Source organism: Pinus tabuliformis, chromosome J (genome assembly GCF_031772625.1).
Source record: "Pinus tabuliformis cultivar Carrire ecotype Pingquan chromosome J, CPIR1, whole genome shotgun sequence".
Classification (NCBI taxonomy): domain Eukaryota; kingdom Viridiplantae; phylum Streptophyta; class Pinopsida; order Pinales; family Pinaceae; genus Pinus; species Pinus tabuliformis.
In genome coordinates, this window is record NC_142295.1 from 505,209,854 (window position 1) to 505,498,211 (window position 288,358).

General features: G+C 35.6%; 2 protein-coding genes and 1 pseudogene across 4 annotated transcripts; 1 reads left to right on the forward strand and 2 right to left on the reverse strand.

Moving 5' to 3' along the window:
* The first annotated feature begins 38,666 nt into the window (after window positions 1-38,666).
* On the forward strand, window positions 38,667-151,055 carry LOC149227987 (uncharacterized). Of its 3 annotated transcripts, none has more exons than XM_089378024.1 (4): window positions 38,667-39,086; window positions 39,200-39,258; window positions 39,380-41,876; window positions 150,495-151,055. In XM_089378024.1, the coding sequence occupies exon 3, from the start codon at window positions 40,288-40,290 to the stop codon at window positions 41,866-41,868; it is 1,581 nt and encodes a 526-aa protein (XP_089234150.1). In that variant the 5' UTR covers window positions 38,667-39,086; window positions 39,200-39,258; window positions 39,380-40,287; the 3' UTR covers window positions 41,869-41,876; window positions 150,495-151,055. The 3 variants fall into 3 exon arrangements, with proteins under 3 accessions (XP_089234150.1, XP_089234152.1, XP_089234149.1); XM_089378026.1 differs by having other exon boundaries at window positions 38,667-38,979; window positions 39,119-39,258; XM_089378023.1 differs by lacking the exon at window positions 39,200-39,258.
* Window positions 56,751-60,444, reverse strand: LOC149227988 (uncharacterized). The gene is made up of 4 exons (XM_089380642.1): window positions 60,441-60,444; window positions 58,492-60,138; window positions 57,479-58,258; window positions 56,751-57,133 (listed from the first exon to the last, which is right to left on the reverse strand). The coding sequence occupies exons 1-4, from the start codon at window positions 60,442-60,444 to the stop codon at window positions 56,751-56,753; spliced, it is 2,814 nt and encodes a 937-aa protein (XP_089236768.1).
* An 18,627-nt stretch (window positions 151,056-169,682) lies between the features above and the next one.
* Window positions 169,683-171,066, reverse strand: LOC149227989 (alpha-mannosidase At3g26720 pseudogene; annotated as a pseudogene).
* Window positions 171,067-288,358: the final 117,292 nt, after the last annotated feature.

Sequence of the window (288,358 nt, forward strand, 5' to 3'; positions counted from 1 at the left end):
TCAGGAAAAAGAATGGGGAGATTAGAATTTGCATAGACTTCAGGAACTTAAACAAGGCTTCACTGAAAGATAATTACCCTCTCCCCAAAATGGATTTCATTTTGCAAAATATTGTTGGTTCACAAAGAATGTCTATGCTGGATGGCTTCTCAGGGTATAATCAGATCCTTGTTCATCCAGATGATCAGGAGAAGATAACTTTCACTACACCATGGGGCACATTTATGTATGCAAAGATGCCCTTTGGCCTCATGAATGCAGGAGCAACTTTCCAGAGGGCTATGGACATTGCTTTTGATGAAGAAAAAGATAAATCAGTGGTGGTATATCTTGATGATATCACAGTCTTTTCAAAAAGGGAAGAGGATCACTTAAAGCACCTTGAAAGGATCTTACTAAAGTGTAGGAGGTTTGGTATTTCTTTAAACCCAACCAAAAGTATCTTTGCTTTAACTTCTGGCAAACTGCTTGGACATATTATATCTGAGGAGGGAATTAGGATTGATCCTAATAGAGTTAGTGCTATTCAAAGGCTAGATTTGCCAAGGAGCAAGAAAGAGATTCAATCCTTTCTTGGAAAGGTTAATTTTGTTAGAAGATTCATTCCTAACTTTGCTGAAGTAGTCAAACATATAACAAAAATGTTAAGGAAAGGAGCAGATTTTAAGTGGACAGCTGAAGCAAAGAAGTCATTTGAAGAGATTAAAAAAGCACTCACTCAAGCACCAGTCCTCATCAGCCCGGATTTCACCAAGGAGTTTTTGATCTTCACATTTGCTTCTGAAGATACAATTGCTGGAGTTTTATTACAGAAAGGAAGTCAAGGTATTGAACAGCCCATTTCTTTCTTTAGCAAGACATTGGCTAATGCTGAATTGAAATATAATATCTTAGAGAAGCAAGCATATGCATTGGTGAAAGCAATTAAGGATTTCAGAATTTATGTGTTGCACTCTCATATTGTTGCATATGTGCCAAGCGCTGTTATAAAAGATATTCTTACACAAGCTGACCCAGATGGAAAAAGGGGGAAATGGATAGCAAAGCTGTTGGAGTATGACATTGAGATCAGGCCCACTAAGTTGGTAAAGGGCCAAGGCTTAGCAAAATTGTTGACTCAATCAAATCTGGACTGCACTGATATCAATTTTAGCACAGAAATCTCAGAAATTTCTGAGAGTGAAGAAGAATTGGTCCAAATCAATGAAAAAATTTTAATCTCAGAATGGTATAAGGATGTAGCATTTGTCTTGCAGCACAATAGAGCCCCTGATAACCTTTCAAAATCTAAAGCTCGGTTCACAAAGTTGAAATCTCTCAGGTATTTTGTATATGATCAAAATTTATTTTGGAAGGATGCAGGAGGAATTTTATTAAATTGTCTCATTGAAGAAGAAGCTGATAAGGTAATTGATGAATTTCATAAGGGGGATTATGGAGGCCATCACTATTGGAAAGCCACTGCAAACAAAGTTTTGAGAGCTGGATATTTTTGGCCATCTATGTCGGAAATATTTATAAAAAGATAGCATCATGCCATGAATATCAAGTATTTGAAGGAAAGAGGAAGCTCATGCCAATGCCATTGGTTCCTATTTATGTTGAAGCACCTTTCCAGCAGTGGGGATTAGATTTTATAGGGGAAATCCATCCTCCTTCATCAGGACAGCATCGCTGGATTCTCACAGCCACTGATTATTTTACAAAGTGGATAGAGGCAATACCTACCAGGCAAGCAAATGATTCAGTGATAATTTCCTTTTTAGAAAATAACATCTTATCAAGGTTTGGTTGTCCAATCAAGATTATCGCAGACAATGCCCAGGCTTTTAAGTCCAAAAAACTGATAAATTTTTGTCATCAATACCATATTTCCCTTGGTCATTCCACTGCTTATTATCCATAGGGAAATGGCTTAGCTGAAAGTTCAAACAAGAGTCTTGTGAGGATTATTAAGAAGCTGCTGCAGGAAAATAAAAAGGCTTGGCATTTGAAGCTGAAGTATGCCTTGTGGGCTGATCGAATTTGCACAAAGAGGTCCATTGGAACATCACCATATGAACTTGTGTATGGAGCAGAGGCTATATTCCCAACATCTCTCGGGGTACCAGTAATGAAGCTTATTCAAGGATTAGAAGAGGAACCAAATGCCATACAGCAGAGGATAAATCAGCTAATAGCTTTGCAGGAGAAAAGAAGTGAGGTGTTTGAAGGTCATCAACAAAACCAGAATCGGGTCAAGAGAGCATTTGACAAGAAGGTCAAAGAGGTTACATTTCAGATTCATGATAAAGTCCTGAAATGGGAAGCCAGAATTGAAGAGAAAGGTAAACATGGTAAATTTGAGAATTTGTGGAAAGGGCCATATCAGATTTCTGCTTTCCATGGAAATAACACCTATATTCTGCAGGAAGTTGATGGAACACCATATGCTGGAGGACCTGTTAATGGCAGGTTCTTAAAGCATTACAATCACTGAAAGTCTGCCAAGAATTTCATGAGCATTGTATATAACCGTTTTATGAATCTTTCCTGTTAAAAATAAATGACAAGCTGAACAGAAAAGCTTTAGCCCGAGGAGAAGGCCCACAAAGCTAGAAAGGAATGCTTGTCAACTGTGTGTGTGTTTTTAAGAAAAGGATAAAGGCACTGGAACTGCATGTTCTTAGTGTACCACAAGGGCACACTATCCCAAGTGGAGCCACTGTTATCACTTAGAACTATAAACATATGTATATAATCCTTTGTCCAAGTTAAATGTCAAAAAGTTGGTGTCAAATGGTTTTTGTCCTATGTTTCTTACTTAGGGTTGAAGTTTTAAAGGTGTTTGATGTAAATCATTCTCTAATCCTATCGGTCATCCTCCATCATGATTGTTAAAGCCATGTCTTGTCTTATTCATGTCACCGATCCTTTCCGTAATTTCACAGCGCAGTCACATTGGTCAGTTTTGCAGCGTAATCATTGTTTAGCCATTTCGCAGCGCGTCAGCATCAAGCCATTTCGCAGTGCATTATGCCAATTCATAACTAACTGCGCTACGAAATCGCAGATTCATGCGTTTTGCAACGTATATTCCTCAAAGGGTCAAGTCTGTTGATGAGTCACCACTTCCGTCCGTTCATGTCAGTGGGCGTACCTCCCAAACACTCATTAACCATCACTCCACCAATAGATTTTTAGGCATGCACATAAATATTATTCAAATGTGTTTTACCGTGCAAAGATTTTTATGATGATCGTAGATGATGCATAAATGACCAACCTGTGTGATGAGATATTTGAGTTTGCAAGCGAGCCCGAGTTTTTCAAGTGAGCCTGATTACAAGCGAGCCCGCGTTAAAAAAAAATTGAATTACCATTTGAGTTGAAGCTGTTGGCCATTCTCTGTGTGAAAATTTCGAAAGCGAAATGGAGAGGAAGGAACATAGGTCTGGAAAATGTCAGAGAACAGAGCCTGAAGGTTTGGACCTTGCATTAAGAGATGAAGGCGTGAAGAAAGCCTTCAAGGATGCTGGCTGTTGGAATTTCTGTGAGAAGCTGCAGGGTGGCCATGCTCAGGTAACAAAGGATTTTGCGTTAAACTTCACGGGTTTGAATTCTAAAATAGCTATGTTAGAAATTCAAGTGTCTCCAGAGTCAATTGCTACTGTAACTGAGATTCCAAGAGGGGGGCAAGAATGGTTTAAGAACTTTAAATTCGATATGAATCCATGCAAAGAGCTCTTAAAAGAGGCATATGTGAATGAAGACCTAACAAAAGCAGTGCCTAGAAACTATGTCAAAGAGCACTATGCCCTTCTTCTCACCTGTATTCAGAAGTACTTAACCTGTGAGGGAAGATACAATAAAGTCTATTCCTATCACTTCAAGTTGCTGTTACATTTTACTGGTAAAGCATCCATAGATATTCCCTTTTACTTGTTTCGCAGTCTAAGCAAGATCTGTGACAAAGTGCAATTAAGGAAGGATGACTGTGAAACATCATTATTTCACCATGGTTTGGTTAAATTGCTGGTTTTGGATGGTCTTCAGAAAATAGGTAGGGATTGGGACTCCTTCATCTTCATGGCTGGTTTCCAGAGTAAAACAGGTCTTACTCCACAGCCGGTTAGAGAAAAAGAAAAATCAGTTGAAGAACCCACGATAGCTGAGCTTCGAAAGGAGGCAAAAGATAAAAAGAAGGCCATGTCACAGTTCAGAAAATCAGTGAAGCCACTGATCATTAAAGAGCAACCTCAGCCATCATCAAAAGAAGAAGCTAAGCACAAGAAAGCTGTACCTGGACCAAGTGGATCTGAAACAGTGTCAAGAGTTAGGACGAGGAGTCAAATAAGCAAACAAAAAGGCAAAGCATTGGCTGTTGACGAAAGCCCGATATCTAAGGCCAACTTGAGTGATTTGCTTGAGGCCATTGAGTTTGAGCAGGTTGAACCGGTGCATATTGAACCAATGCACATTGATTTGACTCAATCATCACCAGAAAGCACTAAGAAATCTAAAGCCTCAAAAAGACTGAGGTTTGATGAACCAGGTGATGAATTTATCTTCAAACCAAGAAGACCTGTTACAAGAAAACAAGTAAGGGAAGCTGAGAAACTGCCTAGAGCAGAGGAAGTTGAAAAATTGCCCAGACCAGAGGTAGCAGAGGAATTGTCCAGAACAAAGGAGGCAGAGAAAATTAAGCAAAAAGACAAGAATAGAACAGTCATTATTTCCCAAGGAGGTAAGATTATAGCTATAAAGAACCAGTTGGAGGCAGCAAAAAATGTAATTGCCAAGGTGAAGAGTGCCACCAGAGAGTCTGCAGTCAGGTATGCAAATTATCGAAAAGCTGTTTTGAGAGGAAGTAAAAACCTAGTAAGCCAGGTGGATTCAGTAGCTGATGTTTACACATGGACTGTTCCAGCTCTCAAACAGGCCAAATCCATTAGAAAAATAAACATGCATTTAAGAGCTGAAAACAAAGCCTTGAGGAAGGAGGTTGCAGACTTAAAGGCACAGCTAGGTCAAATAGCTGCTAACTGATGTTGAGAAAGGTGTTGTTCTAAGTTTTGTAAAATTTTGCTTAGTTTCATTATTTTGAGGACATATAGATCTCTGTCACATGTAAAGAAGGTTTAAAAATTTAAAGGTCCGAGCAGTGAAAATCTCAAGGAAAAGATAAATTGTTTAAACTACTGTAGGTGCTGTTTTTAATACAGGCAAACAGTTCGATGGGATAATCAGAAATTTTCAAAGGGAACACCTAAGTGACATGTAAGAGATCAAAGCAAGCTACTAGGCCAGTCAAATGACAACAGGTGTACCTTTGTAAAAGTGTAATGTTTTGGCTCAAGTTAAAGTTTTGATTATAAAGGCACTTTATTACCAGTCATTAGGGTTTGGAAGGAGTTGCATATGAGGAGACTTGGCTGGCACACCTATCCATCAACGAAGCCTCCAACACATCTGGAAACATGGTGGTGCTCTACATTTGTGGGATATTAAAGAGCTGGAGACATGCTGCTGCATTTTCGAATAAGTGGTGGAAGACTGGAACCGGAAAAACAGGGGTTTTCTCCTAACATCTCTGAACCATCAAAGCATTCAGCATCCAAAGCTAGTATGGGACATTGAATCCTTTTCTCAGCCATCGGCCAAGCTAAAAGGAGACAGGTGTCAAAGAACAAGAAAGAATCATTCTACGAGGAGGATAGAATTAGAGTTATAGTTAAATTAGGACTCTTTAAAATTCCAGTTTAGCACTTATTGTATTTAATGAGTTAGTTCAATAGTGGATAGGGGTAATTAGTGGCAGTCATCGAGCTCCCCTGATGCTGGAGGAGGAAGCTCAAAGTAGTTGAAGTTATGTTTCTATATATAGATGAAACTTTTGTGTAATGAGGGTTGGATATTTGAGAAAGCAGAGTGTTATTTTGGCTTGTGTACAAACTCATTTTCAGTAATACAAGTGACTGCTTTTCTTCTCAGGATTCATACAGTGTTTCAAATGCTCAAGATATGTGGTTTTGTTTTATCCTTTATGTTTTTACAGTTGTATAGATACACAATCACTCAGAATTCACTTTGCTGCTCTGATTTCCTGTGTGTATTTGTAAGCTGAGGTTTCTATGAGATGTGTTTTGAGTATTTAAACATCACATGCCCTGAATTCTATGAATGAGTAGTGTTATAGTTTACTGAAGGATGATTAACTCCATAAACCCAATGGAAGTCTTTGTAATGTCTGTCTAGCCAACATATTTGTTAAATTTACTTTGCAAGAGTTAGCCATCTCATCAATAGTCAAAATCAATAACCTTTTGAAAGAGCCCTCTCAGGCTAAGGAGGCTAAGCCTTAGTCAAAAGTCTGGTTTGAAATAGTTGCATAGAGTCTACCTGATCAGCAGTCTTTCAGTGCTTGATTTTGTGATAACAGTTCCTTTGAAGAACATCTTTTGCAGATCTTGCCTACAGTCAGAGGAAGCATGTTTCAGCACAACCAAGCAAAGATATCAGCATGTACTCAGGGGGAGCACAGCCCTTTGCCCTTGATGACAAAGGGGGAGAGTGATTTGGTATTATTGCCATCAAGTCCAAAGGGGGAGATTGTTGGCATTATGAGACAAGTGTTGTCCTTGATGGCAAATTACACTGATAACAAATCATAGTGCAGAAGGATAGCAGCAAGGAATTGATGATCAGTCTACAAGTATGAAGAAAAATATATACACGCTGGTTCACTATATACCAAGTCGCGTATACAAGCAGGTTCACTATATACCAAGTCGCGTATACGCAGGTTTGCTATATACCAAGTCCCGTGTACACGCTGGTTGGCTTCAGTAAAAGCGCGTGTATGTGGAAAACTTATCTTTGGTCCACGGCGGTTATTCCTTGGAAGTTGTGCCTATGGTTTTTGGACCTTGGTGTCTCAACGGACGTGTTGATCCCTAGTTTTGAAGATGATGGTATTGGATTTCTATGGTTTTGGCTCTTGGTATTGAACAAGGCCTAAGGCTATATAAGGAGAAGGAAATCATTAGGCAAGGGTATCTGAAAAAGTCTTGAATATCTGATGAAGTATTAGATCCAGTATGTAGGTTATTGGTTGATGAGGTATTGCTTGATCTGAGCTAAGGAGAGATCTCACCGGTTGATGGAGAACTAGATCTAAGGAGAGATTGGGATCAAATGGTTTGAAATGAACTATCTTTATATGGTTGATTATGCGTATTTCTAGATCTGCATACTGACGCAATGTTATGTTCTGGGTATAACTGAAATCTGGTACAGCTGCAAGTTATGAAAAATTATTTTTAGATCTGTACGCAGGTTGTCTTCGGTAAAACCGCGTGTATACGCGGGTTTCCTTCATTATAGTAGCATATATCTTTTGGAGCTTGATTTTTGGGTTGCAGCTGGATCTGACTGTTATTGCAGAGTTCTGTAGTCTGCTCTGTGTTCTGGTGACTGGGTTTGACAGGGTTTCAGTGGTTCAGTGATTCAAAGATTGATGATGCTAGTATTGGTTGTTTTATGATTTGTTAATGAATCATGGTCTTCAGATTGTAATGTTGTGCTTCAGGAGGATCCAGTCTGAAAATTGATGAAAAGTGGTACCTGAAGGAAAGAAGATTGTAGGCCAGCACCTACGTACTAGTATCTTAGCTAGTACAAGAGCAAAGGGGGTTGGAGCTCCCTTCCAAGGAAGTTTGGAGAACGAGAGAAGGTTGAAGCCTTCTACAGGTTGTAGCCTGCGTACTGCTATAAGGCTGCACCAGTAAAAAATATTGTAAACTGAAGTTCTTATTAAAGAAAGATAGAGACGACTTGCAGCAGGTGGTTTTCACCCACATTCGGTTTCCACCTTATATCATGGTGTTCATGTGTGTGGCTTTTGTGTGATGATCTGTTCTGCTATACTGCATTTGTTTACTCCTAATATGATGAATAATGTCCTGATGCATTTAACTGAAGATAAACTAACTGAATTATAAGATTTATGGTTATACGCTGGTTTCTTTAGACACGGTAGCGTGTACACGCTGGTTCACTTAACTGAAGTAGCGTATATGTTTCTGAGCATTGAAAAAGTTTTATTGATCTGATAATACTAATTCACCCCCCCTCTCAGTATTATTTCCAACATGTTGAACATGATCCTTCCAAGACTGTTGTAGATCAATATCTCATTAAAAAATACGAACAAAAATTTTCTAAGGAAAGGTTTGAAAATGAAATTCATCAAACCTTGAAATGTAGAAGGTGCATTGGTAAGGTTAAAAGACAGGACCAAAAATTCCCAATGACCCTCTTCAGTTCTAAATCCTATTTTTGGAATGTCTTTAGTCTTCATTCTAATTTGATGATATCCTGAATGAATATCCAACTTGGTGAAGTAATTTGCTCCATGTAATTCATCCAATAATTCATCAATGACAAGAATGGGAAATTTATCTTTAATAATAAGCTTATTGAGCTCCTTATAATCCAGACACATGCACCGTGATCCATCCTTCTTATGTACTAATACCACTAAAGCAAAGAAATAACTTTGACTAGGTTGAATTATACCAACCTTTAACATTTCTGCAACCATACGTTCAATTTCACTCTTTTGGGCATATGGATATCTGTAAGGCCTGATGTGAGGTAACATAAATTAACCTAACAATCTAGTACAACATAAAAAGTTAATAGTTAGTGTAAACATTATTAATCATAAATATTGCATTCTTATTTTACACATTAATTATCACTAAAAAAAGGAAAAGAAAAAATAAACCTTTCAAGTGATGAAACATATTACGTTATACCTTAGGATCTTTTCAATACATGTGTTTGACAAATGATTCAAAACCTTTAAGTTCACCAACAATATTGTAGCAAGGAGAACATTTTCTCTTAAGCCTTCATAAATTTATGTGATTGTCTTCTTTAGCACAAGTTTATCATCACCAAAAACATCTTCATTATTTGCATCAATTCCAAGCATGTCTTGGATAAATTGATATATCCCATCATATGGAACTATCATGTCATGTTCTTTTATAGGATCATTACAATCTTGAGCTTCAATATTAGCTCCATCTTCCTCAACTTGTAGAACATCATTTCTAGCACTAATACTTGGTGCAAGATTAGAATCACAATACCTAGGGGGGAATGATATCTTTATAATAATTTCAAAGAACCATGTGAAATAATTAATCTACAAAAAAAATATTATAACAATAAAAAATTACAAATATGATTAATATAAATAAAATATGTAATGATTCATAAACAGAAAAAGATTATAAACGAACAATATTCATTCCCCTCCTCAATGTGCTCATTCTTCCTATAATTTCTATCAACCATTTCATATAAAAATTTCCATAGGCATATGCACCTGGAAGAATTGAAAGGTAAGTAACATTTCCCATCATTGACCCCTTGTGGATTATTTTATCCCCATTTAATGTTTTTTGACATTCTTCCCTCAACAACAAAATAATTACATAAAAAAAAATGTTTTTTGCTCACAAAAAAGACCTAAAAACCTTTCACAATTATGGTAGTTATAACAATGACATTGAAACATCTCTTACATATGGGGTATTTATAAATTTATATATATTCGTAATTGCGACGTTAGATGACTAGTAAAAGTTAAAGTTGACCAGTCAAATAAATGGTCACATTAACCACATGTCATCGCAATTGCAACAACTGATGCCTACCATCATAATTCCGACACAAAACATTGTCCTTCGCACTTGCGAGAAATAGGTTATGTCTTCACAATTGCGACACATTAGAATTAGAGGTCGCAATTACAATTCATGACAAATATATTATCATAATCGTGACAAACAGAGGCACTAAAATTAAAAAAAAATGACATGTTTCTTGAGTTTTGTGACAATATGGGCCATACCATCCAACTATGTCATCACAATTTAGTGTTATATGTAGTAGTGCAAGGATAGAATCTAGAAGGAAATTCCAAAAATCATTATATTATACGAAACTAAAATCTCAAGTGAGAAATAAATGAAATATCCCCTCAGTGCTGGTGAGGATGTGAATCCATAGAAATTGATACCATGGGTAGTATAGGAGTATTGGAAATACTATAGAATCACTAGGAAATATTATTATATGATTGAATGGCCTTACCTCACATCATCTCATAAAGATTCCAACAAGTGGGAGCTAAGGAGATGGGTTTCCTTACAACAGTTTACAGCCCCCATATACTTGTAGACAAGCTTGGGTTCATAAAAACTATAGAAACTACTAGAGCCATACATCATGAGAAACTTTGGATAAGAGGCAACGAATTCAATCTCATCAAATCCTTGTAGGTGATGAAAGGTTGAAACAAAAGACTAGATTTGGAGGCCAAGAAATTCGAGGATCTCCTTCAATAGCTCCAAGTGATAGATATCTCAACGGTGAATGAAATTTTTATGTAAAATAATAATTGAGGTGGTAAGAATTAGATTTCAAGTAGATTACATATATTTATTATCACTAAAGCAATCATAGAGAAGGGAATTTTCATGGAGGCTTTTATTTTATTGAGCATGGGTTTTAAACATTGGCCCATTATCTTGGAACTTGATCTTAAGGTCACACCCTACAATCACCCCTTTAGATTCAAAATTTTTTGGTTACAAGATTCACTCTTTCTAACAAAAGCTAAAAGGTGGTGGGAAGAAATTTATACCTAAGCAAGAGACCACATGCACAAGTTTTAAATGAAATTAAAGGAATTCAAAGAAAAACTTAAATCATGGAGCAAATCAGAGTTTAGAAACATTTTCACTAAAAATAAAGCATTAGAATCGTACAAGCAACAAGTGCAACAATAAATAATTCGATAGGGCCACACAAAGGACCTAGTTCAGGAAGAAGGATAGTTAATCACTTAAATCAAGTTCTTTCAAAAGAAAGAGAAATTTCTATAGAAACATAAATATAGAATAAGGTGGGTAAGAAAGGGAGAGAGAAATACAAACATTTTTCATAAGGCAATGGTGAAACATAGACACAATAACCAAATATTCTCCCTAGCATTTGAAGAGGGGAGTAGATTTGTGGCACATGAAAATATGGTATAATAACTAGTATCATATTACAAATCCCTCCTATCGGAAAAATTTCGAAGTCATGAAGAAGTAATCCAAAAGATAACATCCAACATACTAAATCTCATTCAACTAGCTCGAAATGATTCCTTGATGAGGGAATTTATATTTCGGAAAGTAGAGGAGTGCATTATGGCAATGTCAAAGAATAATTCTCCTAAACTAGATGGATTTACAATAGATTTATTTCAAGCTTGATGGTCATTTATTATCCCATAAATTCACCTTCTTATGGAATAATTGTGATCCTATCACTTTGTGCAACCTAGCCTAATTTCCACTTTCGCCACTCTAATCCCTAAAATAGATAATGACAATAAAAATAGTAGCTTTAGAATGATATCCCTTTGTAACTTTATCTATAAATTTATCTCTGTACATAGTTATAGTAAATCATCTCAAGCATTTGCTAAGCTCTATCGCCTCCCAAAAAATCATTTTTTTGGAAGTGGGAAAAGTCTTGGATGGAATCGTTGTAGCTCATGAATTTATACACTCTTCGAAAATGACTAAGAATGTATGGATGATGATAAAACTTGATATTTTTAAGTCCTATGATAGACTAAATTGGGATTACCTACTTCAAACCCTTTTATCAAATGGGTTGAATTTATCAAATGTCTAATCCCAACCCCCTTTTCTTGATCTTCCTAAATTTATCATGTACCTACCCTTTAGGATAGTTTTTTCAAGAATATCCACTTCCTCCTCTTCTTTTCGTCTTGGTAGCAGAAGGCATGGGCAAGCATCTTAAAGCAGTGGGGAATCAAGGAAAAATCAAAGGATTACACTTATATAGAGAGGATCTTACTATTATCTATCAATAATTCATCCATCATGTTATTTGTATTTTTAATTACTGTAGAAGCCAATTCTTTGAAAATAATCCTCAACAACTTCACAAAGGCTTCATGTACTTTAATCAATGTGCGAAAAACTCAAATTTACATTGTTAATACTAATGTTTGTTGGGTTGTGTTATATTCTTTCCACGTAGTTAACAGGGGGTTCGAAGGGCACCAATAACCCCACTTTATGGGGTCCGGGGCAGCGCCTCGAAAACTTTTGGTTTTGGACCCTATGTTAGGTTCAGCGAACCCACCTATGGTTTTGTGCATGATTTTCGCACATGTTTTTTGGACATGATGGTTTTTGGTCCATGGTATTGGATGCTTCAGCATGTATAAATATGTATTGTAACATTTAGAGGAACATAATGAAAAATCAAGCTGGTAGTCCCAGTTTTGGGATCCGGGGGAAAATGTCTATGTATATGTGTTTTATGTGTTATGCTCTCGCATTTTTTATTTTTTTTTATTTTAGAATTCGTATGCAGGTAATTTCTGTATGGGGTTAAAACCTATATTTGGTATCAGAGTAGATTTGGCTTCAAGGGGATGCCTTTGTTGCTGAGGGGTTTTGCTCGGGCCTATGGTAGACCATGTTTAGTGGGAGATCTACGAGATCAATTCTGGTGGTGAAAGAAGATGGCGAGAAATGGAAAGATAAAGATCGAGAAATTTGATGGTCAGAGTTTTGAGTTGTGGAAACTCAAGATGGAGGATCTGTTGGTGGATAAATATCAGTGGATCGCGGTAGATCTGGGTACTAAACCAACGAGAGTGTCTGCTGAAGAATGGAAGAAGTTTGATCGGAAGGCAAAGAGCACAATACGATTGTGTGTCTTAGATTCAGTATTTCTGATTGTATCAGGGGAAGCTATGGCAAAGGCTTTGTGGGACAAGTTAGGGACTTTGTACCAATCTAAGTCTCTGTAGAATAAACTGTTCCTGCGGTAAAAGCTATATAACCTGAGGATGAAATATGGAGACTCGGTGACAGAGAATCTGGAAGCTTTTAATACTGTGGTAAGTCAGTTAACATCTATTGATATTAAAATTTTAGATGAAGATAAGTGCATCAGTTTGTTGTGTTCTCTACCAGATTCGTGGGATATTCTGGTTATTGCAATAGGTAGCAATGCAACTACCTTGCAGTTTGATGAAATAGTCTCAGCCTTACTAATGGAGGAGATGAGATGGAAAAATATGGGGAGCCAAAATGATGATGCCTTGTCTGTATGAGGGCAGTCCCAGAAAAGAAACAAAAATAAGTCATCGAGTGAGAGATCTAAATCTAGAGGGATATCTAAATCTCCAAGAAAACTTGTAAAGGTGGTGTGCTAAAAATGCGGAAAGGAAGACAACTTCAAAAGGGACTATAAATCTAAAGCTCCTGACAAAGGAAAGGGATCTGATGAGGCTTCTTCTGTAGAGGCGAAAAACACCTCAGATGAAGGTGGGGATGTGTACTTGGCTTCTTCAAGTACACATGTAGATCATGAGGCATGGTTGATTGACTCAGGTACATCCTTTCACTACACTCCCCATACAGAGTGGTTCTGCGAGTATGAGAAATATGATGGCGGTGATGTCTTCTTGGGGGATGACATGAAGGCTAACATCATTGGTCGTGGAAAAGTAAAGTTGAAGTTGCAAGGTGGAAGGGTTAGAATGCTTCCAGGTGTTCTACATTTTCTTGCATTAGCCAGAAATCAGATTTTTGTAAGCAAGCTAGATGATGCAAGTGTAAAAATAGTGTTCGAGAAGGATACCTGCAAAATGGTTGGGGGAGCACTGGTATTGATGCGAGGAGTTCGAATTGGAACTATGTACAAGATGCAAGGTAGCACTGTTATTGATGGGTGCAATAGTTCTATGGTTCCTGAAAGTGGAGCAGAAAATCTAGAGGTCTCTGGAGAGAAGACCATGCTGTGGCATCAAAGGCTTGGACATATTGGAGAGAAGGGTCTTCGAATACTTCATGGTAAATGTATGGTAGAAGGTATGAGTAATAGCTCTCTGGATTTTTATTTCTATAAAAATTGTGTATATGGGAAGTAGAATCGGGTGAGTTTTCCCTCTGGTGGTAAGAGTGAAAAACATATATTAAAGCTTGTGCACAGTGATGTGTTTGGACCTGTGAAGGTTCCATCACTGGGTGAGTCTGTGTACTATGTATCATTTATAGATGACTTCTCAAGGAAAACATGGATATATTTCCTTAAGAAGAAATCTGAAGTCTTTGACAGGTTTAAAGAATTTAAGGCTCTAGTGGAAAACCAGACAGAGAAGAAGATAAAGGTGCTGAGGACAAATAATCGTGGAAATTTTTGCAGTAAGGAACTTGAAGAATTCTGCAAGAATTATGGTATAGCAGAGCAAAATACTACTCCATATATACCTCAACAAAATGGAGTTACAGAAAAATTAACAAGACATTGATGCAAAGGGCAAGAAGCATGCTCAGTGGTGTCGGGTTAGGACAGGAATTCTCGGCAGAGGCGGTGGATACTGCATGTTACCTAGTCAATAGGTCACCTTCATCAACGTTGGAGGATAAGACTCCACAAGAGGTATGGACTGGTAAGAAACCCTCTCTTTCACATCTGAGGGTATTTGGATGTGATGCATATGTACATGTTCCAAAGGAGAAATGAACCAAGTTGGATAGTAAATCTGAAAAGTGCATCTTTATTCGGTATAAGGATGGTTTAAAGGGTTATAAGCATTGGAACCCAGTGACACAGAAGGTTGTGTGCAACCGAGATATGGTCTTCAAAGAGGTAAAATATGTTATTAAACATGAAGTCCAACCAAAGGAACCTGAGAAGATAGAGTTTGAGCTAAAGGAGGAAGAATTAGACTCTACAAAAGAGGAGGAATCAAAAGATGAAGAGCCACAAACTCCAGCTGTGAGAAGATCAATTCGAGAAAGAAGGTAGCCAGAAAGGTATAGTCCTTCTTCTTTCTATTCAAATTTTTCTTTGTTTGTTACTGATGATGATCCCATAACTGTGAAGGAAGAAGTGGATTCAGAGGATGGAAAACTCTGGAAAGAAGACATGGTTGATGAATGGCATCTTTGCACAAAAATGAGGCTTGGGATCTGGTGGAGTTTCCGGCTAGAAAGAAACCCATTGGCAGCAAATGGGTGCTCAAAAAGGAGACAAATGCAGATGGAAAAGTGGAGAAATACAAAGCTCGGTTGGTAGCAAAAGGTTATTCCTAGGTGCCAGAATTGATTTTGGTGATATTTTTTCTCCTATTGCCAAGGTAACCTCTATTATATTACTTTTATTTGTTGCTGCTGCTTTTGATTTTGAGGTAGAATAAATGGATGTGAAGACAACATTTCTTCATGGGGATCTAGAAGAGGAGATCTACATGAAGCAACTTGAAGGCTTTATGGTGAAGGGTAAGAAAGAATTGGTGTGCAAGTTAAAGAAGTCTCTGTATGGGTTAAAATGGTCACCAAGGATGTGGTATCAGAAATTCGATACATTTATACAGGGACTTGGCTTCACCAGAAGCAAAGTGGATCATGGTGTGTATATTAAATTAATTGGTGACCATGTTATTTATCTGGTCCTGTATGTGGATGATATGTTGCTGGTTGGAAATGACAAAGAAATTATCCAGGATTTGAAGACCCAATTGTCCTCCAAATTCGACATGAAAGATCTTGGTGCTACAAACTATATTTTGGGCATGGAAATTAAAAGAGATTGAGCAAAGAGGAAGCTCTGGTTAAACCAGAGGAAGTATGTCGAGACAATACTGCAGAGGTTTAATATGCAGGATAGTAAACCAGTGAAGGTTCCTATTCCTGTAGGTGTGAGGTTATCTGCTGAACAATGTCCCAAGACACAAGAAGAGGAAGAGGACATGTCTCGTTTTCCATATGCAAGTGCAATCAATAGCCTGATGTATGCAATGGTTTGTACTAGACCAGACATTGCACATTCAGTGGGAGTATTGAGCAGGTTTATGTCAAAACTAGGAAAGGAGCATTGGACAGCAATGAAGCGAGTTTTTAGGTATTTGCATGGGACTAGTGATTATGGTCTGTGCTACCAAGGAAGACCAGGATTGGACAGAGTGTTGGATATTCGTGGCTTTGTTGATGTAGACTAGGCTGGAGATCTGGATCAGAGAAGATCTACAAGTGGGTATGTGTTTAACCTATTTGGAGGTGCAGTCAGTTAGATGAGTAAGAAACAATATGTAGTGGCACTATCAACTATAGAGGCAGAATACATGGTAGCCACTCATGCAAGCAAGGAAGTAGTTTGGTTGCAGAAATTGTGTTCAAGTATGGGGTTAGTACAGGAAGCTATAAGGATAAACTATGATAGCCAAAGTGCAATTTTCTTGGAAAAGAACCCTGCATATCATTCAAAGACAAAGCACATTGATGTTCAGTATCACTTTGTGAGGGATATGATAGAATACAAAAGGGTGTTGCTGGTAAAGGTGGACACTTTGAAGAATACTGTAGATGCATTGACAAAATCTGTGAGCTCTAAGAATTTCTCTTGGTGTAGAGAGACAATGGGCATTTTAGGGCTGGGAAAATGACTAAGCTCTCTTGTGGCCCCATGTGGAAAGAAAACAACAAGTAGGAGAATGTTGGGTTGTGTTATATTCTTTCCACGTAGTTAACAGGGGGTTTGAAGGGCACCCATAACCCCACTTTATGGGGTCCGGGGCAGTGCCTCGAAAAATTTTGGTTTTGGACCCTATGTTAGGTTGCGCGGACCCACCTATGGTTTTGTGCATGACCTTTGCACATGTTTTTTGGATGTGATGGTTTTTGGTTCATGGTATTGGACACGAAGGTTTTTGGTCCATGGTATTGGATGCTTCAGCATGTATAAATATGTATTGTAACATTGAAAGGAACATAATGAAAAATCAAGCTGGTAGTCCCGGTTTTGGGATCCAGGGGAAAATATCTATGTATATGTGTTTTATGTGTTATGCTCTTGCATTTTTTATTTTCTATGATTTAGAATTTGTATGCAGGTAATTTCTATATGGGGTTAAAACCTACAATGTTTTCTTGCAACAACATTTGTCTCATTTGATGGAATTCAAAATTAGAAACCTTCTTACCAAATATATCAGTGCTCCACTTATTGGAATCTCCCTTTTCACCTCCCACTAGGAAGGGAACCTACAATGAATATCATAAAAGCTCAATAGTTAGTCTTTTAGGTCACTTAATGTAGTTGGTAGACTTGTGCTCTTAAAATCTATATTACTATATTTACTTGTGTAATGAATATCATTAATGGAAACTCCCAAATAAATCCCTTGATAAATATAGAATCTATATGGAAGTTTCCTCTAGAGGGGGGGCCTAATGGAGAAAGAAAATGGTCGTCGGTCACTTGGGATAAACTATGTCTCTCAATGTTGGAAGGAGGCTTGGGACTTTGGGATCTAAATACTCTCAACAGGGTGAAGGGGAATAACCTATGGTAGATATGGATTCAAGGTAGGTAGTAACTATGGACACAAATATGGAATCATATATAGAGCCCTCATACATATCAATCATCAAAGTTGCACAATCTAAAGTTCCCATAAGGACCTTCAATATGGAACTTGGGAAGATAAAGAAAGAACCTCATTTAGGTCCACTAATTATGGGAAATAAAGCAGAGTCATGCATCCATCTTTTGGAGAGACACATGGAAACAACATCCAAGGTTGGATGCCGAAGAAGTGCTCCTAGACCTCGTAGATTTCACCTCTAAACAACATTTCAATGTTTTTTTTTTAAATTCTAGAAACCATACACTAATACCTCCCAATGGTGTAGCTAGAAAATAATTTTCAACTAGCAAGCCCCTCCAACCACAACTACTTGTAACAACGTTGATCAATAATTCCAACACTGGAAAATCCTCATTATTTCTAGCCCGAATAAGATTTATTGGAGATACCAAACAAAAGGGATGTTTACAATCAAGGAAGAGCATGCATTATTAATTAGACATAATGACCTTCCTAAAGGATCTATTTGGCACAAAATAGGGACCCAGGAACCATTAGGGGAATTTTGAGGTAAAAAACGGGCCTTAAAATGAAAAATGTACTAAAAAAATAAACTTTACAATAACCTGTAAGATTCAAGAAGATGGTGTCATCCCTAGGGGTAAATAATTTTATATGGAAAAGAAGAAAACTACTATTATAATCATACATTTGAATTATTGGCTTATACATTTAGTTGAATTTCAATATTTTTCACTTGTTGAATGGATAATTATATTTTTTATCCAATTAGTGAAAAATCTTGAAATTTGAGTAAACCTATAAGGATATAAGTTGAAAATACAATAAAAAAATTAATTTTGTTTCTTTTACTTTAAAAATTCAAAGCTCTCATTTTATTATTTTTACTATTATGTTATTATTTTCCTTAGGAGACCCTTTTTAGACCTCAAAAGTCCCCTAATGAATGGCACAAAGTGGAACATTTCTTATGGTTCATTGCTAGAAGGTGAGTGCTTTCCTGGGATCAAATTAGAAAAAGGGGTTTAAAGGCCTATCTATCAATGTTCTATGAAAAATATGGATGAATATCTAGAACATCTTCTCAACTCATCATCTTTCTCGAAAAATTTATGGGATCAAGTATTACTCATGTTTCAACAATCTGAAAAAAAACTCCACAAGTCTTATAAAAACCATTGATCAATGGAGAAATGGAATATTTCCCATTGCTATTCTTAATCGAGCCTAGATTCTAGTGTTAGTTTTCCTTCTATGGCTTCTATTGAAAGAACACAATGAGATGATCTTGAAGCAAGTAGAACCTCCATAAAGCACGTTTTTGAAAGTAATCATGCAAAATGTTTGTGAATCTATTAACTCATCTTCCTGGACGTAAATATATTAGGAATAAAATCCACTGAAGGAAGCAATCCTTTCCAAAATGGAACTCTCCCTAGATATGGGAAATCCTATGCACCTCCCACCACCTAACACAATGGTGGGCTCTCTGATAACATTCACCCCTCCCCCAAAGGGATTTATTAAACTAAATTTTGATAGTGCTTCTAAGGGAAACCCTAGTTTGATTGGATATGAAGGTATCTATGGGGTTAATGAAGGCTATTTATTATAGCTATATGTTGGTATTTGTGGAGTTAACATTAACCATGTCACTAAATTATTTTCTCTGAAGATGGGCCTCCAACTAGTTGGTCAAATGGTTTTACCAAACTATAAGTAGATGGCAACTCCCAACTGGAAATAAATAATCCAAAGATATTGATCAATGGTTCCTCCCCAAACAATATTTACAAAATTTATAGAGTGGAAAATTTTATATATTGCATCAATAACTTGATCCAGGCATCCCCTATTATCCTTCTCTCCTATTCTCATAGATTTGGAGACAAGGCGATGAACTCCATGGAAAATTTGTGGTGCATAGATCCCAAAATCAAATTGGCTTCCCCCTATTAAAATGAGGAATGGAAAACTTGGAGGGATCCATTACAACACTTCATCTCCAAAAATTAGTCAACCCTGATGGGATTATGGGAAAACAGGGAATTGGAGGGAGGAGGGAATGCCTGCACCCGACCGCTTCTCACAACATTAAAGAGGAGGATGGTGTGGCCATTTACCCACATGCATTCATAAATGTTACAAGGCTCAACCTTCGAACAAATTAGTATGAAAACCTTTACACCTTTGATGTTTTCTTACCCAAATTGTCAATGGTGTACCCTTATTTTCTACCTTTATGTTTTCTCTAGACTACAGGTGGGATTTTTCCACCGCAAAGCTTGGTCTCTCAAAACATAGTGATGGAAGGCCAATTAGGGGAATTTTGAGGCCCAAAATGGGCCTCCTAAGGAAATTATAAAGTAATAGTGGAAATAATAATATAAGATTAGATTGCATGTTCAAATTTTAGAGGGAAATAAGAAAAAGCTATTTTTTCAACTTATCACCCTATGGGTTTACTCAAATTTCGAGCAGCAACAATTGTTGGATGTAGAATTTTATTCCTCATCCAAGGAGTATCAATGTTTCATACTTTCGATGAACCCTGCTATATGAAAAATGAGAAATACATGAAAAACGTTATTTCAATCACGTTTTTTCATGTATTTCTCATTTTTTATGTAGCAGGGTCCACCGAAAGTATGAAACATGGGTACTCCTTGGATGAGGAATCAAATTTTGCATCCAAAAAGTACTCCTGCTCACAATTTTAATAAAACCTTAGGGAGATGATTTGAAAATAAGAGTGGAAAAGTAGTTTTATATTTTTATTATTTAAAAAAAATATCACTTTTTCACTCCAAAAATGGTGAATCATGCCCCATAGTTGACACAATCATATTGAATTCTATTAGATCTTATAAAGTTTATTTTGGTTGTACATTTTTCTTAGGAGGCCCATGTTAGACCTCAAAATTCCCTTAATGCAAGTCCTCCTAGCCTAGATCCCTATTTCTCTTAGTTCCTTGCAAGGAAGATTAAGCTATGCTTAGATACAAGCTCAAGGGAGAATAAATCTCTAGTGGTGTGGTAGGTAGTAGACATTGATGTTCAATTGCTAGAGAAAGCATGGCACCATCTAGTTGTTAAATAATATTCTACCCACAACCTTCAAATTTTTTAATCTGGTTCTGTATTTGTATTAGAATTTTGAATATTGTGTGCAAGGTGGCTTTGTTGAGCCTAGATTTCCATGGTACAACTCAAGTTGTTTTTGTCTCTTTGAGTTTATTTCATACCCAAAGTTCTCTCCATGTGAGTTCCTTTGTCTAGATGCTTCATAATTATTCTCTTTAGCTACTTTGGGCTCTAATCTTCTCCCAAATATCTGCCTTATTATAGTTAACCTTTTGTTTATCCATTGACTTTCACCACTTTCTAAATTTCACTAGCTCTAAGTTTTGTCCTTCTCTAAGCACCTTGCCAATACAAAGAATGTGCTCAAGGTGCGAGTCTGGGGGTTGTGGTACTTCGAACATACCCAGGGCCTGATCTCGGGACCAATCCAATAACAAAATATATCTCTATCACTCGACCTAAAATTCAATATGAAATCCAACAATTTGAAGCCCTGATCACTACTTACTGTTAAGCGTATTCATATTCTAAAATGCAAGCTAAAATTGTTAGTAAACCTAAGTTCATTCCTTAAATCTTCACAAAATTTTAAAAAATAATTTACTTAGTTAGTTAGTTGAATATAATGAATTAAGTAATAATAATGTTAAATTATCTTATACTTATTAACTTGATATTAAAATTATTTAATAAATTAATTATAAAAATTATATTTTTTTATAAATTTATGGGAGATGATAGCTTATCAAATTCTATTTATTTTTAGTTAAATTATATTTATATTTATTTTTACAACTTAATATAATTTTTATTTTGCTTAAATCTCCTACTTTCATTAATTCATATCTGAAAATATATAATATGTCTGCCTAGTGTTGAGGTGTACCATAAGGGAAAGCAGACCACGAACAACAAAGATAAAACATCAATTTGTGGTGTTGACCCAAAATTGTTACTCTATCTATAGTCCATCTAATATAAACGAAAATAATCATGTTATACATTCATACCGACCGCCAAAGACAAGCATGATAGATTATACAAGTTGTTGGCTAGAAAAACATGACCTAGTTATAGAACCAAGAAACTAAAGAGCATGAGAGTAAAAAATGTAAAGAAAAACTTTAGGAAACTTGAGTCATAATAATTCATCACAAGACAAAGATGGATTTGGAGCTATGGCACTAGGATCTTGATTAAGATGGTTGTCGTTTTTGGAGCTTTTCAATGTTCCAAACTCGAGCATCCTAGCTAACCAAATAGGTGGACAGGTGCTTCTAGACAGGATGGATGTTTTTCAGGAACACAATGATTTGATTGTGGTCCTCTTGTTTCTTAGAGAACTCAACCCATAAACATTTTCATCTACTAATAAAGCATAACCTAATAGAACTAAGGGTTGTGATGACCCCAAAAATTTCCCGTGTATAGGAGCTAATCAACAATTGTCTCTTGGATTTCCAAATTCGATTACGCCTGTATGTCCTAGATGAATTTTATTTCAAGGTCATGGATTTTTCTTGGATATAAGAAGGAGTGGAAGAATGGAATAAGGTTGCAATAGACTGAGCCTGGATTTCTACTTTGGACCTATGATCTAGTCCACAAGAGCCTCATCTAAGGGTATATATTGGTATGACATAACATGCAACGTAGATGAAGTTGTGACCAAAGAGAAGCTACACACCAACAAAAGCTAAGAGAAAAATTTATAGGGAGATACCCACAAAACCAAGAGTACAATTTAGAGTCGAAAATTAACCAACATATAACATTTTATAAAATAAATATTAAAAAAAAAATAAAAAAAACAAAACAAAACAAAACAAAAACATTATATTAACTATGTCTTTTACCATTAAATGTTATGGTATTCAATTTTCATTATAATTATAAAAGGTTTTGTTAGAGACACTTTAAATATTTCTATATAAATAAATAGAGATAAAATAGTTAAAATACAAAATGAGGTTGACTTAGTTAAACTTTGAGCATCAAAGACTTGGTATTATGGGATTAGCGAATCTTTGAAAGCCTGATTCCACAATCAACCACACAAGGAACATAAATCGAATCTTTGAATTTTTTTTTCCAAATCCAACCATGCAAGGCATTGTTTAGAGGTACAAAACAAATTGTTTAGATGTATTGCATTCATGACAACATTGTTAAACATTCAAAAATGCAAGGATACCCATAAAGATTTAATCTAGTCTAGTGGAAGGAAATTTAAAGTCAAGATGTGAAGTAGGAAAGTAAAATAGTGTTCATTGTATAAAATATCATGGAATTAATATGTATTATGAATTTAAAGTATTATATTTTGAACTTTTTATTATTATTTAAATATTAATAAATATAGGTTTTAAAAGGAATTTATATTATATTTTGACATTATTTTTATATATATTTGGTAAAAAAAAAATTAATTTTATTGCTCAATTTAGTTTAGTTTTGGTGGTTGGGGAAATAGTTGTTTTCCTGCCCAGCTAGGTTCAAGTGTTGTAAGTTGACGTGTTGATTCTCTGGAATAGAGTAACTTTGTTGCACTCTTAAGTGAGTCTATATTGAGGGTTGGCCTAGTTCTAGCAACCACCTCTCTTCTTCCCTAGCTGATACCCAATGCCCAGAAATTATGTCAATTTATTTTATTCTATGTTGACATATTTACACTTTTGAATAGAGTAACTTGTTGTGCTCTATCTTTCCTTCAAGCTGAGAGGGAGGCTAACTTTCTTCCCCATAGTTAATTGAGTTTAGATTGAGAGGGAGTTTGACTTTATTCCTCATATTCAATCGAGTTTAGATTGGGTGGTTGGGAGAAATAGTTGTTTTTATTTCTTTCCCATAGTCAATTGACTTTATATTGAGAGGGTTAGATTGAATGGTCGGACAAAATAGTTGTCCATAGTCAATTAAGTTTAGATTAAGTGGTTGGGAAAAATAGTTGTTCTATTATGTTTACACATTAACGCTCCAGAATAGAGTGACTTTTTTGCACTCTTAAGTGAGTCTATATTAACGGTTTGTCAAGTACCAACAAACTCTCTCTTTCCTTCGGGTTGAGAGCGATGCTAAATGTTTTCCCCAAGTGGTACCCAATGCCCAAAATTCTAGTCAATTGATTTTATCTTAGGTGGTTGGGTGGAAGTAAAATTATCAATTTAATGAGAACTATAAATCAAAATGAGAACTCTAGAAAAGAAAACCTCCAAAAAATTGAAAAACAACCCAACAACGAAAAAGTGTCTACGTTGGAACGACATTTTTTTGGGGTAAAATTCCAACAATTTTTTTAAATGGCTGTAAAAGCCAAAACAATTTTCATAAAAGACATGAAAAATTCCCATGAAATGGAAAGTGTTAATGCATCATGATGCTACATCATTTTTCTTTTTTAAATTAAATTTTAAATTTTTTTAACAATGACATTAAAAAACTAAAATCCTTGTGCAATCAGCATGAAAAAACACCTTGGAATGAAAAAGTGTTGATGGTGGCATCGACATATTTATTTATTTATTTATTTTTGGGTAGGGGTGTTGCTAAAATTACAACATATTTTAGGAATTATATTAAAAATAAAATATCATGACTCCAAAAATCATTAAAATTTCAATAGTTTTAAACAATATGTTAAAGACAAAATATCACAACTCCAAAAAACCTAAAATTTCCAACAATTTTCAACCATGACATTAAAGATAAATATCATGACTCTGAAAAATGTTAAAATTTAGCAGTTTTCAACTATGGTGTTAAAGATAAAATATCATGACTCTGAAAACCTTAAAATCTCAACATTTTACAACCATGGAATTACAAACAAATATCATGACTATAACAAACCTTTGATTTTCAAATTATTTCAAAACCAAATATCACATCTAAATTGAACCTTAAAAATAAATACCTAAATCAAAAAGTCATTATACAAATGGTTAAAAATATAGTTCTTTTAAAATCTAAACCTAAAACAACTTAACACATTGCCGCGAAAACTTAAAAATCAACCATTAAATTGATACATAGTGGGGGCATGCTTGACCCATTGCAATGGGAACTTAAATATCAACCTTCAATTTAACACATAGTGGAGGCAAACTTCATTCATTGTAACAAAAACTAAAAATTCAACAATCAAATTGACACATATTAGGGTCAAGTTCCTCCTCAAACATTGACAAAACCCATACAACAACAAAAAAAAGGAAATAAATAAATAAAATTTAAAAACAAAACAAAACAAAAATGAAAAAATAAAATAAAATAAAAATAGATCATATAAAAAATGAGTAAAAAGTAAAATAAAATTAAAATATCAAAAAAAGCTACATTTAAAATAATAAATAATAAAAAATAAATCAAAATAAAGAAAATATTAAATATTAAAAAATAAAAAAGAAATGAAGATTAAAATTAACTGAACATAATCCATAAAAAAAATATTCAAAAAGACAAAAAAAAATTAATATGAGAAAATATATATATATAAGAGATTGAAAAAATAAAAACTAAAATGATAATAAATAAAATAAAATATAAAAAAACTAAAATAATAATAAATAAAATAAAAATATATATATATATATATATATATATATATATATATATATATATATATATAATAAAAGAATTAAAAAAAATAGAAATATATTAAAAAAATTAAAAATTAAAATTACATTAATGCAGGGTCTTTGCCCTTGTGCAACACTAAAGGGTCAGCACACTAGGGCGGGGGTCGATTGCCAAAATCAACCCTCCACAATAGTGTTGTTGCAGAGCAATGTTCTGGGGGGTGATCAACCCTCCACAACAGTGTTGTTGCAGAGCAATGTTCTGGGGGGGTGATTTTGGGAAATAACCCTGCCCTTCCACGATGCCAAGGAGTCACCACCATGGGAGCATCACCTTAGTGGTGACCCTTTGGCGATGCATAATGACATGGACCCTATTAATGTAATTTTTTTATTAAATTTATTTTTAATTTAATTTAATTATTTTAATTTTATTTTATGCATTTTTTTTCTTTTCTTATATTTTTTCTTTTCAAATTTCTTTTTTTTAATTAAATTATGTTTTTTTTTTCTAGTTTGTTTAGTCTTTTTTAATTATCTTTTAGTAACAATTTACTTTTTGTTTCATTGACTTACTTGAAACATGGTTTTAAATATTGATTTTAATTGCATTATATTGTTTCATTTATTTATTGGTTAATTTTTGTTTTTATTTTTCAATTTATTTTTTAATTATTCCTTTTAATTTTTGTTTTTAATCTATTTTTATTCTAAACAATTTATTTTTGTTTATTTTTGTTAAATTATTTTGACACTGTTTTCTTTTAAAATTTTATTTGGGTTATTTTAACTAAAATTTTATGTGAATCATTATTTTTGGGAAGGAACATCAAATATTATCCTTTTTTTTACATAAAATTTATCAAATTTGCATAAAATTTGTTATTTTTTCAAGTTTTTCTCTTCAAAATTTTCATAAAAATTATATATATATATATATATATATATATATATATATATATATATATATATATATATATATATATATATATATATATGATACATAAATCTATATAAATTCAAAACTTCAAAATATTAATATTATTACCTTTTTTAACTTTGCAAAAAGACAATGAAATTTTCCTCACAAAAAAAACATCGCAAAGAGAAATAAAAAACACAAACTTGAAAAACACTTAAAAAACAGACATCTCAAGAATATGTCAAAGAAGAAGAATACGACAACTTGAAACATGGTTAAATAACCAACATTTAAAAAAAATGCATACTTAAGACATAAGAAAATATAAAGTGTCAGACGTGATAATAAAAAAAGGTTGATGTTGCATCGACTCTTTTCAAAATATGCATGAAAATCAACAAACTTTAGAATAATAATAATAATAATAATTATTATTATTATTATTATTATTTAAGTGTCAAAAATAAGCATCAACATTAAAAAAAACTTGTATTCTCTAATTGTATGACCTTTTCATCTCCTTTTGAGGCTCCAATTCTTGAAGGGATTTCCTTGTTGTTTCAAGATTTCGCATTGTGTCTTTACATTATTCCTTGGGCATCCCTCTAAGAGGCTCTAACCTCATTATAACACTATAATAATAAAAAAAATTGTTTTTGTTGTGGGAGCATGGGTTTACCCATGGTCTTTTTTTTCTCGATTTAGGGAGAAATACTTGTGGGTGGATTCATTGGTTAACATTTTCATTTCTTTTCATTCATTTTTCACACATATGCATGCTCTAATGGGGAAGTATCACAAATCACATTTCTTTTTCAAGTTTTCTATAAGCTTTAAGCTTGCACCATTTATCATTGTCGCTACAAATTTCAAGTTCACATTTCCATTTGCAAAGAAACTTACTTTGACTTTGTGCAAGCATCTCTATTATTCTTAGCAAACTTGGATACATTTAGCTTGACACTTATCTAAATAATACATGCTTTATTGTGATGCAATATTTCCATTTTGAGTATATTGAAGCATTGTGTATTGGACATGTTTATTTTCCAAAGCAGCTATTTACTTTTATTTCAAGTTAATATTATTTTCTCAAGATTAAAGTTCTTTTTTGCAAAGCTATTGTGAACATCAATTTTATCTCAGTTCATTTTCAAGGCATTGTAATTTACATTGAGAAATTCTGAATGCATTTCAAGCTTAATTTGCTTTAGTTTGTTATTGGTTCATCATCTATCTTTAGAAATTATTCATGAAGCTTATGCATCTTATGTTTACTTGAGCAACTATACAAGTGATTTTATGGAGCATATTTAATTGAAGCAATTTCTATCTTCTACATAACACTTGCAATCTCACTTGCATGTCATATTAGGCATTCTAATTTAGTGGAATTTTTAACAAATTAACATCCAAGCATAAGCTTGTTTGATACAAATCATAGGGAAAAGGCTTTCTTGGAAAGTTCTTTCAATTGGTACGAAGGTAAAGGCATGTGACCCTGTAGTTATGAAGGTGGCTTGTCCCCTTGTAAGAATGAAGGCACATGCTGGCTAGTAAGACTCAGGGGAAGGGTATTGTTAATGACACCATCGTGTCCTCGACTCCTCTTTCTTACAGTACCAAACTAAATGTATCCAAGTTTGCTAAGAATAATAGAGGTGTTTGCATAAAGTAAGAGTAGATTGTTTTGCAAATGGAAATGTGAACTTGAAACTTGTAGCAGTAATGATAAATGGTGCAAGCTTAAAGCATGTAGCAAACTTAAAAAAGAAATGTGATTTTTGTTATTTATCAATTAGAGCATGCATATGTGAGAAAAATAAGAGAAGCAAAAATGAAAAATCAATCGACCCACAAATATTTCTCCCTAAATGGAGAAATAGGATAACATGGGTAAGCCCACGCTCCCAAAATAAAAAACAAAAAAAATTATTATTACGATGTTACAATTAGATTAGAGCCTCTTAGAGTGCCTTCAAAGGAGTAATGGAAAGATACAATGTGAGATCTTGAAACAATAAGAAAATCTCTTCAAGCTATGGGAGCCTCAAGAGGGATGAAATGATTCTACAATTAGAAAATACAAGCTCCAAAATGATGTACGGCCTAACCTGCTTCTCAAACTCTCTTGATGCCCACAACCTCCTTGGAATGGGTCTTGAAGCTTGAGAGAACCTACAATAAAGGATGCTAGGGCTGCAAAACTAAAACCAAATTTAGTGTTAAAAGAGATCATGTAAGTGGATGATAATGCTACAAAATAATATACAAAAACTAAATCAAGTGATGGGAAAAGACCCCATCACTTGTCTAGTTTATAAGAAGTTCTTGATTAGCTATATAAATAGATGAAAGCACAAGAGTATAAGATTTAGATTTTCTTTAAATAATCGACCTAGTCACAAACTTTGTCAAAAGGACCCTTGCAAAACCAACATTATAGAAAGATAAGTTATTAAGATTCAAATAATGATAGGAGCTCCTTGAAAGCTATGCCAAGAGTGGGTTGGTCTCTTGAAGACTTCCCCTCATGCTTGCTAGTTGATCCAAAATATGGTCTCTACAAAACTTCAAATGCACATTAGCTCATATGGATTAAATCAATAAACAATGACAAGAGAACTCTAGAATTTGTATGAAAATAGATAGAGTTGTCTAGCCTAGAGCATATCAAATAACCAATTGCAAATGTAAGATAGATATAAGTTCACAACTCTATAAAATCATATGAGAAAATGAAATCAAATTAAACACAAGTAGAGAATTATATCATCATTGAGCCAAACACAAAATCCAAGAGAGAAACACCCATGAATGAACCCCAAAGTATTTTTATTCAAATGAAGAACAAGAGTACATAGAAGCAAAGCTTCCCCAAGCATAATAGCTTGTTGCAAAAGATATAATATGAGAGCCCAAGGCCCAATTATATAGGATAATGGGTGGAGATTCCAATGAAGAAACAAGTTCCAAGTGTTATGATGATGATCTCAAAGCTACATCATGCAATTCAAATTCCCTAGAGAGGCGCACACAATACTTGAGAGGAGCTAACTTGTTGTTGAGGAGGGACAAGTGTATATGAGATTGGAGTGGTAGGAGACCAATCTCCACTCATATTTTGTCAAATTCCAAGTCAAATCCCACCAAAAAGATGACTCATCCAAGAAATTTGAATTCCCTTCCTTAATAAATGTGTTTTTCCTTGGGAATCTTGTGGTCCCCTCCAAAAATTTGATTTTCTTGGAAAACATATTTTTCCTTGATTTTAGGAGTCAACATCACCTTGGGACTTCACTTTAACTCTTGAATTATTTTTTACCTCATATCCACATCAATTTGCATGTGTGGATATTTATTTTTCTCCATTTATTTAATTGTTGGCTTAATTTATTGCCACTTTTTCTGCTAAACTTAGGAAACGTGGGTTTTGAGGCTCCAAAACACATTTTTAACCCCTCAAAAGATGTCTTAGAATAAGTTTGAGGGTGAGAGGTAAAAATTTTATTACTCATACTCCATATGACTTCTCTAGGCATCACTTATTACATTTCAAATACAAATTTGGTTCTAATTTCCACCCTACGAGAAATTAAAAAAAATAGAAAATGACCCCCTAGACCTAACCAAGTTCCACGCAACATTACGAGTGATATAGTACGGTAATAATAATGACTCTAGCCACTAGGACGCATTAAAGGCCTCACCATCAAGCCATACTCCAGCTTTGGGGTTATGCGTGAAGGAAAAAAATCAATTCATTATTAATTCCTCTTAAGGAGATGATAATTAACCAAGTGAAAAAAACACCTTCCAGAGTAATACTCACTTTATGACAAGGTCTGAAGCTACCTAGACCTATTACATGAATAAAACTTATCATACTAGCATCACTTTTCATCATCTCCTTTGGGCTTGTGGAATCTAGGTATACCATAAAATGATAAGAAGAAGAAGAAGTAGAGTTGAAAAACTATGGTAATATTATGATCTATGATTGTACAAGTTTCCTTCGTTACATCCTTGTTCATGGAGTCTTCATATTATCTTCAATTTCCACTCCAGTGGTCAACATTTGGTTCCATGTGGGGATGCATGCTTGATAGGAAGTGATAATGTGCAAGAACCTAGAATATGCATCCACCAAAAAAAGGCATATATCAGCAGTATCCATTCAAAATATCATCATATGAAATGAAGTACAGAAATGAAGAAATGGAGATTTATTTTAAGAACATAAACGACATTTTTATTCATGAAATGAAACTACTTAACCGAAAAATAAAAAGGGATAAGGTTAGAAATATGATACAAAAATATGCCCCATGGCATAAGATATCCTCTTTGTAAAAATATTTGAGTAGTCGGAAATTGACACGTAGCTCAATTGGTTCTCCGTCCAAGGTGCTCAAATGGTAGGAATTTTTTCCAACTACTTCTCTAATGATGTATGGTCCAAGCCACAAACTACCAAAGTTACCATGGTTACCTAGATTTTCATTCTTAAGATCCCATAAAAAAAACATGTCATCGTCAAAAAAAGCTCTATTCCTAGATAATTTTTCAAAATTCCTTTTAACCTTAGATTGATTTTTACAACAATTTTCGAAGGCTCTTCTCCTACTTTCATCCAATTCTACAATTTGGTCAACTCTATTTTGCAGCACATCTTTTTTAGATGTAAAATTTTTTAGAATTTGGTAAGCTGGTAGCCTCAAGTGCATAGGAAGCGTGACATCCAAGCCATAAGCTAGCTCAAAGGGACTCTTTCCTATTAGACTCTTCTTTGTAATCCTATCAACCCATAAATCATATTTAATTTTTCTATCGCATGCCCTTTTGTTATCCCCTACTATATGCTTGATGGTGGTGATCAAATTTGTATTGCTAGAATTAACTAGCCAATTACCTTGAAGATAGTAGTTTGAAGAATTGGATAAGACAATACCATACTTAAAGCAAAATGATGAGAATTCAGTAGAGCTTAAATCCTTGGCATTGTCAGTTGTAATCTTGGTAGCGACACCAAAACAAGTGATAATCTTATCTTCGAGAAAATCCATCACTAAGTTTTTGGTGGTGTGTCTTGTACGGAAGGCTTCTACCCATTTAGTAAAATAATGAGTAGCAATCAAGATCCATGAGTAGCCATTACTTGAATTTTCATTAAATTTCCCTATAAATTAAGTCTGCAATGTTGAAAAGGAGCTTCCACGACCACAAGTTGAAGAGGCAAAGAAGCTAACTTTTTCTTCCAAGTCAAAAGTTGACAAGCTTGCCAAACTCTAACATACTTGTGCACATCAAAAAAAATGGAAGACCAAAATTAACCAGTGATCAATATTTTGTGGGTAGTAGTCTTAGTAGCATAATGCCCTCCACAAAATCCCAGATATAACTCAGTGAGAAGCTTCTTGGCTTCAACTTCATCAAAACACCTAAGTATCACCCCCTTTACATTTCTCCAACCGTGACCATCCTTCATTATGCAATACTTAGTTGCTCTAAGCCTTAATTCTCTTCTTTTCTGGCTAGCTAAATTGTTTTTACATGAAAAATTTTGCAAGTAATAAAAAATGCCTTTATGCCATTCAAGTTGGCTTAACCTTTGAATTTCTAATGAAGTTGATTCCAAATCATTTTGAAAAATCATTCCTAATGCCTTCTCATTCCCCTCAGTCAAGATTTTGGCCAATCCTTGGCCATTCACTAGCTTGGTAATTCTAATATCTAAATAATATTCCTAAATATGTTAGACCCACCTAGCTCTAGTTCCCAAGCAATCAGTTTGAGTTAAAATGTCTTTCAGAGGAGAGAGGGGAACAAGAGAAATTACTCTAGAATATCCCACATAAATTCTAAATTGTGTAAAAGACTTGACTAAGGCATAAGCTTACTTTTCCATGGTGTTATACTTTAACTCAGGCCCTCGAAGACATCTACTCATAAAAGCAATAGGTTGCTCATACCCTTTATTATTCTTTTGAAGCAACACTCCAGCACTAGTATCTTTAGATGCAAAAGAGAAAATCAAGAACTCCTTTGAATAATCAGGATTCAATGGAACATGTGCTTTAACAATAGAATCCTTAATTTCCAGAAAACATTTTCTTTCTTTATTTCCCCATAAAATCTTAGCATATTTCTTTAAAAGGGTTTGAATGGGTTTAACAATTTCAACATAATTTTGAATGAACCTTCTAAGAAAGCTAATCTTTCCTAGGAAGGATTGAAGAGATTTAATATTGTGATGGAAAGGGATATTCTGAATTGTGTCAACTCTTTCAAGGTCAAACTTGTGACCCAGTAGCTTCCCTTCAGTCATTCTAAAAATAGATTTAGCAGGATTTAAGGATATTCCATACTCTATAAACCTATCAAAAATTTGCCTAACGTGGCCTAAATGGGAACTTCGATATTTAGAAAAAACAGTTAAATTATCTTGATAAATCTCAATGAATTTCCCAATTATACCCTTAAAAGCATAGTCCATGGCACTTTGAAAAGTTGCTCCAACATTTGTTAATCCAAAAGGCATCCTCAAATATTCAAAAGTACCCCATGGTACAGTGAATTTTGTCTCATTTATATCTTCCTTCCTTACCATGACTTGGTTATAACCTGAAAATCCATCTAATAAAGACATCATTTCAGATCCTATCACTCTTTGTAATAAAGTGTCCACGTTAGGTAAAGGGTAATTATCGTTTTTACAAGCCAAATTAAGATTTCTAAAATTTACACGTAGCTTGATTGATCCATTCTTCTTTCTTACAATAACCATGTTTGAACACGATGTGGAATTCCTAGTGTGAGTTATGATACCAACTTGGAGCATCTTTTGCAACTCCTTTCAATGCACGAAGGGGGCTAACTTAGGATTTATTTTTCTAATATTTTGCCTAAAGGGTTTTACATTCTCATCCTTAAGAGGGATAATATATTCCATTACATCCTCCCTATATCCTTTTAACTCCTCATATGAAAAGGCCAAAACATCCCTATATTCTTGAGATAAATTTATCAACTTTTTCCTTTCATCCTCATTGGTACCCTTCCCTATTTTAACAATATTTTGATCATGAGGGGCACCAATGTTTGCTTCAATGAATTCCCCCCAGTAAAATTTGTGATGTTTTTTTCACTTCAGAACATCATGTCTACCAAACATTTTTGCCATGGCTACATGATCCCTGGGAGTGGGATTTGACACAACATTACACTCATCATACTAGCAACCTTCTTTTTTGGAGACAAATTTAAAATTATAAAAATCCTCCATATGATTTAAAAATTGAATCACTTGGCTTTCATCATTAAAGACTTGCCAATGCTCAACATGATCAAGAGATGATGGTCTAAAATTAATTTCCATATTGATCTTATCATCCATCAAGTTCTCTCCAAGATATAAGGTAGATATAGAAACAACCAGCTCATCGACTTGTTTATTTCCTTCTCTTAGAATTGTTTGAAGATCTAATGCATCAAAATACTCCATGTTGTCCCAAACAACATTATGATACTTCTTTAATCTATCATTATTGCATGCAAATTGTCTCTTTAGTTGAAGAATGACCAAATCATAATCCCCCCTTGATACTAAGCATCTTAATTTTCAATTCCTTTTTCAATTCCACTTGAATATACTTTATCAAACTACAAACTTCAATAATTTTTGAATCCATAGCACAAATTTTGCGATAAAGTCTATAAATCCTTAAGTTCAATTGATTCATGACCTTCTTAGTCATGACACAAGATGATGCCCGAGAGTCAAACATACAATTATGCTAAAGAAAATCATCACTTGATTTAGTTTTTGTATATTATTTTGTAGCAGTATCACTCACTTACATGCTCTCTTTTTCACACTAAATTTGGCTTCATTTTGCAGCCCTAACATGTTTCTCGTAGGACCTCTTAACCCATTTCAAAGTCGAATTTTCTTAGGAGGCCCTAGATAAAGATGAGGGTTTATATTTGGAGAGGTCATGGAATTTTTGAGGAGGATTGGCTCCTTTTTTGTTTCATTTCATTCACCTTTGGATTCCAAACCTTGGGGCATCAAGAAACACTTAACTTCTTCAATCTTGAGAGCTCTCCTCGTTGCACTTACTTCATTTTCTAAATTTGACTTTCAAGAAAGAGATCTAGAGCTTGAGAAGTATCATTAAATTGTAAAGACCCTCTTGAAGATTCACTTTGAGACCACTTAAAGCTTCTTCATAATGTAACATATAACAAAAGTTTAGTTTTTCTTGTGGGAGATTGGGTTTTCACCCAAGGAAGACTTTTATCTTTTTGAAAAAGGAGGAACATGTGGGTAGTTTGATTTTGAGTTATTTTTCTTAGTTTTTTTTTATCTTGAATGCCTTAAAATTAACAAAACATCACTTTCACAAACTAATTTTCTGAGTTTCCTTTTGTTACTTTTATTCATGCTTTGCCATTTCAAGTTTAGCTTTCAAGCACAATTCTAAATCTTACTTTTGGAAGCAATTTATTTTATGAAAGGCATTTCATTTCAAGTAGCAAAGTTGATTTAGTTATTCTAATAGTTTGCTTCATGTGGGCCTCAACATAGGCTCATTATTTACATGCTCATTTATGTTATTTGTTCCTTTTGTAAGCATATAAATTTCAAGCTTCATTGCATTATATGGTTATTGGTTTATCATCTGTCAAAGCAATTATTTTGAGTAACTTACAATCTTATACATTCATGAAGCTCATGTATATTGCATTATCTTGAACAACTAGCCAAGTTATCTCTCTTTGGGCATATTTCCATTTATTTGAAGAAAAAAATTAGTAAACTTACTTAATTCTTGTATAAGATAATTTCATTTTCCAATTGAGTTTACACATTGCAATATACTTTGAGCACTATTTCCATTATATTGAAAACATTGAAAGAAAATCTTAAAGTGTCAAAAATATTCTAAATATGCTTTAAAAAATGTATTCTCAATCAACACTTTTCAAAATTGGATGATTTTTTGCAACCTCTAAAAAAAGTGAGAACTTGATACAGTTCGAGTTTGGTTAGTAATTGTGTTTGGAATAGTTGTATTTCTCCCCACCTAAATTCAAGTCTCGTAAGATGACATGTTGATTCTATGGAATAGAGTAACATTGTTGTGCTCTTAAGTGAGTCTATATTGAGGGTTGACGTAGTATCTCTCCCTTGATTTCCACCTGAGGGGAGGTTGACTTTCTTCCATACCCATTTTTTTTAAGTATATATTTTTATTAAAGATATGTATATATCTATAATTGTTTATTTATGTTTTTAGTCTTTTGTTATCATATAATGTTATGTGATACTATTTCTCTCAATAGTGTAAAAAACCTAGTGCAAACAACCATAATAATATTTAATCTTTTTATAAATTGTTACTTAACTAAAAAGCAATATTTTCTTAAATTTTATTTAACTTGTAATTATAATTATAATTATATATATATATATATGATGATGATGATGATGATGGTTAATGTTCACTGAGACCAAACATATATACAAACCATTTAAAGGTTTATTATTATTATTATTATTATTTAATAAAATTAACAATTTTTTATATTTCTAATTTTAACTTAGAAACATAAATTTGATATATATATATATATATATATATATATATATATATATATATATAATTATTATTATTTAATAAAATTAACAATTTTTTATATTTCTAATTTTAACTTAGAAACATAAATTTGATATATATATATATATATATATATATATAAACAAACATTACACTAGATTACTCCGTATTAAATTACAAAATAATTCTAAATATAACATTAAAAAATATAAAACCATAAAATCCATATAAGTAAAATACAATTAGCCTTTCCCTAAATTCCCTCCTTTTGTCATGTATTTTCTCTATTTAATCAATATTAAGGATTTTCAAGTTAGATATTTCACATATATAATTTAATAGTTTCAATACATAATCATTGATTATTTTTTATGAGTTACATTGGTTTCTTTGTGAGATGAAGAAATTTGCTAACTATTGGACAAAAATCAAAATTGAAATATAATTAGTCTTTATCCAAATTTTCTCAATATAATATAATATAATATATATAATCTTTCCCAAAATATTTTTTCTACATAATTATTACTAAAAATTTCTTTATTAAATATTTCATATACATAGTCTAATACTTTTAATTAATCATTGATATATTTTAAATATTATATATTAATTTTTTGGATGAATGAAATTTGAGAAAAATCAAAATACAATGTCTTTATCCAATTATCTTAATTACAAAATATATAAATAGAAACATAAAAATAAAGATTATTTAACTAAATATTTTGAGTGAGATTGGGTTTTTTTAATGGAAAAATTTGTTGACTTTCTTATTATAGAGAAATTAAGATAACTAAAGCAAACCAATTCATAAGAGCAAACCAATTCATAAGTGTAGAGGTATACAAATGAGTGTAGAGGTATACATCTAGAGCATGTAGCTTTTTTATTTGGTTAATTATATAACAGTTAACCAAAAGCGATTCACTATATTATAATATTTTGTTACTTATATGGTAAATTTAAATATAATTTTAAATTTTTTAAAATATTTAAAATATATAAATATAACAACTTAAAATGATAACTTTTAATTTTATAGGGACATTTAAATGAAATCAAATGGAAAATTGTATATACTATGTAAATGTGAAAGTAGGTTTTTATTTAATTGTTAGTGAAAATATTCAATTTATTAAATTGATTTTTTGAATTAAATTTTTTTTATTGAACTATAAAAATAAATTTAATATATTTTCTAAAAAAAATATAAGATTTAAATTCTACAAACACAACTTAAAACTATAAATTGTTAGTTAAATTTTAAATAAAATTAAATGAAAAGTCTATCCAGTAAAAGGCAAAAAAGTCTTTGGGAGGAATCAACTAAGTGATTTGGTAAAATTTCTAATTACATGAGGAATCAACTAAGTGATCTGGTAGAATTTCTTATCTACTGGAGAAACCAGCTAAGTGATCTGGTAGAAGAACTTTTGAGTATCTGAACGAAAGCACTACAATATTTAAAAAGATATAATTTTTAAGTGTGATTTTTTGGAAAATTTTCTTATTTAATTGGTATAAAATTTAAAAAAAAAATTATTGAAATCACAAATCCCCATAAACATCCCAAAAAAACACTAAATATTTATTTTTATTTTTAAATCTGATGTGATTGGAACTCACAAACCCAAAAACTAAAATATTTTAAATTCCAATTTGACATGATTGATTATATAAATGCGAGGTTTTTATTCATAAAAAAGTAGATATGTTGTGGGCTGGGTGCTGAAGATAATAATATAAGTTTCCTAGGAAAATTAGAGAGCCTCCTTTGAAATAATTGATTTACTGAACCGCATATACCCCCATTATTACCTTACTATGAATAGCAGCAGAGTTTGAATCTGTACAAAACAATATACGAAATCTGAAATGCTCCAGATTTATGACAGTTGGTGCCCATTGACCACCTCTTTATTACAATATTTTAGAGACAAGGTGAGACATTTGCGTGCCAGGGCCAAATTCAGTGAAAATGATATAACCCATGTTAGAAGAAAACTGATAAAAGTAGCAGCACTCATGATGGGTGGAGATGGCCATTAAATTTGAATGGAGCAAAAGGGGAAATAGAGGTTTGGTGGTTTATAGCTGCTGTGGGGAGGGTAAACCTTGATTTAAGCATTTTTAATGATAAGGCAGTTGGGAAAGGGTACCCCCCTGAACATCGGCATTGGGGAAGGAAGCACACTGACTGCGTGTGATATGGGCTAAAGATAGAGACAGATTGCTTGAAAGCAGGCAGGGATGAGTTAGATGTGTGTTGTCTTTGACTGCAAGTGAAAGTGACAACACACACTTTCCTTCCAGGCATGTGTTGTTCCCTTCAAAAGCTAAAGGGTGAAATATTGGAGTATGGCGGGATATTAATTTTGGTGGTCGCACAAATATCGTGTGGCAGTGACAATAAGTGCCTGTTGGTCTGGATAGGGACTGCTCGTAGGCACTTGCAGGTTCTGCGGTGGAACGCATAAACCACGGCATCGTCATACAATATATTTACCTATCTACATCATCGTCCAGGGTAGAATCCAGCACAATCTGGCCCCTTCTGCTTTAATTTCTCTTTCATCCAACGGTCAGAAATGTTGGTCCCTAATTATTTGTCTAACCAAGGCTTTATGGTTTAAGATAGATATTCATCAGGGTCTTGGATAGACATGGTGATAAAGTTAAAGGACTCCCAGATGTTAAGTCAGCCTATTCTCCTCTATTTAAATGTTATTCTTAAATATAACCATGATATAGTGTAATAATTAATAGAAAAGTTAAAAAAATAATAGATAAATAATCCATTACATCCAAAGATCGCAAATGTTGATCACTAATTATTTGTCTAATCAAGCTCCTGAGGTTTAAGATATTTTTTCTGCTGGCCATGAGTATGAATGAGACAGGACAGACTTTGGCGTTGAAGCCCACAAACCTATAGACCTAATTACTTATTATTAATTAATTATCGAACTCGGGTAGGTGCTTGGAGATTAGTACTAGATTCGTTTTGTTTTGCTGCAGATCTCTTTTCTTCTTTTTCTTCATCCAGTACAACTGCCTCTCTGCCTAGGGTTGTCTAGGTGTTCTGTTTCAACGCGTATCTTTTTATCTGTGGTCATTTTTTCTTCAATCGAAATCGTCTCACGGCCCAGCTGGGCTGCTCTCGTTTGATCAGCTGCTGTGAAATTATATCATGGGGGATGATATTGGTTGCTAGGGTTTTCAGATCCGATAGAGTAGATTTCAGTAGCGTGCCTGTCTAATTTCCCTTTCAGCAAAACCTAGGTGTGTATAACATCAACAAGTGTCGAAACATTTACAGCAAAGTTGTTAGTGGACTTTTCTCAAAAGCCAAAATCGCTCAGCACGAGCTTGCAGAATCAGCACCACAGGTACTTTCATAAAGTGAATAATTTTTTTGCAGATTATGGAATGCAGAAAGGATTGCGCTGAAGCTTTCTTGACCGAGTGATAGGGCTAATTTGAGTGACCATACGTAATGCAGAAAATGAAAGCTTGAAATGGCCATGGTGTCATTGGTATCATACAAACAAATTTCTAAATGTACAGTCACAAGATCTCATTTGTACTGGCCTCTTCTTGATAGTATAGTATGGTATAGTATAGTTAGTTACTACCTAGATGGTAACACTATTGACCAATTTATGAATTGTGTGTGTATCAGGACAAGGTCCATTCTGTGGAACGACTGCAATAACTCATGTGTGGTTCTAGGGTTTCCCAATTTGGGGCTATGGAAAAAGGGTTTGAGGACATAATTAGAAGGTTTAAGAGTTATTTCTTGTAATTGAGTATTAGTGCAGGTGGAGGAGATTAGCTTCTTCATCCCTGGCATGTGCAGCCACTGTCATGTGAGGCTGGTTCTTGGACGTACGTAGAAAAAATAAAAGAAGAGAGAAAGAAAGAAGTTAGAATCAAACAAAGGCAATTGAGTCCCGTTGTCATTGACTGCAGCAGCTTAATCTGCAATGAATGTGCTGAAAATTTCATTGCAATGCGCGTCAGATTATACGGACATTATATCAGAAATTGCTGCTGCGGCAGCTGGGGAAGTGAAGGTACACTGGCCAGGAAGCGTACAGGTTAAAGTTTCCCACAGCCAAAACGCTGAAAAGTTTTTTCAGGATTAGATGCTCACAGACCTTTGATGCCACTGGGGATCAGGAGGTAATTGTAGAGTGTATGGGTTGCAGAAAGAGGAGTAGATACAGAAAGGAATATTTTCGTATAAAGTGGCTGTGGTAAGGTTGCAATGCAAGGTAAAGTTGTTTCAAAGTGACATGGTATATATGTATAGAGAGAAAGATAGTGCAAGGTTCAAAAAGAATTATACCCATAAGGATCTAGAATAGCTGATTGGGACTGGAGCTGGAAGATAGAGGCTCAAAATTGGGTTTGGCAGGGCTAGATTTTGACTTCAAAACGGCTGTTCACAGTGGGAGCATTGAATCACAACAGAAAACCAAGAAGGGACTGGATTGTAGTCTGGTGACTCTGCAATCCGACTTGCCGGTTAGGTCTGAGAGAAAAGCAGAATTGCAAGGTTCTTGGAAAGTGGCAGATGAGAGTCGGATGAATAATATTTCTGTGGAGGCGCAGAAGCGCAAGGGGGAACAGGAATTATCCGAGAGAACTAGGCCTTTGGCGCAGCATATATCAATTAGGGGTTCAGATGCAGGAACCCAATTCAGGCTAAGGCCAGGGTTGGGTCACGATTCGAGAATTGTACGAGTTTCACGTTCTTCTGGGGGCAAGGATCGCCACAGCAAAGTCCTGACTGCGAAGGGTCTGCGAGACAGGAGGGTAAGGTTGTCTGTTTCCACAGCAATTCAATTCTATGACCTGCAAGACAGGCTAGGGTTTGATCAGCCCAGTAAGGCTGTGGAGTGGCTAATTAAGGCTGCAGCAGATGCCATAGATGAGTTGCCCGTACTTAATACACAGGATTTTCAAAACGCTCTGTCCAATGTTTCCTCATCTCTACATCCACATCCTGCAGGGAATTCGAATCTGGGGGATAACGAGGCAGCAACTATAAATGTTTTTGCAGAATCTCCATCCATTCATGGAATTTCATCAGCTAATGATTCCCAGTCGAGTAGAGAGGGAGGTCTAACAAATGAAGGACAATGTGAGATACAAGCTGCAGCACAAACAACTCTCATTGGAAAGAGCAGCAGCAGCACTTCAGAAGGCAGCAGAGGGGCAGATACACCCTCAGCTTTATCCTTGTCTCGTTCCGAATCCCGAGTAAAAGCCAGAGAAAGGGCCAAAGAAAGAGCTAAGGGCAAAATTTCTGCCAGTGACACACAACAAAATCAGAATCAGGATAATAAGCGGGGGTCCTGCCATTCTTTTACAGGTCTATTGAACAATGCAGGTCATGTTAATGCAATGGAAAATCATTCTAGAAGCACAACAGAAGATGATGATGCTGTGCTACTTCATAAACGCCAGAGACTAGGGGGTTTATCAATTAGCTCAAGAAGCAATGAAATGCAGCATGAGCAATCTCATGATCCTCATACTCATCATCACCATCATCATCATCCTTCCCAAGTTCACGAACATGATTCATTCCATGATTCTCAACAACTTATTCACATGGGCTCCTTAGGTTTGTGCTCCACACTCATGCACCTGGCCCCCTCTGTTCAGAGCTTCTCCTTTCCAAATTCTGTTGCTGCTGCTATATTCAGCCCTATTAGCCTTCAAAGAAATGAGATGGCGAAGTCCATTTCTCCTTTCTGTAATTCTCAGGATCAACAGAAGCATCTTCCTGGCAACATAGCAGCCTTCACATCTAACCCTGGCCTGCATAACAATTCGTTTCTGCTAGCTGTTGATCAAAATGAAATACATGAGCAGCTGCAGGTTCCTGCTATAACTAATGATCATATGATCAACTTCTCAGTGCCAGGGATCTCTGCCAGGGAGACCCTTCAGTCCAATTCTTACAATATGAACTATATGCCATTACACCATATGCAAAGGATTCAGCCAAGCCATCAAACCACAGCCCTAGACGATAGTCATCTGCAAGGTTTTGATACTGCCCGTATGATGGGAAGGCCAATCCAGGATGTTAGCATTCAAGGATCGAGAAATTCAGCTTCAAAGGGGAACAAGAAGCAAGAACATCAGTACAACTAAATTCCATGGTATGAGTTTCCTCACCTATTGAAATATTTATTGTTTGCATATTTTTATGGTTTTTCCAATATATTCAGTAGTTATATATACAGAGATAGAGAATATACAATATATTACTTTGCTTGAAAGATACTTTACCAGTCAGGCATTCTGCAGAGATCGGAAATATTGTATAGTTAGTTAAGTTACTTGCAAGCTACTTTACTAGTCAGGACTTCTGCTTATAAGATTCATCTCGTACAAAATTTCTTTATAGCGTAAAATATATCTCTAGCTGTGAAAATTTTACTTGCAAGATACTTTACTGGTCAGGCATTCTGGTTGTAAGATTGATCTCCTACCACTCTTTCATCTTCTTAATCATTTAATTAAAAAGTATTGATTTTAACATATATTACCACAATACCTAATATAAAATACTTTCTCATATGAATAATATTTTAATTTATTTATTCATTTAATATATACTAAGCCTATAGTATTTATATTTATATAGTTTTAATATATTTGAAATATCATTTTGATTTGATAAACTGTATATATTTTAGCATACATTACAATATTACCAACCACCAAATACTTATATCTATGTATTTAACTCCTTTAAATCCATATTACTTAAATTTATTTATACATTTAATGGATGCTAAAGTATATAATACTTATTTCTATTTAATATTGTTTTGTTTTATTGTATTTTATGTTTAATGCTTATCCATATATATCTTTCCTATGAAACTGTATACATCTTAATATATACATTGCAACACTACTAGATGCACACTATCTGCTTATATACATGCAATACTTCGAGGTGCATGGGGTTTTGATTTGGCAGTTTTTCTCATGTTTGGTTCTCTTCCAATTTGTGCTTTGTTTCTCCTCGTTAGCGATTTGGTTTCCCCTTTCTGGTCCATGTAACGGACGTAGTTTCTACATTACATGATTTTCTGAGAATTTAGTATTAATCATCAAGTTATCAACATACCCAGAATGATGTCCAAGTTCGAATTACGCATTAAAATTTAGGATGTGAAAATTTCAAATATTTGTGTGCTGAGGTTTGCTATTATATCGAAATTCTAGTAAACTTCTAAGTGGCTGTTAATTCTATATTCACAGGGTGGCAGTTATTTAAAGTAATAGTTTATCAAAAATTAGGTATTAACTTTTAGGATGTAGAAGTTTGAAATATGTTTGTATTAAGGTTTGGCACTCTAGATATGTTAATATTTATTCCAAATAATCGAATACAAATAACATAAGCGCAGTGGTTAGTATTACTTGGCACAACCAGAAGCGCGTTGGATCTTTGTCATTAATGAAGTTTTTAAAATCACCACAGAAATTTAATTGTGGATCCGAGCTGAGAAAATTGATAATCTAAACCCAGTTTACTTCAATACTTCCGAATAGCTCCAATGACTAAAATTCCAGGACAGGTTTATCTAGAACAGCTAGCAGTTTCTTTAGTTGTGGCTAACATAGGCTCCATTCCGTTCCCATACCTGATTGATATTTATATTGAGATTATGCCTCGTTTTCAGAGGAGAAAATGGCAATCGAGTATTCCTGCACTTCTTCTATTGATAGGTATCATTAAAAAATCAGAAGAATTAGGATACTGGATTAAACTATACTTATACACTTCGAATCAAAAGGCCTATTTATCCTTTGTTTTGCATTTCTTAATAGTTATGTCAACCATTTACATTCAATTAAGCATGCTGCATAGCACGATGACAGTTTACATGTTCCTTCGCATGAGACATTCTGCATGCCTTGATATTAAATAAGACTATAACGAAGGCCCATTCTAGCCAGGTTTAGCTAAAACAACTAAATAATCACTTAAAATTTCTAATAACTATATTATAATCATTTTATCTACAAGCTGACATTATACTCTCTATAATAATTTTTTTATAGTTTTGATGAATTAAAAATTATATATAATAATTGTTTTATAGTTGTTATCCATTAAAAATGTTTGAAAGGCGTGTATTGTTAATTGTTATTAAATTATTGGCGTTTCTAAGTTTTAATGGTGTAGGGAAGGTATTAATTCTGGGCGTTTTTCAGTTTTAATTGTGTAGGGAAGGTATCAACCTCAAAACTTATAAAGAGATAATCCATTTTGATAATATTTTAAGTTTGAGTTAATTTATTTAATTATTAAGTTTTAATAAAATATGATATATTAATGTTGATATAATTTATTGTTTAATATGAATGTGGTTATAGATGAATAATTTACTTAACTCAGTTGAATCTCAAAATAATATCTAATATAATGCACTGCAAAAACTCCCAATATTTAATGTTAATATAATCAATTATGTAATATGAATATAGTGGTTATTACATTTTTAATAATAATAATAATAATAATAAAACGTTTTTTTATATAATTTTTTTTGATAATTAGAAGTGCGCATATTCTAATTTTTCCTATTTTTGAATTTGTGATTTTGAGAAAAGATATGTTTTCAACTATTTTGAAATAGTAAAAATCAATCTATATATAATGCATATCCTAAACATTAGTAAATAATAATTAACTTTAGCTCGAATAAAAAACTATAAATAAAATGAGTTAAATTTACTTATAAATAAATTGTATTAAATAAAAATATTAAGTAGATGATTAATAATATAATGATTATATATTTTTCTAAAAGTAATAACATAAACATTTTCAGTTAAATATATTTAAAAAAAATAGAATTATTATAATAAAATAATATAATAATATTATTATTATTAGTGTTTCAATATTTCAATATTTAACATTATATTATAATATTATTCAAAATCAAATTATCATTATAAATTTTTAAAATACATAAAAATTTAAATTATGATTCATTTTAAAAATAAAATTGATTAAAATTACTAAATTATTATGATGATGATGGTGGTGGTGGTTAACGTCCATTCGGACTTAAAGAAATGAATTATTATTTGCTTGATTTAAGATTTTATTCTATGCTCAAAAGGCTTGGAGAGAAGCTTCGTGATCTCGCTATAATTTTGACATCGTAAAAGGCTAGGAAGGTCAGTGTTCCAAAAAAGATTATGAAACTGAGATCTAATGTGGTTGTACGCGGGCACTCTAAGAGGAAGTGATTTTCATCATCGATGTTCATATTCTCATAGAGATGGAAGATCCTTTCCATCCATGGTGTTTTAGGAATTGCCCAACGACCCGTTTCACTATGGAGCTCATGAGAGTTCATTCTAATCTTGGCTATATTAGTTTTCTTCTTTGAGATACTTTTGATCTTCTATGGTGGGGTTGATGACCTCCTTATAATATCGTAATTTTCTTTTAGTTTCTAAATCTTTCTCACACCACATTTTTTCTTTGAACTTACAAGTAACAATATTTTAATGTTATTAATGTTTTGCAATACAACATTCTCGTCGATCTCCCAAAGGTTTAACCAGGACTTGGCGTCTTTATACCAACCTCATTTGAGCCTTAGTTGGTTTTGGCTGTAATTTAAAGCTAGTTTAGGAAGTCTATGATCTCCTATGCTATTGAGTTTGTGCTTGTACAATAGAAGCCTAGTCATAGCTAGGCTCTCGATAGGGAAAAGACCCACTTCTATAAGGAGAATAGGATAGGGTGTATTGCTTTTAATTTCGAGGTTATAAGTTATAAAATACTTCTATATTTTCTCAATCTTTCTCCAAGATTCTTTAGAGATGATGTAACCTCAAACCTCACATCCATATAAGATTACAGGAGTGATGAAATTTTCAAATAGGAACTTCCTTCTATCCCACATTACGAGGTTTTTCGTTTTACAATTATTTTCAAGACCAAAATAAGTTTTCCACCCTCCATTAATCCTTTTCTGAATGTTATAGTTCTAGTCGAGCTTGTGATGAATATCAATTCCTAGGTACTTGTAAGAAAACACTTCCTCCAAGTTACTATTGTCATACATAAAATTAGCGTAAGCATCCTTCTTGGATTTGATAATCTAACTTTTGTTTTGTCAATGTTAACAGTCATACCCATGGTAGAGTAGAAATCCTTAAGAAGTCTAAGTTGCTTATCAAGATCAGATAGGCACCTTGCGAGAAGAACAATATCGTCAGCATAGAGAAGAAGGATGATGACTATCCCAGCTAAGATCATGCCAGCACAACCTACTTCCTCTAAACAACCTTCTAGCTTGTTGATCTAAATGCCAAATAGGATAGGGGAGAGGGTGCGACCTTGTTTAACTCCGATATTACACTTAATATATTTCGACCACCCCAAATTGCTCTTTAACTTGGCAATTACATTCTTGTATAACCTTATAGCGGTAGCTCTCAACTTGAAAGGAACCTTTAGCTCTTCTAAGCTATTCCATAGGTTGTTTGTAGGAATTGTATCGAAAGCCTTTCTAAAGTCCACAAAGCAACAAAAGAGATCAGATTTATCATTGTGGCATTCCTCCACAATGATCATAAGTGTAACGAGGTGGTCTGTTTTTGAGTGCTACCTTCTAAAACTCGCTTGGCCTTTAGCCCGCTTAACTTTAATTCCAAGCCATATGCTCAACTTCTTTTCCAAAATAATACTATATAACTTGGCTAAGCGAGGGATGATCATAATTGTCCAATAGTTAGAAGCATTATTTGTATCCCCACTTTTAAAAATAAGGATAATGAGGCTCTCAGTCCATGGTTTAGGGAACCCTTGCTTGGCTACTTGATTGAAAAGCTTGTGGATGTGGGGGATGAGGATAGGACCTCCAATTTTTAAGATTTCCACTAAGTAACCTTTAATGTCTTTAGCTTTCTCGTTTGCCAAGCGTTTAACCCCAAAATCAATGTCTTCTAATGAGAAAACTTCTTTCATTGTGAGCAGGGTTTCAAAGTTATCCATGACATTTGAAGATTCATAAAGCTTTTTAAGATAGAAATTCCAGTCGTGTAAAGATATTTTATTATTATCTTTAGTTTTCCTAGTTAGAATCTGCCTCTAGAATTTCTTAGGAGCTACATTAGAGAGGTGTAAGAGATTCTGTTGTCTTTTACGAATACACTGCCTTTTTTTCCTTTTAGTTAGGGCTTTGTATATTTTTATCTTGCCAATTTTAGGAGATTCATCAACATCTTCCTTAATTACTCTCCTCACACTTTTATAATCTTTTTATACCATGGGTTGGTTTTTCTATTTATTTTATTACTAGAAACTTCAATTGAGAACTTGTTAATAGAATATGAGAGGGTTGTAGTAAAATTATCATAGAGGTCTTCTATGTTGGCTATACTAGATAAAGAAAGCAAATTAGTTTTTAATTAGTTTAGAAAGAGATCGTTTTTATTTCTATCAAAGATTAAGTTCTTTTGTCTCTGAGGATGATCTTCTATGGGATCTCTATGCATGACAAAATTGTGAGTTATAAGGCGAGGCCTATGATTAGATTCAAGCTTGTGTTCGTTTAAGATGTCAAAATTTGTTATTTCATTATATAAAGGGAGATCGTAAATAACATAGTCTACCACGCTGCTACCAAGCCCATGTATGCAGGTCACTTGCTAGAATTGAGCCACTTCTTTAGAATGTTGCAAATTATGAGATCGTGAGCACTACAGAGATTGACTAGCTCCAACCCAAACAAATTCTCCCCGAGGTCTTCAAAGCTCATTTTCTACTGGCTAGCCAAAGTAAGGTCTCTGTCTAACCAAAGAGGATTAAGGTTGGAATGATTGCTTAGAAGAATAAATTGGTTGCTTGAAGTTCGAGCATTAAAGTCACCCATTAAAAGAATATTACCTTCATTCCTTAGGCTAGAAATATCATTCTCTAAACCATTGTAAGGACTTTTTTTATCTAGATTTTTTTTCTTATAGAGGTTAGAATTGATGGGGGAAAATAACAGATTGCTATGTAGGTATTTTTATCATGAATGTTAGTAATCTCTGTCCAACTATATTGGCTACGAGGGTCGTTTTTATAAATCCTAGCATGGGGGAAGATGTTATTCTTAATGTGACAAATGATACCCTCAATAAATATACGGGAGGATCACTTGTTCCAAGTAGACTATAGTGCAAAACCATCTATGTTAGGTACCTTAGATTCATCGTGCTCCCAAATTTCAACGAGCAATATAATATCAACATCATTCGAGATCCAACTTAGCTTGGGACATTTGTTCTATGGAAAGCCCTAACAATAATATAATTTATATTTACAATATTTACTTAAATTCATAATCTTCATTACCTAAAATGTCCCATATCTAAGCTTTTTACATATCTCCCTATGTTTTAATGTTCTCAGTTCACTACTAATATTAATTTTAGTTTTAGGTTATAATGTTAATTTTAGTTTTAGATTATAATATTTATAATAAATTTGTCGTTTATTTATTATTTATTTTTTAATATTATATTTATAATAATTTATATGAATTTATATAATCATTATTAATTTTATTTTTGAATTATAATATGTAATTTATAAAGAATTTATAATATAAACCTATTTTGTTAGGAATTTTATTTAACTTAAAATCAGATATCCTTTGTTCATAGATATTCCACGATTTTGTTTGGTTTATAGATTTTTTTTTTTTTTTAAATGTGGAGTTTGTAAATTTTATTTTTTATAATTTATTATTATTATTATTATAGTAAGTTTGTAATAATGATTTATATAGTTTTTAATATATTAATATATATGAGATATTATATATATATATATATAATTTTTAAAAATTTAAAAATTTGTTTTAAAAAATTTAAATTTATAATTTTGTAATATTTTTTGTTTTAATCTATTTGTAATTTTTTTAAAATTTGGTGATTAGATTTGATTTAGGATTTTTTTTGAATTTAAGAAAGAGATTTTATGATCTATATAAAACTTAATGTCCCAAAGCATGAAATCACAAGCAATTTCTTTCTCTAGAAATTAGGTTCCTTGTAATACAATGAATGCATCAAAAAGATTAAAGATTAGTGTGCATTAGTTAACTATAATGTTAATACATTAATTTCAATCCTACAAAATAAAAATATATGAAATAAATATACATAAATAACAATAAAATTATCTTGTCAAAAATAATGCATATCATGATGTTCACTCATGTGCATATGGCACATCATGATGCATAACCGTAAAACCCTAAAGCCATATCATGTTATCTTGAATTAACTTAAAACATGGTATGCATGTTTGTCATGCTATATGAAAAACATATAAATATCTATTTTTTCTTGATATTATGTTCAAATAATATTCTAGTGTCCATTATTTGTCAATTGCAGTTATGACATATCCACAATTCATATCTGTCATTTATAATTCCACCACATATATGCACAATGGATACATTTTATCATGAAATGCATATACCTATCAATTTATTTAATATCGTGTATGTGATACTAAATTGTCACCATATCTCATCATTAAATAACTCAAAACATGGTATATATTGAAACTCATTTACATGTAGTCGTTTGCATATCCTAATAATTAATTACATTCTTAACATATACCAGTCATAACTTAACATAATTTATGGGCTTACATTCTTAAAATAATCAAGGTTTTAGAGAAAATCAATGAAGATATTTTTACCGAGATCCAGAGGATGTCCTTAACACTAAATGTAAGCTTAAAATTTAATGTGTAATAAAATGAAACTTACCTCTACCATGGTGATTAGATTTGATGTAGGAAATCTTTTCCGATCCAATATAGGGATTTTCTAATTTTTCCAAGACTTAATGTGCTAAATGATCGAAGCACCACAAATTTCTTTCTCTTTATAAAAATTAGGACCTTTCTAATTCGCTCATCTTTGTAATGATCATTATGTCAAAAACGATTAACTAACTTAGAGTTAATGGAATAGTTATTTACAATAATTACCATCACTTAATGGAAAGTTGCATAACCACACATATGTCGATTTGTGACAATTTGGACAACAATTGAAAAGACATCGTCTAATAAAAAAATATTCATAAAAATTTTGAAATTCCTTTTATCTAAAAATACTTTGATTATAGATATTTTAAACTTGGAAATCACATCTCTATATAATAATAACATTTACAAATTTATTTTAAAATCTAAAATTTTTAATTTTTAATATTTGTTTTTTTTTTTTTCTTCTTTTTTAAATATTTTAAAATTTTAAATATATTAATTTTAATTTCTTTCTTGTTCATTTTTTTTATATTTTAAAATTTATGATATTTTTTTATTTAATTTGTATTACTTTTGAACATTAGATTATATCAATCTTCCCCTAAGCACACTACACTTACATTTTCTTTCTTCTTGGAATTACGTTTTAGGATTTTACATTGATTTTTCTTTCTTTCTTTTCCTCTTCCGGACATCTATCCGTCCCAAGGGATTGGCGAGAATGATTGGAAAAGAGACAACAACTTAGTTTCCTTGAGATGCTTCCATTTTCTAGTGCTCTGACATATTTGTTGGCTCCTTGTCACTATCTGAGTGATCAGATTCATGAGTGTGTTTGTTGAATCTTGTGCCATATTGATCGAGGAGTGAGCTTCTTCTCCTGAGGGTTAGGATGGAATATCATGAGTCTAAGCTAAGTTTGAAGGAACAATGTTGGCATTAGGTGACTTATAATTCTGTGAGTTATCCAACATGTGAGCCGCAGTGGACTTGGAGCAATTGTTTCCTTTTGGGTCTTGCCATCCACAATTCTTCTTCTTAGAATTTGGGTGTGAAGATGGATCATGTGAATATGGGTAGGAATTATATAGGTGGTCACATTGTTGACAAGTTTTGCAACAAAAAGTTGTATTTTCATAATACGTAGATTGTGAATAAACCCTACCTCTCCATTTGAGGAGGATGTTTGTTCAGAAATCCTTTATTGAGGTCCAGTTCGAAACATATGCGAACAATGTGATCATTCCTTTTGCAATTCTATCAAAGTTGATTTTGATGAAGAAATCTAGTAAGTTTCCCACATCTTCTAAGATAGTTGGATGTGTCATAATGATGGGAAAATTGGGGAGCCTTACCCATAGAAGAGTTACCAGAGTCAACATAGAGAGAACTAAAATTCAGAAACCAAGGTTGAAAGGAGAGGTCGGACCAGCCTCAAAACCAATTTCCTTGATCAAAAATCTTCTGTCGGTCCTCCAACTTATGAAAAAGAACAACAAAAAATGCTTTTGAGCATAAATGTACCAACATATTGAGACCAATTCTGGTTTACCCACTCTTGAATAGTTGATTATGTAGGCCAAAAACCATTGAAATGATAGATAATTGTTTTTGTTCATAATCTACGACTATGAATGAGTATGCAATTTTATCCACTTAGAGGGAAGGGGTTTCAGTTTTTTGTTTCACCACTAATGTAGGTTAGAGAGATATTTATGGTTTGTCAAAGTAGATGCCAGTTTAAGAACATCCTTAAAAGATTTAGGCAGGGATCAGGAGGATGCAGCTCCCCACCTGACCCCCATTAGTTGCATCTCGAATTCTTGCTACAATGTGAATCAAGACATCCTTGGTTATGTTTTATTCTCTGAGGTTTTTTTTCGTGAAACTACAGACCACCATGAATGATCTGACATCCATGAGGAATTTACACCTTCTCCTATATCCTCATCACAAAAGAGAAGACAGGATCTTAGTTCATAGCCTTGAAACAAAAAAATCCCACGAAGATTGATTTCACCAAGATCGATAAATTCTCCAGATCTGCAGTAGTAATCTCATCGTCAGCGCATGACAAGCCTGAAATTTTGGGACCTTGACATCTAAGCGTACAAAGAATCTAGCCAGACGACTCCCACACCTTTGCTAGGATCGAGCCATCTTCGTTGTCCAAGAGAAAGTAGCATCTCATGCAAGTCTGTACCCGCCACGCTGATTGATTCAAGGCCCGCTTGAGCTATGATGTAAGCCTCCAGTGCCTTCTTCACCTTCAAGAAATACATCCAAAATCGAGTCAAGTCTATTCTTGCATTTTGATTCCTGGTCTTCTCCTGGTGATCAATGGCAATGCCACTCTAAAGAGCTCCAAATCGTAAGAACAAAACCAACTAGTGGCTTAGCGAGTCAGCCGTTATGAGTTACCAAGAGTTTTGGCTCAGATCCAAAAGACAAATTGTCATATTAAAAGTAACATGGTGGACGTCTAACATCTAAATACAAAAGACTAGTATTATAGTAACATGGTGGAGGTCTAACATCTAAATACAAAAGACTAGTATTATAGAAGTCGTAGACATATGTAAGAGAAAATTAAATTTATAATATTTCATTCTTATTAGAATATTTCAAATTCTAAATATACTAATTTTATTTTGTGTTTTTCATTCCCATACCTCTCTATATATAATTATAATATTCAGAGGGTAATAATTTAAATAGATATTAAAAAGAAATTTCAATATATTTCAATAAAAAATACTCATTCAAATTAACATGTTTAATAGGTTAGAAATTCTAAATATTTAATTACTTCAATAATCTTTTAAAGTTTGATTACTTTCATTGTCTTTTAAAATTCCAAATCTCCTCACCTTTTTTATTTCTTTTTCTTATGGAGTAATTGTGTTTTACGATTTTTAACGGAAGAATAAATATTAATTTTTTCATTATTTCCAAAATCTAACTACACCTCTATTTGACGGGTGCAATGGCTAAGGCTTTCAAAGTCAGCCACCCAATTTGACATGTATCAGTACCGAGCTCAAATTTTGTGATGTTAAGCTCTTTAATCAACCAAGGAGAGTTTTACTTTCTTAGATTTAGATTTGATCTCCCGTTTGTATTTAACGAATATATACACGATAGTGTTGATAGATGGAAAATTTACGAAGAAGGCACATACAATTCAATATCAAAATCACCAGCTACGTTTCGCCCAATCATTAATGAAGTTTTGAGTAACAAGTTAATAAGACCTTAATAAATCAATGGAGATAAATTAAAACATTAAGAAAATGAACTTTTTTTTTTCTTGGTAAAAAGGCTAATCTATTAAATATGTACAGAGTTCAAAATTACATCACGTGAAACCAATATGCTCTTGCCCTCAAAGGGCACCAGACAGTAACAAAAACTAAGATTGACAAAAACCAAGACATAGTCCCCCATAGCAAGCCCTCGCAGGGGTAGTGAACTGAAATTCCAAGACTGCCCATAGACGGTGGCCCGCGCAGGGGCCTTAGACAAAACGGAGCTAACCAAGTCTTCCCGCGCAGGGGAAACAGTAACTGCTCTTGTCATTAACACAAAAAAAACTCAATAGCTATAACATCTCGAAAAACATTGACTGAACAGACAACAAACCAGAAAACGGTGACTAGACCTGGAGCGACCTGGTGAAGCATGAGCGCTGGCGCGGTTAATCATTCGGCTCATCCGGTTGCTCTTCCACAATTGGGCACCACCCGTAGTAATCCGGCTCACCTTCAGTAGGAGAGGTCGCTTCCTCTTCCCCAATGACCGCGTTTGGAGCATTCTGGGAATGCTTGGATTTTTCCTCGATGGTAACCCAGCCCTTTTCTTCCTACTCCAACTCAGCTGTTGGAGCCTGCTCTGCTTCCCCAGGGTAGTCCTGCATCCCTTGCTCCCGAGCTTCAATGGGGTCATCCGCCTCAGGAGGATTCTCAATGAACAGAATGGAAACATGCGCATTGATTCTTGGGTTTATCGTTGAGCTGGTGAAATTGAAGATGGTGCAGGCAAAAGCTGGCAAGGTGGCCGAGCTAGAAGCCCCGGCATCCATGTGTTGGCCTGAGTGTAGGGGAATGGCTCCAATGGAGTTGCTAGATTGCAGTGGCAGCAATGCCCAGCATCATCCCTTTCAGGTCTGCGCGAACCCCCTCCTCTCGATGAGCCTCGACGGCTCAGCATCCGCTGTCGGGGTCTCACCATAGTGGAATGAGACTTCCAGCAAACTGCCAAGTGAACCAGACTATCAATTGCAAGAACCAGCCTCGTAATGGACCCGTCCGTCTGAGAAGGGACCGCTTCGATGATAGAGAGGCCAGCCGAATGCAACACGACCCACATTCCCTGCTCCAGTCCAGTTTTATTCTCCTCATCCTCACCTACCTTGCTCGGGATCCCATCCTCCATTACTGCTGCTTTGCTCTGGATCGAGTGCACTCTCCGGGCATTAACTATCCCAGGTCCCTTCGTCTTAAACCTGGTATGTCCTATCCATCTGCGCGCATGGGGTGCCACGTGATGCCTGAGGGACGGCATGTGGCCAGCTCCCAACTCCCGTCCCATCGCCTTAATCACCCGCATCTGGGGGAGTTTCCTCCTTTTGGACCAGTCGAGAGCATTCTTGGGCTTCCTCATGCGGTAATATAGTATTCAGTTGTCCTGTGATTAGAGAGTGATTACCTCCCACTCCAACATTGGCCATGAAGTCCGCTATCTTATTACCCTCCCTCTTTGTATGAGTAAAGGTGATAGCTCTGTTGCTGTGAAGCTTCTGTTCTATTGCCTCCAGACGTGCCTCTAACCTCCAGCTGGTTGCTATTTTTTTGGCTTGCGATCCATTTAGGATTTTTTTGGCCATATTGATGAGGATTTGGGAGTCTCCTTCAACCTCCAGAGGGTAGAGGTTGAGCTCCCCAGCAAGCTGGAGACCCTGCCATAACCCTTCCAATTCAGCTGAGTTGTTGGTGTCCCAACCAATGCTTCCATAGTAGAGTGTCATGGGAGTCCCTTCATGATTCCTGATTATTCCCCCAAAGCCTGCTAACCCAGGATTCCCCTTTGAGGCTCCATCAAAGTTGAGTTTGAAAGTGTGCTTTGGCGGAGGCTTCCATTCGACTTGTTTATCATTGCTGGCTGCAGGGGGGTTCTGCTGGTGCGTGCTGTTGGTGCATCTGATCTGCCAATTGTCCATGATAGCTTTCTCATTGGCTAGGGAAGGCCAATCCTCCTCCTTCCAGGGTCTTAGCATCATAGTTTCTTGGATGTTTTTGCAAAGCATATGCCAGATATTGTCCATCGAAGAGCGTTGGTTTTTGAAAATGCGTTTGTTTCGCTCCTTCCATATACTCCATAGGATTAGCCCAGGAATCAATCGCCAAAGATGATTGAGGATGTTGCTCTTATACGGGTCCTTTTGCCACTGTCGTATGGAATTCGTAATTTCATCTTCAAGTCTGCATCTCTTTTGGCATCGAAAGCTTGCTTTCTCCCATAGCTGGTTGGCGAGAGGACAAGAGTCCAACAAATGTTGGAGCGTTTCCTCATGGGCACAGCAGTTGAAGCAGATGGAGGGTCCGTGGAAATTTCTTCTTCGGAGCTTGTCCCAAGTAAGGATTCTCTGATGCCCTACCAACCAGAGAAAGTGGCAGATCTTGGGCCAAGAGCCTGAGTTCCATATTTGGCCCCAGATCGGGTCCTGAGGTGCCGAGTCATTGCAAATTATTTTATATGCTTCAGACGTGGTGAACGCTCCTTTTGGTAGATAGCCCCATCTTAGGATATCTTCCCTTTCGTCACACCTGATTTTTCTTTTGCTGAGCTCCGTTTCCAAAGCTGTGGATGTCTGGCGGTTATCATTTGTGAGGATTTGGTTGCCTGGTTTCCAGGTTCGGTATCCTTTCTCCACTTCCTGGGTCCAAAATTGCCTGATTTTGACTTGCTGTGTTTCCTCCTCCATATTATGTAGAGGCTGGTTCAGAGCATTGCTGAGGGTGGGCATTTGATTCCATGCGTCCGTCCAGAATCTAGCATTATTGCCATTTCTTACCTCCCAGAAACTGTGCTGCTGGATCATCTTATAATGTTCCTTGGCAGCATTCCATATTAACGAACCTTTGTCACTGGGTTCCAATCTAATAAGCTCTTCCTGGGGTCGCTGGTTAGCATATTTTGCTGTCCATAAAGTGACCCACGGCTTGCCTGCATTGGTGAGCCATTGCCACCAGATCTTGGCTCCCATGATGGCATTGCTGTGCTCCGGATCCCTTAGTCCAATTCCTCCCTTTCCCTTTGGCTTGCATACTGTGCTCCATTTTACCAGAGCCCACTTGCGATTGGTTGCATTGCTCCCCCAAAGGAAATCTCTCTGAATTTTCCTTAGTCTTTTTAGGACCCATTTTGGCGCTGCCAGGATGGAGAAAAGGTACAACGGCATAGCTTGAAGAATGGCTTTAATAAGAATCGCCCGGCTGACAAGGTTCAAGGTTCTGTGAGTCCATTGATTGAGACGAGATTCAAGTTTTTCAATTAAATTGCGCCAAGAGGAGTGAGTGATGGCTGAGGTAGTGAGGGGAGCTCCAAGATACTTAGAGGGGAGGGTGGCCATGGGGAATCCCAGGATGCGGACTATGGCCGACTTGACTACCGGGGGAGTGTTGAAGAAGAAAATCTGTGATTTGGAGCAGTTGATGCTGGTCCCTGAGGCTTCTGAAAAATCAGTGAGCACTGCTTTGAAAATAGAGGCTTCTTGAACAGATGGGTACCCAAACAGCATCGTGTCATCAACAAATTGCTGATGGGAGGTAGCTGGCAGGTGGTGAATGGAGATACCCTTAAGCTGGTGCGTGTGGAGGGCATTCTTAATGTGACGTCCCAGGCCCTCAGCCATCAAAACAAAGAGGAAGGGGGAGAGTGGGTCACCTTGCCTGATACCTCGGGAGGGGGAGAAAGGGCGAGAGGGGATCCCATTTACTAGGATGGAGAAGCTAGTAGAGGAGATAAGGCTCATAACCCAGCGAACCCAAGTGGGGCTGAATCCAAAAGCAGATAACATTTGCTGAATATAATTCCAACTAAGTTTGTCGAAAGCCTTGGAAAGATCCAGTTTAAGGAGCATACCTGCCTGCTTTGAATGCTTGAGAGTGTGGGTAATTTCATGCGTGTGGATGATTCCGTCTAAAATCTATCTTCCTTCCACATAACCTGATTGTTCCAGCGAGATGAGCATGGGCAGGAGGGGCTTTAGCCTATTTGCGATGACTTTAGAGATGACCTTGTATATAACATTGCATAGTGCTATTGGCCGGAATTTGTCCGGTTTGAGCGCATCCTCTTCTTTTGGAATCAGGGCTATGAAGGTGGTGTTGAGCGAGGGAAGCAGCCAATGCGCAACTCTCGACTCCTCCACCACCTCCCAGACTTCCAGCTTTATCAAGTCCCAGAACCTGTGAAAGAAAGTAGTGGTAAAACCATCCGGGCCGGGAGCTTTTCCATCTTTAAGCTGAGTCATTGCATTGTCCACTTCCTGCATTTGAATTGGGCTAAGGAGGAGTTCATTATGCTCCTCTGTGATTAATTTTGGTATATTGCAGGTAATTCTTTCAATTGCCGGATGTCTGTTGATGTCAGGTTCTTGGTGGACCTGCTTAAAGTGTTCGAGGAGTGTCTTCTCAATTTCCTCATGTTGCTCCACCTTTTCTCCTCCTGGTTTTTGAATGTAAGGGATATTGTTGCCCATTCTGCGTTGCACTGTTGTTCTGTGGAAAAATTTGGTATTTCTTTCTCCCTCTTTGAGCCATCTGATTCTTGATTTCTGTTTCCAGTATATCTCCTCCTGCTTTCTTCTTTCTTCAAGCTGATTGTGGATGCTCTGTTCCTGTTCGAGGGTTCTCTCGGTATGCCCGCATGTACTTATTTCTCTTTGCAGTTCCTCCAGGGCTTTTTGAAGATCATTTTGCGCCTTGAATATGTTTCCAAAGGTCTCTCTGTTCCATCTCTTGAGACAGAGCTTTAGATGTTTGAGTTTCTGTTGAAACTGAAACATTTTGGATCCTTCTTGAGGGCGGAAGGAGGTCCATGTGGAGTTGACGAAGTCTCTGAGAGAGGGATGAGTGAACCAAAACTCCTCAAAGCGGAAGGGTCTTCGCGTTTTGTTGCCTGGACGTTGCCATTGAAGGGCAACCGGCCAATGATCAGAGCCAGAGTGAGGTAGAATGGCCACTGAGAAATCCCCCCCTAAGTGGATCGAGTTATCTGATATGAGGAAGCGATCCAGCTTGGAGGCTATTTGATGAGGGCCTGCTCTACGATTACTCCACGTAAAAGTACCATTGCAAAACTGTAAGTCTATCAAGGATGCATTCTGAATAAAGTTTTTGAAGTAGGTGTTTTCCTGCTCCAGCTTGTTTCTGCCGCCAATCTTCTCCTCTAATTTTGTGATCATGTTAAAGTCCCCTCCCGCAATCCACAGAGGGTGCCTTCGATTGGCGTTAAGGACTTCTAAGGTGTGGAGGAGAGCAATCTTTTCCTTTGCTTCCTGAGGGAAGTAAACATTCGAGAGATTCCCATGAATATTTGTGCCTACTATGTGGAAGGTAGCCTGTATGAGATTGTGTGAAGCATGGAAGTCTGACAGGGTGAGTGCTTGAGAGTTCCATGCAATGACTAATCCCTCTGAAGCGCCCGATGCATCTACAACAACTGATTGACATCCTAGCCATGCTTTGGAGAAGATTCTTTCTAAAGTTGTGCTATTACATTTTCTTTCTTGGAAAAAACAAATTTGTGGCTTTTCCATTTTTATCATATTTTTAAGCATTCTGAGTTTTCTTGGGCCGTTGAGCCCCCTGAGGTTCCATGAAATGAGCTTCATGATTCACTATTGGGGGAGGGCTTGTAGTACTTCGTAAGCTTAGCATACTTACCGGAGTCTACCAGAATCTTCCCGAGCGCTATTGTTCTTTGGAGGTCTATTCTTCTTCCCCTTTTTTTGGAATCTTTTGGGGTTTGGCTGAGATCCCAGTGACTTCCTGGCTGGATGCCAAGCTGATTTTGATAATAGGCCCTGGAAATGACCATTTCCAGTTTGTCCAGCTGTAGTTCTGGGATGCTTTCATATGCTTTTCTCTTGCATGCTGCTTCTAGTTCGAGAATGTCTAAACCATATAGATCTATACTTTCCGGCTCTTCCTCCATTTGTTGCACCTGATTGTCTTCTTCCGTGGGAATATCTGGATCCTGGGCGGGGCCAGAGGATCCATCAACCTCCATTTCGTTATCTTTGTCCTGTTGCTTCTCTTTGCTCTCCAAGATGAGGGCTGGGGGATCTTTAGAGGGAGGGGTTTTGGATGGATGGGCCTCGGGAGGTGGCTGTGAAGAGGAAGAGGGGTGGTCAGAACTTGGAGGAGGGGAGGTAATATGCTCGTCCGAGATATTAGCCAGGATTCCAAAGCTGTTCCTGACTGCATGATCCGGGGCTGTATTCGATTTGGGTTTCTTCCCTGTGGGTGGTTTTTTATGCGCTCTCTTGCGAGTTGGGGCTTTGGTGAAGCCATCATTGGGCTGCGAATCAGAGGGTGAGGGGGCTTTATCTTGAACATTCAGGGGGCAATCTCTAAATAAATGCCCTATGGCATGACATTTACGGCAGCGAAACGGAACATGTTCATAGTCTAAAGGCTGGATCCACTCATAATCACGGTGAGAGAGACTTACCGATTCCGGCAGGGCTTTGTCTAGGCGCATGAAGACGCATAAGCGGGCGTAGGATGTGAATCTTCGGAGTTTTGTTTCTTCAGCAGTCCTTATATATTCCCCTAAGCCATTTCCTATGTTTTTTAGAATGTTCTCATCCCAGTATTCATCTGGTAATCCATAAAGTCTTATCCAGACTGGTGCCCATGTAAGATCCTCCTGATCTGGGTTGAATCTGGGACCCCAATCCCGCAGGTATAGGCCCGCTGAGTTGAAGAAATAAGGACCCTCAACCAGGATTCTGTATTTGTCTTCCAGGCAGAAAAAGATTGCTGTGAAGAATCCTTTTGGGCCTAACTGCAGAGTCACATCTCCCTTAGGTTTCCACTTCGCTGCAATCCAACTGTAGAGGGCTTTCTCCGTCGGCCAAAACCCTATGAACTTCCCAATGAGTGCATGGTCCGTCATGTATTGGATTCGTGCTTCTATTATTTCCCCCGGTAGTTCGATTCTGGGTCGATCTGTAGCTATTGGTTTGCATGTGGTTGAAGAGACCCTCTGAGTACCCTCTGTTGGGGTTGGCTTCACATTCTCTCCATTTACCTTATCTTTCAGATGCTCTTTTCCTTTGCGCTCATTCTGGCGCAAGATTTCTGGATTGATGTCGTTCTCATGGATTGATCCAAACCGGATTGATCTCTCATTGTGGTGCTGTACTTCGTGTACGCTGGGGGAGGTTGCAGAAGCCCCCCCCTGGGGGTCGCCCATGTGTCCTGCGCCCTTTTCCTCCTTTGTTTTGAAAAGCCTGCGCAGGAAGTCAGGTCCTTGTTGGTTGTCTGCACCGAGCAGTCTATGCCGTCTGAGCACAGAGCAGAACCCTAACCGTAATCGCCAGAACTTAGGTCATCGTTTTTCCATTAAGAAAATGAACTTCAAGATAAGAATACTTATGATATTAATCATTCAAATTCTCCACCATGAAAAAATGAGTGTTCCTTGATATTACTTTGGGGGTGTAGATTTACAGAAGGTGAAATGGATTTTATTAAGCATTATGAAGTATGGAAGTAAAGTTAAAAAAATGTTTTTTTTTTTTTGTTTTTTGGATAAAGACTATTTTCTTAAAAAGATAAAAAATATTTACAGAGAGGATTAAACCTCTGAGGGGGCCGTAGCATACCCATCGCCAAAAAGACTTTTGTAGATAGCAAGCTTCATTCCTTTTACAAAATTGAGAGTTTTAGAAGCGAGAAATGTAGTGAGCTTGAGAGACAAAAAGCTAGACTGTCCTATAGGTGATCTAAGCTTCAGAGGTAGCTGATCACTTACAAAAATACTATCCTTTAAAACTACTATTACAAAAAAGACCCAAAACCAGACTTTTGACCTGAAGAGTGTAGTATTTCATGCTGATATCAAAAGAAGCCGGAGACATGCACATAAAGAACCATGGAAACATAACATGAGTACCAGAAATCAGAAGAGGGATTTCTGTCATGGCATTTGAGCCAGAAGTCTTTAAACATGCGGAGGAGAGCCTGTCGCGTCCACGTTTGCCTGGTTGGGGGAGCCAATCCAGGTCACCATTTGATTGTCTTCAGCTCCCATCATACTGCCTTCTGGAGGAATAACAAGATTCAGAACGCTTCCAGAAAGGCACGCTGGTTCACAAGCAAGAATTTGCTCTTGAGGTGAAGCTGGCTGGGGTTGAGGGTCTTCCTGAAGGCCATCCTCATGCTGCATGGAAGTGTCATTGAGGACTACTCCAGCCATGTCACCCTGAAAGTCGCTCGTATCCTGAGACTGAGACTGAGCCCTGGAGGTGTCATCCGAGCTCATAAGCTCATCTTCCTCCTCCGAGAAGATAACAGTGATACTGGCTAAGATTAGAGGCTTATTGAGCCTACTTCTGAACTTGAACCGGGTAGTTTGAAAGGAACTATTCAGAGAGGGCCGAGAATGATCAGAGGGCGGAGAGGATGGAGAGGCAGAGGCTAAAGGAGTGATGCTTTGAGGGGCAGAGCCACCACGACCCCGAGAAACTCCACGAGAACCAGAATTGCTTCCACGCCGAGGGACGCCGCGTCGACGAGCCATTGCAGGGTGCGCAGGCAGCTTGGGTAAATAGGAAGACCGAAGCTGGGGGGAAGGCGACCAGACACAGGCGGAATGAACCCAGTTAATGGACCAGACACCTGCGTGATAAACCAAATTACTAGACTCGCCACAGGTGGAATAGACCAGGTTAAGAAACCAGGCACAGGCAGAATAAACCCAGTGAGTAGACCAGACACAGGCGGAATAAACCAAATCAATAGACCAGACACAGGCAGAATGAACCAGGTTAAGAAACCAGAGGGGCTTCCATACACCCTGAGCCGCGCAGGGGTGCAGAAAGCATAACGAGCAGAGGAAAACCGTACTGCAGATGTCCGCTGCAAACATCAGAGAGCACGCCATGATTAAATCACTTGTGTGAAGATCTCGAATCGAATGAACCATAAATGTTGTGACGAGAGCCTTAATTTCACATTCTATAAACTGCTGGATCCATCCAAGTGTGTGGACAGTTGACTCTTTTGCATGCATTATGTTTAACACGCAGTAATTACACCCGCATCCGGGGAAAGTTAAAAAAAATGTTATCTATATTGCTTAGTTTTTTTTTTTTTTTAATAGCATTTAGTTTATTAATTGATTTTAGGAAGTCTTATGAAGTAAGAAAGAGAATATTTTCAAGAAAATATCAATTTATGTTATCTAGTTTATTATTATTTTAATTGATTTATTGATATGTCATATTTAGTAAACATGATTAATGCATATTACTAGGTAGTGTAATTTAGTAAATGCAAGAAGAATTTTGAGCACCATGTTATTTTTATTTATACATGAATATTGAGTAATTAAAATTAGGCATTATGTCAAATAAATATTAAATTGATTCCTTTTAAAATTATATAAAGATATTGCTCGAGAAATAAAGAATAAGAAATATGTTTTAAACCACTTATTTTCTTTTGATTTTTTGTATGTGCTTATGTTTCTCTATTGGTTGGTATTGCATCTCATCATTTCGTATTGAATCCTTGGATCAAGGCCACATTTTCCATTGAATTATGGTTTCTTCTTCCCCCCCCCCATTTGCATAGCTAAAATTTGTCTTTATCTAATTGCTTGAATTGTTTCAGGGTTGCTTCGAAACCTCAAGCACATTTTCTTATCTTTAATCAATTGTTGGGATTGTTAAAGGTTTACTCCTGCACCATAGGAATTTTTGTTTTCTGATCTAGTTTTTCATGCCCACATAGAACGTTCTTACCATATCACTCTAACTTCTCTTTTGAGGTGTTTACTTGCACTTGGTGTCATTAAACACTCTCTATAGGCCCATCCAATCCATGATTGAGACTCCATGGCCATCCACCATTATTTGTCTCCAAAATACATTGAGTCATCTCATTCCTACCTCACACTTGAGCTACTTCTAGTTTTCAAAGAGGTCATACTCTTAATGTGTGGTTTAGTGTCCCAAATTCTAGTTGGGACACTCATCTCTCTCCCTAAGTATGGTGGCCTCATGCAAGGAAAAGTGTTTGATTCACCAAGCTCATAGTCTCACTATGTATAATGCTCGCTTCAACATGACAAAATTTATGGAATCAGAACTTGCTAAGTTTTAAATAAAATTTGTTACGTTGGATTAGTGTTAAATGTTCTTGGATACTTTTGAACTGTATATTGAAATTAATTTCAATGGGTTTATAGGATCGACATACGATTAGATCATGACTTGGGACAGCTTTTGTTAGGCTATCTATACTAGGTTATATCCTCCCAAGTACCTATAGTAATTAATGAGGTACTCGTTACAACATTAACAAGCTATGGTTAGTTATTTTAATAATAGACTGACATATTAACCAAGTAATGGATACATCTACAAAAACTAAGGTTGAAGTAGTAACCATTCTAAAGTTTAATTTTGGCCTATTCATTGTTATTAGAGATTAAATTTTCTTATTTGAGAGTAATGTGCTAGATGAGCATTTATCCATGCTTTGGATGTGTAACATAAATTAGAAAAGTGGCTCCATTTCCTTAATCTTTCTCTTCATCTTAGTATCCTTCACTCTTTCACTCCACATGAGTTATCCTTCTTCTAGTCCCCCTACTTCTTCCCCACATCCGATTGTATCTTGTCGTGTCAACACCATAAGACACAATCTCATTCTTTTGTAGAATATTGGTTGCCTCAATAAAAAACAACCAGCAAGTCCTTATATGTTAACCAATAATCAACAACCCCATCCAAGGCACCCCTATCTCTGATCCCATCCTAATTGTGATATCATCTATCTTTAAAACTATATCTCTCTTGACCCAAGATTATCCTTGATGACTTCTAATTACTCTCACTCTACTCATGAACTTTTATTTACCCATAGCCACTAAAATAGGATTAGATTTCCATTTTTATTCTCAATATGGAAATTAAAAGAATCTCATTTCCCACTAATTTTTCACCTCTCCTGATGTTCCCATAAAACTTATCCCTCCCCTGATCACCTAGAATGAGTTAATAATGATGTGCCTTCCTTGTTGGTAGATGAACATTGTACCATTACCTTTGTTATTTTTTCTTTCATGTCATAGTTTAATGTGATATGACACCCCTTGATTATTCTCATTTACTTTTGGGGATACCTTATCAAAATTCACATAAAAACAAATACTATGCTCATCATAATACTTATGAACTTCATGAAAATTGTAAAACCTATGATGACAATTCTTCTATAGTGCATCCTCTACTCCTTTTCAACATGTTGTAGTGTGTCAAATTAGTTTTAGAAAATAAACCTCACTATTTTTGCTCCATCAAGCTAAATTCAATAGTACTTTTCATTCCATCTCCAACCAACATGCAACCATTGCTTGCGAAGTTTTCTAGTTGATTGAATATTCTCAAGGGGTTTCCTCCCATCTATTCTATGTAGCATTGCATTGACACAAATCCTAGGTCCTCCCTTTTGATCACCCCTACCTATTGGTTATCTTCCCTTGCAACTGACAAGGTTGAATGCTTGATTTAGGGCTTGCTTGAGTCAAACCATATCCAACCTTATTTCCCACCTACCTTCATTATTCCTAAGAAAGAGATGTAAGCGTAGCACCTTGTCACAAATTATTGCACTCTTAATAAGTTCATTGTAAAATATTACTATCCACTACCCTGGATTAATGATTTCGTGGACCACCTTAAAGGTTAAAATATTTTATCAAGATAAACTTAACAATATTCTATCATGAAGTTCAAATGAACTCTAGTGACACTTGGAAAAATTCCTTCCAAACTAAGCTTGGCTTGAATGAATGTTTTGTGATGTTAGTTGGCCTAACCAATCCTTTTGATACATTCCTGCAACTCATTAATGATATCTTCCATCTGCATCTTGAATGTTACATTGTAGTTTATCCTAATGTCATTCTCATTTTTGGCCAAATATGGGATGAGCATGTACAATATGTGTTCTTGATGCTATAGCTACTTTGAACCCAGAAATTGAAAATTAAGCATGGGGTGTTTTATTTTGTCTAAACCTCCATTATCAACTAAGATTTATTATTAATCATATTGTGATATGTGTCAATCACGCCAAATTCAAAGCACTCCTAAACTAGACAATCCCCTGTATTGTTGCTACATTGAAATTTTTTCATGGGGTACTTTTTATCATTATTTTATTCCTTATTACATATTTGCTCCCTCTCCATTATCTCTCCCACCAACCTATGTGTTATTTCTTTCTTTTTGTGACTATAGGAATTGATAACTAAGCCAATTTCATACTCACACGACATAAGGTTTATTATGACCACTACAAATATAACCTTTAGGTGCCTGCATATGCCCTTTCAATAGACATAGGTAAGTTAGGGGGATTTGAACCTTGAATCTCCTAGTACATAACACTTCATGATCAAGGCATGTTCCAATTGAGCTACTGCCTGAGGACTGAATTAACCTATGTGTTCTTGGACAAAAGAAATGAACAAAGATTTTTTAGAAATCAAAACAAAATTGTGTTTCAATTCTACACATTCAAAATTTTGAATATTCATTTGAGATAGATATTGTTGCATCATAATATGCCATTACAACCATATTAAGATGGGAAGGCCACTTAATGGATTATCATTTTGAGACTTTGACAGATGGTAAGGTAAAGTACAACACTAACAATAACAAATAATATGTTCATTTAGGCCTTGGATTAATGGTGCCATTACATTATGGAAAAGGAAACCATTTTCCATATTCACCATCATTCTATAATATTTTTGAATTCTTAGTAAAAAAATTAGCAGTTGTAATGCACTTAACTCCCTTGTTAGGCTGTGTTACTACTAAAAGAAACCCATAATACCATTTTTTTTCTAATTATTTACATGTAGAATACTAGAAATATTCACGAAACTAATAGTAAATCTCAAAATCATGTATGCAAAAGAATTAAACACATGCACAATGACATTTAACCATATAGAATATCAATTGAGCACATGCTTGAGGCAATGCAACATAACATTCAAACTTTAATTCATACATAACGATGCACATTTATCCCTGAAATGAATTCAGATGATGAAATATGGAAGATGGATATTCCACCCAACCATAGAATGTTTTTCTCCAATTCTCGAGTACAAGTCATCATTGATCTAAGACTATGAGTTCATAAGGATGGGAAATATCTTATGGGTATGTATTGTCTAGTCACCAAGCCCATTAACTAGTAAAACAATAGTGACATTAATCCTAAAATAATCCAACCACCTAGCTCTATTCCCCATCGACTTGCAAAAACCAATGGATGAGATTTCCTTCTCTAAACCATAGTCCCTCAAATGATCTCCATCCCCTCTAAGGTTCTAGCACAAAACAAGTTGAGAATTTCTCAAATTTGATCTCTAGGAAAACTAGTTACTATGGGAGTTCTTATAATAATGTTTATGCAAGATCTTGGTTAAATATCTCAATGGAAAATCCTCATAGGTAGAAAAACCTAGCTACTAGCATAATTACCATCTACTAAAAGGTATCATAAGCATATGATCGTGACTTCCCACTTTTCCTAACACTAAAATCTCTCCTCTCTTCATTTTTTCTTCTTGGATTATTCCATACATGTCGTTGTAAAAAAATTCTCCTTATTCCAGTTGAATTTCCTTTTCTCCTTCCATGGTAGCAACTCTATTAATCTCTAAAAGGATGATTGTACTATCAACCCACCCACCACTTAAAAGAGTGTACTTACTTGAATGCCTTAATAACTCACTGAGATGACCCTTCTACCAACCTCACACATGCATTCAATGATTGCATTTAATAGGTCAAATGAGAACTACATGGCAATGAAAATTAAGATATGAAAATTACTTGGAATTATAGGCATGTGGATTTCCCCATGGATACCCCCTTTTCATGCCCCCTCTCTTGTGGAAATATAGCACCATATGACTATTTTATAGTTAATGGTGTGTTTCATTTTGTAATTTTTAGTATAAAATGCTTACATATTGCATTTCTTGGTCATCAACCATTCATGATGTATACAATTTTACATTGCTAATTTTGGGATAAAAATATATGGTGTTACATATTACATTTCTATTTCCGCTTAATTTCATACTATCCTTAGTGCACAACACCATAGTAGTATACATGTATACATATACAATATTTTACATCATAATACTTAATAAGTTCATAGTTTATTACTCTTGTATCATTTACAAGTAGTAATATATCATTCCCCTTCATCCTACATGACCCAAGAAAATGTATCCCCTTCTAAGCATAAAGATCCATTATGTTATCCCATTTCTCTTTTCAGGCTCTAGCGTGAGATAGATAGGAATTATGAGTGTTATGGTCATAAGAAATGCAACTAAACCCAAAATGGAGTCTTTATTCATCTATGTATGGATGTACACTTATATTTCTCCAAAATATGCAAAAATATATGAGTACTCATCTTGAATAGCCTCCTCATGTTCCCATGTGACATCTTTAGGACCATAGTAGGTCCACTAGACCTTTACTAGGGCTTTGAATCTATCCCTAGGTACATTAACATTATAGTCCAAGATGTGTGCTAGCTCTACTTGAAAGTCCCATTCATGCTCCACCTAGATCATATTTTGAACAATCACATCGTTAGGATTAGTCACGTACTTCCTCAATAAATGAACACATGAAACACATTATGAATTCTCATGGATATAGGAAATCTAAGCATATGTGCAATAGATTCTATCCTCTCTAGGACTTTTAATGGACTACAATATCTTGTTTCCAACTTTCATAAGATTCCCAATTTCAATGAGATTCTCTTAGCCTTTACTTTCATACATACATGCTTTCCCACTTTAACTTCTCTATGTGCCCTACTTTTATTAGCATAGCTTTTACATCTGTCTTATGTGGCCTTTAAAATCTAGCTAATTTTTATCATTTTCTCTTCTATTCCTCTTAACAATTTTTACCAACTAACAAGTGTATCTACTAGGATTTCTTACATCACCAGTGTGTTGCATCTTCAACCATATAAGACTTTAAATGGGATCATTTTCAATGGTTCATGATATCCATTGTTGTAGAAAAATAAACGAGATGTAGATAATATTCACACATTGAAGTTTTGTTTGAGCCATACATTCTTAAAATATCTTCAATTATCTAGTTGGTCCTCTCTTTTGTTTATCTAACTCTAGATTACGTGTTAGCTAAAATTTAGATTTGTCCCAAATCCTTGAAGCAATCCCCTCCAAAAATTAGAAGTGGACTTCAAATCTCTATCCAACACTATTACTTTAGGTACACCATGTAGCCTGGAAATTTGCAATGTTTGCTACCTTATTAGTTATTTTAACTAGAATAAAATTTTCATCCTTTGTAAGTTTATCCACCTCTACCATGATATAATCATTTTTCCTTATTATCCTTGGCAACTTGTTGATGAAATATATACTAAATACTTCTCATTTCCGTTCTTGAATGAAAAATGGTTGTACTAATCCTAATGGATTTCCCTTCCTAGTGTTTCCCTTTTGATATTCCATGCATATATATATATATATATATATATATATATATATATATATATATATATATATATATATATATATATATATATATCTATATATATATATATATATATATATATATATATATATATATATATATATATATATATATATATATATTAGATATATATATATAATCAACCATATATTTCTTCATTACAAGATATGATTGTCTTCTGGTACCTTGGATGTTATGTGTATGGAAAATTGTGCATTTCCTTCAATACTAAGTTTCCCAACCTCTACAAATTATGACATAAGCTTCTTATTGCTACAATTTTCCTCTAGTACCCTAGATGTATAGACTATGGAACATTATGCATTTTCTTGAACACTAATTTTTTCAACTTCTAGGAAATGGGAACATAAGCTTTGTTCTTGTATAAGAGGATCACATCCTTTTCCAACCTCTAGTATTTATATTTTTCTATAAATTAGCTCGATATAATCTTTCTTTGAGTTATAGATAATGTTGGTATGCTATTACAACATATAAAATTATGCCCTTTAAATATGAGTTGTACATGGTCATCACTATAGCATACATTTTGTGCATGATCCTATTAAGTGCATGAACCACATTATTCTCCTTTCCTTTTATCTACTTGATGTCACGGTCATACTCATTGAGGAATTTTAACCATATATTTTGTCTTGCATTTAACAATTGGTTGTAAAAACAAATAATTTGGGCTACTATGGTCTATCCTCAACTCAAATTTTCTGCCCATGAGATAACTCCTCCATATTTTCAATGTGTGGGCAATAGCTACAAGCTCCAAGTCATGAGTACAATAATTTGATTCATTTTTTTAGGCTTCCTTCATTGACATCAAATAACTTGCACATTTTTCACAATGACTCCATTCAATCCTTCCTCAAAAGCATCTATGCACACTATAAAATCATCATTTGGATAAAAAAGATATAAAACATGTAAATTGGTTATCCTCACACTTTTAATTCCATTTAATATTTTTTCATTTCTTTTGCAATGAGGTAATTGGGTTTCGGATCTTGGATATTCCTTTAATGAATCTCCTATATGAACTATATGGAGCCATAAGCAGTCTTATAAAATATTCTTTAGTGTTGTCCATTCTTTGGTTTTCTTAATCTTTCGTTGGATCCATTTTTATTCTCTCCTCTGAGATAATGTGGCCTAAATAATAGATTTTATTCTCATAGAAAGTGCAGTTTTGTAGCTTAGCATACAACAAGTATTTCCTCAATACTTATAGCACAATCCTCAAATGTTATTCATGTTCCTCCCCTATATGGGAACAACTAGGAACATCTTCCAAAAAGATAATAAAAAACCTATCCTAGTAATCTCTACACACTCCATTCACCGGGTACGTAAAAATAGCTAGTTCATTTTTCAAGCCAAATAGAATCAATAGAAACTCATAATGACCATATTTGAAAAGTAGTCTTGTTAGTATCTTACTATATTGTTTTCAATTGATGGTAATCTGACCTCAGTAAATCCTAGAAAATATACTTGCTCCTTTTAGTTGATCAAAAGGTTCTTCAACGCTTGTCATGGGGTACTTGTTCTTTATAGTGACCTTTTCTAGTTGTATAAATTCAATAAAAAACCTAATAATTCCATGTTTATTCTTCACAAAAATAATTGGGGTACCCCAAGCTAAAACACATGGGCATATGTACCCCTTCTTTAAAAAAAATTAGCTACATTTGCAATTATTTTAGCTCTGATTTTCTCATTCTGTAGGGAGTCTTAGACAGTGGGGCAACTCCATGCATTAAGTCAATAGATAAGATAATATAAGGTAAGGTAATTATATTAAAGTCCAATAAATGACCCCAAGAGTAGGTCAATGGTGTTGTTGAGAATAATGATGTTGACATAAATAAGAGTACCAAATGTCCCTTATACAAAGAACAATATCAAAGCATAAATGTTATTTTCATATTTCAAAACATGGAAAACCATCGACTCTAATTGTGGGCCGCAACAAAAATGAGCTAGGGACTAGGTGATGATCCAGTAGATCTAGATCTATCTCTGCTAACACTCAAGGATGAACAAATAAAAATAAAAATAGAATGGTTCTATAAGGGAGAGTTAGGGAATATATAGACCCTTTGACACATTATTGTTGAAAATTAACTTGTTGTTTGTGTATAGGTGATATTGTCTTCCTGCTAGTAAGGGATATATTCTACAAATCCAAGTATTTTGGATATATTTTGGCAAGGGATATATTTTATGTATTTGGGAAATGGGAATGGTCCCGTATTTTTAAACCAATATGGATTTTGAGGAAATGTTTGTTGTCATTTTATCTCCTAGTGCCCTTTACTAATGGTAGCATTGAAAATAAGGATGTAATCCATTGGACAAGAATTGGTTGACGAGGATCCTAGATAATGTAGGCATGAAGTCTGATGGTCTACTACATGCAAATGGATAAACATCATTGGATTGAGTATTGGAAGAAATTTCAAATGGTCTATATTCCCATGAATAGTAAAAAAAATGTCCCACAAATCTCATAAGAAATGGGGAAATGTAATATGACATGCTCCTCAGTCTCAATCTATTTAAGCCGAAACAACTGACATACCTTATCTAATTGGGTAATCAAGTGGTTAATATTAATATGCAATATATGAGACCCAACTTTAAACTCTTCCAAGGGAATTCAAAGGGCAAACATCCAATGGTGAAGCATTTAATGGGCTTGAGCAATGATTCCATCCCTCATCAACCTAAAGTGCTCATCATAGAAATCCATTTCTAATGTAACCCACTCTAAATATTTCTTGAAGTGGCCTATACATATTTGCTATACATATCCTGTCACATGATTTTACTCATCTCATGTTTCATTGGAAAGAGGTGGCTAGGTTCACATAATAAATATTTGAATGGGGAAAGTTGGTCCATCATAAAACCAATAAATGTAGGGGTTTATAAGACTCTACGGTACCAACATTGGGATCAAGCCAAAGGACTAGCTGCTCAAGTGGAATCTGATTAGTAATAGGCGAAGTGTCGGTAATAGTCAAACTCTTTCATTGTATCAATGAAGCTCCAAAGATAGTGTAGAAGAGAGATGAGACCAAACATTGTCTCAAGTAAGAATTGGAAAGCTCCAAATAGTGCAGGAATGCTCCATGGTATCCTAAACATAAGATAGTGCTCCATGGTATCTTGAATCATAGCCAAACTTGCTCAAATGATAAATTTGTTGCTTCTTTCCCTTTAGTGGTCTTTTTACATGGCATGTGAGTGCACATCTTGTTCAAATTTTCAACTACCATAAATAGCTAGCTTTAGGGGAAATTTTAGGTAACAATTGGGCCTCAAAACAAAAGAAAAATTAACTATAAAAGGACCAATAGGATTCAAGATAACCATGATGTCATTTGTAGGGGTAAAGAAACAAATTCCACATGCAACAAGTACCCACTTTACATACTTTTGAGTAGACCACATCAAAAATATTGAAAATACATGATTAAAGTTTGATCAACACAATTCTTTCAGGTATTTTCATTTTTTTGATGCGGGTCTACTCAGAAGTATACAAAGCAGGTACTCAATGGATCTGGAATTGAATTTCTACATCCAACGGGTGTTTATGTTTGACATTTGACTAAAATTATAAGGAGATAAGTAGAAAATAAAAAAATAAAAAATAGTTTCCTTTATTTCTCTTTAAAAATTCATCTCTTATTTTATTATTTTAACTACTATTTTATTATTTTCCTTGAATGACTCATTTTAGACCTCAAAATTCCCATAATGTCATTTCCTTCCTAGTTTTTGTTTAAATTCTCACAAAATCCATGGAAATTATTTTCCAAGGATGAGAGAGTATGAGTAAGGGATGGTATAGGCCTTCCTTCTTGTTACTGGGCTTACTAGCACACCAAAGTATAATTCCTCTTATATACCTTGCTACATATTCTTACATTCTAAACCAATACATATACCTCTTTAAGTTGGAATTTATCTTCCCAACACCAAAATTCCCTACAACCTTCCAGGTCTAGGCCTCTCATATTAACTATAGTTGCTCACCATTAGGAACATAAAGCTTGTCCAACTTGTAGAGAAACCCATTTTGGAGATGATAGTCAACCTTACAATCACCATCTTCTACATGAATCTAGTTATTGAAAAACCTCCTTGAATTCCTCATCTTCTATGTATGCCTCTATGTATGCATCATGGGTGAGAGGCTCCATATGCATTAGAGTTTCAATGCTATAATATTTTATGTGGGTGTCCTTTAAATCATATCATCAAACTTGTTTGTGTTACCCTTCTTGTACTTTATACTTGTAGTATATGGTATGTTGTAGCTTACTATGGGCCTACAAAAGGATGTGTATGATTACCTCCTTTCCAATCTAATAGTTTTTCCACTTTTTGAAATATTGTACTAGGGAATAGAGCTCCTTATCACATGTAGGGTAGTTTAGAACTGCCCCAGTAAATACTTCACAATGATAGCATCTGAGCCTTCCTCCTTGCATCAAGACTACTCCCATGTCATACCCACATTCATCCATATCGACTTCGAAGGGTTTCTATAGGTATGTTAATATGAGAACTAGTGTTTGAATGATTTTGTTTCTTAGTTATTTATAGGACTTCTAATTAATCTTCCCCCACTTAAAATTATTCCACTCAATCTTATGGTGTGGAGTGCCTTAGGTACTGCTCAAAATGAAGCTATGAACTTCTGTAGGAAGTGTGCTACACTAATGAAATCACTAACTTTAGAGACCTTTGTAAGCACCAACACTTCATGATGGCCTCCATCTTCATGGAATTTATATTAAGCTCCCTTCCACTAATCACATGCGCCACTCTAGCTTTCGTTATCCACTCTACAACTTTTCACTTCCTTTCATAAGCTCTTCGTTGTCTTATCCAACACTACAGGTTCCACCTTACACCAATGACCTTTAGAAACTTTTTCTACATTCCTTTGGCTAATATTTATCCCTTTGATTTCATCTCCATGGTTATAAGTGTAATTTTTAACCATGTACAATTAATCATTGCAAACAAATTCTTAATAAAAACAAAAAAGACATAATCTAACACACACATTTACATTGTGATTTTATCCTAGAAACAAAAACCTAGGAAAACCAAAATATTTTTATTTCATTATGTTTTTCTTACAATATTACAATGCAATATACATCCTATAGGGTATATGAATTCCCATTCCAATTGTAGCTCCATAATAGAAACTACAAAACCATGGGGGAAACCACCATGCATCTCAAAATTGCTTTTAGAAATATTGTGGACCAAAAAATGTCAAAAAAATATGAAAAAATTACCGAAACAATTCCTTCAGGGTAATACCCTGGACCTTGTGTAAAGAGGTTGTCGCAACTCTGCATACCCCCCAACCAAGGTAGGTTAAACAACCCCCCTGGGACCCCCCTTTGTTCGTGATGTATATAAGTCATGCAAAGAATATAAAACATACCCAACAATAAGAACTTATGTATCCTCAATCTCTCTAGTCTATATTTTTGAAATATATATTTTGTTTATGTGCCTCTAATTCTAGAAAAATATGTGTAACAATTGCTATTTGAATTATGCATATTGTTAAGTATTTCATCAACTAATATATAGGTAATTCATCATCTCAATTCATAATGATTATGGATGCAATATACCAGCTTATGATTCTTTAAAAATAATCTCCTCTAACTTGGTTTTCCACTGAGTATACCCATGCTTCATTTTGATTTCTATGCTAAAGGTTACAATACTCTGAATATACTACTTTTGCCACTTTTTCTCTTTAAGGGTACCAATGACCTTATTTTATTTTTAGGGAAATTTATGCTACTAAAAAAATATAGGTTGATAAATAAACTATTATCTTCTCAATATCTCCATTGACTACTCATTTTCCCAAATTTGAGTTATGGTTTGAAAATTATGGCATTTTGAAGATGGCAAATTTACCCAATTTTCCCCTATAATTCTATATGCATATTTCTACCAATTCTATGATGATTTGGATGCCTATACTAGCATTTTGATTGCATGAGTGGATTGTTATATTTAAGATCTTCCCATTTATTACTTATATACCCCATTCTAACCTCTAAATAAGGAATCATGCCCCTTAGAAGAAAACTAGTATCTTACTCTTACGAAGAGGAAATGGGCATGTTCTCAAATATTTGATGAGAGATGAGCAGTGGGTAGATAGTATACAGAAGATAAGTTTCTCGAGGCATATATATATGTCACTTTAGCAGCGGAATTATTAGGACTAAATTAAAAAGTTGACCATGGAAGAGGAGTTTCAAAATGGGGTGAAATTCTCAATTTTAGATGAAATTTAAAGGAAGAAATCAACTAGGATTAATAAATATATAGGTATAAAATCAAATCAATGATTAATGAGTTGGATCCAATGAATGGACGGTTAATCACAAAATTGGAGATGGTAATTTCATGCATATGGAAGTTCAAAAAGAATCCTTATTGGCATTTTTTTTAAATGTATGAAATTTTAGAGTTTTGATAATTTTTTTTATAATGACATCGATTGTGAGGTGGCAATGCTAAGAGGAACTTGTGTTGGCATGTGGAGGAATAAAAGTGGAAGATAGATATCATGAATTAATTCCATCAAAAGTCAATGGGTTGTTAAACCCCATCACATCTTTTGATATGATATTGATATGAACCATTAATTATGATGAAGATCAACCATTAGATGTATCAAGTGCACAAGTAGAAAATAAGTTCCATGAAATTCCAAACCTAATAGTGATCTCCATAATTGATCTACTAGGATGTAAACCACTAGATACATACCGAGTGCAAGTAAAATTAAATATCTTGTGTGTTTCAACCAAATATGGATTTGGAATTTCAAATCAAGTTAATCCTACCCATTTGATTCATTAGGAATGTGCCTTTCTATTAACACCCACACATGTTTCCACTCGATATGGACCTACACCATCAGATTGATTCAATCATGGCCATTTAATCCATAAGAAATGCAATTTTTCATAAAAAAATCATGCATGTTTCCACTCAATATGAATTGTGGGTTGTTGATCCACTTGTTGATCAAGTGTCCAATTTGCAAATGTGCAAGTCAGACATTGTGGGAAGAAGTGGAATGGACCTTGTATATCATTGTAGCCAATAAAAGAATTCCATTTGGAAAGGTGGAAAATGAAGTGGGACCATCAGATCTTGGAAAAAATTTGTGATGCACCACATGAACCATGGAGCCCAAGTGGTGATTGAAATATAGAGAAATTGACTTGCATGGGTGCCAACTATCTAAGGAAAGGAATGCAAACTCAATTCATATCCAATGAGAACTGAAGGGTATATATATCTGCATTCACTTTCCATTTGATGGGGGGAGTGCATAAATGCATTCCATATAATTAATAATAGTTACATAATAGAGTTGTAAGTGGTTTTAGCTGATTGAGCGTACTATGGCATCAGAGTCCATAATATTTTAGAATTTTATTTTTTGGGACATTCACTTGCACAACTTTTGAAACTCTTAATGACATTTTTGGGTAGAAAAATCCCAAGACACTAAATGAAACAACTTGTAGAGATCTTTATAATTACATATTACAACTGGAAATTAAAGTCAATATGAAGAAGTTATGCTTGAGTCCAGTGAGCCCAACACTTTGGATGAACCTATGAGGAAGGAATAGTACCTTTATGAGAAAAATAAAAATAAACCAGCCTTTTAGAAAAGTTGGGATGACAAGAGGAAGGCCAAGGTGGAGCAAAGGAATAAAGGATATGAAAATTCACATTTTAGGATTAGTTCTCAAGAAAATCATCAAACTCAAATAACCTAAAATGAACCAAATGGAGTTGATTCATTGGGAAAAAAGTTAATTCTTCAACCCATCAAATGTTGGGGTTGTGAATGAGAACACATGTAAAAGGAATGCCCTCACAAAGGACATACAACGAGGATTAGACATATTATTAAAGAAGATAATATGGTGGAGGACATGGGAAGAAGCATTCATAAAATTTGTACAACATTAGACAATATTTAGGATAATTACCCAAATCACATGATGGGATTCGAAGGTATGATAAATAATTATCTCATTCCCATTTAATTTATTTCAAAGATAATCATAATTATATTAATCATAATATTCTTGAAATATTTTGTTTGAAGAAAAACAAGAACAATAAGACTTTGTTGGTTTAATTAGCTAGAAGAGTTAAGTGAAAGATTATGGAACTTGTGAAACAATGTCAGGTTGACATGAATGGTTTGTGCGCATAGGAAATTTTTAATAGCATACCATTAATCTGATATGACTACCTAATCGGTATAGATTGGTTAGAAAAGCAATATTTCATCCTATATTTCTATAATAGGGCATTCACTTGCCTTGATGAAGATGGGAAAGAATGACAAGTGTAATGGATTCTAAGTCTAGGTTTTTTTCTAGGGAAATATCATATATGAAATTGGAGAAAATGTTTAGGAAATGGTGTCAAATTTATCTCGCATGGAAGAGGAAACCAAGGAAAAGGTACCTAGCATTGAAGATCATCAGGTAATTAAGGATTTTCAAGATATTGAATTTTCCATAAATTTGGTACCCCAAGCTTCCTCAATGCCCGAGACACCATATAGGATCAGAAAAATGATAGAGCTTAAAGGATCTAAAAATGATATATTAAAAGTAAATGATGTAAAGTTCATTATTTTCAATAATTTGGAGTAATAACAGTGTAATCTATACATTCTATGTTTTCTTTTTTTGATATATTTTATGTTTAATTTTATCTAAAATTAAGATAAAATTAGTGGATTTGTAAAATTGAGTTGTTGAGTGTATGTAACATAAATGTTTAAAGAGTTTTTTGAAATGTTCAATCTTTTTATACATTCAAAGATACATTTTTAATATAAAAAAATTGTGATTTTACTAAGAATTGCTTCCTCAAATTATAGTAAACAAAGACTATAACATAAAATATTTAAGCCTCTATGTAATAAATAATCCCTACTTGTCTCTTAATTATTTTTTATTATTTTCACTATCTTTAATATGAAAATATTTTTCTAATATCTATTTATATAAATTTTATATAACCATTTAAAAAAAAAAATTCACACAAATATATAGGCATAGTCTAACTGATACACAAAATGGCATCTTTTTGGTTAATTTTAATCAAAATCCCACATAAATTTTTAAAATTTTATGTTTAAGTTGTTTAATCTATAGAATTTGAGTGCCCAAGAAGATTTTTCAGGGTGTTGAATGCATTTATACATTCAAAAATACATTTTAAACAAAAAAATCACATTATTTCATGAATTATTTGCTAAATTGTAATGAAAACTTTTATTCGATATATAAATTAAATTATACCCAAATTTATACAAATTAATGTTTGGTTATATTCATTATCACACCGAACAAGATAGTAGTTTTCCTTGGAAAAGTACTGTGAATGTACAGAACTTTAAAGCCTTCATACTTTCTCAAATGAATATACAATTATGATCCATATACCGGCCATGTAAATTTGGTATCAAAGTAAGCTTTTATGTTGAAGATATGTATAGGGTGCATGGTAAGGATATCCTTTTTTTTGGGATATATATATCGAAGGTGATGATATGCATTTATTTTTTCAAAATTTATCTTTCTTTAATTATGTTTTTAATTTTTTTGTTGTTTATTAATAAAACTAAACATACATTTTGGAAAAAAATAATCTATTCAATGAAAAAAATATTAGCTAATAATAAACACTAATTAACTTATTCTATAATAGTATCTGTTATATAAAATAATATGTATATTATAAGAAATTTGATGCCAATTTATGCATGATCTCATATAATAACACATTTAATGTTGCATGAAAAATTGGTTATTGATTATCAAATAAAATTAAAATGGAAAATAAATGGTCATTATGATCAGGATATATGATTCATGAAATGACCAATAATGGGTATGATTATAGTAACCTAGTGGAACCAATATTCTAGTTGTCCTTATCCTAATTTCTTCATCAAAATTGGAGCAAAAAGTATGCATTCAATCATTTGATGTTATTATTAGGGAGATTAAGTGTCACGCACCAAGGTCCTAGCGCGCCAAGCGACACAATTGTCTCATCCATGCACCAAGCACATACTCTAGACACCTTGGTGATGCTAAAAAACAAGAGCGACATATCCATCCGAATATTTGCAAAGAAGATATCACAAAAAATATAACAAAAGAGGAGGTTGGTCAAGAGCACCAAGATGGATGTCATAAAACAAAAGTTATAGTTTTCTTGCATATGGGCTTGCTAACATGAGAGTCATGAGGGCATAGCTCAACAAGGACATGTGACCCTAAAGATAGGTCAACCCAAGTGTCATTTAATTAAGGGCACAAGTTGGTCAGAGGTGTTGTGGGTCTGAGTGGCTAGCGAGTGGTTGTATTCATCGAACAAATGGGAAAGTTAAGTAGGGATGAGACGAACAACAGAAGGTAAACTAGACCCAAGGTTGTATTGTGTAGTGAGGTTGTATTGTGGAGAACAACACGCCGACCGTGAAGTTGAAACATGAAGACAAGTCCAATATAATAAAGGGAAGTGCACAAGGAAGGAGGCACAAGGAACTTAGATGACAAGTAGCCAAGACAAAACTGCAAAGGAGAAGGGTCAAAGAAAAAGATGAATGAAGAATATTGGGTGGGTGTTTGATATGATGGTTCCCCGAGCCAAAAAAGAGGAACGAATCGAAGTTAAGCCAAGGATGGATGAAGGGTGACCCATGTAGGGTGGCAATGAGTGGCAAGCTTTTCTATGTATTACTTATGGTTTTTGGCCTTGTACTTTTATGGAGACCAAGCCTCGTTGTTTGTTATTTTTTATTCTTTATAAAATAAGAAGGGCAAAGGGTCATTGCCATATGAATCTTGTATACATGTGTATGATTATGCATGGATATTGTATACTACAAATATGCCATGCAATGTGGTAGATGTGACAATATGATTACTACTTTATATTGATGATTCCATAACTTAAATAATATAGAAGATAACAAGAGTAATAAATATGTCATGCAATGTGGTAGATGTGACAATATGATCACTTCTCTATATTGATGATTCCATAGCTTAAATAATATTGAAGATAACAAGAGTAATATATGGTGAGGTGTAGTATGAGTGAATTAACATTGTGCTACACTATGCAATCACAAAACACACCAGTGTTGTAGGTTCGAGAGGTCATGGTGTGCTAAGTGCACCTTGTAACCATGTGCAACCCTTGGGGTTGTGACAATAAGAAATTAGAGGAAAATATAGGCTTTATGAAGCTAGACTTTATCGAAAAAATTAAATCGGTAGTGGTTCCATACAAATAATAAGAGTGACAATGGACTAGGCCCCATCTCTCCTATTATTTTGGAAAAAAATTGATTGAAAATAAAATGCAAATAAATTGCGAATAGAGAAAAATATATTGATACTCAACAACAATATTAACATCTCTAATGCAAGGAGATTCCCCAATAAAAAAATAAAGGTATTCAAGCATTCAATTGCTCTAAAAGGGTTGATGTACTATTATGTCTAATGTTGAGAGTCGCAAAGTTACAAAAGAGAAGCCTTACATGTTATTTCAATAAAAAAAATCAACTCTTCCGAATATTATTCGATGTATAAAAAATCTTAATTTAAGATATTTATGAATTATTGTAAAATTTGAAATATTTAAGAAATCTAATAAATATAAACAAAGTAAAATAATGAACTACACCATATTCATCAAATTATCTGCAATCCCCCTCAAAATAACCAACATTAGTTAAAGACCATATCTCTCCCCTAATTACAAGGTTTTCTCCTTTGAAGTGGTGTCAAAGGGTGGGCCATTCCAGGACTCGTGTTTTGTTATGATGGATTGGAAAAAAAGATAGCTCTAGCTTTGTATGGCAGTACAAGCGTTTCCTTAGGGTTAGCCTTCCAGGTGTTCACCTATACCTTTGGATCCCAAAGGTTCATCGCTAACCGGATTGTGGACTCGGGTATCCTCAGGTTAACCTGTACACTCTCGATGATATTATTGTCCCTTTCTGGTTCGTCCCCCGAAATGATAAGCCTTCATGAATATCGACCTTGTTGGACACCAATGGTGCCCTCTGGAGTCCGTGACACTATCTCGTGACAAAATGAGTGGCACCAAGCTTTGGACGATGTGTCCTTCTAGTATCGTTTCTGTCATAACACTGGGCAAACACTGCCGGACTACCCCATGAAGGTCGTGGCGTATGCAAAGAAGAAAGAACTCTTAAACAAGAGCCAAGGCTCCATCTGTCTCGGTTCCGACTGGAGTTGCTGGCGGCATTTCCTCCACGAAGAGAGTGTCGACTCCTATTATTAAAGCTCCAACCCAACGTCAACATCAATACTTGAGCATCGGGATCGCAAAGTATATTAGTAGGACCCTGTTCCCTTCTCTATCCAATGTCATAGAGGTGGATGTCCATCTCTGGGTATCTTTATGTAAATTTTGGGAATATTTTAGCAATCAAGAAGGGTTAAATTCCAAAATTTTAAAATATTTTTGAAATTTGAATGATATATAAGACATCCATGACTTAGTTTTCGGCTTCTGGAACTTTCATGTAATAAAGAGCAGGGGACTTCAGAGGCTTAGATGCACTCTTCATGGTGCAGAACGAGCATTCAGTAGAGATTCTGCATCCCAACCTCTCTCCTGGTCGATTCTGGGAGCAGATCGGGCTTACTTTCACCAATGGGAGACACATTTATTATGAGCGGAAAGAAAGGTAATCTATATCCTTGTTGGCGGTAAAGGGAGTGCCAAGATGATAGTCTATCTGCTTGTTGGCAATAGCGGCAAAGGGAATTCGAAAATGACAATCTATCTCCCTGTTGGCAATAGAGTGCCACTTGTGGCACTTTCTTGTCTGGCTGGAGCTTCCTGCATTGTCACCAAGTGAAACACTTGTGGACCTATTTTCCTGTAATGTTCGAAGTGTTTTAAGCTAAAGGACCCCCTAAAGTCATGATCGGTGGAGGAGGGAACACTGAGATTTGTGATGTCCTTAGTGCAGTGGTGACATCTCTAGAGGGTAGATAACAGCTCTTGATAACATCTTTGAATGTAGTGATTGTACTTTGACTACATATGTTGAGAAGTCAAATAAATGTTTAAGTTAAATTTGATTCAAAATTTTGAGTTAAAATTGGTGGTTTTTTTGGCTATAGTTTTGATAATCCGGGATATTATATAGCTTATGAATTATATATAATGAAAATATCATGGATATTATATAGGTTATGAATTATATATAATGAAAATTTAAAAAATGATTGGGGATAGTTTATTATAATGTCCCAAGAATAGCTATGAAAGTTTATTTGGTTGGCTTTAGTTAAGGTATTCCTAATTCTTTATGTTGGTTTTCTTAGATTTGGGTTTACTAGGGTAAAATTATTTGTACATGATTGACGTGCATGGTGTTATTGTTGTGTTATTTTTATTAATTATTTTCTCTTATATTTTTATAAGTTACATTTTATATCAATTCTTATAGTTGGCAATCACATAAGGCTATCATGAGGATGATCAAGTAGAATGCAAATTTACAATGGATGCATCCATTCACATGATAAGCAAAGTTAAGAAGTGATGGAAGGGCTTCATCTTATGGACATAGTGATAAAGAAGTATGTAATTATGAGCATGAAGATGGGTTTGCTGCCCTAATGTGTATGTAGGATGTTAGGGTTTGAAAGCATTGTGAATGTTTCTAGGTCTCTTGGTTTTAGAGAAGAAAGGATCATATATGTGGAGTATACTATCAAACATTTCATTTTAAAGGAAGTGCTAAATTGGACAACAAGCTCATTATGTGGCATTTATTAGCAACTTGACAGTGGTTGTAGTTGGCTGATTGTAGAGTTTCCTAAGCTTCCAAGAGGTTGTTGTGACTCGAAAACCAACGAAGAGGAAATGGGTGTGAAAACTATTGCAATCCCATTTTTTTTAGCAATTACCTCAAGGGATCACTTTGCACATAATGCTCTTCCAAGTACAATTGTAATGGAGAGAGAGATGGAGTGGGTTATTGAATTACACAATCTTAAGTGGTACGTTACATCTCGATTAGTTGTTACTACTAGTTGGGATCAAGATGAGTTGAAATATTGAAAAGATGTACACTACAGTGTGGAGCCATGATTATTCACAACATTCAACCACTCGCCAATAGAAAGGCATTGGCCATGGTCGTGGAGACCAAGGTTATGTTCACAACCAACTATGGATAATTTCATTAATGGCAATGTGGAGTGTTAACACCCAGGTTGTTCCCTTTGACTCCCAAGGGAATACAGCCGGGGTAACCACTAACCAATCTTTGGATTACAGTTTCTAGCCAAATTGTAATCAGAGAGGGCTCTCTCTTTATGATTTATCTCTGTTTTGATAGTATTTTAGGCTAGCTATAATGTTCAGGGTTTTGTTTTATGTTTTGGTTGAGGGATGTCTTCTGCATCAAAGGTGTAAGTTTTCAGGCAGTATTAGTCCATTGGGCAATGGAGTCTGTGGCTACAGGTTGTCTGAAATATTGAGTTGAGTTGCTGAAACTGCAGGGCCATTTAAATATCTCATGGAACAAATCTGAAATTGTGATTATGAGGTGTGTTAAACCAGTGAAAGGCAATTAAGAATTTTCCACTAAGCTGGGTGTGTGAAAGAGATATGTTGCACAGGAGCAAACTTGAATTCCTGAAACAACAATCACTGTGAAAGCATATAGTTTGAAAGTGCAGCAATTGAGAATTACACATTATGACTATAACTGAAGAAAAAACTTATAATAGCATGGATTGAGTTCATGGTATTCTGTGAATAAATCCAGGAACTATTCTTTTTCTTTGCTATTAACTACGAAACATAGAAGCATGACTGAGCTATGAAAAGATAAAAAAAAACACATAACGAGAGTTTGAAGAGGACTTATTGTGCCATGAAACACGCAGGAATCCTGTAACATTCAGCAAAACACCACAATGACTCAGATAACGCAGAGCTTTGGAAATTCCATCAGCTTTTATATTAATAGTCTGGAAGTTTACAGCATAAGGAACTCTTGAAGAGAGATCAAAAACAACCCCTGCAAGATTATGCGAGGGGGGAATATATACAATTGGTTATACAAAATATCTGGAGTGTTGAGTCATTTTAGAAATGAATACGTTCACCAACTTTTCAAGGTAATAGATAAGAAAGTTATTACATCATTGAATACAAAATAAGTGCTCTTTATGTATGTCAGAAGATATTTTGACCTTTGGAGGCCACTGAGTCGGTCTGAACGTTCTGCTTTAATTCTGGAAAAATGTGCCTTTATGGCTGTCGTGCTGTAGTTTTTTGGCCCTGTCATCTGTAGCTGTCAATCTTGCTTTATTGGCCGATTAGTTCTGCTGAGTTGGCCCAGCCTTTTCCTTTTCATGCATGCTGGTTTTATCAAATTTTCCTGTGCATGATCACCTATGAATTTAAATGAAAATTTGATTTACAGGCTCTGGTTTATAATATCAACTGTATCATTTTGGTCCAGTATTCCTATGTGGGCAATTGATGTCTCAGAATTGCCTCTAATGTCTCATCTGCCTTTGTGTATTTGTAGAAGTTGGGAGGCACTTCAAACAGATGTTTGATCTCATCCATGATAAAAAATAATTTTTCTACCCTGTTGTAGAGACTTTGTCCTGTTGCTGGCCCTGTTTCCTCTGAGGTGCTGGGCCTTTCAGTGATCTGATTTGAGGCGAATGTGTTGACCCTCTTGGCATACTGCTCATATGTAAGTAGCCTTCCTGCACTGTTCAGTAAGCCAGGGAGACCTCTGTTTTGCAATGCCACAAATTTGTCCTGGAATCTATTGACCTCTGTCTGCATGTCCTGGGTCCTTCTTTCTAGTGTCTGCACCAGGCTTCTTAGTGTTAGGACCCTCTTTATTAACAAAATAGTCTCAGTCCTGTTGGAGATTCCCATAGTTGCTAACTGAGCACTTGTTCTGTTGTTAAGCACATTGATCATTCTATGGCAACCTCAGGCATATTGCCTAGAGATGCCCTAGCTCTTTGGATTTTCCTGTGCGCTTTTGCAATGAGCTCCAACTGCTCATGAATTGTCTCAATATATTGCCATTGATCAGTGATGGATTGGCCAATATTGGCCCATAGCACTGTCTTGAGCTCAGCCACTACTTTATCCAGTGTGAGCTCCTTCTCCAGCTCCTTTATCTTATCCTTAAGGGCCTTTATTTCCCTGCCCTTTTCTGCTACAGTCTGCTTGGATTTATCATATCTTTCATTTACCTTAGCTAAATTCTCCCTAGCCTCATTTAGTTCTGTCATTTGGGCTTCCAGGGCCTGAATCTCATTTCTTAGCTTTTGCATGTCCAGGCTTGGGGCCTGCTCTGTTGTTGGTGCTGGTGCTGAGGTAGAAGGTGCTGCCTGTTCTGTTTGTTGAGTGAGGGGAGCAGTAGTTGGAGGAGCTTCCTCAAGGTTAATTATTTCTGGAGGAGGCTGAGATGTTTGACCTCCTTCCTTTTGCTGTAATGCTGCCTGTGCAGCCTCTGATTCTCCCAACTTCTCTTGTGTCTGGATCAGCTGTTTGTATAAAGACACCAGCAAAGTTGCCGCATCTTGATCATGTCTCAGCTGGGCAACTTCTTCCGTTTGAGGGTGAATAGTTGCTGGGACTTTGATCCTTTTCCTCAATGCTGCCATGTCTGCATCCCTCAATTTCAATAATGCTTGTATGCCCTTGATGTCCTTGGGATCATGCCCAATCTCTATGATTATATCTTCTAAGGCCCTGATCCTGTTGTCCTTTGCTTGAGAGGATGCTCTCTCCAACTCCAGTTGGGCAGTGGTGTTGTTTAGGCTATTTTCTAGCCTGTAGTTCACCAAAGTCTTGTCTGCCAAGGAGGCATACACCATCTCACCCGTCTGCTTGTGTAGTTCAATCTGATCCATCGGGTGGATGTCCTTGGCAAGGACCTCAAGATTGGTCCTCAAGTAGTCTGCAGGGGACTGTGGTTGCAATGCAGTTGGCATGAAGTGACTCATGATAATTTTGCCTTCATTAACATCATATGCAGACATTAGTCTTTTCTGGTTAGTGGGAGCCATTTTTAACAAATGATTATATAGCTGTATTTTTATTGGCTCATTCCTCCTCTTCATGTCAATGAACTGTTGTTTGATGCTCAGTTCACCTTCTCTCTGCTAGCTTGAGGAGCTGACTTCTTCTCCCACTATCCTCTCTTGTTCCTGCTGGAAGGAACTTGCTGAGGCCTCCATACTTGGTGGGCCCATGCCCAAAGATTGCCCCATAGGCATTTCCTCTTCTGAAAGGGGATTCATTCTGTGTCTTTTCCCCCCTTGAGTTGTTGTTGTTGTGAGGGGAGTCTCTCTATCCCTCTTTCTACTGATATCCTCCTTTTGTGGGGTTTGGAGGATTGAGGCTTCAGCTGTTGTTTCCTGCCTAGGAGGCACGATTTGTGGTGGCTGCTGCTCAGTGAAAATTGGGGCCTGAGCTGCCTTTTCTTGCTGTAGTGGCTGCTCTTTCTCTTGCTGCCCCTCTTGTGGTTGTTGTACCTGTTGTTGTTGCTATTGTACCTCCTCATGAGGTGGCTGTTCTGGTTCCATTTCCTTTTCCTTGCCTTTGGTAGAGGTTTTCTCAGTAGCTTTAGCTGCTTGCTGATTTGTTGTGAAGGAAGAGGCAACTGCTCCCACTTGAGTGCTTGGAAGAGTAAACACCTGTGAACAAAGCTCTAGGTCAGCCACCTTTTTTCAGATTTCTTAGTGCTCCTTGATTTAACTCTTCTTGTGTGAGAGGCTCCTCTAAGGTTCCTCTCCTCCACTTTGTTTGATTTGCATACCTTTCTATATGAGGAATCCTTACGTGGTCATAACTCGCCAGCCCATATTTGACCCTTCTTAGGCTGATGAAGTGACCGGGGTCATATGGTTTCCAAAGGAAACTGGTTTGCAAGCCAAGGGATTCTAACATTCTATCCACCTCTTGCCAACCTTCCTCCCTTTGGTTGTAGATAAAGTGGCCTAATTGGTTCCTGACCTTGAGTTGTGCTTTCTTGCCTTTGCCTGAAAAGTATAGCACATCAACATTCCCAAATTGCCTGAAGTATTCCAGGGCAAACAATCTCATGGGCACATATTTGGGCAATCTGTATGGAGGCAACTCACACCCATATATCCTTATAATTGTGTGGTTCTGGTAGAAGTACCAGTCCCCAATGTTGTATAATTTAGACAACTGAAGTATCCTTTGCATCTCATCAGTTAGTCTTGAAGGAGGTGAGCTCATCATCAGAGACATGGCTGGGTGGATGAAGAGATCTATGAACTCACAGTAAGTATATGGAGAGTGAGATCTGCAGTGGAAGGCAGAGGACCAATAGACTACTGACCTTGGATTGCCTTGGGCATCCACTCTTTTCACAGCAAAAGAAAACTTTTCATGTTGATAATATAGGATTAAGTGGTAGATGTAAGAGGTGTATCTGAACACTTTTTCTCTTGCCAAGTTCATCAGCTACTCATGTATTTTATCAGAGATGTAGGTGGCATAGTCATAGCAGATTGGAGACTTGCCAAGAGAGAACATGAGCATAATCACCAGCATAGTTTCATCAACAAATTCAATCGAATTATAGCCCAAAATGGGACTAATCATGTCTGCAAGATCTCTGCCCAATTGGTTGAGGTATACTTGGTTAAGAGGAGGATACTGCACAGTGTCAGAGTCAATGTACAGCTGATTGAGTTTGGTGACCTGGGCATCTGTCAATCTAGCTCCTTGATTTATCAAATCTATTAGTGATAAAGGAACTAATTTCTTCTCAGTCTTGAAGTGCAGCATCTCTTTGATAGCTTCAGGGGTGATATAGAAAACAACTGAGCCTGAAGGGTCAAGCACAGCCCTCTGAGTAGGGTCATAGCATTCGGCACATAGGTGGATTAAATCAGGGAACTGGTTGACCTGAGGGAGCTTGAAGATAGGGAGACAAGAGTCCCATATGCCCAATACATCTGTTCCACTCTCATGTTTAGCCTTCAATTCATTTAGCAGGTGGATGTGGAACTTGGTATTCATCAGCATTTCCTCTGATATTTGATAATCCAGGTCTGCTAGAGGCTACCAATGCAATTGTCTCCGAGGGACATTTAAAGGGGCAACATTCAAGGCTACAGGTGCTACTGGAGTATCCATAGTTAGTTTAGGATTCTGCTGTATAATCTGGTGTCACTGTGCAGAGCAATACAAAAGAGTATTCTTTGAAAAAGAAAGGTGAATTACTGAGGAACAGAGGATGGAATGGTCAATTGCAGCAATTGAAATACTGCTCAAAGCTTTGATGAGACAAATGCTTGGCCTTAAACTCTTTTTCACGGCAAATTGGTGCAATTTGGATTTCCCGTTCACAATTGCGCGAACAGAATGCAGGTTCTATGAAAACTCGGGTAAACAAGGCTTAGCAAGTGAATTTCGACCTTACAGTTGCAAATGGAGACTAGGTACAGGGGATTTGCCGGTAAATTATGTGTTTTTCACTCTTTTAAGCTTTCTTTCAGACAATTCTGGATACAACCGAGCACAGGGGAGGTGAATTTGATAAATACCTGGTAAATTTGCTCGGCAATGGTGACAATGCAGGTGGATTTGGCGCGCCAATGGTATCTAGGTCGAATTTAGCAGGTTGGCGACAGTTTGGACGTAAATTACATGCAGAGGAAACAACAGTTGTTTTTGCGAAAAGTGCAAAAAACACGGCTTTTTGGCCAAAATATGGATTTTTTGGAACATTGGCGCCTTTTTTAGATGACGTCATCAGGTGGGGTCAAGGTTGGATGACGTCAGCATGACGTCATCGGGTGACGTGGCGGCCTGTAAGCAGTCCATGGGTATGGTGAGGTGGCGGACAGGTGGAGCAAATGGCTAACGGGGACGCTGACACGGCGATGACGTAGCAGTGACGTGGTAGTGACGTTGGCAAGGCGGGTTGGCAGAAACCGGAAACAGTAAGCGGTATCATATCGCACCGCTTATTATACGGAGGCAGAATTGTCAGAGGAGGCTTTGATACGATTTGGGGGTGACGCGTGGCAGAGGCCTGACGTCACCCTCTGACAAATTTCGGAAGGTAATTCACGGACGTCGGGGCCGGTCCGAAATGCATGAGGGCCATCGGATGAAAAGGGCCCGATCCGACGGTCGACGGATCATTTAGCTGCCAGGTGGATACGAGTATGGGCGGGGATTAAAATAATATTTTCTTTGGTATATGCGCCCGGCGGGAACCTTAGAACATTGGCGCATTTGCATGGTTTTTTCAATGTTTTTTATAAAATCGCGCATAGCACCCAGACTTTGGATAAATTTGGAAGAAGTGGGTTTTCATGTGTATTTTGCAATTGAGCGGGTTAAGGGTGAAAACGGGGTTTTTACAAGGTTTTTTAGCAAATGAAGGGTTCAATAGGTTAAATGACTTCTGAAGGGGAAAGAGGGGTAAGGCTTAGGGTTCTCAAACTGACCAGATGTCAATTTAATCCCTAACAGTGAACATATGACTACAATGCCAAGGGGAGGGATATTTATACAATGCTTGGGGTTTATACACCATAGTGTTATAATAGTAGGGAAAGGGTAACATAGGGGATTTAGATAATAGAAGTTAGGGGTTAATATGGATGGAAAAGGTGAATGAGGAGTGAAATCACTAAGTTTATGTGAAGATAACTTAGCTTAGGGAGTAGATCAAAATGAAAAGATTTTTAGACAAGGAATGTGGCTTTTAAAGGAATAAGAACTACCATAAAACCTCAAATTCTTCCATGAATCTCAACTGATGAAGGGATGTTAGTAATGAATGTGAAAGGGGAAAATGTGAAGTTAGACATGCTCCTTTGCTTTGCTGCAACATGATGGAGAAGAAGACCTTCTCAATCCATTGATTTTCCTTTGTGAATATGTTAGCACGCATTCAATTGTAAAGAATGACATTTCTACAACCCCATCTGCCTACCCATCTACTTGCCTAGCATTTTTTTTGTTTCTTCATGGAGGATGCACTTAGACTTGCAGACCCTTATGTGCCTTTTCTTTTCTTTGGCTTTTTCCTTTTGATTTTCTATCCAAGGCTACCCTTATTGCTTCCAAGGTCCCAGATTAAGCAGTTGGGAACCTCAATTCTCTACCTAAGCTACTGATCTGCCAAGATTAAACAGTTTGGACATACTTCTTTCTCTATTCTATAACAGAAAAATTGAAACATGGCATGATCCAGATTAGGCTTTTGGACCATCCATCAAAACTTAATCAACATGAAGCTATATACACACATTGTCTCCTTTTGGAAATATGGGATCTTTGTATCACCAAAGCAGAGCATATTTGGAACTTTCTTTGCCAATCATGAAATATGAAACCTATTGGTATAGGTAGCTAACATGGAGGACAAAGTCGCAACAATTATTGATATGATTATTAGATACATGAATCAAAATAGTGGTGGCTATGACATCATTGTAGGAGAGATCCTTTAATAATTTGATGAGTGCTTATCAAAACAAACATATCAACAAACATTCCAAATTTGAGTGGGAGGATGACATGTAGCTGCATTGACATCAGAACGTGGAAGTGGAGTAATGGCATGTTCAATTAGCTCAAAACAATAGCAAGAAAATAAGATGGTGACACAAGTGCCAACACCAACACTAAAAAAAATATATCTTATATTGGAATTATTTTTAATTACATGTAAATGGACATAACATTGTAAGACCTAGTGAGGTATTTGTACCCGAACTAAATTACTAGTAAAATATGGACATAGGCCTAGGTGATAAGTGGAGGCACGAGGTCTTCCCAAATACACCGATTATATACTTTGATGGGGGTAAGGCTTGCAAGTGAGTAGTGAAAGCTCTCTTGGTCAACTTGGCTAGATTTAGTAAAGAAAACTCACAATCAAATTTAAATAGAAATGTTTAGTTAAACTTAACTTAATGAAAACATGTGTTAAGTAAAAAATAATAACACATTGTTTTGGTAACTTTTAATATTAGAGATTGTAACTTACAAAATTCTCTAGATTAATATCCATAAAAATAAATAATTAAATTTTATTTAATAAATTTAATTAAATATAATAAAAAATATTTATAAATATATTAATTTTAAATTTTCCAATACATTATGATTATTATTATTATTTTCTACAACATTTTTAAATATTATATTAAATATTTAAAATTATTATTAATATAATTCTAATTAAATAAATAAACAAATATTAAAAAAAACTTTTATTTTGAAATATTATTCCGAGTGGACGACAATAGCTCAATATCAAAACGGTGAGTACCACTTCCATATTCTCCCTTCTAATGATTAGCAAGGATAGTAATCAGGCACATTTACGGTATAGGGAATAATATCACATAATCTTATTTGAGGAGATTTTAAATATTTAAATTCTCTCTTTTACTCTTGATTTCTTTCATCCTTACATGACTCAAGAAATGAAATATATTTATACTATATTAATATTATTATTAAATGTTAATACTTTTTTAATACTATTTTAATATTATTCTCAAATTGATGTTTATTATATAATAAAAAAGAAATTAAAAAAAATATACTTTTTATTAATTTTAATATTAATAAGATAAAGATATATTATTATTTATTTAATTTTATGAAAAAAAATTGAATATAATATAGATGGAGATTTTTTCAAAATGTAAAAATATTTAAAGAAATTTTTTAATTGCAACATTAAAACAAAATTACATAAGCCATATGGAAAAAGAAAATCCATTAGCTCCATCTTAGATTCTTGGTTATTATACAATTTGTATAGAATGCAAATGAATTTGAAGAATTCGAAGAATGATGGGGGTAGAAACTCAATTAAAAGTTAAAAACACTTTTAGCATGAAGATTGTTTGTTTGACTAGGAGCTAGTAATATGATTTTAACTTACATATTGAAAAAAGAGAGAGACTTGGAATAGGTTAAAAATGTGTTTTTTTTACACTAAAATGATGAAAGAATCAAACATATCTTATTGGATTTTCCCTTTCATTTTTAATAGGAGTAATGTGAATATAATTCAATCTTATAAAAAATAGATAAATAATCCAAAAGTAAAAGAACATAAAGGGCTTTGCTATGTTTGTAGCTTTAAAATTATGGATAGTTCTTAATGTAATTGATTTTGAAAGAAGATATTTATTCCATTAAAAGTCTTCCATATTATAAAATTCATTTATGACCAGTGTACCCCAAAATGGGGGAAGCGAATGCTAAAGGAAATCCAAGGTGGATACATTGTGAAAGGAAAGTAGAGTGTTTTTTCTTCATAATTTACAAATCAACTACCCTCAAAATGATGTCATCTAGGGAATCATCATCCTGAGATACACAAATGATGATTTGGGTACTACCATCCTCTTTCAACTTTTGCAAGAATTCAAGGACTCAAGACTAATCATGTTCTCTCATCTCTAGTGTTTGGAAATATTCTTTCACCTTCTTTATTTCCTGAATCTATTACCGCTTCATTGTTATTAACTCATAATGTCCCCTTTAATTGGGCCAATTTCACTTGATCTTCTTCTTCCTTATTTATCTCAGCATATACTCATTTATACATATTATTCTCACCATCTCATCTATTCACTTGCTACTAGCTTCCTTGAATGTGAATTCATCGACAAGAAAATTACCAAACAAAATTGGTTCCTAAGGAACCTCCAACAATTCACTCTCTTGAACTACACAAATTATGGTCTTAAAACACTACCATATCCTCCATCACCCATCTTTACATATCAATTTCTCAATTCTACATGGAAATATGCTTTCTCTACCTAATAGACTTCCTCAACTTACAAAGCTTCAACTATGAGCATCTTCATAATGTTATCATTTTGTTATTATGTCTTTGTTAATGACACTTTCTTCCTTTTTGTCTCCTCTCTCTAAGCCTTCTCCATGGCTATAAATAATTTTGAATATTCATTCAACTTCCTCATTAGGGCTCTCTCAACTTCAACTTCATTTGTTATGGTTTTTCACTTAGGTTTTTTCTTCAATGGTCTAGCTCCTCAGGCCTCTTCCATGACCCCTAATTATCTAAATAACTTTCTCACCTTCTTCTTTGGGAGGTCCATATTTATTTTCTAAGAAATAGTTTTATTAATATCTTCCTTGTTATTTGTTTCTTCATTGAAATCCTCTTACAATTATTCGTGATTGTAACTTTTCTTGAAACACTATCTTCCTAGGCCTTATTGACAACTTTGTTCATTGGTACTACCTTCAACAACTTATAGTTTCTCAATTTACGCTTCAATATTTAAAACTCAATGATTTGTTTATAAAAAGGTCAAGGCCCATTATTAGGCCCCTCACCAACCATAGGTAGATTCCAAATATGCCCTCCACTTATTTAGACCATAGTATAAATTTACCTCTTCACTAGTTGTACCTTCAACTGCTTGATAACATCTGCCCAACTATTGGTTGCAATTCTTTATTTTCTCTCATTATAGTTCTTCCTTATTAGACAATGGAATTGTTTTCCATTATTACTATTTTTCAATGAAATTGTACTTTACAAATAAAAGTCTTCTTATTTTATATTCTAGAATAACATGGAAATAATAATCATAATGAACTACCAAATGACACAAAAAAATATATTAAACACATATTATATAACAAAAACAAGTTTACAACTTCAGTATATATATATATATATATATATATATATATATATATATATATATTAAAATTCTAATTTAATATATCATAAACTACTTAATGAACAACCCAACTACCTTCATGTATATTGACATCAAACTCCATCAAACTTCTCAAAAATGAGTCCATGGATAACAAAAGTTGTATAATGAGATTGATATTAAGTGACTTAGACTTCATTGAGAGCTTGAATCCTTTTTATGTCCTTTCTAAAAATATCCCAAATGAATTTGTGTCTGCCGCACTATCTTTTGTAGCAACTAAGAGCTACGTCCTATCTCAAAGAAATATTGACTGTCTTATGAGAGAATGAGAGTAGGATGGCACTAGCTTTTGTAACAACTAAGAACTCCTTCCTATCGCAAATGAATTATTGGTTGTCCTATGAGAGAATGAGAATAGGAAGACACTAGCTTTTGCAGCAATTAAGAGCTCCTTCCTCTCTGCTTTCATATGACTAGAGTCAATTAGAATGAGTTGGTCCAACTCCTTTACATTCTAATTCTAAAATGAAACAAACAATTTTTTTTATTTTTCCATTAAATGACTCACAATCAAAATGTCTAAAGAAAAGAAAAAGGAACAAGATTAATTTACCTTTAAGATTTGGCTATCAAAAGGCTATGCATAATTTCTTATTAAATATAAATTTTATTCGAATTCAAGCTTCTGTGATCCATAACTTGTTAATTTATGAATATTTTTGGAAAAAATCACATTGCCAATATTTGGTCGACACCTTTCAAACGACCCAGTGTGGTTCATCTTACACTAGCTCATGAACCACACTGGCTGGTGTTCATCTTAAGGACAAGATGAACCACATTGGCTGGGTCGAAAAGTGACCAAATATTGGCAATGTGATTTTTTCCGAAAATCTTTATAAATTAATAAATTTTATTTTCACTCGCATAAGTAATTTAGCCCCAAGGATGCATTAGTGTGGCCCTGCCTTTATATGTCTTTAAATTCAACTAAATGGAGTCAATTTCAAATTTGCTATTCTCACTAGAAATAGAAAAAATAAAGTGTGAAGTTATATTCACCTGCTTTCAATTAATTTATGACTTCCAAAGATATGAAAATAAACATCAATATACAGTATAGATATGCACAACAATATACATTACAAAATGCAAAATACTAACCCAAAATAACAAAAAAAAATAATACTCTAATAATAAATAACCCAATATAAAAAAATAATAATAATAAACTGAAAATTAAATATAAAATTTAAAAACATGATTATGTACCTAAAGGAAAAACTCATAATCTACAGCTTCAAACCACATAATGTCAACAAAATCTATCAAAATAACTTTAAAGAAAAAGGATACCATCTATCAAATGCTGGGAAACATGGATCTTGGGACCTAGAAATCTCTTCATGCCAACCCTGGACAAGAGAAAACCCATAATCTCCACGTCTTTTGAAAATTTCTATATTGAAGTCCTTTTTAAATTATATACCTACAGGTTTATATGAAAATATTATAAGTCACTTCAACAACTGAAAATTTCTATATTGAAGTCCTTTTTAAATTATATACCTACAGGTTTTTATGAAAATATTATAAGTCACTTCAACAACTACAGTACACATACCTAAGATGAATTTGACAAATAGCTCCAGGCACCGCTTGGATCTGGTTAGTGATTACAGCTCAGGTCATCCTGTCTAAGCTGCTTTCTTGAAAAAGGTAATGGGTAGTCTGTAAGCCGCTTTCGGGCGGATGATGCTGTCCACAAATGGGGATGGGCTTTTGGTTAGCATTACGTGAGGAGTGGGTTCAATCAAACTAATAAATTATGATTCTTCAGCGAACAGCGAAGTGATGGTAAATTGCATTAATTTCGGAGAAACATGAACTCCAAACATGGACAGTGAATCTTCAATTATGATTCAGCGTTAAAACTAATGCTGAGAATATGTCGAGATACAACCAATCTTCGTAGTTCTATGGACAAGTTAGTTTTAAATCTATGTATTTAATTTTACAAACTAACACCCATTGTGCGCATATATATCTAATTTTTCCCACACTATATATATAGTCAATCTTAACAGATAAAAAGAATTATATATATGTACACACTCTTAACATATATAGTCAATCTCATTAACATATAGAATTATATGTTATATATACAGACATTTTGTTTTTAAATATAACTATTTGATATTTTTCTAAATTTCGCTCGAGGCTTTATATATATAGGCTGTAACCATTAAACTCTATGACATGTAGACCATTAATATTACTTTGTTTTTCCATATAGTGTGTTTTCAAACTTAACCTACGTTTTCAGACTTAGGTTAAGGCTACCTTGAAAATTGATGGATCCATGCGATTGTGTTGGGTCCCTATAATAGTAGTGATTACCCCATTACTATTGTAGTTGCATCCCTTATTAATATTGTTGTGCCCCTATTATCTCTATATTGTTATTACTGTGCCCATAGAATTCCTCTATTATTATTTTTCTCGCTTCATATTATTATTGTTAGGTCCGTTGGGTTATATTGTGACTCCTTAGACTCCTATATATAGAAAGGAGGTTTTGTCATTTGAATCATCCAAGAATTGTTCATTTATGTAATGTAAAGGAGGTTGGCCCCTCAAAGAGGCTGAATTCTAATGCGTTGATCTATCTTTTCTATCTTTTCTTGAGTTGGTTTCATAACATTTGGCATCAGAGCGAACTTGTATGACATGCCACGAATCACTATTTCGACCTTTCGCTCTGAAAAATATATACAAGAAACTACAATCCGTTCTCTTTCTGCAACTTCTTACGAAATTTCAATCCAATGCACAGAGAGAAAGTTATGACGATTTTCCCTAGGTCATCTATTTGGAATGTAATTCGGGAGTCTGCAAAAAAACCAAATTACTCAGATCATATCTCCACAAATATAGCGCGAAAAGCTCTGAAATTTGGACTCAAAATTACGAGACCGAGTGCAACAAGTGTCACTTGCACAAAAAAGATCAGAATCTAAGATGGATGGTTTAAAGAAAGGCATAGAAGCTAAGATGGATTGTTTAAAGAAAGGCGTAGAAGCTAAGATGAATGATGTGGAAGCTAAGATAGACGATTTGAAGATAGGCATGGAAGATTTGAAGACAGTTTTGAACACAGATTTGACAAAATTTCTACAAGAAATGCTTACTAATGGTAAAAGGGTAGTAAAAGAAACTCATGATGAGAACAAAATAAATGTCAATCATGATTTCATAGACTCTAATGTTGGATTGAAGACCCACCATATTCCAAAAATTTATATAAGGAAGTTTGAAGGCAAAGATCCTGCAACATGGATATTACAGATGGAGCAATTTTTCGATCTCAATAATGTACAAAACACACAAAAGGTACGTATTGCAACTTTATATTTGGAACCAAATCAGTTTGTATGGTATCAATGGCTTTGCTCTCGTAAACAAATTATCACTTCGGCAATTTTTACGGAAGAATTGACACCACATTATGAGGATACAAAAAGCAACACATTTTTTAGCCAATTGATAAGTCTTAAACAAAAGGATTCAATAATGGAGCACATTGAGGAGTTCCAAAAATTGAAGATAAGGGTAAAAAATATTTTAGAGGAGCATAGGATTGATGTGTTTATAGGGACTTTAAAGGATAATATTCAACATGATGTTCGCCTTTGGGAACCTCATTCATTAGAGAAGGCATTCAGGTTAACAAGAAAAATGAAAAGCAAAATTATGGCAATTAGGAAGCATACCACTCACAACTATAAAGATGGAAGTGTTGTTGCCCCTAGTCTTCCACAACCTATAAGGTTGACACCACAACAATTGGAAGAAAAAAGAGCAAAAGGGCTTTGTTACAGTTGTGATAGCAAATACACTAAAGGTGATAAGTGTGCTGAGAAGAAATTATTCTACATAGATTGCGAAGAGGAAGAAGAAAAGGAGCAAGAAATGTCAAAAGAAGAGGATATACTCGAGGAACAAAGCCTAGATAAAGAAGAAATGAATCCGACCATATCTTGTAATGCATTGGCGGGAATTATCACTCCTCAAACCATCAAGATAGAAGGACAAATTAGGAAGAAAAAGGTAATAGTATTGATTGATTCAGAAAGTACCCACATTTTAATTCATTGTAAGGTAGCAAAAGAATTGAATTGCTTCTTATATCCAGCACCAGAGTGTCAAGTGATGGTTGCAAATGGAGGAACAATAAATTTCTCTGGAAAGTGTCATAATATCAAGCTATCGATGGGAGAATTTGTATTGACTAGCCCAATGCTTTCCATTCCAATGGGAGGTGCTGATGTTGTACTAGGAGTCCAATGGCTACAACCCTTGGGTACAATATCTTTAATTTTCAAGAACTTTCATGAAATTTTATGTGGAAGGAAAGGAAGTTGAATTAAGGGGTATTGTAGGGAAACCAGGAAAGATAATGAGCTCTAACGGTATGACAAAGCTTCTAAGAAAGGAACAAAGAGGTGTAATTGCACAATTGTGTTCACTAGATGTTTCCACATTGGAATCATCTATTTCTTCATATCTCCAAAAAGTCTTGGACGATTATTCCAAGATATTTGAGACTCCCAAAGGTCTCCCACCTATTCTTGATCATGATCATGCTATTCATTTGATTCACGAACTGTTACTCCAAACATCAGGCCATACAGATATCCCTATGCCCATAAAAGTGAAATTGAACGTATGGTTGCAGAAATGCTAGAGGCTAGTATAATTCAACCATGTCAAAGTTCTTTCTCTGCTCTAGTAGTACTAGTGCACAAGAAGGATGGATCATGGCACATGTGTCCAGATTATAGGGACCTCAACAAGCTCACTATTAAAGATAAGTTTCACATTCCTGTCATTGATGAATTACTAGATGAATTGCACGGATCAATTTACTTCATCAAGTTGGATCTTCATTTAGGATATCATCAAATCATAATGAAAATTGAAGACATTCCGAAAACAGCATTTAGAACTCATGAGGGTCATTATGAATTTTTGGTCATGCCTTTTGGCCTTACCAATGCACCTTCAACATTTCAAGGTTTGATGAATTCCCTTTTCAAACCATTCCTTAGAAAATCTATGTTAGTATTTTTTGATGGTATACTAATCTACAACAAGTCTTGGAAGGATCATGTTAAACATGTTGACAGGGTGCTACAACTATTGGACGAGAAACAATTATATGCAAAAAGATCCAAATGTTTCTTTGGAGTACAAGAGGTCGAATATCTGGGTCATATTGTATCTCATGAAGGAGTTAAGGTAGATCCTAACAAAATTAAAGCCATTAGGGAATGGAAAATCCCCACATCCATAAAGCATATGCGAGGATTTCTCGGGTTGACAGGGTATTATCGCAAGTTTGTTAAGAATTATGGGAGAATAGCAGCACCTCTAACAACATTATTGAAGAAAGATGCATTTTCATGGACTCTAGAAGCAACAAAGGCCTTTGAACATCTTAAAAAGTCAATGTGCCAAGCACCGGTCTTAGCTACACCAGACTTCACAAAAACCTTTATTGTGGAATGTGATGCTTTAGGAAATGGAATTGGTACTGTTTTAATACAAGATGAAAGACCCATTGTTTTTGAAAGTCGTCCAATCAAGGGAAAGTTTTTACGCAAAGCTATTTATGAGAAGAAAATGTTGGCAATACTCCATGCACTTAAGAAATGGCGACCCTACCTAATGGGAAGACACTTCAAGGTAAAAACAGATCATGATAGCCTTAAATACTTTGTAGAACAAAGATTATCCTCTGAAGAGCAACAAAAGTGGGTCGCAAAGATGTTGGGTTATGACTTTGAAATCATCTACAAAAAAGGGAAGCAAAATGTGGTGGCATATGCACTCTGAAGAAAGGATGAGGATGTGGAAGCATTTTTGTGCGCCATTTCTATTATTCAACCAGATTTGATAAACGAAGCAAGGGAGGAACGGAAAAATGATGAAGAAGTGTGGGCACTTATTCGGAAGTTACAACAAGATTCTAGTACGTCTGATACATTTAGCTGGCAAAATGATTCTTTATGGTACAAAGATCACTTATACCTCTGTAAGAATTACCAACTAAAACAAAAGATTCTTATGGAATTGCACACTTCTCCCTTAGGAGGGCACTCAAGATTTTTAAAAACTTACCACAGGGTTAAGAAGGAATTTTTTTGGGATGGCCTTAAATCAGATATTCAAAAATTTGTGGTGAAATATTTGGTTTGCCAACAAAATAAAGTGGAAACAATTAAGACATCAGGTCTATTACAAACTTTATCCATTCCAAGTCAACGTTTGGAGGAGGTTTCAATGGATTTTATCACAGGTTTATCCAAGTCTGAGGGAAAGACTGTCATCATGGTGGTAGTTGACACACTTACCAAGTATGCACACTTTTGTGCATTATCACATCCATTTAAAGCCAGTACAGTTTCTACTGCATTTATGGAAACAATTCAAAAGCTACATGGAAACCCAAATATTATTGTAAGTGACAGAGATCCCATTTTGACTGGAAATTTTTGGACAAAATTATTTTCTTAGACTGCTATATATAGAAAGGAGGTTTTTTCATTTGAATCATCTAAGAATTGTTTATTTATGTAATGTAAAGGAGGTTTCCCCCTCGAAGAGGATGAATTCTAAGGCATTGATCTATCTTTTCTATCTTTTCTTGAGCTGGTTTCATAACATTTAGTATCAGAGCGAACTTGTACGACGTGACACGCGTCACTGTTTCGAGCTTTGGCTCTAAAAGATATATACCAAAAACTACAATCCGTTCTATTTATATAACTTCTTATGAAATTTCAATCCGATGCACAGAAAGAATGTTATGACGATTTTCCTCAGGTCACCTGTTTGGAATGTAATTCAGGAGTCTACAAAAAACCCAAATTCCTCAAATCATATCTCTGCAAATATAGCACGAAAAGCTCTGAAATTCGGACTCAAAATTACGAGACCAAGTGCAACAAGTGTCACTTGCACAAAAAGGAACATAATTTAAGATGGATGGTTTAAAGAAATATGTAGAAGCTAAGATGGATGGTTTAAAGAAAGATGTAGAAGTTAAGATGGATGGTTTAAAGAAAGACGTAGAAGCTAAGATGGATTGTTTAAAGAAAGGCTTAGAAGCTAAGATGAATGTCGTGGAAGCTAAGATGAATGACATGGAAGCTAAGATGGACGATTTGAAGATAGCCATGGAAGATTTGAAGACACATTTGAAGACAGATTTGACAAAGTTTCTATAAGAAATGCTTACTAATGGTGAAAGGGTAGTAAAGGAAACTCATGATGAGAAGAAAAGAAATGTCAATCATGATTTCATAGACTCTAATGTTGGATGGAAGACCCACCATATTTCAAAAATTGATATGAGAAAGTTTGATGGCAAGGATCCCGCAACATGGATATTACAGATGGAGCAATTTTTCGATCTCAATAATGTGCAAAACACACAAAAGGTATGTATTGCAACTTTATATTTGGAACCAAATTAGTTTGTATGATATCAATGGTTTTTATCTCGTAAACAAGTTATCACTTGGGCAATTTTTATGGAATAATTTACAACACATTGTGAGGATACAAAAAGCAACACTTTTTTTAGCCAATTGATAAGTCTCAAACAAAAGGGTTCAATAATGGAGCACATTGAGGAGTTCCAAAAATTGAACATAAGGATAAAAAATAGTCTAGAGGAGCGTAGGATTGATGTGTTCATAGGGACTTTAAAGGATATTATCCAACATGATGTTTGACTTTGAGAACCTGATTCATTAGAGAAGGCATTCAGGTTAACAGGAAAAATGGAAAGCAAAATTATGGCAACTAGGAAGCATACCACTCACAACTATAAAGATGAAACTGTTGTTTCCCCTAGTCTTCTACAACCTATAAGGTTGACACCACAACAATTGGAAGAGAAAAGAGCAAAAGGGCTGTGTTACAGTTGTGATAGAAAATACACTAAAGGTCATAAGTGTGCTAAGAAGAAATTATTCTATATAGATTGCGAAGAGGAAGAAGAAAAGGAGCAAGAAATGTCAAAAGAAGAGGATATACTTGAGGAACAAAGCCTATATAAAGAAGAAATGAATCCAACCATATCTTGTAATGCATTGGTGGGAATTACCACTCCTCAAACCATCAAGATAGAAAGACAAATCAAGAAGAAAAAGGTAATAGTGTTGATTGATTCAGAAAGTACCCACAATTTTATTCATTGTAAGGTAGCAAAAGAATTGAATTGCTTCTTATATCCAGCATCATAGTGTCAAGTGATGGTTGCAAATGGAGGAACAATAAATTTCTCTGGAAAGTGCCATAATATCAAGCTATCGATGGGAAAATTTGTATTAACTAGCCCAATGCTTTCCATTCCAATGGGAGGTGTTGATGTTGTACTAGTAGTCCAATGACTACAATCCTTGGGTACAATAGCTTTTAATTTTCAAGAACTTTTCATGAAATTTTTTGTAGAAGGAAAGGAAGTTGAATTAAGGGGTATTGCAGGGAAACCGGGAAAGATAATCAGCTCTAATGGTATGACAAAGCTTCTAAGAAAGGAACAAAGGGGTATAATTGTACAATTATGTTTGCTAGATGTTTCCACATTGGAATCATCTATTTCTCTAGATCTCCAAAAAGTCTTGGACAATCATTCCAAGGTATTTGAGACTTCCAAATGTCTTTCACCTATTCGTGATCATGATCATGCTATTCATATGATTCCAAGAAGTGTTCCTCCAAACATCAGGCCATACAGATATCCCTATGCCCAAAAAAGTGAAATTGAACGTATGGTTGCAGAGATGCTAGAGGCTGGTATCATTCAACCAAGTCAAAGTTCTTTCTCTAGTACAGTAGTATTAGTGCACAAGAAGGATGGATCATGGCACATGTTTCCAGATTATAGGGAGCTCAACAAGTTCACTATTAAAGATAAGTTCCCCATTCCTGCAATTGATGAATTACCAGATGAATTGCATGGATTGATTTACTTCATCAAGTTGGATCTTCATTCAGGATATCATCAAATCAGAATGAAGACTGAAGACATTCCGAAAACAGCATTTAGAACTCATGAGAGTCATTATGAATTTTTGGTCATGCCTTTTGGCCTTACCAATGCACCTTCAACATTTCAAGGTTTGATGAATTCTCTTTTCAAACCATTCCTTAGAAAACCTGTGTTAGTATTTTTTGATGATATACTAATCTACAGCAAGTCTTGGAAGGATCATGTTGAACATGTTGACAGGGTGCTACAACTATTGGAGGAGAAACAATTATATACAAAAAGATCCAAATGTTTCTTTGGAGTACAAGAGGTGGAATATCTAGGTCATATTGTATCTCATGAAGGAGTTAAGGTAGATCCTAACAAAATTAAAGCCATTAGGGAATGGAAAATCCCCACATCCATAAAGCATCTGCGAGGATTTCTCGGGTTGACAGGGTATTATCACAGGATTTTTAAGAATTATGGGAGAATAGCAGCACCTCTAACAACATTATTGAAGAAAGATGCATTTTCGTGGACTCCAGATGCAACTAAGACCTTTGAATATCTTAAAGAGTCAATGTGCCAAGCACCGGTCTTAGCTACATCGGATTTCACAAAACCTTTATTGTGGAATGCGATGCTTCAGGAAATGGAATTGGTGTTGTTTTAATCCAAGATGAAAGACCCATTGTTTTTGAAAGTCATCCAATCAAGGGAAAGTTTTTACACAAAGCTATTTATGAGAAGAAAATGTTGGAAATACTCCATGCACTTAAGAAATGGCGACCCTACCTAATGGGAAGACACTTCAAGGTAAAAACAGATCATGATAGCCTTAAATACTCTTTAGAACAAAGATTATGCTCTGAAGAGCAGCAAAAGTGGGTCACAAAGATGTTGGGTTATGACTTTGAAATCATCTACAAAAAAGGGAAGCAAAATATGGTGGCAGATGCACTCTCAAGAAAGGATGAGGATGTGGAAGCATTGTTGTGCACCATTTCTATTATCCAACCAGATTGGATAAACAAAGCAAGGGAGGAATAGAAAAATGATAAAGAAGTGTGGGCACTTATTCGAAAGTTACAACAATATTCCAGTATGTCTGATACATTTAGCTGGCAAAATGATTCTTTATGGCACAAAGATCGCTTATACTTTTGTAAGAATTCCTAACTAAAACAAAAGATTTTTATGGAATTGCACACTTCTCCCTTAGGAGGGCACTCAGGATTTTTAAAAACTTACGAGAGGGTTAAGAAGGAATTTTTTTGGGATGGCCTTAAATCGCATATTCAAAAATTTGTGGCGAAATGTTTGGTTTGCCAACAAAATAAAGTGGAAACAATTAAGACATCGGATCTATTACAACCTTTATCCATTCCAAGCCAATGTTGGGAGGAGGTTTCAATGGATTTTATCACAGGTTTATCCAAGTCTGAGGGAAAGACTGTCATCATGGTGGTAGTTGACAGACTTACCAAGTATGCACACTTTTGTGCATTATCACATCCATTTATAGCCAGTACAATTTCTATTGCATTTATGGAAACAATTCAAAAGCTACATGGAAACCCAAAGATTATTGTAAGTTACAGAGATCCCATTTTCACTAGAAATTTTTGGACAGAATTAATTTCTTGTCTTGGTACTCAGTTAGCTCATAGTTCATCTTATCATCCTCAATTTGATGGGCAAACTAAGATAGTAAACAAATGTTTGGAAGGATATATTCGTTGCTTTTTATATGATAAACAAAAACAATGAGTCAAATGGTTGCCTCTGGCTGAATGGTGGTATAACACTTCTTTCCATACAACAAAAAAATGACCCCATTTATGGCACTTTATGGATATCAACCACCATCCATCATATCATATTTAAGAAAAAATTCTAAGGTTCAAGTAGTGGAACATCACATCGAAAATCAACAACAAGTCCTCCAAATCTTAAAGGATAACCTCATGTTGGCACAAAATAGAATGAAACAACAGGCAGATCAACATTGTAGCGAAAGGAGTTTTGATGTAGGGGATTGGGTATTCCTACGGCTACAACCATATAAGCAAATGTCCCTCAAGCAAGCTAAGAAGGATAATAAATTATCACCAAAGTATTATGGTCCGTACAAGGTGTTGCAAAAGATTGGTACTATGGCATACAAATTGGAGCTTCCTGCAGCTTCTCGATTGCACCCAGTTTTCCATGTTTCATGTTTAAAAAATGTTATAGGCGACAAGCTCCTTCCACATGGGAGGATGATAATTTTATACAGAAGCATCCAAAACTACTCAAGCGTTGAGACACCACTTTCTTTGAAGGAGAGGGGCATGTTGGGTCCCTATAATACTAGTGATTATCCTTTTACTATTGTAGTTGCATCCCTTATTAATATTGTTGTGCCCCTATTATTCCCATATTGTTATTATTGTGCCCCATAGAATCCCTCTATTGTTATTTTTGTGGCTTTATATTATTATTGTTAGGTTGGTTGGATTATATTGTGACTCCTTAGACTCCTATATATAGAAAGAAGGTTTTGTCATTTGAATCATCTAAGAATTGTTCATTTATGTAATGTAAACGAGGTTTCCCCCTCGAAGAGGCTGAATTCTAAGGCATTGATCTATCTTTTCTATCTTTTCTTGAGCTAGTTTCATAACAGGGTGAATATTATCGACAAGTAAAATAGAAATTTTAATGGTGAGTTGCGATCTATGCGGATATACACTGTAGCTAGATGGAAACACCGTTGTATCATGCTTTGAATGAGTCACTAGTCATAAAATAAAAGTTTGAACCGAGGCCATCTAAATTAAGCGTTAAGTTGATTGTGTATTGATTAAATGTTTTATGTGTTTCTTTTGGTAGTTTAAATTGGCCACTTTTTTTCCTACAAAATAATGGGAATTCTTATATGATTTTGATAAAATTTGGCAAATTCCATTGGAAATCTAGGTTATAGCTGTGATGTTTCAGAATTCTTGCATGATTTTGATAAAGTTTGGCAATTTTTTTTTGGAAATCTGGGTTACAGCCGTCAACCTTCAAAATTTTGGGTGTCCTAAAAATTCTTGTGTTGAGTCCATTTTCACGCTCCTACAGTTAAATTTCTCAAAAAAAAAATTCACCTAAACCAAAATTTGACCTTCCAGCAGAATTATAATCAAGAAAATTGGTAAAGCTGACCTATTATTGAGAAGAGAGGCGTGAGTTTAATAAAAAAGATTGTTTTAATACTTTTCCACCTAATATAATTGCTTGTTGGCTATCTTAACTAGTTAAACAGGGTTACCCACATTTTTTTACAAGGAAAAAGCTAAATGAAAGTTAATATTGATGAGCAAACACTGTCAGATACAAAACCTTCATTTTTTTCTAAGCTAGACTATATATTTTCAAAAGGAAAATGTTAAATCACAATATTATTGATCTGCAACTACTTTTAAATCCAATCTTGAGGATGTGGTGTAAAGATTAGGTTACGCGGAGAGGTTTAGTGCTCACAAATGTTATGGTTTAATCTCCAACAAAACTATGTATGCAAAAAACTGCTTCCTTCAATTGAAAAAAATTACAGTTTCCAATACAAAACATTAACCATTTAACTTAATCCTACAGCCCATTCAAAGTAGCCCAATAAACTAAGGCATGCAATCTTTTAACTTTGTTAATTAGGCGTGGAATGTCCCAAACAGAGAGTGAAAAGTTGACGATTGTTGACAGAAACAATTCAGGCTTTGGCTGTACTTCAAGAAGTCTGGACAATTCAGGCTTTGGCTGTACTTCAAGAAGTCTGGACATAAATTGTTTAGAATACATGATTCACAAATTTGCCATGTTTTTAATTCTGTGTCGCATAAAATTAAGTAGATTTTACGCTTCAACCGATTTACCAATCTGGTGATGAAAAGAATCATGACGATGAACTACTTTATCGACAGAGATTTACACACATTTCAAGGTCTGACGTTGTTTGGCTTTTTCATATCTTCTTTAATTTATCCTTTGGAAGTCGGGTTAGTTTTGTCTGATTATATGCTTTTATTTCGTCGACCCTACTTTTCTAAATTATTGGTCATTTATTAATGTTAATTATGTTAAATATAGTTTTGGATTTCTTTATTTCACGTTACACCCAAATTTGATAGAGTATTTCTAGTAAATGAAATGTGTTGAAAATACAATCTACAGAATTTAAATTTAATATAAAAATGATAATAATTATATAAATTAAATTAAATAGTTATTAAATATAAATAAGTATCAAAACATTTAGTTTAAAATATATATTTCATAATATACCATTAAAATAATTAATGAAAATTAACTAAATTATATTATTATTATTATTATAATATAAAAATTAATATATGACTTAAATAAAAAATATGTGACAAAATTTTTAACTATGAAAATTAATAGGTATTTTATAATGGAAATTTTTAACTTGTAAATAAGTTTTTTTATAATATCATTTTTAACTAATACCATTTGCTCAAAAAATCATATGTTTATATAGTAGATGTTCATATAGTACTCTTAAAAATATTGTGAAATATTTCATGGAGATTAAATCTCTATAATCAACCTAATAACTATTCATAATTAAATTAAAATCTTGGAAGCCTTGCTCCAAAATAAACACTTTTATTGGATAATTGATATGATTAATATAGTTATTTAACTTTTTTATTATTTATTATCACTAATAGTATTATTAGTATTAATGACTTGGCTGCTCCTTGGAGCTTGACACCTTTTAGGATGATTTTAATCCCCAAAAATAGTTTTCATTATCATGAAATTAGAACCTAAGACATAGTGGGAATCACTAAACTCCATACAAACTAACTAATCAACACCTCATAAGTAATTATTTAACTTATAATTTAATAAGCAATAATTGAAATTGCTATTTTAATTAATATAATTATCCAACTTATAAATTATTAAAAATAACTTAAAATAAAATAGTTGAATTTGTCTGCACATCAATTTAAAATACTATTTCATTCTTATATTGTACAACTTTTTGTTTTATATTTTGTCGATATTTAAGAAAAAATTCAGAATTGGTTTAAGAATATAAATATACTTCCCCAATCATCTAATATAAAACAATATTATACATTCATTATTTGTCATTAAAAATGAAAAACGTTACTCTGGTCATCCACAGGACATGCCATAATATTAACTGTGAAAAACATTAGTTAACAATGTTTGAGGAGGCATTAAATTCAATTTCAAACCATTAACTTGTCTGCAACTGGAATTCATGTCCTGTTAAAGTAATAACGTCAGAGGAAAGCCAGCGGGTTTAGTGTTTGTCCTCTTGCCCCGTTATGTAGCACTGACTTCCGTTGGACTCCATTGTATTTAATTGTCCTCATGCCCGAAAGAAAGTGCCCGACGATGACTATGTGAGATGCTTGTTTGAAGATGGGTTCATGGCAGCATTATGAGCTTTTTGGTTTCTATTATATGTTGATATATTTTTTTCATTATGATAGGGAAATATATATATATATATGTATGGGGTGGGGGTAATTATATGATACTATTTAGGTATACTGAATTGAAATTACTAATGGAACAATGTAAGTTTGTTTAAAAGAAGTATTTATAATGAAGGTTAGAGTTGAAAGGAGCAAAGAGATATTTTTTAGATATTTTTTTTTTAATTATTTAGGAAGAGAGAAAAAAAAATGTGAAAGTTACGGAAATGATAGTATAATTAAGATATATATTTAATATTTTTTTTGTAATTAGAGAAATTGGAAACTTTGTTGGTATAGTACTTGAGTGACACTAGGTTGATTTAAATTACTACCACTTTAACCTCTAGGTGCATATGCCTCCCTTCATCAATGAGATTTGAACCTCTGATTTCCTTCCACATAACATTTCATTTTCACTATCATAGCCAATTGAACTTCCTCTGAAGCTAAGCTAGGATAAATATTCAATATTATTACTATTAAAAATTTGTTGTTTTATGTATAATATATTTCTTGTATAATATTAATAGTATTGCAACTTTAGATTTACCAAGTACTAAGAGGGATCGAACCTCTCATGATGCAAATTTCTTTTTAAGTGTTATATATATATATATGCCCATGTCATTTTTTTAAATTTCTTTTTAAATTAAAAAATTATAAAACATGTCAAAGAAAAATATCATGTCCATATATATGTAGCTATAGGTATAAGTGTTCAAAGAAATAAATCTCTCAAGATGCAAATATTTTCTCATATTTTGCATTCAAAAAGAGGTTTGCCTCGTGAGAGATTTGATCAAGAGCATTGGGCAGATCTACAATTTAGATGAATCTATGCTGATTTAGATTTCTAGTTTAGATGAATCTATGCCGGTTTAAATTTCTATGTGATATGAATATTGCGAATTTTGTTTTCAAAGAAATTGTTTATAATTTTATTAGTAAAAATAAATGAAATTTAGACTACCTATTATTTTTAATCTTACTTTTATTATTTTTCACTACACATCAAACATAAATACCATACTCAAATATATGGAGCTATATCTATGATGAGTATTTTATTATATATGTCAAAAATACCATACTCAAATGTATGGAGTTATATGTATAATGAGTATTTTATTATATATGTCCATATTCATTGTGCCTGTAGATAGGGATAAATGTCTATAGGTTAGACATTTCTTCCAAGTTTTGTAATTAAAAAGATAATTATTAGTTGAGAGATTTGGTGCATCAAAAATCTAAAATTGGATAAATATACACTATGTATACTTTTATCAATAAAAATATATTAAATTGAGTAGACTTGTTACTTTTATTACAATTTATTTTTTAATTAAACTAACATTATATTTTATTATTATAACTCTTTAATCTAATTCTTCATTACAATATCTCATTTAATTCTTTACTACAATTTCTTTCATTTTGGATTTTTGGATTATTGAGTGCGTCTCCATCTAACCAGACATTAGAAGAAAAGAAATTTGGTTCCATGGTTTTGATTGCAATTTGTGAAAATGGGAACTTAGGAACAAGAAGATTTTGATTGCAATTTGTAAAAATGAAAACTTAGAAACAAGAAAATGCTAGTTATTTACAAACAACACAATAAAATATGAAATTCGGTTTCCTGATTGATTATTGAGTGCCTCTCTATCTAACCGGACATTAAAAGAAATTTGGTTTCATGATTTTGATGGCAATTTGTGAAAATGAAAACTTAGAAACAAAAAGATTTTGATTGCAATTTGTAAAAATGGAAACTTAGAAACAAGAAAATGCTACTTATTTACCAACAGTACAAAAAAAATATGAAATTTGGTTCCTGAATTTTTTTTGAATAACATGAAGCCACAATGGTTACCCGAAACAAACGTCTTTTCCTGTTATGAAAAAACAACCTTTTGAGTGCAGGCCACTAGGCTAAAAAATGTGTAGAGTATTGTTTAACAATGGAGCATGGTTAAGAGTTAATCGAAGTAGTTCGCATTATAAGAAATTGGATATAAATGTATATAGCAAGCTCAAATATTTGGACTGAATACCAGAAAACAATAACTAGCTGTATTCTCTCACAATGAAGCATGGTTTAGAGTTAATCGTAGTTACATGATAACAGACAGGATTTCAATGTATATGACAACCTCGAATATTTGGAGTCAATGCTAGAAAACAATAACTAGCTGTGGTTATTGTTATAGAAATTTTGAGAAATGAAATTTTTATTTAAAAAAATATGGTTCATGGCTTCTGCCATATCAAAGAAAATGGTGAAGTTTCCTTTAGAATTTGGACAAAGGAAGAAACATAGAAATTAAACTTTTAGCGGGAAAACCATCGTGGGCTTTGCAACTACCGCCACTTGTACATTGAAATTGTCCCACACGTGAAGAAATTGATAACTAGTTTTAGTTTTAAAATTATATAAATGAACACAAGGAAACATATACTTATTTATTGAAAGATAGGAATGAATTGTTTTACGGATTTTAAAGTAATAATTGAAATGAAAGTGATTATTATATCAAAATATTGGAAGTTAATATTAGAATGATTCATACTTATTTATTGAAAGATAGGAATGAATGGTTTGATTGTTTTACAAATTTTAAAGTAGTAATTGAAAATGAAAGTGATTATTATATCAATTTAAGAATGATTCATTTAATGAAAAATATGTAAGTATATATTGCTAATTTAATGGAATTAAAATGATGCTGATAGCAATATATGTTTCATAATAAAATTGACTTTGCTGAGAGGGAATATCATATCTTTGTTTAAATTTGGTAATATTTATTTTAGAAGTATGCCTACTAGCTACAAATATGTATATGTTTAATTAGTGTTATTCTATAGTAATGTAAATTGTACATTAGAGTAAGCATGTTTTAGAGGAAGATTAGGCTAAGCCATTTGTGAGTTTGTGTTCATTGAGATATATGTCCATGTCTTAGAAGAGATCAAGAAAAAGTTTAATTTCAATACTAAAAGAATGTAGTTTGTTTATAACTCTAAAGAAAGTAAAGCATATAAGTGTTGGAATCCCACATCAGTGTGTAAGGAAAGCCAACACTTGTTGAAATAGATTCATGATAAAGACACCACTCCTTTCCCCACTAGTTCTCATAGTAATTCAAGTTTTAGTGGTAGTGCAATTTTGCTTCGAAGAAGTTTAAGCCTATATCCAAGTTTAAGATCAACTATAAGTCCACCAACAAGGTAAAGGAATTGGTACAAGCTAACATTTTCCTCTCATGGAAAATGCTAATCTAATATTTTTTTCTGAAAAATAATAAAGTTAGTCAATTCTTGAAATTACAAGTTTAAGCATTAAGACCAAGTTTGAGTGCCTTCACATAAGCAACCATCTTTATTATTATTATTATTATTTATTGTGGAGTCATTTTTTGTACTTGTGCATCATATAATTTTTTATCCAAATGGGACATGAAATAGAAAGATATGTCATAAACAAAACTCTTGTGTATTATTGAATTATGCCATATGTACAAATACAAATCAATAGGAAATAGAAAATAGATATATTTTTGTGGAAAAAATTGTATATTTGGAGTTTGAAGTCGATAAGGACTAAGGTTATTTATATGGAAATGCTTTTGTATCTCAATAAGGAGATTGCAATCTTCAAATTAGTGATACAATTTTTTTTCATAGTGAGTTTGAAAACCTACTGAAAGATCATACAAAAGCTTCTTTAAACCATACCCATCAAAAATATGCTAATCAAATTGTTCGTTTTCATTTAATTTTGGCAAAACCAATTAGGTTTAATGATATGTATTGAACCATAAAGCATGAGGTAAAGTAATAGAAATGAAAGTAGATATAACCATAATTAAGTAGATTTTTTTGAGTTAGTTGAAATCTCAGAGAATAAATATGAGTCAAAGTGTAGTGAACATATAAACATAAATAGAAAATGGATAAGGTAATGCTTTTTCTCAAAGTAAAAAAGTGTATTACCTTCTAAATTGGGGTTTATATGAAAATCTGAGAAATTTCGATTGGTCAGTCATTTGGGAAACCTAACCAAATCCAAAACCAAATGACAAGGTAACCTGATATTGAAAATACAAATACATATATTGAGATTTTGATCTTTGAGGCTAGGAATGATCATGGGGTTTTTTGAAGTAATTTTCTTCATTTTTTATTACAAGCATAAATCCATCTTGAGAAGTTGTCAAGAGAAGATAACATGGAGACAATGGCAGCATTTCCTTAAGGTAATTCCATTTTTAGAGGGTTCACAATAGTGGTTTCTTCCTTATCACTATCCAAGTGATTTGATTCATGAAGAGGTTTGTGCTTCCTCATGGATGAAGCCAATATCATGTTTGTTTCTCTTTTCTCTTCATTCGACTGATGGACCCCAGAGTTAGAGGGATGAGATGGCACTGGATAGGGCTGAGCTGAGGCTGAAGGACTAGATTTGGTTATAAAATCTTTTTGTTACTACATATTACCTTGCTTGTGAGTTGAGGAATTATTAGATTATTTCGGATTTTTTAGTTCCTTCCATCCTCAATTGTCTTTCCTGGCATCTCAGGGGTGAGAAATCACTTGACAAGAAGTGAAAGAAATCTAGAGTTGACTTGAATGTTGACAAGACCTACAATCGAAAACTATGTTTTCATAGTCCATTGGATGTGAAAAAATTAGGTTATTCTAATTGATGGGGACATAACTACGAAATACTTTGATGATTTCTATATCAACTCATATATGTGTAATGTTACAATACCCATTCCAATCATGTTTTCATCTATCCTATTAAAATGGATGATTGAGTTTCCTACAAAAGCTAAGATATCATGATTTAACAAATACATGGGCATATTAGGGATTCTTACCCAAACCAAAGAGGCCGAAACTGTTACAGAAACCATGGTTGAAAGGAGAGCCTAGAGTTTCCCTAAAACTAGGTTCCTTGATTAAAAAAACCCTTGGATGATCCTTTTGATTTTTGAAATAAACCCTTTGATGATCTTCTTGAATTATGAAATAAACCAAAAATAAACCCTTTGAATAAAAATACATATCAGTATTCTAGGCCCAGTGTTGATGTACCAATTCCTAGATCACATATGATGGCCAATCCCATTAAAAAATGGTAAATAATGGTGTTCTCTCATAGGCCATCCAAGAAATATCATATTAGGAGTCTTCCACCTCTAGAGTTGGAATATCTTCTGCTATTTTTATAATTAAGGGTAGCCGTGTGAGATAATTGGGGGTCGGTTTTGAGAGAAATGGATTTAGAACATCCTTAAGGGACTGTGACTGAGAATATATTTCAAATATCACAAGGAATATATTTGGCCCATAATTATGACAAGGCTCAAAGAGTAGGCTCCCCCACCCTCATGGAGATTTTCAATTTGGCTCTTTTTATATTAGTAGTCTTCAAGGTTTGATCTTAGGCCTCACTTCCATTACACACCTGATATGGACAACCTCGATTGGGATGAACAAGGTGCTATGGATAGAGTGCAGTCGTATTTCGATGAACACATTTTTTCTTGGAATCCTCGACCTGTTGAACAACATGGAACTTATGTACACATCTCTATAGAGCATGACCCATGAATCCTCCCATTTCCATTGATATTTTCATCATCTCGCCTTCAGGACTATGAGGATCTTCTTAATTGCATTCAACGACATCAGAAATGGCACCTCTATTCATGTCTTCAAAAAAAGGTCGTACTTTTGTTTGTCGCTATGGAGTTCCATGGGATTTGAATGCCGCTTCCTCTTTGATGATTGATGATAGTGGACGAAAGAAATATGTCCCCACTCATAATGATGATAATTTAAATGTACAAAACTCTTCGATGTTATCCATATGGAGAGAAAACATATATTTCCAACCCATTTTGTCTCGGCATGCTATTCTCTACTACATTATGAAATATTCATGGAAACTAGAGACAAAATCAGAAAGTTATCAGCAAATGTTGTCACGTGTCTCACAAGCTATTCACCTTGAAGCACCTATTGTTAATGTTGTCCAGAAAATTTTAACAAAAATAGTTTTCGATAGGGACATTGATGTATATGAAACGTGCCACATGCTACAAAAACTATCCCTTTGTTTCCCTCAATGTTACTCAAATTATTTTTTGACGTGTTTCTCATGGTCTAGGTTCCCCCTTCCCAACACCTCCGTTCATTATAACATACATGGATAGACCTCCTTTGCTTAAAATCTGCTCTCCAAAAGCATAACCAATGGAAACAAATAAATACTTGCAATATTTTTCATGTCCTCCCTTGAAATTCCTCGATCCCTTCTCCTGTTGTTGCATCCTACGCTTCTTTCTGCTGGAGTGAACTACTTCTATACTTCCCTTTCCACACACTCCCATCATACATTGGCTCCCCTGATGCAACAATCATTTCACATTGAGAACAAAAAAGATATGTGTATGTTCCATGGCATGTTCATTGAGCCCTTGAACCCCCTCCTTCCCCTAGCTCTAGTGACACCTTCACTAATGATGTGCCTAACATGCAGGAATCTATAGACATCGATCAATGACAATTTATTTCTCAGCTACACCCTAGAAACAACATCGAAATTGATGACCTTTACATGCTTTCACAACTGACTCTAACCACAATTGGGCCCATACTGCCATCTCTCTCCCTTTGGAAGAGATAACCATACATTTTATAGACTCCAGTCACGCATCCACCCAAATCCATTCTAGCCCCACTCCAGTTCCTCCCTCACTCACCTCACTATAGCCCACCTAACAAGTTTCTTTCACCATTGTCCTTACCCACTTTAGGACCACTTTCTCCATTCCTCTAGTTATAATGTTGATCCAAGGTACTGTTGGCATAGGGAAGTCTCATTTAATTGATTGCCTAAGGGATACATTTCTTGCTGAATCCACTCCCAATTTAATTCCACTGCTCCTACTTGCTCCAAAATGTGTTGCAACATTTAACATAAAGGTGATTACTATCCATTCTTCCCTTTGAATTCCTTTAGTGTCAATGCATCCTCTTGAGGGCCAACCATTTCTGCATCTTGAATAAAAACTTTGTCACGTCAAGTATATTTTAATTGATGAAATGAGATTTATTTGGCCTAAACTTCTTTCATGCATAAATGATTGTTTAAGGGAGGTATTTCCTTCCTATCAGAATGCGCCTTCCGAAAATTAGTCTATCATACTTGTTGGTGATATTGGCCAACTACCTCCTGTAAAGGACATCTCGATGTATGTCAAGACATCATGCAGTAATGCCCTTTGGCATGCCTTTGACACAGTCATCACACTATCTACCATGTTTCATCAACAAGGGACCGACGCCCTTCAAATTTCATTTCGCCAATTGCTCATGAATATAAGAAATGCAACACCAAAAATCGAAGACTGGAATGTTCTCATGTGAAGGAAAAATTCCTTTTTGTCAAATGATGAGAAACAAGAATTTGACAATGAAATCCACCCATATACAACCAACCTAGTGGTCGCATTATGTGACAGAGAAATTCTCAAAAAATTCAACATGCCAATTGCACAATGCTACATAGAGAAAAGGAACCACCATCCTACTGGTACACATGAAGATGATGAACATTTGGATGTAAAATTTCATATTTGCAATGAACAACATGTTTTCCTCGCATGTAACTTATGGGTTGAAGCAGGTCATGTAAACAGAACACTTGGAAAAGTATTTTCCATTTTCGATGTACCTAGATCAAAACTCCCTCAATTACCATCATTTGTTGTGGTTGACTTCTTCCAATACAAAACCCCGCCATGGGATGCCTTGAACCCATCTTATGTTCCGATTCTCCCAATAACATGAGGCTCTTATAGGAAACTTTCCCTTCGAATGGCATGGGGTTTGACAATACATAAACTGCAAGGGATGACATTACCATAGGTGACACTGGACATTGGCAACACAGAAAAATAAGGCTTAACATTCACTACCATGTCTAAAGTTCGCACCTTAGCTGATCTTCACATCTCTCCACCATTTTCCTTCAGCTACTACTTTCACATGCAAATAAATACTTACATCAAATACAGACAACAAGATGAATCCATGATAGAATCGAAGTCTTTACATCCACCTACAATCTAATCGCTCCATCTAGCCCCTTCCGATTTCGTTTGAGTAAGCATACTTTTGATTCAATTTCACAATAGTTTCTTTCTTTTACAAATAGTTGTTGCGAAACTCAGTTAAAATTCCCAAAATTTTCCCCTTTCTAAAAAAATATATAATGTGCATTTGTGTTTGGAAGAAAAAAAAAAGTACAAAATTTACAAGTTTGCATTTCACTGATTGATGTGAGCATGGTTTTACAACTCTACTTCAAATCAAATACTTTCAAAATGCTTAACATGAAGAAACAAAAACAAATCTGTTGTCACTTACTGGCAAATCTCTTTTAACTATCCAACAAGTAACTTACCACAAAAGTTGGAAGCCATTTTTCAAAAGAGCAAAAGGACTCAAAAGCTGCATTGAACAAGCATTCCAAACTATTGTGGTGAAAAATACAACACCCCCATTTTTATTGTATTATTATCATAATAATAATGGGGACTGCTATGTATTTACAACTGGCTTTTGGATCATTTGTTATTCCTTTTTTCCTTATGTTGTCATGTTTTATTTTTTAATTTGACTTAATATTATATTTAAAGTATCTTTTTATTATTCATTAATTAGAATAAATGGAACAAATAGCCCCTAAGTTCGAGACTTATATTGTTGTCCTACATTAACCCTTTTATATTGAACAAACGTTAAATGTGCCCTTTGAGTAATAACACATTGTCATAGTTTTTAACTGATACTTTTAAAACCTTTCAATCAAAGTTCGCAAAAAAATATATAATGCACATCTTATATAATGAAATCATATAAGAGAAATTGCATATCAACGCTTTGTCAATGTACTACCCCTCGAAAATTCCCATCGTCGATATAGTGTTACCTCTGATCTTCGATTTGTTTAGCTCTCTGTTGTGCAATATCACAAGACCTTCAATTTGTTTATAGCTCCAATACACGGACCAAATATGGGTATGCAATTCATTCAAAATAATATCCTGTCCAATTTACGATCCGATAAAGTTATTAAAATAAGTTAATTATCATCAACATCCTTCCTGAATGTTAATTATCAGCAACAACAAAAATATATGTAGATTTGTACAATTCTAATTCTAATTTAAGCTACATTATTTCCCAAATATTCTTTTTTTTTTTCATCTAGTTTCTTCTTATGCAACTCTTCACTTCAAATTTAAATTTAAATTAATTATATATAGCAGAGATGGGAACCAAATGAAAGGATAAACTATTCAAAACATTAATATCAATTTCTTAAAATTGTATCCTTTTAAGGAATTAAGAAATGAGAAGGAGATGTAAGAAATGCATTAAAGTTGTTAAATAATAGTTTTTGTTGTTTTTTCAATTTACTAACGTCATAGAAATAAATGTTTCCCTTAACCTTCTTCATGTGTTCCACAATATTATACTCAATGGTATTAGAGACTACAAGGGTCTTGTATGAGTGACGAATATATGAATGCGAAGCTAATGATTGTATATCAAACTAAAAAATAAAATATAAACAAAGCCTTGTACTATCTATCCAAGGACAATGTATCATTAATATATGTGACTTACAGATCTTTTCACTTATAGAATTATAATATAGATCATCAAACGATTCATCAATATAAAATTATTAATGATAGTTGCTTTAATTAAATAGTTAATTACATTAGTTGATATAAAGAACTGCACATATATGATACCGTTGTTCATATCTATACTTAAAAGATTTCGATTAGAATTCAATCACATCAGATAACATATATGGTAAATTTGAAATAAAGAACTAATTCAACTAATAAAAATAGCATCAACATATAGATAATAACACGTGATACACATTCACTCTTCTCATATGTAGAATCATAGTGTTTTTCCTTTCTATTATGACTTCTTTACAACTACAGTAGTGCAAACAAAAAGGTTTCTAAAAAGAAATCAAAACCCCCTTTCTTCATAACAATGAAGCAGATTTATAGTTCGAAATCAAAACTCAAAATCCATATCATTTTGGGGTGGTTCAAACAAAATGCAGTTAAAATAAAAATGCAAGCTAATAATAGAGTGTTATTACAACAACTTGATCAATACATGGAGCGGGACTTCTCTGCCATTTGCTATTGAAGTTTGCATATATCTGTCATTGGCTTCAATTCAAGTGGATGTTGAGGGCTAATGTGCATCCCTGTAGTGAATAACACATCATTAAGTGTTGGCAGAGAGTGCCTAGTTGTATTTGCAAGACACCTCAACATCAACCATTGCACATGTGTTTTCACTAGGAAATGCCAATGACATTCCAAGTCAATATTTGATAGAGATTTTATTCCCTTAGCCTTCTTCTTTGATGATTCTTGCCAAGATTTTGTCAATAATTTAACATTTGGAGAAGCATCTTCTGGGCAGTCCGAGATTAGATTTTCCTGCAACGGGTTGTGGTTGATTGATTCAATGATGTTGCTAGATATGTCCCTGAAACTATCGATTGTCATATCTACATTTTTAAGCCTTATCTCCCTTTCTTGAAAGACAATGTCTTTCTAAGATTCTTCTATTTCAAAGTTGTTCTACGAGTCAATGAAATCAAATATTTTCTCTTCAACTTCCTTGCTATATGTATTTGATAATGGCCAGCTTTTGGAAAAATAGAGCCCGTTGATGAGCGAGTAGGATATTCATCCCCCCTACTTCTTTCATGAATTCTTCCATCTCAAGATTAACCTTCAGTTGCTCAATTCTGTGCTCTAGCTCATGTATATGGGAATCCCGACTCTTTATGTAAGATTCATATTGAATCTTCAAGCCATCAAAACTGGTTTTCAATTATGCAAGTTTAGCTCGCCATTGATGAACGATTCCTTTCTTTTCTTTTTCTAAATTTTGTTCAAGATGCCTTATTCTCTCATCCTTCTCCCTTAGGAATTGTTTCACTTTTGTGGCTTTGTTAATTATTGCACTAACATAGGTTCCTACATATTGTGATAGTCTCCCAAGATCTTCACCAGGGGTGTCTTGGGCATCTTTCCATAGTACTTGAATGGAGGAATTTCTAGGGACCAAAGCCTTCTTGTGTTAAGTCCTTCTCATGTTTTTTATCTGCTGACTATTTCTCTGTGTCTGGGACTGTTAAATACATCGAGAGGAGGAATCTCCTCAATTTTGAAAACGACCTCAGAGTTCGGAAAAAATGGGATTATTTTTTCATCATCGATGTCCGCAATTTATTTAGAAGCTTCAATAGTGAATGAGGTCTTCTTGGAAATTACACCAGTCTAATTGATCTCTGTGAGGGAGGGAGTTTGTAGTTTTGTAGGGTCAGATTAATCACATCCAAATTTTCTTTTGTTGTAACCTTCTCTATCTTTGATTCAGAAGCTGCCGATGTTTGAGTTGCATGAGCTACATCTTGACTCTAAGCTCTACTCATTTCTATCTATTCTTTCGTGCTTTATTGATTTAGTTTCAATAATTCACTAGGAAAGTGGGAAATCCTTTTAACCCTGTATTGAAGAAACTGCACCAATTCCCTAGGTTTGAGCCGTGTTGTTTCTTCTTTTTCAATTTGTGAAAAATCTGAGGTCAATTCAAAGAAATCATCAAATTTATCAGGATCATTTGCAAATTGCTTGATCTTTACCTGTGTTGTAATATTTTTGGCAGTATCTTTGGGATCATACTGTCGATTTGGAATGGTTGGAAAGTTCATCAGTTGGATTTACTTCATCTCCTTAGTAGAATGTTTTAAATTATCTAAGGAGTAGACTCCATATCAAAAGGGGAAACTAGGCCACAATGTCTTTTTTGTTTCTCTCATGACCTTAGACAGGCCATTTCCCATAGTTTGATAGGCTATTTCCTGGCTAGGAGCTTATCATGGACATATAGGGGCAACACATGAGGGTCTACAAGGCTCCAAAAAGCTCGAATATAGGTAAATAATTCCTCCCCAAACCATATTCCAACTAATAGCAGGCCATTGTTGCCTTCAACGAAGATTCTAGGGCACTTCTCATTGAAAACAAACTAGTGGATAGGAAGCATGACACCATGGCTAATCTTGTAAAAATGGGGTTGGTATTTTGACTCCCAGAGGATATTATGGTAAATTTGAATAGGCAAAGGGTCTTGACTATTCCATTTCTATCCCATGGATGGGAAATCTAAAGTGAAACAAGCACAATCCATAATGTAGGCACTAATGTAGAAAGGGGGAACAATATTTTCATAAAAACTGCACTTTTTCCTATATTCTAGGATTTGGATACTTAAGTTAATGGACATAATAGTTCTACATTCCATTACATAACCATCATAAGCATCTTCAATCAAGAGCACTATTGAAGGCTCAAAAATATCGACCTCAACATCGGGGAAAACCACCCAGTCAAGACATACAACATCTCCTTTTCCATTCGAAATGGTGGCTCAGACTGTGTTGGTGGGACTAGTTTCCCTTAAAAAGATATATGAAAGAGAATAAAAAAGATATAGGTGTGAAGGTTTATGGATGTATGTAAAACAAAAATGAATATAATTAAAGGCCTTACTATATCGATCTCGAGGCAATATATCTTCTATATATGTCACCTAAATATTTCACTCATAATATGACAATGTGGTCATCAAACCATCCATGAATATAAAATGAGTAATGTTAACTAATTTAATTAAATAGTTAATTAAATTAGATGATATAATTCACTGCACATATAAGATATCATTTTTTTCCTATACACTTAGAAAATTTTGATTAAAACACATCAGTAGTGATAATTTTTAATCATATGCAATAACATATATGAAAAACTTCAAAAGAAATAATAATTCAACTCACAAACATAGCATCAGTATATAAATAATAGTACCTGATACACATTAACTCTGCTCATAAGTAAAATCAGAGTGGTTCTTCTTTTTATTAAGACTTCTTTTCAGCTACAGTAGTGCAAACCAAAAGCTTTCTTACAAAAACTTAGAAGCCCTTCTTCATAACATTGAAGGGGATTTATAGTTTGAAATCAAAACTCAAATATAAAAAAGGTCCACAAAATGTTGGGTGGTTTAAACAAACCACACTTAAAATAAAATACAAGATAATAATAGCTTGCTATTGTAACAACTTTGATCATGACTGGGAGGAGGGTTTCTTTTCCATTCACTGTCGAAGCTCACATATGTCTGTCATCAGCTTCAATTGAGGTGGATGATGAGGATCAATGTGCATTCGAGTAATGAATAATGCATTGTTGACTGCTGGAAGGAAATGAATGGTGGTATTTATAAGATACCTCAATATCAACCACTGACTGTGAGGTTTGAATAGGAAATGCCAATGGCATTCCAAGTAAATCTTTGAGAGGGCCTTTATTTCCTCAACATTTTTCTTTGATGATTCTTCCCAATACTTTGTTAGAAATTTTACATTGGGCAAGGTATCTTCAGGGTAGTGCAAAATGAGATTAGCCTATAATAGGCTATCACTGATTGATTCAATGATGTTATTTGATATGTCCCTAGAACTATAGGTCACCATCTCTACATGTTTAAGCTTAATCTCCCATTCTTGAAAGAAAACGTGTTTCTGAGATTCTTCTATTTTGGAGAGATTAGTTAGTCGACCCTCATAGTTGTCCTGCTAATCGATGAAGTTGGAAATATTTTCCTCTATTTATCTGTAATATGTCCTCAATTCAGATAGTTGATCTATAAGTGAATCACTCAATTGGCATAGGTCTTGGATAATGTCCAACTTTTGACAAAATATAACCTGTTGTTGAGCATGTAGGTTTTTAGCTCCGTTTCTTCTTTCTTGAACTCTTCTACTTTTTTATTGGCCTTTAGGTGATCAACTCTATGTTGCAGCTCCTGTACATGGGAATCCCAGCTCTTCATGTCAAATTCATATTGAATCTCCATGTCATCAAAATTGGTTTGAAATTATGCAATTTGAGCTTGCCATTGATGAGGATTTCCTGCTTTTCACTTTCCAAATGCTTTTTAAGCTACCTTATTTTCTCATCATTCTCCATGAGGAGTTTTTTCACTTCTGAGGCCTTATCAATTATTGCACTAGCATACGCTCCCACATATTATGATAGTCTTCCTAGGTCTTCAGTTGGGGTGACTTGGGCATCTTTCAGAGTACTTGAAAGGAGGCATTTCCATGGACCAAAGTCTGGCTTTGTTCAGGTATTCTCCTTTTCCTATGTTTGCTAACCACTGCCTTATGCTTTAGAGTATAGAATACATCAAGAGGAGGAATCTCCTCTATTTTCATAACAGCCTCAGACGTTAGAAATACTGGGATGATCTCCAAATCATTAGTGCCCATAGTTTCCTTTGAAGCCTCAACATCAAGCAAGGGCTTCTCTATGTTTTTAGGAGTTTGTATATTTTTTGGGTCAGATTGTTTAGCAAACTGTTCCCAAATTTCTTCTAGATTCTTTTCTGTTAGAATTTCCTCTACTTGTGATGAAAAAGAAGCCTCTGTCTCTTTAGTATGAGCTACATCTAAGACCTTTGATGTTCTTACTCCTTTGTCGTGCTATGTGATCTATTGATTGATTTTTAATAACTCTGTGGGCAAGTGGGAGATCCTTTTAATCATGTATTGATTGAATTGAATTAATTCTTCGGGACCAAATTGTGCTGCTACGTCTCTCTCAAACTTTGCATATTCAGAAGCCAACTCAAATAGGCCATCAAACTTATCAGGCTCATTTGTAAAGTTCCTGAGTTTTGCGTGACTGGTAACATTCTTGGCAGTATCAATGGGGTCGAACTACCAATTCGGACTGGCTGGAAAGTTCACAAGCTAGATTTCCTCAATTTCCTTACCACTATGCTTGAAATTCTAAAGGGAATAGACACCATAATGAAAGGGAAAGACATGCCACATTTTCTTTTTGTTATTTTTCATGACATTAGATAGGCCATTTCCTACAGTCTGATAGGCTATTTCCTAGGCGAGGAGCTTGTCGATAATATATAGGGGTAACATGTGGGTGTGCAAAGGCTGCCGAAAAACTAAACATAGGTAAAGGAATCTTCTCCAAACCATCTTCCAACTGATAAGAGGTGGTTTTTGGCTTCAGGTGATATTCTAGGGCAATTTTCAAAAAAGGCAAACTAGTGGATTGGAAGCACAACCCCATGGAATTTTTTTAGAAATGGGGCTGATATTTTGACTCCCAGAGAATACTATGATAAACGTGGATAGGCATAGGGTCTTGTATGGTCCATTTCCATCCCATGGATGGAAAATCATAACTAAAGAAAATAACATCCATCACATAGGCACTCGTGTAAAATGGGGGAACAATGTTTTCAGAAAGACTACATTTCTTCCTATAATATAGGATTTGGATACTTAAAATATTTGATAAAACATTCCCCTAGTCCATAACATATCTATCACAGGATGCATCAATCAGGGGTACCCACTGGTTTAAAAACTTTTGGGTATTGGCATAAACAAATAATCTACATATCATGGTAGTAGTATAACGATAGGGACCATCAAGAGAAGCTATAGAATACATACCCTTATCCTCTCGCTTGTGCTTGCTAGAATCTATTCTCCATCCTTTGATGACTTCATATTGATCTTGATTTTCCTTTTCTCAATGGATTCCTTATCGTATTTCTTCTGAGGTGCTGATAACTAGTACATCTAAGTCAAATATTTACTGGTAAAAGAGTCAATGAATGTGTTTCTCTTGGTAATAAAGTTTATATTAGCTATGTTTAAATGGTCAACAACCTATCTGATCATATCCATGTAAGGCAGGATGTTCAACTGAGCAGCAATTCTATGGAGAAATGAATTGGTCAGATCACTATATGTAGTATCAAAAACTGGGTATGAATCTTTAGTTGTGGCTACTCTTTCCATGACCCTCGGCTCTTCATCTTCAAAAAGTTGATACATGGCCAATCAAGTAGATGTTTCAGCATCCGGGGTGCATGTGGTATCAGTCAATAATGCAGGAAATTCTGCAACCTCAAGGGGACGAGTGATTGATTTTTGTTGAACAAGAGGTTTCTTTCTGGGTTTGGTCGATCGAGACATTTCTACTAAATTATGCTTGTTAGGACTAGACTATCAAGAGAAACACAAGAGTGAGGAGTAACTAACACTCATAGCGAATAACTTAGCAAATAAACAATTACGTAGTAATCCAAGAATTTTTTGAGTGAAATCTTAGGAAATATTTAGTAATAATTAAGGCACTTATTCTATGGAAAACCATTAATTATCCACATTTGGCCACTAATATCGTATGACATCCACCATATCGCACCTTTTGAAGCCTTGTCTCTTTGAAACCTTCGATTACGATGCGTGTTGCAGACACAACTGCTCCATCATAACATGCCTTAATAGAATATCACATCCAACACGTCACACCCTTCATATCATAAGTTTTAAAGTCATGTGTATGCTCATGGACATTAAAAGTCACAATGGTTATGGTGTAAATAATTAAATTGAATGGATATGGTGTAAATAAAGTCGCAAGTCACAGGCTTCGAAAGTCTAGTCATGGACATTAAAATGAAAATGCCACTTGCGAGATCCCAATATGCTATGTGGAAGTTTTATGGGGTCGAACTCCTTATTACTATTTACATATATATGTCGGATTTATTATATTTAGGCCTTAAACCTTTAAAATTTATTTGGGAATGTTTTTAATCGCCATTTTTCTTAAAGTAATTTTTAGGATATTCCGATATAATACCTTTGCATTGAGGCTTTAATGTTAAACCTAAATTTTATCTCTCTTTTTAATTAAGTTTTTTTTGGGATCTTAAAACTAACATTTCCTTATCTCATTAATTTTTTTTGGATTATATCCTAAATTTTAAAACGGTCCCCATTCTTTAATAATTCTATTATTAATTATAATGGGGGTTGTTGAGTCGTACAACACATATGTAACATTATACTCAAATGTTTCTTTTACTTACTTCCATATCCCCACTGCTCTTGTCGTTTCTTTGCACCTCTTGGTGCAAATTCAGTAATGTATATTAAGTTGAATTTATGCTTATTTTAAATTAGTTTTCACAATGTGGAGATTTGAAAAAAAAACATGTGATCATTCACATAATTTTACTTATTTGTTTATATAGATAAATATGATAGAAGGTAATTAATTTAGATTTAGAAACATAGATATTGAATTTGGTTATCTTATATATTTAGTTTAAATTAAAATATTTTTAAATATAAATATATTTATATTTTATTCATTTTTTACTATATAAGATTTGAATTTTCATTGATGTTTAAAAATGTTAAAATTTAAATAAAAGTAATATTGATTGCATTTAAAGAAGTAACATGAATATACAACTTAATGTGAGTATATATTAATAAATAGTAATATATGAGCTAAAATAGATTTATCTTAATTTTAGATGTATGAAGAGCTAGATGTGTGAGTAAGTCTTACTCTCAATTTCTTTTTATTCTTCTCCTTTTTCGGTTGGGTTGTGTGTCATACATTTTACATCCTTCTCTTAGATTTTATTTTTAATTTTTTTGTTTGGTTGAGAATGTATGTCATGCATCTCGGCTCTTCATCTTCAAAAAGTTGATACACCTCTCTAAGGTAGCTCCTAAGAAATTTTGGAGGTAGATTCTGACTAGGAAGACTAAAGATAATAATAAAATTGCTCTTCACGATTGGAATTCCTATCTTAAAAAGCTTTATGAATCTCCAAATGTCATGGATAATTTGGAAACCCTGCTCACAATGAAAGACGTTTTCTCTTTAGAAGACATTAAGTTTGGGGTTAATCGCCTCGCTAATGGGAAAGCTAAGGACATTGAAGGTTACTAGGCAGAAATCTTAAAAATTGGTGGTCATGTCCTCATCCCCCACATCCACAAGATTTTCAATCAAGGAGTCAAGCAAGGGTTCCCTAAACCTTGGACTGAGAGCCTCATTATCCCTATTTTTAAAAGTGTGGATACAAATAACCCCTCTAATTATCAGACAATTATGATCAGCCCTCTCTTAGCCAAGTTATATTGTAGTATTTTGGAAAAGAAGTTAAACATAAGGCTCGAAAGTGAAGGTAAGCGGGCTAAAGGCCAAGCAGGTTTAAGAAGGCATCACTCAACAATAGACCACCTTGTTACACTTAGGATCATTGTGGAGGAATGTCGTAATGATAAATCCAATTTATTTTGTTGCTTTGTGGACTTTAGAAAGGATTTCGATACGGTTCCTAGATACAACCTTTGGAATAGATTAGAAGAGCTAAAGGTTCCTCTCGAGTTGCGAGCTACCGCTATAAGGTTATATGAGAATGTAATTGCCAAGCTAAAGAGCAATGAGAGGTGGTCGAAAGATATTAAGTGTAACATCGGAGTTAAACAAGGTTGCCCCCTCTCCCCTACCCTATTTGGCATTTACGTTGATAAGCTCGAAGGCTATTTAGAGGAAGCAGGATGTGATGGCACGATCTTAGCTGGGATAGTCATCATCCTTCTTGTCTATGCTGACGATATTGTTCTTTTGGCAAGGTGCCCATCTGATCTTGATAAGAAACTCGGGCTTCTTAAGGATTTCGCTCTACCATGGGTATGACTGTTAACACTGACAAAACAAAAGTTATGATTGTCAAATCCAAGGACACTTACACTAATTTTATGTATGACAATAATATCTTGGAGGAAGTGTATCATTACAGGTACCTAGGAATTGATATTCATCACAAGCTCAACTGAAACCATAGCATTGAGAAAAGGATTAATGGGGGGTGGAAAGCTTCTTTTGGTCTTGAAAATAATTGTAAAACAGCAAACCTTGTAATGTGGGATAAAAAGAAGTTCCTCTTTGAAACTTTAGTCAGTCCTATTACCTTATATGGCAGTGAGGTTTGGGGTTGCAGCATCTCCATAGAATCATGGAGAAATATTGAGCAAATCCAGAAGTGTTTTATAACTTATAACTTGAAAATTAAAAGTAATACACCCTATCATATTCTCCTTATAGAAGCAGGTATTTCCCTTATTGAGAGCCTAGCTATGATTAGGTTTCTGTTGTACAAGAACAAACTCAATAACATAGACGATCATAGACTTCCTAAGATAGCTTTAAATTCTAGCCAAAACCACCTAAGGCTCAATCGGGGGTGGCATAAAGACACAAGGGCCTGGTTAAACTATTGGGAGATCAATGAGAATGATGCATTGCAAAACATAGATAACATTAAAGATATTGTTACTTCTAAGTTCAAAGAAAAAATGTGATGTGAGAAAGATTTAGCGGCTAAAAGAAAATTGAGTTATTATAAGAAGGTCATCAACCCCACCCTAGAAGATCAAAAGTATCTCTCTATTTTAACTAGCTCAAAGAAGAAAATTAAAATAGCAAAGATTAGAATGAATTCTCATGAGCTCCATAGTGAAACAGGTCGTTGGGCAGTTCCTAAAACGCCATGGATGGAAAGGATCTGCCATATATGTGAGAATAGGAACATCAAGGATGAAAACCACTTCCTCTTAGAGTGCCCCGCGTACAACCACATTAGATCTCAGTTTCACAATATTTGTTACAATACTGACCTTCCTAGCCTTTTACAATGTCAAAATTATAGTGAACTCGAGAGGCTTCTCTCCAAGCTTTTTGAGCATAGGAATAAAATCTTAAATCAAAATAAATAATTTGTTTCTTTAGGTCTGATAGACCAATGTTTGGTCTTAGCGGATGTTAACCATCATCATCATCATCTTGTATTATTTTATTAGAGTAGTTAATGAGTGTTGACTAGTGGTTTGTAATAAATGTTAAGTAGTGGAACTAAATAAATATATTTATTAGGTGATAATGAATGCTAAGAAATAACATTTGGCGAATTATTTCCCTGTGGTTTATAACATATAAAGTTAGAAATCCATAAGTGGTTTATTAATTTTTTATTCCCATTTTTTTTTGTCAAAGTGTTAGTGTTGGATAAAATAACCATGTGATTTTTAACCAGTTGCTATGCTAGAGATATTTATTGGGAATCCTTTTGTTGTTGAAACACTCTTGTTGAGAGCATGAAGACTCTATAATGTATATAGTGGGTCTTCCTTAGAGTGTGATATTTTTCTAGTGTAGATTTTCTTTGAAAAATCATTGTGTAATGGTTTGTTATTTCTTTCACTTGTTTTCTTCTTATCATTTGCAACCATTTGTTCATTTTTTTCTAGACATTCATCTTTGATTGGTTGTTGTAGAATTACTTTGCACATCATTGTTTTTTCATTTGATATTGGAGCCTAACCACCTTGGATCCATTGTCTTAGAGATAAAGGTTTTTTTTTTAAATGTAATCTTGGTTTGAGTGGGAGTTTGCATAGAAGGAAATAATGACAAACACATCTATATTAGAAATAGAGAAGTTTAATGAAACTAACTTTGAGCTATGGAAGTTAAAGATGGATAATATTTTCGTAGATTGAGATCTATGTATTGTAGCATCCAGAACCAAATCCAATGGTGTAACAAAGAAGAGTGGATGATGTTGTAGGGAAATGTGATATGTCTTATCAAGGTCTATTTTCCTAAATGGTATTATGGAACGTTTCTAAAGAGAAAACTACAACTCTATGGAAGAAGTTGGAGAATTATACTAGGATAAATCATTCATTAATACCTTTTTTCTATGTGGGTGGGGTGAGAGGAAGATGTGGTGTTAGTGTTTTCCAAAGTGGAAATGTAGAATTATCATATTAATGGGGTATACAATGTAGATCAAATAATTAGGCAAAGGTTTTTTCTCTTTTCCAACGAATATCTTTGGCCCATACTCACAACCTATCTAAAATGATGATATCGAAGCCTCTAGGACACTTATTTGTTATCTTCTTCTGGGAATTGTCCCCGGAGAAATTAAATTGAAGAATTATAATAAGAGAATTAGAGACCTCCAATGAAAATTTCAATCCCCTAAGTTGTATCATGATGACCAATAAGGGCACTAGTTTGGCCTTGGAAATTTTATGGCTTAAGGGACAAGAGGATATGTTTCCTATACCATAATGGAGTGGACTTGGGTTTTTAGTCTCAAAAGGCCTAAAAAATGAAAGAGACAAATGGTGTCATGATACAATGATATGTATGTAGAGTTTGACTATAATTTTAGGCATGTTTGAAAGGATGGGAAAAGCTCCCATGTAGTCATGTAAGTGAATTACTGCATGGTATTGTTGTACAATATTTTAATGTTCACAACCTATAGCTTGTGGGAATATCTTACTTTTGGGTTTTCTTTTTTAAGTAATTGAATTCGCCAATGCAAATCTTATGCTTTGAGGTACTTGAGAAATCTAGATAGATCACAATTTATGTCCCATTTGGTGTTGCAATGTGTTAATAGATGGGAATTTTTGAAGAATTTGAAAAATTGGTTCATCATGATGGCCATCCATTTCATCATCCCTCTAAATTGGAAAGAGAGGATGAGGTTTAGCAATGATTATTGTATAATAATCAGTAGAGGAAAGTCATTTCCCCTTTGTGCATGTGTCACTCGAAGTAAGGGAATGTTGTCAATGATCTCCCTATTTGAGTACTCCATGAGTTCATACCATTTATGTGTTCCATAGGAAGAAGTTAGTTATATGTATTTGTAGCATTCCCACTTTGTGTGTTATGTTTTCTCCCATGTAAAGAATTTTGATGCACATATAGATGGCAATATCGTACCTTTTTGTTATGTGGATGAAAACTAGCCATCTTGCAAAAGTTTGGCTAGGATTGGTGGCTATACCATATGGTAATATTACAAATAGTGAGGGTTGGTCGAGGCTCTTGATATTATTGGGCTCAATAAACAATTTTCCATATAACATTTTATGGGATTCAGTGCCATGAAGGACCTTGTTTTGTAAGGAATTTTATGTGAGTGGTAAGTCCCCTTTTTCTCAAATTTTGGCTTTCTATGTTATTGCTCTTTGTTTGGTTGTCATGTTGATATATTTAAATTAGCCCTACCCTTTTTTTCTTCCCTTCCTGGTTTGAAATTGGACAAAGCTATAACATTCTAAGTACAAGTCTAAAAATCCAAGTCCATAATCATTCTCTGTGGATTTTGATGCTCATGCAATGCTAAGGAGTGGATTCACTACAACCTCTACAACTCCTAGTAATTTTGACGAATTTTGAGGAATTTTATAGACATATGTTGGAGTGTAGCTACATCAATTATAGGAAAAAATCATTAAACTTCAATTAAAATGCATTCAATTAGTTTCTAGTGTAACCTCTATAATGGAGGTACTCAATAAACAAAGGATTCTCATTTAGAGGAATGAGGATGAGTTATTAAGTTTGCATTATCAAATGGAATAATTACAATTGAGCCTTTGTTAGAGTTAGTTATATCCCTCTTCTTCTAGAAATTTAGTCATTCCTTCCATGATAGAAGTACCTAATCTTGATGCTTCAATCTAGGATTTAGAGAAGGATAAAACTGAAGATGCTTCTTCTCAACTTGCTTCTATAAGCTAGTATGTTCACAAAATTTTGTTAACTTTTGGGTGTCTTTTCTAAAAAAAATCTACTAAACATTATAGGTATGCTATAATTGTAGACTATATTTTTAAGCATATTGGTAGCTTGAAATAATTATTTGTAATAGTCTGCCAACTAGTTATTTCCCCATTTTGATGTAAGGATATGCTCCAAGTCCAAAATTTCTATGAATACAAATTATCATGTGGTTAAAAAAAATATATGAAAATTATTGTTTTCTTTGAGAATGGGTGAATTGTGATCTTTCTATAATTAATAACTTGAAAACATTCAATACTATTGTGATCCAACGTATCTTAGTTGGAGTAAATATAGATGAGCAGTATTTTTGGATGACCCATTTATGTTCCTTTCTAGATTCATGGGACAACTTGGTAATGACAATTGCAAGAATTATAAATACCTTAGTGTTTGATGAAATTGTGTTTTCTTTACAGGTAGAGGAGGTGAGGTGGAAAAATGTTGAATCCAACAATGAGGTTTTAATTGTTCATGAAAGAAAAAATGTGTGAAAATGGTAGATTAAAATCTCGTGGGAGACATAGATTTCCTAGAAACTCTAAGGAGAAATGATAGAACTGTAATAGGCTCAAGAATTATAGAAGACATCACAAGAAAGAATAATAATAATAAGAAGAAAAATAATGATTATGATGATGAGTTTAAAAACTATTCTCTAGAGGATGGTGTAGATGCATTTGTTGTAGCTTTAGAAAGCCATTTAGGATAGAGTGTGTGGTTGATAGGCTTTTCATCTTCCTTCCATATGAATTCCCTTGATAATTTATTTTAAGGGTAAGAGAAATATGACAGTGAGGTGGTATGCCTTTGGATGACTCTCCTCTTATGATAGTTGGTCATGATAGGGTATTAATTATATTCCTTGATTGCAAAGTGAAGGGGATTAAATGAGTTTTACACATTCCATGACTGGCATTAAATCAACCTTCAATAAGCATGTCTAATTGTTAAACTCACATGGACAACAAGACAATGTGAAAGATAAATCAGGAGAGTACATTTTTTATTAACAATAGATATACATTTATAGTACAAATATGTGACTCTTGGGTTTCAGATCCCAAGGTCTCTTGGACTCCTTTTGTCCATTCGACTTCCACACTAACCCACTTAGGATTAGGTGTCCAACATTCCCCCCCTTAATCCGAAGGGTTATGTATGAGTCCAAGAAGAGAGCTGTAATACAAAATGTGCAAAAAATGCATGGCAGCACTAGGCTGAATGTGGTCTATGAAATGTTGGTAAAAAAAGGTGGTGGTTTAAGGATGACCACCAACACTGGAACGCTTAGTGCAGTTCCCGGAACTCTTCCAAAACTGGCAAGAAGCTGGAGTCTTCTGCTAGAGGAAGTGTTCTTAATCTGTGATGGTTTAAGGATGACCAACAACTCTGGAATGCTTAATGCAATTCCTGGAACTCTTCCAAAACTGGCAAGAAGCTGGAGTCTTCTGCTAGAGGAAGTGTCCCAGATTGCCAACTGAAGGCATGTTCAGGCATCTTTGTCTCTGGCTACAACTCTGAAACTGGTGTGGCAGGTTGTGGCTTAGGCTCGCTTGACGTGACTTTGGAGCTTGTAGATGACCATCATTTCCCCCCTTGTTAGATACAAGGTGAGAAGATGGAGAAAACTCAACTACAAGACTGTTCAATACTCTGGAACAAGTTCTGATATGTGTTTGGAATATCTTCTTGGTTGTTGATGCCCATTGCCAAGAAGCGATCCATCCAAGATGAATCTTTGTTCTTGCAGGACGTTTATTTCTGAAGCATCTGTGTGAAGAATGACTGGTTTTATGACAGTGCTTACATGGAAGAAGATCAAAACAGTGATCTTTTAGATGGCCAACTCGATCACAGTGTTGGCATTTCACGATCTGTTGTTTTTGTTGTTGTTGTTGTTGCTGTGGAAGAGGGGTAGAATCTGGAACAACTGAAGCTGAACTGTCATGAGGAGTAGGCGCACTGTCATGAGGAGCAGGCGCACTGTTATGAGGAGCAGGTGAACTGTCATGAATAAATCCAGCACTCTGAAACTGAATGGGCTTGGCATAGTCTGGAATATGAAAGGACAAGTCCTTATCATATCCAAGACCAGTTCTATGCTTGTTGTGGACAAGCTGTTCCCAAGGTCTGATGATGGGCTTGGGAAGTGCAGACTGAATTTCTAGATCTGCATGTACAATTGCTGCTTTATTGGGCACTGAATCTGAATGAACTTCAACAATATTGTTTTGCTGTTTATGGGAGTCTGTTTCATTGTTCTGAACAGAAACAGGTTCAGAATGATGACTCCACTGCTGTAATTCTTATTGTTGTAGCTTTGTCTCCAACTGCAAAAACTCAATATTTTCCTGTGCATTTTGTAGACATGTCTGAATTTCTGAGAGAAAATCCATACTGATTCTGACTGTCCCATCAACAGTGGAAAAGATTAGACTATTTAGTAACTGTAATGCATCATTAATTTGCTCCATTTAATGACAATGTTGCACAAATATCTCATACAATGCCAAATAACCACAACTTTAAAGAATATAAATAGCCCCCAATGCTTATGAACTTTGAACTCTGTCGTTCCAAATAATCCTGCAATTGATGAGGATGCCCTTTTAACAGCTCAGACCACATTAATAGAAATGTCTCAGTTTTTTGATGGAATGGATGAGGATGGAAATCTTCGAAATACCAATGGACATGACACAGATGGAGATGCTGGTTATTTTGAAAAATAATGCAAAGTGGCACCTTCTAGTAATGGCAAACAGCAATGCTATAAGGGAAGGTGCAATCAGTGGTAAACAAGGAACCCCAGATTAGATTGTGCATCTTTTGAGCATTATATACGTTATAGAATTCATCGAGCCCTGAGTGGATGTATACGGCACTGATCTCAAAAATCCTGGCACAGTGAAGTCAGGTTTATATATATATATATATATATATATATATATATATATATATATATATATATATATATATATATATATATATATATATATATACGCAGTTCTCTCAATGTTTATGGGACTATACTATTTTTGAAGTTCATCAACCATATGACCAATCTTGATCACTGAATTATGCTAACAACCTGTTATAGGAACTTTCCATTTGATGCAAATAGAAATGCATATCATGGCAAACTTTTCGTATAGAATAGCTAGAAATTAATCAAATAATGCAAGAAATATTCTTGGTGTTGTCCTGTTCGGATTTGTGAGAAGTCTGTGGCATTTTCGGGTAAATATGCGACACACAAGGCTTTCTGCTGCGCGCTTTTGATTTGTTCATTTGTTCATGTTTATATATACACAAACAATTACGTATTCCGCGTCATCCAACAGCTTTGATTTGAGGCGGCACATATAAAATTTTAACACATATAAAATTTGAACAATGCATAGACAAACTTGATTCTCTTAACGAGTTTCTTTCTGAAGATTTCGTGGAAAACTTGAAGCGGATGGAAACTCTGTACGGAGCAAAGGACTTCGTTTCAACTTCTCAGCTCAGTTTGCTGCGGCCTGGCGCTTTCTATTTGACTAAAGTAGATTCCGGCGTTTCTATTCCCGCAAAGTTATTGGTGCTGAACAATGCATAGACAACAATTTGATGCTAGACAGGTACAAAACAGATACATTTAATATAGATCAATCCACCTTATCAGTTGGAAGAACAATGAGAGATGTTCCTGTAGGTGCAGGACGACGGAAGAACAAGCACTCAACTTCACATTATAGGCATATGATGATCGCTGATGGCCTTGCGACAGCTAGAGCTGATGCTCCCGATTGTTGCTCCTCCTCCAACACTTTCACTGAAACTTGAAACATCCAATTACAACATAAAATTTTACTAAAACAGTCCACCCAAAAATGAGACGTCTTCAGATCTACCAAACTACCAAGGGTCAATTATTTATCTGAAACATAAATGGTGCAACTCAAAGTATCCCCGTGTCGACAGCATCATCATTACCCTCTAGAAGTGCAATAACAGATGATGACACAAGCAAGCCTATTTATTTTGGCTGTCGAATTATAAGGATTGATGTAGTCAAAACGCCAAGTCTGATAAGCATATCAGTTGGTATACGAGTAGCGCAATGATGATTATGAAGGAAAGTAGCCATAATAACACCTCTCGGGCCATGAAACTATAAGAAACTATCCTTTAAACTCCAATTCCACTTAGTGCAGGGGTTTCACATTTACAAAACATAGTCTCCTCCTGCCAATTCAATTAAACCTTCACTGTATTAGTGAATCACGCAAGCTCGGCTCTTCGTTCACCAATGGCACAACGCAGCATGGTGGAACAGGTTTGAAACCCTCAACAAGTGAAAAAGATTATGAAGCTCTTCCGACTTGTACCACAGTTTAATGCTCGCCCTCAAATTCTACGCATTCATGTCGAGAAGCTACGCAGAGAGGAACTATGCTAAGAAGAATTGTGCTAACTTCAAAAATGGAGTCGAGGAATGCCAAGAGTCACTTGCAGTGGAGAAGGTATGGTGGTATTTGAGAACCGGGTATGGAGGCCGAATGCGAGGACTACGTATGGCAGTGGTAACATAGTACATGGAGGTCTAGCACTGTATAATGGGAGTAACTGTTCGTCGGAACCATGATGAGTGGTATGGTGGTTTGAAGCCACAATGCCAAAACAATGTCGGTTTGATGCTAAAACATGAGATTTGCCAAACACAGTCAAGCCAACAATGTGTAACCCACACTCGTAGGAGGAGCGATATTACCTTCTTTTGAGAATTCGACAATCAATCCTGAGCACACCAACATTCAATACTCCACAACTTTCAACCTAGTCCACGCTCACCTTGGTCTCCACGCTCACGGCAGCAGCGTCAGATAGAGAATAATGGCAGAGGAAATGGCATTCGATGCACAGGACGAGGAGCGTTATGTGTAGTGTTAACTAGGCAGGGTATTTTCCTATTTCAAGACGTGTGAGAGAATAATCACAGTGCTGTTATACCAGCGCTCCTACCACAGCGTTGTTTGCTTAAAAACGCATATGACAAAGCGCGCAGTCAATAAAATTTTCAGACAGGCATCTCAGAACTGTTTGGACAGCGCTGGACAGTGCTGGCAATGTCAGAAGCAGCTAACATTTAGCTGAAGAAATATCCGTGACAAAATATTCCTGAGATGCAGAATTGATGGCAGAAATGACTGCACAGAAAGGCCATAAGACAAATGGCTCACATTAATTATGCAGGGCAGCAATACGCCCACTCTGATACCATGTTAAACTCACATGGACAGCAAGACAATGTGAAAGATAAATCAGGAGAGTACATTTTTTATTAACAATATATATACATTTATAGTACAAATATGTGACTCTTGGGTTTCAGATCCCAAGGTCTCTTGGACTCCTTTTGTCCATTCGACTTCCACACTAACCCACTTAGGATTAGGTGTCCAACACTAATGATGTTAGTTTGTAGCTTGTCCTCTCTAAAAAATGTTGTAAGATGGTCGAAGTAGCTATAGTGATGGTTAAGGGTTACTCTTGTGGAGACTTGAATCTTGATTGATGTGTAAATTATGAAATGTAGTATCTCTTCAGTTTATACGATGAAAATATTTGTAGGATCGAAAACTTGAGAATCAAAACCTATGTATAGCTATTATGGTTATGACTTTTAGGTACCTAAACAAGCTCTTACTCTAGAAAACAAATTTCTAACAAGGAAGACAATCTATGGAGGAAAACATTGGAACATATAGGTGAGAAGGATATGTGGAAATTTAAAACAATTATATTTTGAATGATTCTAATGATCACACTCTTTAATTGAATTTTAAAGGATTTACATATATGGAAAATAGAACCATCATTAATTTCATTATAGTAGTCACAAATATTCCATGTTTTTGGACTCCATTATTCTTGATATATTTCCCTTAGTTAAAGCTCCTTTGATTTCTAAGGCTTTGCATCATGTATCATTCATTAATTTAATTATATAAGGAAATGGGTGTATTTTCTTAGAACTAAATTTGAGGTTTTTAGTAAACTAAAGGAGTTCAAATCTTTCTTGTAAAATCAAATTAGTAGGAATATTATGCTGCAAAGTATTGATAATGACAGTGTCTTTTGTTCTATGGAGTTTGATAAGTTTTATAAGAATAAGGAAATCGAAAGGCGTAAGAAACTCCATATACTCTTAAATATAGTGTGGTGAAAAAACAATGAATAAATCATTAACGAAGAAAGCCAATAATATACTTAGTAACTTAGAGAAGAATTGATAGGCTAAAGAATTTTCTATTACACATTAGTTGATTAACAAGTCTCCCACATCATTGTTTTTGGATAAGATCTCGTTGAAGGTATGGATAGAAGAGAAATCCTCATTTCAACATCTTCGTTGTTTTGGTTATGAGGAATACGATCATGTGGCGAAGGAGAAGTGGTTTAATTTGGATAGAAAGGTTGTGAAATGTATATTCATTGGCTATGGCATTGGCGTGAAAGGGAATGACGTTTAGGATTCTATCTCTAGATTTTTTTTTTTTATAAAAGAAATGTTTCTTTCAAAGAATCTAAGCCTTCTCCCAATGTGGTGGAATTAGAAGTGGATGATAAGAAGCAAGTGATTCATATACAATTTAAGACTAAGAAATATAAACAAGAAATCGAGCAAGATGATCATGATGGACTTAATGAGAAAGAGTTTAGACAATTCAAAGGAGGAAGAAGAAACTACGCCTCAACCTTTAAGGAGGTGCCCTTGGAAAATAATGAAACCATATATGTATAAGTATAGCTTATATAATTTGAGATGAATATTTAATTTATTTTGTGAAATTGATGAGCCTAGAATTGTGAAAGAGAAAATGAAGATGGAAAGCAAGGAGTATTTTAGATTGGTTATGGATGAGAAAATGGATAAACCTAGATATAATGGGACTTAATAGATTTTTCTATTAGAAAAAATCTCATAAAATGTAAATAGTTTTTCAAAGAGAAGGTTGATTTAAATGGAAATGTTGAAAAGGATAAGACAAGCTTGATTGTGAAACTATATTTCCAAGTATTGGGGATAGTCCTTGGATGAGACCTTTCCCAAAATTGCTAGGTAAGCATATATTAGGTTCATATTATGTATAGAAGCAACACTGATTTAGAAATAGAATACGTGGATGTGAAAAAAACATTCGTATATGGTGATTTGGAGGAGATCTATATTACACAACTAGAGCATTACATTGAAAAAGAAGAGTCATTCTGGTATCAAATAGTCTCCTAGAGTATGATACCAAGAGTTTGATTCTTTTGTTTTGGGATTGGAATTTGTGAGATTCAAATTAGATTCCTATGTATATTACAAACATGATGGTGATCAATTCCTTGTTATCACTCTGTAAGTAGATGATATGTTATTCTCTAGTAGGAATGAGGATGTTAATTGTGATTTTAAGCATAAGATTTAGCATAATTTGGTTATGTAGGAATTAAGGGTTGAAAATATATATATATCTTAGGAATGGAGATTGAGAAGTAGAGAAAATAGAAAGCATTGGTTGAACTAGAGTACATATGTAAAATCTATGTCACATTGCCTTTCCATGGAAAATTACAAACCATTGAGTGTTTTGATTTATGCGGAAATGAAGCTTTTAGTTGAGCAATGTTCTATAACACTCACAAGGATCGATAACATGGACGTGGTTCCTCATACTAATACAATTGGCTTGTTGATGTATTATATGGACTTTGATAGACTACACATAGCCCAAGAAATGAGAATCTTGAGTTAATTCATGACTAATCATAGACATTAACATTGGGATATTGTGAAAAGGGTCCTTATTTATTCATGTGGTACTTCTAAATAAACATTTTTATATCATAGTGATGGTTTAGAGAACCCACATTTAATGGAGATACAAGGTCATGTGGATTTTTGTCAAGTATGGAATGCAAATAGAAGGAAATCTATGAGAAAATATGTGTTTTGATTGTTTTATCGAGTAGTATGTTGCAAATGATAAGATGTGGTCACTTTTTCCACTTTAGAGGCATAATATGATGCCTATAAGGAGACCATTTGGCTTGTGAAACCATGTTCAGAATTAAGGATAATTTAGAGACCTATTACTGTTCAATGTGATGACAACATTACCATTTATTCGACTAGGAATATGACTTTTCGAGTGAAAAAAAATACATAATAAGAAATAAAATTTAATGAGATGTATGGTAAAGAAAGATAGAAATATAATATTAGAGAAAGTTTGCACTTTTCAAATTACTAATTTGTAGTAGATGCATTATTAAAACTTCATTAACATAAATAAATTTAAATAATACTATAAATTTATGGATCCCATAACTCCTAACAATTAACTTTATAATATTTAATAAACAAATTTTAATTAAACCACATTAAAAAAATATTATATATATAGATATATAGAATTGAAAGTAAAAATATCTATCTCATTTATTTAAAATTTATTTATTTTTACATAAAATAATTTATATAATATACATTCATCCTCAATTTCTTAATGTACAATGGGAAACCTTCACATCCAAAAATATGCTTTTAAAACTATAATAATGTTGTTTGAACTTCAATCTTTGTGTTTTGGTGAATTCAAAGTAGTATATGCATATAAAGAATAAAGCTAAAGCCAACCACTTTGTTACCTTAGTTACTACAATTTTAAAAAATTGGAAAATTCTGATTTTATTTTATCAAGATGATGCTTAACATTCTAGGTTTTATGTGAACATATTCCGTTTTATCTAGAGAGTAACAAATATGATAATACCGGTGGAACTACTTCAGTTTCCAATGAAGCGAAATGCAAACCAGAATTATTAAATATTGAAAACGAGAATCCCAAGAACATAAATAAGTCAAATCCCCCTGAATACCATAAGTCTTTCAAATTCCAGGAATCATTGCGGTACGTTTCAGGTATTTGCATGATATTCTGAGAAAGCAAAAGGAAAAGCTAGGAAAAGCCCATGCTTTCCACCTTTTTTTTTTATGGCTGAATATTTGGGGAATTCGTAATATTTTTTCACTTTTAAATATGACTAAATCTATTAATGAAACAAAAAATAATAATACACGGAGGTATTGTCTTCTCTAGATTTTGTCTTGGATTTTACCATGTTTAAATCAACAGTGACCGAAAATGACTACCCTCAAAGGGGAAATCAGTTCAAAATTCGAGGATTGAGCTACCCACACAAGGGAACCAACCTTTAATAACATTGTAATAGAGTTTTTGACCAAAATAACTAAATTGACATCAAATTTAACAAAACTTCAAAAAGGACCCCTAAGATGGTGACCAGGTGGTTAAAAAACCAGAAAAAGACCTTAGCCTACTATGTGTCACTAGGTGGCAAAGGTTCCTGCACAATGAGACACATGTAGTCATCCATATCTTCTTTGTTGTGGTGTTGCCTGCTTGTCCTGGCTTCCATCTTCACATTGCTGCCTGGAGTGTTGTGTACCTGAGCTAGGTCCATCTGATTCAGAGCTTCACCATGAGTTTTGCCACTCCCCAAACTCCTACCACTTTTTCCGTCTGCTAGTGCTGGTCCTTTCCTGAATGATGTGTTTGAGGCCTACAGAGCTATGTGGCTCCTCTCTGAAGGCAATAGAAATGATAGCTATAATGCACCGGTGCTCCAAAGTATAGCGAAACTGGAGCTAGGATGCATCATCAGGTCAGGTCCTTTCCTGAATGATGTGTTCGAGGCCTACAGAGCTATGTGGCTCCTCTCTAAAGGCAATAGAAATGGTAGCTATAATGCACCGGTGCTCCAAAGTATAGCGAAACTGGAGCTAGGATGCATCATCAGGTCAGAGTCATCATGAGGTTGTGGAGGGTATGCAGCATGCCTATATCCGGCCGTTTGGGCAAGCCCCCTACCAATGCGGGTGGTGGGATACCTGCCCTTGAAGTGGAACTAGAGAGGGGCAACGAGGAAGCCCGAGGTGCTGTGCCTCTGTTGCTACATCTCATCATGTTTAGTGGTTTGGTTGGAATTGGTTCGAGAGGAACAGGATACGGGATAGAATGGCGGGTGGTGGGATACCTGCCCTTGAAGTGGAACTATAGAGGGGCAACGAGGAAGGCCGAGGTGCTGTGCCTCTGTTGCTACATCTCATCATGTTTAGTGGTTTGGTTGGAATTGGTTCGAGAGGAACAGGATAAGGGATAGAATGGCCAATGGAAGCAGTGGGGAATCGGTAATAAAATAATTTCTATTCGGTTAACCGTTTTCAGATTAATAATGATAATACTCATATTCACTATACAAATAGAATCACAAGTATGACACTATGCTCAAAAACCTGTAGTGACGAAGAGAGACAAACTAAAGTAGGCAAATAAATTTACATATTCGTATTTACTACGCTATATATGTGTGGGGGCTCATATATTTACTACGCTATATACGTGTGCAGGGGTTTATAAATAAAAGGTTAAAATTACATTTCTAATAAATGAAAAATAGATTAAGAGATTTATAAATAATAAATAACAAATACTTTATTATTTTTTAACAGAGATAATACTTCTAAATTAAGTTTCAAATAAATGCAGTTTGAAAATCTAATAAACAAAGTATACCTAAGAATATCCAACATCAATCACTATGGTCTCCCTAACATTTTTGCGCGGGAAATCAAATAATTCAAGAATGGAAAGCAATTCTGCAAAACTATGAATCACACGAAGCTATGCCAGAGTTGCATGGAATATTGGACAGCGAAGAGCGTATACTAATAATAATAATAGAAAAAAAAACCAAAATACATAGCCATTTCTATGCACTCCACGATCATTTTGACAACATTTGTATTTCGTTTGTATTATACCATTTTTACCATATCTGTCGGTCGCATTTAAAACACCATGGTTTTAGGGAATTTTTGTGGAGATCCATCACTCGTTTGTATTATACCATTTTTACCATATCTGTCGGTCGCATTTAAAACACCATGGTTTTAGGGAATTTTTGTGGAGATCCATCACTTAAGTAAATTAGTATATATTTATTTTAAATAAGAGTTTATCGAAAGATTTAAATATTTTTATATATAAATTTACTTTAAAATGTAAAACGAAAAAAGTTTAGACATCAAAAAATCTCAGTGTTTGATGGATCTATAGTAACCCTTCATATATATATCCTCCATATACATATATATATATATTTTCAGAGCAGAAAAAGCATAATATTTTTATATTAGAAATATAAAAGAGTCCAAATATACAATATAGGATATGTTCCAAAGATTGAGAAACTGTGACAACAGAGAAGCCATGAGCTGGTAAAAAGAGGCCAAAAGGCCAGATCCAAAGAAAAGATATATTAGGTATCATCCAAATAAGATCCGAAGCATAGGCCATATCCGAATAAAATCCATATATATATATATATATATATATCTATCTATCTATATATATATATATATATATATATATATATATATATATATATATATACACAGTGTCTTATTTTTTGTTGTTTAAAATGTACTTTTAAGTTGTTTATTGCTATTAATATTTTATGTTGAAAATTGAATTAATTAAAAGTTTTTTTGTAATTAAATTATTTTACTTTCAATTATTTATTCTTTTTGAGCATTGAAATATTTTACTAAAGTCAAAACACACACATATATATATTCTTTGTATTTGTGTATATTTATATATATATATAGTTTCTATTGAAATACATTAGTTAGTATGGATATTTAAACAATATATTTAAGTTATATAGTAAAATATTTATAAGAAAAATAGAAGAATTATTTTTTTAATTATTTTATGTTTATAGCACTAATATAAAATTATATTATTTAACATAGATATCCAAATATTTTATTTATAACTATAGAAGTGAAAGTGAAATATTATTAACACCTTTTTTTCATGGGAGATTCTAATATTAGCAACAAACCAAGTGAGCAGAATGAGAATGAGATTGCTCATATTTTATATTGACTTTAATTAAAACTAATCAAATATGTATAATTGTTTTTGTTTTCTTTCAGCAAACATTAATTTTAATTAATTTTTTTTTAAGAGACAGGTCAAGTCTTCCTTAATCACATATCACTCTCATACTGACTATAGAATGCGTCTCTCAACACAATTACTCACAAAAACATCATAATCCAAACTAATACTGCTAAAATTAGAATGATCTCCATTGAAAATCAAATATCAAAAAACAAAATTTTTATATAATAAATATAAAAGCATATTAAAATTTAATCCATAATCAAAATAAAAATAATAGTTAAATTTATATGATATTTTATAGTATTTATAAAATTTTAATAAAAATTATATTATTAAACAACTTCAACCTTGTACGTAATCGAACATTTAGATTTTAGGAGTCTGGGAACATACATGTTATTGATAAATATATTTACTTAAAAATACAATTATACGAAATAGAGTATTAACAACACCTTTAAATCAATAACCTGCTGTGTAATACTAATAGCCTAAAGCTAAAACTTATAGCCTGAAAGTAAACATCATAGCAACCGAATATTATAACATATCATAGATAATTACTTTGGGACCCAAAATATCACATTACATATCTTTGGACGCGTTTTGGAAAATGGAACTACCCTTTGAAATTCTAGATCTTTCCCCTCAGAACTAGAGTTGTTTGGATATTAGAAACCAGCGTAGCGGTAAGTGATAATTTAGTCGCTGACATTGAATTCTCCATTTCCTTGTAATAATATTCAAATTTTTGTTGTTAGAAGGAATTGGATTTAATGTGAAAATTGAAAAGTTTTCCCAATATGATAAATTTATCTAATATGAAGATAATATAATATGGTAGTTGCATCCCAAAATATAAAAACACTCCTTCCAACTTCACCCCTACCTCCTCAACGACAAACCACAAATCTTCTGATAAAAACAAAATTCAACCAATTGATGATTCATGTATTTTATATGAAAATCAACAGTTTCTTTTAAGTATCAAATGACTCTTATGGCATCTTTCTAGTGACTGCTTACCCAGGAATATTGAATGAGTATGCAATATATCTAGTTGTGGTAAATAAATTTAAACTTCCCTGAAGTTGCATGTACAAAGTATGATTTACATATATTTTATCATCATCGATATAAATCTTAACATTCCATTTTAATGGAATAGGCAATGTTTTGAGGTCATTTATATTAAATATTTTAACAATTTATAACATATTTATTTTTAGCGATTAAAGTTTATGGTCTTCCTTCTATATCCTAATATCTAAATAATAATGGATTTGTCTAAAATTTTTCATTTCAAGTTCTTGCGATGGTTGTCTTTCAATTTGATCAACCAAAGTTATACTACTTCTTGTTATGATTAAATCATCTTTATACAATGAAATCAATGCAACACTCTCATGTTCATGTTTCCTTGTGTAAAAATTTGGACCACTCTTATGAATCCTTGTTTGAAGAAGCTATCATTTATATACCATGTTTACACTTTTTCTTTCAACAAACTATTCAAAAATGCTAACTTGATATTCATCTAATATAAATTATTCTTAGTAGCTAATGCAATCACAAGTTTCAAGCTGTTCATTTGAGTTACAAGTTTCTCCTAGTCTATAGCTTCTTTTATGAATAGCCTTTTACAACTAATACAACTTTGTATTAACAACACCTAACTTAGATTTGTATACCCATTTTGTGCATATAAGAACTTTATTCCTAGGTACCTCAATTAGTTCCCAACTGTTATTTTTTCACAGTGGAATTATATTCGTCTTGCATAACATTTATCCATTATTTATATATTTAGTTTTCTTAAAATTTGAAGTTTCTTCAATGGTTAGCACTTGAGACATCGAAGCATAATCTTTATTTCTTGTTTTGATTTTCTCCTTATTGATTTTGGCAGTGACTCACTTCTTTGTGGAATCCCTACACTCTTTTTTGTTGTATTCATGCTACCACTTTTAGATTCAACATCATGTTGTTGATATTCACTTTTTATTTTTGCATTTAAAATACCTTCATTAGAAAGTTTCAATACATCTTGACTACCCACACTCATTAAATATCACATCTTGCAAAGACTTTTTGAATAGTAAGATTATATATTTTGTAACTTTTATGATTATCACAATAGCCATTGAACATATATTTGGCTAACTTTCCCTCAATTTTAATTTTATTTTCCTTTATATCCCAGGAAAAGCTTTATAACTCGTCTAAATTCATTAAATTCTTAAGAAGTTTTATTTCCTAAAAACTTGGTTTTACTTCTATTTTGTAAATACATAAGTGTACTAATTATATCTCAAGTCCATAAACTATTAGGGAAATTATTACTTTTGAACATTTTTGTGATATGTTCTACTATGATTTTGTTATTTTTCTTGTACACTATTTTGTTGAGATTTTGTATTTCTTTTGAAATACATTATTTTGTAATTCTTAAACAATTATCTTGAAGGGTATTCTTTCACTTGATTTCATATATGGATATTGTAATGTTTAATTGTCTACTTTTTAACCAATTTTCTAAACTCTATGAAGTATTCAAAGGTGTCACTTTTGTTTTTTAAGATAGACCTAGATGTGAATCTAGTTCTATCATGGATGAATATAAATAAATAAGAGGATTTTCTAAATGATTTATTTTGCATTACTGACATATATGACATATACAAATATTTTTTTATAATTTATCCATCCTCGTTGGAAACTCATTCGTGCATGGTTCTCCTAATGTAGACTTATAACATTGAACATGCTCATCCTTAACAAATCAAACACCTTACACCATACCCTTTCTTTGAAGTAAATATAGATATTTGACATATAAATGTCCATACCTTAAGTGCCATAATTCTTCTATAGACACATCAAGTTTGTCTAGGCCTCCCACTATGGTTTCTTCTATTGTGACTTTGTAATGATCTTGCATGTCCTTCAATTGATAAATTGACTTTACAAATTTCAATTTCAAACTTTGGTTTGTGATAATGAAAACTAATATTATTTTTTTTATTCCTTTCACATGACCATTTCAAAAATTTATAAATATATCACCATATTTACTATAGGTTTTTAATCAATGATATGAACAATGGCTACCAAATATGAATCTTCCATTACAGTGAGTGCTTCTCTATTAACATTATTTTTTATCTTTTTTTATTTTATATTTGGATTCTTTAAATTTATTTTTCTTATATTCATAATCATAGTGTCCAAAATTCCCACATTGATTGCACATACCATTTTTCTTCATAGTGGTAGTTGTTTTTGATGAAACCGTACTACTTGATATTTCTCACCATTATTACCTAGATTATCTTTTAAATCTTCAATTCTAGATAGATATCAAAAATGTTTTTTATTTTCTTCCATTTTAATTGAAAGAAACTCACTCTTCAAAAATATTACTCTATTTATATTTACTATTTCTTACAATATTTTTAATGTCTCTCATGTCACACTTGAACTCTTGCATTCCTTTACATGAGGGTTATTAATGTGTTTCATAGACATTCTTAAGTTCTCCCAATATTGAACCATGTCTATAGAAAAAAGGTTTAGGTTCTCTTTTCTCCCAATATTGAACTATGTCTACAGAGAAAAAGGTTTAGTTTTATCCCGAGTCATTATTTCCCATGCATTATATCCTTCTAGCAAAGTTGTCACCATAATGTATTTCATAGAATTTCTTAAGAAAGCCTATTCTGTGTGTTCTTTTTCTCCCAATTTTGAACGTAGTTGAAAAAAGATTAATTTTATCCCAACCCAAAATTTTCATTACATTGAATCCTTCTAACAAACTTGTCAATATCATTTTAAACTAACTATTTCTATAATTCCATTTATATAACTTATTTTCTTTATTTAAATAAAAAAAAAAAAAATTCCGAAGAAAAAGCGAACTTTTTATTAAGAAAAATAAAAAGTTACATTGCATATGCTGTAAGCATTTCTGATACTTCTGATGATTGGTATCAACTTTCTGCCTTTTTGACTACAAACATAAAAGAAAAAAGCTTTCCAGATATTCGGAGAGCAATAAATAAAGACCAGCTAACCTAAGTCTTTCGACCCTTCTTTTTCTCCACTTTTCGCCAACCATCTGTGTTGTGCATGGAGTCAGTAATAGCTAGCTGGTTTTCCTCTGGATTCATTTGTTGCTCCTTATCTGAATCTGATCCTTCAGGACTGTGACTACGTTTATTTCCGCTTGTTTCCTGCTGAAGATCTTCCTCCTTTTCTTCAATAATCTCTTTTTCCTTATTGTCCTGGTCTTTCTCCTGAGCTGTATTGTGTTCTTTCTTTTCAGAATCTCTCTTCTTTACGACATCATCTATATTCTGCCATCCTTTGGGCTTCCTTTGTTGTGTCTTGCTCTTGTTGAGACTTTTACATGCATTGTACAGATGACCTGTTTGTTGACATCCCCTGCATCTGAAAGCTGTATTCTCATAGTCCAAAGATTGTTTCCACTGTGAATTGTTGAAGTTCAGAATTATACTTTCAGGTAATCCTTGGCTGAGATCTACCTCGACACATATTCTAGCAAAAGTAAAGATTCCCTTTATATGTCTCTCTGCATCAATCTTTAACATTTTCCCGAGGGTATTTCCAATAACTATTAAGGCCTTGGAATGCCAGAAATGTAACGGGAGGTTATGCAGCCTAACCCATACTGGCATCCTTGATACCACCATAGTGTTGGCATCAAAATCCGGGAACCATGGAGTAACAAAAAGTCCAGCACTGCCCCAGAACCATGGCCCTTGGTTGAGAATTTTTTCCTTTTCTTCTTCTGAGTGGAAAATTACTATGAAGAAACCCTTAGAGCATAGGTGGATTTGGCAGTTTTTTGTCCAAACCGTGTGGATCCATTGGTATAATGCATCAGTTCTAGGCCAAAAACCGTTGAATCTACAAATAACTGCATTTTTTTGTAGATCTGAGAATATGTAATTTACCTCTGGTAAGTCCAAGGAGATAGAGGGGCTCTCCGGCATTTGATCCACGATATACTGCCCTGGGGGTTCATTAGCAGCTGTAGATTCTTTCCCCTTTAGAGGTTCTTTCCCTTTGGCTGCATCGCGATAGGTACCTGTAGGTTTTGAGGAAGCTCCCTTGGATCCACCTCGCAATCTCAGATTGAGGATGATGGTTGAGTCCTTTGCAACCCTATAGTGCTGGAGTGTGTGTTGATCCTGTAAGCAGAGCCCTGAAAATAATAGATTTTGTAATGCAACTGGAATTCCCAGTTTGTCCTGGATCTCTTTTTTTAACTCCAATACACTCATCCATTTCCAGATCTGCACACAAACATGTCTGCCTTCTGTTGATCTGATAAAAATTTGCTTCAGATCCGCTGAGTCTACCTTGTCCAGGTCCAGTTTTACGGATTTGATTTCTGGATCTGGCGGATTTCCACCTATCTTCTGCCTGGAACTGGACAGATCGGATAGATCCACCCCGGATCTGCAATATTTGGCCCGATCTGTTGTGAGAGGGGGTAGATCTGCTACATGCAGGCCCCCTTCTTTGACTGCAGTTACCGGATCAGTATGAAAAACTACAGGTCTCTTCTCGTCGTTCACATGGCGGGGCCTCCTTCCACTCATGTCGCGACAATCCATCCTGGATCTACAAGATTTGGCCCAATCTGTTGTGAGAGGGGGCAGATCTGCTACATGCAGGCCCCCTTCTTTGATTGCAGTTACCGGATCTGTGTGAAAAACTTCAGGTCTCTTCTCGACATTCACGTGGCGAAGCCTCCTTCCACTCATGTCACCGTAAGCATCAGCATTGCTGGTCCTCTTCTGGCCGGCCTTGGTGGCGTCGCCCCTCTGAATAGGGCCGAAACCCCCTTTGCCCCCTCTCAAGCGAAGAAGGAGATGGGCCTGTGGGTACCGGCCGTCGCGGCCAGCAACCGGAGGGGCGTCATCGTCGATCTGGCGGATGTCCGAAACGATCCACTGAAGCTGCGAGGGGATTTTAATCCAATCGAAAAACCTGTCCTTCAGATCCAAAGCCGCGAGGTGAGATGCAGAAACCTGCAGGCGATTTGTTCTGCCATCCAAACCCTTAACGAAAATTGGATGCATGACGATAGGAGGTCTCAAGATCGAACCCTGGAAATCTCCATTCCTCCGTCCAGTCCTTGTCATTTAAATAAAATCTATTAAATTTAACGTAACAAAATAATAAAATAAATTATAAAAATTGCAATAAATTTACTAGCGCACAACAATTTTCATAATTATGTGAGAAAGACTTAGTTCATTAAATACCTAGCATGTCTTTATCTCAAATGTGTATTCCGTGTTCACTTTTTTAGGAATGATAACTTGATTTATGAGCACTCTATCCTCTGGCATCTCCATCTCATGATGATAATCCATATATTTCTCTCACGTGTCTATATACACAAGAATGGTGATTCACTCTTTTACAAATAACAATTTGATTTATAGACAATGTGTCGTCTTAATGACATCTCCATCTCATAATAATGTATGACAACCAACTCTTAATGACATCTCGACAACCAACTCTATCACTCCATGGTAGCTTTTATCACCTTCATGAACGTAGTGAGCTCTTCCCATAGAACAACTTTTTCTCATAACCTCTTTGCCCAACATCTAACACCAAAACAAAAATTGCTTTCACTTAGTTAACAAATTCTGGTGCCTATTTCGATGGGGCCATGCATGTGTATATCAGCACCATCCTCTGTATATTATTAATCCAGGTCACCTAATACTGAAGAAGTTTAATCCAGATATCTAGCACAAACAACTGCTAGAACATTGTTATAGAGATTGAAGAGTCACGACAATATGCCACAAGTTCAGAACTTGTGTTCTTATTGCAGCGCTTTACACCAATATCCAGAGTATAAAGTAGGGTGTTATATTTACTTTGACATAATTTTGTATGGTTTATGAGAATCCGCTGAATATGTTAATATATAATTTGAAATATATAGAGTAAATATATATAATTGTAATATAATATATTTTTTAATTGAAAAGTGATATATATATCTATATCTATATATATTAATTATTATTATATTAATTATTATTATTTTACTTAGAGGATAATTTCTATTAAAAGTGAAATATATAAACAATTAATAAATTATATATATTTTTATGGACAAAAATATCTTTTGGAAACATTATTATTTATGTAAGTAGATTACTAATTATATTTGAGAGTTAAGGTTTTTTGTGAAAAGAGTAATTTTGATCTGATATTTCATGATATATCAAATAAAAATTTTAATGGAAGATTCCAGCCAGCAAGTGTGGCTCATCATTATAATGTCCTGAGCTACACTTGCTCACTCCAAATGTCTACTAAAAATCTTATTGTGATGAATATCAAAATATCAGATTAAAATTAGTAATGATATGTTGATAGTTTTATTTTTCTCAAAATTATTTTATGGGAAAATTTCCAATCAATTTTTTTGCCGATATTTAAAGCCATTGTCTAAACATGGCAGGTTTTTGAGTTTTTCTTTAGAATCCGGTGAATTTTTTGGGCCAAATTTTAATGTTATTTAAAATGAGCTTTTGACTGCATATATAAATTTAACACACTGAATTCCAAAAAATCCCTCCTTGATCTTAAATCAAATAGTCTTAAATCAAATCTCATTTTAAATTTTATATGTTATCAAATCATTTTAACCAGCCTTATGAACACTAATATATATATCTTCACTAACATTATAGATATACGTATTTCCATTATAAATGGTTCTATTTTAATCTAGTTTGATTACTATGACTTTTCTGTAAGGAATGAATTACAGGTACTGCATGCATAGGCAATCCGTGTATCGATTGTCTCGTGAAAACTCGTGTTTTTGTGTAGATGCCATGGCGGCAACCTCAGTGGGCAAGCGATCTTTGAGTAGGAGTAGTACTTCATTTAGCTCAAGTATTGATCCAGGGAGGCTGATATTGCAGGCCAGATGGGTACTCCTTACTTTCTACCTTCTTCATTCAAACGGAAGTCGTTTATTCGTATTCGTTTGTATTCAAAATATTTTTTCCGTAGATTTTCAAGACAGATAGTAATATGATTGCATGTGTATCAATAGGATATTTCTGTAATGTTTGTTTGCAACAATGGGTTGCCATATCACAATGACGTGTAGAATATTCGTAAGCTGGTTGACGTCTTCTGGACGTAGTGAAAACTTCATTATATTTTCTTAGAGGACATATTTCAATGGGTTGCCATATCACAATGACGTGTAGAATATTCGTAAGCTGGTTGACGTCTTCTGGATGTAGTGAAAACTTCATTATATTTTCTTAGAGGACATATTTCGTTTTAAAATGTTAAATTTTCTGGGAACCTTCATTCTATTTTCGTGTGGACATATTTCGCTTTAAAATATTGAATTTTCGACGAACGAGTTAATTTCAAGGTTTTTATTAGCTTTAATGAAAGAAACCCATGCATAAATATATCTTCTTCTTTCAATTTTTTTTTCGGATTCGGTTTCGGGTCACTTTCAGGTAGATTTATTCAAAAGTTGTCTAGAAAATTGAACAGGTGAGCTCCCATAGAAAAAGTGTTTTACAATAAAAACTCATAGCAAAAATGCTTTACAATAAGCTAACTCATCAATTAAGCTGACCGTCACATATCTTTGAATACAAAATTTATAAAATAGAATTATAAATTCATATTTTTAGTTGAATTTGGTTCGAGATAAAGCTGCCTTTGTAGTGCTTCAAGAGACTAAGAAAAAACTTTACTCATACAAGCAAAAAATTCCCTCTGCAACATTTGTTAAACTGTCCAAATATAATAGGCTTCTTGGGGAATAGCTCCTCTATGGTATCCAGTCTCCTTCATTCCGCAAAGATTGCTTTTGGGAAATCACTGGATCTTATTAAATTCCTGTTACTACTAAAAATCAAATTATCCAGATTATAGATGTTTATCCTTCCAACAACTGTGCAGGGGAAAAAATGCTGGGAATCGTTGGAAATTTTTACAATTTAATTTTTCATTGACAAACAGGATTGTAGCTGGAGACCTGGACACTTCTATCTTAAAAATGTAATGGAACTGGATGAAAAGTCAACTATCTTAGTTTCTAAATATTCCTGACTCTAAGCTAATTCTAAATATTGTAGAATCCATACTAGTTAATTCTAAATATTCTAGAATCCACACTAGTTAATTTCAGGAGACTGATTCAAAGAGTTTGCAGAGTTTGTAACTCGAAACTGATGGATGTCAAGGTTACAAAAGGAAAATATTCTTGGACCAACAAGAGAATGAGTGAAGGGTTTATAGCAAAGTGATCATTGGGCAGATTCTTTGTTCAGGATTCTTGTGTCACCGAAGTAAAGTACTGTATCATCCTGGTCTTGGCCACAATGCTTTCTTATTTGAACCAATATTATGGTTCTTCGTTGATGCTTAATTTAGAAACTATAATTTAAATTTAGATTATTAATTTCATTTCACTCTGAATTTTGATTTGTATTTCTATAGATTTACAAGGTTTCTAATATATTAATTTAGTTTTTTATGCTAAATTTAAAAGCAATTTCATTTAGACTTAGATGATCAAGTTCGTTTCATTATAGATTTTGATTTGTACAGACTTACAAAGAAATCTTGTACACCTTTAAATTATATTATTATTAATAATAAAACATGCATGAATGCAAAATTTGTAGTCCTGTATAGAAGATAACCATTGATAGTAACCATGCATCTCAGTTATATAGAGAAATGTTGATTGTCACTGTGCATCTTAGTCATATAGAGCAATGTTCATAGTCACCATGCATCTTAGTTATATAAAACAATGTAATCCATAGCTTTTTTAATAATAAAAGAGAGAGGTAGAGTCCTTGGTATAAACCTTAAATCGGTATCAGAGAATCAGCAGCCGGTCCTAACAGTTGGCAATATATTAAAAGGTCTTTAGGAAGTCCGTTTGCAGTACAGCTAGTTGGGTGATTTTCAAAAGACGAAAAGGTTAAAGTTGAGGGAATCAGATGACAACGGTAACTTAAGCATTATTCAGCAACAAATCCCTCAAGTTAATAAGGAGATGAATGGTGGTGACTTCAGCATCGTTTGGCATCAAATCATGAGGAATTATGATTTTTTTTTGGAGTATTCATTGAAAGGTAGTACATGGGATGTTTTAGCTTGGAAAATAATAAAAACTTAATACTAATTTTTTGAAATTTTGGAGATCTAAATTACAATTATCAAACCTAAAAATATAATTTTGGGTGCCTCAAAAATTCTTGGGAAGGCACACAATCACATTTCTTAGAAAACAATGTTACCAAATTCAACGATATATTGGCCCCTATGATATTTCGTACCAAGTGGATACTCCATAATGGATGATCAAGCCACCTCCTTGACATGGAAGGCACATATATGACATGGGTGCAAGCCCAGAAAGATCAACTAAAAGAGAGTAAGAAGAATGCTTTAAAGGTGTTTTTCTACATAGTAAGAAGAATGATTTAAAGGCGTTTTTCTACGTTCAGTCATAAGTCGTGCATGAGTCAAATTTCCAGATAATTGCAGTAACATCGAAGTCAAAGTAAGCCTGGAAAATTCTACAAAGTGCACATCAATAATAAATAAATGAGATGAAGATCGTTAAAATTCAAATCTTAAGGACAGATTCGAGAAATTTTCAATCAAAATTTTTGATTCTGTACAAGTCTTTTTGACTTCCATGTTATCAGAATTGATTAGTGCAAGACATTTTCTCCTATGTTATGGGAATTGTTAATCAAGTAAGATCTCAAGGTGAAAGCTTTGTCAAATTAGAATACAGTCAACGTGTTTGAACCCTAGATATGGTTTGGTAGTTGTTGCAACAGAGTAATCCAAAGATTTCAATACTGTTCGTTGATTAGCTAGGTCACTTCAAAGTCAGGAACAAAAATGAATATCTCTTTTGAACACTCATTCCAATGTTGTTACATGATTTAGTAGTGGTTGCAATTGACGAATCTTTGTTAGTTTATTGGTCACCTCAAACTCATAAAACACATTAATTGGTCTATAAACATCTCATTTGAAAACTCATTTCAATGCTATTAGTTGATTTGGCAGTAGTTGCAACGTAAGGATTCAAATATTTCACTGTAGTTAGTTAAATAACTTGCAGGTCACTTCAAAATCATGAACAAATGTTTACAAACAACTCTTTTGAACACTTATTTTAATTTAAAACTTTAACATTAATAATACAATGAACAGTTTCTTCCTTTAAGTTCAATGATTTTCAAATGCGAGTTAAAGGTACTGAAAACATGTAACAGGCATTTTGATAAATGAAATATACAATGTCATAATGGTAAGAGAAATGGCTATCGACTAATGTAGAATTAAAGTGTTTGAAATAAACTAAGCTAGGGTTAATTTTGTTAAAAAAAAAAAAAAAACCTTAGATGTTGCTAAATTATTATTAGAAAATATTTAAAAAAAAAAACTTAGATGTTGTTAAATAATTATTAGAAAATATTTAATTTTTAAATATTGATTATAACAAATTATATGAGAGGGAATAGAAACGGGTTCTCAAAATGAAATGAATTAGTACATTCCTAGGTTAAGCTCGGAAAAGAAATTAAAATACACTTCATCTCAATCAATCAAGATAAAAAAAAGTCAAAAGAATATTTTGTTCAGGTAGCTAATTCAAAAACCCTATGCATTTGTCTTTTAAGTACAAGAAATATGGTGCTTATGTTAAGATAGCAACAATAAAGTTAGTGTAGAGGTGTGAATTCCTCAATGTTTGATAGTTGTATGGGAGACATGGTTGTGGCATATGAGGTTTGGTCATTTACTTTAAAGGAACATATGGTGAATGGATTGTACTCAATGGAGCATAAAAAATAGGATTGTGAAGGTTATATTCTTGGGAAAAAATATGGATTGTGAAGGCTATATTTTTGGGGAAACAATATGGATACTTTATTCCTGTACAAAGATCATAGTTGACACTTACAAAAAAACATATTATGAATACACTATGCATGAGGTAGCATAAGAAATGTGATTGTAAAAAAGTACAAAGATAACTTTCTCATTTAAAGATCATGGAGGGACAACACACTTCCCAAACTACTGCATATTATATATGTGAACAAAAATATAAATATTTCATTACTTTTTATTAATGACTTCCATAAAATAAAGTGTGTATTTTTTCTTAAACATGAATATAAAGATTTAATTCTTTTGAAATAATTATAAGTTATTGCAAAAAAGTATAATTATTGGTTTCTTAAATGTGTGCACACATATAGAGGGAAAAATCTACCCTTCATGAATTTTAAGTTTTTTTTGAAGGAGAATGGAGTAAAGAGAAAATGGACTTCAAAGTATACTCCTTCGAAAAATTGGGTATAATAATATTAGGTGGAAAAAATAATTGAAATTGTTTGAAGTATTATTAGTGGTAACGATTTTGTAAATTTTTTTTAGCAAAAATTGTTACTACTTCATTTTACTTTTTATAGCTATCCTACAAAGAGTGTGAAAGCCATACTACCAAAAGAGGCTCATGGGTTAGTGTAATCTATCATATGTACACACAACTTGTTACAATAAGGTGTAAAAATATTAAAAATAAGAAATCCAATTAGTTTTTAGAATAATTTAATTTATGGAAAATTGGTATCATAAGAGTACTGACAAAAAATTGTTACTTTTACTCAAAAAATATAATACAAGTGTTTACATTAAGATTTTAATTAATTATCTAGATGATGAAATTTCTTCAAATTAATTTTACAATTTATCATAATAATTCATTCTTGTGCATCATTATTTTTACATATTTTTTTAATGTTATGTTATATATTCAAAAGTAATAATAATATGAAGAATTAAAAATGGAATTATGATATACGTATAAATAAAAAATAATAAAAATACAAAACATGTATATACTTATATGTATATGTGATAAGCCTTTTAAATACCTTCCTAATTTCTTTAGGAAGATAACCAAAATTTTGTGCATTTAATAGTCATCTTGATGTCCTTATGGAACTTGCAAGTGACCATGCACTGTATATGCATATCACACTTTCTACTTCCATTGTTTTTCTTGTGGTTGTAGTACCAACGACGCCTTTTGCATAGAGAGTATACAATTCATAAACATGGCAATGATCTACAAATTCAAATTTAGAAGTGACTAAAGCTACTTACAAAAAAATACACACTTGCTGGAAATTAAATACACTTGAATTCAAATTTAGAAGTAAAGTGACTAAAGCTACTTACAAAAAAATAAACACACTTGCATGAAAGTAAATACACTGGTAAGAAAGTAAACAAACTTGCAAAAAGGATGAGGAAGCTTATTTCTATAAGCTTCAACACAAGTAGAATTACTAAATTACTTTTGTAAGAAAGTAAATGACACTAGAACTAGTAAATTAATTTTGTAATAAAGTAAATGGCACTGATATAACAAAACACACATGCATGAAATAAATCACACAAACATAAATAGATGAAAAGACTAAAATCATTGTTTCTACTCCAACCAAAAAATGTAATCAACCAAAAAATTTAATCATTGCATTGAACACATTTATTCAAAAACATAAATTAATGAAACCCAATCCAAATTATAAGAATCAAATAAAAATTGAATGAAGTTTGGTATGAAGAATCAATTGCATAAATAAATAAGTAAAATCTTGCATTAGAAATCTAATTGCATGATCAAATTCAATCATATAACAAGAAGCTAGTTACAAAAATAAATAAAGGAAAGTATACATAAATAAATAATTACGTAATGTAGTTGCATAAAATAAATTAAAGAATCTATCTAAATTACATAACACTCAATTGGATTGGAGTGGACTCTGTATCCAATGAACAAAGTGTTGATATGATTCTATACCAACAATTCATATATCTACATCCAAAATTAATTACATGAATTAATTTACTACTAAAAAATTAATTAATATTTATAAAACTGAAATCTAAATAAAAATATAATTTAATTCATCATAATATGGATTTCTGCTTTAAGTGTCTTCTATTAGTGATGAAAAGAGAAATAGGGGGTTGACCAAAATCCCTTTTCAAATTAATTTTCGATCTTGAGGCCTGTGGGTTATGGGCCCACGAATCCTATCGGAAGCATTCGCAAGGCTTTAAGCCTTTATGATCATGGACCACACAAGAAGCGGAGCCACCACACGGCTATCAGGATTTCCTTTAAAAAACTCTGGGTCTTCAAACTATTGGAATACATTGAAACGATGGAAAATACACAATCGAATTGTACGAGCCGGACTTCAATAACCCACATGTATAACTATCGGTGGGTCCATTTCTTATTGCTTTCCCACATCGGTATTCCAATGACGACCTTCGAATACCCAATACCTCTGATTGCCAATCGTCACATATCGGCGTATCGGCCGTCACTCCTCCACTGCTCTTGGACCCCTTTGACATGCGATCGTTGATCGCATCTCCTTCGTTGATATCATTTCGATCCAATGGTCCTCGTTTCATGAGTGGTCGCTCATCACGACTCCTTGAAGTCTGAGACCTGGGTACCTTCCCATCCAACGCATTGGTTTGATTTTCCTTTTGATGGATTTCTGTGTTTAAACATAGTGCTCTACTAGATATATCTTCACACCCGACATAACATATAACAATATTTCATTAGATCGCCATCGATCCTACTGTGATCAATGGTCAATCGATACACTCACAATTGGGATTTTAAGCCCTCGGCACATATATACACAACAGAATCGAAAAGAGACATAATACGTAGACACAGAGAGATCCACATAATGCATACATATATTTACTATACACAGCATGATTACAGCTAACGCATTTCAGCCTCAGAACAGTTTCTTCCTTCACTACATTGGGAATACTCTCGGGTTCCACTTTCTATCTATCACTCTCTCCCCTAACACTTGAACACACAGGTTCATATGTATAAGGAACATTGGATTATTGGATCGGATCACTGAAAGGATCTGATCAAATCCTCTAACAAAAGCCCTTAAAGCACGCTACATGCATACACATGGGAGATTACATTTAGATCAAGCCTTTGAGAGACTTATTGCTTCCATCTTTAAATATATTTTAAAGCAGATTTTTCCCTGTTTTGCTCCCCTTGTCCACGGGCTCCTCTTCACTCCACCTTGGATTCCTCCCTTTGACTAAGGGTGTTGGATGCTCCTGCATCAGACTCCCGAGGCACAAAAATTTATGACCTCCTTATCATATGCTTCTCCTTATCCTCAATAATTCTACCCACTGCATTTCTTTAGTGGAACTGTCTTCATGGTCTTTTGTGAGCTGCAACCAACCTCTAGAGTAACAGTCTTCCTCTGCTACATGATACCTCACCAAGCCTTCCTCACTCAGTCTTTTGGCATCCTTCTAGTTCTCTTCTCTAGAACCAATTGAGTACTCCTTGCTCTAGGTTTGCTGCAAGTCATCTCACCTTTTGTTGTTGCTATTTGCATGATAGTAAGACCATAAACTAACCAGCTTTATCAACTGTACCTCCTGCTCCGTCTTTCTCTCTCGAATCCTTCTCTTCTCTTGCACGCAGAATCTACGTCTCGTCTGATACCACTTGATGAAAAGAGAAATTGGGGGTCAACCAAAATCCCTTTTCAAATTAATTTTCGATCTTGAGGCCTGTGGGTTATGGGACCACAAAGCCTATCGGAAGCGTTCACAAGGCTTTAAGCCTTTATGATCGTGGACCACACAATAAGCAGAGCCACCACACGGGTATCGGGATTTCTTTTAAAAAACTTCGGGTCTTCAAACTATAGGAATACATTGAAATGATGGAAAATACACAGCTGAAATGTATGAGCCAGACTTCAAATCTTATTCACTCACATGTATAACTATCGGTGGGTCTGTTTATTATTGCTTTCCCGCAGCATTGTTCCAACGTTGACCTCCGATTACCCAATACTTCCGATCACCAATCATCACATATTGGCATATTGGCCATTGCTGCTCCATTGCTCTTGGACCCGTCTGACATGCGATCGCTAATTGCATCTCCTCCGTTGATATCCTTTCGATCCAACGGTCCTCGTCTCATCGGTGGTCGCTCATCACGACTCCTTGAAGTCTAAGACTTGGGTCCTTTCCACTCCAACGCGCCGATCCGATTTGCCTTTTGATGGATTTCTGTGTTTAAACACAATGCTCTTCTAGATCTGTCTTCACACCTGACATAACATATAACAATATTTCATTAGATCGCCATCGATCCTACTGCAATCGATGGTCGATCGATACACTCACAATTGGGATTTTAAGCCCTCGACACATATATACACAACAAAATCAAAAAGAGACATAAGATGCTGACACAGAGAAATCCACACAATGCATACATATATATACTATACACAACACCATTACAACTACGTCATTTCAACCTTAGAACAATTTCTCCCTTCGCTACATTGGGAATACTCTCGGGTTCCACTTTCTATCTATCACTCTCTCCCCTAACACTTGAACACACAGGTTCATATATATAAGGAACATTGGATTATTGGATCGGATCACTGAAAGGATCTGATCATATCCTCTAACAAAATCCCTTAAAGCATGCTATGTGCATACACATGGTAGATTACATTTAGATCAAGTCTTTGAGAGACTTATCGCTTCCATCTTTAAATCTGTTTTAAAACAAATTTTTCCCTGTTCTGCTCCCTTGGTCCACGCACTCCTCTTCACTCTGATTTAGATTCTTCCATTTGACTAAGGGTGTTGGATGCTCTTGCATCAATTAGAAACTGAGATAATACTTGGGGGGTGGGGAGGTGAATCAGTATTATGACAAATTTTAATAAGTATTACTAGATTTAAACATTCAACTATTCAACAACATATCATGTAAACAACACAAAAAATATATAGAAACAACGCAAACATCATACCCATTTTTACAAAGATATTTTAACATGGAAACCATTCCAAGAGAAAATCCACAAAAGCTTTGTCTATACTATGATGTAAATCAAAAGCTCCAACACTAATTACATCAAGTTTTATTAGCACCCACTCACAGGAATCGCCAACTCCCTAATTTGTAAGCACCCACCTGAAGGAAGAAATAACTCCTTTATGTGAAAGAACCAACATGCTAAGCTACGAACCACTATTTCATCTCATTTTCAAACCTAGATCCACAAATTCATCTATTCACTATACTTGTTTCCCTCTCTACTTTGGCTCTCACTTAGCCTGATAATACACAATAGATATGCTCAACATCCTCTCTCACATTCATGCCCATACACAGAATATTATAGTGTTGTCTTCTCTCTACACATTTTTGACCACATGTTGCCTCAATAATCCTTACACCCTTTGGCACACTCACTCTCAACACAACAACTTACACTTCATCTTTGTCTGAACACACCAATGTGACATGCATCTATCATACCAAACGAAACAATGTTTTTGTTTAGATCTGTCACACATAGCTTGAGGAGAACCTTCAATACAACACACAAGGCTTAAGGATTCTCTTCATTAACTCATTCGTAGCTCAATGAAGGCCTTCAGTACTCAATACAAGGCTTGATGATCACCTTTGATATATGTTTCACAACTGGAGGAGATACCTATTCATTCTCTCTTGGCTCAAGGAGAAACTTTCTCAACCACTATCATAAAGTACATGTATGTCTTTAATTCCTCATGGATTGCTTCGACACTCTCTCAACCTCTAACCAACAATGGAACAACCCACAAATTCCATAAATCATGCTTCCATTTATATCGGCTGTGGCTTAATTTCCATGGGAAATCAAGTTAGGGTTTTACCCCTGGTAAAGAAATGTTTGACTAAACCAACAATCCATTTCACATAGCTACAACAACCTCTTCACAATCTCTTAACCATATTTTGGCACTGATAAATGCCAAATATCAACTTTGTTGCACCATTAACCCTTTAACACCTTGTTGCATGAGACTATGGCCTCAGAATCATGGGATGGCCTCATAATCATATCAAAGGTCCTCAGTTGGTAACGCTTTTCCCATATAATATCCAGTCATAACTAGTTTCTTATGCGTGGAGGGGGATCAACTTCTCCATGGCTAAAAATGTTGTGTTACCCTAACCATCAACACCTAGGCATCACATGCTTGAAGGCTTGAACCACACCTCACCACCAAAGGTTCTTATGCTCACGAACTAGTCCCTTGTTGTGAATATTGATGCTTTTCCACGTTAAATGTTGATGTCACATTGCCACATGGAAGTCTCTGAGTGGTGCTACATGTGACCTAGTGTTAGGTCCCTATAATACTATTGTAGAACCCCCATATTGTTATTGGTATGCCTCATAGAAACTCATTATTGTTATTGTTGAGCCCTTGCATTATTATTGTTATGTAGGGCCTAATTATATTTTGACCCTTTAGACTCCTATATATACCAAGGAGGTCATTTCATTTGAATTAGCCAAGAATTGTTCATGTATGTGATGTAAAGGGAAGCTTCCCTCTTGAAGTGGCTTCTTATCGAGTCATTGATCTATATTTTATTTTTTTTCTATGCTATTTTTGATCCAGGTACATAACATACAGTATCAGAGCTCTGGATCCTAAGGTTTTGCTACTTCATAAAGGCCATCTTGGAATTTTCGTTATAATTTTTCTCTTACAAGGCTTAAAAAGCTAAAAGTTCTACCACTTATAGGTGATATCTTGATAAACATATGGATTCAATTTCAGACCATGGCTCACTATATTTTCATAGATATGGTGTGAGGAAGTTAGGGTTTCTCCATGCTCTAGAATTCAGTCTCCAATGAGTATTCTATGGAAAATTGTCATAACTTTCTCTTCGAGCATCAAAATTAAATTTAGTAAAAGTGGTTGAAATATCACTTCTTGGGTACTTATTTCAGATATTAAGGTTAAAATATTAACATCTGTCATTCTGTCTAAGTTCGATTTACTGAATTAGTCAATAATCAGGTCATCATGGGAGAATTGACATAACTTTATTTGAAGAATCCATCCTCAACCTAACTAGTGGGGTTAGAAGGAAGACATAAAGGGCTACCACATGATGCAATTTCAAACCTTAGGAGGTAGAAATCACATATATACAACAATTTCAATTTTGGAGTTATCAACAAACTCAAAATCAAGCTATAATAGGTATGCACTTTTAAATTTGCATAACTTTTGTTTGAAAAGTCAGTTTGAAGATTTTCAAAGGGCATAGTGAAGCAGAGATATAATTAACTGGTTCTAAAATTCCTCTAAAACAAACCAATTATACACCCATTAAGCCCTCATAAATCTCCACTATGATGCATGAAGAGGAAGGAATACAACATGATATATCACGATTACGAGACCAAGTGCAACAAATTTCACTCTCACAAAGAGTCACCAAAGATGAACTAAAAAGGGAAATGGATGGCTTAAAATGGAACACAGGTGGCTTAAAATGTAATATGGATGGTTTAAAAGGGGACATGGAAGGCTTAAAACTTGACATGGAAGTTTTGAAGGAAGGTTTGACAAAGTTGCTACAAGAAAGACTTCCTAATAGTGACAAGGTATTCCATGAGACTCATGATGAAAATAGATGTAATGTGAATTATGACTTTAGAGACTCCAAATTTGGGTTGAAGATGAACCACATCTCAAATATTGATATGAGGAATTTTGATCACAAGGATCCACTAGCATGGATATTGTAGATGGAGTAGTTACTCAATCTACTTGATGTGTAACACACACCAAAGGTACCATTGCATCATTATATTTAGAGCCCAATTAGTTTATGTGGTATTGATGGCTTTGTTATCATAAATCATTTGTCACATGGAAAATTTTTACTAAGTAATTGATGCACATTATGATGATAGAAAGATCAATACATTCTTTATCCAATTGATAAATCTCAAACAAAAGGGTTCAGCTGGGGAGCACATTAAGGACTTCCAAAGATTGAATATCAAGGTAAGTGATATTTTAGTAGAGCATATGATTGATGTCTCCATAAGGATATTAAAGGAAAACATCCAACATGATGTTTGCCTTTGGGAACTTAAGTCATTGGAGAATACATTTAGGGTGGCAAGTAATGTTAAAAAGAAAAATTTATGGCAACAAGGAAGTCTACCACTCGCAACCATAAAGATGGAAGTGTTGTTTCTCCTAGCCTTCCACAACCAGGTTGACACCACAACAACTTGAGAAAAAAAGGAGAAAAAAGGCTTTGTTACAGATGTGATAAAAAATACACTAAAGGTCATAAATGTACTAAGAAGAAAGTATTTTATATAGATTGTGAAGGGGAGGAAGAAAAGGAACAAGGAACATCCAAAGAAGAAGATATACACTAGGAACAAACCCTAGGAGTTTAAAAAGAAGAAATGAATCTGACTATATCTTGTACATTTGCATTTGTAGGAATTACCACTCCTCAAACTCTCAAGATAGAAGGATATATCAAGAAGATTTAAATGGTAATAGTGTTTTGTCACTGCTTCAACACCCTCCAAATTTTGGCCTACATTCAAACTTTGGAGCATCCCTTTAACCATGTGGATTGTAATTTCTAGTTATTAAGGTAACTCCATACTTGTTCTCTAAGTTTCCAATTCCCTTTGTGAAGAAAATCCAAGTATTTTCTTTGGTTAAGAGAAGGGTCATTCTTTGTCAAAGGGAATTATAGTGTACCTTTAAGAGGCAATTTTGGTGTCACTCCAACAAATCCCTATGATTAGCTCCATTTTTTTCTCCCCTTTTTGCTTCTAAGGACTGTTTTACTATATTTTTACTATTTTTGGAGATATTTGACGCAATTTTTGGTGTTTTTGCACCAATAAAAACATTCAGATGCTAAATTTGGCATTAATAGCATCAGAAATAGTGCTAGAAATTATGACAGGAGTTGTGCCATAAATTTATGCTAGAAATTACACTAGGAATTGTGCCATAAATTTACATGAGAAATTCCACCAGAAGTACAATAGAAATTGTGCGAGGAATGACACCATAAATTGCATTAGATTTAGTTTCCTAAGTAGTTCCTAAATTGTCTCCTTGGTTGCTACCATTTTAACATTGGATTTAGCATTGAATGTGCCTAAATACTTAATTAATTGTGTTGTGGGTTAAGTGGATAGGGGCTTTGATGATTATGAGATTTAGGGATTTGGGATACACAGATTAAGGGTTAAGGGATTAGGATCTAGGGTTTGACGGGTTAAGGGTCAAGAGATAAGGGATTTGGCGCTTAAATGTTAGGTAGTTTAATGGTTAATGACTTAGGGATTATGAGTTAAGGGAATAATGTCTAAGTGCTTAAGGCATAAGGGTTTATGGATTAAGGGATTAGGGATTAGGGCTTAAGTTTTTAAGGGTCTATGACTTAGGGGTTAAGGGATTTAGGGATTTTTCATTAAGGGATTAGTGATTAACTAGGGTTGAGGGATTAAGGGTACTTAATTTATGGATTAGGGCTTAAGGATTTAAAGGTCAATACATGCTTAGGGGTTAAGGGATTTAAGGCTTTATCATAACTCTCTTGAAATATCATGAAACTTCTTCTAACATGCCCATCAACAATACCATCCACCAATGCCCCATGGTGAGCAGTGAATGGGGCGAATGTTGAAATTTATTCAAACTATTTTTGTATGTGTCAAAATTTGACATAGATAGAGACTAGACACATGCCTTGACACTATGTGAGGTTTTAAAGACTAAAGGAGGCTTGATGTCCCTACATAATCTTTTAGATTGTCCACATTTGCATCAATGTTCATTACGCAGTCCCACTGTCATCATTCTTCGTTCCCATCTGTGGAATCTTTGTAGAAACTCTCTTGAAATGTCATGGAACATCTTCCAATACGCCGATAACTAAGGACATCTATCGATGCCACACAAGGAGTAGTGAAGACAGAAACATTGAAAATTCATCAAACTTTCTTGTATGCTTCGAAATCTGGCATGGTTAGAGTATACACATGTATTGATGGTATGCGATGGTTTCACAACTCAATGATGTGTGATGTCCTCCATAATATTTGAGATCGTCCATGTTTACATCAATGTTCATTATGTAGTCTCATTTCCATCATTCCTCATTCCCATCTAAGTAATCTTTGTTGAAACTCTCTTGAAATTTCATGGAATTTCTTCCAACATGCCCATCACTAATGTCATCCATCGATGCCATAAGATGAGTAATGAATAGGGCCAACGTTGAAAATTATTCAAACTGCTCCAGTATGTGTCAAAATTTGACATGGTTAGACTAGGCACATTCCTTGACGATATGCAAGGGTTTCAAGATTCAAGTATTCCAGCCATCCCCACATAATATAATTTGAGATCCCAAATTTTTGCATCAATGTTCATAAGGCAGTCTCATTGTCATCATTCCTCATTCCCATCTTAGGCATATAAGAGTTATAGAATATGTTTGTATATGGGATTAGGTTATGGATAGCGTATGTTACTAGCTAACAAGTATATTTGTTATGACTGAGATATTATTAGTTACAATTCAAGAGTTAAGGGTTATAGGGTTATGCTTTTTGGGATATAGTGGTTATGGTTACAAGCTATATTAGATAATAGACATTAGGGGTCAAAATTAGTAGGTGTTAAGGGTTATACGGCCTTGGGATTATAGTTGTTGTGTTATACAATTTAGGGGTGATAAGGCTTGGACATCATGTGGTTAGTAATTATAATGTTTATGGATTTAGGATTAGGAATTAGGAGTTATAATAGTTATAGGTCAGAATGCACATGGGGTGTAGGGTATTTAAGGCTTTTGTGTTAAGGGATTAGGTATTAAGGGTTTATGGCTTAAGGGGTAAAATTTTCTGAAGGCTACTATTATACATTGGGTTCATATACATGGTTATAGTTCTTTTTATAAAAACTATTGGGTTCCTAGACTTAATCACCAAGTCAGAATAATTTTACTTGAACACATATGAAGCATCACATGTCAGACATGAATAGAAACCAACACAAGGTGCCCAACATTGGAGTGTATGTGTGTGTGTGTGCGCACGCGCGTGCACGTGGTACACTTCAAGATCTAATCTAGGACTTGGGATATTTAAATAATGATAAGTATTTTAGTATATTTCATGTGGGATAGTTAAAAGTGCCAAAGGCCAAAGTACCATATTGTATTACATGGTTCAAAGGTCCAAATCGTGGGAAGTTGGAGATCAATAATGAATATGTGTTGTGGATTTTGAATTGACCCAAAGTATAAAACACCATTCAAATCCCACACTCACCAAGAAGAAAAACATGTTCCTTAACAAATTTAGTGTGGGATTATCTTATGTTGTTAAATATCATTCATTTCTCATCCCTACACTTAATTTCCACCTTTGATCTAGCAATTAGATTGAGTCAATGGATACAAAAATTTGGTATCTATTAACTTTTTACCAAGCACTTTGATTAAGATTTATTTTTACCTAGTAAAAACATAGTGTTCTACAATTACTTATGGGTGAAAAGGGCTTTATTACGGGTGACAGTGAATATTGTTAAAATGTCTAAGTCAACAAGAATTCAACTTTCAAGGTTGGTTTATTGTTCTGTATCAGTGTTTTAGTAGTTGAAAGAATGGAATCCTTTAATAAAATTGTCTCCATCCATAAAATCTTTGACCCAGACTAGAATAAATAACCTGGTAGACCAAGAATGGGACATTTATGACCCAATTTTGTCATGTACTAATCAAGAGAAGATCCATAAATTGTTCTTCCATTAGGATCATGAAATTAGCAAGAGTTATAAAGTTTGGGAGTCATGTCTACCATTTTGTATAGTTCCTCAGGTCTTTCATTTCATTGAATTGTTCATATGGTCCTCTAAGAAATGTTTTTCTTTGATTAGATCAATAGTGACAAATAACACTTCAAATATAATCATTTCCTTAACTATTGAATCAGTTCTCAAGATGATAGCATTACAGTCTTCCAATATTATGAATGAAAACACCATATAATTAAATGAAGAAACTCTCATTCAAACCTTCAAATCATTAGCCCCATAAGTACAAGTTACATTTGTCCAAAGTGTTTTAAATTTTGAGACCTATTTATAATATTTAATCTACCCTCTCAAATTCGAGTGGCTTGTTAAACCAATGTAGATCATTTGCTCCATGATTAGTCAAATCTTGGGATTCGATCATGATCAGGCCGTCAGTGAATGTTTCATGGGTTTTCTATGGTATAATGTTATTAAATTTCAATCATTCTAAATTTATAGTATAATAAATACATGAATAGTTGAGAAATTTCAACACCCTTCGGAGCTTTAGATATCAGTCCTCTCTCATTTACTTAATTTTGGATAAATTCACTGATTAGTTTCAGCATGTTCTGGAACCATAATGAATTACTTATTTTGGAGTAAGTTTAGTGATTCACAAGGAATTTTGTCTTAGAAATGAGTCAAAGGGTTTCTTTAATTTTTTTTAACAAGTTCATATCCAAGTTGTATGCATTAATTCATGAAGAAGAATTTCCAAGAATATACCTAGAGCTGAAGAAATGTAACCAACCGAGTTCAAGGTCTAGAATAGGAGACTAGTTCTTATATAAGGACTATGCAATGATAGAGATTTATGGAGAAGAGGTGAAACACTATAAACTACCTTCATTTTCAACTCTTAGGATTTACACTTTGGAGATCTTAAAGTAGAGATTAGATTCATATTTTATACATTTTTCAAGCAATAATTTAGCAATGTCTTTCAAATTTCCAATAACAATGAATTAGAGAAATTTTGAGGTCTAAAATGGGTCTCCTAATGAAATAATAGTGGAAATAATAAAATAATATTAGATTACATCATCAAATTTAGAAGGAAAAGAGAAAAAATATATTTTTCAACTTATCTCCCTACGATTTTAATCAAATTTCAAGTGGGATCACTCGGTGAATGCAAAATTCCATTCCTCATCCAAGAGTACCCATGTTGCATACTTTCGATCGAACCTACTACATGAAAAATGAGAAATACATGAAAAACGTGATTGTAATCACATTTTTCATGTATTTCTCATTTTTCTTGTAGTAGGGCCCATCAAAATTATGCAACATGGGTACTCCTTTGATGAGGAATTTAACTCCACATACAATGAGTGCTCTCACTCAAAATTTGAGTACAATTGTAGGGAGATAAATTGAAAATACGGGTTGACAAAGTAGTTTTATTTTTTTATTTTTTAATCTTTTTACCTTTTTACTCCAAAAATGGTGAATCATCCCCCGTGGTTGACATTGTCATCTTGAATCCTATTGGTTCTTATAAAGTTGATTTTTGTTTTTAAATTTTTGTTTTGAGACCCATTTTTTACCTCAAAATTTCTCTAAAGGGACGTTTTATTGTTAAGAATGGAGCAACTTCATTGATAATTGATTAATTGCTAGCTTGTTTCAGTTTTCAATATGATGAAGCATGTCACTGTGATCCTCATCATATCATTTCAACCAAAAGAAAGAAGCTAAAAGGGGTTGAATATAAACATTGGGGTAGTTCGAAAATGGAAAGGATAGAAAACAAGATGGAATAGTCAACTATTGAAAATTTGATCAAAATCAATTGGAAAATGAAGAAAATTGCTTGATGCAGTCAGAAGGAGTTTCAAAAAAAGGACAAGCAGAGACAAAAGTAGTTACCATGGCCAAGCTTGAGAGTGGATCTAAAGGGCTATTTACTGAGGATCTGATGCAGATAGATGAAGAAGATGTCATTGAGGAAGAAAGAAGAAAGAGGTCAAAACGTTCCCAAGAAAAATATTTAATGCTTGTTATTGATAATTCGAAGGAAAAATATTCTACAAGACAACCTATTAGCACTCAGAATGCACCTCAAGGCTTAAAAGAGGCAATTATGAGGTAACCACAGATCAAGCTTTCGATCTGGCATCTAGCCATGCCAGACCATAGAGGGCTCTCTCTTTTCCAACAAAATGTCGCTATGATAACTGAATCTTAGGCTAGCTATGGAGTGTGGCGATTTGTTTGAAAGGTTTTGGGTCGAAAATAGCAAGCGAAAGGACCATTTGGGCTATGGAGTTGATGCCAGTTTCTGCCAACAAACTTGGGGAAAAGTAAGTGCAATTTTCAGCCAGATAAAGATTGCGAATGTGAGAAGAATAGGGGAGAAAGCCCGCTACCCTGTAGGCATCAAACAAGGGATGGATCTGCAGCAACAACTTTAGACGAAAGAGAAGCACAAGGTTACTCAACAGAGCATCTATCAGGGGATGGATTCTGAAAAGATAACCACACATTTAACAACATAATCATTATGAAAGGAGCATCATGGCATTGATGGATTCCAAACATTTCACTTAGAGAATGTTGCAACACAAAATAGCAGAAAAGACATAATGTATAAATGAATTTATGAGAAAAACATACTGGACATTTAAGCACTGTGATGGATCCCAGGCCTAAAGGGAAAAAACTGCTTTATTATGATATTCAATAAAACTTTACACAGTCCAAATGCCTCTTCCTGTTGCAAAAATCGAACCTCTATCTTTTAAAAATAATCCTATATATACTAAATTACAAATCTATTTTTATTTCCTCAACATAGGAAATAGGAAATAATAAAATAAAATAAATAATAAAATCCTATCATAAAACAATATTATAAACTAATTTGCAACTAAAATCCCAAACTATCTCGAGAACCATGAGAAATAGTTTTTGAAAACCCAAATTATGTGAAGGTTTGCCAAGTGGATTAATATTACTATATCTGCTCCTTCAGGTGTGGAACCATATTCCACAAAATCTTCCTTTTTACTGCTATTTCACCCTTTGATTGCTGATATTAAGCCCTAAAATCTGAGATTTTCCTCAACCACTGCTGGATTTGTGCCTGGCAACTCTGACATTTCAGTTTTCACCATTAATTTTCCTCTTTTACTCCATTTCCTCGAATCTGGGACTTAATTATTCGATGGTTTTATTCATAAAATATCTCCAGAACTTCACACCTTTCATTTCACTCTCGATCATCCTATTGACAGCGTTAGAAATGCCCCCACCAACTCCTATGACCTTAATTTTTGCCTCATTATTTTTGACAGGTGGAGGAAAATCCTCTAATGGGGAAAGTACATGTTTTGCAATCTCAGGAATTTTGAAACCATTAGCCCCTTCCTGTGATTTGATATCTATAGAATTTCCTAGAGGTACAAGTTGTGACTCTATTATCTTTCCATCAGAATCTTTGACAACTAGTGATTCACTGTTTACTAGCACTCTTATAGTCTCTTTGCGCTTCCAACCGAGAGGATTGTATGCAACTACAACCACGCTCTTCCCAAGTGGAAGGTCTGATTCTGTTGGTGGGAAAAAAATGATGTTTAGGTTACCACACTGTTCAAACTTTGTCGATGTATTCCGGCATCCATAAGATTTTGAACTCGTCAAGCAGGAAAGAGCTGAATTCACTACCTCTTCTGCCTGAGAAGCTCTGATTGCAAGGCATTTAGCATAGTCACTAGCTGTATGGCTCTTCTCAGTGCCAGTAACAACATCATGATGCTATGCAATAGCCAAAGCATCACCTAGAAGGTCTGTTGTTGGGGCCAGAATCTCTTCTCCCAACTAGGAACTCAAACTGTTGTGCAGCAACATAGTAACCACTCAGGAAGTGAACATATCCCTTCAGAGCTGGCCTACTTGTGAAATATCCTATCCAATAAGAATGTTCACCATCTACATACCTTATTCACATAGTGGATTAACTTGTCCATTTGGCTGAACCAAGAATCCGCATATAGATATTCAAAGTCATTTCCCATTGTCCACATAATATGATTTGTACGGGTAACATTAGCCTGAGTTATTGCTGCTTCGACAAAATCATCAACACGTTGTTTAACATTGTTGTCAAAAAGCAGAGCATCACCCTGAATTGGAGGAGAATTATCATCCCCATAAAAATTTCATATCGAAAACGATCTGGAGGATTATAGTGAACATGAAATTCATGAGTAAATATCTAAGCGGAGGGAACAAATGTCTTGGAACCTTGCCATACAACCTCCAAGGTTTTATGATTTATTTGGTTTGCTTTGTCCTGGTAGTCAATCCATGCGAAAAAGAGAGAGTCAAACCCAAGCTCTGCACCTAGCAAATATGCTTGAACTACGGAATGCCCAAAAGGATCAATCTTCCATCCAATACACAGGGTTTTATTAAATTTCTGCTTGATAAAATGGTGTCCAAGTGTTGTCTAATCGATCATGTCTATATAATGTGTTGCTACTTCATCATGCATACACAAACCACCATTTACGAATTCCAGCTCCAGTATCGTGAGGATCATTGAATTTGTCAACCATATCAATCATCGCTTGAGTAGAGATAAACTCAAAAATTCCATCACAAGCACCTAAGAAACTGAACTATTCCCTATGTTTTCAACAATAGTATCTCCAACACTGTGTGTTTTGGTTTTTCAATCCTTCAAGCAAAAATTATGCTTTCACTCAGACATTTAATTAAACAACTAGCCTCCAAGGTTGGATGTCATGATAATAACCTTGTTTAGAAACTAACTGTGCGATTTGTTGCTTCTGTTTGTTGCCTAGGTGTAAGCACTGCGCCTAGGGCCACAACTAGAAGCGCAACGCCATAGCTAGATTGTCTTGCCTTTCGATTTCTTGACCTGTGTGTATTGTGGATCCAAGGGTGCTGAGATTTGGAGCTGAGCTGGACCTTCGATGATACTTCCATGGGACCAATACTCTCATAGTGTTGTTGCAAGTTGTAACAATACCACTGCCTACATTATGATAAATGTGTGCTTCTCATCTCTTCACAGGAGTATCTCAGCAATTCTTCCAGCTCCGGGAAATTTGTAAACCTTGGATGTTTCATCACTGTCTTCACACATTACACCAAAACCTTGAACACTTGTTCTCCCTGCTTTCACTGCATCAATTTGGGCCGTGACAACAACCACTTTCTTATTTGTAAGCCTGTTTGATGTCCTCCACCCTCCCTTATCAAAGGGACAAATGAATTCCCTTGACATATTTGATTTAGCTATTGTAGAACCAATATAATCTGACTCTGAATTACTCTCTAGAACCATGAGACCAACATTTGTAAACCAACCTTTCACTACCAATATCACTGTCAGCAATGTATAGTGCCCTCTACATAGGATATCTCTTTCAATCAAATCAGAGAAACGAGCTCTCCATATGTTGAGATGAGGATTAGCAGCATGGCAATAGACCTCAACTGTTATGTTCTCTTCTTCTCTATCACAATCTCGCCACTGTCATCTCCTAGCTTCCTCAAGATCCTTAAACACATGAACTGCTGCACGGGGAGACCTTTTGAGTCAATCATTCATTTGGTCATATCTTTTGAACCAAGAGCCATTTTTGGGAGTGTGATATATTGTTGGAAAGCTCTTTTCGAGCTGATTCTGATGGAGACACTTATGACATGTTTGTTTTGCTAAAGATCATGTGCAAAACATCTAACAAAAGCAAACATAGTAAGAGGCCCATTTTGATCACTGAAGGAAGGCCAAAGGACTGACTCTAACAGTGGCGCCATTGGGGATGGCAGCTCCTTGGAGGTGCCAAGAACCTTAGATCTCTAGTAACTTATAGATTAGTGCCTCATCCATTGGGAAATACGGTCAAACAGCTGCAAACCCAAAACAACTCATACCAATCCAAAACATATACATACTACAACCTGTACATTTGGAAACTAAAACAAATGTCAAAAACTGAAATGTTGCTTTAGGTAGCTTATTTATGCACAAACCTATCCTACCCTACCTTGCAGCAAATCAATGAATCAAGTAATGATGTAATGCCAAACCAACCAATCAAGCAATTGTGACAATGATGTAGTTGTTTGACAGTGTTTGAACCAGAACATAATTGGAAATCCTACAAGCAATATATACACATAGTACCTCTGGCTCTGTAAAAGGAAATCTGGTTTGTCATTCGAAATGAATTTTTTTCATGTACGCTGCAATAGGATCAAAGAAACCAGATTCTAACTACTGCCCCAACTCATTAACATATGCTCTTGGCTAGAGATTGTCACAACCTTGCTGTAAATCATAACATCCTTCAATCCAACCATCCAAGGGTAGCCTTACCTTTTCTTCTTTGAGAGGAGGAAGAGTTTCCAAGAACTGTTTAGGATCTTGGAAATCATATGATTCAATTTGAACATCCAATAGTTCAATTTCATTTTCTAATCTTTCAACAACTAAGCCAAGAAAATAATATTTACTTTCAGGTGTGAGTCGGCTAGATTTCAAGCTAAGAAACACTGATGTTGAAAAACTCTGATCAATCTGAAATTTTGCTAACTCGTGCCTTAAAGTTAAAACACAACCTGCTATTTAGATTCATGAGAGGTATTCAACAAAAGTTAAGGTTGTTTAATCAATAGATAGTGGACCCATATCAACTAAAAAACATATCACAACCTATTATAGTGAAATCAAACAACAAGGTTACCAGGGTAGACAAGAGAAAGTTGAACAAGTTAAAAGAAAAGATCCTCCTTATTTACTTTTTGTGGTAGATAAAAAAGACATGTTTTTAAATATTGTAGTGAAAGAGTAGGTTCCCAAAGGAAGTGAATCTCATGAAGGAGTTAAGACCACTTAATTCAAATTGAATATGAATTATTTTAATATTGTTAATAAAATTGTTTTTTCAGACAAATAGGTCAACTCATTTGTGTAGATTTGGTTAATGAGTCCGCTACAAAAGAAAAATTATAATCAATTGTGAATAAATTGGAGAATCAATTGAAGTTGTATAAATCAAAAAACAAAGCTTTGTGATTGCACAAAGATGAATTATAAAGAAATGTTATGGAACTTGATGATGATGCTTCAAGTAATGTTGAAGTTTCAAATCTATCAAAAGCAAAAGATACAATAATCCAAGTCCTAAAGAAAAATCTCAAAATGTCACATTATGCTTGTCCTCAAACTCTAGAGCTTCTTACAGTACTTCATGAAAAGGAGGACTTGGAAAGAGAATTAGGAAATGGTATAGGAACAATTGGAGTGTTAAAGAATCAAATTGAAGAGTTAAATCAAAGTTCAAACACTTTCAAAATTGGAGTTTGAACATCCCTTATGGGCTGATCATGATATTTCATTATCCAAAGAATTGGAAAACTTGACAATTAAAGATATGGAGTGCAAAAAATTAAAAGAGGAGCTGACTAAATTAGAGAAAGATAATGAAAATAAAATAAAGTCCCTTGAGGAAGCTATGTCCAAACAGAAAGAAATAAAGGTAGGATTAAATTCAATGAAGCTCAGTTTGATTGATACTAAATATGTTATTTGGAACCATCTTGCTCTAGAACTTAAAAGATTGAAGGATTATTTGAATAGGTTGAAGATGAAAAAGAATTGGCAAATTCTTGTTTGACTCAGGCTTCCATTTTTCAGAAGGATCTAGGAGACAAACCTATGAAAGACATAAATGTTGTAATATTTCTTAACATAAGGACCAAATCTCAATTGGTTTTTCTAGGAATACAATATAGCGTTGACCTTATCTTTGAAGCTAGAAAGTATATTGTGAAAGATGTCTTAATAAAGTACATGATTGGAAAAGAAAACTATATGTTAGGAAGAGTATCAAATTTTAAAGATATCTTCCACGATCTTTTTGTGAAGATTCTACTAAGCTTATGGAATGATCAAGGTGTGCTTATCCCAGATGAAGAGCATCAGGTTAAGTTTCAAGAAAAGAGGAATGACACATCACAATTCAATCATACTTCTTCTAATTTAACGGTTCAAAACCTTTTCAACCTTTTAGAAAAAACTTTTAATCTTCTTAATCAAGCAATAAGAGACATCAATGATTTTCCACTAATATCCTATGTTTTTCACATAGAATTTGATACTATTTAGAGAAATATGATAGTAGCATCATTCCCATCAACAACCATCTAACAGAGGATAACTTCTTTCAGCGAGAAATTGATTACACTCGAGGAATCTTCTACTTCAACTAATCATTACTCAAAGACAATCGCAAGATTTCTGCAATAGATTGTAGATTTATCTTATAATTTGTTGCTAATATTGGAGTTTTTTTCCCAAAGATTGTAGAACTGAATATTTCGTAAATTTTGTATAAATTCTCTCATCACAATGAGAAAAAAATTTAGGATTTTTAGAAAAGAAGGACTACTGTGTGTATGTATTTTTTTTTTTCCCAAAATTAATTAAAGTTTGTCAAGATCATAAGTACTTCAAGTTTTTCAAGATCATTTTATGTTTGCATGGATGATATTGAAGTAGTTTGCAATAAATGGAAGTAGAACTAAGAATACTAAGCACATGCCAATTAAGACTAGGCATTGATTTGTCATGTTTTCATTGTGAATATTGAGTTTTATTGTTTTATAGTTCACTTCTGGTTACAACATGAGACATACAATGATTAGTTAGATATCAAAATGTGCAATTGGCCCATGTGAATCACAATATTATCATGTTATTGCTTTCATGGTTTTTAATGTTCAATGTTGAGTATAATTCTTAGAACTAATTATAGTAAAAGAATAGAGGTGGAAAATTTAGAATCTATATTATTATCTTGCCCCCTTTTCCAAAATACATAGCTCTACACCATGACCATTGTTTCATCTAAAGCACTAATGAGAACATTGTTATTATTCTCAATAATAATTACCCTTTCAATGATATTTACTTGGTGTTCTCTATGACCCTATGCATTCGGTGAAAGATTTGATCCAACCATATTCACATATCAACATTCAAGTAGCAATAGTGATGTTACTGCCATAATCATATATTTATGGCATATGCAGGGAAACAACAAATATTTCCATGTTTTTATGGAGGATTAATAGCATAAATCTTGTGTTATTACAAGCATGCACTTGGTATCCTTTATAGAACTTTCTGACATTTTGTAAAAAAAATCATGTATCTCAATTGGTAATTCTCAAGCCAAGTCATTCTAACTTTAGAACATAAAATGTTCTCACTCTTCACTCTAGAATTTGGTTAAAAAATTATTTACCGATGGAGTTTATCTCTTTATAATTTAGAGAAAACAAGGACAAATATAATTTGATATTCATAGTATCGAAAACCTCCAAAGATAATATATTTTTACAAGATCATATATGTTCCTTCTCTCATTTGAAATAAATGAAGAAAATGACATTAGCCAAAGGTCATATAAACAACTTACAAAAAGGAATATGATCTTATTTCTTGCTAAAAAATCTCTCTCTACTATGTTCGTTCAGGGACCACCATGAAAAAATGACTAGAGATGGCAAGGCTTTAGTGAGGCCTTTATTGTTGAAAAATAAATCTAAAATTCCAATGGAGGAGAAAGTAAATATTACTCAAATTTCAAACCCTACTACATCCTACAACTAATCTATATATGATATTCCAAACTGACCCCACTAGGCCTTCTCTTAAGTTTCAATCCCTTTTATGCATCTCTCTTCAAAGATTCCACTCCCCCACTTCTCTACTCTCAACAAACACCAAGGGACTCTACACAACCCATTATCCAATAAATCTTCTGCATATTCCTATAGAAAAAAATCATAAGAAGTACTCGAATGTAATCAAAGGATTCATAATTCATCTTTGATGCTTTGTTTTCATCACAATCTTTGTTGATACAAAATGAATGGAAGAAGCATTCAAGTAATCCTAATTTTTTTGCCAACAATTCATACCATATCTTTAATACTTTAATCATATTCAAATATGTAATTTGTATTGACAAAAATAATACTGGAGCATTTCAAATTTTAGGCCATAAGAATCATCATTTTCTAAACATGGATTACAAATAATTATGAAAATTTAGAAGTCTTGGTCATTAACATCATTGCCTACAATAATGTCATCCATTGTATCATTGTCAATTTTCATATGACATTTCAAGTAGCTAATATTATCATCATCCTCATCTTCACCTGCATCATCTTTCATCATCATCGAAATATGGCTATAGACCATCCATATTGTTACCAGATGTATTTGGCTCATAATTTTCTATACCATACATATTGTTGTCCTCCATAACATCACTTAACTTTGTATTATTCTCTTCTTGTGCCTGAACATAACTGTAGAAATTCTCACTGTAGATTAAACTAATTATGCAATGTACTAAAGAAAAATACTTAATCTACTTCTACAATCAAACTTGCGGAAGCTTAATCGATTTTGAGAAAGATCAAGCAGAACAAATATAATAGAGAAGAAGATTCAATCACACATGAAACACAGAAGAATACTCCGAGGAAAGCCTTAGCTAAAAACCCCGCTATCTGTATTATCATACAAGTGGAAATATCTTAGGATTACACAAAGCTTTAGCTCAGAAGCTATTCAGCTCTCAGTACAATCCCTCACTGCTTCTCATAGATAGAATAGACGACACATATGCCTTCCTTCAGTCCTTCAAGCCTCATATTTCCTTGCGCAGTTTCTCCTGGGTCCTCCAACTACCACCTGTGTGATTCTCACCTCACACACTGCTTTGACCTCTATAATAACTACACAATCCTTAAGGAATCTTATTCCTTCTGCATGGATGAGTTTCCTTTATAGGAAAACTCATGCAACTAATAGTAACCTGTCCTTGACATTTAGCTCAATTGGGTCTCTCTCTGAATAGACATACATGAGTTTCTGATGAGAGAATATTCAGTTATCTAGGGTACACTAGTTGGATGCATGCATACATTAACTGACTGAACTCACAATTAGTTCCTCAAATAGTTTGGAACTAATTTAACTAGATATAACTCAACAAATTGAGCTAACTAATTACAACTCAAATACAACTCAATCTTATCTCCTTAATTAAGGGATAATCTCCTTAATTTAAGTGATAATTGTTGCATGACTTCAGAAAGACTTCTAGCTTGAATTTGTCCAACTAATTAATCCATAATGAATTAATTAATTGTTTTTCAAGCAACTAGTGAGACTAAATTTGAATTTGAATTCTCAATTTTAATTCAAGGACAAATTAAAATTGGAATATATTGGATTCTATTTTTATCATTTCTTGTTGCTATTTTTAACACTCCCTCTCAACAAGAAAGGAATTCAACTTGATCCCGATCCTGAACCTTTGGAATGTTCTACATGCAACACTTCTCTCTAGTGTTGTTGCTCCAAAATCTCCAGAAACAAAAAAAACATCCAACTTGAATCAGTGTGATGCATCTGTCATGAAAGTCTCTGACTGCTATTGCCTTTGTCAACTAAAAACTCTACACTTCTGCTGACTCAACCTTTCTACATTGTTGTCAATCCTTCTTTACACTCTTCAGTATCTAAATGCTCTAGCCTCTATCACTTTGATCTCTGACTGCATCAATCCCACTAATTCCTCCCATTGCTATGTACTTTGGGCTCCCATAGCAAGGTACGATCCATGAGATAAAACCTCTCAATGGACCCTGCCTAATTTCGGCCTTCTTGAGACTATCACTTCACATTTCCCCACCTCACACCTAGTGGTATGGCTACATGTGATCCCTTAGCTGACTTGGATCGAAATTCCCCCCTACTAGAGGTCTCTGCATGGGTGGAGTCCTCCATTCGGTCTCCTCTCAGCATCTCCAACTGTGGCTCCTCCACAATTGTCTAAGACTTCTTCTGGGGCTGCATGTTCGAAGGTAATTTACTCTCCCTCTCAACCGCCAAGTCTCCAACTTTTGCCTTGCTCCTCAAGGCTTTGTATGCATCTTGAACCTCAAGAGCATACAGGTTCTTGACTCGTGAATCAATCTGCTTCACCTGTCTCATTGCGATGTGTCTAAGGAAAAACTTTCCCTTACTAAAGACAACATCGTAGCCTTTGTCCTCCAACATCACGATCGATACCAAGTTCTTCTTCAGTCCAAGCACATACTTTACATTAGTCAAGGTGAGAGGAGCTCCATGCTCCCCCTGAAACACAACCGTACCTTCACTTGAAACATGGTACTTTTCATTATCGCCCATCTCTATGTGCATCTAGAGGTCTTTCTCCTCCAAGGTACTGAATAAACTCTTATCGTCGATCATGTGGAATGAGGCTCCACTGTCTAGGTACCAAACACAACCCACCATCATTGAAACCATGCATGCGATGAGGGTAAAATCCAATTTGAATTGTGATGCCAATGCCTCACCATCTGATCCTTTCGAGGATCCCTTCTTGGATTTCTTCAATGGACAATTAGTTGCATAATGGCCCACCTCATGAAAATTAAAGCATCGCACTTTAGATTTGTCAATATTCTTCCCTCCATGGGAAGAACTCAATTTGGAATGGGAAGCCTTCCCTTTCCCTTTCCACACCTTACTTGCTAAGGCAAGATTTTATCCATCATCATGATTTGATGAATAACTATATTTGGTGCTTCTCGGGATCTCCTCCTGCATCATATCCGACCACAATCATCCCCAATCTAGTAGTTTCTCTCTTCCATTCACTGAGTCTTGGTAGCTATGCCAGTTTTTAGGAAGACCGAGGAGAGCAAGACTCACCATATCATCATCAGCTATCATGATTCCTACAATTCCAAGCTCATCTCTATGGGTGGTGAGCTTGTTAAGATATGTAGATATCGTGTCACCCTTTTCACACTTGATTTTCTGAAGCTTGTCCTTCAGCGCCAGCTTCCTCTAGTCACTGTTGTTCTGATATAGATCCTTTAATGTCTTCCACATTGAAAATGGAGTCTCCTTCCCATGGATATTCGAGAAAATATGGTCTCAAACTCCATCCAGAAGAATCCTCCTCGCTCTTGCCACACATTTCTTCCATTCTGCTAATTCTTTGGCATTAGCTATTGCTGGCTTGGGGAATTCTTCATCAATGAAGTCCTTCAAACCATTGTCCTCTAATACCGCTTCCATGCGATCCTTCCATGCTATGAAATTCGAGCTGCCATCCAGGGCATACTCGAGTCTCAAGCCATTGAATGCCATTGGTGAACTTTGAGATGTGATAAGAAATCAATTTTGTACCTACAATCAAGAACTTCAAACTTCAATCTTCTCCCTACTTTGTACATTGTTCTCCACTTTGATCACCTTTTCTCTGATACCATGTAGAAATTCTCACTGTAGATTAAACTGATTATGCAATGTACTAAAGAAAAATACTTAATCTACTTCTACAATCAAACTTGCGGAAGCTTAATCGATTTTGAGCAAGATTAAACAGAACACATATAACAGAGAAGAAGATTCAATCACACATGAAACATAGAAGAATACTCTGGGGAAAGCCTCAACTAAAAACCCCGCTATCTGTATTATCATACAGGCGGAAATATCTCAGGATTACACAAAGCTTTAGCTCACAAGCTATCCATCTCTCAGTACAATCTGTCACTGTTGCTCATAGATAGAATAGATAACACATATTCCTTCCTTCAATCCTCCAAGCCACCTATTTCCTCTTGCAATTTCTCCTGGGTCCTCCAGCTGCCACCCGTGTGATTCTCAGCTCACACACTTCTCTGACCTCTGTAATAACTGTGCAATCCTCAAGGAATCTTATTCCTTCTGCATGGATGAGTTTGCTTTATAGGAAAACTGATGCAGCTGATAGTAACCTGTCCTTAACATTTAGCTCAACTAGGTATCTCTCTGAATAGACATGCATGAGTTTCTAATGAGATAATCATCAGTTATCTGGAGTACACTAGTTGGATGCATGCATGCATTAACTAACTAAACTCACAATTAGTTCCTCAAACAATTTGGAACTAATTTAACTGGACTTAACTTAGTAAATTGAGCTAACTAATCACAACTCAAATATAGCTCAATCCTATCTCCTTAATTTAAGGGATAATTGTTGCATGACTTCAGAAAGACTTCTAGCTTGAATTTCTCCAACTAATTAATCCATAATGAATTAATTAATTATTTTTAAAGCAACTAGTGAGACTTAATTCGAAATTTTAATTCTCAATCTTAATTCAAGGACAAATTAAAATTGGAATATACTGGATTCTATTTTTATCATTTCTTGTTGCTATTTTAACAATAACCATCTTCAGCATCGTCATGGATGTTAATTTCTTTGATGTTCTCTAATCCCTCTCTCATTTTGTTTGTCATCGTTGTTTTTCTTTCCATTAATGCATCATCAAATACATGCTTTAATCTTGGATCATAATGTATGACAAATATCCATTTCAGGCCTAGAATATCTTCATAGAAAAATACCTGCACATGAATGAGTACATACATATATTAGACATATATTATAACATTTGTATTCATTAATAAACACAAGTATATATTCACAATAAAGAATGTATTAATAGATAATTGATCACTATCGCTTCTTCTTTGAGTTAAAGAAATATTTGCTCACAATGAATTCGTAGAACATAAGGCTCCTTATCCTCTAGTAGGAACTTTGAGGAATCTATAGAAACAATCCACTATGGGTATCATGTCTTCATGTCCTCTCAAATGCTTCATATCATCTACACTTAAAAAGAAAACATTTAAAAGAGCGGTAATCCAAGTCAAGAATTTCTTGTATTTTTCCAGCATATTGTAGATTCCCTTCAATAATATTCTTATCTTCTAAGCTTGATCATCTGGATTTCTTGAAGTCCACCAAGATTCCACAATCAAAGGATCGTCTCTTTACATCTACACATTCTACACGATAATTTCAACCATATGACAACATTGCTGGATGTTTCCTTACCCTTGAAAGGCCATTAATTTTGGTTAAAACAAATATAACGATGAATATTAAAATAGTTAATAGTGTCAAAACTGTAAGGAAACAAAATTCTATAAAATTCCAACTGTAACTTTCTTTCACATCCCCTAGACATGTTGACTTCATCTCCTATTATGTTTAAATCTATACCTACATCTTCTATTTAATTTTGAATTGCTTCAGTAACCCATTATATTATGCAATGTTTGGCTCATTCCCCTTACAAATTAATAGGAAATGGGGTATTCCTTGTGCTCGATCTCTTATAATGTCTCCTTGGTTCTAACACTTATTCTCTCTTTTTATCATATAAATCAATCCATTTGTTGATTAACTCCACATGGTACATAATGAACTTATCGAGTATAAAAATTTTGTCTACACCTATTACATGTCAACATGTTTATTTCAAACTCTAAAGGATATGTTGTTAATTTGACAAATAAATTACAAAGTAAATTAATGATTGCAAGGAAAAGAATTACCACATTGATAATGTATTTACTTACTAATTTCTACTTCAACACCATTAGATTGTGGTTTTTCTCCATCAATAATATCTAATGTTCATTCTTCATCCCAGAAGCATGGCCCATCTTCGAAATCCTTACAATGGAATTTATATAGGAAGAAAAACACTCCATTCAATACATACCCTTCTGCCATGCAACCCTCTAGATGTTCCTTTTTTTGGACATATATTTTTAGAGTTTTCATAAACCTCTCAAAGAAAACATCCACCTCATTGATACAACACTCGTCAATTAAATGTCATCGACTAGGTGTATAAGTAAATGGAATTGTAGATCCATGAAACTTGTAGGGATATACTTCTCAAATACACATAGAAATTTTGCAATTTCCTTGTTCCATTTTCTCACTTCACATTCACGGATCTCCTTGGATGTCACCCACCTAATATAAGAATAGTAAATTAGTATGAACCATTAGGAAAAAATTAAAATGCAATACAATATCTCTACGTCGCTCACACATGAACATTCCATACAACATACCTTGCAAATGCTGACAATTGACTTATGGCACTCCTTAAGTCAATGGTAAGACATGAACCCCCCAAATTTCCAAAGGCATGATATGATGTCAAACACATTTATCAAAGGTCATTAGTTATTTTTATCGCAGAATAGAATATCAAAATATGTTTAGCACCTAATCAATTTTACCAATAAATTTTAAATGGTGATATATATTACCTTCATAAAATTATGAAAATCATGTGTTTTACATCCTGTGATATGCCCATCAACTATAAAAGCTTTATCTAATGATGACCCATAGCCAATACATGTCCTTATTGAATGTATGACATTTTTTACTTGGTCTAGCTCTTTCTTTTTCAAAATCCATGTAGCTTTTTCATATTTTTCATTTTCCTTATTTGGTCACAAATGTTTTCTATAAAATTTGGAATGCGAAAGAGAAATATCTCTCCTCAATGACAAGGTGTCCTTCTCTTTGTCTGCTATATGTCGAAATACTGAATTTGGTACATTTTTTAAGATGTGCATAGGATCTAATAGGTGAGATATTAATATATCCTTCCAGTATGGGATCTCATAAAATAGTATTTTCTTTTTATCCCTTCGGGCATCTTAATTATAGCTTGTTTTGGTTCTTCAATAAAATCACCCTCATCCAAAAAATCTTGCCAAACTTTCAATTTAACATCTTCATACTTCTAAACCAATCTACTAGATCTATAATCATGGGAGGGCCTCTATTTTCAATTTATAGTGGGCATTCGAGAAATTTTGATGTCTAAAATGGGCCTCCTAAGGAATATTATAAAATAATAGTGAAAATAATAAAATAATATTAGATTACATCATCAAATTTTAGAAGGAAAAACAACATTTTCAACTCATATTTTCAACTTATCTCCCCATTGTTTTTCTCAAATTTCAATTGAGAGAAGATGTTGGATGCGGAATTTAATTCTTCATCTAAGGAGTACCCATGTTGCATATTTTCGATGGACCCTAGTACACAAAAAATGAGAAATACGTGAAAATACGTGATTACAAGCACATTTTTCATGTATTTCTCAATTTTCATGTAGCAAGGTCCAACAATCGTATGCAAATGGGTACTCCTTAGTTGAGGAATTAAGTTTTGCATTCAATGAGTGCTCTAGCTCGAAATTTGAGTAAAGTTGTATTGAGATAAGTTGATAATATGAGTTGAAAAAGTAGTTTTTATATTTTTATTTTTTAATATTTTTACCTTTTTATTCAAAAAATGGTGAATCACCCCCCATGGCTGACATCATCATCTTGAATCCTATTGGTTCTTGTAAAGTTTACTTTGGTTGTACAGTTTTGTTTTGAGGCCCATTTTAGACCTAAAAAAATCTCTAATGTTTTAAATCTATGATCTAGTGGTAGAAAAACCCTACTGTTTGCATAAATAAATTTATGTAGATCCTTAGAATTCCACCCTTGAAATTGTTCTTCACATCTTGACATGAAATTATCCACTTTGTTTGAATCCCTGTAATTCAATAATTAATGTTAATAACATCAAAATAATAACATAAAACTAAGTATAAAAGTTGGGATGACAGTAAATTATGATTGTAAGTATGTAAAAGAAATTAGCTTACTGGAAGAAAGAGAAAGTCCTAGGAAATCATGAATAGTCCAACATAGCACACCATACAACATGAAGGTCCTATTTGATGGAGGACATGATATGTCATACATTCTTATGCCTTTCCATAGCAGTTGCATCTCATCAATAAAATGCACAAGATAAGCATCCATGTTTTTAACTTGATGTTTTCTTAACAATAAGAGTCAACATAAGGTGCTCCTTCCTAACAATCACCCATGGCGGACTATTTTATACTATAAAATTTATTGGACAAACTCTATAATTTGAGCTTGTGAGAGAGAATGGGCACACTCCATAATTTGCATGACCAAACCTGATACTACAAGGTTCAACTTTGAATTTTCTTGTCCATTTTTCCTCTATGTGTTTCAATGCTTTGGAATCAGCCAAAATGCACATGAATCCATCTGTACTCCTATTCTGTGCATGTCAGTCGATCAATTGTGCAAGTGGCTTGTAATGAAACATTCATTAAAGTCTAAGTATAATTGGCGTGTGACATAAAACCTTGTTTGGAATTGTAGGACCTTGTACATATGTACAATATCTCTTCTCCTTGCATACAGGGCACTCTACATTGTGTTGATATTCATATCTATATAAAATGAAATAATTTCTACATGATTGAATTTTCTTATATTTAATCCCCAACTTAACCAACAATTGATGCACCTCTCTACAAGTTGACGGAAACACATTCTCTTCAAGAAATATTTTAGTTCTTAATTCCTTGTAAGATTGCTAAAAATGACATCAATTGAATGTTTGACTTATGATGAACAAGTTTGATATGTCAATATATATTATGACTATTCATATATAGTATATTTTAAAATCCCCTTAAAGAAATATAAATGAAGTTGATGAATGTTGATGAATTGCGTACACCAATTGACAATGCATTGTAAGAAATAAATTTCAACTCACTTTAGGAGGGTGGTGAATCCTCTGTCTGACCAACCAAAAAATGATTTGATTTATAATAATATTAATGTGCATGCTAGTTTTGAGGTTCTACTTGCACCTTATTTGAACATGGGTGTCTTTGTTTCTTACTTGATAGGGTCTTTGAGTAGGGTGTTATCATCAGCATTACGTTGGTGGTAATTACCCCTTCTTTCATCATTATTGTCAATGATATGCTTAATATTTTCATCATTGTTTCCATCCCCAAAGAAACTTGTAATAATTTCATTCAATCCTTCTTCATGTATTGCATTTTCACTATCATTATCATCATAGTTAAGGCTAGGTAGTGTGTCATCATTGTATGTTAATCTTATCATTTGTTGAAATTTATTAGGTGGTAGAGTTCTCTTTAAATATGTTATTTTCGCCCTAGTATGGTTTAAAGGATGGTTTGGATCATCATGTCCAAATATTAATAGCCCAGTTGGATCAAATTGAGTATAATTAGTATTCAGTCTTTCATCATCATCTTCTACCTATCAACAAATGAAACCATTATTTAATTTTTAGCAAGAATTGGATAAATCATAAATGTATCAATTCAAAGAAATATAACCAAATATTGCCTACCAAATACCATCCCATGTACTATAGCCTTGGCCAATTTCTTCATCAATGCAATTATTTGTTTTGTTTAGATGATTCGTTGTCATATCCTCTTCCACCCACTGTGTTCTTCATGCTTTAATAGTTTTAGGTCCACACCCATGTACATATGCTTTCTTTCTTCTATTAGTTGGACACTTAGGTTATGAACTTGTTCCAATTTCCATCTAAAACATCAACAACATGGATTATTTTATTTCAAGATTGGATAATACACTATAAATGCTAATAATTCTATGAAAAAGGATGGATGTGTCACAAAATGTTTCCTAAGTGTCAAAATATGATTACCTGATGTCTGTGACATCTGTTGTATCCTTATTTGATATAACATAATCTATTGTCATGGAATTGTCTTGCCCCTATAATAAATAATATAGTCAATGACGTTTAGTACACCAATTATATCATTTCAACTTATATGCTATCCAACACAAAACCTCGCCTTACTCTTATATTTGACTGTTAGGTCCCTATAATACTAGTGATTACCCCATTACTTTTGTCATTGTATCCCTTATTGTCATTGTTGTGGCCTTATTGTCCCCATATTGTTATTATTGTGCACCCCGAAAGCCCACTATTGTTATTTATGTTTCCTTATATTATTATCGTTATGTCAGCTTGGGTTATATTTTGACCCCTTAGTCTCCTATATATAGAAAGGAGGTTTTGTCATTTGGATCATCCAAGAATTGTTTATTTATGTAATGTAAAGGAGGTTTCCCCCTCGAAGAGGCTGAATTCTAAGGAGTTCAACTATCTTTTCTATCTTTTTGTGAGTTGGTTTCATAACATTTGGTATCAGAGTTGTGGATTCTAGGGTTTCACTACTCCAAATAGGTCATTGTGGCATTTTCGCTATAACTTTTTTTATGCGACATTTCAGATGCTAAAAACAAAAACCCATTTGGGTTGAAATCTTTCTGAATATTGGGATTGAATTTTAGAGCTTTTCGCGCTATATTTGCAGAGATATGATCTGAGGAAGTTGGCCTTTTTGTAGACTCCCGAATTACATTCCAAACAGGTGACCTGGGGAAAATAGTCATAAATTTTGTTTTGAGCATCAGATTGAAATTTCGTAAGAAGTTACAAAAAGAGGATGGATTGTAGTTTCGTATGTATATTTTTTAGATACTAAGGTAAAAACAGTGACACGTGGCACTTCATACAAGTTCGCTCTTCTGAAAAGGTATATAATCAAGTCATCTTGGGAGATTGTGCATAACTCTTTCTTGGAGAATCTAAATCCGATCATACTGGTGGCATTGGAAAGAGGCAATAGAGGGCTACTGCAAGTCACAATTTTAGAACTCAAAGATCCGAAATTACAAAGATACATCAGATTCAATATCGAGTGCCTACAAAGTGAAAAAAAAGGTGTATTTTTTTAAGTATTTGCATAAGCTTGGTTTCAAAAATTAGTTTGAAGGAATTCAAACGGCATAGTGAAGCATTATTATCGGTAGTTGATGCCCCGAAGAAAGAAAATGGAAACAGCTAGTAAACAACCTGAAAGCTCTAGCATGACTCATGAAGAAGAGGAAGAAATGCTATATGATATATCAAAATTACGAGACCAAGGGCAACAAATGTCACTTTCACAAAAGCTAACAGAAGCTAATATAAATGGCATGGAATCTAAGATAAATGGTGTGGAAGCTAAGATGAATGGTGTGGAAGCTAATATGAATGGCGTGGAAGCTAAGATGGATGGCATGGAAGCTAAGATGGATGACATGGAAGCTAAGATGGATGGTATGAAAACATTGTTACTAGAAAGGCTTCCTAATGGAAAAAAGGTAGGAGAGGAAACTCATAATGAGAGCAAAAGGAATGTTAATCATGATTTGAAGAACGACAACATGGAAGATTTAAAGAAAGACATTGAAGGATTGAAGGAAGGTTTGACAAAGTTGCTACAAGAAAAGCTTCTTAATGGCGAAAATGTTGTAGAGGAAACTCATGATGAGAACAAAAGGAATGTTAATCATGATTTCATAGACTCTAACATTGGAACAAAGACCCACCATGTTCCAAATATTGATATGAGGAGGTTTGATGGCAAGGATCCCGTAACATGGATACTACATATGGAGCAATTTTTTGATCTCCATAATGTGAAAAACACACAAAAGGTACGTATTGAAACTTTATATTTGGAACCAAACCAGCTTGTATGGTATCAATGGCTTTGAACTTTCCATGAAATTTTCTTCAGAAGGAAAGGAAGTTGAATTAAGAGGTATCGTAGGGAAACCAGGAAAGATAATCAGCTCTAATGGAATGACAAAGCTTCTAAGAAAATAACAACGGGGCGTAATTGCAGAATTATGTTCGCTAGAGGTTCCTACATCTATTTCTTCAGATCTCCAAAAAGTCTTGGATAATCATTCCAAGGTATTTGAGACTCCCAAAGGTTTGCCACCTATTCGTGATTAGGATCATGCTATTCATTTGATTCTAGGAAGTGTTCCTCTGAACATTAGGCCTTACAAATATCCCTATGCCCAAAAAAGTGAAATTTAACGTATGGTTGCAGAAATTCTAGAGGCTGGTATAATTCAACCTAGTCAAAGTTCTTTCTATGCTCTAGTAGTATTGGTGCACAAGAAGGATGGATCATGGTGCATGTGTTCGGATTATAGGGAGCTCAATAAAATCACTATTAAAGATAAATTCCCATTCCTGTCATTGATGAACTATTGGATGAATTGCATGGGTTGATTTACTTCACCAAGTTGGATCTTCATTCAGGATATCATCAAATCAGAATGAAGACTGAAGACATTCCGAAAACGACATTTAGAACTCATGAGGTTCATTATGAATTTTTGGTCATGCCTTTTGGCCTTACCAAAGAACCTTCTACATTTCAAGGTTTGATGAATTCCATATTCAAACCCTTCCTTTGAAAATTTGTGTTAGTATTTTTTGATGATATACTAATCTATAGCATGTCTTGGAAGGATCATGTTCAGCACGTTGACAGGGTGCTCAACCTATTGAAGGAGAAACAATTATATGCAAAAAGTTCCAAATGTTTCTTTGGATTACAAGAGGTGGAATATCTAGGCCATATTGTATCCCATGAAGGTGTTAAGGTAGACCCCATCAAAATTAAAGCCATTAAGGAATGGAAAATCCCCATATCTATAAAGCATCTACGAGGATTTCTTGGGTTGACAGGGTATTACTACAGGTTTGTTAAGAATTATGGGAGAATAGCAGCACCTCTAACAATATTATTGAACAAAGATTCATTTTTATGGACTCTAGAAGCAATGAAGGCCTTTGAACATCTTAAAGAGGCAATGTGCCAAGCCCCGGTCTTAGCTACACTGGACTTCACAAAAACCTTTATTGTGGAATGTGATGCCTCAGGAAATGGAATTGGTGTTGTTTTAATGCAAGAAGAAAGACCCATTGCTTTCAAAAGTCATCCAATCAAAGGAAAGTATCTACACAAAGCTATTTACGAGAAGGAAATGTTGGCACTACTACATGCACTTAAGAAATGGTGACCATACCTAATGGGAAGACACTTCAAGGTAAAACGGATCATGATAGTCTTAAATACTTTTTAGAACAAAGATTATCTTTAGAAGAGCAGTAAAAATGGGTCACAAAGATGTTGGGTTATGACTTTGAAATCATCTACAAAAAAGGGAAGCAAAATGTTGTGGCAGATGCACTCTTAAGAAAGGATGAGGATGTGGAAGCATTGCTTTGTGCCATATCTGTTATCCAACCAGATTGGATAAACGAGGCAAGGGATGAGTGGAAGAATGATGAAGAAGTGGGGGCACTCATTCAAAAGTTACAACAATATCCCAGTGCATCTGATACATTTAGCTGGAAAAATCATTCATTATGGTACAAAGATTGTTTATACCTATGTAAGAATTCTGAGCTCAAACAAAAGATTCTTATGGAATTGCATGCCTCTCCCTTAGGAGGGCACTCAGGATTTTTAAAGACTTACCACAGGGTTAAGAAGGAATTTTTTTGGGATGGCCTTAAATCTAATATTCAAAAGTTTGTGGAGGAATGTTTGGTTTGCCAACAAAATAAATTTGAAACAATTAAGACCTCGGGTCTACTACAACTTTTATCCATTCAAAGTCAACATTGGGAGGAGGTTTCAATGGATTTTATCATAGGTTTACCCAAATCTGAAGGAAAGAGTGTCATCATAGCGGTAGTTGACAGACTTACCAAGTATTCACACTTTTGTGCATTATCTCATCCATTTAAAGCCAGTACAGTTTCTACTACATTTTTGGAAACAATTCAAAAGCTACATGGAAACCCAAAGATTATTGTAAGCAACAGAGACCCCATATTCACAGGAAATTTTTGGACAGAATTATTTTCTTGTCTTGGTAGTCAGTTAGCTCATAGTTCATCTTATCATCCTCAATCTGATGGGCAAACTAAGATAGTAAACAAATGTTTGCAAGGATATCTTCGTTGTTTTGTATTTGATAAACAGACACATTGGGTCAAATGGTTGCCTCTTGCTAAATGGTGGTATAACACTTCCTTCCATACTTCAACAAAAATGACCCCATTTATGGCACTTTATGGATATCACCCACCATCCATCACATCATATTTAAGAGAAAATTATAAGGTTCAAGCAGTGGAAGATCACATCGAGAATCAACAACAAGTAAGGATAACCTCACCTTGGTGTAGAATAGAATGAAATAGTAGGCAGATCAACATCGCAGCGAAAGAAGTTTTGATGTACGTGATTGGGTATTCCTACGGCTAGAACCATTTAAACAAATGTCCCTCAAGCAAGCTAAGAAGGATGATAAATTATCACCAAAGTATTATGGTCCATACAAGGTGTTGCAAAAGATAGGTACAATGGCATACAGATTGGAGCTTCCTACAGCTTCCCGAGTGCACCCAGTTTTCCATGTTTCATGCTTAAAGAAGGTTATAGGTGACAAGCTCCCAATTCAAACAATATTGCCAAAACTTGACGAGGAAGGAAAGATCATATTGGAACCTAAAGTAGTTAAAGAAACAAGAACTCGACAGCTACGAAATCGATCAATTTCAGAGTATCTCATCAAGTGGAAGAACTTACCCGTTGAAGATTCCACATGGGAGGATGAGAATTTTTTACAAAAGCATCTAGAACTACTCAAGTGTTGAGGACAACACTTTTTTGAAGGAGAGGGGCATGTTAGGTCCCTATAATACTAGTGATTACCCCATTACTTTTGTCATTGTATCCCTTATTGTCATTGTTGTGGCCTTATTGTCCCCATATTGTTATTATTGTGCACCCCGAAAGCCCACTATTGTTATTTATGTTTCCTTATATTATTATCGTTATGTCGGCTTGGGTTATATTTTGACCCCTTAGTCTCCTATATATAGAAAGGAGGTTTTGTCATTTGGATCATCCAAGAATTGTTTATTTGTGTAATGTAAAGGAGGTTGCCCCCTCGAAGAGGCTGAATTCTAAGGAGTTCAACTATCTTTTCTATCTTTTTGTGAGCTGGTTTCATAACATTGACATATTGTTATCATGTTTTGGATTTGAAAAAAACAATGGCATAGTTTATATAAACTTATCTCTTTTATGTTGTAGCATTTGTGAATTTATAAACACCATCCTCGTTTGGTTGAGGTTCCTTTGTATTCTTATCTTTATTGTATCTACAAATTCTATATCTAATTCTATGGCCACCCACTTTCCTCTTGTTGATTTAGTAGGTCTACATCATCCATGTCTTATGTCCATGGCCTTCTCTAGATCCTATACTACAAAACAATGGCATTAGTCACATAACATCTATGCACTTTATTGTTGCTCTGTCCAATTGGCTAAATGAACAATCGATTTAAGCTCAACTAGTTTGCATTGTACCTTTCTAACTAAAATGCCCCTATTTTCAATATATACCCTTTTTGTTAATTTATACTCCCAATATGGTGACATGACACAAGTCTTATAAATATTAAATGAGGATTATGAAAACTAATGGACTAATTTTTTTTCATATTTTCATTTGACTTAATTTAAACCCTTCATAACATGGAAGCCTCCCACATCGACATTGCAAAATACAAAGATGACAATGAATTAAAATTAGACGAAGGGAAAAAATGCAATATTATAGGTGCTAAATTTGTTGAAATTATCACCCCATTTTGTACCATGTTGGTTTGATGGCAACTAACCCAGGTTCAAGGTTATCTACGCCAACCAACAAAACCCTAACTATTGGCTCTTTCAACAACAACTTGCGTAGCGCAGTCTGTAGTCTCACCTGAAGCAATATTGGGGGATGTTAGAACCAGGTTTCTACATCCAAAGTTCAATCTGATAGGTTCTTGTGGTTACTATGTATTATATCTACCTTTCCAAACCCTTAACCCTCCAGAGAAGACAATTATTGTAAATGTACTTAAACAACTTCCAGATCTTTGTGAAGGTTCTTAATTATTCATAACATGCATAAATATTACTAATCTAATACTTTCGCAAATGAGATAAGAATTAATTCATATAAACTTTAACACAGAGAGAAATTATAGACACTTGCAAAAATAAGAAATAACACACAGATGCATCAGAATTGGCTCAAAACTATCTTTATTAAGTATAATCATTTAAGTACAGACTTCTTTTCCCTGCGCACTTAGTTGTAGGGGCCCGCACATTCAACTTGCGGACTTACCAAGGTCTCCATGCACTCAGCTGTAGGAGCATTCCCCTTCACCTTAGTACATGAAACAAACCTTTCCTACATTAGCTTCTTTCCCAAAACAATAATCTTCTATCTTAGTTCGATACCTCGTGGACTTGCTATGACTCAATGTCTATATATAGCATTTCACTTACAATACCATGGTCAGCTGATCATGGGCGGGTCTCAAAACCTCCTTATCACTTACCCACCTAAGGTATTAAAGCCCATTTGACTCATACTATCTTTGTACTCTACTTCCACATTTCGTGGAGACTTTACATATTTACAAAATCTGACCAAAACTTAAACCCGAGGGACCCCATCCCAATAGGCCCCAAACACAAATTGGGTGACTCACCCTCAATTCACTTGACTGGTGCTGCAATATTGTCCTTGAGTTCACGAAACTCCATCTTTAGAACCGCAAAATCAATAGTACCCTACATCGTGGCCTATTGTACTTCATCAACCATCTTCTTTATAGTAGGGCCTTCAACTATGAGGCCCATTGTCCTTTGTGTCTGCTAGATGGTCTTCAACTTGTCTTGAACTGATAGAGTGAGTTGGATTTCTTCCTCTGTCCATCACTATGTTCTGGCCCTTAAGATGGCCTCTTTACAACACAAATCTTGAATTTATGTCTGCAAATGCTTTCCTTCCTGTAGTCATGCGAAGTAATGGACTTGTGCTAAAGTGCGCACAGTTGACCTGATTTCATCAAATTGTTGTTTCTTTTCCCTAATTTCAGTACTGATCTTCTGCATAGTGGGATCCTCCTATAGAGATGTCCAGATTTCCATGGTCTGCTCAAATAAATCTCTACAGTCGACTGTTGTGTCTAATGTGGTCATTCCCTCCTTAATTTCTACTTTGCACTGCTGTTGGACATCTAGCAGAGTGGTCGGCTGCAACTTCAACTAAAACTCTGAGATCTGTAGCTGAAGTTCAAATCAGACTCAGCCAATTTCATCCTTTGATTCCTTGATTGTTGCAGGCAAATTATAAATATTTTCTATTGACTCTGCCTCTGCGAGAATGTTGAGCTCTGGTAGCATATTACATGCCTCTGTAATTGTTTCTTCCAAGTCTGGCTTCAAATGGCCATTTCATCTTTCTCTTTCAACACCTGTGCCTTTTCTATGAATATTAAATCGTTGTTAGTCTTGACCTCACTGATCACCAACAACATGGGCTTCTCCCTAACCCTTATCTCATTGGATACTCCTTGTTGCAATTTGTGGAGGGTCTGAATAGGGAGTGCCATGAGATTTACACCAAGATCCTTAAGTTATGACAGCTAGGTGTTCGCTTACTCTAACTGGTCACGCAGTGCCCCCTCAAGAAATTGAATGACTCTAAGGTCGCGTGTCAGATCTATATCTAGCACAGTCATGCTCGCTTGCTGCAAGCTCACCTAAATCCCACTCACCTATCCAATGCTCACTTGCAGCTACCCTATTTGGATTTGTAGATCATGTAAATCCTTTTTCACATTGTCCAATGCTTGCTAGTACTGTTTCTTGAACTGCATCGATAGTTTTGTTATGGTGTCACGAACCTTATCCCCAATTTCGTCCAAGTCCCCCTTAGTGAGGACCATTGTATCGACATGCACATTCCTGTCAGAATTTTGCTTCTTCCTAGGTCCTAAAGTTGTCTCCTTGGATCACTTTTGTACCCTAAAGGGGGTGCCATGATCCACTCCCCCTCCTCCTTCATCATTGGACTCCTCATGGTCCTCGTTTTCTTGTGAAGCAGACTCCTCAACGTCGATAATAGTCTCCTTATCCACCCCCTCTTTCTCAGAAGTTGCCTTAGCAACAACTTCCTTCTTCTGCTGTGTAACTTTCTCTCGAGTTGTAGCCTGCTCAACCTTCTTCTGTTGTGGTGATGTTATGGTCTACATGGAGGAACTTTCCCTAGCCTTGCTTGTACCTGCATCAAGAGTTGAGGGGTGCAACCACTTCCTTGGACATTTCCCAATGACCTCCTGTACATCTGCCTCACTCACCATGAAGGGTAAATTGTACCACGCTTTCTTTGGATCCCATCTGGTACAGATAGACACATTATGAAAGTCCACCTTGAACTCTGCATAAGCTTCCAATTGTTTATATAGAGTCGGTGACAGTCTCGGCCTATGGCTAATCACCATGTGGAGATCCATCTCGACCAACACCCAAAACATTTTAGTCTCCATGACCCACAGAGGGTTCTTTGTCACCCATAGTGAACAGAACTTCGTGGCTTCTGGTAAATCAGATTCTTGTGGAGGGAGTTGATAGTCTTTTGGAAGCCTCCACGTGACTAGTGCAATTAATAGAAATAACCAAGCATAGTGAAATGCCTTGCCCTCATCTTGTGCTTCACGACAGTTGGCCAAAAATTCCTTGCAGAGGTAGTGCACCCAGTTTTACTGGACACATTTAGCACATTGGGAAACTAATGAAATTACTGGCACCAAGACCTCATCTGTGCTACACTTCCTCATGATCTTGCAAGCCAAGATCTGTGTGGAATGTTGTACCACCTTGTCTGTAATAGAGTGGATGGAATATCCACGCGACTTCTTCACCAAGCCAAACTTGCTATTTATTTGGTCTTTGAGCTTCTTTTCTTTATTTTTTCCTCCAAACACCTCTACTCGATCCACACCTTGATGGGGCAAAATAGTGATTCGGTGGATCAGCATATCAGTAATAGGGATGTGTTCTCCCACCTAGAGACTCCCATCATGCACTAGGGTGAGAAATTGTCAAACATAGGCTGTGTTGATGTTGGTTCTGTTGAAATGTGACACTCAGAGCATTTCTAGCAGGCCTGCTTTGTCAATCCCCATGACCCACTTCATTGGCTCTAGTCGCGTTTCTTCAGTCTCTTCATAATAAATCTTCACCAAATTCTTATTTGGCGCAAGCTGTGGGAACTTCTCATGGTCTACCAGATCCCAATCCTCCAGCTTGAGTGAGGGAATGTGCCCTAATAGCGCACCCTCAAACACCACCTTTTGTAGTAGAAGTGGCGTAGAAACCATGAATTTGGTAGTATCTGAGTCTTTCAACACCTTAGCTTTGCCTTTTCGTGGTGGGATATACTTCGGGAGCTGATTTAGAGGCTCACCCTCTTCAGATTCCATCTCCTCAATTCCTCCATGAAGCTCTTCTTCATCAATATCAAGGGGCTCATACGGTTGCTGTGACTTATCCATTTTCCCCTTTTGGCGAACCTGAGTGGAGTTTTTCCGTGGTGACTGTCTCATCGAAAATTGTTGTAGCTTCTTTTGTTTCTTCTCAATAGTAGATAGCTTAGGCCTAGATGACCTTAGAACAGTAGGTACAGAGGGTGTTGCTTCCATTGCCAACATGAATTCAGGGGTTAGAGCTTCAGAACTTGCGGCTTCAAAACTTGCGGCCTCTATGGGCTAAGTTTTAGCCATTCTATCCAAGAAGACTTTTTGAAAAGTTTTAGACACCTTAGCTAATCCTGGATGTGAGAAAATTTCTTCCCATTCAGGCTCAGACATAGAATTCAGTTCTTGGTGCAAAACAAGGAAGAAAATCGTAGCTCGCAGGATGCAAAGTGTTCGAACACTAGCGTGCAACACAAGGAAGAAAATCGTAGCTCACAGGATGAAAAGTGTTCGAACACTAGCCCACCTACCAGATTTATAACTGATTTTGAATTCAAATCCAGCTATTCCCTCCAATTCTCTCTCATTAAAGTATCTTTGGCAGTGGATTTCCAAATATTTTCTCAATAAATGTGGACTCCCCACTCCTTCTAACGGAAAATTTTCCATCCAATCATCTACAGTATCTTCAACGGCTATTTCTTGAGCAATCTACATGGCGCCCATTCATGTAGTGTAGCTACCTTGGCACAACTCCCCTTTGAGCCCTGATTTCTTCCATCACACAACCCTTAGTCTTCGTCTGTTCATGATTTGGACAAAGTAGTTTAAAGTCTCGTACCTCCTTGTAGCTGCCTGGAGCACTAAGACTATCCCACCATCATATAATCATTGTGTAGGGGAAGGATCACCCTTGTACAACTTCAATTGACTGCCATTAACTCTTCCCAGAAAAAAATCCCCATTCAGCTCTACGAGTTGAGCTGCGCCACCATTTGTGATTTAATTGATGATATATGACCCCAACCAATGCATTTAAAATTTTCTAGGAAACTTCATGAATTTTCTATCATAAAGTAACACTGGATCATTTACCTAGAAGGTGTGTTTCTTAATATGTCAATCATGCCATGCCTTTTCTCGCCACTTTGCACCTGCTAGTGAAATCCTGCTAGAAGCCTATCTTCCTCCAATTCCATTAACTGCACAATATGCTCATCCATCGTGTCACAATCGGCCATATTAGTGAGTGTTACATTCCACAGAGTTGACACAATATACTCCATGGGCATCACAACCTCTATCCCATAAACTAACCTGAAGGGATTTTGGCCTGTCAACTTTTTACACATTGTCCTATATGCCCAGAGGACTGCTGGTATGCAGACATCCCAATCATTTCTTTTCGCGTTGTAGACCTTTGTTAATGTGCTCTCCAAGATCTTATTGAATGCTTCAACCATACCATTAGCTTGAGGGTGATAGGGTGTTCTCTTCTGGTGATAAACTTGGAACTTGTTGAACATCATAGCAATAGTTTCATTCAAGAAATGTGTACTCCTGTCGCTCATCAATATCTTTGGGCAGCCAAACTGAGTTAACAAAAACTCAAAAAGGAACTTATAGTGGTAGTAGCACTTCAGTCATTGACTGGCTGTGCTTCTACCCATCACGTCAAGTACTCGGTTGCAGTAATAATGTATCACACACCCATCTTTTTCCCTGGTGGTTGTATTGGATCCACAAAGTCAATCGCCCATTTGTCAAACACCTGCAAAGAAATCTACAGGTTTAAGTGTAGTTCCTCCCTCTGTGATGGCTTTCCTATCCTCTAACAAGCAATGCATGCCATGCAATAAACCTTAGAATCCTTATGCACCATTGGCCACCACAATCCTGCATGTAGGATCTTCTGCATGGTTTCTCTACCAGCATAGTGTCCTCCTGCCTCTCCTCCATGTGCTTCAGTGAGGATGATGGATCATTCAAACCTTGGAACATATCAGCGCAGTATCTCATTAGAGCCCATCTTATACAAGTGTCCATTGATCACAGAAAATCAGTTGCACAGACCACCAATTCCTTTTTCTGTTGTGTAGAATATCCCTCTAGGGCTATGCCAGTGGTTGAAAATTGGATTATGTTAGCAAATTGATCGTCTTTGACACGTATTGCGAAGGGTTGCGCATCCGACAACCCTTCTTCCAAACTAGTGGTTTCTTTGCTTGTCTCAATTCTAGATAAGTGATACGGTCTCACATTCAATCATTCGGGCTTCACAATCACCTCAAAGTCATATTCTTGAAAAAGAAATAGCAACCTATAGATCTTGTCCCCCAACAAAGGCTTGTTAACCACGTACTTGAGAACGGAGTGATCTGTATAAATTTTTAAGTGCAAGCCAAACATGTAATGTCTAATTTTTTTTAGCGTGTACACCATCACTAACCCTTTGCGCTCTGTAATTGAGTAGTTATTCTTGGCCTTTGATAATTTCCTAGTTGTGAAGGCTATAGGATGATTAATTTCGCCCTCACCTAGCTAGGTTAATACCACACCTAACACAAAATTGGAGGCATCCACATGAACATGAAATTCTTTCTTCCATTTCAGGAACACCAAAATGGGCATAGTCACCATCTTTTCCTTTAAAACATCCAACATTCTTTGGCACTTCTCAACCCAATAGAAAGTCATGTCTTTCTTCAATAATTTCTCCATTGGTGTAGTTATCTATGCATAAGCTTTGATAAACTTCATATAGTATCTGGTGTGGACTAGATTTGCACGTAGTTTCTTTACATTCTTTGGAGCCTATAAATTGACAATAACAACTATCTTCGTAGGGTCTACCATTAATCCCTGCTTTCAGACCATATGGCCTAGCAATATCCCATAGGGCACACAAAAGATACATTTCTTCAAATTCATGGAAATCTGGTATCTGCGACAAGTATCCAAAATAAAGCGCAGACTTGCAATGTGGTGTTTTACCAACCCAAACATAGTCTAGTCATAAAAAAAAACGTCTAAGAATTTATGGATGAACTCCTTAAAAGCTTCAATTATGACCCTTGAGAATATTGTTGGCACATTCTTCAACCCGAATGGAAGCACTGTGTACTGGAAGCATCCCAACTTCATCGTGAAGGTAGTCTTGTTATGATCCTTTGGCGCAATCTTAATCTGATGGTACCCCTAGAACCCATCAATGAATGGATAGGCCTCCTGCCCTCCAAAATTATCCAAAAATTAATCTATAAAAGGAGTTAGAAATGGGTGATGCATGTATGCATCATTGAGCTTCCTCAGATCTACGCATATCCTGATTTCATCTTGCTTCTTTTAGATCCAAGAAAATGGAGGAAATAAGTCCCGGTATTCGCACAGTAGTTTCACAACCTTATCGACTATATGTTCATACCAATAATTGCCTATCTTTGAAAACTTGGGTTGCATGTTAGATCCAATGTTTACTTGCCTGGTCTTCAAAGGTTCTATTATATCAGGGTTTGTTGCTTTAGGTCCTTCAACTTCATGTTATCCTTTAGACTCTGGAATGTTTATATTTCGAGGGTCATTTTCTTCTTCTTTTACAGTCACCTTATAGCATTCCAGTGCATGGTGCAGCTACATATTCCAATCTAGTTGAACCCATTCCATCAGATCCTCGGGCATTCTAAAGATCGCAACATTAATTTCTTGGAGCGCTTCATTAATGCATTGAAATCCATCCTCAAAAGCTGAAGGTCAACAAAAAAACTCTCCTTGAGGATATCCCATTCGACTATTCCATGGTGTAGCTCTATCTCTAAATACCAGTTCATTAGAATGGTATCTAGCATGTGACAAAAGATATGTACCCATTCAGGTCGAGGCTCATCCCCCTAAGCTTTAGTCCATCATGCAAATTGCTCACAAGGATCATCCTTGCCGGAATATTTCTCTGTCAAGCTAGTATTCTCATATCTAAACCTTAGCTTCATCATTCTCTTGTGTTCTTTATAGTTAGTGAAGCTATCCTTATGTGTCCCCCACCATGATTGTGCAGGAATAGTACGTAACGCTAGATCTAACGCCTGGATCTGATGTTCCTCTGGCACCTCCTTTTCAAACTGATCCAAAAACAAGTTAACATATTTCAGACCATCATAATGAGGTAGATTTCGTACCTCTGTAGATATGCAATGAAGCGATTTTGTCATCATATTGTAGCATAGTGTTGAGACTTCATGCAACCTATTATGCTAGTGCTTGAGTTCTTCATGTGAATCTAGGGTACATGAGCTATCTCTATCCCATGTAATTCACCCATATATAGTGGGATTGATCCAATATTCATCACGTGCAATGATCTTCTATATTTGATAAAAATCATCTTCTTCTTTATCGGCTGCAGTGATTATATACCTTGCACCAATGCTTTTTCTTGGTGGATTGATAGGTCCAACAAAATCAATAGCCCATTTATCAAAATCCTGCAATTTTACTTGTGGTACTAGTGGCATTTCATCTCTTCTTGAATGTTTTCCTATTCTTTGGTAGACATCACAAGCTCTATATTAGTAATCGTAGAAGTGTCCCGAGACACGTAATTTTATTAATAAGAAAATCAATTACATCTGGATTTTTGCAAGAGTTTACATCTGAACAACAAAACACTCTTTCAATGAGCTATTTATAAGCTCAATGTCCTAACTACCTCTAATTATGGATCACTTATAAAATAACAAGTGTCCATTTACAATAAAAGCTATTTAAACAACTTACTAACAATTCTCCTAAATTAGAGCCTAAGATACGCCACATTTGTAGAGACATATCTTTTTACGTCAATATTCTGATTCTAAATGTCTACATTTAATAATTAAATATTCTAAATTAATAATTATTAATTTAGAATATTAAATTAATAATTATTTTATTGTAACTTTATAACCTATGATAATATTTTATTTTTGGATCATCTAACATTCCCCCCAATGATCCAAAGATACATTACAATAGATACCAAGTTCATCCCTGAACTTAGTAAATTTTATTCTGCCAAGAGGTTTCACGAAAATGTCAGAGATCTGATATTCTGAAGGACAATAAATTGGCTTGAGGACATCCTTGGAAATGAGAGATCTAATATGATGATACTTTGTGTCCACATTCTTTGTATTTGAATGAAAAAATAGGTTCTTGGCAAGCCTAATGGCTGACTAGCTATCAATGAATAATGACGTAGCTTCTACTTGAGAATTGCCCAAGTCCTACAAAATTTTGCGCAACCAAACAATTTCACATGCTACTTCCCATGGTGAAATGTACTCTACTTCTATTGAAAAAGTGGCCACTGTAGCTTGTTTCTTACAACTCCAAGACACTGCTGCTAACCCCATGCTCATTAAATAACCTGATGTTGATGCTCGATCATGAATACTTTCGACAAAGTCGGCATCTCAAAATCCACCAAGTACAAAGTTTTTATTCTTTGTGTAAAGAAGACCAAAATCTTTTGTTCCTTGGATATATCAAAGGACAATTTGGATGTATTCCAGTGGCTGTCTCGTGGTTCCTGCATAAAACATGAAATAATATTGACTGCATAAGATAGATCAGGGTGACTGTTTGTCAAATAAATCAAGCTGCCAATCAACTATCTATAAGTAGTGCTGTCCACCATTCCCCCCCTTCAAATTTTGAAAGTTTCAAGTTTGCTCCATGGGGGTAAGAACAGGCTTGTAATCCTGCATGCAAAATCGCTGAAGAACCTCTGCTATATGCTTACGTGAGAAATGAAAATATGATGTGGACATTGAAAGACTTCAACTCTAAGATAGTAGTGAAGTAATCCCAAATCTGTCATCTTAAAACCTGCATGTAACTCCGTTTTCACCTATGCAATATGATCATCATTGTTTCCAGTAATGATCAAATCATCTACATACATAACAAGAATCACCAGATATTTACCCTGTTGTCGCACATACAAAGTATCATCAGATTCACTTCGTTGAAAATCAACTTTCCTAAGGTATTCATCTATTTTGGCATACCAAGATCGGGGAGCTTGTTTTAACCCATATAAAGCCTTGAACAATTTGCAAACTTTATGTTCCTGCCATTCAATTCCAAAACCTAGTGGTTGTGTCATATATACTTCTTCCTGTAAATCCCCGTTGAGAAAAGAACTTTTTACATCCATTTGATGAACTTTCCATCCTTTTTGAGCAGCCAATGAAAGTGTTAATCAAATGGTGTTCCATTTAGCTATAGGAGCAAAAGTTTCCTCATAAGCAATGCCTTCCTGCTACACAAAAACTTTAGCAACTAGTCTTTCTGTATACTTTTCAAGTGCTCCATTTTGGTTGTACTTAATTCTGTAACCCCATTTGCATCCGATGGGTTTAACATTTTGTGGAAAATCAACAAGTTTCCAAGTGTTGTTATCAATTATTGCTCGATATTCTTCAATCATAGCCTATTGCCATTCTTTATGTTTTACTGCTTCTTTGTATGTGGAAGGTTCAGTAAAATCATTTGCTATAAAGGCAAAATTTCCTTCCCTTCTGTGTGACTTCCTTGTTCTTGTTTTATTAAGCTCATCAGGCCTTACATCTTTCAAAAGTTGAACTGCCCATTTTGGTAGTTGATGCTCACTTGTTTGAGATTCTAAAAAGTCACCATCATTGTAAAGAGGATTAATGTAAACTGATGTTCGTTGATCAGTTGAAGATTTTGGAGGTGGAGAATCATTGTCTGAAGAACTGCTACTGCTTGGAGACACGGATGAAGTGCTAGAAGATCCAGATGGTGTTGTTGAAGTAGATGGATTGGATGAATCATCTTTAGATGAAGGAAAATCAAGTTCATACTAATTTGGTGAATTTGGTTGACTTTGAATATTTCCTTTTCTTTGAATGCCTTTAGTTTCTAACTTTTGAAGAAGAATTTCTATTTCTTCAGCACTCTTACTCTTTGTTTCATCAAAAATTACATCCATCCTCACAATGAATTTTCCATTTGTCAAAAGATGGTACCCTTTCTTCTCATCAGAATATCCAATCACTGTGCATTTCAAACTTCTTGAGTCAAGCTTAGTTTTTTTATTTCTTTTGGAACTAAGGCATAACATACTTATCCAAAAACTCTAAGATGTTTAACTCAAGGTTTTGAAACCAAACTAGGCTTCATAAGGTGTGATTCCGTCTAAAGAAGCAGTTGGAGATCTGTTTCTTAAGTAGATAGTTGTATGAATTGCTTCTTCCCAATATGTTGGATTTGACGTTTTGAAATTTAAAATAGATCTTGCCATTCCTAACAAGGTGCGATTCATTCTTTCCACTAATCCATTTTGCTGTGGAGTGTAAACATTTGTAAGATGTCTTCTTATGCCATTATTGCTGCAATAAGTTTTGAATTCATTTGAAGTGAATTCTCCCCCATTATATGTCTTGAGAGTGCCTATCTTTTCTTTGACTTCATTTTCAACAAGTTGGCAAAAAATTTTAAACTTTTCAAATGCTTCTGACTTTTTCTTCAAGAAATAAACCCAAGTCATTCTACTGAAATCATCAATGAATAGTAAGAAATATATGCAACCACCGAATGAAGTTTGTAGTGGTCCACAAACATCACTATGAACTAGTTGCAGCAGCCTGTTTACATGCCATGAACTTGTTGGAAAACTTTCTCAACTTTGTTTTCCATAAATGCAAGCTTCACATTTCTCATTTAGCTTTTTGAAAGTTGGAAGTCCCTTAACCATCCCTTGTTTTTGAAATTTAGAAAGACTATCAAAATTTAAATGTCCATATCTTACATGCCACAATCTTATAGGTGAAATTCCTGCAGTCACTGCCCTTGCAAAGTCAGAATGCCTTGGAATAACTATCCCTTTCATCCTTAACAATTTTCCATCTTCATAACCTATCATCACAGTTTGCAAGCTTTGTTTGACTGAATTAATCTTCACGAAGCCATCTTCCATAATTACCTGATGTCCTGCTTGTCGAATTGTGACTAAAGATAACAAATTTTTCTTAAAGGTTGGTACATACCATACATTTGAAATCATTTTTTCTCCAATCCCAGGGAGAGAAACTTTAACTACACCTTTGCCACAAGGGGTATGTTTTGTATCATCTGCAAGAAACATGGAATTAAGATGGCAATCTTGAAAATTCCAAAAGAAGTCACGTTGATAAGTCATGTGCTAAGTTGCTCCTGAATCCAAGATCCAAGGATCTTCATAATCACTTTTAAGATAGGTGGAAATTTGTAATGCTGATGAAGAAGTAAAGACATATTCTGAACCATCATCATCTTGATCATTTGAAAATTGTGCTGAGTGCTAATGAAACTTGGGTATTTTATCAATAGAAGTTCGACAATCTTCAGCATAATGTCCAACTTTGTTACATCTTCGACACACAATTTGACTTAAGCCTCTTCCTCTTCCTGGAGACTGTCCTCTGCCTCTACTTTGACTTATGTTTTGAGGTTGTCCTCTACCTTGATTATTTCCTCTTCCTTGAAAATAGCCTCTTCCTTGACTGTGTCCTCTGCCTTGAAAATTACTCTTGCCTGAACTGTTGCCACTGTTAAAGTTGTTTCCTCTGCTTTGGCTTCAACCACGACTTTGTACATTATGTGCTACTTGATTCCAATTTAAATTCCCTCTACCTCTGCTTCTAGAACTGTTAGTTGATGATTTACTAGTGCTGGCCTCTGTGAAAAAGACATCTTTGTTGGAAATAATACTGAGAGGGGGGGGTGAATCAGTATTATCAAGTTAACTATTTCTTTTTTCAAATCTAGATCATATACGCTACTTCAGTTAGTGAAAACCACGTATATACGCAAATACATATAAGGAAACCCGCGTATACCATCCAAACTTATAATTTACTTTATCTTACAGATGTTGATCATTAATCTGTGTATCAGAATCAAATAAACAGTAACCAGAAATAGTGAAATAGAGCAGAAGACAATCACACACAAGAACACAAGATATAAGGTGGAAACCCAATGTGGGTGAAAACCACCTGCTGCAATTCATCTCTATCTTCTTTTTAATTAGAAACTTCTTTTTACAATGATTCTGTACTGGTGCAGTCCTTTACCAGTACGCAGGCTGCAACCTGCAGAGAGCTACAACCATCTCTCGTTCTCCAACTTCTCCTGGAAGGGAGCTACAACCCCCTTAGCTCTTGCCAAGATACTAGTATGTAGGTGCTGGCCTACAGAAGGCTACAACCTTCTCTTTCTTCCAGGGACCATGTTTCATAAATTTTCAGACTGGATCCATGAACATCAATCAATCATCAAGAATTTCTGCATCAAACAATCTCCTTTTCACCAATTAGAACTGAATCAAGTAGACACTTCTCCGACAGTTGTACCCAAAACACAGTAATAGTAACCACACACCAAATTTTGAACCCAGAACACTGCAGCAATAAACAGAAGCAGCTAGAACACAACTCAAGAGATGTACGCTACTTCAATAACTAGAAATCTGCGTGCATACGCTTCTGTGTTGGACCAACTTGCGTATACGCTGTTTTTACTCATAGAACCAGCGTGTATACGCGCCTTCACCTCACTGAACTTGCGTACAGATCTATAAAGGATAATTCACTCTTTCAAATGTTCAGACATTAATTAACCCAGATTACCAGATTTATAGATCAAGCATGCGCCACATATAACGGATCAAAATCATACAAAGATACTATTATTCAAGCCTTAATATTATGACCCATCAATAGAACTTATCCTTCTCTTTGCACTCAATTTCCTCCTTCATTCAGATCTAGATCTGCACCATAACCCAATCACCAATATTCCAGATCTAGCACTTTAGATATTCAATAATTCAGATGATGCCTTGCCAAATATCTCCTTCCTCTTTTATAGTCTTAGGCCTTCCACAATACCACAGTCCAAAACCATAATAAAAAAATACCATGGATCCAATACTTGGGATCAATACTTCTGACGAGATACCATGGCCCAAAACCATAGGTTCAATTACCAAGGACTAAATACCATGGACCAAAAGTAAGTTCTCCAACATGTACGTGCTTTTCCTTGCGTGAAAGTGCGTGTATATGCATACGCGCTTTTGTAACATATAACACGCGTGTATATGTGTCTTCGTCTAGGTGAACCTGCATATATATCTTTTCCTTCATTCTGAAAGCCTGAACTAAGATCTGTCACTAGAGTGAGTTGCCATCAAGGACAACACCTGTGCCATAGTTCCAAACCTGAGCCATAACACCAACAATCTCCCCCTTTGGACTTGATGGCAACCCCAAGATCCTCAAAGTCATTCTCCCCCTTTGTCATCAAGGGCAAAGGGTTGTGCTCCCCCTGAGTACATGCTGAAATCTCTGCTCTACTGTGCTGACCGTGCTCCCCCTGACTGTAGGCAAGATCTACAAAAAGATGTTCTTCAAGAAGAACTATGACTTATACATCATAAAAGACCTTCCTATCACCAAAAGACTCTATACATACATCCATAACCCAACCAAGTGGGGATCATCCACCCAACCAAGTGGGGATACATCATAAATTTACATATGACAACCAAGTACATTACATCATTCATCCCAGGCATAGTGGGGAAACCAAAATAGGCCATTACATGACCTTGACACCATAAAAGAGATACATGACATAGAGACGAAATATCTAGAGCAAGACTTATGAAAGTCACCAATAACTGATATCATAAACATCTATCAATCACTATTCAGATCAGCAACCATGTTTTCTTTCTGTTCTCCCTCTGCATTTGTTCCACCTGAGATCAACAGCTGTGAACCTGAACCAAGAGCTTCTAATGTAATGCCAATAATGCATTACCAGAAGTTATCTTCTCCCCCTGAACCTATGCCAGATGGTCTCTGTCAGACCCATATCAGACTTTCTTCAACCAGAGTTTGTCCCCACTGACTTCTTTCAAACTGCCATATACGCGTCTGTCTCTGCATAAACCTACGTATGTACGCGGATCCTCCTCAGGAAACTTGCGTACACCCATTTTTCTCTGAAATAGACAAGTTTCAATAGCAAGATGATGCATCAACTACTCCCAGCTTCTGTCTAAGGTATTCAAAAATTTCCCTGGGCAGTGGTTTGGTGAGAATATCAGCAACTTGTTCCTTAGAGGGAACATACTCCAATTTGACCTTTTGTTCCAACACTTGTTCCCGGAGAAAATGATACTTGATCGGTATGTGCTTAGTCTTTGAATGCATGATAGGATTCTTTGAGATACTGATAGCACTTTCATTATCACGTAAGATGGAGATAGGTGGAGTACAAGTGATTTGAAAATCCTGCAAATTTTGCATCATCCAAAGGAGTTGTGTGCAACAAGATGCGACAGCCACATATTCTGCTTTAGCTGTAGATAGAGCAATCGAACTATGTTTCTTGCTGAACCAAGATACTAATCTAGAACCCATAAAGAATGCACCACCACTTGTGCTTTTTCTGTCATCCACGCTTCCAGCCCAATCTGCATCTGTATAAGCATGAAGAGTGAGATCTGTATCTCTTGGATACCACATGCCATAGTTTTGAGTTCCTTGAAGATACTTGAAAGTTCTCTTTACTACCTGAAGATGGGTTTCCTTAGGATTTGCCTGAAATCTTCCAACCATTCCCACTGCATTCATGATGTTTGGTCGGGTACCTGTTAAAAAGGGCAGACTTCCAATCATGGATCTATAAGTTGGCTGATGCACTACTGTTGATTCATCATTTGCACTGAGGCTGCATCCTATAACCATAGGGGTACATATTGGTTACGAATCTTCCATACCATACTTCTTCAAAATCTGCTTGAGGTACTTGGTTTGAGATAAAATGATACCGCCTTCATTTTGTTGGATTTGTAATCCAAGAAAATATGTCAGTTCTCCAAGCAAGGACATTTCAAATTCTTTCTGCATCACCAAGGCAAAGCTTTGACTCATAGTTTCTTCATTGCTGCCAAGGATGATATCATCAACATACACAACAAGTATTAGCAATTTGTTATTTTCAATTTTTATATAAAGATTGCTATCTGCTGATCCTTTTGAGAAACCTTGTTGATGAAGATATTTGTCCAGATGATAATACCAAGCCCTTGGAGCTTGTTTAAGACCATAGAGAGCCTTCTTAAGTCTGCATACAAGTTTTGGATCATTTCCAAGGATGAATCCATCTGGTTGTTCAATATACACTTCTTCTTCTAAGTCTCCATTCAAAAAAGTTGATTTCACGTCCATTTGAAATACTTTGAATTTCTGAAAGCTTGAGAGAGCAAGGAACATTCGGATGGCCTCAAGTCTAGCAACGGGAACAAAAGTTTCTTCAAAGTCTATTCCTTCTTGTTGAGCATACCCTTTACAAACAAGTCTGGCCTTGTTTCTAATGACTTCCCCATTTTCATTCAACTTGTTTTCGAATATCCATTTTGTCCCTATGACATTCTTATATTTTGGTCTAGGAACCAACTCCCAAGTGTTATTCTTTTCAATCTGCTCAAGTTCTTCATCCATTGCCTTGACCCAGCATTCAACTTTGCATGCCTCTTTTACATTTTGTGGTTCAGTGGAGGAGAGCAATGCCAAATAGCTTGAGGCTTCCGCAATTGTTCTTCTTGTTTGTATACCTACCTCTTTCTGCCCCAAAATTTGAGATTCTAGATGATTCTTCTGAACGTACCTGGATAGAGTCTTATCTTCTATCCTTATCTATTCTTCTGGTGCCTCTTGAGCTTCTTCTTCATCATAAGTTTGATTTGATGTTGAAGGATAGTCCTCATCATCTTCGAAATCTTCAGATCTTACCTGCCTAGGAGTGTTTTCTTCTTCATCAACTACTACATCAATACATTCAACAATTTTTCCAAGCCTTTTATTGTAACACTTGTAAGCTTTGCTGTGGGGAGAGCAACCAAGGAGAATGCCTTCATCTGCTCTAGGTTCAAACTTGCCAAGATTTTCATCAGTATTTTTGATATAGCATTTGCTTCCAAAAATTTTGAAATATTTTACCGAAGGAGTCTCACCATACCAAAGCTCATGAGGAGTTTGAGTGCTGTTCACCCGGACATTTGTTTTGTTGAGAATAACAACTGCAATAAATGCAGCTTCACCCCAGAAGGTTGTGGGAGTTCCAGACTCATCAAGCATAGCACGAGCCATTTGTTGAACCGTTCAGTTCACGCTTTCCACTACTCCATTTTGTTGAGGAGTCCTAACTGTAGAGAATTCCCTTCTTATTCCATGTTCTTCACAAAAATCGAAAAATTCATTCGAGGTAAATTCTCCTCCTCGATCAGACCTGAGGCATTTGATTCTGTGATCTGATTCGTTCTCCACCAAGGCTTTGAATGATTTGAATTTTTCAAAGGCTTCGTCTTTGTGCTTCATAAGTCCTATCCAACACATCCTGGAAAAGTCATCAATGAATAATATAAAGTATTCTTCCCCCCAAGGTGACCTTTTCCTAGATGGACCACATACATTAGTATGGACAAGTTCAAGTGGCCTGCTAGCTGATCCTTCCTTCTCAGGGAAGTTAGTTCTGGTTTGCTTACCAAACTGACATGATTTGCATATTGTATTGTCTGGAATTCTGATGTTTGGAAGACCACGAATTGCCTGGTATTTGCATGCTTTCCTTATCTGTGAGAAGCTAAGATGCCCCAATCTTCTGTGCCATAGCCAGTGTTCATCATTCTTGCTTAGATAGCATTGATGTTGTCCTTCTTTGAATATGTATAAATTATTTGAAGTTCTTACACCTTTGATCATTGTTTTTCCTGTATCAAGATCACGAACACTACATTCATTTGATCGAAATATTACCTTAGTTCCTTGATCACACATCTGACTGACACTTAATAGATTATGCTTTAAGCCATCAACATACATGACATTTCCAGCTTTGACCCTTTCTTTCAACTAAACAGAACCTTTACCTTTTATGAGAGCAGGGGTGTCATTTCCAAAAGAGACCTTCTTCTCCTTCTCTAAGGCACTATATGACTGAAGTTTTTCTTTATCACCTGTCATATGTTTCGAACATCCACTGTCGATGTACCATTGATTTTCTTGCCCTTCCGCATATAAGGCTATGCCACATCTTTCTAGTTGTGGTTCTTTTATTCTCCATGATTTGGCACTTGAGGCTTTCTCCTTCTGAGTTGTCTGCCGAAACCTGCTCCTACATTCAGAATCTTCATGACCGAAATTGTTACAAATAGAACATTCTATTTCATTTTCAAGAGCATAGAAGTTATTGTAGGTCCTTTTCATGATCCCAATCATACTCCTCTGTTTATGAGCTTCTCTAGTCATGATTGTCTTATAGGCAACACATTGCGCTGCTTTGTGACCAAAGTTATGACAAGAAAAACATTGGCCATTGAAGAAACTCCTGTGATTATCAATTCTACCAGCCAAATGATTGTAGTTCCTATTGACATCCATTCTTGAGGTAGATTGAGAAATTTTTACCTATGGCTGGTTGTATCTTCTGTTCATTCTAAAAGTAGATTGCCCCCGATTTATCTGATAGTCTTTGTTCATTCTTGAGGTGAATTGTCCCTGATTTACCTAGTGATTTCCATTTGGCCTTTGTTCACTTTTCCTTGCTACATCAAGATAACTTTTGGAGGTAGATGGTTCCTGCGCTTGAGTTGTTTCTTCATTATATCCTAGACCTGTCTTGATTAGTGGAGAATGTTGCACTTTTATTATATCATCTAATGTTTCAGATCCTTTAACAAATCTAAGATTAAGAGCTTTAGATTTCTCAATCTCTTTTCTAAGTCCCACAATTTCACATTCTAACTTTTCATGATGTTTTTCCTTTTCAGCCAGTTGGAATTGCAGAGTATCAATAATCATATTTTTCTCTTCTAAACAAATTTTGAGTTTAGAAATCTCTTCATAAAGACCTTCTTCATCTATAGCATCCATGAAATCTTCATCTTCAAAAGCCATTAAAAGACTATATTTATTACCTTGTTCATCTTCATCACTATTTGAAAGTCCATCACTGTCTTCATGAGTGTAGTAGCTTTTCTTATTTACATTCTATTTCTTGTTCCATCTAACAGGTTCCTTACCTTTGTCAAGCTTATCTTTATGAGGACATTTGGCAGCATAGTGACCGACTCTTTCACAAGCAAAGCATTTGAAAGGTAACTTACCTCTGAATCTTCCAGCACCCCATTGAAGGTTCTTGACAAAATTTGATTCTTCCTCTTCTTCTGACATATGTCCTGACTCATAGTAATCTCCTTTGCTTGAAGCCTTGAAAGCAACTTCTCTCCTGTCTGATGGTCCTCCTTTCCTCATTTCGTAAGCAGTCAGAATTCCGTGCAGCTGTGACATGGTAAGGTTTCATAGATTCTCTTTTTCTTCTATTGCAGAAACTTTAGATTCAAACTTAGAGGACAAAGATCTTAGAACCTTTTCAACCACAACAACCTCTTTTATTTCTTCACCCAAGTTTTTCATACAATTAACAATCTCATCTACATGAAGGAAATAGTTAGCCACACTTTCATCATTGTGCATTCTGAGATTTTCATACTGAATTCTAAGGGCTTGAAGTTTTGCTTGTTTTACCTGTTCATCTCCTTCATAGCTCAGAACAATCTTGTCCCATATTTCTTTTGCGGATTTATACTGCATAACCTTGACGAATTCTGATTGAGATGGACATCCTAATAGAGTATTGATAGCCTTTGCATTTGTTTCATATTGCTTCTTACCATCTGAATCTGTAGGAGTTGTGGATGGAAAAGTGTACCCTGTATCTATGATATCCTAGACTTCTATACCAAGAGATTGAAGATAGGCTGTGACTCTTACCTTCCAATAGACGAAGTTGGTCCCATCAAAAATTGGTGGCCTGATAGATGCTTCTCTCTCGTAGTTGCTCATGATGATGGATCTTCCTTCAAGCAATAAAGCTTCTTCAGAAGGACCTGCTTCGATACCAATTGTTGGAAATAAAACTGAGAGGGGGGGGAGGTGAATCAATATTATCAAGTCAATTATTTCCTTTTTCAAATCCAGATCATATATGCTACTTCACTTAGTGAAAACCGTGTATATACACAACTACGTATAAGGAAACCCGCATATACCATGCAAACTTATAATTTACTTTATCTTACAGATTTTGATCATTAATCTGTGTATCGGAATCAAATAAATAGTAACCAGAAATAGTGAAATAGAGCAGAAGACAATCACACACAAGAACACATGATATAAGGTGGAAACCCAATGTGGGTGAAAACCACCTGCTGCAATTCGTCTCTATCTTCTTCTTAATTAGAAACTTCTTTTTACAATGATTCTGTACTAGTGTAGTCCTTTACCATTATGCAGGTTGCAACCTGTAGAGAGCTACAACCCTCTCTTGTTCTCCAGCTTCTCCTGGAAGGGAGCTACAACCCCCTTAGCTCTTGCACTAGCCAAGATACTTGTACGTAGGTGCTGCCCTACAGAAGGCTACAACCTTATCTTTCTTCCAGGGACCACGTTTCATAAATTTTTAGACTGGATCCATGAACATCAATCAATCATCAAGAATTTCTGCATCAAACAATCTCCTTTTCACCAATTAGAACTGAATCAAGTAGACACTTCTCTGACAGTTGTACCCAAAACACAGTAACAGTAACCACACACCAAATTCTGAACCCAGAACACTGCAGCAATAAACAGAAGTAGCTAGAACACAACTCAAGAGATGTATGCTACTTCAATAACCAGAAACCTGCGTGCATATGCTTCTGTGTTTGAACCAACCTGTGTATACGCTATTTTTACTCACAGAACCAGTGTGTATATGCGCCTTCGCCTCACTGAACCTGCGTACAGATCTATAAAGGATAATTCACTCTTTCAAATATTCAGACATTAATTAACCCAGATTACCAGATTTATAGATCAAGCATGCGCCACATATAACGGATCAAAATCATACAAAGATACTATTATTCAAGCCTTAAGATTATGACCCATCAATAGAACTTATCCTTCTCTTTGCGCTTAGGTTCCTCCTTCATTTAGATCCAGATCTGCACCATAACCCAATCACCAATATTCTAGATCTAGCATTTTAGATATTTAATAATTCAGATGATGCCTTGCCAAATGATCTCCTTCCTCTTTTATAGTCTTAGGCCTTTCACAATACCATGATCCAAAACCATAATAAAACAATACCATGGACCCAATACTTGGGATCAATACTTCTGACGAGATACCATGGCCCAAAACCATAGGTTCAACTACCAAGGACTAAATACCACGGACCAAAAGTAAGTTCTCCAACATGTATGCGCTTTTCCTTGCGTGAAAGTGCGTGTATACGCATACGTGCCTTTGTAACATATAACACGCGTGTATACGCGTCTTCGTCTAGGTGAACCTGCATATATATCTTTTCCTTCATTCTGAAAGCCTGAACTGAGATCTGCCACCAGAGTGAGTTGCCATCAAGGACAACACCTGTGCCATAGTTCCAAACCTGAGCCATATTGCCAACAATCTTCACCAACTTTCTTTTTCTTCCCAAAGGTTTTGTCATGTTGGGTCAACATTTCGCAGAGCTCATCAAACATTAGCTTCTGTAACTTTCCAGTTAATTGTAGAGTTTCCAAAAAAGGTGTGTAGGAAAAATGAAGTCCAACAATTAAAATTGTGACCATAAAACTATCATCTACTACTTGAAAACCAAGATTAATGATTTCCTACTTAATATTCTTAAGTCTAGAGATGTATTCAAGAACATCACCTCCTTCAGTCAATTTTTGTTGCAACAATTTTAATTGGAGATCAACTTTCTTTGATTCAGGCTGAGTATCAAAGAAGTCTTTAAAAATTCGCAAAGCAGACCATGAATATGTAGATTTTGCTATATGGACATACATTTCATCATTAACATAAGATTTAATGAGAGCTAATGCTTTGGCATTCTTAACTTCCCATTTTTCTAGTGTAGCTGCATATGTGGGTTTATTTGGCTTAATGTCACCATCACATATATCATGCCAAAGTTCATTATAAATGAGAGTGCTTTTGATGAGGCGTCTCCATGTTTTGTAAGATTTTGTGCCTTCAAGTTTGTTTGAATCAGAAAACAAATTAATCAACTTTGACATTGTCGTGTTGAAGCTTCACACCAAGAATGAGGCTCAGAAAAAAATATCAAGATGGGCAACACAAAATGCAACACACAACAAAAATAGATCTATCAGGGCTTGGCCTTGACCCTCGCATAGTCGTTAAACCAGGAGAAAAATGACTGAGCTTTGCACTTGGCTCTAGTCAATTTCTCAAAAAAAATTACAAGGTAACTTTTGAAATTTGACTTTTACAATGCTCTTGCAAAATCCTGGTAAAAGAACGTTACCCCCCCGCCCCCCCTCAAAGTAAAATTACTTTGAGTTACAATGTGATAAACCTAACTCTTGCAAATCCTAGTAAAAAAAAGTTACCACCCTCAAAGTAAAATTACTTTGAGTTACAATGTGACGAACCCAAATTTACAAAGTTAAAAATAAAAAAAACTTTTTGTTTCTCCATTGCAGAAAAACTTTATTGCACCATAACCAATTTGGACATTTTTAAATCTTGCATCGATAGTTTTCTGGCTTGTCACAGGTAGGGAAATCTGAAGCTTGATGTTCATATCTCAAGCAACAGTAATCCAGAGTGGACCATTACGTGACACCCCATCACATATGAAATTTGCAATCCCACAATTCAACATCAAATCCAAATATTCCTATGAATGGATTTGTTGTATCCCTTCCAGTGTGCAACATACAACCCTGAGCCAACAATGATAACAAAGAGATGAGAGGACTTTTAATCCCGAATTAATTCAAAGAAATTAGAGTAGACATAGGACATATATTTCACACAAAACACTCCATAACTCAAACTGCAAGCAGGTGTATTTGCAGCATCATCCACCGGAGTGATGACGGTGTAGACTAGTTCAGATTTTCCTCCATACGTTGTGCTCCTAAATCCCACCGTGCAATCTGCCAATGCTTTACGATTATGTCTTCCATTAATGCATTGAGGATTTACGCACAGAGTTTACTGCTAAATGCAGAGCCTTCTCCTTTGTGACAATAATGGCAGAAGTTGTTTTGGCAGAGACATCGAGTTTAACGGCTTACTGATGATGGCATTGCATACATGGTTGACCTTTGAGCATTCATGCTGCTGTTACTAGTAGATGTGGCATGCGCCGTCTTCGAGCTCTTATTCATTGGATGAGGGAATCCTTGTTTGATTCATGGGAGAGTATATCTGCAAGTTTCTCTGCAGTTATGACTTAACTAGACCTTCCAGATGCCCAACGAGCAGGCCAAGTCATACCCGACTTTGTCTCATTTGTCATGAAAGTGGGAAATCGCGTATGGGAATTGACGCAGACTCAGCTTTCCTGCTTTGCATTGTGGCAAGGGCTCTGTGTTTCAGGAATGGGTGATGTTCATGGTTTTGAGACTCCAAGGAGGGTGATCACCGTCAAGACTAAGACTTTGTGGAGGTAGCACAAGAACTGAATTTCGCACAGTGTCAAACGCAAAATAAAGAGTAGTCTTACAAAGCTAACTCTTCAAATGCGCTATTAAAACTCTTTCATTGGTGGCCCAAAAACTATATTTGCAGCAATTAACAACAATCTCTAGATTTTTGATAATTTTCAGAATTTTAAAAAAATATTGATAAATTTCAAGATTAAAAAAATCTAAAATCAAATTTATTTTCCTTTTATAAAAGGCTAAACAAATTGCATACCAAATAACTGCTTGGTATAGTTTTCCAAAAGCTCACAGACTTGAAAACTCTTTCACATCAGCTGCATTACTGTAGGTCCGATACCACAATAATGGTAGAAGTGTCCCCAGACACGTAATTTTATTAATAAGAAAATCAATTACATTTGGAATTTTGCAAGAGTTTACACCCGAACAACAAAACACTCTTGCAATGAGCTATTTATAAGCTCAATTTCCTAACTAACTCTAATTATGGATCACTTATAAAATAACAAGCGTCCATTTACAGTAAAAGCTGTTTAAACACCTTACTAACAATTCTCCTAAATTAGAGCCTAAGATACAATAGATTTGTAGAGCCATATCTTTTTAAAACAATATTCTAGTTCTAAATGTCTACATTTAATAATTAAATATTCTAGATTAATAATTATTAATTTAAAATATTAAATTAATAATTATTTTATTCTAACTTTATAACCTGTGATAATATTTTTTTTTGGATCACCTAACAAGTAATCCTTTGCATCTTTGTATAGTGTAGGCCATCATAATCCTTCCCTTAAACTTTTCTGCATAGTAGCTTTCCCTATATAATGTCCCCTAGTTGTGCCACTATGAGCTTCTGTTAAAATTATCTGTCTTTTGTGCTCAGGAACATACCTACGAAGTATTTCATCTGGTCCCATCTTATACAAATGTCCTACTATTAGTGAAAATTTTGTTTCCTTAACCACCAATTGTTTCTTCTTCTGCATAGTGTATTCTAAAGGAGCCATCCTCATGGTTAGGAACTGAATAATATCAGTGAAGTGATCATCTACTATTCTGATTGCAAATAGTTGGGTGTCAAGAAGACTATCCTCTATATTCATTGGCTCTTCTCTTGTTTCCAACCTTAACAAATTATCAGGTCATGTATTTAGTGTTCTTGGCTTAACAACAACTTCAAAGTCATTCTCCTGAAATAATAATAGCCATCTACAAATTTTTCCTCCTAAAACACACTTACTGACCAAATACTTTAGTGTGGAGTGATCTGTGAACATCTTGAAATGTGATCCCAACAAATAATGTCTAAAGTTATATAAAGCATATAGCATAGCCACACCTTCCCTTTTTGTAGTTGTATAGTTCTTCTCTACTTTAGAAAATTCCATGCTTTCAAAAGCTATGATGTGATCGATTTCTCCTACACCAGGCTATGCCAATACTTTCCCAAAGGTATGAAAGATTCATCTACATGAACGTGAAACTCCTTATTCTAGTATGGGAAAACCAATATAGGCACAGTTACCATATTTTCTTTTAGAGTATCAAGGCTCTTTTGACATTCTTCTTTCCATAGGAATGTTACATCTTTCTTCAAGAGTTTTTCCATAGGTGCCATGACTATGCATATCCTTTGATAAATTTCTTGTAATATCCTGTATGTCCCAATGTGATGCAAATCTGTCTCACTGTCTTTGGTGGAGGTAAATTAACAATAATAGCAATCTTTGCAAGATCTACCAGAAATCCTTGCTTCCAAACAATATGTCCCAGTAATATACCAAAAGTTACATAGAATATGCACTTCTTGATATTTAGGGAAATCTGATACTACCTACAAGTGTCAAGCATCAGTCTTAAGCTTGCAACATGTTTCTTCAATAACCCAAATACTGTCCAATCATCAAAGTATGCTTATAGAAACTTGTGAATATATTCTTTGAAAGTTGCAACCACCACTCTTGAAAATATGGTAGGGGCATTCTTCAGTCCAAAAGGAATCATTGTATACTACCCCATTCTGTAGAGGTGGTGTTATGTTGATCAAATGGTGCAATTCTAATCTAGTGGTATCTTGAAAATCCGTCTGTAAATGAATAGGATTCCTAACCTCGTACATTGTCCAATAGTTCTTTAGTGTAGGGAGTAGGGAATGAGTCATGTATACACTACAAGAAAAAAGGACATTGGTTAGGGGTGAAAAATGTCACCATAAGCTCATTGGTGACAGTCAAAAGAGCATTTGTCACCAAAAATTGAATGTCACCAAAGGTGGCATAGCCAAAAGTATAGGTATTGTGGTGACATACAAAGTTCATCACCATTAATGACTTATAATGACAGATAGTGACCGTCACCATTTCATATGAGTAATGGTGATGGATCATAGCCTCTTTCACCAAAAACTGAACGTCACCAAAGGTGGCATCGCCAAAAGTATAGGTGTTGACATTCAAATTTCATCACCAATAATGATTTATAATGATGATAGCGACCGTCACCATTGCATATGAGAAATGATGATGGACCATAGCCTTGGTCACCAAAAACTGAACGTCACCAAAAGTAGAGGTGATATGGTGACATTCAAGGTCCATCATGAATATTGATTATAATGACGAATAGTGACCATCACCATTTCATATGAACAATAATGCTTTATTGTGATGGATCTTTAATGGTCGTCACTATTGGTGCATATATATGGTGACATTCATTGACCGTCACCAAAAGCCGCATTGCTAGAAGTATAGGTGTTGTGGTGACATTCAAGGTCCGTCACGAATAATGACTATAATGATAGACAATGACCATCACCATTTCATATCAACAACAATGATTTATGGTTACGGACCTTTGAGGGTCGTCACTATTGATGCGTATATATGGTGGTGTTCATTGACTGTCACCATTTCATATTTTTGGTGAGAATCGAAAAATGTCACCTAAGCTCATTGGTGATGGTCAAAAGAGCCCCTGTCACCAAAAATTGATCGTTGCCATTCCATATGGATGTCAGGGCATGATGGAATTGAACCACCAACCTCCTTCTTGTAAAGCAAGTGCTCTTCCATTTAGCTAGCACCCTTTAAAGAATTATATTTTTAAAAATTAGACCTTGAAACTTAATAAATTATAAATTCCACAACTTTAAATAAGCTAAAGTCTTAGCAATATTTTACTAAACAAGAAAAGAAACATCGAAGCTATAGGTCCCTACCTAATGGTTATTTAAGTTATGAAAAATGGGTGGAGGGAAGAATAGTTATGTATAAGAGAATCAATATGTTCAATTGAATACTCAATTAGAAGTGAAACTCTAAAGACATTTATAACCTATAAGTGACCTATAACTATCAAATGCACCAAATATTGCAAAGGAAATGTCATAAGTGGATAAAATATGGGATTAGAGGAGGCTCAGACTTGGAACCCTGGTACATCTTGACATGCCTTAGCACTTGGCACATCTTAGCTTGTTTGACATGTCTTTGTACTATCTGGCACATCTTAGCATTCCCTAGAATTCCCTAACACACCTTGGCAATCATGACCTCACAACTAGCATTGCATTTTTCCATTGACTTGGGAACCTTATATTCACTAGAACACCTTGGCACTCCCTAGTTGTCATGCCCTTTATTATCCTACAAAATGTCTAAGGCTGATGAGGAGATCGACGGAGGTAACCACAGACCAAAGTTTTATTTTGGTAGCTATCCCTACCAAACTAGAGAGGGCTTTCTCTATGAAATTAGAGCCAAGAGATGAATGGAATGTAAAGGATTTTAGGCTAGATAGCTAGGCTCAGATGGTGGGTTTTTCAAAAATTTAGGGACTTGGAACTCTATCCACCGATGTCTTGTCTCGCAGGGACTTTGTCAAGGAGGAAACGACTTGGAACTCTGTGATTTAAAAAGATAACCACATCCAAAGACTCAATAACAACTCTGGTAAAGTTTATAGATGTGAAGCACTTCTGAGAAAACCCATCGCTTAATGACAATTGAGTGAGGAATATGTCGAAGGATTCAATATTGCACTCAATCATAAAAAGGAAGTTGGGGTATCCAGCATCTTGCCAACAAACTGACTCCAACCATAATGTGAAAGGTAGGTTAACTGTGAAACCTCTTTCCCACTTTGTAGTATTGTTCCCTCTTGAATTCCAACAGGTATCTGGCTGCTTAGATCCACAAAACATGTGCCAGGTAAACTCTACATGACACAATTTTGACGTGCAAGCTTGAAACACACTCTAGTTTCCCTCTAAAAGAGAGTCAGTCAAAATATTATGACAATCTTAACTGTAATTTGATCATACACTATTGAGGTATTACATGGAATAAATAATATACTATCAATGCACTAATGAAGAACTCAAAATAAATGAATTTCTTATTGCTACAATAGCACCTCTTGGGATTCTCAGATAAATAACCTAACCTGCATGGAAAAAGCTTCCTAGAATAGAGTACCTCATACCTAGAAGTGTGTCCCCTACTCAAAATATAGAACCCTTCTCTACTGTGCACTTTTCTTAAAGATAAATTTGTGCATAAAACAAAACTAAGAAAAACACCTAAATTAAGAAAAGTGAGAATCTAAGTCAAACTATAAAAGCATACTAAATATGGTTGTATCTAAGTTTGGGAAACACTAAACAAACATGCTTTCATACAACAACCATAAGATGCCTAAAATCGATGCACTTCTTTCATCGCTGCTACAACCTCATAGGAAAACTATAATCTACAACATGTATCCCAAGGTTGCATGCATCTACTAAAGGTGCAGACTAAAGGATCTATTGAGATGAAGTATTGTTAAAGGAGAAACATCTTCAAAACAAAATATAGATTCTAATGTGCATTCAACCCATCTGCACACAAGCCAAGGTTGCTAGTGGGTACACTTCTCCCCTAAATGGAAACTGTAGTGTATTGTTGCTCTACTGAAGGAGAAATGCCTTCAGAGAAACATGGATAAAACTATAACATATATTGTCACTGTGGTATCGGTTGTAGAAGATCTCATCAATATAGATAAAAACTTCGATAATTGAAAAACCAAAAGGTGAGCTACATAGATCATTTGAAATGATAGATTTGGGCATACTTTATTATTTTTTAGGAGTGTTAGTATAGAAAATGCAAGGTAGCCTGTTGCATATTTATGTCACAGACAAAGGATGCGAATAAATATAGAAAATATTAAATAGCATGGTACAAGTCGATTGCATGTTCTTTCGAAATAAGAACAGAGTTCTCCTTGTGCATATTCTAATCTATTAGGTATAGATTTAAATAAGAAATTTATAGTTATGGGGTTGGAATTGTCTCATGATTCATGGCAAGTCCCAAAGTTGTTTACTAGAAAGAAGTAGAGCGATTCATCAGGTTTATGAATGGGAACACCCTATTCATAGGTAGATAACTTCAAATTAGCCGAGAATATTATTTCTCCTCTTCTTGTATGTGTGTGCTTTGAAAAGCTAACCACCTCCAAAGACTCAAGAACAACTCTTGTAAAGTTTATAGGTGTGAAGCACTTTTGAGAAAACCCATCACTTCATGACAGTTGAGCGAAGAATATGTCAAAGGGTTCGATCTTGCACTCAGTCATAAAAGGGAAGTTGGGGTATCCATCATCTTGCCAACAAACCGAATCCAACCATAATGTGAAAGCCAAGTTAACTGTGAAACCTCTTTCCCACTTTGTAGTATTGTCGCCTCTTGAATTCCAATAGGTTTCTTGCTGCTTAGATCCATAAAACTTGTCCCAGGTAAACTTTGCATGATACAATTGTGACATGCAAGCTTCACACACACTCTAGTTTCCCTCTAAAAGAGGGTAAGTAAAAATATTATGACATGCTTAACTATAATTTGATCATACATTATTGAGGTATTGTATGGAATAAACAATATACTATCAATGCACTAATGAAGAACTCAAAATAAATGAATTTCTTGTTGCTAAAATAGCGCCACTCTTAGGATTATCCAGGGAGCCACTAATTTATACACATTTGTAATCTTTACTTGGCCTACAGAAAGATTCAGTAATGGTAGTGATCACTCTTTGCCCTCCCATGGAAGGTCTATATAGAGTTAGCAATAAATTTATTTAAAAGTGAGGTATATGCCTGACAAATAGGAGTCTCACTCTTCAACTCTAGTTTAGTGGCAAGGAAATATTCAACTGTAAATGCTTGATCTTGTACAATGTAAATTTCTAGATAAATGGCTAACGTAAATCTCTCCATTGTCCACATATCCCAAAGAACCATGTATGTCTAGACTCTGGTTGTGTGTAAGAGAGGGGAGATCACATAAATAATCCATTATCAAAAGAAAAAGTTAAAGCACAACATTCTCTGGAGATTTTTTTTTTTTTAAATTTAATTAAATACCTTAGAAAGTTTGAAAGGACATAACTGAAGCTTCCCTCTCCTTCCACACTTCATTAAATATGCCCCTTTTCCAATGCATATGTGGCTTGCAGAATCACAATCAGCAAATAGAATATGAAAAGTAAGGTTAATGAATTAAAGTAACTTTTTAATACCTCAAGCAAATGGATTATGGGAAATTGGATTCATTCTCTACAAAAGATGGTATAGCAAGATCTAATTACATTTTTAACTGAAACAAACGTAAATTGGATTCATGCTCTGTAATAGATGATATAATGAGATCTAATGACATTTTCAATTCAAACAAAGGTAAGTTGAGTATGATCAAGCTCCAAAATGATGGCATCCAACTTCTGAGTGGCAGTTACTATATATATCTAGCTAGAGGCTATAACATAAAGATATTTGTTATATGTGAAGATAAAAAAATGAAAGGAATGTGAAATTTTGACCATCAACTATAAGTTCCTTTCAAGGACTAGATCAAACCATAACATTGTTATCAAGATAATAAACTCACCCATGATAGTACGCTTCTAGTAGTTTCATGATAAAACTCAAACTCAATAAAATTCAAACAACATAAATTAACCAACAATATGTCTGAAGTTGATTACCTAAGGATTATATCATACTAAATTACATTTTGCATCTAACATTGAAAATGATTGTGAAAGAAATGAAGACAAATTAGTGATTATGATGGATGCATGTGATGAAATAAAATAAAAAAAGACCTTTCTTCTTGCTACTGATGAGCCTTATAGGGGATTCTTGGAGAAGTTGATCCTGATTTGCTTTCTAAAATCAAAGATACACTTTCTAGCTACTCTGACTTGACGGAAAACAACCCTAATGCTTATGAAAATGAATATGGAAAGCAATATGCATCGATGAAACTGGTCTTGAAGAAGGTGTCTCAAAGTCTAATATGGATAGTATTTTAAATTTCTACAGCTAGCAGAGAGTTTTCCCAGTTGGGTTCTCTAGAAAATTTTGTTTTTTATGCTATAGTGTGACTGCATTTTATTTTTGTTCTATTCCACTACAAATTGGTAGAGATATTTTTTGTCTTGGTGCAACAATTAGTTTCAAATTTATTCATTCAAGCAGTAGCAAAATTTCAAGGAAATTCTACACAAGGGACAATTAATCTATATTTTCACTTATATCTTTTGAAAGTAAAATTCACAACTAAATTTTCATCCAAAGTGTTTAGGTTACTAGCAAGTGGTATCACATCATATCTCAACATTGCAAGGCATAAATCATACTATTCAATAAGGTTGAGACTTGAGATACAAAAATCTTCCCAAGTTATGCAAGCAAGAAAACTGTTGATTTTTAGTTCTAAATCTATCCAACCAGAACAAAATTATGCCATTTTCAACACCCTCTAGTCAAAGTTATTCCTGGCCTCATTCAACTCAATTAAGAATATGTCAATCTCATTGAGATTTCTTCTTCAGTTCATGCTTTTAAGTTATATATTTATGCAACCTAATATATCATTTATGTTAAGTTATTTTAAGTTATTATTCATTCAAAATTATTTAGTCCGTCCAACGAATCTACCTAATTTTCTGATCAGTTTCTGGGCAGACTCTATCAGACATTTGCAGCAGAAAATAGAGGATTGTTTTAGTACCTAGTGTTATAAATCTTATATGGAAAGAGTATTTTGGGTTGTTTCCCTAAAAATATTTACAAAATTTTCAATTCCAAAGCCATTTCAAGGAGAATTTTAGTTAGGGAGAAATTTAGTATTATTTTTGGAAAATTTGAATGCAACTAAAAGAAATTATTCCCGTTTGCTCAAAAGATTCCAGCACCAAATATGAGCGAATTCACAGAACTTAATATTTGGAAATAATTAAAATTCACTTCACTTTTCCAGGACCATATATGAGTGAATTCACAAAACCTGAGATTTGGATTATGGAAACACTTAAATTTCACCTCATTTATTGGGATTGGAAGTTCCCTAAGATGCAAACACGTAGCATTAACGATTTACTTTGCTTGTGTCAAGGACAATGTTCAGTTTATAAATAGTGATACAAGAATCCTTGTATACATGCCTAACATAGCTCTTTGGTCACAACTAATGAAACTGAACTCCATCAATACATAACAGACAAGGTAGAATGTAAGAGAGCATCTACTTTTCAACATATACTCTAACAAGAGTAAACATCTATACAGTCATATAAAGTTGTCACCACACGAAAAAGGGAATTAAAAACCAAAATAAAAATAGGAACAGGCTTGGATTGTTATGGTTACTCTAACAAGATGTTAAATAGGATCGATATGTTAATATGGAAAATAGTGTAGTTGATTATGATTTATTGAGCTCAAGGGGTTAGCCCAACCGAATGTCATTAATGTTACTAGGTATTTGGCTAGTTCTATGCTGGTAGGTGCCCTGTTCGAAATCCCTTGGGTGAGGTGCACTAGTCAATGCCAATGGGTTTACCAGGGATGCCATCCATGAATGTGGGGAAATATTCATTGGGATTCCCCAGAGAGTTTTTCTTGGAAGGAATAAAAATAAGATTTCTTAAAGAGAAATTTTTATATGCATATAGTGTACACCTAGTAAAATGAACTCTATAAAGACAAACCATAAAACAAGGGAAATTACAGATTCTTTTACCTATGTTCCCTTGTGAGTGTGCACTTCATGTGAGATTTTGCCATGGAGATCACCTTTTCCTTTGCACCTTCAACTTTTCGGAATCCATTTTCATGAGGTTTACTAAATGAAGTACCATTGTTTAGCTGATTATGTAAACTATTAGTTCTTTCAGATAATCTTATACCCAATATCTCATTAGAAACACTAGGCGCTAGTAGCTTATTATTTCCAACATCCCTACATGAGATCTCCTCTGTTATCCTTTTTGGATTTTCCAAATAGTTAGTAGTTGCATGAATGTGTCTATCTTGATTATAGCTCGTTCTTGATTGTACATGAGTAGCTAAGATGCTTCCGCTCACAACACTTGATCTTGCATTGCCCATCAATTCTTATAAATCATTTTTTTATGACCAAAAGATGATCCCTACCAATTTCTTCCATATTTATGAGAATTAGTTATACCTATATTATCTTCTCTTGATGTTAGAGTATGTTCCATCATTGCCCATGTCTGATCAACATCAGATTTAACTGTATAATTTTCCATCTCTAAAATAGGGTCTAAATTACTTCTTTGAGCTAATTCACGAAACAAAAGCAACCTATTGTTGGGTGTGTGTTGTACAATTACATTAGTCCCATATTTGGCACCAAATCTATCATGGGAAGAGCTAGGTGAAAAGTGCTAAAAGCCTTTTCTTGGTACAAACCAATTGTCGTGTAAATCTTGTACATGCTCCTGAATTATGTGCTCACCTGAGAGAGTTTTTGTCCATACAATGGATACTTGGGATGTAATCCCGGATACTTCAGTTTTCCTAAGTGAAGCCCTTGCTACATCTGGTAATCTAGGAGATGGATTTGGAGTGCTTTGTCGCAAAATACTTCTGTGAATTGTTCTTACATGAGTTATCCTTGTCTCTACAAGAGGAGCAGAAGAAGAAGAAGGCGGTGATAAATTGAGCTCTATGTTTATTCTTTCTACAACCATCCCAACTGGAGCATCTTCCACAAATCCTCTAATTCCTAAGCTTCATCCCCATTGTCAAAATCAAGCACAAAATCCTCAACATCTTCATCATGTGTGCTAGATTGTTTAGGCATAGATGTTTGATAGCCATGACAATAGCAATCTCCTTAAGGGATAGCCCTTCCAAGGCCAATAGAATATGTATGATATGTTGAATCATAGCGATCACACAATAATAAAATGTCACCATCACTATCCTCATTACAATCTAAGAAAACTATATTTACATTGGGATCAAGAAATACCATTACTTCTTCTTCTTAAGGTTGATATACCTGCCAGACAAAACCAAATCATATAAGAAAATCATCCTTCAAATGCAAAACCAACTAATTAAACTTCAACCCTACATATGGAAATAAATAATCATGCTTCAAAGGAAATATAGTAAGAAAAAGGCAAGGAAATATCTTTAAGAAATCCAACAAGGTGTTGCAGCTAGAAACTGATATCACCAAATTGTAAATCACCAACAAACACAAGGATTGATAGAATAAAAGGATGAAATAAAATGAACTAGACCCAGGGGAACTCAAATGTATATGTCCTTAAACATGAACCTATAAATTCAAAGAACCTTGATAAATAAAGATTATTGTTGAAAATAGAACATAAACTACAAATAGTTATTGGGAAAATAACTAAATTCTAGCATTCAAACAAGGGCATAAACATGTTATCAAATGGAAAAGTTGAAAACAATTAAAAAAATCAGGGGCATGTTGCAAAGTTGAATCTCAAGCTTGGATCCACTTCTCTACTGAATCTATTCATCTACTTTTCTACTCAATCTGTTATAACTGTACCAAATGGTTCCACATGATAAATAAATTGTAACTTCAATAAATATTTTCAAACAAAGGCTATCTACTGGACATTAGAATGAGTGATGCAGGAGCACCCCCAATCCATTAGTGTTCTTGCATCACCAAAAACGATTTTAAATTCCAGCATCTCGTTCATGTTTAATCATCAATTCGTTCTTGTGGGACTTACATGATCCCATAGGAGATCACTCTTAGCTTCGTCGACTACCACTTTAAACATAACATTTCTAAAAATAGTTGGCAAGAAAGGCAAGATACAGTGTAATTATTTTATTCACCCATTACATTGGAACAACAATAAAAACAAGAGGAATTGAGATGACGGATTGTTGCTACTGGAGAAATAAGACAAAAAAAAAAGAGATATCGAATTAATAGAAGTACAACAGGGTGCGATGGCATGGCATCACAGATCTTGTTGTTTCTAGAAACATCTTGTTGTATGATGAAACAAAAGTCAACTCCGGCAATAATTAAGACATTCATTTCAAAGGAGGAGAGCACCGATAAAGAAATTTTAACATAGACCAGAAATCACTAGGCTAAAGTGGAAGAATTTGTTGAGGAAAACAAATTAAGAGAAGCAACAGACTCTCTGGAGAAGAAGGCAACAACTTCCATAAATGCAATTGAGCACAATAATTGGGAAAGAAGATCCTTGGAGCAGTTGAGGCATATCACTGGGAAATTGAGGAAGATCACTCCACTGAAAATGAAGGAGATTGTTAAGGAATAATCATTGAGCAGCAAGAAGGGTAAATTCCTGGAAAGAAATCTAGCATGGAATCTGTGCCTAAATAGGAAACCGTGCAACCCATTGTTGTTTGAGAAATAGAGTATTTCCTTTTATTCATCCTTTCTTAATCTTGTGCATGAGGATCAATTTCTGCTGCAAAGTGAATGTAATTGAGTAGCATCACTGTTATTTCACCGATTTACTTGAATGTTATAATACAAGTTCAGTGATAAAATCCTCATGTGGAATTGTTTGGCTTTTGTTTAGTGATGTACATTAATTGTGATTGACACCATCCACTGAGATGGGTATTAAATCTTATTTCTTATCTACCTACAAAAGATTAGTGTGCATTTGTGTAGGTTTTGTGTTTTCCAGCACCCATTGATTAGTGTTAAAGCAGGAAGAACCTAGAGTGAGGCAAATCCAACAAAGGAGGGCGAAAAACATTTAGGCATTTCTTGTCTGTCAGGAAAAACCCAGTAGCACTAGGGCTTGTAGGGTTTCTCTTATTTTGGGAATGGGAGGGTTTAAGTTTATTGTATGTCTTCTTCTTTTGATTGATCTATGTTCCTCCGTATTGGTTGAATAGTAGCGCCTTGTTTTAACTTATCACAATGGTCCCTTGCTCACCCATAGTCCTACTGTGGATGTTCATCTGATTTGGTATGGCAGATTCAACCCTACTCAGCATTCCATTGTGGTAGATTTTGTTTAGTCCTTGGAACCCAGTGAGACCTTATAGCGCTCTTTGTACAGCTGGTGGAAAACCACTCAGAGATATCGTGGTCAGTCCAAAAAGGCCATCGCTATGGCAAATACAAGGCTAGGAAAGAAGAATTTGGATGCTGGTTATTTCCTTGACATATCTCTAAAGTGGAGCCAAATTATATATCTGGTGGAAGGGGCAATTTCTTCCAAAGCTATGCTGGAGAATGGAAATGCCATGTATTTGGTATTCATGTCAGATGATGTTACTATAGAGGGCTTATGTATGAGCACAATCATTGGGAAAGAAGATCCTTGGATCAATTGAGGCATATCACTAGGCAATTGAGGAAGATCGCTCCACTGAAAATGAAGGAGATTGTTAAGGAATAATCACCGATCAACAAGGAGGGTAAACTCCTAGAAAAGGAACTAGCATTAAATCTATGCCTAAACAATAAACCATGCAACCCATTGTTCTGTGAGAAACATAGTATTTCTTTTTATTTATCCTTTCTTAATCCCATGCACGAGGATCAATTTCTTCTGTAGAGTGAATGTAATTGAGTAGCATCACTATTATTTCACTAATTCGCTTGAATGTTATAATACAAGTTTAATGATAAAATCGTCATGTGGAATTGTTTGACCTCTTTTTAGCGAAGTACATTGATTGTGATTGACACCATCCACTGAGATGGGTAGTAAATTGTATTTCTTATCTACCTACAGGGTATTGGTGTGCATTTGTTCAGGTTTTTCATTTTCCAGCACCCATCAATTGGAGTTAAAGTAGGAAGAACCTACAGTGAAGCAAATCCAACAAAGAAGATTTTTTTCTCCCTCCTTTGTTGTAAATCCAACAAAGGAGATTCAGGGGAGAGAAGCAACTCCAAGATGAGAACTGGTAAGATGATGTCTAGAAGCCAGTTGCGAGAGGAGAAAAAGCATGGTATGTGGAGGAGTGGATGTGAATTGGAGAAGCATATATCGAAGAAATGCTGAGAATAATTACTACAACACTGAAACCATAGAAATATCCCAACTAAGAAAAAATATAGCCAAAGTAAATGATGGAAGTGAACATGAAGAGCAACAAGGAAACGTGAGAGAAGAACTAGAGGACTCACTTTTAAAATAAAAATGTGATAGAAAACTTCAGGCTGCTAACTCTGTTGTCTATCTAGTGAAAGATCAGTTGTTTATATATATATAGTCCGGAAAGGCCCATCAAATATATATATATATATATATATATATATATATATATATATATATATATATATATATATATATATATATATATACCATTGCGAGAGAGCTTAAAGACTAGAAATTAGAAGCTGGACATAAGAACATCAATTGGATCCCTATGAAGTTGGTGGGTTAATTTAGCAGCCTTCATTAGAAAATTTCTTCCACATTACAGGTCAGTTCCATGGAAGGTGGAATAAAACAAAAATAACCTGAGACATATGAGGATCATTATTTGAAGGAACGATTATCTACTAACACTATGGGATCATTAGTTATGGATCTAGTGATCAGTAGCAAATCTATGTTCTAACCAATTTTACAGCTCTCTTTCACTTTCTTGTTCTTATCCATAAGTTTGTGCACAACACCACCAAGGCACTTCTTCAGATTATTCACCAAGTATTAAGTGTTTTTTTTTGTATTGTCAAAAGAGATATCATGTCCTCTTTGAAGCATAGACTTGACAAACAATAACGTGAAGTCAAGAAGTGCATCATGTTGTTTTGTCTGTACCTATACAAGTATGGGAGGAATATTTATATAAAAAAAGGTAGTGAAATTACTCACTATCCTTTGCAAAAATTAATCTTCAATTTAGCAACTGCTTAGCTCCAATATAATAAAGGCCATCAATTATACTCATGAAGAGATCATATTTCAGGGACAGGTCTGGGAGGAAGATCTATAAAAAAAAGGAAGTGAAATTACTCACTATCCTCTGCAAAAATTAATCTTCAATTTAGAAACTGCATAGCTCCAATATAGTAAAGGCCATCAATTATACTCATGAAGTGATTATATTTCAGGTATGCTTATGGAAAGTAAGACAATACGCCTGCATACCCTTATGCGTGGTCTATTATGAAACAAAGATCTTACTAACAAAGGATCCTGTGAGCAAGTGAAATAGTGCTAATATCAATGATGAAGTGAGTGATTGAGTAAAATATGAAATGTGATTGATATTTGGTTATCTGGTTGTGATCTTACTTCCCTCTTCTGCAACTAATTGTTGAACAATTCTAGATAGATAAGTATTCCTAAATGTATATATGAATTGTATTGAATTATTACTAATTTTTTATGGTTTATTTCATTGCTAAATTAATTTTCAGGTTGCCTCTCTAACTGCTTGTGTTAGCCGCATCTGTGATTTATGGATTCGTGATTAATGGAATGGTTGTGTGTATTTAGGTTGCATAAATCCATAGTTTCATGCATGTCAATAGTAAATAGTTAATAAAAAAAACAATTCAGTTTAGTTACTTAGTAAATTTGTGTGAATTTGGGTTCACTTTTTGTGTGAATTATTCAATTCAGTTACTTTGTAAATTTGTGTGAATTTGTAAATTTATAGGAATTGGGGTTTAATTTTTGTGTAAATTTGGGTAGTAAAATGAAGTACCACATCCTCAAAGTGCAGAGAAGTTATTGGGTATAATACATGCATGAACCAAAACCATGTAGCTATGTTTGACATGCAGGCCGTAAAAATCTAGCTTATATAAAATAGGAGAACTACCCAAAACGAAAGCCGACATGCACCTATATATGGAACCAACATGATGGAATATGGCACGTACAAATCTAGGGGCTGAAATTCCCTTAATGCATAGTAGACTTCCAATGATCCAAATGACATCTGAGTGCATTCACCAGTTTTAAGAGTTTTAGTAGGAAGGCATAGCCATATGTAGAACATCTAGCTCAATTGGCCTCAAAGTTTGTGAGAAAGAGTGAGTAGATCGTAGAGTATTGGCTTATTTCAGTCTTTACAGAAAATTTAAGTAATTTTTAGTTATGAATCATATAAGTTTTAAAGTAAATTCCACTAATTTTCATAATCTAAGGGTTTATTTCAGTCTTTACAAAAAATTTAAGTAATTGTTAGTTATGAATCATACAAGTTTTAAAATAAATTCTACCAATTTTCATAATTTAAGGGCAGTTTCATTGATCCAGAAATAGAGAATGAATAAAAAGAATAGGAGCCTACTGATGATGACATCACCACAAGGGTTCTAGAACATCATTTTTATTCCATTGGAGTCCAGTGAGGTGCGTAGTATTCTCATAACATCCCTAGTGACCACAATGTTAGAAATTTTGAACATCTAAGCCTCTCGTTTGGGTCTTCTTCCCCTACTTCTTTATTATAATAAATGGCTTCCCAAAGTCATCAATTGCCAATGCCATCCCTGCAAACAGTAACAAAGTGTGGCACTAGAGATTTGAGGTGTGTGTACTCCTCCCTGTGTGGAAAAAGACTAAAAGTGGAGTGGAAATACAGTGACGTTAGAAATGAAACATAACTTGACGCCATTAATGGATTGAAGATCCAATGGTGGGGTTTGATATCAGTATGCTACTCGTAAAACCTTAACTCACAACTCTCTTCAATCTAGTTTTCCCTCCCGCCCTGTGAAAAGTGAAAATATTCTACTTGTAAACTTAAAAGAAAGGATGAAAAAATAGTGAATTTTGAAGTAGAGATCTGCGGTGTGTGTACTCCTCCCTGTGTGGAAGAAGACTAAAAGTGGGGTGAAAGTGCTGGGAGGTTAGAAATGAAACATACCTAGGTGCCATTAATGGATTGAACATCCAATGGTGGGGTTTGATATCAGTCTACTATTGGTAAAACCTTAATTCACAACTCTCTTCAATCTCATTTTCCCTCCCACCCTGTGAAAAGTGAAAACTTGGGCGTCATTAATGGATTGAAGATCCAATGGTGGGGTTCGATATCATTATACTGCTAGTAAAACCTTAATTCACGACTCTCTTCAATCTCGTTTTCCCTCCTGCCTTGTGAAAAGTGAAAATATGCTACTCATAAACTTAAAAGCAAGGATGAAAAAATAGTGAATTTTGAACTAGAGATCTGAGGTGTGTGTACTCCTCCCTGTGTGGAAGAAGACTAAGTGGGGTGGAAATGTAGTGACGTTAGAAATGAAACATACCTGGGTGCCATTAATGGATTTCAGATCCAATGGTGGGGTTCGATATCTGTCTACTACTGGTAAAACCTTAATTCACAAATCTCTTCAATCTTGTTTTCCCTCTTGTCCTATGAAAAGTGAAAATATGCATTCCTGGGTACCATTAATGGATTGAAGATCCAATGGTGAGGTTCAATATCATTCTGCTATTGGTAAAACCTTAATTCACAACTCTGTTCAATCTCATTTTCCCTCCCGCCCTATGAAAAGTGAAAATATGCTACTCATTTTCCCTCCACCTTATGAAAAGTGAAAATATCTACTCATTTTCCCTCCACCCTATGAAAAGTGAAAATACACTACGTGTTTTAGAACGTAAATGAAGATTGGAATTGGGAGGGATTTGTTACATCAAAATTAAGGCTAATTTTTTCAAAAATGTTAAAATTTCCCTCCCTAAAAAACAATAAATACAATATTTATAGAGTATAGAGTAGATGTGTAGGTGTAATGTAAGTATGTAAACAATTCTAAATATGGCATTAGTTAAATAATAATAGTAATAATAATAATAAAAGTCAAAATTATGGGGATGAGTGCAAAAATCTAAATGTTGGCTCAATTAATAATAAAAACAATAAAATTCAAATTGTTATATTTTGATTTTGTTATTAACCTGTGAATATTTTTTGTTACAATCCCATTTGCCAATACCATGGCTTATCAATACCTCAAGCCCAAAAACCATAACTTATTTCACAACCAAAATATTTTATAACAATATAACATGATTCTTAACCATGGATACTCACCCCCCACTTTACAATGGATATTATTAACTTGTAAAAATTTGGTTTTTTTATAATATCATGGGCCAATACTATGACTTATCAATACCACATGCTCTAAAAACATAACTTATTTCACAATAAAAATATTTTATAACAATATGAAAATATTCTTAACCATGGATATTCATTCTCACTTTACCATGGATATTATTAACTTGGAAATAGACATTGTTACAATACCATGGGCCAATACCATGGCTTATCAATATCACATGCCCAAAAAACATAACTTATTTCAAAATCAAAATATTTTATAATAATATGACATGATTCTTCATCATGGATATTCACCTCCGCTTTGTCATTGATATTATGAACTTGTGAATAGGCTTTGTTACAATAGCATGGGCTAATACCATGGCTTATCAATACCACATGCCAAAAAATCATATCTTATTTCACAATCTAAATATTTTATAACAATATGACAAGATTCTTAACCATCGATATTCACCCCCACTTTACCATGGATATTATTAGCTTGTAAATAGGCTTTGTTACAATACTATGGGCCAATACCACGGCTTATGAACACCACATGCTGAAAAACCATAACTTATTTCACAATAAAAATATTTTAAATTTATTTAATTTTATAACATTTTTTATTTGAAGCTAATGGGAAAAGGGTTTTAATTAGTTTTGAGATATATATAAACCCCTTATCCTCACGGCTACTAAAATTATTCCCATATAAATTAAATTAAGGTTTTAATAAAATTAAAAATGAGAATACTTTTGTATTTAAAGATGTGAAATTTATATAATACAAATATTAGTAAGAACCAACACAGATCTATCTTAACTAAGGATCCAAGTGATGATAGCAAGCAAAGTGAAGGGAAGAGAGGGGGAGGGAGATAGTGACACATGGAGAGAGAGAGAGAGAGAGAGAGAGAGAGTGATGGGGGGAGACAGAAAGAAGGAGGTAGGAAGATAGAGAGGGGAGAGAGAGAAGAAGAGAGGGTGGGAGAGAAATATGGAGTTGGAGGTGGAGAAAGAGAAGAAGAGAGGGGGGGAGAGAGGGAGGAAAGAACTAAGGCATCTGGAGATAGATGTGGAGAGAGAGAGGGAGTGACAAGGGATAGATGGATAGAGAGAGAGAGGGAGGGAAGATAGGACGGAAGAGAAAGAATCAATGGAGATAAAGATAGGGGGAGAAGGGAAAGAGAGAGAGTGGGAGGCACAGAGATGGAGGCGGGAGAGAGAGAGAGAGAGAGTGATGGGGGGGGACAGAGGGAGGTGAGAGATAAAGGGAGAGAGAGGACTAAGAAAGAGGAGAGAGAGGGAAGGAAGAAGAAAGACATAGAGGGAGAAAGGTAGAGAGAGAGAGGGTGTGACAAGGGAGCGACGGAGAGATTAGAGATATAGGGAAGAGAGAGAGGGAGAGAGGAAGAGGGAGGGAGAGGGAGATAGATATGGAGAGAGAGTGTGTATATTTGGGGGGTGAGATAGAGAGAGGGAATAAGAAAGAGACACATAGATACAAATATACATATTATATAGTATTATATAACCAGTGTAGATCCATCTTAACCTAGATCTATCAAGCGCCAAAAAAGAGGTTTGCACATCGAGAGATTGGATCCCTCTTTGAACTTGATAGATCCAGGTTAAGATGGATCTAGGCTGGCTTAATAAGTTTGTAGTTGTATTTGATAAACTAACACCCTTTTTTATGGTTGTGTTTGAAAACATTTTTTCCATATTTGGTGTATTTATCATAATAATAATTTTAATTTAATTTTAAGCTTACCTTTTTTATGCAGTGATTATGTTGCTAGTTTATAGAGATAGACAGTTATACTTTTGGAATTTGAAAAGGAAACACGTGCTCTTAACATGGTTGTATTGAAAACATAAGTGTTCTTGTATACTAGGTAGGTGAAAACAAGAGAGAGTATATGGTAAGGGGATTAAATAGTTAAAAACAAATGTTAGTTAAGGAGAAAGTTACAAAAATCTAACAAATAGCCTAGGGTTAGGATATTATTGTTTGGAGACATCTAAAGTTGAAGGTAGATTTTATGGGGGTGTAGTCGAAGCCCTTGGGTGTAGGACACATATTATGGATATCTTGGACTTTTGGTGTGTGTTAGTGGTGTCAACTAGTGGTGGAGATTCCAACCAATGAGTAGCCAAAGTTTTTCATTTACAATGTTGGCATCAATCAAGTATTCTCCCTCTCTACCCAACTCTAAGATTAGGAGTGTGCATAATGGACTTATTATTGTAACAAATTGCAAATATTTGATTATCTTTAGGCTCAAGGGTTTGAAGTGGCTACCTCAACCTACAAATATTTAAAGGAACTATTTGTTTTTCAATTAAACCCTTGTGGTCAAGGAGCTGCAAAAGAGGAAGTCCTTATGGCTATTTTTAAGGGGTTGTAATGACCCTCGTCTTGTGGTAATTATGTAGATATGATGCTAATGGTCCTGATATTAGTACATTCACGTATATAATGTAAATATTTTCCTATCACCTTGCATTGTATAAATATGATAAATATTTTATGGTTACGCCGATGTACATGTTGAAGTTCCACTTGCACGATTATGGGAAACACTTCTCAGTTATCCTTGTGTACATGGGGAAGATGATAATTACTGTATGTCCACAAATATAATAATGAATAGTGTCTAACTGAATCAAAACCCTAACCATCGACCCAATCTCCATTGATGAGGCTTCAACCAATGATCCTTCCTTAAGGTACCCACTTATAATTATTGATGGCACATTTTTCTAACTCAATGAACCTTGTATTAACTAGGGGGAGTTAGATGGAACCTCAATGACTTCAAGGTGAGGTTAATAACCAAAGTTCAACATGCACCATAATAACCTATACATGTGTCTTTATACCAGGGGAATGATACAAGTATAAGGAACTCTATTAATGGGGGGGTTAAAGAGCATATAACATGACTCATATAGTTGAAAGAGAAAAAATAATTCGACCCGAGACCTAAGAAGAGACTCACAGACACTCACATGCATAATATTTATAGGCCTTAATGTAGTCAGTGAGGGTGAGGAGATATTTTTCAACCTATTAGCACACATGAATGGATTTTTCTCCTCCCTCACACCTTGTCGATTATAGAATAGACCTAGGAAGAGGGAAAATGACAGATGGGGAGAAAATGGGAGGCCAAATGGCAAGAAAGGGAAAATCTAGTTACCCAGGCCCTCATTAACTAGAATGATGGAGTGAGAAGTAGAAAGAGAAGAGAAATTGGGATAAGGAGAATAGGAAGCAAAAGAGCACAGTGAGAGGAGAGTAAGGGAGAAGGAACTGAGAGTGAACAAGATGAGGAGAGGGCAATCAAAGGTAAGGAAGTCACTGGGTAACTACTCGAAGGGTGTTGTTGCAAGGAGGGTGTCACACTTGGACATCATGGGGTTTGCACCATGAAGATAACAAACTGAATTATGATGTCAGAGGTAAGCCTCCATCATGTTGTTGAACTGTACATTTGACATTTACGACATCAAACTACCACTTCTCTACATCTAATTAACAATCGAGTTCTCGGGTCTAGTGCAATGGGAAAATCACTACCATGAATCTCTTTAGAGAATTACAATTTCACAAAGATATTATAGTCATATATTTTTTGGTTAGTTTTACAATCCAAGATTCAGGAACCTTACCTTCGTGCTTGTGGCTTAGCCACCTTCCAGGTAATGCGATAAAAACACCTAGTAATATTTTCACACTAAGCACTATACAATAAACTTAACCCTAATATCTTAGTGAAGAACAAGTAACTAGCTAGACTCTGGAAGGGTCTTGGATTGACTATTAGTGAAACTCATTGTAGTTAGGTGTGCCAATGTGTGCTAAGTGTTAGCAAGTTCTAAGGAGAAAACAAGGGAGCACTAGGCCAAAATGCATGGAAATGAATGAATAAGAGTGTGTGATAGGTATTGTCAATGAGTTCCAGGTGTGGTAAGAGGGGAGTGACGTTGTATGCTAAGCAGTCCTAAGTCATTCTAGTGTACCAGAGTGACATACAGCCAATATGTGCTAGGTGCCAAGGTGTGCCAAATAGTGCTAGGAAGTGTTAGGGAGTGTTAGGGAAACACAAGGGAGCACTAGGTGAAAATAATGCATGAAAATGAATGATTAAGAGTTTGTGACAGGAAGTGTTAGTGATTACAGGGTGTGCTAAGGAGGGAGTGACAAGGTATACTAGGCAGTACTAAGGCATTCTAGAGGCTAGGGAAACATGACAAGATGTTCTAGGTGCTAAGGTGTGCCAATGCATGCCAGGGAGAGTTATGGATTGTTAGGGAAAAACAAGGGAGCACTAGTTTCAAATGCATGGAAATCATAAGAGTGCGTGATAGGGATTGCCAGTGAATTCTAGGTGTTCTAAGGAGGGAGTGACAAGGTATGCTAGGTAGTTCCAAGGAATCCTAGAGTTCCAGGACAACATGCCAAGATGTGCCAAGTCATAGGGTGTGCCAATGTGTGTCAGGGAGTGCCACGAGAACACAAGGGAGAACTAGTTCAAATTGCATGGAAATGAATGGATAAGAGTGTGTGCTAGGGAGTGTCGGCAAGTTCCAATTGTGTTAAGGAGGGAGTGACAAGGGTATATGCTAGGCAGTGCCAAGGCATGCTAGAGTGTCAAGGTATGTTAGGGAGTGGTAGGGTCTATTAGGGAGTGGAAAATCATGCCAAGGAATGCAGGGGATGATAATTTGTGCCATGTAGTGCCAATGGATTGTTATACATGCTAGATGTTATGGCATGTGAAAATGTAAACTATGTTTCTTAGTTGTTTTATGGGCACGATTGGATGTGAGCCTTGACTTGGTAACTTGTTAAGTGGCATGAGTTAAGATTGTACATGAGAATCCTAAAATGATTTATAGTCCATTAGGGGAACAAGGCATATTCTAGTTGTAGTAAATGTAACTTGGTAAAGTTGTTGTAGTTGAGGCAGGACTTGGTTGGGTTCCTAAGTGTAAAATAAAATAAGGGTAGTTATGAGGGCATGATAATTAAGGAGTGCCATGGCATGCCAAGGAATTAAAAGGCGTGCTGACATATGCTAGATAACATCAATGCATGTCAAGGAGTGTTTGGGAGTGTCAGAGAATCACAAGGGAGAACTAGGTCAAAATGCATGGAAATTAATGAATAAGAGATTATGCCATGGAGTGTCAGTGAATTCTAGGTGTCCCATGGACGAAGTGTGTTAGGTGAATTTAATATTAGGACTTGTAGGAGGAAATCCTACGATTGTGATAAGACAATGGAAAAAGAAGTTTGAGACAAAGGGAGACTTTGGTCTAGGCACAACACTATTTTTTCAATGACTTGGTTGGGTTCCCAAGTCATAAAAAAATAAGTTTATCTATGAGGGCATGAAAACTAGGAAGTGATAAGGTGTGCAGGGAATTTCAGGAAGTGCTAACGCATGTTAGAAAGTTCCAAGGAATGTTAGGCATGTCAAGACATGACAAGTGCTAATTCATGCCAATGTGTGCTAGGTTCTAGGATGTGGCGCCAACAGATGCTAGGGATTGCCAAGGAAACACAAGGGAGGACTCATTCACTTATATGTAAATGCATGAATGTGCGTATGTGATAGGGAGTGTTAACAAGTTATAGGTGTGCTAAGGAGGGAGTGAAAAAGTATGATAAGCATTTCCAATAGATGATAGAGTGCTAGGAAAGCCTACTAAGATGTGAAAAGTGCCATGGTGTGCCAAAGAGTGTTAGGGAATGCTAGGGAAACACAAGGGAGCACTAGGTCATAATGCATGGAAATGAAGGAATAAGAGTGTGTGGCATGGGGTGTCTATGAGTTCCAAGTGTGTTAAGGAGGAGTTACAAGGCATGCTTGGCAATGCTAACGAACGCTAGAGTTCTAAGGGGACATGCGGTAAAGATGTGAAAATGTGTGCAAGGAAGTGTTAGATGAGAGTGCCAGGGAAACACAAGGGAGAACTATGTAAAAATGAATGGAAATGAACAAATAAGAGTTTGTGATTAGAAGTTTTAGTGAGTTCCAGGTGTGCTAAGGACAAATTTCCAAGGTATTCCAGGTAGTGTTAAGGCATGCTAGAGGCTAGGGTGACATGCTAGGATGCAATAGGTGCTAGCGTGTAACAACACATGTGAAGGAGTGATAAGGACTACTAGGGAAACATAAGGGAGCACTAAGTAAAAATGCATGGAAATGAATCAATAAGAGTTTGCGACCAAGAGTGTCAACGATCTCTAGGTGTGTTAAGGAGAGAGTGACAAGGTATACTATGTAGTGCCAAGGAATGCTAGAGCATTAAGGCGGTAGGCCGAGACGTGTCAGGTGCTAGGGTGAAATAGGGAGTGTTAGGGGGTGTTAGAGAAACATAAGGAAGCACTAGGTCAAAATCTATGCAAATGAATGAATAAGAGTGTGTGAGAGGGAGTTCAATGAGTTCTATGTGTGTTAAGGAGGGAGTGACAAGGTTATATGCTAGGCAATGCCAAGGTATGATAAACTACCAAGGCATGTCAGGAAGTGCCACAATGTGTTAGGGAGTGTCAAAGCATGCCAAGGAATGTAGGGGATGTTAACACATGCCACATAGTGCCAAGGAATTCTAAGACATGTCAGGTGCTATGGCATGTCAAGATGTAAATTGTGTTGGTTGATTGTCTTAGACCAAGGTTGGATGTGATGAGCCTTGTCTTGGTAACTTGTTAAGTGTGATGAGTTGATATTGTACATGAGTAACCTAATATGAGTTACAAGTAGTTCTTAGGTGAACAAGGCATATGTTGAATTTCCATGACACATGAGAATCCAGGTTTGGCCTTAGAATTTTTTATGCAAACACACTCAAGTGCCACAACACATCTACTATGTACAACGAAATTTGTTGTGAAAGAAAAAGTAATGGATTGAACGCACAGAGTTTAGGGTATGCCACATCTTCATATGTTAATGCTTATTATTGTGATATACAATAGCCATTTATATGTCTGGTGTAAGACTCCTCTAGATATTTCTATCCAACAACAACATCTCTGTGGTAAAACGTGTATTGTCAGAGGTTGATCCATAAAAAATAGCAACCAAGAGGGAACTTAATGTGCACACAAATGAAGAATTAAGAAGATTGTTATCTATGAGTGCTGACATGGAGGTATGGAACAAAATTACACAAGCAATGAACCTTTCTGTTCCACCAATCAAGATCTAAAAAGGAAAACGTGTGATTATATATACGTGTGATATTATTTGGAGAAATGCCAACCTAACCCACAAATTTGTTGACATTTTGCTGGACCTGACCTATAATTGTTCCTAAAGTTAATAAATAGGTAAAATAGGACTAACTTTTCAATACAAAATATAAATTGATAGGAACAGGGCCAAATTGTGAAAGTGTAAAAATTGGTATGGTTTAAAGGGACTAATCCCTTTGAAAAGTCTTAAATGTGGTAATGAAGGTTGAGCCTCATTCTAGAACCCCTTTGGGCATCCATCTTAGGAATTGGTGTAGGATGCAACACTTCAGAATAATTTTTGTAGTAGTGATGTCAACACTTGTATGGTGACATGGGGTTGGAGTTGGCCTATCAAAGCTCATTGGTCTACTTTGGAGCTTCTCTAGGGTGATTCCTTAGATGCTTTGGAGTACGAGGGCATGATTTGATATTTAGTTTGCATTGAAGAAGCTTTGGAGGATAGATATTGTAGAAAACCCCCTTTTTCTGAACAAGGAAGCACATGCCATTAAAGAAAGTAACAACAAGTACATAGATTTGAAACTCAAATCACATCACTATTTATTAGTCTTTGAAATAGGAAATGACTAAAAATTTCAAACACTACTATTCACTTTTCCTTTAGTCTAGAAGGTACAATGAATCTGGAAAGATGTACAACAATGTCTCAACTTTCTTAACTCCTAATCCTAATGCACCTTCCTTGCATGGATAGACAAGACAATTAAAGTATGCCTCTACTGAATATGATATGAGATATGCAAACATGCTTCCTTAGCTAAGGCTGAGAATTAATAACTATGGAAGTGCTCCGTTTAACTGTGCATGCAAAAACTAAATAAACCAAAGAGTTTCGCTACTCTAGGTGCCATAAATGAATCCACTGCTTAAGGTAAGTGTTTTGCCCAGAACAAGATATTAAGGACTCAGAAGCTTTGTTGCTTCCTTCAAGATAGGTGTATGCCAAATAAAACTAAGTTATCTTGCACTATACTCCAAAATCATTCACCTTTAACAGAAATATTGTGCCCAAAAAAAGACAAGAGACCAATATCCAACAGAATTCGTTGACCAGATAGAGACCCTTGTGCAAAAATAGAGAGATAGTAAGGGAATGTCAACTAGGGTGGAATCTTTCATCACCAAAATTGACAAGAGATAGAAGGGGTCAAAAACTATCAGACCTAGTGCTAAAGAACAAATGAATTAATCCACACTTGGTGATCCAAAATGAATTCAATCCTTCTTTACTTATAAATTTTCTAGAGGGGTTTCATATTCTTAAGTGGGGTTTCATATTCTTAAGTGATTGAGTAAACCTTACTCCAAACCCCAAATTTGGGTTTTTTAAGCCCAGTTTCCCCAAAAATTGCCCAACAATGGGTATTTTGGGGTGTTTTCCCCTTTGTGGAGGACTATAGCCTACAGGGATGGATAGGATATTACGTCCCATTCGTCCTCAATTTGTAGAGGATGTTACATGGCACCTAATAGAAGAAACAATGCTTTAGTTTAGGAGGTAATAACTAAATGCTTATTTCTTTCCACACAGGACATACATCTTGCAAAAATGATCATGGTGTACAAATACTACACTATATATTACTAGTGTTGTCATAGTCCAAGAATAAAAACCCTTTCACATGAAACAAAGTCAGTACCACATACTAAAAGCACAAATGAAAAATTCAAAAGCAATAAACTTATTCAATGAAAGAATGATGAATCCTATTTGCGCATTTTAAATTGAATAGCTCTTGAGTTGCAGTTTCAATCAAAATTTCTCAAGTTGGATCATAATTAAGTACTCAATGTTGTTTTGGGTCCAATTTGGGAAAAAGGAGGAGCTCATAGTGACAATGGGATGATCAGGCTTTTCAGAAGGGAGCTCTGCTATACTTTTCAACATACAAGCCATTCATTCTAGTGGAGGAGATATAGAGAAGCCTTAATAAGGAACTTTCCAAGATCAATTTGGAGGAGAATCCATTTTCAAAGCTTAAACATAGTTCTAGATTCAAACAAGAGTATTCATTTTTCAGAACAATTATTAATTCCCAAGAAATTAGAGCCAAGATAACATGTTGACCATTTATTCTTCTACTGGACAAGGAAGTATTTATGAAAAGTCCTTGGTCCTTTGATCCAGTATTTGATGTAAATCTCTTGATTAGAAATGTAATAAGAGATGTGGTTTATATTAAGAAAAAGGGAAAAGTAGAGGGCCAGTTAATAATTATCTCTAAAAAACTCTCAATAGAATCCTAACATATTGGAAATGGCAAAGGTTAACTCCATGGTTATTTTTTTCTTTAGAAACTTTGCTAATTTCCATGATTGAAGCATCTATTCATGCCTTGAAAGAAGCTCACAAATGCTTTTGATATTGGTTGAAGCAAAGAAAATGTGCAAAGTTACACTCAGATAGATGTATGGAAAAAATGTATGTGGATCTTGTTGTCCCGGAATCCACACAAAGAATGGAAAAAGGGTGAAAAATCCAAGTCAAAATGTATGTGTAGCTTTTGTCATGTAGAGGTAGGTGTTAACTCCACACTCTACAACAAAGGCTTTGTGGTGCAAGTGACACAAAGTTCTGAATGCAAAAATTTGGATTAAAAGGAGTGGAGCCTGATGCTACATGTCCACTATTACTCCACTTTTTGTATGAGTTACAGGAGATAAAACTAATGAGATACGGGAGATACAAAGTAGATACTATTGTTATTCAAATTTAATAAAAAATATTACTATGTCTTCCTCAACATAAAACAAACATCTTCCATAAAATATTTTCTCCATGAACCTAATCTAAAACGAATCTCTTCTGTTGAGCCCGCAACTGCAAATAGAAACAATGTCGATGGGCCAATTTCAATTTAGAAAATTCACAGTTAGTTTCAATTGTAATATCTCCTATTTTCATTTCAGATTTCAGTTACAAGCAATGAAACAAGACTCGCCTATCAATCATGATTAATCACAAGTCAGAATTTGCTTGCTCTCCAAATGATCTGATCCAAATCTTTGCAAATCAAACTCACGTTGCCCAAGTTTAACTCATGGTCAACGAAAGTTTGAATTGCAACTTTCCAATTAAAGCAGTTCCTGCGATTGATTATGACTTATTCAATTTTTGGCCTTGACTCAACGAGAACGAGTTTTTCAAGTTTAGGTATGTCACATTGCTAAAAAATAAACGTCAGTCGCTCCAAAATTTATTTCTCATTTGTCAGGCCTGCAACTCATATGTCGAGACCTTCATTAATTAATCACTAATCACTATTACATAGTCCATACTCCACGTCAAGGAACCACCAGTGTGAGCCTAAGTCCAGACTCCATATCGGGTAGTCTCCAATGTGTGCTCTATCCATACTCCATATCGACCCTCAAGCAGTCATGCATCACCTTCAGCGTGTGTTACCTTCAGGCTTAACCACTTCACTATTCAACAATCGAGGTACGTTGGCACTTGGCTTAAATAGTAGGTATATTACTATATTGAAGTTTCAATGTCATTTTCAATGGAAAGTTTCAAGTTTCACTGTTCAACAATCGAATGTTCGACGTATTCCTTTGGTTATAATTTTTCAACCCTACAAATGGGGCTTAAATAGATTTAAAAAATGTACTAAGAAATGGTTTCATACCAACCACTGGCCAAGTCATCAAGCATTCCTTCCTTGGTTGATGTCTTGCTAACTCCAAAGGCTTTAACCATGCATTCACAACTTTGGGTATTTTTGTTCTTCCAAAATTTATTATTGATGTATTGGTTCAGTTGTCTTATGCTAAACAAACTTGCAAATTCAAGATTGCAAAGAAATATATGTTCATAATATTTCCTTTAGGTAACATTTCTTCATATATACCTAATTGTGTTTCAAGGTCATAATTATATATTAGGTTGAAAAGTGCTTGTGTTGCTGGATAGAATCCTCTTTGATCCTTAACAAAATCTCATATCCTTTAAAACGAACCCTTTTTTTTGCGAAGTTATATATGGAATTTTTAATTTTAATTTTTTATTGTCTTTTACAGGAGCCAAATTAAATAGAAGGCACAACTCCAAATCTAAACAGAAGCCACAATTTAAACACAATTCCAAAACAACAACAATGCCGAGGGAGAAGGACTTTGCTTGGGCTTATTGTGACAAGATTCTTGGATACCCCAAGCTCCTTTGTAAATTTTTCAAATCGAAATGTAGTGGAGGAATTTATAGATTCAAGTACCACCTTGCACAAATACCTTACCATGATATAGGTCTCTACAAAAATGTTGACGAAAATGTCAAACACCAAGAAACCTTGGCCATTGATATGTTGAGTCAGCATAATGCAAAGAAAGAAAAGCAAAAAAAAGAAATAGGAACTCCTGGAGTTGACAATTTTTCTTCCACTACCCCATTGTCATCTCCCTCTATTGAATCCTCAATGCAGTTCCCAAGTTTCCCACACATGCCTCCAAGTCCAAGTCAAACTCAAGGCCAAATGAATCCTCCTGCATTCAACATTGGAGGTGGAAACATAAACACATTTTTTTCTCCCCGCACAAAACCCGGTTCCCAACCTACCTTGGATACCACTGGTTGGAAAAAAAATATCCATAGTTAGGCAAGGAAAGCCATTGCTAGCTTTTGGTACTATTCTGACATACCTTTCCACTGTTCCATAAGTCCTTATTGACAAGCTATGATTGATGTAGTTGTTGTTGTTGGTAAGGGTTAAAAGCCCCTTCATCAGAGAGAATTAGGAAAAATTTGCTATTAGAAAGTGTTGAAGATGTCATGATTGTGCTATGTGAGTTTCGTTCATCATGGGTAGAAACAGGGTGCACCATGTAGGTTTTAACCCTGTACAGAAATTACCTACATACGAATTCTGAAACATAGAAAATCAACAATGCGAGAGCATAATACATAAAACACATATACACAGAGGTTTTCCCCTAGAACCCAAAACTGGGACTACCAGCTTGATTTTTCATTATGTTGCTTTCAATGTTATAATACATATTTATACCTGCCAAAGCATCCAATACCATGGACCGAAAACCATCGCATCCAAAAACATGTTTGAAAATCATGCACAAAACCATAGGTGGGTCCACCCAACCTAACATAAGTTCCAAAACCAAAATTTTCTGGGGCGCTACCCTGGACCCCATAGAGTGGGGTTACCTGCACCCCTCAAACTCCCTGTGACCCCCCCACTATGCAATTGGCACAATGAAGGGGGCATTCCACCCCCCCTCTAAGCCCCCAGTTAACTACATGGGCTAGTCATGGAAAGAATATAACACAAGCCAACATTCTCCCACTTGTTGTTTTCTTTCCACAGGGGGACACAAGAGAGCTTAGTCATTTATCCAGCCCTACAATGCCAATTGTTTCTCTACACCAACAGAACTTCTTAGAGCTCACAAATTTTGTCAATGCATCTGTAGTATTCTTCAATGTGTCCACCTTTACCAACAACACCTTTTTGTCTTCTATCATATCCCTCACAAAGTGATACTAAACATCAATTTTCTTTGTCTTTGAATGATATGTAGGGTTCTTTGCCAAGAAAATTGCATTTGGGCTATCACAGAGTATCCTTATAGCTCCCTGTACTAACCTCATACTTGAACACAATCTCTACAACCAAACTGATTCCTTTCTTGCATGAGTGGCTACCATGTCTTCTGCGTCTATAGTTGATAGTGCCACTACAGATTGATTCTTACTCATCTAACTAACTGCACCTCCAAATAGGTTAAACACATACCCACTTGTAGATCTTCTCTAATCTAGATCTCCAGCCCAATCTGCACCAAAAAAGCCACGAATATCCAACACTCTGTCCAATCTTGGTCTTCCTTGGTAGCATAAACCGTAATCACTAGTGCCATGCAAATACCTGAAAACCCGCTTCACTACTGTCCAATGCTCCTTTCCTAGTTTTGACATAAACCTGCTCAATACTCCCACTGCATGTGCAATGTCTGGTCTAGAACAGACCATTGCATACATTAGGCTACCGACTGCACTTGCACATGGAACACGGGACATGTCCTATTCCTCTTCTTGTGTCTTGGGACACTATTCAACAGATAAATTTACACCTACAAGAATAGGAACGTTCACCAATTTATTATCCTGCATATTAAACCTCTATAGTATTGTCTCAACATACTTCCTCTGATTTAACCAGAGCTTCCTCTTTGACTGATCTTTTTAATTTCCATGCCCAAAATATAGTTTGTAGCACCAAGATCTTTCATGTCAAATTTGGAGGACAATTGGGTCTTCAAATCCTGGATAATTTCTTTGTCATTTCCAACCAGCAACATATCATCCACATACAAGACCAAATAAATAACACGGTCACCAATTAATTTAAAATACACACAGTGATCTGCTTTTCTTCTAGTGAAGCCAAGTCCCCATATAAATGTATCAAATTTCTGATACCACATCCTTGGTGTCTGTTTTAACCCATATATAAACTTTTTTAATTTGCATACTAGTTCTTTCTTACCCTTCACCGCAAAGCCTTCAGGTTGCTTCATGTAGATTTCCTCTTCCAGATCCCCATGAAGAAATGTTGTCTTCACATCCGTGTGTTCTACCTCAAAATCAAAAGCAGAAGCAACAGATAAAAGTAATCTAATAGAAGTTACTTTGGCAGAAGGAGAAAAAATATCACCAAAATCAATTCCCAACACTTGGGAATAACCTTTTGCTATGAACCGAGCTTTGTGTTTCTCCACCTTTCCTTTTGCATTTGTCTTCTTCTTCAACACCCATTTGCTACGAATGGGTTTCCTTCCAGCCGGCAACTCCACCAGATCCCAAGCCTCATTTTTGTGCAAAGATGCTATTTCATCAACTATGGCCACTTTCCAGAGTTTTCCATCCTTTGAATCTATTGCTTCCTTCATAGTTCTGGGATCATCATCAATAATAGATAATGCAAAATTTGAATAGAGAGCAGATGGGCTATACCTTTCTAGCTGCCTTCTTTCTCGAACTGATCTTCTCACTCCTGGAGTTTGTGGCTCTTCATCTTCTGATTCCTCCTCTGCTGTAGAGTTAGATTCTTCCTCCTTTAGCTCAAACTCTATCTTCTCAGGTTCCTTTGGTTGGACTTCATGTTTAATAACATCTTTCACCTCTCTAAACACCACATCTTGGCAATACACAACCTTCCTTTTTACTGGGTTCCAAAGCTTATAACTCTTTAAACCATCCTTATACCCAATAAAGATGCACTTTTTAGATTTACTATCCAACTTGGTTCATTTCTCCTTTGGAACATGTACATATGCATCACATCTAAATACCCTCAGATGTGAAAGAGAGGGTTTCTTACCAGTACATACCTCTTATGGAGTTTTATCCTCCAATGCTGATGAAGGTGATCTATTTACCAGGTAACATTCTGTCTCCACCGCCTCTGCCTAGAATTCTTGTCCTAACCTGGCACCACTAAGCATGCTTCTTGCCCTTTCCATCAACGTCTTGTTCATTCTTTCTGCAACTCCATTTTTTTGAGGTGTATATGTAGTCTTCTGCCATGCTATACCACACTTCTTATAGAATTCTTGAAATTCCTTAATGTAAAACTCTCCACTGTTATCTGTCCTCAACACCTTTATCTTCTTCTCTGTCTGGTTTTCCACCAGAGCCTTGAATTCTTTAAACTTGTCAAAGACTTCAAATTTATTATTAAGGAAATATATCCATGTATTCCTTGAGAAGTCATCTATAAATGATACATAGTACACAGACTTACCCAGTGATGGAATCTTCATAGGTCCAAACACATCACTATGCACAAGATCTAATATATGTTTTGCCCTCTTACCACCAGAGGGGAAACTCACCCGATTCTTCTTCCCATATACAAAATTCACAAAAATCAAAATCCAGAGAGATATTACTCATACCTTCTACCATACCTTTACTATGAAGTATTCGAAGGCCCTTCTCTCCAATATGTCCAAGCCTTTGATGCCACAACATGGTCTTCTCTCCAGAGACCACTAGATTTTCTCCTCCACTTTTAGGAACCACAGAACTGTTGCACCCATTAACAACCATGCTACCTTGCAGCTTGTACAGAGTTCCAATCTAAACTCCCAACATCAATACCAGTGCTCCCTGAACCATCTTGTACGTATCCTTCTAAAACATTGTTTTTACACCTGTATCATCCAACTTGCTTACAGAAATCCGATTTCTAGCCAATGTAGGAATATGTTGAACACTCGAAAGTGTTCTAACCCTTCCACCTTGCAACTTCAACTTTATTTTTCTGCGACCAACAATTCTAGCCTTCCTGTCATCCCCTAAGAAGACATCACCACCATCATATTTCTCATACTCATAGAACCATTCTCTATGGGGAGTTAAATGAAATGATGCACATGAGTCAATCAAACATGCCTCATGATTTACATGTGTACTTGAAGAAGCCAAGTACACATCCCCACCTTCATCTGAGGTGGTTTTTGCGTCTGCAGAAGGAGCATCATCAGATCCCTTTCCTTTATCAGGAGCTTTATATTTACAGTCCCTTTTGTAGTGCCCTTCCTTTCCGCATTTCCAGCACACCAACTTTACAGGTTTTCCTGGAGATTTAGATCTCCCTATAGATTTAGATATCCCACTCGATGGCTTATTTTTATTTCTATTCTGGGACCATCCTCATACAAACAAGGCATCACCACTCTGGCTCTCCATATTTTTCCGTCTCATCTCCTCCGTCAGCAAGGATGAGACTATTTCATCAAACTGCAAGGCAGTTGCATTGCTACCTATTGCAATAACTAGACTATCCCACGAATCTGGTAGAGAACACAACAAACGGATGTACTTATCTTCATCTGAAATTTTAATATCAACAAATGCTAACTAACTTACCACAGTATTAAATGCATTCAGATGCTCTATCACCAAGCCTCCATGTTTCATCCTCAGGTTACACAGCTTTTTCCACAGGAACAGTTTATTCACCAGAGACTTAGATTGGTACAAAATCCCTAACTTGTCCCATGAAGCATTCACTGTAGCTTCCCCTAATACTTTCAACAATAATGAATCTGAGACACACAATCGTATTGTGCTCTTTGCCTTCCAATCCAACTTCTTCCATTCTTCATTGGACACTCCTGTTGGTTTAGTATTCAGATCTACTACGATCCATTGATCTTTATCCATCAACAGATCCTCCATCTTGAGTTTCCACAACTCAAAACTTTGACCATTAAATTTCTCGATCTCTATCTTTTCACTGCTCACCATCTTCTTTCACCACCAGAATCGATCTCGCAGATCTCCCACTGAACAGGGTCTACCACAGGCCCAAGCAAAACCCTTCAGCAACAAAGGCATCCCCTTGAAGCCAAAACAACTCTGATACCAAATGTAGGTTTTAGCCCCGTACAAAAATTACCTGGATATGAATTCTAAAACATAGAAAATAAAAAATGCAAGAGCATAACACATAAAAAACATATACACAGAGATTTTCCCCTGGATCCCAAAACTGGGACTACCAACTTAATTTTTCATTATGTTCCTTTCAATGTTATAATACATATTTATACATGCCAAAGCATCCAATACCATGGACCAAAAACCATTGCGTCCAAAAACATGTGCGAAAATCATCCACAAAACCATAGGTGGGTCTGCCCAACCTAACATAGGTTCCAAAACCAAAATTTTCTGGGGCACTTCCCTAGACCCCATAGAGTAGGGTTACCTACATCCCTCAAACTCCTTGTGACCCACCCGCTATGCAATTGGTGCAATGAAGGGGGGGCTCCGCCCCCCCTCTAAGCCCTCAGTTAACTACGTGGGCTAGTCGTGGAAAGAGTATAATACAACCCAACACATCATCATGAGTGATGGATGGACAGATCAAAGGGATAGAACTTTAATAAATCTCCTTGTATCTTGTCTAGTAGGTACAATGTTTCTCAAATCAGTGGATGCCTCAGACAAGGTTAAGGCATCACAACGTATTTGTGAAATGATAGAGGAAGTCTTTCAAGAAGTGGGAGAAGAAAATGTTGTACAAATTGTCAGCGACTAATTATATGGTTGCTGGTAGACTTTTTGAGATTAGGCACCCCACTATTTTTTGAACCTATTGTGTTGCCCATTGCATAGATTTAATGCTTGAGGACATTGGTAAGCTTCGTTGGATACATGAGGTTGTGGAGAAGGAAAAATCCATAACCAAATACCTATACAACCACACTATTGTTCTAAACACCATGAGAAAATACATTGAAGGTAAAGAAATTGCTTGACCTGCAGTGACTAGATTTGCAACAAATTTCATATCTTTGCAATTTGTGGTTGAACAAAAGATAAATTTGAAGAGGATGTTCTTGGGACCTGAGTGGATGGCATCTAAACATTCCAAGACCCTTGAAGGCATTGAAGTTGTTGCACTTGTGTTTAATGATAGTTTCTGGAAAGATGTCGAAGATATTATTGCTATGATGGAGTCCCTTGTTAGAGTTCTTAGGTACTTCAAGTCTTCTAACTTTTTCATGTTTTAAAATCTCATTTCAAGCTTCTTTTAATTTTCAATGTTTCATATTTATTTAAATTTGAAAGCTTGAACTTTCAGGATGGTTGATGGTGACAAACCCACTATGGGTTACATTTATGAGGCAATGGATCTCACAAAGGAGGCCATCAAAAGAAGATATGGGGATGAGGAGACAAAGTATATGTCTCTTTGGGACATTATTGATGCACGTTGGGATAGGAAATTGCATTCCCCTTACATGCTGCTAGGTACTTCTTAAACCCACAGTATTTTTATGATAAGAGAAAATTTAATGAGGATGGGGAGGTTTGCAAAGGACTTATGACATGCATGGAAAGGTGCTTCCCTGATCCAGAATTTCAAAGTCGTGTCTTTTCCCAACTATAGGATTATAGAGCACCAACTAAATTATTTTCCTATACCAGTGTTATACGAGAAAGGTCTAAGATGTTGCCAAGTACCCTTTGAGGCTTGAAGGCTTCATCAATTCATTAAATTTGTTTAAATTTTATTTTGTATGTTAAATGTTTTATTAAATTTTGTTGTCTTTTTAAGTTTTTACTATTTAGTATTTAGTACATCTACTCACGAACCCTTGACAATTGCTAGGTATTTGGTGGCAAAACTTTTGTAGTGATATGCTAGATTTGAAGAGATTCGCCATTCGAATTTTAAACCAAGCATGTAGTTCTTCAGGTTGTGAGTGCAACTGGAGCATGTTTGAGAAAATACATTCTAAGAAGAGCAATAGATTGACACAAAAACACTTAAATGACCTTGTATTTTTCCATTACATTCTACGACTTCACAACAAGAAAATACTAGGTGAGAGCTTCAATTTGAAGGTTTCATAATCTGATTTGAAAGTTAAAGTTTAAACTTTAAAGTTCAAAGTAAAAATTAAATTCACATTTCAATGTCTCATGATAATGAAAGGTTTGGATCATTCACCAATAGACCTTGAAGAGATAGATTTTCAAACTACAAATGCAGCATATTGTGTCCAATTAGAGGAGGATCCTCTTTTAAGCCTACATGACTTGAATAACTTTGAGAGTCAAGCAAGCGAAGGAGTGGGAGGAATCGCTTCTAGTTCTCACTCTTAAGAGTCTTAAACTCTTAGTTACTATTTGTTTTCTAATTAGTATGTAGTTGCTTCTAGTTCTATGTAGTCACTAGTTAGGAGTCATGACTCAGTACTTTGGATCATGTTTGGACTCATAACATATATGAGATGCTTATTCATTCATGATATTTTAGACATATATTGATATTATGAATTGTTTGGACATGGCTTTACTGAATATCAATAAAAATTGTTTTTTTTTTTTAATTAAATATATGTGTATATTTTTATTTATTGAATTCACCGATTTTTTCCTGATTTTTCCCCAATCCGATTAAAACGCTTATCTCTTTTGCCTCATTGATTTATTGTCTATTCCGAGTCTGGTAACATTGGTTACAAGTTTCATTCTTCACTTATGAGTGCTAAGGTGCTCTAGAGAGTGCCAATGCATGTTGAGGTGTGCTAGGGAGTACTAGGACAACACAAGGGAGCACTAGGTCAAAATGCATGGAAGTGAATGAATATGAGGGTGTATCGGGGGGTGTCAATCAGTGCTAGCTATCATCCCAAGGAGGAAGTGACAAGATATGCTAAGCACGGGTAAGGCATGCTAGGGAACATCATGGAATGTCAAGAAGTGCTAGAGTGTGCTAGGTAGTTCCGAGGTGTGCTAACATGTGCCAAATAGTTCCAAGGCATGCCAGGTGCTAAGACATGCTAGGATGTGCAAGGTGCCAGAGTATGCCAATATGCTTTAAGGAGTTTCAAGGAAACAAAAGGAATAACCAAGCTAAAATGAAAGGAAATGAACACATAAGAAGGTTAATAAGTTGGGACATTATCTTTTTCAAAAGGGGCATGCTATGCACACTAATAATATGTTCCAATACATGCCAGGTGCCAATGTGTGCCAAGTGCTAGTGTTTTCCAATGAAATATCATGCCAAGGAGTTCCAGGGCATGTTATGGCCTACAGGGAATTCCAGCACATGATAGGGGAGTGCTATGCTATGTTATGGCATGCCAACATGTTCTTGGGCATCCTCCTCGTGGCAAGATGTTCTAGGTACAAAGATGTTGCAAGACATGCAAGGTGCCAAAGAATGTTCGTGTATTCTTCCAAAGAATGTTAAGGTGTGCCATGAGTGTTGAGTAGTGCTAGGTCTCTCTCATTAACATAATTGACAGAGCTTGATTATGTATTAAATAATATAGTTCCTACACACACTGGTGGAACTTTATTTAAAGGAAATTTGCTAGATAATAAACCTAATAGAGATGAATCATGTGTTGACTCATAGGAAGACTATATTATGATTTGAGGGAAATGATACACACTAATTACTTCTTAACAAATTCATTGACTATTATAACCACTATGACCTTCGACACATAATGAAAAAGACTGCACAACAATGGTCTTAAATCATTATATTTTGACAAAAAATATAGTAACAGGTACATAGAATCATCAAAAACTCATTGGAATGATCAATGATGACGAAAATTTTTTGACCGTCACCAAAAGTAACCAAAAACAACATTCTTGAGGGTCAATAAAAGATCATCACTAGAAGTGTCATCATAGAGAGAATTAGTGATGGGCCTTTAACGACCCTCACCAAAAGTGTCACCAAAGAGAGAATTAGTGATGCGACATTAACGACCCTCACCAAAAGTGTCATTGAAAATGTCTTTGGTGACAAACCTTAAAGGACCATCACTATATACACTTACAACAATGATTGTTTAAAGACCGTCACCATATGCGACATTGGTGATGGACCCTAAAGGTCCATCACAAGTATGAAGTGTCATAAAAAACTCATTGGAATGATCAATGGTGATGAACATTTATTTACCGTCACCGATAGTAACCAAAAAATCATTGGTGACGGTTAATAAAAGATTGTCACTAGAAGTTTCACCAAAGAGAGAATTAGTGATGGGCCCTTAATGACCCTCATCAAAAGTGTCACCAAAGATCAAATTAGTGATGGGCCTTTCATGACCCTCACCAAAAGTGTCATTGAAAATGGCCTCGGTGACAAACCTTAAAGGAACATCATTATGAAGTTATCACCAAAAGACTCTACCTTTGTTCCTTTGGAAAATAAGGCATTTTCTCTAAAAAATGGACTTAAGGCCTTTAAAGGGAAAATCGCAATCGAAGGAGTCGAAAGGTGAACATGTTCAATAGATTAATCCACCCCATTCATGGTGGTCTGCTTTATTAAGCTGGGTTTTTAAGCGTAGTAGTTTCTTATGGCCACCATTGTAAATCATACATTGCAAGTAAAAGTAAAAAATGATGGTGTGTGTCCCGTCACTTCAAAGATGCAACGATGATATTTTGGCCTTTCCTTATTAGTATTCGAGGTAGTAATTACTTTTATGTAATCCTTGGCCAATGAGTGTGTGCTATGAACTCTTGCCAAGGAGGGGTTATTGAGTCATCTGTGGTGTGCATGATTGCAAGAATGTACCAGTTTCGCGTGCAAGTGATTGAAAGTGTGGATTGAGACAACATGCTAAGTGTAAATGCTTTTGGGGTCCAAAATCTTTTTAGTGGGGAGGATTGATCCAGGTGGATCTTCAGACACAATGGCATGGAAAAGCTCAAAATTTAAAGTGGCAAAAAGGCAAGTATCTTGACATCATATCGAAGTGTTCATCTCCGTGATTCCAATGGTGTGAATGACACTCTAATCCGAGTTCGGATGATGAAGTTATTGCAGAAAGACTCTGCCTTTGTCCCTTTGAAAAAGGAGGCATTTCTTCAAAAAGAATGGGTTTTAAGCCTTTAAAAGGCAAATCGCAATCAGAGGAGTCCAAAATTCGGACATAAGGTCGGGCGAAAGGAACCCCCGATCAGCGACATGCGATTTCGACGTCAGTGATTGGATCGGTGGATCGGGACGCCACTGCACAAGGTATAAGACCAGGACCCCTGGGTCATAGCGATGCAATATGCCGATAGTGACATGCCGATATCGGTGATATCAATGATCGATGCTCAGTGATATTGGTGATCGACAGATTGACATATCAGTAATCGGCGGATCGGCGATCGGCGGATCAGTGTATCGGTGATCAACAGATTGGTGTATCAGTGGTTGACATAACCAAAGGGAAGGTCCTCGAGGCCGTTACGATAGCGATTTGTGATAAAGGGCTAGACCTGATGGGTTTATAGACCCGATTTGGTAAAATTTGAAGTCCGGCTTTTAAGCCTTGTGGTCGGAATTTTTGATGTTTCTGTGTATTATCGTTTTTAATAGAAAAAGGCCTATTTTTAGGGTTTTTTTGTGCCTGCTGATCCTTCCATTAGAACAAATTCTATTATGAACAAACCGACCCCTGATTTAAGTGCGCTGGTAAAAAAAAAATGTGTTAATGAAACATGATACAGGCAGAGCCGTAGGGGGGATGGCAGGGCCTGACAGAGCCAAGAAGTTCCCTGGAGAAGTGTAAAAGCTAGAGAGCTTGAAATCTAGAGTGCCACAGAGCCGCAGAGCCATAGAGCTTGATGGAGGTAGAATTATAAAACTCCCTTTTGTGACTGGTGATTTTATTTCTCTTTCTCATGCCATTTAATGAATGAAAGCCTCCCCATTGATCGAGCAGGGCCCGGAGACCTAGTCCAAGTTGGACAAACTCTATTATCAAGTCTTGTTGTCTTCTTTTCGTGCCTTTATGTGTTTCTTCTTGTTTTTTGAGTGCACAATAAATTCCTGTGTTAAGCTGCAATTTTCACATGTGATTCTTTTGATACATCTATAAGCAAAAGATCCTTGGATCAATATACTTACAACAATGCTCTTTTAAAGGCCACCACAATATGTGACATTGGTGACGAACCTTAAAGGTCTGTCACAGGAATGACCCTCACCAATGACCTTTCTCTTGTAGTGATACATGCATCATTTAACTTCCTTAAATCAACACAAATCATGATTTTTCGTTGTGTTTTCTTTTCTTGTACCACCATAGGACTTACCCACTCTGACTCTTCCACAAGTTCAATGATTCCAGCTGTTATCATTTTGTCAAGTTCTTTCTTCACATTTTTTTGTACTTTGGATTTAGTCTAAAAGGCCTTTGCTTAACTAGCTTTGCATCAGGATTTATAGGAATCTTCATAACTCCTAAATATCATACTATGCCCTTCATATTTGAAAAGTTAGTGGTAAGTAACTCCTGGTATTTGTGTAGAAGATATTTCATTTTGCTGATTGTTTCTTCATCCCAATAATCTCCTATCATTGCAAACTCCAGCTCCTCTTCTGATCCTATATTCACCTTCTTTATCTTCAATGGATTTGTTATATCAGGTATTTCTAACTCAATTCCATTCACTTCATGGTAGCCTTCAGATTCTTCTATGTCAACATTGTGAGGGTATTCATCTTCTTTTGTAGTGATGTTGTAGCATTCCAGTACATTCTGTAGCTGCGCAACCCAATCAAGCTCCCAAGTGAGTGGAATTCAATTCTCAAGTTTTTTCTTTTTAACTATATAAAGGGTTGAATCTATATATGGAAAATCATATTCAAACCTAAATTTGAATATAAACCCATCAACCATATCTTCCTAGCTCATAGTACCATGCCAAATTTCTATTTCTAGGTACTAGTTTTGAGGAATTGTCTCCAATGTATGGATGAAACCATACACCCATTCTTCTCATGGAATCTCATTCGATGTTGTCATGCAGAGCTAGGTGTGATCTCTAGGATAAGTTGGCCATCATATTTATCTACCAACTCTATTTATACCCAAACAAACCTTATCCATATCAACCTTCGACATTCTTTCCAGGTTCCTACATTCCTCTTATGTGTACCCCACCATCTAGCAGGAGTAACTCTTAAGGCTATATCTAGAGCTAACAATATTTGACCCTATGGTACCTGTTGTGCATATTCTTCAAGAAAAGCATTCATATCACCCAAACCATCATAGAAAGGTAAGTCACGTACCTCATCTTTCATACAACTAACTGGTTTAGTAACTCTTGCACATCGCCTTGTAGACACTTCATGTAACCTGTTTTGCCAATTTTCCAATTCTTCTTCTGAATCTAAAGCACATGAACTGTCATGATTCCAACTCAACTTGCCTCCAGTAGGTTTAACACAATCTTGTTCTTTTGTTGTCATCTGATATATGTTATTTATATCAGCTGTGCTAGACTCCTTTTTAACTGGTTCAATATACCTATCTCCTTCTGATGGATCCAAGGGAATGATCAATCTCATATTGTTGCTTTCAAATATCATTTGCCTCTTTTTTAAGTTGATTATAGCCATGTTGGAAAATGCCTAAACCAGTCCAACTAATGTAGGATAGGGGTTACTATCATCCACAACCTCTATTACTTCAAAATCTGTAGTAGCACACACCCCTTCAATGTTCACTATAATGCCTGATAATATTCCTAAGAGAAAAATATTTGGTTGATTCACCATTCTTAGCTAAATAGGTGACCATTGTAACTTCGGTTGACCCATTAAATCCCATGTTTTCTTTGCTAGGACATTATCTTCAAATCCCATAATCTAAAACAATTTAGTCCATGTCATATTCTCCTATTTGTGCACTAAGCTTCATTTCCTTTCCAATTCTCTTATCTATGTAAATTGCTAACTTCACGCATATCAGTCCATGGTACTTCTTTAGATGCAGAGGAATTTATCAATTATTGAAGTCGTTCCACAAGTTTTTGATCTCACAACAATTTCATACAAGTTCGAAGAAAAGATTTTAAAGTATCTACCTTATATGTTGCACCCTGTTCTTGTATTGTCAGAGCTTGGATTTTTGTCGAATATGATACACCATAGCTATTCTTCTAATTTTTCTACGCATTAGATGTCGAAGCTCTTGTATCCATAAAGCTTCACTTCACTTTCATAAATATTTTTGTTTCCTTTTCAATATCAAACATAGGTATTTTTCAGTAGTCTTTCTAACCCATGTAGCTTTAGCTTCCTTCTTTCCATTTGCTTTATCATTTCCAATCATAACTCCACTCCTTGTTACAATATTAATGCAAGGTTCATCGGTTTTTAGTTTTGCAGTCATCATCTGAATGTTCTTTGTCGGCTGGTGATTTTCATTTTCTTGCATTTTTTCCATAAATACTGGAAACTCCTCAATTACATGATCAAATTATTTTCAATACTTACATGTAATAGTAGGATTCCGACAATCTCTTGGAAAGTGACTTGCCTAACCATAGTTGTAACAAATAATCTATCCACAACCTTGACCAGCTCCACCACCTTGACCAACACCTCGACCTTGGCCTTGATAACCACCTCAACCACTATAATATCCATGTTCCTCATGTCCATGTTCTTCAAATTGATTCTATAGGAATAAGTACTATGCTCTATCATCAATTCATAAGCTCCATAGTTGTTCTCATCATTCCCTATTGATTTGGAGTCTAGGTTTCTCAGAGTTTGGACATACTTCTACAATAGGTAGCAATCGTTTGCGTGATGTTCACCTCTAGTTTTACATATCCTACACCATAAGCTGGATCTGGATTCAAAGGATTCGGTGCTCCACTAGCCATGTAGTTTCTGAAGAGAAGACATTGTTCCTTATAGTGGCCTTCTGATTTGCACTTTGTACACCACACTTGTTTGTGAACTTCCTTAGTTTTCTTCATATATTGTATCTATAGAGTCAAATTTTCCAACTAACTTTGTATTTTTTGCATAGCTACATTGGTATCCCCTATAGGTGAAGCTTCTAATTCAATCAAAAGTTCTAAAGCTTCGACTTGAGTTGCTATGTTCTGTTACGACAAAGGCAATCTTATATGTGGAAATAGTGCATCTATAAACCATTCTTTATGTTGTTGCAGAGATATTTTGAAGCTCACCTAATCCAATAATATTTTGAATCTTTGATCAAATTCCCAAACAGACTCAATAGGATTTTATTTAATTTCTTTTAGCTCTGTGTTATACCGTAACTCAGACTTCTGCTTCTTAAATTATTTTACCAGCGTTTTTTTAATGTCTACAAATGATCTAATCTAATTGCTCGAATATTTCACGTACTATGTCAACACTATATCGAGGAATGTTGTGACAAGCTGCACTTTCTTTATAGTTTCATCATGGACCTACTTCACTGTCCATACTACTTCACATAAAAACCAAAATTTCTTAGGATCCTTTGATCCAGTCCCTTTAAACATAGGAATCTTAATCTCATCATCCATATTTATTCTTGGAGTGGTAGGGGGAGGGGGATTTGTAAGAGGAGGGGCATGGGCGGTAGGGGGGTAGGGGGATGGAGAAACCCAAAAACACCCTGATTACTACTTGACTCTAGTTGCGGAGTTACTTGAGGGTTCTCAAGGAAATTTTCTTCACTTTCAGACTAACTTAACAAAGGGCTATAGTCAGTTTATATAAAAGTCTTTGGCTCTTGGCCATGAGAGCTCTTTCTAGTGTATATTCTACATCTTTTTCCACTTCTTGTTGTTCCAGTTTCTACTTCGTATCTTCTCTCAAACATAAGTAACTAATAATCTGTTTGCATTCATAAAACTCCCTTTTCCCAAAAAAGTATCTTAATCCAAAGTCTTAGAGATCTTACGAACTTACCTCATGGTCCTTTGAAAAATTTCCATTCTACTTCACTATAAGACACAATTGAGTCTACCACGAACTCACTAATGAATCCTCCCAAGATGCTATCAATCCAAAAATCAACAACTCTTGATATCCTATTGTCGATGTTCTACAGTCGTTGTATCAATTCATGAGTCCACTCCTTAGGTTCATCTCCTTTAAAACAATTATTTCTCTTAGTCAACCTTGGTATCCATTCATATGGCTCAACATGAAATGAACCAAAAAATATTTATTATTGATATTGAAAAATATACTTCTCCAACCACCTTTTAGCCGACAGACGAGGGTTTCTATTTTCTTGTTATGCAAATTCTCGTTCCTTCTATTCTACCCACTCTTGGATTTCCTTCTTTGATGGGTGCCACATAAACATATCCCTCAAATAGATCCCTGTCCTAGCAACAAAACTGTTTTTTGGCTTAGGTTTGGTTGACCCAAGTTCGATTCTTTACTACGCAACAACAAAACCCTCAATCACTGGCCCTTTTGGCAATGACCTGCAAGAAAGTCGCAGTCTCACCTGAACTGACTATGGGAGGTTGCAGAACTAGGTTTTTGCAGCCTTGAGGGATAATGTGATATGGAAATTTTGTATTTTCTTATGATTTGACACTTATAAACTACGTTGCATTCATGAAATACTTCGCACTTATATATTACTTCGCAGAATTACATTCATTACTTAAACATATCATAAACATTCTTAAATTTTACACTGCTGAAATAAAGTCTAGATAATAAATGAATCAACACATGAAGACAAAAAGTTTAACATGGTTCATCCCAATGTGGGACTACATCCGCAAGAATTGTTTCTTATAATAGAGAATTTGGTACCACAAATAATTCTTCACCTATGCACACAACTGGAGGTTGTGTGCACACTAAACTAAAGATGGTCTATGCACTAAGTTGCAGACCCAAGCCTCCACACACTCAGCTGTAGAGCCTTGCCCCTTTCTCGAAAGTATAGATCACAAAGATACAACCATAAACACATATCTAGATCTAATGCATGCCTTACTTCTTTATTATTCATCCCTATATATTATATTGAGGGATTATATCCCTACATTACCATGGACCCAATACCATGGTTTCCAAAATACAACAGACTATGGTCCAAAACCATTAGACTTTTATAATATTATATGATTTTACAAAATGTGAGGGATTTGCCATGAAGCCCCTATACTGCACACTGAATTTTCTATGTGGTCCTTGTTGTGCTCCGTTGCTCTGCTGTGTGGTCTACTTTGCACTTTGTGACATACTTTTTACTCTGTGCCCTATCCACAAAATTCAGATTATTTTCCCCAAAATCTGGGCAAGTTGGATTGTTCCCAATAGAATCATAGATGGAAGAGCACAAGGGATAGTGAGGTGAAGAGAAAGTTTCGATAAGCACATCTTCTTTAACTAAATCAGATTCCAGATCCAAAGCAAAATATTTGTGAGAAACCACAATATCAGTTGATGCACCAAGGCATTCATGATTGCATGCATTAATAAACTCATCATCATTGGAATGGTTATTTCCCAAGGCTACAAATTGATTGAAATAATTGATTGCATTTGATTCACTACCGAGATTAGAAGATTGACAATCACCCAAGAATGGAACTAGAATAATATTGACATGGAGGTTCTTAACAAAAATAAGAAAGGTTGATACCATCTTCACCTTTCTTCTCCTCTGCATGTGTAAAGTGACTTCCTTGTACCTAATCGCAATTTGAACTAGCAACACAGAAATAATGAGAGTGTGAAAGACTAATTGGTGGAGCAGATTGATCAGACAAATCATAGTACAAAGAGTCAAGGCATGTGGATCAGAGAGGATAAAAGAAACTCAGATTAGAGTTATGAATAATGAGATCATCTTGCGGAATGGAGGAGTTATTATTTTTCATAGGCTTCATGAGCCATTCTAGAATTTCCTCCATTGAATCAGAATCATGAATAGAATAAGAATGACAAGGTGGATTAAGAATTTGATTTGTGGATTTTTTGGCTGTATTTCTATCACACGGAGACACCTACATCGAGACTAAAAAAGGAGGAGCACAAGGCACAAAAGGAGTAGTCGATTCCTCCTCTGAAAGTAGAGGTGTCTCATGATTCACAAGAGTTGGTGGAGTAGAAAAATTAGGGGGTTTAGGTTCCCCATGTAAAGAGATAAGAGTCAAGTGCTCAAACTTTTGTTTCAAGAAAATGTATTCATGTCTTCTCCAGAAATTTCACAACAATGGTGAAGGAATCAATCAGAAAAACCCTCAACTGATTCATTGGACTTCCTTCTCAAGAGATTGATTCTTTTACAAACATCTTGATAATTATACCTATCAAAGGATTGATGGAGCTCCCTAATGAAATGTTGAAGGGAATGGATGGAAGCATGTGGAAAGGTATTGCACCATCGGTTAACATGACCTTCAAGGGTGAGGAAGAAAATAACATAAGAAAATTCGTTATCATCACTTTCGTAAGATTCAAAAAATTTAAGAAAATCAGAAATGTGCTCGGTTGTGGGTGTTCCATCCTCACCATTAAACTTTAACTAGGACAAGTGATTGAGAGGCTCATCATGGGATTGGAAATTGATAAAGGGAAAAATTGGAGAAACACCCCGAGAGTAAGATTTTTGTATGTGCCATTTTAGATAAGATATTTAAACCAAATAGAAGGGGATCAACTTGTGATTTGGCCCTCCTTCTAGTGCCAATGTTGACGGTGCTAGAAATTTGTCAACTAAGGGGTCTCCCTAATGTGAAGTACCAATTAGACCTCACACCATTTAGTTTGTAGCCCCATCTAGAGTATCAGCCTGATTGGCTTATATATCAAAGATATGCCTTGGCTCTAACTGTCAACATGAGAGAGGGATGAAATGGTGTCTTCAAAAAGCGAGGAGGTGTGTCTGGTGAGTGTTTAGTTGAAAATGTCTCAAGGTTCTTCTACTACAGATAAAGGAGAAAAGTGAGGCTCTAAGTGAGAGGTAGTAGTACCACCCAAGAAGAGACACACGTGAATCAAAAGGATCCATATAACATCCAATGGAATAGTCCATAGAGGATGTGATGGTCATTACAACCAACAAATAAAGAAAGATTTGTCTAATATCTTGCAGAATAGTCCACAAGGACGGGACAACAATAATAACCATTACAACACAATCTTGATAAGTTAAGTACTAAAATAACCAAAATAGTTCAACTATATAAGCACATGTGAAAGCAAACATGAAATAAAAACATTCACATAATAGTCTTACAAACATTCATAATCCATGCATGAAGAAAATGTTGGCCTTGAAGGCTTATGTCATTAAGTAAAAATTCCAAGACACATGTTTACAATGTACATCACTATCTCTAGTAGTGGAACTTTGGAGCGACTTCCTACTCCTAAAAGAACTAGCTTATCTCTCTAATGCCTTGTAGGAGGAGCCAAGGTGAAAAAGTCCTTTGCTCATATAATAAGGGAGTATATAAAACCAAGGTGTGATGCTTCCCACCATTGTGAATCTTACCTCGTGACTATTTGACTTGCTATGAATTTTCATCCTACATGACTCTCCATATTACATATCTGTCCTTTGGACTCCCACTTTACAATGAATACAATATACATGGTCCACAATGATGATGTGGCATATGAAAGCTCATGACAAGACATGACATGGAACCAATCATATGAACTTCTTGAATGATGTGGAAATGTCAAGCCACTGTTGTTTTTATGAATTATGTCTACCTGAGAATTCTCTTGCTTTCCACTTCTTGATGGCCTAGTGATAGGAATATTTAATGATCTCAAGTCTTGAGTTGTAAAAAACAAGTTGGTGTCCTTTTGCTTTTACTTGATAGATCAGATTGCATGTTCAACTACAAGAATTCCTTCTACATGTCCTCCTCCTTCATCCTCCTCTTCATCATCCCTCCATCATATGATAATATACCTGTATCTATGATTCTCTCTTGACGAGATGACATCAACCAAAAAAACATCTTAGCCTAAGATGACACATTCTGATTGATGAACTGAGTTAGAACCAGGTATCAAGGTGGAAAGGGGGGCTAAGTGATTGCATATTGCATAGTTCCAGTAGCCAAGGTTGAGGTCTGAGGCTTAAAACTTCACAATCCATAGGTCATGATTTGTTGAGGGACATGTTTACATAGTTTTGGTAGCCATTGGGACAGGTTGAAGGGATAGTCACTATGGGAGAATTTGGCACAGTTCTGAGAGGCAAGGGAAGATGGTCCACTATAGGATTAAAAGGTTTAGAGGCTCACTGAGAGAGCTTGGGGCTTGTGCCTGTGCAATACATAGTTAAGGTGAGGTTGTTGGAGAGGATTGCATAATTCTAGAGGTGAAGATTGGGTCTTGGGCTCAGGACTTATACAGTGCAATAGTCTTGGGAGGGAAGAATTGCACATTGTGTAGAATCAAAGCTCAAGGTCATAGCTAGAGGACTGGAAAATTTTAATGCGTAGTTCAGGTATGCTGAATGAGTTCAAGTAGCTAGGTCGAGAAGCTTCTTCGAAAATGGTTAAGTGTTAGACCAGTGAGACTGATGTGTGAAGCGATAAAGTTTTGACTGTGATATAACACTTAGAACAATTAAAAATTCAACAATATAGATCACCCATGACCCATAAAAAATCATTTTCCTACATGTGACCACTCTATGACCAATTATGACAAGTACGACACTACATATACACTTTATGATGACCGTGGTGACACTTATGCGACACTACTCAAAACTTTGTGAATGAGTGCAACAGGTGTTTATATGGTTATGAGAACTCATAAACACAAAAATTGACCCTCAAAAACCACCATAACAATCTTTTATACTTGTTGCAAAAACCAACATGCAAAAAAGAGACACTTTTCCTAAGTGACAAATGGGACCAAAACACTTTATAAAGATACATGGAATGAGTCTTATTGTTTACGACAGCAATGTATACAAGCAAGGAAGGCTTTGAAATTGAGCATAGGCCAAAGTTTTAGACGGTGTTGCATTTGCTACAACAAGTTGGTAATTAAAATGAGATTCACAGATGTTGAGTGAACGATGACGAGAGCCATGGTTAATGCTAATGAATGCCACATATTTACATGTATTTGAGCCTTGTAGGTTGCCACAATTACCGGGCATGGGAGAAGTCCTTCCACCATTGCATATATCACCCTATTTCTAAGGAGATTAAGTTTTATTCTTATTACAATAATTATTAAATGTTGAGGAATGAGGGGGAGTGAAGGTACGAGAATTGTGGGTGTTAGCACTCTGTATATTTCCCTAGGTTGATGAGAGAAATTCCATATGTAACCACAAACTAGGCTAGAATATAGCCCTTCCATCCTTGGAGAGGGCTCTCACTTAGTTTTTATGAATAATATGATATTAGGCTAGGTATAGAGCTCAATTAGGTGTGTTTTTCAAAGGCCTGTTGATGAGAAAAGAGACAGATCGATTGGGCATGGAGTCATGATAGATTTTTTTTTTTTTTTCAGTGAGATGATGAAGAGAGAAAAGGTTATCTCCATAGGGGCAAGGTAGGAAGTCTTGGTGATGAAATGGAGTAAAATTGACGTACGAGGGTGAGTGTAAGAAAGGTGGAATACAACGCATAGAGCATCAACTATAAATAAATTCTAAATGTTGTTTCAAGAAGAAAAACATTAATCACTTGGCAAAACTAAATCAGAGCACCATTAAGATGAATTATGAATTAAACATCTATATTTTTCAAAGTGAGAAGACATACGTTCAATATATGTAAACACATAAGATGAAATTACAATAATAAAGAATCACACACCATTAATATTTGACACAAACATCCCTGTAGATCACCTTTTGTCTTTCATTCATTCACTCGAAATCTTTTTAGAAAATACAATGCATAAAATTCAACTTCTCTCTAATATAACCAAAATAACCATTTACTATGTTTTTCATCTCTATATACATCGTGAAGTTAGATCTCCCACTCTAGGTCAGCTAGATTATTGAACAAAACAAACTTATAACTAGATACATCAAAATTTTGGTGCGTATGCTTAAACATAGGAGTGGCTTTACCTGCAACCAATCTATGCCTAAAAAATCACCAACTTGGAATATTTTGTAAAGAAACATTAACTAAACCTCCTAAGAATATTTTCCACCTATCCACATGATCCAAACTACTTCTAAAAGCCAAAAATTTGAAATATGATGTTAAATGGTGCTAAGTGTCCAGTTTTATAGTGCATCAACCATATTCGAAACAAGTTGAAATAGCTATCCATGTTCTGTATGGTTGCAACCCTCTTCTTACAAAATGGAGCAAATGGGTGTCTTTAAAATGTCTTTGTGATGGTACTAAACCTTTGAGATACGCTTCCTAGTTCTTGCAAACTTCCTTATTGACTAACCCCCACTTTCGCAGAAAAACTGTCATTTAGTCAAGTCATAGTTAGGTCATCATGACTAATATTTAAAAACTAACCTTTGATAAATATAAATACTAACTTGACCAAGATTCCTAGACATAAGACCCTAATAGGGTGAACAAATTTCCACTAATTAACTTAGTTTCAACAAAATGGAAAATCCATGGGATGAGGGAGCGATAATGAATATACTTCATAGGCATCAATTGGGAGATGATAGTTTGGTCAATGATTCAATTGATTTCTACTTGTCCTTCTGCTAAGAAGTAAGCTTTGTTTTCCAAGAGGTTAACATCACTAATGAGAATCCGAAGGATATGGTAGGGGGAGTAATTATAGAAAGATCCCAAAATACCAATGATGCAATCAAATGTCAGACTTGGCATATTATCAACTTGGGGAATCTTTATTCTAAGATGGTGAATAATTAGCAAGGAGTCATCAAAGATAGTGATATCTTTGATTCCCCTTTTGGATGCTAAGGTTAGCCCCAAGAAAAGGATGCACATATTTTCTTGATTGTTGGATTTTATGCCAAGCCCCCAAGAGAATATCTCCATAATTATTTCCTCCAGATTCAAAAGAATTTCGCTCCCTCGTACGACCCCTGGTTTAAGTAAATTGTTAATTATTAATCAACTGAGGAAAATTGATAGAACTTGGGAGAATTTATTATTTTTGGGAGGTTTTGTTGAGTCAGTTTCTACCAAGCCTAAAACCAACAAAAGAAAGAAACAAAGAAATGTTTACAACCCTTTCTAGACTACCAAATTTCCAAAACAATCAACCTCCTTTGTCCTTATTATAAATAGAAGGAAAGCGTCTATGGACAAAGGCATTGAAAACCATGCTTTGATTCCTTTGGTAGAAAGGGTATATGTAAGAAAGGGTAAGATGGTTCTTGAGGAAAAGACTTCAGCCACCCATCAAGAACACTTTTTGAAGTTTCAAGAAGAGAACCTTATTAATAAGGTTTGTAGTGATAAACATGAGGATGGCTTATAAGTAAATCTCAATGAAACAAGGAATTTAGAGGGTAAAACCAAATAATCTAATCCTATAGAGAAAGAAGGAAAAATAGGTTACTTTAGCTGAGATGTATGGGATGAGAAAACCCCATACAAGGCCCACAAATAAGCTTAGGCTCAACTCCAAATTGCAGCAGAACCCAACCTTGAAGGATCAAGTCATTGATCTTGATGATACACCTTTGAGGGACTTAACAATAAACAAAGAGGAAGCTTAAAGTTCCTGTAAAAATAAGAAGATACAAAATCAAGTAAAAGAGAAAAACAGGGCTCCAAGCCCAAGAAAAGAAAGAAGACAAAACAAATTAAATCAAGCAATGTGCACCTCTTGTTAGAAGTAGCAGAAACATTAAAATGAGCATTGAAAAGGAAAAACTACCATATGTTTTGGTAGCATGGATCTTTCATTTTGTTTTTAACAATGCTTCTAGATAGTTTGATAGCACTTTCACTACTTTTATTTTGAAAACATATACCTAGATGCTTTTTTTTGTGTCTGAATAATACTCAAAAACATAACTTTGACACTGATGAGGATATAGATTTTTTCAAATAGTTATAGAGGCTACATTTATATAGTAAGCATTATATTGGAAAGATAGGGTGAAGTCAGTGCAACGATCAAAAGGAAATTGCTATTTTGAGCAGATTAGTCAATATCAAATCAGGATATTGGAACTATAAACAAGTGGTTTTCCAAATTTTGTTCCAACTTGTGAGGTAGCAATTCAAATCCACATCTTCAGTAGATTCTATAGTTGCATGCCTATTTTTTTGCCACCATGGATTATGTTTCAAAGTGTCAACACATCACTTGTTTCTTTCAAATGTAGTTTTCAGGTTTAATTTAAAGTAATCAAGATATGTATATATTTTTTGTATTTTGAAATTAAAAATTTCCAGATATTATGGATCTCAAATCTTATGTAATTTTTGTACAAATTACATGAAAAAGTAGAGAGAAGGGTTTCTAAAGAAAAATAATTGTGTTGTATTTGACTCCATTTTGAGATTAATAGAGATTTCAAGGTAGAAGTATTTGAACTCTTATATCAAATATTCTTTTAGTGATGCTTATCAATTAGTTTTCCTAGTGATGTTTTTCCTGTGCAATTCCATAAGTGTTTTTAGTCATCATATTTGAAATGAAAGTCATATAAGTTTACAGGATCCATTTGGTGGTCTTCTTTACAAGTTTCAAATACTGCCACTTTTTCTTCTAATATCAAATAAAATTCAATCTGATGCTTTGTATTGATGTTTGTTTCTTTTTTCACCTATCAACATGATAATCATAGATCTAAATAAGTGTTATTCATCTCGCCTCTGAGCTTTGATTGTTCTCCCACCAGATCTTGAAATCTTCATTGGAATGACATCTTAGTTGTAAATTATTTGAAATTTTATTAATATATGTTTACTTTGATATGTGTGGTATGATTATCATTTCATTTCATATGTTGTAATATTGGATATATAATAGAGAAATTAATTATTACACGAAATAAATAATAAATTTTCATTATATTTTTTTTTTTGTAGAGTAACAATCCTCTAGAAGATTTAGATGATTCTCATCACATTGATACAGATCATGTTGGCTCTGATGCTAAGTTGGCAGATGATGCTCATGATGACATAGATGCAAATGATAGTGGCTTGATGTTGATACAAATGATCATGATCATGATCATCATCACGATGGTGATGAGTGAGTAATTGGTAGCATACAATAACATTCATGATCATATAGATTGAATCATGGATCATTTTTGATATATTGCTATGATGTTGATTTTCATAGTTACTATCATATGTATCATTTTCATAGCCTCCATTACCATATTATTGAGATGTACCTTTTTGAGATGAATCCTTTTGGTTTGTATCATTTGGACATGACATATCATGTTGACATGTATCATTTTGTCTGTTAGGACTCCAAGAAACTTTCCTAGGTTGTAGCTCGGAGATGCCTGGTAACATATAAATTAAACTATTGTTGCAAGGTTTAATGGAAGGAATGATGGTTTGGTTCAAGCCAGATAACCACTTCTACTCTGTTTGATTCCATACATTCATGAACACCCTCAGACTACAAGGCTTTAGACCACCAATGCTCACAGTTTAGATATTTAGGTGAATGTGGAGAATACTAACCACACTAGCAGATACACAAGACCATGTGATGGTTGGCTGCAACTAGTACAGAAACCTGCAAATCTAATCTATTAATGCAAAGACAGGATGACAGCTCTCCTGCATTAGATAGAAAGAAACCTGAGTAACCTATTCAGTGATGCATTCAACATTCTAACACAGAGATAAGATGACAATTATCTAGTGTTAAACATTAAGAGATCAAGAACACAGCACATCAGGCACAAGCTTAGAACAGAGGAAAATGGATAGTGGGCAATTAGCAGTAAAAGAAGCTTGTATTGCTGAAAATGAAGATGAGACGCTGTAAGCGACAAAGTGTCTACAGTATCCAGAGGTTGAACCTTACATCAAATGCCAAACCTGACTACATCTTTCTTCTAGATATTTATAAGTTTACATTACAATGGCACCTGACCGTTTAGGTATGGAGGGGTCTTAATTGACCACCAACTGCATTTAACTACCTGATAGAGTCTCTGAATGAGGTTGCTTGCTTCACTGTGTAAATCTGATCTGTACAACTGTTGTGTTGTCCTTTAGGCAGTTGGAATGCTCACAACAGTGAAGTCCATGACTGATAAGTTCTGTTACAGAGTCGTGCCATGTCCTTTTCTCCTTTTGGCCATGCTTTCTATTTAATGCGGTTGTTGGGGATCCAACTGTTATCAGTCAAGCAGAGCTAGTCATCTCCTTCCTTGGGAAATAGAATGGATGTAGGATGTAGGGTGCATGGGTAGGTGGACAGTTGGGATGAGCGAGAGAGATGACCGTCGGATCGGGGAGATGAATGGCAGAGATGGCTCGGTGAAGGCTATCGGCCGAAGTGGGAGCGGGGTGCGTCAGGGCTGTTGGATCTTCAGTGGACAGATCGGACGATCATCGGGTGATGGAGCTGCACGGGCGTTAACGGGTGAGGGTGGTTTACTTGGGCAGTAACGGTTTTCATCGCACCGCTTTTGGGTGCTAAGTGGTAATTGCTTGGGGCAGCGTGATTCCACACAATGAATGACACATAGCAGTGGATGAGAGAGAAAAACCGCCCTCATCACGCACTATCATTCGATCTAGTTGTCCACACGATATGTGCGAAGGCCATCAGATCTTGGTGGAGATGATTTGATGGTGGAAAGTGGTCGAGCGGGTCACCTTTATCGGGCACGATGTGAGCCGTTGGATTGGCAGGGGTTGATCAACGGTGGGGATGCGGTGCGATGGGTTACAAGCACACAAGGCATATGGATAAGGTTTTATGGTTAGTTTAGCTTTGCGCTTAGGGCTAAGGCCAAAGGGAATTTTGTCGGATTTGGAAGGTTCGTTTAGGAAATGGGGAAGGTTAAAGGTAAGAGGGGTGAGGGAAGAAAGGGAAAAGTGACCAATGTAAGCCCCTTTTGGGACACAACCAAACAGACCAAGCTTCTCTCTGTCATTAGAAAGTTAGCACTGCATAGCAGAGCTAACACTGGCTCCTTCTGGGGATGAAATCCTCCCTGTGAGGTTTCAAGAACCGTAGACCACTGCCTTTCATATAGAAACAAGATCAACAAGATTTCCTAGTATTCCATTGGGCATGGAGTCTAATTAAGCCTACACCTAAAAACTGTAAAAGACATATTTTACAATGTTGGGGCCTAAAGGTCTTAAACAACATAAACCTTCAAAAACTGCCCATTAACTAGGCCATCAAAAACTGTTTCTCCTTCCATACTTTGCAGCATGAAAGTGTTGTTCCCCTGGACCTGAGCAATGACAAAAGGTCCAGTCCACAGAGCATCGAATTTTCCATGATTTCCTTTCTTTTCTTTCAATGCATCCCATTTAAGAACTAAGTCTCCAATTTGAAAATTGTCCATCTTTGCCTTTCTGTCAAAGGCTTCCTTGATTCTCTTTTGATGTGCTGCAGACTTTTCAATCAATTGATCTCTGATTTGATGCACTTCATCCAAGTCACTAATCCTCTTTTCCATGTCATTTTCCTCATTCTGTTCTTCCTGTAAGAACTTAGCCATAGGGAGGGTCAACTGGATTTGGAATACAACCTCAGTGCCATATACCAACTTGAATGGAGAATTCCCTATGGATTTCTTGGTGGTCACCCTGTTAGCCCACAATGCAAACTTTAGTTTGGAATCCCAGTTCCTTTTGTTGTCTTCCAACAACTTTTTGATTATCCTTATTAGGCTCTTATTGGATGATTCTGCTAGACCATTTCCTTGAGGGTAATATGAGGTGGAATGCACTAGCTTAATGCCCATTGAGTTACACATGTCCATCAATTCTTTTGTCCTGAAGGATACTACATTGTCTGTAACTAATTTGTGTGGACAGCCAAACCTGGTGAAAATATTTTCTATCAAGAACTTCATGACAACATGGTGATCAACTTTCCTAGTAGAGATGGCCTCAATCCATTTATTGAAGTAATTAGTGGCTACTAAGATCCATCTGTGCTAGCCATTAGAATGTCGATTAATTTCCCCTATGAAATCCAAGCCCCACTATTGGAAAGGGCCATTGGCATGTATTGGCTTCAAGGGTAAGGATTTCAACTGTTGTTTTCCTTCAAACCTCTGGCACCTGTCACAAGATTTTACAAATGAAAAGACATCAGAAAATAGAGTGGGCCAATAATACCCAGCTCTGAGGATCTTGTGGGCTGTGGTTTTCCAATAGTGATGTCCTCCATAGATGCTGGAATGAAACTGATGCATGACCTCCCCAGATTGTTCTTTGTCCAGACATCTTAAGAGGATTCTTGATGGGTCCCTCCAATAAAGCAAGCTTTCATGAATACAATACTTGGCTGCCTTTAGCTTAACGGTCCTAGCTTGGCTCGAGCTAAGACCTGGAGGGACTTCTAGTTTCAACAGAAAGTGAGCTATTTTATCATACCATTCACAAGAGGCTAGATTTTCAACCAAAGACTGGTTCTACCCTCGTTCAACTGTTTCTCCTCCTATCTGTCTATCATTTGAGTTTGTGCTTATCTAATTCATGTCCAGCATCCTGTAATTTTCTTTATCCATCAGATTAGCAAGGCCCTAACCCTTAATAAGCTTGGTGGGCTTTAGTTCTATGTTGAATTCAATCAGATTTGCAATCCATTTATCCCTTCTTCCATCAATGTTTGGCTACATTAGGATGTCCTTTACTGAAGCAGAGGGCACATATGCAATTACCTTGGAGTGCAGAATGTAGATTCAGAAAGTTTTTAAAGATTTGATAAGAGCATAAGCTTGCTTTTTGGTAATATCATACCTTAATTCAACATCCCTTAAGGTTTTGCTGAAAAATGCCACTGGATGATCTGAATCCTCATCATCTTTCTACAATAAGACTGCTGCAAGGGTGTCAACAGAAGCAAAGGAGAAGATATGGAACTACTTTCTATAGTCTGGGTTGATCAATGTGGGAGCTTCCATAATAGCTCTTTTGATGGATTCAAAAGATCTTCTTACTACATCAGTCCATTTGATCTCTGATCCCTTCTTCATCATAGAGGTGATGTGTTTTACCAATTCTGCAACATTAGGAATAAACCTCCTTAAAAAATTTATTTTTGCCCAAAAAGGATTGGATGTCCTTTTTTGATCTTAGGACAGACAAGGTCTGTATTGCTTTCACTGTCTCTGGGTCAGTCTTGACACCTACAGTAGAAACAATGTGTCCTAGAAGCTTGCCGTCTTCTAAAACAAATTGTGACTTCTTAGGAATCACTGATATCCCAAACTTTCTGCACTTCAAAAACACTTTCTTCAAATGCTACAAATGATCTTGATGGCTGCTGGAGTATAATATTATATCATCCAGGTAGACAAGGACAAACTTATCCTTCTTTCCTACAAACGCTATATCCATGGCTCTCTGAAAGGTGGCCCCAGCATTCATTAGTCCAAAAGACATCTTGGAGTACATAAAAGTGTCCTAAGGAGTGGTGAAAGCAGTCTTTTCCTGGTCATATGGATGTACAACAACTTGGTTATACCCTAAAAATCCATCCAGGAATGACATAACTTTAGCTCCTGAGACTTTTTGTAGCAAATGTTCCATGTTGGGCAGGGGGTAGTTGTCTTTCTTAGAGCATTTGTTCAGGTTCCTGAAATCAACACACAACGTGATTTCTCCACCTTTCTTCCTCACCACTACCAAGTTGGCTACCCACTTTGAATATCTCAGAGGAACTATGATTTTGGCAGCCAACAACTTCTTGATTTCTTTCTCAATCAAAGGGAGGAGCAAAGGATTTATGGGTCTTAGCTTCTGCCTGAAATGAATGGTGTCTTTCTCTAATGGGATCTTAAGCTAAATGATATTTTTGTCATAAGTCTTAAGGTCACTATATTCCCAGGCAAAGACATCAGTAAATTGCTTCATTAAGGTGTAGTACTCAGAACTTTGGGCAGTAAACAAACGGGTGGACAGATTTATATACTTTGGATGATCTGGACTCCTTATGTTACGCCTATGGACTACAGACTGATTTTCTTTTTAGGAAATCTTATGAGGCACATCATTATGCTCAAACAACGTCTCCAAAGGCACTAGCCCTTTAGGTATATGATTGCTAGGCAACTGTACAATACTGTCTTGGCCAATTCTGTTCCTTAGCTAGGGCTGGGGACATTCCTCCAAGGTTTCATTCTCTTGATCAATTTTCATTTCAGAGAATTCATCAATGACTTGCAGAAACCTATTTACTTCATCATCATCCTCAAAGACTTTCTAGTGCTGGACATTATCAGGCAAGGATGGTCTATATTTTATCTAGACTTCATAAGCCAATCTAGGGGGCATGGGAGGGATGAACATGCTAGCAGACACAGCAAGGGAATCAACAAGCTGATTTTTTACTCTAGGAATATATGAGATACAAAAGCTATCAAAAGAGTCTTTGAGTCTCCATACCTCATCTCTGTACGCTTTCAGCCTTGGGTGCCTTGCTTGGAATGTTTTGTTCACTTGTTGAATGATGAGATCAACATCTCCAAACACCTTTATGTCTCTGATTCCCATGTCTTTGGCAGTGTTTAAGCCCAATATCAGAGCCTTGTACTTTGCTGTATTGTTGGCAACCTGAAAAGTTAGCTTAAAAGACAGATGTGGGCTTTCTTATTTTGGAGACACCAGCACCACTCCTGCTCCTGCAGTTTCCTTTGAACAAGCTCCATCAAAGAACATATCCCAATCCTGTGTCCCTTCCTCTTCCATGGCATGGCATACTAGTTTCTTGAGCTGCACCAAGGCCCTTTAGGATTCTTCAATTTGGAGAATACATGCTCCAAAATCAGTGTCCACAGCATAAATGGGATGATTAGTGGGATTCTTCTCATCACTGACGATATAGGCCAGTTGGTGTTACACAAAAATATCGTCACCATGATTATTTGCAGTTAGTATGGGTCTATCATCACTTGTACTGTCCTCCTAAGCAAGTCTCAGACCTCAGCTCTTCAAATCAAGCTTTGAAAATGAGAGAAAGACATTAAAATTCAATGTAACTTTGGTTCCGCACTTTCTCTCACTGTCACCTGCGGTCCCGCACCTTCTGTGTACAAAAACTGTGGACCTGCCCGCTCTGTCCCTAATGGTGTAGGTGCGGATCCCTGTGAAAGTCAAAAGGTGCAAGTTTTATCTTAAAAAATTCACTTTGGGTTAATTCTAGAGGTTTCTAGAAGGAATTTTGACGTGGATTGTTTGCTCTGAGGTGGTTCATGCATCCCAAAAGAGAAGGAGCTAATCCCTTGATGAGAGGAGCTATCCCTTTGAAGGAGGGCTTTATCCCTTTGAAGGAGGACCTAGTAACCTCCCTCCATTGCACTATAAATACAGGCATTGGGCTGGTTGCTGGAGAGGTTAGAAGCTGAACATTTTTGAGGGTAAATGCTGGTGAAATCAAGACTTCCTAGTTGAGCTTAAGAGGAGAGATCACACATCTTTTTGGCTTCATTGGGGAGTGAGTGAAACTTGTCAAAGTAGAGGAGACTTCTTGCTGGACCCTGGGAGGAGCTTGTACAGCGTCAAGGCAAAGGTTGTAAAGTTCTTCTTCTTTTGAATTAATACAATCAAACTCATTTTTCTCAACAAGTATCTTATGTTATTTGTTTCATGGGCTCCTTGACTTTCATGTCAAATATGTTTTATGCAATTGGCTTTTCAGGTGCTATTTAATTTGTTTGCCTTGTTTGTGTTTGCAGATTCGCAAAAAGGAGCTCATTTGGATCAAGGGAGCGAGGGCATACACAAGCTTGCGTTGGACCTAAGGTAGGCCCTAAAAACACTTGTTTGCTATTGTAAATGAAAGCATATTTAGAGAAAGATAGTGTCTGGTTGGTTTGCTTGTCAATAGGTATTCTTTATATTCTAGGAAGGTCTATCTTGTCCGCAAGATCGACTTATTCTATGTGACAAAATGGCGACTCCGCTGGGGACTTGATTGTTTTCCTTGTTTTTACTTTGACCTAAGAAACTTTATTTTTATTTCTGTTTTTGGCTTGTTGTTTGTAAAATTGGGTAGAGTTTGTAGATACAGGGTTATTTTTTGTTTTTCATAGCTTTGGGAGAGGACTGCACCCTAGCCGTTTGACACAGTGCGTACTTACCCGCATCTTGGCTTTTAGCATAGAGCAGGACCGCACCTGTGCCAACTGTGGGCCTGCGGACCCTGTCAAAATTTTGAAAACCCTAAAGTTTCCTCTGTTAGTCAGCTTAGTTTGTGTTTAGAAATTGTTATCCACTGCCCAAACCTACATATAACTTGTCAGAAGCTTTCCTTGGATTGATTTCGTTAGTGTTAGGGTTTTAGGTGAAATTCCTAGGAGTTTTGCTTGTTGGGTTTGTTTTTCATTTTGGTTGTGTAGTGGCTCTGAGCTTAGAAGCTGTAGGGACTTCAGATCACCTTAGTGTCTACCAGCCTTCTTATGAGTCTGACCATTTATGAAATCTCCCCTTGTTTGAGGAATCTGCTTTGAGTTTTCTCTTTACAAAACTTCGAAAAGCTTGTGTTTGAAAGTTTGGATTTTCATTTTCAAAAAGAAAACAAAATTGGTTGTTCTTGACTTATTTGTGATTCTGCATAAATTGGTCCTTAGCTTACATCTAGCTAAGTAAAACATCCTTAAAAGGGACTTTTAGTAGGCTTTGACTTAAAATAGGTTTTTTATAGTTTGTAGATCTCAAAGTTAGTCATTTTCATAGTTTTGAGTGTTTTATTTAAAAAATATAAAAATCTCTTTTGAAAAAAAAGTTTGTTTTGTAGTGATTGAGTGCTTTGAAACGAAAAAGGGAAATTTTTGTGAAATAACTAGTTGTCTCGTTTTGAGTGCTTTGGAAAAGAAAAAGCTCTTCTTTTAATTTGTTTGATTGAGAAAGATTTGTGTTTACAAAGTATTTGCATTCTCAAACTCCTTCTTAGTTTAGAAGTTCATCGAAGAAAAAAAAGATTGTTTAGATCATCTTAGGTGCATTTTTAGTGATTTTGAGTCGAGTCTTCATACCACGAGTTTCATCTCCGCACCTTTTGACTTAAACAAAAACCACTAAAATTAACGCTTAAAGTAAAATTCACCTAGTAACATTTTTATTTCTAGGGCTCTGATACACCAACTTAGCTTAGGCTAGTGTCTTGGAGTAGGAGAGTAATTAACTCTCCAAGATAGTAAAAACAAACAAGTAGCTATATCTTGTGGTAGGGAAGAAATCCAATTGTTGCATTTATGCTCTGGGAAAGCTCCTCTTAAAGGAGAAGCACGACATCATGTCCGAACTAGTGTGGGAATCAATCCTTCCTCATTGGGAACGACACCATATATTCACGTATTAAAAAGGGTAAACCTCAGATTAACCATTGTCGAGGAGCCTGGGGTCACTTGTTGGTAAACCTTGGATTATGTCAAGGAGCCTTCAAGGGGATTGAGCTTGCTACTCTGCCCTTGCGTGCGTATCGGATCATAGACTATTCCCCCAGGTGTATTTGTCTCAGTTGGTAACCTTAGTGGCCATATTCTTTAGGACTCTTCTTGAGGTGACAGTGGTGGGAAGATCCCACTGTACCTGGAGCAGACGTCAGCTAGACTCACTTGGATTTTCTGGGGGGTTCTCTTCACTCGAGACGGTTAAGTGGAGGAACTTGTGCCAGTCTATTCATTAAGCAGGTTGTCGGGGTAACTGTTCCAACCGCCATTTCTATATTGAACTCTGCGACGTTGGATTTCATCACCAACTAGTGTTTTCAGTCCGGAAAGTTACTGTTTGTGTGTGTTTGATCTCCTAGATTCTTTAGGCGTGTGATTCAAATTTGTTTGGTTCTTTAGAGACTTTAGGTGCTTTTCATTGAGATTTTACTTTGTTTGCATGTGAAGTAGTTAAAAGTTTTCAACTGTGGCTGAATTACCAAGACAGTCCCGTAGACTTCGGGGCTAGTCTCCTGAGTTTGTAAACGTGGCTGAGTTACTGAGGAAGTCCCGTAGACTTCGGGGCCAACCTCCTGAGGAAGTACCGAGCCAGCTCGAAGGCTTGAAAGTCCTCGTAACTCCTAGAGACAGTAGAGTTGGGTCACCTGAGGAAGGAGAATCCTCTTTGATAGTACATCCTGATTTTCAACCGTTAGTAGTAGATTATAATCCACAGTCAGTGTCTGTTTCCGAAATTGCTGGTAGCTTTTCATCTACTAGTGATATAGGTGAAGAACTCGAAATATCCGAGCCTGAAAGTGAATTTGCTGCTACTCTGACATCGGGGTTTGTTTCTCCAACTTCTAGTGGTACTGGTTCACCTAGGGTAGAAAGAGTAATCACCCAAGATATTCCTTCTGGACTTATTGCTATTGAAGAAATTGCTTCGGAAGAAGAAGTAGGCATCCTTATCCCTGAAAATCAACCTGTTATTGAACTAAGGGAGCGTGAATCAATTTTTTACAGTCCACCTAGGAGTAGTTCTTGGTATCTTTCTTTGACTAATTTTCTAGAAAACGCAGGGTTAAGTTTTTCACCACCTCGTGCTCCTTATCATCCAACACCTAGAGTTTTTTATACTCCCGTCAATATGGCAGGACAGTCATCCATGTTTACTCAATCGCCCGAATCTTTTTTGTACGGTGGTCCTTCTGTTCCCTCTGGGTATCAGTCACTTTCTGGTACTTTTTCGGGAGCATCTCCTCAACCCATTGAGCAAGGGTTATTAACTGGAAACAATGGTACTAAGCCGTTGAGCGTAGAAGACATTCTTATGATGTCAGGTTCTATTCCCAATCCTCAACCTCAAGGTGGCCAGTTACCGCCTGGGGGGCAGCCTCAATTAACACCTGGGGGGCAACCTCAAGGTACACAATTTGCATCTGGGGGGCAACCTCAAGGATAGTACATACCTATGGGACAGTACGTTCCTCAAGGTCAACCCCAGACTCAATATGTACCCCAAGGTCAACCCCAGTATCAATTGATACCTCAAGGTCAACCCCAGTATCAGTATGTGCCTTAAGGGTATCAACCCCAAGGTCAATACTCGAAGCAAGGTTTCCAACCACCCCAAGGTCAAACGTATGTTCAAGGAACGGGAAATCTACCTTTCAATTATCAATCCTACCCTCAATCCGGTTATGGTCCTCAGTATTCTCAACCAGTTATGGGTCAGTACCCCGGAATGAATATAGTGTGGGATCCATTGTAAACCCAACAGGTGTTGCAGCCAAGTGTACAGTTGTCATCTCAAACTGGACAACCCCTAGTTTCTGGTTCACCCCAGCAACCAGTCCAGTCTAACATTCAAACTTCTGTACCTTCGGTAGTTTCTCAGCCTGGGCCTAGTACACCTCGTACTCCACCTTAAACGACTGCTACAACTGCCGCAACATCTGTTCAATCTACCCCACCTACTTCTGGAGTATCGACAGCTCCGGTTTCTACTGTTCCTGTATCTACTCCTCAGACATCTTTACCACCGTCTGGATCTACGATTCAAACTTCGGTTCAGATGCCTGTAGGACAACCTGGTTTAAGTACGGTTGTCACAAGTCAACCACAATTCACCTATCAACCGTACCAGGGACAGTACCAATTCGGTCCTGCTGTGCAACAGCCAGTCTATCAGTATCAACCATATCCTGGGTACACTTATCAACAACCTCAACAACCCCAGTACGGTCCGGTTAATCCTGGTTTTCCAGGAGGATACAATATCCCGAATGCGATTCCTATTCCTAGTTATCCTGGATATCCTCCTCCTGGAGCTGGTCTCATGACCCAGAGTTTTAGGGATCCTAATCGGCAGTTACCATTTATTACAACTTTGGACTTACCTGACTTGTTGCGCCTAACAAACGATCCCATTAATTATCTTCCGTTTTGGCCGCCAATGTCGAATAAGTTGCCCAGTGACATTCCCAAGTTCGAAGGTAAATCAGGAGAGGACCCGTCGAACCATGTGATGACTTACCACCTCTGGTGTGCGTCTAACTTCATTACAGATGATTCGATCCGTCTTAGACTTTTCCAACGCACTCTAATTGGTCTCGAGGCCAAGTGGTACATTGAGCTACAGCGAGGCACTTTTTATAATTTTAGTCAGTTAGCTACCTCATTTTTAACTCATTTTCAGTTTCCAGTCCGATATGACAATGGTACAGAATTGTTAACTTCGCTAAAACAATCGACATCCACTTACATTTCAGATCATATTCATGAGTGGAGACGTTGACGACGTTTAGTGAAGGTATTTATTTCGGATCAGATCTTGGCTGAGTGGTTTGTAAAATCTTTGTTGCCAAAGATCACTGAAGATGTTGCTAAAGCCGGAGTTGTTACCGAGGAGCAAGTAATCGCTCAAGCACAGTACCTTGACTTGGTCTATACTCAGTCAGGTACGTTACATGAAAAAATCCCTGATCTTCCCAAGCAAAATCAAATCGCTGCAGCTCCTTCGGGATCTCATGCCGCCGATGGTATGATTGGTACGGTTAACATTAAAAGTAAGAAGAAGTCTTCCAAGAATTCTTCCCCTATCATAACCTTACCTGATTCCCCAACAGGAGATTCTTCTGCAGAGATTTCTGCCGATATTCACGTTGTAGAGTCATCTACAGCCAAATCAAAATCCGGTGGGAAGAAGAAAGGAAAGAAGAAGAATAAAACGAACAAAAGTTCAAAGGAGAAACCTGAAAAGGTGGAATCCAATGATGAAAAGTGCAAACCTCGTTATCCTTGTCTCATTTGTGACGATGAACATCTTACAAGAGACTGCCCTCATCGTGCAGAGGTTGCGAAGATTGTCAAGGGTTCCCAAACTCCTACTGTTTTGAAGGATCCTTTTCCGGCTCAAGACAGTAAGATGATAGGTTCATCCTCGAATGCCAATGAAGAACGCATACTGATGATGTCCCATGTTAGGATTACGACTCGATCGCAAGATTATGGTAGTAAAATTCCTGTTGATGGTAAAGAAGCAGAATCTTCTCATTCTAATCCATCAACCTTAGCTCCCGGTTTCGATCCACTACAGATCGAGAAACCTAATCCAGACTTGGTGATCAAACTGCCCACCAAGGGTATACTTCGAAAGTCAGCTTTCAATCCACATGCGAGAGCGGCTCAGAATTATAACATTGTTGAGGATTTAGCTGTTTCACCCTCAGCAATGTCAGCTTTGGAAGTGCTGTAATCATGTCCAACACAACGTAAATTACTTTTGTCGGCTATAGGAGTTGTTGATGTTCAGGACCCGAACCTAATAATCTTCGATCTAGAAAATAGTGCACCGCGTTTGCCTCATCAAATGGCTTTCCAGATTCTAGTGATAGTAAAAAACAGGCCTATTCATCGGACTATAATTGATGAGGGAGCCTCAACGTGTATTATGTCGATACAGTGTTGGAGATCGCTTGGTTCTCCTTCGCTAAATCGATCCCCGACGATTCTAAAGGCATTTGATGGCCGTGGGTTTCATCCTTTTGGCATTCTTCAGGATTTTCCTATAGGGGTTGAAGGAAAAACTGTTAGTCTAGATGTGGAGGTGGTTGATGCCCCTCTAGATTACAACCTTCTCTTGGGTCGAAGTTGGTCTTATGCTATGACAGCGGTCGTTTCATCGGTCTTTCGAGTAATAAAGTTTCCACATAATGGAAAGATCGTAACAATAGACCAGCTGGCTTACTTTTCATCCGACCCAGCCTCTTCGGAGAGTATTCAGCATGTTAGTAAAACGACTATCCCATATAAGGATGTTGGAGTAGGATTAGTTAAAGATGCCTGTTTACTGGGAACATTTCCTTTTCCTCCGATCAACACATTGTCTTCATTTGCAACCATTCATATGATTACATTAGACACCATTTTTTATGATGATCCTTGGATCATTCCTTCTGAATCTGAGATAGACTCATTTGGTAATGCCATGCCTTTGAGTCCATATGAAATTGCCTATGAAGCCATGTAGTCGTTTGCCGACCCATGTTCAACCAAAAATGACTTAATGAATGTGGTCTGTGAGGAATCACTTTTCACATCAACCTCGGATTTAACCACGTTTTCTAAACTTGTTCATTCTGATGAGAAAATTCGTGAAATCCTATGTGTAGATGATTTACCATGGGAAGATCTCCATCACAGATCTTCGTTTTTACCTGAGGGTGATCGTTTTGAAAATGATTTCTCATCAATTTTTACAACTGAATATGTCAAGGAACCTCAGAATCGAATGAAACATCCCGATTCAGAGTTAAATTTGGGAAACATCTCTTGAACTATTCCTATTGACATTTCGGTTAAGTCCAGAATTGTTGAGAACATTCATATAGGTGCCTCGTGTACAGATGACGAAATTCAAATATATAAGGCCCTATTTCAAGAATTTCGCAACGTGTTTGCCTGGTCCTATGAGGAAATGCCAGGAATTGATCCTGCGACTGTTGTTCATGAGATCAAGACTTACCCGGATGCTAAACCCATCCGGAAACGTTTGCGTCAGATTCACCTACGAAGAGCTGCTGCAATTAAAGCAGAAGTTGAAAATTTATTGAAAGCAGGTTTCATTTATCCGATCCCATTAACGGATTGGGTATCGAATATTGTTCCAGTTAACAAAAAGCAGGGAACAATAAGAATATGCATCAACTATAGGGACATTAATCAAGCCTGTCCAAAGGACAATTACCCAACTCCCTATATCGATCAAATCATTGATGATTGTGCCGGCATCGAAATATTTTCCTTTATGGACGGTTTTTTCGGATACAATCAAATCAATATTCTACCTGCCGATCAACCAAAAACGGCTTTCATTTGTCCATGGGGGACATTTGCTTATTGCAAATTACCTTTTGGGCTTAATAATGCCGGAGAAAATTTTCAAAGGGCGATGTCTTATGCGTTTCATGACATCAAACACATTGTGTAACCGTATCTCGATGACTTGCCTGCTCATTCATTACATCGAGCTGATCATCTCGTCCATTTACGAGCAATCTTTATGAGGTGTAGGCATTATCGTATTCGGTTGAACCCACACAAATGTGTCTTCTGTATAGAAACGGGTCGATCGCTGGGGTTTGTAGTTTCTAAAGCCGGCATTCGCGTTGATCCCTCAAAGGTCGAAGCTATCATCAAATTGCCTCCTCCTTCGAGTCTTCGCCAACTCCAAAGTTTGCAGGGGAAAGCAAACTTTTTATGACGATTCATTCCTAACTATGCCGAGGTTACAAAAGGTTTTACCCGGTTGTTGAAGCAAAATACTCCATTCTATTGGGATGAGATAGCTCAGAAATCTTTTGATGCACTCAAACACGCGTTGACCCATGCACCGTTGTTGCATCCTCCCAATTACAGCCAGGATTACTTCTTGTATCTCACCGCCTCTCATTCCACCATTGGAATGGTCTTAGTTCAGGAAGATGAATTCAGAATGGAACATGTGATATATTACCTTAGTCGAACGTTAAATCCAACTGAGCTAAAATACTCGCATGTGGAGAAATTGGCATTGGCAGCCGTTCAAGCTGTCCAACGTTTTCGTCACTACATTTTACTACGTAAAACTACAGTAATTTCGGATTCCAACCCTATGATCTACATTTTGACCAAGCGATTGCTAGGGGGCAAGTACTCTAAATGGATCATTATCCTGCAGGAGTTCGACTTGGAATTTGAGAAATCTAAGTCTAAGAAATCTTTGTTTTTTGCGGAGTTAATGTGTGATTTCCCACGTGCTGACACCGAAATTGTGGCAGAGGAGCCCATTGCGGACGAATTCTTGTTTCTAATCAGCACTTTAGATCCGTGGTATGGGGATATCATTGTTTATCTCTAGACCCAATCCTTTCGGCCAGAAATTTCAAGGTCAGAACATCGGAAAATTCAATTCCAGTCCCAACAATTCAGGATTATTGGAGATACTCTTTATCACATTGGGCGGATTCTATTTTTCGACGTTGCTTAACTCATGAGGAAGCTGAAAGGGTTCTAAATGACTATCACTCTAGAGCGTGTGGTGGTCATATGTCTGGGTATGCCACAGCCCAAAAGATATTACGCGCTGGCTACTTCTGGCCGTCTTTATTTAAAGATTGTATTACGGCGGTTCGAAAATGCCACAACTGCCAAATTTTTGATCGTAAGATGCGCGCTCCACCTGCTCCTCTCCACCCTATAATTGCCGTTGGTCCTTTTGCCAAATGGGGTATCGATTTTATTACATGTAACCCTCACTTGGCTGGGGGGCATGCGTATATCATCCTTGCGGTAGATTATTTTACTAAGTGGGCCGAGGCGATGCCTACATTTGAGGTAGACGGCAAGACAACTGCAATTTTCGTGTTCAATCATATAATTGCTAGGTTTGGTGTCCCGCAAGCGATAATCACTGATCATGGGCGTCATTTTCGAAACGTTATGATGACCGAACTTACAGGCCAGCTTGGTTTACGTCACGATAGTTCAACCCCTTATTATCCACAAGCGAATGGTCTGGTTGAATCCATCAACAAAGTTTTAGTTATCATGATCCGACGAATCATTGGGATTCATCGGTCGAATTTGCACAATAAGCTATTTTCAGCGCTTTGGGCGTACCGAACTTCAGTAAAAACATCAACATGGTTCACTCCTTTCCAACTAGTCTATGGTTTGGAAGCTGTGTTACCCATTGAATGCGAAATCCCGTCACTGCAAATGGCCATCGAGTTACTTCCAGCCACTTCCGAAGAGGAAAAGCGTTTGTTATACTTGCCTCAATTAGATGAGAATCGACGTGATGCTGCATTGGCAATTGAGACTCACGCAAAATGAATGAAGGCTCAGTATGATCGAAATGTGACCCCTCGAAATTTTTCGGAAGGAGATCTAGTCTTAGTTTATGATCAAGCTAATGATAAATTAGGCGTTGGAAAATTCGTTCCTATGTGGCATGGTCCCTATGTTGTCAAGCGAAAGCTAGCCAAAGGGGCCTATGAATTGGTAGACTTTAACGGGGACTCTTTGGGTAAACCCAGAAATGGTATTTACTTAAAGAGGTATTATGCTTAAAAGAATGGGTATGGAGATTTAGTTAGGATAGTTTTTTCTTTCTAGCTGGTGTGTTTTAGTTTAAACAGTGTGCTTAGCTTAGAGAGTGTTTTTCGTCATTATTCCTGCTTATCTTGGTTTTACTCTTGATATTGCAGATGTCGATGCCTCTCCAAACATACATTGGTTTCGCTGATGGTGCTTGTCGTAATACACGGAACATCTCTTCCGCAGCTTGGGCTATCTATTCGCCCTCTGACGAGTTAGTATCTATGCATGGGGTGAGCCTCAGTCAAACAATGAACAACATTGCCAAGTATAGTGCAGTGATTGAGTTATTATCTGAATCTATTTCATTTGGGATTTAGAGTTTGATAGTGAGGTTAGATTCTGAACTCATTGTATTACAGCTTAATAAAGTGTATGCCATTAGAAATCCAGTGTTATTAAGATTATTTTTTAGAGTGCGTCTCTTGGAACGTGAATTTGATTATATTGAATATCAGCATATTCCAAGGTCTTTAAATACATTAGCAGATGCAATTGCTTCTCGAATGTTAAATAGACATTTGCAATAATCATACATGTAAATTTAAAACCATTCCATAACATGATTTTCAAGATAAGCTGGTAATAGTGATATATATATAGGAGTGTGTCAAAAAATACATCGTCCTCGATCATAGGTTGAAAAACACCTTATGATCAGCAAAAATGATAAGTACAAAAAAAAAAAAAACAAAAATGTCACATGTGCCCACAATAGGCAATCATCCTATCACTGGTGATGATCTCTATAAGAAACCACTGCACGGGCCACCTTGCAAAGGAACCTCCTAAAAGGTCCCGGGACCCCAATCACATAGCGCTGAAGTCGACGAGGAATGTCGTCTATAGTGGTCTCAGGAATATCTCCTGTCAAGCGCTCGAGATGACCCTCCAACTTGGCCAAAACCTCTGCTGATTCGTCCTGTGGGGCTTGCGCGGGTGCAACTGGTTGTTTCCTCTCGAAAGGCTGGAGAGCGGCTGGTCGCTGTGGACCCACATCTGCATTTGAAATTTTTACTATCAGTTTTGAGACGATGGAAAAATAACAAAAAAAACTAAAATAGAAAAAAAGTTGAAAAGGATTTTACCTGACTCGTCCCACTGCTCTCCTGGTGGAAGAACCATGTCTAGGTCACCACGAAAATCTATCCCAGCGTAAGGGAAGTCCTGAATAGAAAAGACCTAGTTTTCCAGCCATTGGAAATACTCAGGTTTGAATCGAGCAACCTATGTCCTCTCGTCTGGGTGACGGGCCATGACTGTGACCCATCGCATCAGTTTGGGCTCTCGAGGAAGCCCAGCTCCAATAGTAAGGTGTTGTGGGATCAGTATAGGAACCCTCTCCAGGCAAAAACTCACGACCAAAGCCCCATAACCAAAGGTCTTTAGTTGTCCGTTCTTGGCCCTGGTCAGTTGGCTTTTCACATTGGCCAACACAGCATTGCACCAGTTGAAGATGGTGCCTCGAAAGCAATCAACTGCCATACGCATCTGGGATCTGGTGGCAATATGTAATGCGGCAGCTCCGCAAAGTCTAGTGACAGTGAACACAATCACCATGAGCTCAGGACGGGATATTGTCTTTATGTCTATCCTTTTGTCTCTAGCCTGGCTGTTGCAGTACTCTAGCCGGAGGCTATCGACAGACTGGCCACCTGGCCTAGTCCCGTGCAGAGTCAAGTCTTCGCCTCTCTTAGGCAAACCAGTCAAGAAATAAATGTCCTCCAGATCGATTTCGAGCTGGTGGCTGCCGATGAAGAAGCACTGGTCCTGTATGCTCCATCTGTCAACCAACCACTGTAAGAAATCCACCTGAGCCCTCATGCCAGGAATGGCCCAGTATTTGTACAATCTGCATGCCCTCAAAGCATCAAGTGAAGGCTGATGATTCCATGTGGCAGCATCCACGTCCTCATGCTCTCGTTCATGCCAATCTAGCATGATGTACTCTCTGCATCAAGTACAAAGATAAATTAAATTACTAGAAATTATTTTTTTTGGTCCAATTTTGAGAATTTTTGGGTTAAAAACCCTTGCGGCGGGGACTGCACCCTTTGGGTTATCTGGGTTAGACACAGTGCGTGGGACCGCACTTTTTCTACATGGAAGGTGCGGACCCTGAGCTTTTTCCCAATGGAGAAAAAGTCAGGGTCCACAGGCCCACAATGGTAAACCTGCGGGCCCCCGCGTGCAGGTTTTGTGCCTAAAAACCTTCCCAAAAATGAAATAAATGACTAAAACAAGAAATTAAAAGATTAAAAATGAAGAGTGGGATGATGTGGATTACCTAGAGAAGACGGCGTTCGATTCCGATGGTTGGATTTTCCACAATCTTCACGGGAAGTTTTCTGAGCAAAAGCACTATTTTCTCACCCAAACTCAAACGGTAAAAATGAATTGACAAAGGCCCTTTTTATAAGTTTTTTGAGTAAATAAATTGAAAATTTGTTTATGTTTCACTTTGAAAAGGTATTTTTGCGACATTTTTATCTATTTCAAATAGGTATGAGTAATGTTTGTGTTTTTGTGCAGAATATAGGATTATTCAGGCGAAATCTATCATTTTCGACGAAAAAACATGTAGAGTCACCTTTAAACTCTTTTCTGACTCCTGAAACATGAAAAGATTGCCGAGTGTTTCTTTTAAACTCGTTAAAACGGAATTAAAAGATGGTCCACTTACAGCTCTTTTCCAACCGTAAAAACATGAAAAGATTGCCGGATTTTTGTCGTTTCAAATTCGATACTGGTTATAAAACGACGTGTCATTGATCGCTTTTTTACTTTTTCGGGTCAAGGGCACTAATGACGAAAAGTACTCCTTGGTCGTAAAAGATCAAGTGGTTCTCTCAAGTATTATTTTATACTTTTTTGGGCTTGGGAGACATAAATTTATGAAAAAGGTCAACCCTGGAGTCTTCTTTAGTTTTTTCAGACTCTCTAAAATTGAAAAACGCCGACTTTCTCCTATACTGGACTCGTTAAAATTTCACAGTAAAGGACCTGTTCAATTACAAACAGGAACAAACCACTCCTTCTTAGGGTTCGAATTTAAACTAAGTTGGACTCATCCGAAGGATGAGCTTATAATCAAGCAAATGTTATCCTCCTCAAGCTTGTCAAAAATAAACAGCTACTTGCCAGAAATGGTGGCAGAAAAGAGAGAAAAATGAGCCTGTTTGTCATACTTTGTAACCACTCTTCAACACGACACTTTCATTCACCTGGGTTGGGAAATCCTTTGCCTAACAGTTGATCAAACCACATTGAAAGTCTTTAGCCAGTTTCTGGGTATTAACTTTGGGCCAATTGTCACCAAGCCATCTGTCGTGTCGTTATGTGTTCAAGAGGTCACTGCCAATAAGCCATTCATTTGCAAAATATCTGTTATCCATCTTGACCATCCCTGAGTCAGTCCTTACAACTAAATTTCTTCGACTTGATCTATGATTTCGTATTGTGGGCTTGCCTACGACGGATTGCTTTCTATCGACATTAGCTCATTATCTAGAAAGATGATCTAGAAATCGTCAATACCTTGAGATCTGCATGCCTCAATGGCAGGTTTCTCGCCTTTGACGACAATTTACATCATTGAATTTCGATCAAAGGATTCTGTGACATGTTCGACATCAACACATTTATTTGCATCTCATGGATTGTACTGGGTACTTTGAGAGCCATTGACATCACTAGTGGTTTCTCTCACACTTGTTAACAGTTTACATCATTGACTGGTAATCAAGTGGTTTCTACCATGTTCGACATCAACACATTCATTCACATGGATAGAATCGTACTGTTTCGGGAAGTAAAAATGAAGACCCTGGATCTAGTTTCTAGAATCCAGGCTGCGAGGAATTTTGTATTCATTATATAATGGACTATTCATAAACAGATGGCTGCATCCATACTGTGTCCACATGAGTCTATACCTGTGATGTTTTACAAGATCATTCCTGTATCAGAGCAGTAGTTAGTTTTTCTAGTCAGTTTTGATCTGAGTATGGGAATGCCTACCTCAGCGATGATATGATCTCATATATATATCTTGCATTGAATGTT

Excerpts from the sequence above, each read along its gene's own strand:
- LOC149227987 (XM_089378024.1), top strand. The coding sequence starts at position 40,288 with ATGAATAATATTTCTGTGGAGGCGCAGAAGCGCAAGGGGGAACAGGAA.
- LOC149227988 (XM_089380642.1), bottom strand. Across the intron at positions 58,259-58,491 it reads GAAGATTCTGGTAGACTCCG|ATGCATCGGGCGCTTCAGAG; the intron begins GTAAGTATGCTA and ends CAGTTGTTGTAG. Across the intron at positions 57,134-57,478 it reads GGAACTGCAAAGAGAAATAA|AGGAGCATAATGAACTCCTC; the intron begins GTACATGCGGGC and ends AATTAATCACAG.